The following is a 249,192-nucleotide window of genomic DNA, read 5'->3' as shown; positions in this document are numbered from 1 at the left end:
ACAGCACAATTGTATTCCATCACCATCAGACACCACAACTTGTTCAGTCATTCCCCAAAGGAGGGACAGCCCTTTAGGTTCAATTCTTTGCCACCACAAAGAGTAGCTATCAATATGTTTGTATAAGCAGGTCCTTTCCCATTAATGAGGCAGTTCTAAAAATGAGCCATGGTTGGGGATAGGAGACCGAGGAGCTGGAGAATGTGGACTCAGTTTACTAGGCAAGAGAAGGTTCAGAGTTGTTAAGAATCAGGGCCTTCAAATACAGGAAGGGAGAGAAGGGAGATGGAAGTCATGGTAGGTGGAAGAAAGGAAGAAAGGTCTCATTTCTCCAGAAAAACCTTCAGGCATTTGGATGGGGCAGGGCTTCGAGTTTGAGATGACCTCCTCCAACTTGGCAAAGTGTGTTGCCCTTGCTGACTTACCCACCCTTGACTGGCTTCAGAGCTGGAGCTTCCACTCAGCTGTCCAGTAGAAAAGATCTGATCAATCCACTCATTCTAAGGTGATGTGGATCCATAATGCCAACCGGGGCCACTTGTTTTGTTAGGGGCCAAAGGTGCTGATGGCAGGAAGTTGGGCAGATTGAGCCTGAGGAGGAGGGTTCTCCCAGGGCCTCTCCCACCCCTCCACATGGGCAGCCCTGATCTCTGTAACTGGGTTCCATGTATTTTTCAGTGATGTTTCCTGGTCCCTTATCTAATTTGCTAAAAGGCGGGCAGACTTCTGGGCCCAGAGGAAGCAGAGCTTGGCCTAGAAGATGATCAAGAGATGTGGCAGAGTAGAAATCGGGCTAGGATTCTTCTTTGGAGAGCTGGGAGGCTATGGGTGTGATGTTCACCCTCTCTGGGCCCCAGACCCCATCACCAGTAGTCTCTGACTCACCCTCCTTACTTTACTCAGGCCAGCCCAATTGCTGGAGTGGCTCCAGACCTTCCCCTTAGTACTTTTAAACAAGCAGGAAAGTCCTTCAGTGTGACTTAAAGGAGACAAAGAGACATGCTAAGAGAGAAGCAGAGAGGCAGCTGGGAGAGGCCAAAGCATGAGTGAAGATACTTGTAGGACAGCCTGGGAAGCTGTGTGTGGCAGGGGCAGAGAGAAGGGGAAGGGAAGAGTCAGAGTGGGTCTTGAGTTTGCAGGGACTTCTGAGTGTATGTCCAAGGCCCTGAAGGTCAAGGTAGAACCTGGAGCTTGGAGGAAGGCCAGGGCCAGGTGCTGACCTGTGAGAGGGAAATGGAGATGCCTCATGGGCGAATAAACAAGGATGACCAAGATTTGGAGAGGAGGCCAATCCAGACAGATGGCATGGATCTCAGAGGAGAAATCATTCAGTGATGGTGGCAATGAGGAGGAGGAAGAAGCATGCCTATTCCCCTCCTAGCCTGCTGTGTTGGGGCATGAGATGAGTTACATCCAGTGCTGGAGGAGGTGGCCAGGGAAGTAGCGTCTTCTAGAAGGTCCCAAGTTCTGCTGAGGGTCAGAAGATAAAAAGGATTTGAGACAAGAGGGCTGAGAACAGACTATTATTGATGCAAGGGCCCAATCAGAGGGCACACCAGGGCAGGGCAGGGCCCTAGGAGAGTAAGAGTGAGAGACCAGGTTGTGAGTGGTGGCAGGAGAAGAGGGTCTTTATAGATACTTCAAGTCACAGGGATCAGGAGAGGAGAAAGAGATTTCCATATTGGTCAGCTTTTCGATAGGCACCTGGTACCTGGCTCCCCAACGGTCTGGCTGAACTCACATTACCCTCAGTGCCTGGTCCTTTGTTTCATTCCAAGATGGCAGGAGAGAATGAACACTGAGAAGCCAGCTGGTTGAGAGTCTGAGCCCTCAGCCCTGGAAATGCCATTCTGGGAAGTTCCTGGTGCCCAACAGCCTGATTCTGGCCTAAAGGCCAATCGCCTGGCATTGTAGCTAAAGGTGTCAGAGAGCTGAGGCTTTGTTTTCTCCAGAAGTATGATAAGGGAATCATGGGCAAGTTCCCAAAACAGAGAAGCCCCTGACCCAGGCCCCCACCTCCCCATCCACCCATCTAAAGCCATTGTTCCTTATAGGATCCCAGATCTATACCTAGAGGAGATCTTAAGAGATTATCACGTCCAGCTTTCCCATTTTTCATATTAGGAAATTAAGGCAGAGAGGGATTGAGTAACTTGCCTAGGATCACCCGGCTTGTGTCTAAGTTAGGATTTGAATAGGAATCCTCTCATCTCCAAAGAGTACCCTGTCCATTCCAACACACCACTTCTCTGATCTGAGAGCATTCTTAGCTGGGCCCAAGAGGATGCTGAGTGGGAATGAGATGGGAGAAATCTTGACTTGACTCTCCTGGCCTCATCTCACCACCTGCTGGCCAGCATGGGAAATGCAGCCTGCTAGGGACCTGCCTTCTGGACTCTTTCCTGGGGCTTGTTCCCTAGGATGGCCCACTGGGGCTTTGCATGGGCAGAGGTAGGGGAGAAAGAGGCCCTCCTGGAGTGCCAGCTTCCACAGTCTTCTTGCCACTTCTGGGTCTTTGGCTGGGTCTTTCTGGGTGAAAGGTGAAAGTTCCCTAGGATGGCTCACTGGGTCTTTCCAGTGAACTGGAAACGGGAGATGGGGTGACCTGGAGTGGGGAGGGGCCTGAATCCTGTCTGCCTCCCGTGTTGGCTTTAGCAATTGCCTTTCTTGTGGCTCTCCCATTTGCAATGGGGAGAAAGGAGAAAAGCAAGAAGGATGCATCAGTACACAAATATTGCCAGCACTGGAGGGCAATTTGGAACTATGCCCAAAGGGCGATAAAAGACTGTCTGCCCTTTGACCCAGCCATAGCACTGCTGGGTTTGTACCCCAAAGAGATAAGGAAAAACACTTGTACAAGAATATTCATATCTGCGCTCTTTGTGGTGGCAAAAAATTGGAAAATGAGGAGCTGCCGTTCAATTGGGGAATGGCTGAGCAAATTGTGGTATATGTTGATTATGGCTAAAAGGAATGATGAACTGGAGGGATTCCACGTGAACTGGAAAAACCTCCAGTAACTGATGCAGAGTGAAAGGAGCAGAACCAGGAGAACATTGTACACAGAGACGGATACATTGTAGCATGATTGAATGTAATGGACTTCTCTACTGGCAGCAATGCAGTGTTCCAGGACAATTCTGAGGGACTTATGAGAAAGAACACTAACCACATCCAGAGGAAGAACTGTGGGAGCAGAAACACAGAAGAAAAATAATTGCTGAATCACATGGGTCAATGGGGATAAGATTGGGGATGTAGACTCTAAATGATCACCCTGGTGCAAATATTAATGATATGGAAATAGGTTTTGATCAATGACACATGTAAAACCCAGTGGAATTGCACGCCGGCTACGGGAGGGGGGTAGGAACATGAATCATGTAACCATGGAAAAATATTCTAAATTAATTAAATAAACATTTTCAATACAAATATTGCCAGCAGCTATTTTGGTTATAACAAAGAACTGGGAAAAACCCAAAGGGGAGCCTATCTGCCTGGAGTGGCTCAGCAAACTGTGGCAAATAAATGGGATGGAGTATTATTGTACCCTCAAGAAAGGATAAAACAGTCTTAGAGGAAATGAAGATTTCTACCAACTGATGCAGAGTGAGGGGAATAGAAACTCTTGTTACGACATGACAAGGGACAACATTGAAAAGCCCTAAAACTCTCATCAGTGCCACACACGATTCCAGAGGCCTGGAGACACACATTTCTGTACATGGCCTATATGGGAATTTGCATGTGGATACATATTTATGAGAGGTTTTCTCTTTAAAATTAATTAGGGGGGGTGGTAAAGCTAGGTGGCTCCATGGATGGAGAGCTGGGCCTAGAGATGGATTCAAAACTGGCCTGACACTTCTGGCTGGGTGACCCTGGGCAAGTCACTTCACCCCCACTGCCCAGCCCTTATTGCTCTTCTGCCTTGGAACCAAGTACTGATTCTAACATGGAAGATGAGGGTTTAAAAAATGAATTTGGGGGAAGGGAAAAAATGTCTGTGGGGAGGCAGCACATCCTGGGGGGCTTAATTCCTCCTGCTATCGTGGGGATCAGTGGAACACTTGGGCTAACGTCGGGGGTCCCTTGCTCCTAACACAAGACCGGCCCATCTCTTTCTGATTATTCAGTTCCCTGATGGCGTCCTTCTCTGATGTGCTACAATGTGTCACTCCATTGCCTTCCAAGTGATCCTCATTTTCACGTCTTCAGAGACACTGCTGCGTTCCATGACGTAGCAATCCAACGTCAGTTTTAAAAGTACAGGCCTTAGGGGCAGCTAATTAGCCTAGTGGGTAGAGCACCAGGCCTGGCGATGGGAGGTCGGCCGTGGAACCGATACGGAGTGTGGGTTCTAAGAACGAAGGTAAGGGTTTTGGGGAAACGGGCCTTTGTTGTCTCTGCGTGAGGTTTCTAGAAAGCAGTCCAGCTGACTTTTCCTCCAGTTTAATTCCGGGCCCAGTTCTTCATGGTGTAGCACACATAGGCAGGTGTGGCACCGATGGATGGCTCCACAGTCTGGCCATCCCAAGGGACGCCATCGTTTGGACAAGATCTTTTAGCCATTGCTTTTTCTGGTGACGGCGGCCAGGCCAAGGCCTTTTGAGTTGTCAGAGGTCTCTTCCGGGGGGCCTGCAGGTTCCGTGCTTTGTAGCCTCCACCAACAGACTCCCTCTTCAGGTTAGATTCTGCCTGGGGTACAGCCCCAGCGAAGGGCGACGGAGCTCAGGCAGCTGACCACGGACCCATAACTCAGGAAGTTAGAAACTTCTCGTTGCCATTTAAAGCCCTTCCCAGCCTGAGCCCTACTTACCCCTTCAGTTCCCCATTCTCTATTCTAGTACTTTCCCCATTTCCCCCGTACAAAGCTTGTCTGCCCACCCTCCGAGAGGGCACAATGCCTGGCACACAGAGGGCTTTTAACAAACATTTCTCCAAACTAAGCAGCAGCTACAGCAGCCTACTTGTTGTCCCACAAGCCTCCACCTCCTGCGTCCGCTGCTTCTCTCGCCTCTTGGGCTTCCCCACCTCTGCAGGAAGCCTTTCCCACGGGGCTCCCTTCCGTGAGGATGTTTCCGGTGTGCGTGGAGACAGACGTATAGAACGAACATGGACATCCCCCTCGAGGGCAGACCGTCTTCCTTAGTTGTCCATCCCCCTGGTACGTGGCACTTGGTAAATGCTTGAGGCTCAGGATGGGGAACACGACTGCCACCTCCAGGGATTACTAAACTGGCTCAGATGTATCCTGCAGAGGCGAAGAATCCGGGATTGTTCAAAAAGGAGCCAATGCCAAGCGATGGGCCGTGGCCAGAGGCAACGCTCCTGCTGCCCCCTTTGCTGGAGCCCTCCCAGGCCTTGAGGGGCTTCTCGTTCAGGCAGGGGCCAGACTAGAGACCTCTGAAGCAGCTCCTTCGGTGGGCCCAGGCACGGCCACCCTCTCCAAGACACATACCAGCTCATCAACATCTTTAGAATGTGGAACCCAGAACCTGACAGAGGGGACAAAGCTGGCTACTGCTTCCCAGAGCCTGGCACTGCACCCCATGGGGCACTGCTGCCCCCTATTGGACTTGCAGGTCACCAAACACCCTCCCCAACTCAATCTTTCTCCTAGGGCCAGCTGACCCCTTTCCCAACTTGGGCCTTCACATTTACCCATATTCTGTTTCATTCCCTGGGCGGCTCTGTGGTGCAGTGGATAGAGCGCTGGGCTGGAGTCAGGAAGACATCTTTCTCCCTTCAAATCTGGCCTCAGACCCTCGTTAGCCATGTGACCCTGGACAAGTCACTGAATCCCGTTTGCCTCCGTTTTCTATATCATGAGCCGGAGAAGGAAGTGGCAAGCCCTCGAGTATCTCTGCTGAGAATTGGGCACGACTGAAATGACTGACCCTTCCATCTCATTAAGTGGAGCCGGCCCAGGGCTCCTTGGACCTTTTCTCCTGATATTTCGGCACAGTTCCCCGGGTCTCTGACCCCCGCCTTGGGGCTCTTTGGGCCGATACAGAAGTGGAGCTAATTCCCCCAGCCTTTGCCCAAGTCCCACTGGCGACTGAAGTCACCGGGGCCTGATGCCAGGGGCTTGCCTGGCCCTTAGGAGGCAGGACATTCCCAGGAGACCAGGAGTGGAGGGGCCGGTGCATCCTCGTGACCTAGATGGGGAACTGAGAGCCCCCCCCCCCCCGGACTGACACGGAGACAAGAAGGTGGGGAGGGCGATGGTGGAACTCAGCCCAAAGTCTCATGTTTGCATGACCCCAAAGGGAAGGAGGAGCCCATTACCAGGTACTGCCTCGAGTGTGGAGCAGACTGCACAGACTGGGTGGGGTGGGAGGGGGGTCAGAAGTTGGCAAAGGAGGCTCTTACTTGGCTCAAACCCATCCCTCACTCACGGGAGCTCTTTGTTCTTTGTGCCAGGCCAATGCCTGCTCACTGACCGACTGAGGTTGATCCTGGGGCAGGGGGGCAGGTTAAACCTCTTCGAGATGTCTTGGCCAGGATGCTTTGCAGGGGAGCCATTAGCCAAATTCCCATGTTCCCAGGAGAAACGGACTAGAGGCAAATGAGCCCCACTCCCAGCCCCTCCTCAGGTCCACCCCCTGCTACTTCCAGACGCCTCTCCTCCTCCCTCCTCAGGCCCAGAGCCTGCTAAAACGCCATTTCTCTGGGCACTTTCCCCTTCCTTGGGCACGTAGCCTTCCAGGACAGAAGAGGTTTGGGGTGGGCTCAGTCAGGGCTCAGATCTTCAGGTTCCGCCCAGTCAGGTACGGGTCCCAATGAGGCCAAGCTGCCCCCGCAGCTGGCCAGCCAGACACGGCACAGTCCACAGTTTAAAACAATCTTCTTTACTATGAGACAGATTGATGGCTTCAGTATCAAGGCCCACAGGAAGACTCCAGGAGCCAGCTGGAGACACGGCCAGGGCCCTCAGGTGAGATGGACAAGCAGGGCCAGCTGCTGCCACCTTGCCCCTGCTGGGCCTGGCCCTTAACAAGAGGGGGAGGGTGGTAGGGCTGCAGGAGGGGCCTAGGAAGGACTGCCTGGTCCAAGGGGAAGGGGCAAAGGGGGTCACTTTGTGCTTGGTTGGAGCTCCCTGCTTTAAACTGTGAGAAGGAAAGCCAAGGGCCTGGCTGACCCCCGGCCCTTCACCTTGGCTCTAGCAGGGACCTTCTCCTGGGGAGGCTGTGAACTTGGAAGAGTCCTAGGCAGAGCCCCAGGGAAGGGGCCAGCTGTTCTGCCACCTCATTCTCCTGGCAATTGTCAGGGTTCAGGCTCTCTGGGACTGTGGTGCTTTAGAGGAGCGGCTGGCACAACCTGCTCTGACAGACTGGGGCCAGGGCTGCCTCTCCTAGAGGCCAAACCTCCCTGACTCCATGGGCCTTTCCCAGGGCCCAGGGGCCTGAGGCAGTTGTGATGAGGGAAAGGGAAAGAATGGGCTGGAGGCCCAGCCCCCAAGGGAGCAAGATGTGGCTGCAAGGAGAAGCCACAAGCACTACTACCCGTTTCCCTCTGCTCAGCCCAGCCTCCTGGGGCCCCCTCCCCGCCCTCCCAGCCCGGAGCTCAGAGGGGCCAAGGCCTTAATACTACTGACAGGGGCCAAGACCGCTTGGCAGGACCGGGCAACCTCTATTCCTCCTCCTTTTCCCAACCGGGGTCTCTGGAAGCCAGAGCAGCAGGGTGATGTCAGGGGTGCCGCAGGACAGCTTGCAGGTCATCAGGTAGGGAGCCAATGACAGTGTCAATATACAGGCCCACCCGCTGCAGCGTCTCCTCCTTCACTGGGAGCTGGTGGGCTTGAGCTTGGATCTGGAGAAAGCAAAGCAACTCTAGAATGTAAGTGAATCCAGCAACCTCTCCCCATTGAGGCCTCAGCAGGGGGCCACGGGGGAAGGCTTGCTCTGGTGTCCCCCCTCCCCTCCGGGGCTGTGGACCCAGAAGGAGGTCCCAGTGAAATGCTAGTGGGGAGGGAAGGAGGAGAGGAGCAAGAAAACAAGGGAAAGAGGAAGGAAGGGAAGCAGGAGGAGAGAGCAGAGGAGGGGGACACGGGGGAGGAGGGAGGGCGGGGAGCCAAGCTCACCAGCTTCTCGCGAAGCTTCAGGACAAGGTCAACAATTTCCACCTCAGACTTGTCTTTCATCCAGGTCAGGATGTTCTGCAGGGAGAAGGCAGAGGGGCAGCCCTTGGGGCCTCTTGGCTCCTCCAGGAGCCTGGGCCCAAGCAGTAGCCCCTGGGCCAGGGAGGAGCTGCTTCCGGCACTTCTCTGTGTAGCTCCACATTGGAGGCCATCTGTCTGTGCACCTTCCCCATTTATCCCCGGTTTTGCCTCCCAGAGTCAAAGGAAAACAAGGCGAATCCCTCGGAAGACAGTTTGGCTTCTCTAAGCCGAGCAGCCCGGCCCCCTCTGGCTGACCACCTCTTGTTTTCCCTTTCGGTTCCCTTCCCCCATCTCAGTCACCTTCCTCTTTCCCGATGGGGAGCCCAGGCTCTTCCTCCTTCCTGGATGCTCAGAGCAGGCCGAGAGAGTGGCTGCTTTGTAGGCCGAGTCAGCCAGGATGGCCCACCCTGAGTTCAGGTCCCCTAAAGCCCAAGGGCTTCCTGGACACACGCTGCTGTTCCCCCCGTCTTTGGGCAAGCCTTGTGCTTGCTCCTTGTAAGTGTGATTGGCCTCTGTCTGACCCAATCTTGCAGATCTCCGGGGCTGTGGTGCCCCTCTACTGTGGGCAAGTCTGGGAAGCCAGAGGCCCTCCCCCAGGCTAAGGGCCTCCTTTCTAAGCCCCCTCTTTAGATCTAGTCAGCCCGCTCTGTGAGCCTGACCTCTGTCCTGCCCACGTGACCGGAGGGACGATCAAGTGAATGTTCTTTTGTACTCTGACTCTGTCTCCATTCTGGCCTTTTCCGTCTCCCTCACGCCATGTTTCTCATTACCCCCCAAACTAAGCTTTTCTAGCTCCTTGGTATCTGTCATCTGCCCACTTGTCTCCACCCTGCTCCAGTCTGACCACCTTGGTTCAGCCCATAGCCACGCCCTCGGACTCCAGTCCACATTCCACACCAAGGGCCGATCTGACCAGGCCATGCTCCTATTCAAGAAGCTACAGTGGCTCTCCCTTGCCTCCGGCATCAAAGAGAAACTTTCCATGTGCTGGTCCCATCCTTCCCTTTCAGACCTTCATTTCTCCCCTCCTTATCCTCTCGGACTTGGCCATGTTGGCCAGCCTTGCCCCTCTCACACCTGAGCTGCTGCCCCGGGGGACTGGAAAGGCTCCCCTCCCTGCCAGAGCCCCTCTGCTTCTCAGAGAGAGCACATAAGCCTCACTTCTCCGCAGGCCTTTCCTGATCCTCCTCTCTGGGGGCTGAGCATGTCCCAGCCCAGCACCTGGCACCTAGTAGGTGTCTAATCAATGCTTGGCAAGTCACTGATACAGTATTTCCCTAATCAACCAGCCCAAGAACCCCATGCAAAACACTCGTCTTCGCCCAAGGCCAGCTTCAGTCCCCCAGCCCTGTACTGTCTCCACTCACCGCCTCACAGATCACCTCCAGGTGCAGGGCCTCCAGCTTCTGGGTCATCTCCTTGTGCCGCTGTCGGTACCAGCCATCAAAATTAGGAGACTTGAAAAAACGCCTGCCATGGGAAAGATGGTCACTACCCAGAAAGTTCTCTCCCTCTGCCAGGGATTAGGAGAAATCTGGCAGGAGGAAGCAGCCCAAGGCAATGTCAGGACTCCCAGAAAAAGGAGGGAGCAGCCCCACAGCTTATCTGGGAAAGCCTGAAGGTCCTGTGCTTGGCTGGGGGATATCCTAGCTCATGACAATGGCTTAGGCTAGGCCGCAGCCAGTCACAAAGTCAGAGCTAAGAAGGCTTGCAGATGCTGATGCAGGTCAGACTCTCCACCTCGTGAAGAGATCTCCGAGAGCAGATGGACGGCCTCGGCTCGGGCCTTCTGCCCGGGGCCAGGCCCTGCCATTGTCACTTACTAGCCAGGCAGGTCATGTGAACTTGTCCCATAGTGCCCACCATCTAGCAGGACTGCTGGGAGACCAGAAAGGATAAAGACTGGCATTGAATGTGTTTGTCCATCTTCGTTGGTCTTATTATTCCATGGCTGGAGAGGGTCCTCAAGGACCTGGAAACTCTCTTCCCTGCCCCCAGGCACCTTGCTGCTTCCCTACCTGTACAGGCCTAGCCAATCACCCTTGAGGATGCAGGTGAGCTGGGGTCCAGCATGCTCCAGGGTCTTCAGGAAGTCATCTTGGCGGAAAGGACGGATCTGGGGAGGAGTCTGTGACAGAGAACAGCCCTGAGTGCCAGGCTGAGTGGCCTCTTTCCAGGGAGGACCTCATCCTTGTTACACAACTTGCTGACCTCTCAGCCATAGTCCTGTGCCTGAGGAGACTACCCCGGGGCTGGGAGCTTCAGCCTGCAACAGGGCAAGGCTGGAGGGGACAAGGACCTGGACTCTGGCTCTGGGAGGTTGGGTCTGGCAGTGGGGGTAGCTGGGCCCAGACTCACTTTCCAGGGAGTGACTGCCCTCTGAAGGGGCATCAGGCTTGCCATGTAGTGTTCCTGAGGAGAAAGGAAATCTTGATCAAAAGTAGGCCAGGGATGGGGTAGCCGAGGCCTTTTCCAGTCTCCCCCCTCCCCCCAATTATTAGAGCCTTCCTCTTCCACATTTGGGCTATTTACATTGTTGGCTTTCCCAGTAGAGTAGAAGCTCCCCAAGGGCTGGGGCTGGTGTGGCCTTGCTTTGTCCCCCCAAGGTTTAGCCCAGTTCCTGGCTTATGATATGTGACTAATCCCAATGCTTGTGGAATGGACTCATCACTTAGCTTAGGTCCTGATGGGATCTCCAAGTCTCTCCCTTCTCAGCCCCTTCCTGAGCAGAATTCAGGGGGATGAGCAAAGCAGAGTCCAGGTACCCCAAGGTCCAGGGTAACAAGGGCATGTGCTGCTGAGGGGAGAGAAGAGCCTTCCCATCTCACCAGGGGGATGATGAAACTCTGGGTGAGCTCAAGGAGGTGCCGCCGAACCAGGGCACTCTGTGCCTCAGAAGGACGCTTCCTTTGGATGCCCTGGGTGGTGGGGAAAGAGGGAGAGAGCACCAACATCACCTTCTTCCTGCTACCTGGCCCTAGTCAAGGGTCAGGGAAAATCCTGGGCAGAAGGGGACACTCACCTTCAACAGCCTCTTAACGAGCGTTTTGTCCTTGTGCAGGTAGGTTTTATAGGCCGTGTAGAGCCCTGGGGAGAGTAAAAGCACTCAATGCTTCATTGCCCAGGCCATCCCCACCCCCTTATCGAGGCCAAGTCCAGAGATGAGGCTGCTGTCTCTCCAAACCAGGCAGGCCAATCGGCCCAGCCTGGCTGGTCCTGGTCCCCATCCCTGAGCTCATGCTATCCTATAATCCTCAATGCCTCTTCCTCCTCACCTGGCTTGGTGTCTAGGGTCTTCAGCTTGGTGAGCTTCTTCATCTTGATTTGTTTGGGGAGGTCCCCTGTAGAAACACGCACACTGCAACATGTCTGGCAGGGAGGGCCCAGCTTCCTTGGCCATCCCAAACCTCTGTTCTCACATCTGTGGAGCTCAGTGACCCAGCCTTGACACCCCACCCTCCCACCAGCCCAAGGACATGGAACAGATTGCCCTGGGGTGGCCAGGTCCCAGGGATTGTCCCAGGCTGGAGACGGGATGAAGCTGTTCTGTGTCTGAGAAAACTCAGGTTTGTTAGTCCTCTGGGACTCCTAGGAGTCTCCAGAACCATGGAGAGAAAGGCCAGGGAAGAAGCTTGGGAATCCCCTCTTTTCCCCCCACCCCCATTCCTCCCTCTTGCCCCAGGGCACACAGGTTCAGGGGAGTGAGATCAACCCTCACTTCCTTCTCGTTATTGAAGGAGACAATTCCTGGGCAAGGCCTGAGGCCCAGCTTGGCAGGCAGGCAAGGGCTGCAAACCACCCCCTGCTCTGAGCATTACCCGACATTTTGAGCTCTCCAATCCGGAGGATGTGAGGCCAGTGCTGAAGTGTTTTGATAAAGAAAGGATTTGTGACTCCTAGGACAACATTGGGTCTAGAGAAAGAGAGAAGAGATGGAGGGATAGTGAAAGGAGAGGAGGGAAGAGGCTGAAGAGAAAGGAGGGACTGTGTAAGTATCCGACCACCCAGTGCCATCCTGGGGGCCGAGCAAGTGAAGGGGGCCGAGTGGGGGCACTCACGGGGCCTGGGTCCGGGTGGTGTATTCCTTGAACTCGCTGTCATGGATGGTGAAGTAGGGCCGGTAGTCACCACAGAACTTGAGAGGGCTCAGACAGCTGCAGCAACAAAGCAGGCATGAAGAGGCCCAGAAGGCCCAGATCCCAGCACCTAGAGCTCTGGAACTTTGGGGAAGCCAGAGCCTGGACTCTGAACCTAACTTTGGTTGGCTCTTGTCCTATCACGACTTCTGTGGCTGGGCCAGGATGAGGTCTAGAGGGGCTTTTTCTGATGCTGACAGCCTCTATTGCACACAGTGGGCTGACAGGTAGAAGCCTGGCACTCAACTGGAAGCAGTTGAGTTGGGCCAGGCCAGGCTGGGCCATTTAGCAGTCTCAGGAAGAAATGAGCTAGGGAATTGTGCTCCAGAGTGGGGGCTTGGCCCAAAGCAGCCTCAGGATTCCCAGGGGAACGACCCCAGAGGAAATTGGGTTCAAACCCCTGAGTGCATCCTGTGCTTGACAATCTCCTGGGTGACAGCAAGAATTCCCAGGCTCAGAGAGCTGGAAGGTCACCCTTCCTTGGAGACCCTGTGAGGGTGAAGGAGCAGGCTTGGCTGAGGTCCAAGGCCTGCTCTCCCGGCTCTTCCTGGCCACCAGCATTTCTCTGTGCAGGTACCTCTGTAATAATGATGAGGACCCATGCTGCTTATGGGGCTAATGAGGAGCTCTAAGCTCTTACCCCCATGTCTCATTTGATCCTCATAATTGCCCTCTCCAGGATGTGGCAGAGGTGCTATCATTCACCCTGTTTTAGAGATGAGGACACTGAGCTCAGAGGGGGTGGAGGAAACTGGTCTCACAGGCTGCCCCTACGAACACCAGGCAAGCAAAGGAGGGGGATGGCTGGAGGGCAGTGCTGATGTCTGGATGATGGAGATGCTTTCCCTGGGGTGAGTGCTAGCAAGAGAGCAGAGCCTGTGAACCCAAATTCTCAGGTGTTACCTTGTCAGGGCCAAAACCAGTTCTGAAGAGACGGTTGGAGATGGTGCCATGACCACAAGGGGCTCCCCCAAGAGCATCAGCTCCCACAGCAACTGGATGTGAATCAGCACAGGCTGGAAACACCTGCCAGTGACAGAGGAGGGCAGAGTAGTCCCAAATAGAAGGGAAGGTGCTGACCACATGGGACTAAGGATGTGGCTCCTGGCTCCACTCCCGGCAAACTGGCCTTCCTCTAAAATGGGCTTTCTCTAAGTCAGTACAATGAGAATCAGAAATGCCATCACCATCCCTGTGGGAGCACCTCTGATGGGCACTTGGGGCCAGGGAGGACATGAGCGATGGGCACTGCTACTCACATAGAAAGTCAAACTGAAAGCACAAGTAGGATGGGATGTCGGTGCCTTGCTAGTCAATAGTAGGGCAGGCACTCCTTCCATCTCAATTAATGATTTAATGTATGTGGTTTCCATCATAATCCTGGGTTTTTTTATTTTTAGCTTTTACAAATATGCTTCTGCTCTGGAGTGGGAGGGTTTCTTCAGACTGACTGGTCGAAGGTTCCAGGACACCAAACATGAAGAAGCCTCAACTTCCCTCCATGGACCTCAGGCTTGAGCCTTGCCTCCTAGGGAGGCTGGCCATCCCAAGGCCTGAAGCTTTCGGCTGGCCTGGCTCCTTGGGGTGGGGATTATATTTGTGTCCTCACAGGCAGACAGGTCTGACTGAGTGCTACTTGGAGTTCCTGTAGACCCCCTAGGACCACTGCTGCTTCCAGTGTGGCCACGCTGAGGCTAGCTTGGCCTGGAGGATAAATCTGGGGCAGAAATGACCCGATTGGTCCTCGCCCACACCCCTTTGCCTACACCCCCAAGAAGCAAGAAGACAGCAGGACACAAATCTTCTTTCTTTCCTAAGAACTCAGATCTCCCTGGCCTCAAAGCTGGCAAAGGAAAGGCCACAACAAAATGGAACAGCAGCAATGGCCAAGCCTTCCTAATCCCTACTGCCTGCAGTAAGCCCTGGTGTGTGCAACTGGGAAAAAATGGAGAGGGCTGTCTGCCTCCTCTATGAGGAGGCCTAGAGGCTGTAGGCTTGGGTGAGAGGTCAGGCAGGAGACAGTTAATATCAGTGTCTGAACTGTCTGAGTTTGGTTCTTGTCCCAAGCTGCCATCTGCAAAGTCCCTAGGCCAGGATGGTCTGCTGACAGCCCCTTCACACACATAGAGCCCCCCTAGTCTTCCTCTCTCATATCAATACAGTTAGGCTTAAACTAGTGCCTAAGGCATGACACCCAGATTTGGGATTTCTCAGGAAATGTGTCCCTGCAAAAGGGAAAAGAAAGATAGCTAGGGAGAGGGGAAGGTGGTGGGCATGGCCAATAAGAAAACCCAGAAAGGTTGCTGATCCTTCAAACCTTATGCAATCTTGATGACCCAGGACAAGCCCTGCTGTCTCAGCCAAACTATTCCTGCCACTCCTGATCCTTCCTGGAACACTTCACCTGGACCATACAGCTCAGTGTACACATCCCTCCGAGGCCTTCTTGCTAGCTGACCTCTTTCCCACCAAGGTTACTAATGACCATCTCCTCTTTGCCAAATCCAAGAAAGGTCCCTCCATCTTCTGCCTTTGCTCCCTCTGCCATCTCAGATACCATACGCCAACTTCAGCTGCATGACTTCCCTTTCTTGGCTGCCAGACCTGTTCTCCTGCTCATCTAATAACTACAATTCTGTTTTTGTTTTATGGATGCTTTTGTTTTTAACAGCATATTTATTTTCAAATAAAAGCCCTTGCTGTAGTACACTCCTTCCTTTGAACTAAAGATTTTGTTAAAAAAAAAAGTTCAATGAAAGGTGGCTCAGGGGATTAAGAGAGAGGCCCAGAAATAGGATGTCCTAGGTTCAAATCTGGTTTCAGACATTTCCTAGCTCTATTAACCTGGGCAAGTCACTTAACCCCGATTGGCTAATTCTTACACTATTCTGTCTTGGAACCAATTCAGGGTATTGATTCTAAGCTGAAAGGAAAAGGTTTTTTTTTAAAAGCTCAAAAAAAGCAATTGACACTGAGGTTGCATTTGAAAGTCTATAGAACATCCTCTACCCATCAAGCTCCATCCCTTATTCCTCCATCCATGAAAGGAAGGAGGTGCACTTTCCTATCTCTTCTCCCCAAGTCCTCCCTCTGGTCTCTTCTTTCTTCCTCTGATCCCTAAATGAACACCTTCCCCAAGGACCGTGAGCACCTTAATTAGATCATCTCCTCCCATGGCTTTGGGGTTCTAGATGCCTTAATGATATGATCTCACTTGAGACTCACAACACTCTGGGGGTGGGGGATTTTCTTTTGATCCCAAGTGCCAAGCCTCCAATGCCTGGGACCTATGGGTGGAAGGGACCTCTCCGAGGTCTGACCAATATCTGACCAAGAATCTCTTCTATATCAAACACGACAAGTGGTCACCCCAACCCTGTGTGAAGAACACCCTGCAAACAGGAGAAGGAACTCATTCTTGGAGGCTGCTGTCCATGTTCTCATCCAGATGGTATCGACCCTGTTCCAGCTCTTCCCCTTGCTGCCAGTTGTGCCTCTGGTGAGTCCTTCTTCTCCAGGACCTGAAGCCAGACATCATATTCCCTGAATGCCCTCTCTTCTTGGCTCCACAACTGCAGAGAATCTAAGAAGTTAGACCTGAGGGGCCACCCAGTCCAATCCTACAAGGAGGAAACCTCTGATTAGAGCCCACTGGACTAGGGATCACTCAGCATCTGTATGAAGAACTCCAGAATGGCAAAGACCACAGAGAACAGAATGGAGGCAGTTCATTCCACTTCCAAATCACAAATTCTCAAGATGTTTCTCCTGATGTCCAGCTGCCATCAATCAGTCTCTTCACATTTCCTTTGTATAGAATCTCTTGAAAGTCTCTCCATCAGGTTAGCATTCTGATCAAGATGAATTCTCTGGCCCTTGGATACTCCTCTTTCCTCACCACCACAAAATGAGGGAAACAGATCCTCCTGGGCCATGCCCTTGGACATGGACCTGGAGGGACACAGAACAGAGAAACCTTCCTTCAAGAGGGAGCCTATCTGAAAAATCTTGTGGCCACCAGAAATGCCAAAGACCATGGTGGAGGGGCAAGGAAGACTCTGGATTGAGTAGTTGCTAAAGACAGTCATGATACACAGGAACCAGTGGAGTTTTTCCTTTTCTGGTGCTGTGGGTCTTGAAATCCTAAAGACTTCCCCTTATGTACATGTAGGTTATACCTACGGTAACCATCTAAGGACAGGACACAACAGGGTGGTCTCTGGTAGAAAGAGAAGCTGAGAAGGGGAGGAGGGGTGTCTGCTGTTCATGTGCCCAGGCCCAAATTAATGTGCTTTTGATCAGGTTAACTAAAGGCTGCTTCAATTTAGCAGACTGTGACTGAATGTGGATGGTGGGTGGGGAGGGTGGGCAGAGACACCTCTTCATTTTGTTTACCCACTCCTGGGGTTTAGCCCAAAAAAGATTTGGGAAGAATCTCCTTCCAATTCATCTTTGCCTCTGGAAACCTAGAGACACCCGGCTTCTGGTCTCTGGGACACCTGGCTTCTGGTCTCTGGGCTACCCTCAAAGGGTGTCCTCTTCTGGGCATCTTGTTCTCCTAGGTCTCTTCTCCTGGACACATCCCAATGTGTTTAACTCTTTCCTAAAACAGAGGGTGAGACCCTCTTACAGAGTTTTCCCTCCCTCCCTGTGAAGGTGACATCTCTAGGAGAATGTCATCTCAAGACCAGAGACTCAGGCCACTCTGAGCCCAAGCAGAGAGCTTGATAGTTCTTCCTACTGAATATCAACTTCCTGAATTTGGCCCATGTTGCTGGACTTCAGCTCTGCTCTCCATTGGGGCTTCTCCTGTCTGGGACTCTCTCTCTGCCTACACTCTGGAAAAAGTATGAATGATTCATGGCCAAGGACAGAGGTTCTGCCAGAAGACTTCGTCCTGGACGGCATGAACCTCTTTATCACTATTTTGTGAATCTGGTTATTTGACTAGTTCTGGAAACAATAATCGTCTTTTCGTTGAATTCCAGTCTCTCCATCTCAAGCGCAAAATAATCTATTTGGTGGCTGCAGCATCACTTTCATCTGATCTGTCCAGTCCAAGATCTCATCAAAGGAAGAATGGCCTGTTCTGTATAAAGCCTGGCTGGCTTACAGTGATCAGTCCCTGCCCCCCTTGCACAGGGCTCCCCAATAATCTCCTCAACAATCAAATACATTCTAGAATTTATCAGAAAGAGAAGTCAAAGCCATGAATCTAGAGAGTGTTTGCAGGTTTGTCTTTCACCAGTCCTGCCCAAATCTTTCAGAGATCACTGGTGGGACCTAGCAAGGATGCCTTCTGCCAGCTCTCCCAGTGCCTCATGGCATGTTTCACTTGGCTCTGTGGCCAAGTGAACTCAGTGGGCATAGGAGCCAGATGCTGCCTGATCATCTCTCATTCATGCTGGATATCTACTCCCTGCTAACAAACTTTGTTCCCTCTTCTCACTGCAGAGACCCTTCTTAGAAGAGAAGAAAGAGATTCAGCCTTCTCATCATTCCCGCCTGTGACCATCCATTCACCTGCTGGCTGGAAAGAGTGAGTGAGCGAGAGCTCTCAGGCTTGTCCGAAAACCCTAATGCACCTCCCTCCCCATACACATGTATACTTGTGACCTTTGCTCTAAAATCAGACCCCTCCTAAGTCATGTCCCAAGCATTGAGTCGGACACTTGAGTCATCTGGGATGTTCCCTCGCCCTCACACCAGTGCCCAGATTGACCAGTAAAACCCTTTTTCCACTCCATCACCCGTCATCTCACTTTAGCTCCTCCTAACTTCTTACCTGGTCAGTTGTAACAAGACCCCTGGCCAGCTCCCCTTCCTCAGCCCCCTCAATTCACCATTCTAAGACCGCTCTTCCTGGTGCCCAGCTCTCATCAGTGTCTCCTGTGCTGAGACACTGCCCATGGTGCCCTTCTATCTACGAATACAAACACACAGCTTAGCCCAGCCGTCCTGGCCCCTTGGAAAGAGCCCAGCCTTTCATCCCACTGCTCTGGTGATGAACCAGACAGCCTTGCCATGTGGCCCACCTTGGGGTTTTCCACTGCCATGCCTCTGCTCATGGCTTTTTCATCATTTGGAAAATGATCTCTTCACCTCCTGCCTACTAGGTTCACATCTTCCCTTTAGGCCCACACTCAACATTATCCTTTCCCTGAAATGGTCTGTGTTTCCCCAAATACTGAGCACTTCATGACACTCTGGGGGGGTGCTCTGTATCCCCATGTTAGGCGAGGAGCCCTGAGCCTAGCTCCCTCTGCCCCCACGGCCTCCTGTCCCAGTAGACCCCACACAAATGAACACTCCAGCAGTTGGCCCATTTTCCAAACTCTTACCTGAAAAGATCCAGCTCGTTAACACTGGAGAGAACCAACGGGGCAGGCAGCAGGTTCTGGATGGAAGAAGAAAACCAAAAGTCAATACTGACCCTGGGAGTGAGACCTGACAAGGCATGATCTGGGGGCAGAGCAGGACCAACAGCTCCAGGGCCACCCATGCTGGTTGTGCAGATGGGGCATGAAGGGCAATGGAGACTTAAATGGAGCCCCTGGAGACTTAAGGCCTGGGTACAATTGGGAAGGAGCTAATGGATGAGGGCACTCTGTGTGTTAGAGACAAGTGTATACAGTGCATATGTGTGATGTGTGCATGCATGTGCATGTGTTTATAACATGTATGCAGCTATAATGCATGTGTGTATGAGTGTAGCATACACGGCACCTGGGCATGTGGGTGTATGCATGATGCATGTGCACACCAGCACCTGAGAAATCAGTGGAGGGCAGGCTAAGGGCACCTGGGGTCTCTTACCTCCTGGTGAAACTGCTTTCCGGGACTTGCCTCTAACTTGTCCACACGGGATGGGATCCGTACCTGCAAGGGTTAGGCCAGGCTCAGCTCTCTGGGGCTCTCTCTGGGATGGGCCCTGCTCTGCTCAGCCCTGCTCCATGGAGGGATGGCTCCTGCTTTGCTATCCTGGGGCCTTCAGAGGTCCCCCAGTCCATTCCCCCCTGCCCCAGGGCATGAGCCTTTGCTTACCCCCTTTCCATGCTGCTCTATTTTTAGGTCTAACTACTGGCTAGTCTCCTCACAGGCTCTGCCTCAATGGGCCTTCCAGGAACTTTTCCTGGTTGCTGCTGACTGTGTCCTCAAGCCAGGCAGAACCACCTCTCATCTTCAGCTGGACTTGTGGGCCTCACCTTCCTCAGTCTGAACAGTGATTTTGGGAGCAGGACCTTGAATTGCATTGGCACAGGGGACTCCCAGTGAGGAAACTCCACCCACTAAGTCACCTGGCATTTGCTCGGCAGCATTTCTGGCAGGTCCTGCGCTGGTCACCGGGGAATTTGGAAAGCCTGAGCTTCCCGGGGCACCGAGACTCAAAGGCCCTTGTGTGGTCACAGACAAGGAACTTGGCCTCACGTCTTCTGAGCTTGAGGCTAGCCTTTTTGGCTACTGTTTTAACTCAAAACAAACTTGTATTCCTTAAACCTCCCAGAATTGTTCAAAGGAACTTGTATGGTCAAAGCTCCCCAGCCCTGAACTTGCAGATTCATTTTTTGGATCTAAATGTAAAAGCTGCTAGAGATCCCCATCAAATTTCCCATTTTTAGACTGGACCAACCATTCCTGACTGGTAAAATCTTTTTGGAATCTAATCTGCTGTGCCGAGTCTCTCAGATCACAACAACCCCCCCACCCCCAGCTCTGGACCAGCATTATGGACATTTCTCACCTTCTGCCTGCCTTGGTTTCCTCATCTGTAAAGTAGGGATTATAATAGGTCTAGCTATTATTATTAGTGAACTTGGAATGACAAGAAGGTTGGCTTTAGGTCTTGCTTCTGACACTTATTAGTTGTGTGACTGTGGGCGAGACCTAACCTCTCTGGGCCTCAATTTCCTAACTGGGGAAAGGGGCTACCACCTGGCAGGGTTGTAGGAAGAATCAGAAAATCTTAGCGTCTCATCTAAATATCACGTATTATTCATATATCCTTGGGGCACGCCACAAAGACCCCCTCACCGTACCAGAGATATCAAACATGCAGCTCATATCAAAGAAAGCGGACTCAAATCGCTAACAAAATCAGTAAGAGCACAGCGGAACACAGGTCAGGCTAACAGCTGGTTTTCAACTCAATTCTGGGCTTGCAGAGTCTGACAGCAGTGCTGGCTCATTGAGGGTCCCTCATTAACCAGTTTCTGATCACTTAACAGTCTCGTAACCCAGACCTGTGTGCCACAAGGGCAGTGCCATTGTGTCTTTCTCCTGTCCCCAGATCTAGCCATGCTACAGCCTCCTTCTCTTCCTGGTCACTCATGAATCCTGGCTCATGCCCGGACTCTCATTACCTGCATGACGACTCCCATCACAGGCAGATTCAGAGTCTGTCCTGGCACTGGGGGCGGCCACTGGTCAATCTCGTTGCACACTGCCAATAGGTCGAGAAGTTAGAAGAGGGCCCAAGCAAGCAGGCTGGTTCTCATTTGAGGCAGTCTCCCTCCACCTGAAGAAGAATCTACCAGACACAAGCAGCGCCCATGCCAAGGGGGGGCATTTGGAGAGCCTGTACTAAACTGTCTGGGACATAAGAGAAGAGGGAACAGAGGGAAGAGCTCCAATGGGTAATCTTAGCCATAGGTAATCAAGCCTGGCCAGAGCTCTGGGCATGGTGGCAAAGCTCAATAACTAAGAGGAAAACCACAGGACTGGTCTAATATTTATACTGTGCCAAGCAAGGCATAGGAGAAAAGACTTTTTTCAAGAATGTGAGCCCAAGGGGGGGCCTGTGGGTCTAGCTTGGAGACAAATTTCACCCTGTGACCGTACCTGCACGTGTCCCCTCTTGACCCCTTGCCTTCTGCTCAGGCCTGTCCTACCATCTATGGACTCACCTGCTTCCAAACATGGAACCAACTTCTCAAAGTACTCGGGTGCAATAAGGTTCAGCAGGGACTGGAACAAGTTCACATAGGGCAGGCGGGACACTAGCACCAATGACTGGAAGGGAGTCACAGTGTGGAGGGTTAGTAGGTAGGGGTAATTTTTCCTTGATGCCTTCTGTTTTTACATCACTGCCCTTCCTGCCCGGGCCCACATTCGAGAACAGACATGCTGTCCTGCTTTTTGACAGGCAGTTTGGAACAGTGGGCAGAATGCCAGACTTGAAGTCAAGAAGACCTAGCTGGGTTCAAGCCCTGCTTTAGTTGCCTAAAATCTGTGGGACTGTGGGCATCCTACCAGCTTCTGGGTCTCAGTTTCCCTGCTCTGTAATATGAAGGGCTAGCCAGGTCTAGATCTGGAATCCTGTGGTGTAGTGGCTGCAGGCCAACATTGTGGGCCGGGTCCCCTTGAAGGTCCATTGGGGTGGGGGTCATGTCTGAAATTGGAGATGCTGCTCTCTCTACGGCCCTCATGCAAAGAAAAGGGAGATAGGAATGACTGGAGAAAAAGGGACAGATGTGTATGTGGTCCAGGTCCTGGGCTGGCAGGATACTTGGCCCCTACTCCGGTACCCTAATTCTCCCTACCACAGCCAGCTACAGCCTGTCCCTCCACCTGTGAACAATAGGCTCAGGGAAGTGGTGCCAAGCCGGGGAAAGGCCACCTGCCCCCTCTCCTAGCATCACTTGGTGCAGCCCACTTCTCTCCTCTGCTGCCTACCCCTAAGCTCCAGGACCACCCAGGAGTAGACCTTACCTTCTGGAAGTAGCCTCTCTTCACAGCATTGTCCTTCACCTGTCTGAAGTACACGTAGCCAAAGAAGTGGGCAGCCTCTCTCTGGCAAAGACAGGAAGCATCCCAGGCCAGTATGGGGACTGCCAAGACTCAGGCTTGCCCACTGCCCTGTGTCTGCCAACCAAAGGGCCCCACTTGGGGAAAGGACCCAGAGATGAGGATTGGGGTTGCCTTCTCCTACACGACCAGACATGGTCTCACTGGTCCTACCACACATCAATGCTGGGCTCAGGCTTAGGGAGGAGGACCAAAGAAGGCTGAAGGAGAAACAGGTACAGAGGACCTTCCAAGAACACTAGCTTGTCAATGGCTCTGGCCAGGAGACTTCCAAGCACCAAGTAGGCTGGGCTTAGCAGGGATACCAAGCCATGGCTACTAAAACAGGAAGCGACAGGACAGCAGGGACCTCCTGCCTTCTTCACCACCTTTGCCTCCACCTTCCACAGGCCTTACACCTTGCAAAGACTCAAGCACTGCCTGAACAAATGGAACCAAGAGACCTCTGAATTTGCTCTCTTGTTAATAGTCAGACCAAGCCCGAGGGGACAGAGGAGGCAGGGAAGGAATGACTTCCCATCCCCTTAGCAGGGTCAAGGGAAACTCTCCTTCACATAAGGCTCCTGTCCCCAGAGTCCAGTGCCCAGAAGGGGTCAGGCCTGTAGCTCCTGTCTGTATGCCTGAGCCGAGCAAGCCTCTCAGCTGGAGGCAAGCAGGCCTGAAGAACCTCTGCCCTCAGCAGAATGGGGACAATGCCTAGACTGCTGAGGGGGCAGGCCAGAGTGCTAAAGCACCAACAAGTCCGACTCTAACTCCTCCTTCCTGCTCCCAAGCTTTGGCCTAGTGTGGACAAGGGGCTTTGAAGAACAGGCTAACATGAGGTCAGTCTGGACCACTTCTCCACACTGGAAAGGCTCTGGGACAGGCCAGCAATAAGTAGGCTTTTGTCTGTGGCTCATGGACCAGCCCCAGCTAATAAATGTCCTTGGACAGAGAAGCTCAGAAAGGACATTTGCCCCCTGGAGTCTGTGGGGTCAAGTGTGGGATCTGCAGCGGTGGCCAGGGCTCCCCTAGCAAGGAGACCTGGTGGTTCTGGGGACGTGCCATGTCCGTCAGAGACCTGCATGGTTCACCTCCCTGACACCCTCAGATCTCCTGGGACGGAGGGGGGCTGAGAATGAGCCTCCTGACCTACCTGTGATGTTGGCAGGATCCCAGGGAGAAACTACCACCACATTCTGTCTGTGGTCCAGACAGACCCCAGCCAGGCACTGTGACTCACTCACCTGCAGGGTCACAGGGGCCCCTTTGTTATAACCATCATCATCATCGATAGAGTGTGGGCTCCTCTGTCCCCCAGACTGACGAAAACGGAAGCTAAACTGGGTATCCCCAAGGCAGCCTGAAAGAAGCAAGGCCCGACCCAGTTACCCACACTATGGCTGGCACCCGTGTGCATGCCCTAGTGCTGAGCCTACCCCTCACTGAGTCTCCGGTGCCCAGTATCTGTGGACATCCCCAGAGGTGGCATAGCAATAATAACCATTGGTTCAAGGGTAGTGCCAGTCATCCCCAAACCCTAGAAGGTGGAAGCTCATTAACTGCTCTAAACTCCAGCTGCCCTGGGAGGGAAGAGTACAGTGGCCAGCTCCAGACCTTGACCAACTCCATGGTCTCAGCACCTCTTCTGTGCAAAAAACCTGGGACAAGTACAGGACACCCCCTCTGCACCCTTACAGAAGCCTTGTGTACTGAGAACCCCAACAGGGAATTCAAGAGGGGGGTCAAAGGAAGAGGGATGGGTTCACATGACTGTCAGCAATTCAAGCTGTTCTAGTACATTCACAAGGAGAAAGTTCCAAGTGTCCACCCTGTCTTTCAGCAAAGGAAACCTCAAAGGCAGGCCCCCAGCCTTCCTCTAGCTGCTCTTTTGGCCCCAACTGCCACAGGCCCTCCCTGATCCCTCTTCTCTGGAAACACTCTCAGCAAACAGAGAATGGACTTGGCCTTGGGCACTCTGAGAATGCTGTGTCAGGGCCCTTGACCACTGTCAAGGCTTGGCACAGGACACCAAATAGGCTGGTCAAGATGATAGACACTCAGGGATTTCTCTCCTGGGAAGTGACTGCTGAGGTGCTTGGGGCAAGGCAAGACTGGAAGCTTTCAAGACCGGGTTAAAGGTCAGGGCTGCTGGCATTGTCAGCAGAATAAAGAACCTTCCTGGAGCTGACTGAGGCCCGATGCCATCCAAGGGGTGGCTCACTGTCTTCCCACCAAGGGGAGGACAAGGACCTGCCCCTCAGATACCTGGCACAGCATCTGAGCATGAGTGTGGGAAAGGGCACAGGTCCCTGCCTTTCAAGTCAGAAGCCTCAAGTTCTGACCCTGTCACACATAGACTGAGGCGTGTAACCTGTTTCCTCATCTGTAAAATGGGGAGAACACAGGTACTATCTGGTCTACCTCACATTATTGTGGGGAAAGTACTTTGTAAAATACATTCTAGTAGACAAAAGTGAAATATTCCTATTCTCATCACAGAGATGAGAGGAGCCATTTACGCTGTGAAACTGTGGCTACTCCAGGCTCTTTAAGTCCTTGAAGCCCTTGAATCCATCCCCCAAAACTATTACCTTATAAAACAGACAGTGACTTCCCCCATTCCATGGACGGTAAAGCTGTGTACAGCAAAGAAGCTGGGCCCAGTCCCCTCTGTTCCTTATCTTGTCCTTCTATGCCCTGACCCCTCCTTCAAACGTGCTGGGGGATGGGAGGGGAGTCACCTACCTGAGTAGGAGTCAGGAAAAGACAAGTAGCAGATGCTGGTTTTCTGTAACAGACAGGAAAACACAATGAAACGTCAAGATGTAGCTGCCTGAAGGGGGTTCCCAAGAGGAAAGGAAACCTACCTCCTTCTCCGTCAGCCTCGAATCATAGGGGTACACCAGCTGTAGAAAAAACAAACAGAACCTGTTATAGTACCATCAGCCTTCCTCCAGGCTCTCCCAAGGCCCTGGGGAAGGAGAGAATGTGTTCCCTGTCCCCCCTTTGAGAGGGGGGGACATGGTCAGCTCCTTTCAAAAACCCCAATGAAGCCCAGCTTCTCTCATCCCTCCTTGTCCCATCAATGACAGCAGAATTAACCTGACACCAGAGTGGAAAACCAAGATGCCAAACCAACACAGATGTTTCCAGGGACAAAGAATTCACAGACTCTAAGGCAGTGCTCTCTCTAGGTTAGCATGTAAGGAAGGGGAATCATTCTCATATTCCAGAGTTGGAGCCTGAGGCACAGAGAGTGGGATTAAAGGGATAAAAAAGAATACTGAAGCCAGGCAGCCAGCATAGGATGAAGAAAAAAGCCTGGGATTCAGGATTCTGAAGACTTCAGGACTGCAGGAAGGCCTTCTTTTAGAGTTAGTTTTTACTGGAAGGAGCAAAGCAAAAAGATAAAAGTGGGGGGCAACTTGGCTCAGAGAGTTGGAAAATCATGGGTTAAAACCTGGCCTCAAACACTTCCTTGCTGTGTGACCCTGGGTAAGTCACTTAACCCCCATTGTCCACCCCTTACCACTCTTCTGCCTTGGAACTGATATATAATATTGAAGGTAAGCTGGAAGGTAAGAGTTCAAAAAAGGAAAGAAAAGATAAAAGGAACATTTCCCAGCAATGATTTGCTATGGTCTACATAGGTGCTTAAGGTGCACAGGGGATAATGAGGCCCTAGTTGGACAAATGAGGATATATTGACTTAAGCAAAGTAGCTTTCATTAAGCCACATGGGATTATTTTGAAAACTGTCACAAAATCAAAATAACAATGTTGCTAAGGTGGAAGTTTCTGGTTCACACTTCCCTCATGAAGCCCTAGAAACTGAGGGCAACAAGAAAAGCAAAGAGCCTCTGGGCTCTGAGGCCCATATCTCTGCACCATGACTTGGGGGCGGCTCCCCCACAGGTATATCACCCTTGGCTGCTGGGAAGGGCAATGGTTAGCAGACACTGTGATGTCTGCACAAGAACTGGGTAGGGAAATGAGAAGAGAAGGGGGAGTGGGTTGGGGCAAGGACAGAAGGAGCCTCCTAATGGGGATGAAAGAGTTGATCAGAAGAGAAAAGGAAGGCCTGGAATGGGATCAGGCCCATTTACCTTAACTCTGAAGGTTTGTTTGGTGAAGAGACTGGGTTCAAGAGACTGAGGTAAAAAATAAAGAGCATGAGGCATCACTTCCCCTTTTTTTGGCATAAAAACATTTTACTCTCAATTTTTTTGTGGTAAAATGGTGATCCATGCAAAGCATTTTTCAAAACTTAAGTTGTTCTACTATTATTATTCTAAATAGAAAAGGAGGACTCTTATAGTGATATTCAGAGAAACTGGCAGATAACATCAACCAGCTTCAAGCTTCCAATTTAGAACTATATCTCAATGTAATAGTTTAGACACACCTGTAAATATTTAGTATATTAAACATATAGATCAAAGAAGTATCAAATTAAGAGTCTTTTATCAAATGGTATCAAACTCAAAATAGAAATGGATTCCTTCATTGACTCAGAAAATGACACATGAAGTTATCTTCATTGCCTTCTATTTTTATTTATTTTGCTAAAAATTTCCCAGTCACATTTTAATCTGGTACCATGACATTGACAAGGTCTCCAATTTTGTTTTTATTTTTAAATAAAATGTTTTATGTCTTCTGTTTCTTACATAATTTATTATTCTTAGTATCATCATTTCCTTCTACCTCTTAAAAAGCCATCCTGGATAACAAACAGTACTTAAAAAAACAACAACAAAAAAACACCTCTTACTTTTTATCTTAGAATCAATACTGGGTATTGGTTCCAAGGCGGAAGAGTGGTAAAGGTTAGGCAATGAGAGTTAAGTGACTTGCCCAGAGACACACAGCTAGGAAGTATCTGAGACCATATTGGTACCCAAGATCTCCTGTGCCACCTTGCTGACCCCAATTATATGTTTTTCATTTATTTAGTCAATTTGGAACATTATTCCTTGGTTACAAGAATCATATTCTTTCCCTCCTTCCCCTCCCCCCATACCTTCCCATAGCTGACATGCAATTCCACTGGGTTTTACATGTGTCCTTGATCAGAACCTATTTCCATGTTGTTGATGTTCATTTAGAGTCTCCATCCCCAACCATATCCTCTCGACCCATGTGATCAAGCAGTTGTTTTTCTTCTGTTTCTACTCCCACAGTTTTTCTTCTGAAAGTGGAGAGTGTTCTTTCTCCTGTATCTCTCCGGGTTGTTCAGGATCACTGCATTGCCACTAATGGAGGAGTCCATTACATTCTATTATACCACAGTATATCAGTCTTTGTACAATGTTCTCCTGGTTCTGTTCCTTTCACTCTGCATCACTTCCTGGAGGTCGTTCCAGTCTCCATGGAATTCCTCCACTTTATTATTCCTTTGAGCACAATAGTATTCCATCACCAACATATACCACAGTGTGTTCAGCCATTCCCCAATGGAAGGTCATCCCTTCATTTTCCAATTTTTGGCCACCACAAAGAGCGCAGCTATGAATATTCTTGTACGTGTCTTTTTCCTTATTATCTCTTTGGGGTACAAGCCCAGCAGTGCTATGGCTGGATCAAAGGGCAGACAGTATTTTATCGCCCTTTGGGCATAGTTCCAAATTGCCCTCCAGAATGGTTGGATCAATTCACAACTCCACCAGCAATGCATTAATGTCCCAACTTTGCCACATCCCCTCCAGCACTCATTACTTTCCATTGCTGTCATGTTAGCCAGTCTGCTAGGCATGAGGTCCCAATTATATTTTAAAAAACACACACACAAAAAGAGAGGGAAAAAAGATCAGGACAACTGATGAATACATTGAAAAATTCCAAAAACATGTATGATGTGTGACTCTTGTGGGGTGGAGGTAACTTCTCATTTCTCTTCACTCTGGGTCCAGTCTTGCTGGATTGTAATAATTTTGTTATTTTTGCTTTTTTGGTGTCACTTCCGTCTACTTTCGTTGTCATAGTCTTTGAGGAGACTATTTCTTTGGTTCTGCTGACTTTCTTCTGCATTAGTTCATATAGACCTTTTCATGCTTCTTTGTATTCCTCATTCTTATCACTTCATATTCCATTACATCCAAGTACCACAATTTACTGAGTCATTCCCGAATCTATGGGCATCTTTTCTGTTTCTCATTTTTTGCTCTCACAAAAGGGGTTGCTACCATGTTTTGATGTACCTAGGGATCTTTTTCTGGTCAATAGCTTCCTTGAAGTTCATACCAAGTAATGGAGTCTCTGGTTCAAAGGGTATGTCACTTTATTTACATAATTCCAAACATAATTCCAAAAATGGTTGTGTCATGTCACAGCTTCACCAACAATGTCTATTAGTGTGCCTACCTTGCTACAAATCCCTCCCACATTGACTTGACATTTTCTGGGTACTTTTTTGCCAATCTGCAGGTTATGAGATGAAATCTTGGGATAGTTTTGATTTGCATTTCTTTTCATATTAGCGATTTGGCTTATTCTTTAATGTAGTTGTAGATACTTTGCAATTTTCCTTATGAGAACCATTAACTTCATACAATTTGACTGTTTATCTTTTGGGGAATGGCTATTGCTTATAAATCTTAGATTACAAGCTCTTATCAGAGAAGTGTGATATAAAAATCTTTTCCTATTTACCAGCTTCTATTATCCTAGATGCACTTATCTTGTCTGTGCAGATTTTCAGTTTCATGTACTCAAAGCTATCTATTTTTTTGCTTTTAGCTCTATCTTGTTTGCTTAGAAATGGATCTCATACTTGTATATGATTTGTTTCTCTCCTCATTTTTTCATCATATAATCTTTAATCTTAAGGATGTGTATCCATATAGAATGTACTGTAATGTCAGGTGTAAGGCATTGGTCTAAACCTAATTTTTGCCAGACTCCATTTTTCCCAGCAGTTTTTATTCTAGGTAATTTATGTTTTCAAGTTCTGAAAATATCCCTTGGCACTCCGAATAACATAGCATTGAAAGTATAAACTAACTTTGTTAGTATTGTCATATTTATTTCATTGGCATGGCCCCATCATGAGCACTGGATATTCCTCTAGTGCTTTAATTTAAAGAATCTTAACCTGTTTTTGTGCTTTGGTTGTGGTGCTCCTCTTAAAAGAAAACATATCCTGCCTCTCCATATTGGAGAAATAGAATCCAGAGGGCTGGATTCCAAATTAAGAATGGGGTTCAAATCCTGCCTCTGACATTTACTAGCTGTGTGACTCTGGGCAAGCCATTCAACTTCTGAACCTCAGTTTCTTTATCCATAAAATGGAGCCAATAAGAGTACCTACTTTGCAGGATTGTGGTGAGAACAAATGAAACGGAGAATGTAAATTTGCAGTCCTTATAGTGCTATGTGATTGTCAGGTTCTTGCAGTGACTATCATTATTATTGTTAGGACTTGGACAATAACACGGGCTGGAAGTGGAATAAAAACCCAGAAAGTAACACTCACTGACTACATATTTTGTTGTGGTAGCTGAAAATAAACCAGTTCAGTTCAGTTTCACACAACAAGCATTTATGTGCCTCCTGGCAGTGAGGGCCCAGGAGACAAGCCCTGATATCCATCTGCAGAGGACCCAAATCAGCTCTGTTTAATGATTTCCTCCAGTTCTGTTCAGCAGCACATGATAAGAAGAGGGTGAATGGTGTGAGGAATCCAGGAGGGGCCTTTGGTCAGGGTGTGACTGGGGACAGGACAAAGGGGCAAGGGCTAGCTCGGCAAGGAGCCCATAGTGTTGGGAGATGAGGGCAGTGGGAAGAGGAATGGAGAGGGCGGAGGCTGCACACGGTGAGGTCACAAGACTGAGGAAGCAGGAAGGAAGGGAATCAGAGGGAGTGCCAGTATCAATCAAGGATCAAGCATGCATGCATGGAGCACGGGGTCTATAGTCAGGAAGACCCCAGTTCCAATCTGGCCTCAGATTCTTCCCAGTGGTAGGACCTGGGGGGTAGGGAGGAGTCTTCCTGAGCCCAGGCCCAACACTCTATCCACTGCACTACCTTAGCAGAGGCATGCTTGGGAGGGATGGGTTTGGGGAAAGATGCTGAGTTTGGCCTTTGAATCATCTGACTAGAGATGAGGCAGAAGAAAGGAAGCCCCAGGACTGCAAGGAGAATTTAAGAAACCTCAATTCAAGCAACAAAGTAGCTATACCCTACAAAGTTGGGTAACAAGGAAACAATGCCAAAGGGATGGGGGGGGGGGTGTCTCATAGGAGTTCAAATCAGAGTTCACTTACTTGCTTGGTGTTCCTTAGCAAATCACTTAACCTGGCTGCCTCAGTTTCCTCCACTGGAAAATGGGGATAGTAACAGCACTTCCCTTGTAAGCTTTTGAGGATCAAAGTGTCGAGCACAGGGTCTGGCACATACTTGGCACCTAATAAATGCCTGTCCCCCCCCCCCAATCCCAGGCACTTATTGGTCAGTCTTGCTACAAGGGGAGTAGTGACCCCATCGATTCCCTTCTATTTATGCCAGAATAAGGAACTAGGGGAAGGGCAAAGTCTTGCTGCCCCCCCCCCCCCGAAATAATGAACATTGTCCTGATTCTGGATTACTGTGCCTGGCACAGGTTTGTTTGCCTTTTGCAATAGCCTGATTCTACACAGACTTGCTTCTTGAATGGATCTTGGTAAGTACAGCAGCCACTTTGCAAATGCTGCCCGCCTGCCCAGCCACCAGGTTGCTGGGCCTTTACTCATCTGCTGCTCACTCTTCAAGAGGCTCAGGAAGGTTCCTGAGCATGCAGGGAGGATGGTGCCAACATCCTCTGTGGCTCATCATGGAGAAAGCAGCACCAGCAGCACCAGTAGCCTTAATTCTGATCAGTGCAATGATTAACCATGATTCCAAAGGATCTGCTGACCACCTTTTGAGACAGCCAAATGGCCAAACTGCAGAATGGATCGACAATTTCAGCCATGTACAATTGTGACTGTCTTGTTTGACTGCACACATTTGTTATAAGGTCTGTTGTTAATGTTTTCAGTTGGGGAAAGCGGGAAAACAAACACTTGATTACTGAAAAAAAGTAGAAGTGGTATTAAAAAAGAAAGAAAATCAAGGAATGACTTTCTTCTAGGAGCAATCTAGGGATGGAAAAGTCCCTGCCGACCCACGTCACCTTGTCTATATCCGAGAAGCTCTGAACGTCCTCAGAAGCTAGCCTTTATGCCAGTCCACCCAGCCTATCCCTTGGAGAATATGCCAGTCCTTGACATACTCAAAAACAGAGCTTCGGTTCCATGGGAAACTCAATCCCATTTGGCCAGACACAAGAGAAAGGAACAGTGTGAGTCCTGGTCATTACCAAGTGCTCCAACACCAGCCCAAGAGGCCTCACAGGGGAGTCAGGAGCTTGGGGCTAGGGCCACTTTGATAATCGCTGTTAATATCACTGATTGAGAGCTGGAAAGGACTTCTTCATTTTACAAAAGCTCAGAGATATGGGCACATCTGCTAAAGGGCACACAGGTAGGAAGAAGCAGTCAGGATGTCCAGACTCCAAATTCTTCCCTTTCTCCCATTCTCATCTCCAAATGAGTAAAGCTTTTTATTAAATGTTTACAAATTAAGGCCTGGATATCCAAAGAGAAGAGCCAGGCAGTCCCTGCTCTCAAGGACCTCCCATTCTAATGGAGAAGAAAACACCCGAAGGAGGACATAGCTGCAGGACTGCTGAAAGGTCCCACAATCCTTAGGGTTTGGTGGCAAAAAACATACAAATACATTTTTTTTTCATGTACTTTCCCCTGGACCCAAGAGCCCCAGTGAAGTCTAGGGTCAGGCTGCTCTATTCTTGTTCTTTTCCCTGCTTTAGAAAGGTGGTTGTCTACTTCATTCCTCAATGTTTTCTGTTAACTTCTGGGTCAGACTCATACAGCAATCCCATAGTCTGTAAGGCCCAGGATACAGGTGGTCTCTGCAAATATCCTAGATCTTCTGTGGAGTAGCACCAAGAAACCCCTTACCCTCCAGGATGGGTGTGTGCGTTGCTGCTTGATCCCAGAGCCTTCTTCCTTTTCAGTCCAGGTTTGGCCCAGATAGGTCCCAGGTCTTTCTTCCCCTCCTTTCTGTTCTCTTCTGGCCCCCAATTCCTCAACTCTTCCCAGACAAAATTTTTAAAATCAGAAATATTCCTAATCAATACATGGAGAGTTGAAATGAATTTTGTTGTGTTGACTTTGGTAAGAGATCCCTTTGCTAGCCCAAATGGATGTGATTCTAAATAGGCTCTGGAGAAGGGAGCAGGAAGGACAGGTCAGAGTCAGAAAGAAGCTCATACCCTGGATGTCTTGGGGTTGGGGGAAAGAAACTAGGGTTAGACATTACAAGGGGGAGGAATTTGGATGGTTATAGGGTTTAATGAAATTACAGGAAGGCAACAAGAGTGCAGGGATCTCCATTCTCCAACTGATAAATGGGCAAGGGACATGAATAGGTTATTTGCAGTTAAAGAAATCAAAACTATTAATAAGCACATGAAAGAGTGCTCTATATCTATTATAATCAGAGAGATGCAAATCAAAACAACTCTGAGGTATCACCTCACGCCTAGCAGATTGGCTAACATGACAGCAAAGGAAAGTAATGAATGCTGGAGGGGATGCGGCAAAGTAGGGATATTAATGCATTGCTGGTGGAGTTGATCCAATCATTCTGGAGGGCAATTTGGAACTTTGCCTAAAGGGCTCTAAAAGACTTTCTGCCCTTTGACCCAGCCATAGCACTGTTGGGTTTGTACTCCAAAGAGATAATAAGAGAAAAGACCTGTACAAGAATATTCATAGTTACACTCTCTGGGGTGGCAAAAAATTGGAAAATGAGGGGATGCCCTTCAATTGGGGAATGGCTGAACAAACTGTGGTATATGTTGGTGATGGAATAATATTGTGCTAAAACGAATAATAAAACTGGAGGGATTCCATGTGAACTGGGACGACCTCCAGGAATTGATGGAGAGTAAAAGGAGCAGAACCAGAAGAATATTTTACACAGAGACTGAAACACTGTGGTATAATAGAATGTAATGGACTTCTCTTCACTAATTGCCATTAGTGGCAATGCAGTGATCCTGAACAACCCGGAGGGATCTATGAGAAAGAACATTATCCACATTCAGAGGAAACACTGTGGGAGTAGAAACACGGAAGAAAAACAACTGCTTGATTACATGGGTAGAGGGGATATGATTGGGAATATAGACTCTAAGTGAACATCCAAGTGCAAACATTAACAACATGGAAATAGGTTCTGATCAAGGACACATGTAAAACCCAGCGGAATTGTGTGTCAGCTTTGGGAAAGTATGGGGGGGAGGGGAAGGAGGGAAAGAATATGTTTCTTGTAACCAAGGAATAATGTTCTAAATTGACTAAATAAAATTTTCAAAAAAATAAATAAATAAATAAAATTTAATTAAAAAAAAAAGTGCAGGGATCCCAAGTGTTCATCAAGGAATGTCTATACCCTCCTGCCTAAGGTCTTTAGGGCACAGGAAGTCTAGGGCTGGTCCATCTGTCTACTCAGAGCATCAGCAGCACATCAAATCCACAAATAACAGTGTTGGAGGGAGGAAAGGTACAAAAGAAAAAAGAGGCATGTTTGTCCAAAACAAACTGAATTTAACAAATGGACAGATGTTGATTATTAAGTGCCTGGCTCTTACTAGGCTAAGTGCTGGTAACAAAAAGATGAAAAATGACCCCATATGCCCTCAAGGAACTTCAGTCCAATAGGGAAGGACAATATGTGTACACCAAGAGGTGGATGGGGATCTGGAGCTAATAGAGACAAATTCAAAGCGCTCTGGGCAGCTGTTTGTGGGGTATTTTTTTTTTTGTGGTTGTGAGGGTGATGGGCAGGGAGCTTCCCTTCACAGGAGAGAGGCTTCTTAGAAGTAACAGCAAAAGTAAATAAGAAAGATGGGTAAGTCTAGGACACTGAGAGCAGTCAGTTTAATTGGAACATAGAGGATATAAAAGAAAACCTTCAGAGTAATTAGGTTGACTTTCTATTTAGAGTAGAATTATCAACTGTACTTTTCAAGGAATCCTCGAATCCTCGAGTGGGGCCTATGAAATGCTAGCAATCAGCTCTCAAAATCTAGAACGAGTTGAATTTTTAAAATTTCAAGATTTCATGTTTTGAATAACATGTTCTCAGTAAATGATATAAAGTAGTAGAATTTACATGTAAACAGTCACACAGAGTTCCTGGGGACCAGAGAGGACTTCCAGAAGGAAGTGTTCCCTGAGGTAAATAATCCTTGAAGGAAGGCAAGGTTTCAGAGAGGTAGAGGAGGGAATACATTTTCTGCACAGGAGATAGCCGGTATAAATAACATTTGGGTCATACAAAACTACATTTTCGAGTTCGGATCGAGGACACATGTGATACCCAGAGGAATCATGCATCACCAATGGGAGGAGTGGGGGGGGGGGAGGAAAAGGAAATGATCTTTGTTTCTAATGAATGTTTGAAAATGACCAAATAAAATAATGTTTAAAAAGAAAAAAACCCTACACTTTTCATGTAAAGTCCTCAAAGCCCCTAGTTATTGGAACCCCATGACCATCCCACATGCTCTGTATCACTGATACAAGTTATCCCAGTGTGCCATCCTATACGTTCCTCAGGCCTACCCAGCTGCTTTCCTTTGACTCTGGGGCATCCTCAGCCCATCCCACTCTGTCTCTGTCTCTGTCTCACCCTATAACCCCATTGTGATAGCTCAGTCTTCCTCACCCTTCATATTTCCCATCAGACCATGTCAGTCCTCTCTGCTCCTGAATCTCCTCACCCTTAGAGATAATCAGTCTGAACTGCCTCGATTAGTGATAGGAAAAACCAGAGCTCAAGTCCTTCCCCACCCCATCTCTGTGAACCTCTACCCTGTACCCTTCTCTGATGATCGATGCCTCTAATGTTGAAAGGACGAGGGTCCAAGCTGAAATTGCTGGTTACCATGCTGATTCAGAAACTATTTTGGAGATGAAGGACTTTATAAATCATCCAACTCTATCCATGGTATATATCCATATACCTTCAAAAGAACTGTTCAAATCATCAATCTTCTGCTGAAATACCTCCAGAAAGGAAACTCACTACCTGGAAACTCAGTTTTTAATTGTTCTTTTTTTTTTAAATGGACTCTTTTTCTCCCTTAAAAGGTCTTACTGGGGGCAACTGGGTGGCTCAGTGGATTGAGAGTCAGGCCTAGAGACGGGAGGTCCTAGGTTTAAATCTGGCCTCAGACACTTCCCAGCTGTGTGACCCTGGGCAAGTCACTTGACCCCCATTGCCTAGCCCTTACCACTCTTCTGCCTTGGAGCCAATACACAGTATTGACTCCAAGATGGAAGGTAAGGGTTTAAAAAAAAAAAGGTCTTACTAATTTAAGTTTAAATATGTCTCTATGCAATCTCTACCCATTAGTAGATTCTGCCCTCCAGAGCTGTACAAGTTCCAGCACTTGGGACATATTAGGCACAAAAGAAATGCTTGATGAATGAAGTCCACTTGCAATCCCATGTTCTATTCTTTCTAATACAGAAACCATGTCCTCAAGACTTCTCTCTTCCAGGTTCAACACCTCGATCTCCAAAGACAGGATTTACAGACTCCTCATTATCTTCATGTACTCCCCAGTTTAAAAGAATTTATTTAAGTTTTGGTAAGGAGCGCTTTTCTACACACCTGAATTCTCAGGATCAATCAGAAAGCATTTTTGTCAAGCTTATCACTTGGGATACAAAGAGGAAAAACAGTTCTTGCCCTCAAACACACTTTCTGAAACATTATATAAGTAACTGGATATGTAAATAAAACACAAACACAGATGTATATATGCACATGTAGACACAGAGCACATGGGAGGGGAGAAGGCACATACTCTTTCCAAGACCAAAGAGTTCATTTAACAAGCATTTATCTGCAAGGTGCAATGTGGCTTGGTGGATAGAAGGATGGGTCTGAGATTAGGTAGACCTGAGTTCAAATCTAGACACACACTTCTTATGTGACCTTGGGCAAGTCACTACCTCCCAAGGTTGTGAGGATCAAGTAAAATAATATTTGTAAAAAGCACTTATTGTGACTGACCCAGCGTAGGTACTATATAAAACCCTTAACTCCCTTAACTGGAGCACTAGAAACACTGCCTCTACCCCTTAATTAAATTAAAGAGTTGAGCCTTTTCAAAGACATCAATTTCTCAGGGGTAAGAGGATAGCTCTGGAGAAGAGGCCGAAAGAAGACAGGGGCACCTGAGTGAATTCAGAAGATCTGTTAACTTCCCCTCCAGAATGATATGATCATCTCAGTTAACAGCAGAATCTCAGTGTTCCTTATTTGTTTGTTTTGTCTCAATTAGATTATACATTTTTCCAGAGCAGAAGCCATCTTTTCTATTTCCCACAATACCTCACTCTCTCCCTGGAGTTGGCAATCCTGTCTGACCACAGAAGGGTCACATCCGACTCTAGAGACTCCTCCTGGAATGCACTTGTAAGAAGGACCTAGGTCGGTCGGGATTGGTGACAAAAAGATGTCTTTCTGGGAAATGGGCAAGAGCCAAACTAGGCATCCGAGGAGCACTAAAACGAGTCATTCTTCGGGAATACTGTTACAAAGAGTGAGGGCTAAGACTTAAGAGACCCAGTTTGCGACAGTCACAATCCGAAGTTGTCATCCTTGACCCTGTAGCTACATCATTTTCTGACCTTGAGTAATGATCCAACCTGCCCTCGTTTTCTCATTCTGAACCCCACTCCCACCCCATTTCTAAAATAAAGTCGTATCTAATACATGCCTTTTGCTACATCTCTGTGCTACTGTGAGGACGGACACAAAGCAAGCCCAGGAAGCATATAAAGCCAGTTCTCAGGTTTATTTTTAACTGACCAGATGCCCGCCCCATCTATAAGTGTTCCACCCCCGGTGGTGGTGGTGCTGCATCCTAAGAGCAAAGACCCAATCCTTCAGACTAGTCTCAAGGAGGAGGCGGGTCCTACTGGTGTTGCTGGTCAAAAAAACCCTCAGACTCAAGCTGCTTTGGGGCTGCAAGAAGCTCCCAGGCAGCAGGCAGCAGGTCCGAGGGGCAAAGGCTTCCCTCTAGGGCAGTGGTTCTCAGCCTTTCTAATGCCGTGACTCCGCAATACAGTTCCTCATGTTGCGGTGACCCCAAACCAAAAAATTCTTTTGGTGGCTACTTCAAAACTGTAATTTTGCTACAGTTAGGATTTGGAATGTAAATACCTGATATACTTTGTGTATTCTCATTGTTACAAATTGAGAGGTTGAGAACGCTGCTCTAGGGGGAACCTAAGAGTATTCTCCCCTTCCAAGACTCACTCTTCTACAGTTTTTCCAGTCATGGCCCGAGCGCTTATTAAGCCCTTTAGGAGGCTCCAGGCGACAAGGTCGGGGTCCCAGTCCCAGCTCTAGAGCCAAGGCACTCCCCACCCCAGTATACCCTCCCCTCCCTTCCAGGGCCTAGCCCAGCTCCAGGTCCAAGGCCCCTCCACCCCAGTCGCCCCCCTTCCCTCCTTAGGCCTGCCCCTCCCCCCTCACCTCCAGGGCCTGGCCCAGCTCCAAGTCGAAGGCCACCACGCACACACACTCGAGCCAGGAGGAGAAGCGCGCCCAGGGCAGAGGTGGGCGGCTAGTTCGGCAGGTGTCAGTGGGGGTGGAGCCTGGGCTCTCTGAGGGGTCCAGGCCTGGTAGCGACGGGCGCGGGGCAGCGCCCCACAGTGCATCCATGCTGAGGCTGAGGCCGCCTCCGGCTCCTCCTTCAAGGCTCTCCGAGACCGCCTCAGGCGCCGCCGCGCGGCGTTGCCATGGAGACCGGGCCGCGCGCAAGGTCCAAGGGCTCACTGCGTCTGCGCCTCTCTGCCCCGCCCCCTCTGGCTCCGCCTCCTGCCTGCGCCAAGCATGCGTCAGGAAGCCATAGAGAGTAGCGTTCCCTCTCCTAGAGAGGCAATCTCCGTTTGCAGGTCTGGAGAAGCGGAAGCCCAGCACACTGCACTCTCGCCACCCCGCGGTCGGAGGGACGTCTCGCGCGCAAAGCTCTCCTCGGAGGGCCAGCGAGAGCAACCTTTTGCCAGCTAGAGCGTCCCTCGTCTCCGGATGAAGACACTTCCGGTAACGGCCTGACTTGAGAGCCCCGCCTGGGGTGGGGTCAGAGGCGTTTAGGAGCTGAATGGGGCGCAGGTGCTTAAGGGCAGGGGGGACATGTGGGGGCGACGCGGGGATGGTCAGTGAGGCACTAGGGTGAGGTCAGTGATGGAAAGGGAGGAATTGTGAAGGAAAGGGGAGGGGTCAGTGATGGGAGGGGCGGGGTGAGTAAGAGGAGCGGAAGAATCAGGGAGGGGGCGGGGCCCATGAGGGGAGGGAGAGGGGTCAGTGGAGGAAGAAGCGATGTCAGGAATGAGGCAGGGCCCATGAGGAGGTGGGGCCAGTGAAGGGGTGGGGTCAATGAGGGAAAAGGGAAAGGTTTAGGGAGGGGACGGAAGGTCTAGGGAGAAGATGGGTGGGGCCCTGGAGTTAAGGCCTTACCAGAGGAGGGAGGAGTGTTTGGGGCGGGGCATGGTGGGTAGCTAGCCCAGGAAGTGACACTGATACTGGGTTTTTCTAAAGTAGAAATGAAGTCTTATGTTCACGCAAACACCATTTTCCCCCATCCCCCAAATTATCTCCATGTCTCTGCCCTAGAGTGCCCCCAGATACCCTGAAGTCCACCACTCCCAGCCCCTTACCCACCGTGACCAATAACCGTGCCGTTTCTTTTTTTAAAACCCTTCCCTTCCATCTTAGAATCAATACTATGTATTGGTTCCAAGGCAGAAGAGCGGTAAGGGCTAGACAATGGAGGTGTAGTGACTCACCCAGGGTCACACGGCTAGTAAGTGTCTGAAGTCACATTTGATCCCTGGATTTCCCATCTCTAGGGCTGGCGCTCTATCCAGCTGAGGGGCTCCCCTCAGCTGTCCGCAACAGTGCCATTTCTTGATCCATGGAAGACAGGGTACGCTCTAGAACTGTCCAATAAGCACTGATGGAAACATTTACCAGAGTGCTGAAAAGGGGCAGAGCTCAGTAAATGACTAGGAGAGCACATGGCAACAAGCTGATCTTTGAAGGAAGTTAGGGGGGATTTGGGGGGGGGGGGGAAGAAGCCTGAGACAGATTGGCATCTATAGGAAAAGCAAATAGACCGATTGGATCGCAATGGACAGTGCATGAATGGGAATAATGTGTAGTGAATTAATCTAGAAAGGTAGGTGGGAGCCAGTTTGACAAGAACTTTAAATGCCAGGCTGAGGATTTTTTCCTAGAATCAGTTGAGAGCTATTGAAAATATTTGAGTAGGAAGTGATATGGTAAGGTCCTGTTTTTAGAATATCAATCAGGCAGCCACGTGGAGGATGAATTGGAGAGTGAGAGAGCCTGGAGGCACAGAAACTAACCAGGAGGTACTGCACTTGCAATGGCTATTTTAGGGTCGGGACCTCTGTGAGAGGAGAGCAGGGGAGACAACTATAACTCGATTTCCTTTAGACCCTTAGGGCTGGGAGACATAGACTAGATCCCAGCATTTGGAGAGGGTTCTGCTCACCATGGAAGTGTCCTTATTAGACATGGAGGGTACTAGATCTTCAAGTAGGAGCTAGGTAACCCAACTGACCAGAGAGCCCATAGAGGTGATGGATGTTTGGAGGAGGTTAGATTAGATGGACTAGGGGGGTACAAAGGCCAGAATTCTCTGTCAGCTTTCACTACCCTCCCCCCCACCCCCCAGGCATGGGGTAGACAATACCCTTTCCACTCCACTGCCCAGCAGGGGTAGACAGCAGGTTAGACATAGCACTCCTCTGGCCCTATTATTATTGAACCTGGAGAGCACAGTGCCTGGCACATAGAAAGTACTTGATAGATTCTTATGGACTGATTATGCTTTGAGTTCAATTTTTACTGGGCAGCAGTGAATCCAAAATGATCTTAATAGATTTGCACTAGGTAGCACAGGATATAAATAGAGTACTGGACCTGGAGTTAGGAAGACTTGGGTTCAAATCCAGCCTCTGTTTGATTTTGAAAATCAAATAAGATAATAGTTGTAAATCATTTAGCACAGTGGCTGGCACACTGTAAGTCCCTTCTTCCTTTAATCTGGGTCTGTTAGGAATTCCTAGTCCATCTGGACAAAAATAAATTTTATACAAAAGATGTTTAGTCCAAATACCAAAAAAGGAGAGATTTAGTGTAGAAAAGACATTGACAAAGTGAACAGTGATTAGATCAGGGTAATCAGGGTCATGTAGGGCTTAAAAATTAAGGTTGAACTAAACGTATAAAAATGTGGTCTCCAAAATTAAGACAGAATGGATTTTTATGGCAGTTTATTTACAAAAGGAGAAAGAGTGAAAGTAAGGGTAATGAGAAAGTGTAGAGTCATAATTACTCCAACCTCCTTCAAACCAGGCAGGGCTTCAGAGGCCCCAGCAATGGGGAGCCCAGAGGTAAACTAAGCAAGAGTTCCAGCCATGAGGCCTCTTCCAAAATGGAGGCCTCTCTGGAGACCAGTCCCTCCAGAAAGCCAGGAAAAAGAGTCAGGCTTTTCACTCACCCACATGGTAGTCCTAAAGGAAGGTCCAAGAGCTGCCTCACCATTCCCAGGTCTATGAAGCAGATCCTTCACCAGCCTTCAACTCGAACTCCAATTGTAACTGCAAGTCCAAACTCTGAAGAAGTCTCTCACAGGAAGTTGCATCTACCTTTAAAGACACTTCTTTGCATCACTTCCTATGCATTCCTTCCATTTTACATCGACCAGTTGTAGCTTTGGCTTTGCTTAGGACTGCCTAGGGGGCAGTCAGTCATTTCTGATTCATCACCCACTTTAGCACATGTGGGTCACAGACTTCCCCATTTAAGGATAAAATGGGATGTATATACTTCTGGTGAGTAAATCTAAAAATAGGCAGGGGAGGGTTAATCCCATCTTCATAAAACCCCTTTGATCCTTTGGGAGACTAGTCTCCCTAACAGATCATTTGATATAATCATCTTGTACCCTTAAAAAATCTTCTAACTACAGGTACCTTAGAAGGTACATTGTACCTTCTAAGAAGAAACTACAGTAGTTAGAGATAAGAGGGAAATAGAAGAGAGAGAGAGCAAAATGACCTTGAGTCCATGACATAGGAAGATTTAGTGAAGAAACTGAAGAGGTATAGAAACAAGATGGTGAAGAAGGTACACAGACCCATCTGATTTTTACTAATACCCTCCAAAAACACCCTATACTATAATGCCTCAAAATGGATTCTGGAGCAGCATAACCCAGAAAAAGATAGTGAATTAATTTTTCAGCCTAAAACAACTTAGAAGGATAGCACATGGGATATAGTGCACTTGGGAGTGTAGAGCTCCAGGGCAGGCCCCATGGTGGCACCAGGCCTTGGGTACAACTGGAGGAGAAGCAAGGACTTCCAGAGTGCTCAGCCACAGACAGTAAGAAGAGCCAAACAACTGCTCAGAAGAAGACTGCAGGGGTCCCTTTGCTGCAACTCTTGTCACATACACATAGGTCATGTGCTGAACCAGGTTGCAAGTGCATTCTCAGAGAAGTAGCACTGGGGGACACCAGTGCTTGAGCCACAGGGAGTCAGGGGACCCTAGTCACACTTCCAAGGGGGTAAAAAGCTTGGGGTTACCCACAGACCAGAGCATTAAAAATATTTCTCCTTGCATCATACTCCCTTGGAGGAACTGAAAGCAAATAGATTTGTCTAGAGCCAGTTCTGAAGGCAACTTTACAAAGAACCTGAAGCTTGGAACAGTGCTCCTTTCACTACAATTTCAGAACCCAACTTTAACAGTTTTTTAAATTAAAAGAAAAAAAAGTCAGGAAAATGAGTAAACAAAAAAAAGAAAGAAACAACATGGAAACTTATTTTGGTGACAGGGAAGCCAGAACACAAACTCAGAAGATGACAACAAGGTCAATATAAGAAAAATTGAGAAAAGACAACCAAGGAAAAGTCAATAGCTTGGTAAAGGAGGCACAAAAAAATGCTGAAAAAATCTCTTAAATAACAGTAAAAGCCAATTAGTAAAATAGGCATGAAAATGCAGTGAAGAGAATTCCTTAAAGAGCAGAATTGGCACTAAGGAAAAAGAGGTTCAAAAGTTCACTGAGGAAAAGGTACAAAAGATAAAAAGGAAGTACAAAAGCTCACTCAAGAAAATTATGCCTTAAAAACTAGAATTGGGCAAGTGGAAGCTAATGGCTCCATGAGACATCAAGAATCAATCAAAGTCAAAAGAATGAAAAAATAGAAAATGTGAAATACTTCATTGGAAACACCACTGACCTGGGAAATAAATCAAGGAGAGATAATCTAAGAAGAATTGGACTACCTGAAAGCTATGATAAAAAAAAAATAGCTTTGACATCTTTCAATGAACTATCAAGGAAAACTGCCCTGAACCAGAGGACAAAATAGAAATGGAAAGAATCTACTGATCAACTTCCAAAAGAGATTCCAAAGGACAACTTTCAGGAATATTACAGCCAAATTCCAGAACTCTCAAGGAAAAAATATTGCAAGCAGTTAAAAGGAAAAATTCAAACATCGTGGAGTTACAGTCAGGATAACAGAAGATTTAGCAGTTTGTACATTGAATGGTTGGAAAATTTGAAATATATTTCAAGGGCAATGGACCTAGGATTTCAACCAAGAATCACTTATCCAGCAAACAGCATAATCCCTCAGGAGGGAAAATGAGTATTCAGTGAAAAAAGGACTTTCAAACATTCTGATGAAAACACCAGAACTGAATGGAAAATCTGACAAATACAGACACAAGAGAATCATAAAAAGGTAAACAGGAAAGAGCAATCAAAAGTCATTCAATAAAAAAAAGGCATTTCAATAAAAAAAAACTGTATGCCTCCCTACATGAAGAGATGATTCTTATAATTCCAAAGAATTTTGCCATTATTAGGGCAGTTAGAAGGAGTATGTAGAGTCAGAGGGACAGGGTGCCAGTTGAATATGATGGAGAAAGAAAAATACATTGGAAGGACGGGGAAGGGGAAAATGGAATGAGGTAAATTGTCTCACATAAAAGAGACATGAAAGAGCTTTTATAGTGAAGGGGAAGATTGGGGAGGTGAGCACATGAATCTAACTCTCATTGGAATTGACTCAAAGAGGGAAAAACATACACAATCAACTGGGTATTATTTTGCCTTTCAAGAAAGTGGGTGGGTTTCCTATCAAGGAAAGAGGGCAAATCAGGGGCGGTGGAGATCAGAAACTAAATGGGTAAATAGGACTGATAGTAATATATAGTAATCATAATGGTGCAAGAAAATTTTGACAAGTTTCTAATAAAGGCCTCATTTCTCAAATGCATACAGAAATGAGTTCAGTATATAAGAATACAAGTCATTCCCTAATTGATAAATGGTCAAAGGATATGAACAGTAGTTGTTCTCAGAAAAGTAATTAAAATTCTCTATAGTCATGTAAAAAAATGCTCGAATTCACTATTATTTAGAGAAATGCACATTAAAAGAACTCTAAGGCACTATCCCACACCTATCAGATTGACTATTATAACAGAAAAGGAAAATGACAAAATTTGGAGGAGATATGGGCAAGCTGAGACATGCACTAATGGGGAGTTGTGAACTGATTCCATCAATCAGGAGAACAATTTGGACTTATTCCCAAATATATTATTTGACCCAGAAATACCATTACTAGTTTGCAAAAATATTTAAAGCAGCTCTTTTTGTGGGGACAAAGTTTTGGAAAGTGAGAGGATACCTATCCATTGGGGAATGGCTGAGAAAGTGCTGGCATATGAGTATAATGTAATACTGTGCTATAAGAAATGACAAGCAGGAGGAACTCAGAAAAACCTGGAAAGACTTGCATGAACTGAAGCAGGGTGAAATAAGCAGAACCAGGAGAATATTATACACAGTAATGGGAATACTATATAATGAACAATTATGAATAACAGCTATTGTTAGCAATATAATGATCCAAACCTATCCCAAAGGGCTCATGATAAAAAATGCTATCTGCTTCCAGAAAAAAAATGACGAATGAATCCAGACCAAAGCACAGTTTTTTCACTTAAATTTTTTTCTATTTGAGTTTCCTTCCACAAAAGGATGAATATGGAAAAATGTTTTACATGATTGCACATGTAAAATTTATATGAGATTGCTTACCCTCTCAATGGGGTTGGGAGGTTGATGAGGAGGGAGAGAATTCAAGACTCAATATTCTTTGAAAAATATTTGAAACTGTTTCTGTGTGTAATTGGGAGAAAATAAAATAAAATATAATAATTTAAATAATTAAAAAAAAAAGAAACCAAAGATGTTTGGCTTGAAGGTGAGAAGCCAAGTAGCCAGGGTCAGGAGAAGAATGGCACTATAGCTGTCTTCAAGTATTTGAAGAGATGAAAGGGCTTTGTTTTCTTTGACTAAGGAGGGTGATGCAACCAAGTTATTAGGCAAAATTCATGCTTGATGACAGGAAAAAATTCTGAATAATTTTGAATAATTTCCCTAAGTGGGCCCCTAAATGGACCACCTCAGCAGGACTTTGGACAGAGGCCAGGTGAGCATTTAGCCGGTGTGTTGAAGGGGGAATTCTTCCTTGGGCCTTTCTTGGCCCTCTATTTCCCTTTTAACTGTGAAATCCTGTGATTTAGGGCTATACATAAAGGTATTTTGCTGTTCAGATATTTTCCAATACTTAAAAAAAATTCCTTACCTTCTGTCTTAGAATCAATACTTGTTTTGGTTCCAAGACAGAAGAGTGGTAAGGACTAGGCAATGGGGGTAAAGTATCTTGCCCAGGGTCATTCAAGAAGTGTCTGAAGCTAGATTTGAACCCAGGATCTCCTGTTTCCAGTCTTGACTCTCTATCCAGTGAGCCACCTGTGTGCCCCCTCTAATAATATTCATAAGAAAAAAAGTAGATGTTAGCAATTAAAAATAAAACAAGTTATCTAAACTCAGAGTATGAGAAAAAGATGTTTGGGGGAAATGGAGTGGGGAGGAAGTCTGAGGCTAGGATGGGCAGTCACTCTGGTTTTTGAACATAAACTTCCCTTTTCTCAATTTCATTCCTTTTCTCGTGCCAATTCTGAGCTGTATTTGATGGGCAGCAGGTTAAAGGGATGTCAACCTCAAAAGAAAGCAAGAGCTCAACAGTAAGTAAATCAAGAGTATAAGTTGATGGAATTCTCTTATCAAGTGGTGAATTTTTCAAATGGTCTTTGTGAATAATGATTTCCTTTTTTTTCCCTTTAAAAACCTTTTCCTTCCATCTTAGAATTAATACTAAGTGCTGGTTCCAAGGCAGAGGAGTGGTAAGGATTAGGCAATGGGGCTTAAGTGACTTGCCCAGATTCACCCAGTTAGGCAGTGTCTGAGACCAGATGAGAATCCTGGTCCTCTTCTTTCCAGGTCTGGTGTTCTACTCACTAAGCTGCCCCATGATGGTGTCCTCTTCCTTCACATGTTGTGGCTAAACCTTGCAATGACTTGGTAGAAATTACATCAATCCCAAGATTTGCTAAGAGTGCCAGCCCCTCACAGGCTTAAAGAAAGGACTGGGGCCAACCGGGGGCCACTTTTGAGGATTCTGCCTAAAGCTGAAGCTGGGCCTGTGCCTAGTTTCTGCCAGACTACTTTCCAGTTTTCCTAACAGCTTGTCACTTAGTGAGTTCCTGCTCTAATAGCTGGGATCTTTGGGTTTATCAAATACTAGGTTAATGCCCTCATTTTCTTTTGCATGTGGTGTATCTAATCCATTCCACTGATCAACCTGTTTCTTACCCAGCATCCAACTGTTCTGATGATTAAAGCTTTGTAGTAGTCTAGTTGGAGATCTGATACTGCCAGGCCCTCTTCCTTCCCATTTTTTAAATGGTTTCCCCTTAGATTCTTGACTTTTTGTTCTTCCAGTTGAATTTTATTATGCTTTTTTCCTAGATCTATAAAGTAATCCTTTGGTCCTTTGATTGGTATGACACTGAATAAATAATTAATTTAGATAGTATGATTTATTAGTTCAGCTTACCTGTGAACAATGAGTATTTCTCCAGTTATTTGAGTCTGTTTCTCTCTTCCTGCTGAGTTTTATTGGTGATATTCAGGAGTGCTGATAACTTTGCTGAAGTTATTTTTCAATTAATTTTTAATTTGGCTCTCTAGGGTTCATTTTTCAAAGAGCCTAAACTTCCCTCAGTTTCTTTTTTCTTCTTATTTGTAGAGCTAGCATATCTAGGTAGCATTGTGTCAAACAGAAATGGCAATAATGGACTTCTCTGTTTTACCATTAATCTTATGGGAAAGACTATTGGTCTTAGATAGACATTTCTCATCCTAGTAAGAGTTTATTCCTGGGCTTTCTAGTGTTTTAAAAAGGAATAGATTTTGAATCATATCCAAAACGTGTTGTGTATATCTTGATATAATAAATGTAAAATCTAGAATTTTGCTTCTGGATCACAAACAACATCAAAGCCCCTCATAACCTAATATGCTTCCCAACCCCACCTCTCTAGTCTTCACCTCCCTTATTTCTCACAAGACAGAAGACTCTCTGCTCTGGGAATTTCCCCTGTGTGATCCCCATGCCTGGAGTTCTGTCCCTCTTCAGTTTCACCTACTGCTTCCCTGGCTTCCTCCAGTCCCAACTACAATCCCATCTTCTACAGGAAGCCTTCCCCCAACCTCTCTTAGTTGCCCAGCCCTTATCATAACACCTGGCACATTGTAGGTGCTTAATAAATAAACATTTATTATTAATGAACATTGATTAATCTTATTATTTTTATTGTTCTTGCTATTTATTTGCTTTATTATGTTTCTCTGATAGTTTCCCTAATATTAAACCAACTCTGCAGTTCTTATATAAATCTGACCTTGTCATAGTATATAATCTTTGTAATATATTGCTAAGTCTTTCCAATATTTTATTTAAAACTTTTGCACTGGGGCTAGCTAGGTAGCTCAGTAGAGAGCCAGGCCCAGATTTGGGAAGTCCATATGGGTTCAAATGTGACCTCAGACTCTTATAGCTCTGTGACCCCTATTGGCTCTCTTCTGCCTTAAAACAAAAACAAACAAATAAAAGAATAAACCTCTGCATCAATATTCATTAGGGATATTGTTCTATGCTGGTTTTCTATCTCTGTTTTGACTTTCCTGACTTAGGCATCATGCCATATTTATATCAGAGAAGGAATTTCATAAGATTCTTATTCCTATTTTTCAAATAACTTAGGTAATGATGCAATTAATTATTCTTTGACTATTTGATAGAATTACTTTGTAAATCCAGCTGGTCCTAGGTTTTTTTCCCTTTGGGAACACACTTATGGCTTATTCAGTTTCTTTTTTCTAAGATCACATTATTTTAGTCTTCTATTTCTCATGTTAATATGAATGTTTCATATTTTAAAAATATTCATCTATTTTATTTAGGTTGTCACTTTTATTGTCATATAATCGGGCAAATTAATTTCTAATAGTTTCCTTTATTCTTCATTTGTTGTGAAATTAGCTTTAAAATTTTTGATGCTGATACTTTAGTTTTCTTCTTTTTTCTTTTTAAATCATATTAGCTTTTGATTTATCTTGTATTTGTATTTATTTTTCAGAGCCAACTCATAGTTTGTTTTTTTGACACTTTTTGGAAGGACCCTTTCCTGATTGCCATCAGTGCTAGTGATTTTCTTCTGAGATTACTTCCAATTTACTCTGTGTGTGTGTGTGTGTGTGTGTGTGTGTGTGTGTGTGTGTGTGTGTGTAGCATGTTTTTCATTAGACTATAACCTCCTTGAAGTCTGGTAACTGTTTTGGCTTATCTTCCATTCCCAGTGCTTAGCCCAGTTACCTAGCACATAATAGGTGCTTACTAAGTGCTTGTTGACTTGCCTCAGTGGTTCTTAATTTTGTAAAACATTTCTTTGATTTTAGTTATTTTATTGATTTTTAAATGGAATTTTAAAATGTGTTAGTCTCTAGGTTTTTAGTTGTATATCCCATTTGTTAATCTCTTCTTTTTTCTCTTTTGTTGATGAAAGTATTTAAAGATGCTGATTTTTTTAATACTGCTTTGGTTTCTACCCTCAAATTGTTGGCTACTAAGAGACTACTTCTTGTCCCATCCAAGAGCTGAAAGGTTCTGTAGGGTCAGAGGTTGAGGAATGCAAGTCCTTTATTGGTCTGAGTTCTCTGCCCCTGCTGAGGTTTTCACACTGGGCTGGAAGCTGATATCTGAGATCATGCTCTGTGCCCAGGATCAGTGCCACACAGCTCACTTGGTCCTGGTACTTATAACTATTTCTTACCCTAGACTGCCATCCACAGAAACAAGTCATCTTCTCAGTCTATGACCTGGCTTTGGGGTGAGAGTGCCAGCTCCCTGGTAGTACTTGTTCCTCCTTCCTGACCAGTAGTAGGGCATTCCTTCCTGGTTCTGGAACTTCCTCTTGCTCAGTGCCAGGCCCCAGTTCAGCATACCAGCCTTAGAAGACTCTGTAATGCCCTTGGTCTGGTTCATTTTCCAGATCTTCCTCAGATAGTTGTGAAGGGAAGCTGGGATGGCTTGCTTTCTTGACTCTGCCAACTTGGCTGGTCCCCAGGAGAACTTGAAGAATTCTCTCTGATAAGCATTGATGTAGCTTGTATCCCTTCTTCCCTCTATCCCTGTTGTCCTGAATTTTATTGGGGAAAATCTGAATTTGGCTCATTTCTACCTGTTTTCTTGGTAGATACTTCAGAGTATTCAGTCTTCCTCTGCCACCCACACGACAGGCAAGGCATCTCAGCTGAGGCAGCAGGGCACCCTGCGGGACAGCAGGCCAAACCACCACTATCACCTTGACCACCATGTCCCTTTGGAACCTGATGGGAGACAACCCAAGACCATGAACCCAGGAGCCTTGGGAACAGTCATGCTACCAGCCCAGTGCCTGCCCCTGGGGAGAGGCAGCTCAGGACAGCTCCTTTCTACAGGGGCTTTGCCACACATAGTGAGGATCCGGCAGTTTTTGGCCCTGTCCAGTGGTACAGCATCAGAAACAGAGAGGATTTCATCAGTGAAAATGACATTAAAGACAAGGCCTGAGCACCTGCTTGGTGACACCCACTGAGGACCAGGGGACCCTTCCATCAGACTCACACTTAAAAGCTTCTCTGTAGGCTGTCTCCCCCATTAGAATGTGAGCTCCCAGGGAGCAAGGCTGTCTGACTTTCTTTTTTGATCCTCATCCCTTAGTACAATGCTTGGTAGTAGGTGCTTAATAAATGCTTTATTCTTTCCCCTTCAAGGAACAAGGTCCTAATTAGCACTTGAACATAAATCATATTTCTTATATAAAATGTAAAAAAAAACAACAACAGGAAAAAAAGAACCCACCTCCATGGGTATATAGGAAGAGCATAAGGCTGTTTTCCTACCCCCTTTATTGAGGGGTAGATACAGGCCTCAACAGACGAAGGCCTAGTAGCCCGAGAAGACTTAGGAGCAACTACTTCCCACCTTGGGGCCTGTTTCCCCTGGAGTCCTGGCCAGTTCTTCTGGGGCAGGTGTTTGTCCAAATGGACTGTATTTGTCTCAGATCACAATCTGGCAGCACCCATACTTTGCTTGGCACTACCAGGTTATCTCAGCTCCCAGGCTTTGCTGGGCTGGGCAATTTGCTTGCATTGCCCATCTGGTTCTGGGTTTAATACCTTATATCTGGAAGCTTCTGCCATCTTCTCATTTGGCTCTTCTTCTCCTTAATGTTCCCCTCCCTCCTCTAGTAAAGATAGGTCCTGGCCCTAAGGCATGGGAAAGCAAGTTCTTTACTTTCTGTTTATGAGATAGCTTGGTGTTGTGAAAAGGTCCCTGAGTACAGACAGAGATCCTCTGTGACTTGGGGCTCCCCCTCTGGGCCTGGGATCACTCTTCTGAAATGAAAGGGGCAGCTTTGGGGGTTACTGATTGCCTTTCCAACTTGGCTCACCCCAGGATGAGGCCCTTGTTCTTTTTGGTGATTTATGAATGCATTCTGCTTTGACATGACCTTTAAGGCTCAATACTCAAAGTACATCCTCCCCTCAAATCTGGGTCGTTGATTGCTAATAGAAGGGGGTAGGGTGTCCTTTACTTAGGCAGCTGACTATTGCATTGGACCTGAGGGTTGTTGCTTCTCCACAATGACTTTGTGGTGGTGGTCCTCACTAATTGTATTACTTCAGATAGATCTTCCCATGTTTCTTTAAATTCTTCAGATTCATTCTTCCATACAACACAGTAAGAGTTTAGAACATTCAGATGCTATCATTTATTTATCTGTACCTGTTGGGGATTTTTTTTAAACATGAATAATGCACCAGAAACATTCTCTACATCCATGATTCTTTTATTGCTGCCAGTAAATTTCTTGGGAGGTGGTGCAGTGGATAAAGTATCAGACCTCATCCTCATGAATTCAAATCTGGCCTCAGATATTTTCTGGATGAGTCACTTCACCCTTTTGGTCTCAGTTTCCTCATCTGTAAAATGAGCTGGAGAAGGAAATGGCAAATCACTTTACTATCTGCCAAGAATGGGCTCAATGGGGTCACAAAGAGTTAGACACGACTGAAACCACTGAAGAGCAGCAACAAACTTTCTTGTGGTATTTCCTGGCTCAGTAGTGGAATCTCTGGATTAAAGGGGAAGTTTAAAGTAATCTTTGTTTTATAGATGAAGAAACCAAAATCCCAAGTGGCCAAGTGACATACATAAGGTCTCTTGTACAGACTCAGATTGTTTTCTAAAATGGTTGGATCAATACCCAGCTCCACTAGCAGTGAGATAATTGTGCCAGCCATCCCATATCTCTTCCACAAATTGGTTTCTCTTTTATGTTAGCATCTTTGCTAACTTGTTTGTGGAGAGGTGATACCTCAGAGTGGTTTTAAATTTGCATTAGTCCGACTATTGGTGCTTTTGAACATTTTTGAAGATAGCTAGCTATAGTTTCTATAATTTTTCCCCCTTTCATCTCTTTTGACTATCTTTTAATGGGGAATGGCCCTTAATCTCATTAATTCATATTAATTTCTCAAATATTTGGGCCATCAAATTTTTATCAGAGATATTTAATTCAAATTTTCTCTAATACATTCTAATACTGGGATTCTAAATATATTGAGCTTATTAATGCGAAGGATTCTTGATTTTATACAGTTGAGACAATGTTTTATCTTTTTCTGACCTCATTTAATTTTTGGTTCCAGGTTTTTTAAACCTATTTACAGCTGCAAAAGATATGTTACATTCTCTTTTTAATTACATAATTAAATCCCTTCTCAAGTTGGTTGTGTTCTTGGTTTTATTGAACACAAGACTTCTGTGTGCATTTGTTTCTCTGCTTTGTGTCTATTCCTCTGTTTACTTTTCCATTTTCCCTCCAGTACCAGGTTGTTTTGATAATTACTGCTTTGTTGTAGAGTTGGCGATGTGGGTCTCTTATTTATTTTTTCCATTATATTCTTTGGTATTCTTGACCATTTTCCCCTTTGTATGGTGCTCTATCCACAAGTTAGTGTTTATTGAAATGCAATAGGATTGAATTATGTCTTCACAATAAATACAAATGAAATTTTTGTATCCTTCCTCACTCTTCCTAGAGTAAAGCTAGAATGTCAGCACATTTAAGTAGGGCAGAGAGAAGGGAAGTAGTGGGTCCCTTGGCGCCCCAAGGACTCTGCTTTTATGCTGATCTAGTCATTTCTGGCTTAAAGCTTCAATTCAGCCATCCAACTGAAGGCAAGCAGCTTTGGCTTTTAAAGGGAAGGGGTCAAGAATGCTTCAGCCCCATATTCCTTATAACCCTGGGGTGAATGGAAACCTCTGAAGGGAGGTTGAATGGTCTAATCGTTATCACTGACTTAATTTGATGTCTGATGTATTTATTCCAAATTGATTTAATTCATTCCTTCCACATGCAGTGAATATAAGTATAATAAATAATAACTTAGGATTCGTAGCCTCCAAAATGTGAAGAGTAAGAACGCAGGTGGCAGTGTACTCTGTGGCCATGTTCTCGCTCAGCTCCTAGGGATTCAATTATCATCTATATACTGATGATTCTCCAATCTGGGTGTTCGGCCCTAATGTCTCTCTTGACCTACCTCAGTCTTGCATTTCCAACTGCCCCATAGGACATTGGAACTGGGGTCTTGTGGACATTTTAAACTCAGGATGTTCAAAATTGAACTCCTAATCTTTCTCCCTTAGTATTTCTGTCTTCCAAACTTTCCTGTTACTCATGTGTATCACTATCTTCCTAGTCAAATAGTGAGTTATTGCCCCAGTAGCTGGGAATCTCTGAGTTTACCAAAACTAGGTTACTGGGGGTAGCTAGGTGGCTCAGTGGAGAGCCAGGCTCAGAGATGGAAGGTTCTGGGTTCAAATTTGCCCTTAGACACTTCCTAGCTGGGTGACCCTGGGCAAGACACTTAACCTCCATTGCCTAGCCCTTATTGCTCTTCTGTCTTGGAACCAATATATAGTATTGATTCCAAGACGAAATTAGGGGTTTAAAAAACAAAACAAAACTAGGTTACTCTCTTCATTTGCTTATGTATCTACCATGTTCCACTGATCAACTTCTCTGTTTCCTAACCAATATCAAATTGTTTCAATAATGATGACTTTGTAGTAAAGGGCCACTTCCTTCTCTCTTTTCATTAATTTCTCTGAGAGTCTTTTGTTTCTCCAGACAAATTTTGTTGTTATTTTTCTACCTCTATAAGGTAATGCTTTGGAGTTTGGCATAGCTTCAAATAAGTAAGAAAATTTATATCGCATTGCCTTTAAAAAAATATATATATATATATGTTAGCTTGGCCTACTCCTGAGCAATGAGTCTCCTTTCATTTATTTAGATCCATCTATTTTTGTGTAGAGAGTGTTTTATAATTGTGTTAATATACTTCCTGGTTAAAAAAAAATATATATATATATACATATATTTATATATATAGTTCCTGGGTATGACTTGGCAGATAGGCTCCCAAGTGTTTTTTAAAACCCTTATCTTCTGTCTTAGACTCAATACTAAATGTGAATTCCAAGGCAAGGCAGAAAAGCAGTAAGGATGAAATAATTGGAGTGACATGACACACAGCTAGGAGGTGAATTAGGTCATATATGAACTCAGGACCTTTGCCTTTAGGCCTGACTCTCTCTCCACTGAGCTATCTTAACTATCCCATCCCAAGTATTTTATGCTGTCTATAGATTTCTTTTAAACAGAATTTTTCTTTATGTCTTTTCTTACTACATTTTATTGGTAATAAACAGAAGTGCTTTGGTATATGTGGGTTTATTTTTATATCCTGAAATTTTGTTAAAGTTGTTAATTCATTTAATTTCTTAGTTGTCTTTCTGGGATTCTTTAAGTATTTTAGGTAAACTCTTATATCATCAGCAAAAAGCTATAATTCTGTTTTCCTTTTTACTTGTGCTTATTTCTCTTTTCTAATTTCTATAGCTAGCATTTCTAGTATAATATTGAAGAGTAATGGTCATAATGGATGACTTTGATTTATTCCTGATCATATTAGAAAGACCTCTAGCTAATCCTCCATTATATATAACATTGGTTTTTAGCTTTAAATAAATACTAGTTATCAGTTTAAGGAAAGTTCTTCTTATGCCTGTATTTGTGTTTTTTTCTTTTTTTTAAACAGGAACAAGTAGTATATTTTATCAAAGTTTTTTGCATATATTAATATTATCATAAGATTTTTGTTGTCTTTCTTATAAATATGGTCATTTTTGTTTAGTTTTTCTAACATTGAACTAGTCCTTTATTATAAAAGATTATTAAAGTATAAACCTAGCCTGGTCATAATGTATAATCTTTGTGGAATATTGCTATAGTCTTGTAAGGGGGAAAAAGGGGTTAATTTATATAAAGGTTGGACTAGATTATTTAAGAGTATGGTCGCCAGGAATCTATATTAATTCCAAAGAGATTTATGTACAATTTATTTACAAAATGTAGAAGGAGTGAAGTAAGGAAAATCAGAGAGAGGATAGGATAAGATATCTAGCCTAAGCACTAAGTAATTTACTTCTGGTCCCTAGCCCAACCTGGGCAGGGAGAGTTAGTTCTTAAATGGCCTTGGCAAAGCTGAGGACCTGGAGAAAAACTTTCTCAAGAGGTTAGTCTCTCTTGAGAAGAGTTTCTTCACAAAATATCCAGGAAAGGAGTCAGCTCTTTCATTCACCATGTGTGAATCCAACAATCTCATTAGGAACAGGGCCTCAGGTCCAGTCAGCAGATTTCTCCTTCAGTCTACACTCCAAAGAATGAAGAAGTCCCTCTCACAGGAAGAGACCGTTCCTTTTAAAGATGCTTCTTTTGCGTCACTTCCTGTGTCTTTCTCCACTTTTTACTTGGACAAATCATAGTCTAAAACCTTGCTTAGGACTGCCCAGTAGGCAGTCAGTTGATTCTGATTCATCACCCATTATCACTTAATGATTAAGTGGGATGCTTACACTTTTGGTGATTTGATCTAAAAAATGGGCAGATCTTCCCACTCAACTTTAAGTAGGGTGTTCTAAAAATAGGCAAGGGTTACAATTTTAATCTTCACAATCAGGGGAGAGTTAACTTTGATCTTCACAGTCTCCTTACTAATATTTCATTTAAAACTTAACAAAAATAATATTTATTAGGCATATTGGTCTATAGTTTTGTTTTTTTCATTTCGATTCTCCCATATTTATGTCAAATAAGATTTATCTGGATCCTAGAGGGGTATATTAAAAACTTCTCTCCTTTACCCCCAGGTATAGTTTTATTTTCTGTTTCCTCCTACATATAACTAATTTAACTTTTCCTTTTAAGTATCAAGTGCTATGTCATTTGGGGCATATATATTCAATATTGATATCCATTGTCTATCATATTTTTTGCAAAATATAATTTCCTTGTTTATTTCTTTTAATTAAGTCTACTTTTTCTGTTACATTGTCTGAAATCATAATTGTTACCCCTGCCCTTTTAACTTCAGCTGAAGGATTATAACTATTGTTCTATTCCCTTATTTTAACTCTCTATATCTTTATATTTCAAGTTTCTTGTAAATAATACATTATTGGATTCTTGTTTCTAATCCATTTGTTATCATCTTCTATTTTATGAGTGAGTTTATCCCATTTACCCTCACAATTATGATTGCTAATTGCGTATTTCCCTACATCCTATTCTCTTATACTTTTCCTTCTCTTTTCCTACTCAACTCTTTTTTAAGGTTTTTGTTTCTGATCCTTTCCCTTTTATTATCCTCTCCTCTCTTTCCTGTGCTCTGTCTCTGTAACAGTCCACACCTGTGTATGCACAAGGGAAATAATTTATCTGTAAGGATTGTCTTAGGAAAGCCCATGCTTAGTCCTGTGCATGGCAAGAAAGGCATTGACCTTTGATCCCAGCATTTCTAAGGTTTAGGCTGGAACTCAGGTTTCTTTGTGCTCACCTGGCTGAGATAAACTACACCTCTGCCTTGTCATAATTTGCAACTGAACCAATGGCAATCCACTGTGTATTCATTAATATGTATTACGTACATTTGCATCTCAATACCAATAAATATGAGCGGAGCAGAGCAAGTCAGCCCTTATCACCTTTCACCTGTCTCTGTCTTTCCTGGAGCTTGGCCTCTGGCCAAGAATCAGCTTCTCTCATGGAATTTCCTTTATTTCTGTGAATCACCTCTCTTTCTTAATCTCTTACCCTCTAGCTGGAATGATCCGTGATTAGTGTCCTCCACTCTAAGGGATCATCATCAGCTAATCTCTAAACTCATTGCTTACTTCCGTGTGTTGATTTAAAGTTACTTAACTGTTTCATGTCCTTGTGAAAGTTAAGTAGCTGGAACTTGATCTGTGTAGCTCAGTTATTATAAATATTGTGTGGGTGTCTGCCTTCTTATCCATCCCCTCGGCTCAGTCCTTTCCCCCAAGGTCAACCTTCTATCTTTCCTTTCTTGTGAGGGCTGTGGGACAGCCCCCCCCCCCCCACAGTCTTCCTAATTTCCCTATTGTGTAAGATGTATTTTTGTGCTCAAATTTGGGTTTACATATATTCTTCCCTCCAACAAGTCACTTGACCCCCATTGCCTAGCCCTTACCACTCTTCTGCCTTGGAGCCAATACACAGTATTGACTCCAAGACAGAAGGTAAGGGTTTAAAAAAAAAAAAGAATGAAGTACAGTTGTTATCTACTTACCCCCATACCCTCCCCTTTGTTGTATGAAATCACCTTGAACACATCACTTATGTGAGATAATTTTCTCTTTTCTCCCTTTTCCCTTCTCCCAGTTTATTCCTCTTACCCTCTTGTTCTGTTCTTCTAAAATCATCAAAACATAATAGAGTTACTCTCTGTGGCCCTGATAATAATAGAGTTCTAAGGGGCTACATGTATCATATCTCCAAATAAGCATATAAAAAGTTTAATTTAATTTAGTTCCTTATGATTGCTCAATCATGTTTACCTTTTTTTAATAAATTATTTCCCAATTACATGTAATAACACTTTTCAACATACATTTTCCAAAATCATGAGATTCAAATTGTCTCCCTTCTTCCCTTCCCTCTCCCCTCCTGGAGATGGCAAACAATTCTGGATTATACATCTATGATCATGCAAATATGTTTTATCTTTTTATGTTGCTTTTGATTACTTTGTTTTCACTTAAAATCTCTGTCTTTTCATTAGGAATGCTTGAAAACCCTCTATTTCATTAAAAATTTATTCCCACCCTGTAAAATTGTACTGTTTCTTGGGTAAGTTTTTCTTGATTGCAAGCCTACATCTTTTGTCTTCTGTATGTAAAAAGGAATTCTTTATTCTTTTTTAATTTAATGGGTGAGCTGAAGGTCCTCTTACCATAAACATGTGTAGGGATTAACCAGCCCACAGTAACAAGAAATAGAAACCATAGAGACAGGAAGTGAGGTAGAAAAAGGGTATAAAAGGTTGTGTGTCAGTTGCTGACAATTAGGGATGGCAGTTGGTCTGTCTGTTGCTGACAGTTGATCTTCTACACAGTGGCTTTATATAGCACTGTTCCTAGCCATACTTATAGTAATAGGAGGCTTGGCATTTTGCCTGATCCTCCTCAGGAAGAAACAGAATAAGTTTTGCTGGACTAAAAGCTCACCTTGAAGAAAAACTAGAAAATAAATTGAGTGACCTTGAAAAGAAGCTGGAGGAGAGCCTGGGAGATCTCAAGGAAACATAATTCAAGTGACCTTAAGAAGCTGGAGGAGAGTTTAGGGATCTCATGGCTTATATAGAAAGCATTGAGAATGGCTTAAAAATCCCCAGAGTAAGAAGAGAGATTTATTTTTCAACATTTCTTCATTATTAGAGCTGACTCAGTCTCTGTGCAGTCCTGCTTCATGCAATTCTGCCTATACTAAAACCATCTCAACTCCTCCTTGTCCTTTCCTAACTATCTCTAAATTTACCCCAACTATTCCTACTTAACCCAATTCCTCACCTATATCCATTACCCGTTCTATGGCAACTCAAATAAAAAAGAAGGCAGAAACCAAAAATAATTCAGTTACAAACTAATTCCCCTTAAAAGAAGTACCCATGTTTAATAAGAGTGGAGATATAATTTTGCTAAGGTGTCATGCACCATTCACCCCCCCCCCCAGATCTTGAGAGATTCAAGTAAAATATCTCTTCTTTTGAGGATGAGCCAATTGTGATTATTAATGTAGAAATCTGTCCTATAGCCACTACACAAAGGGAATATCTATAGGATTATAACTTAGAATGTAGCAGTCTGTCCTACAGCCACTACACAAAGAGAATATCTACAGGATTATAACTTTGAGGAGGAGAAAGAAGTTGGAGGGAGAGTTTAAGGAACAGAGATAGACACCAGATCATATCTTGTTATGGAAGGACACGATTTCCCTTTTATCTTCCTATGTTGGGCACACAATTAGGAAAGATAAATAATTAACCCAGAATGCATGGTTTAGGAATCAGGAGTGAGGCGAGAAAGAAGAAAGAGAATAAAGAAAGAAGATCTTTAGAGGCACACTGGATCTCCATCACAGGAGAGATCCATGTGGCCAGCAGGCAGATTAGAGTGAGAGAGAGAAAGAGGAAGAGAGGGAGGATCGCGCCCCCTCCTGTCTTTATTGATGTCATGATGTCAGAGGCAGGTAATACATATAGTGGGTTTACATTGGCTTGACAAGTCCGTGATGTACAAGCTAGAGGCATGGTAAGTTCAGCCCACCCTTTTCAAACTATCAGAACAAAGAACGCATGGTCTGCTTATAAATCATGCATTGGAATGCTGTCTGACTGGACCAGAGCTGAGCCTTTTGTGGCTCAGGTCAGAGATTGATCCTGGAATCCTACAATTAAAAAGCTAGAGAGCATTTTTTTTGCACATATGATCCCAAATGGATTGATACTGAAAATTTGCTTCACGCTTTTTTGACAGAGAAAAAAATTAAATCGTCTCTCTTATCAATCAGGCTCAGGGAAGGAGAATAGTTCATTGTACTCTGCAAGACCCAAAATGGAACCCCAACAATGAGCAATATTACACAAGACTATGCCAGGCTAGAGAGGCATTATTAATCACAATGAGACGAAATTAGACAATCTTAAACAAAACCCCAATGAAAATCTGTCTCAATTTATGGATAGATTTATTGATCTGGAAAGTAGATATATAGACCTGGATCTTGCCAGAGAAACGAATGTCATTAAAATAAGGAGACAGCTTAAAAAAAACTGTTGTAAAGTGGTCAGAGATAATCTAAGACCAATTATCTGAATTGGGCTAATAAAGACCTTGAAGAATTTAGGAGAGTATCAGTTTATGTATTTAACAGCCATAAAAAGAAAGATGAGGAGAATAGTGACTTAATAGTGACATTAAGGAGAGAAATTAAAAGTTTAAAGGAGGAAATTGAAAGAGAAAAAGCAAATCAAGCAGTGGCCATATTCACCTTGCAAGAATATACAAATCAAACACCAATGTGTTACTTCTGTGGAAAAAGGGGTCATGTAATGTTAAACTGTAGAAACTGGAGCCAGGTACTCAATAACATAAATTTTAGAAATAATGTGAACTCTAGGAATAACAACTTTAGAAATAATAACAATTATAGAAATAATAATAAAAACAATAGAAACACATTTAGAAATACTAATCCAAAGGAGGGAAATGATAATTTACATCAGTATATCTGAAATGGGACTCACCCACACAGTACTCAGGGTGGCAATCCCCCTTAATGAGAGGTACCTCAGAGAAATGGCCAGGGGCCTGGACTCTGGAATCAGAGAATGAAACCTTTGATTTTCCCAGACACTGATAACTTAACACCAGTTGTCCCAATCCATTCTCTCCCACATAATAATGAACCTCATATAACCTTAAAAATTGGGGATACTTATTATGAATGCCTCTTAGACAATGGAGCTTCCAGATCAGTGTTGATGAGTAAACCAGATTCCAAGTGCAGTTCTATTGACTCTTGAAATGTAGTAGGTGTATCCAGGGCACCTCTAAAGGTCCCAAAACTTTCCTCTCAAATGGTATCTGTGGAACCTCTATCAATAGAATATTCTTTCCTTCTAATGCCTAGCTCCCCTATAAATTTATTAAGGAGAGACCTTTCATGTAAACCTAGAGCCACAATAGCATGCTCCAAAGATGGTGCAATGACACTAGAATTGCCTGAGGAAAAAGTGCTTCCTGTACTTCTCTCAAACAGTCAGGATGTGGACAAACCTCCCACCTTTGAAATATCAGCTGATATACCTGAATCTCTCTGGGCCACATCTTCTTCCAAGGTAGGCCTACTCAAATCTGTTTCTGTGCAAATCAAAACAAAAGGTGACTCACCTCCTTCTATTCTTCAGTATCTCCTAACAAAAGAGGCAATTGAATAAATTACCCCAGTGATAATTTCTTTAATTGAACAAAAAATAATAATTCCATGTAAATCTGAGTAGAATACACCTAGCTTGCCTGTTAAAAATGCAAAATTAGATGTAAATCAAAGACCTTTTTACCAATTTGTACAAGAGTTAAGGGCTGTAAACAATTATGTCATCAAAAGACATCCTGTGGTTCCAAGCCCATCCACAATTATCTCCTTTATTCCTAACATGGCCTCATATTTTAAGGTAGTAGATTTGTGTTAAGTACTTTTCTCAATACCAATTCATGAAGATTCCAGAAATATTTTTGCCTTTACCTGGAAAGGTTCTCAATGGACGTGGTGTTGTTTGCCTCAAGGGTATGTGGAAAGTTCCACTTTGTTTTTGCAGATTTTAACACAAGATCTAGAAAATATTAAGTTGAAGGAGAGCTGTTTGATATACTTTTTAGATGATAGAAAAAGAGAAACTTGGCCTCACCAAATGCCACAACATGTCAAGAAGATAGCAAACATCTTCTTTTGGAACTATGTAAGAGAGGTCACAAGATCTCAAAAGCAAAAGTTCAGTAATGTCTCCCCAAAGTGGAGTAGTTAGGGTTTATTTTAACTGCTGGTGCCCACTTCATTTCCCCTAAGCACATTGAAGATATTCAAAATTTAAGCACTCCCTCCACTAAGAAACAATTGAGTGAAATTCTAGGAACAACAGGGTTTTGTAGACAATGGATTCCTTGCTATGGGGGAATCACTAAACCCCTTATAGCATTGACAAAATATTCAGTAATTGAACAACTTAGGTTAGAGGTGGAACACCTATAAGTTCTTTCTAAGTTAAAAGAGGTTGCTCTAGGCATCCCAGATTACAAAAAGCCATTTACTTTATATAAAGTACATGAATGGAGAGGGGTAGCTTCAGGTGTTTTAACTCAAGCATTAGGACCTGTTCAATGTCTAGTTGCTTATTACTTGGCCCAGCTGGACCCAGTAGCTTCAGAAGCACCATCATATCTTAGAGACATAGCTGCAACAGCTTTATTAGTAACTAAATCTGCTGATTTAGTATTGGAATGCCCACTAACAATAATGTGTCCACATGAAATTGAAGCATTGTTGCCAAGGCATAGAACATAGGCATTTTCTGACCAAAGACTCACAAGATACAAAGTAATCTTGTTAGGCAATGAAAATATCACCTTAAAACATTGCACAACACTTAACACTGCCACCTTGCTTTCAGATTTACCAGTTGCAAGAGAACCATTACACAATTGTGAATCTTTAGTGTCCATGGATGAAAAATTTCGAGATAATCTCCTGGACACTCCTTAAGACAACCCAGGTCTAGTTTTATTCACTGATGGTTCTTATTTCATGAGGGATGGCATATGCTACACTGAAGCTGCTGCAGTCACAGAAGTTGCAACTTTGTGGTCAGCTTCACTGCCCGCAAATATAATTGCTCAAGGTGCAGAACTCATAGCTTTAAAACATGCCTGTATAATTCCAAAAGATAAGAAAGCAAAAAGTTACATGGATTCCATACATTTGAAATATGTCATGTGGTGGGTATGCTTTGGCTTCAAAGGAGATTTTTAACTTCAGCTGGGAAAAGTATCACAAATGCAGAAATCATTAATGAAGTTTTTTTCTGCTCTCCAATTACCTGAAGCCCTGGCTCTTGTATATTGCTCTGTCCATACAGGTGGAATTGACCCTGTCACTAGAGAAAACCTGTAAAAATTAAAATTAATCTCAAATGATAAAAATATATTTTACAAGATTTATTAATGATCATTAGAAATAAAGGAATAAAAAGGTAACAAAATAAAAAACCACATGTTCATTGCTAATCTATCTGTTCAAAAAACCTGCTTACCACTACAGTCACAACCCAGGAAGCCAAGAGAGCTGAGACCAGCAACCCTATTGAATTTATCCCTCTGTCTACAGGAAGTACATAATGACAGGAAGTCAATGGGCTCCTGGGAAATGAGATTTTTAGGGTAACAGATTTCCAATTACACAACCACTAGGCAGATACTGCTGCAAAACTCACTGCCCTACAAGAGCCTGAACTAATTCTAACTTTGGCAACTATTAACAAATCATATTTATCACTTTCTTACAATAAAAAGTGAAAAAATGGAAACAAAAGTTCAAAGCAAAACTAATTAATGGAATATGAATGTCATCTGAAGGAAAACCCCTACTCCATAGAAGTTTTTATCACCAAATATGTCAATTAATTCATAAAAACAGTCCTTTTGGAAGCCAAGGCATTGTAGACTCTGGTAAAAGAGTATGGATAGCCCCTAGTATAACTATCATACCCTCTAAAGTGTGTGCAGCCTGCTCTATCTGTCCAGCATATAACCAATATGCCTTTTGTGGAAAAATTTTGGTGGATGTCCTCTGGCTTATACACCTTTTGAACATCTGCAAATCAATTTTATTACAATATCAAAGACTGGACATTATAAATTTTATCTAGTCATAATAGACCAGCTGACCAAATGGCCGGAAGCATTTCCTGCCACTTGAGCCACAGTGGCTTTTGTTGCCAAAGTGCTCTTAAAAGAAATTATACCTCATTTTGGCCTGCCAGCACATATTGATTCAGACAGGGGAACTCATTTTACTGATTTGGTTTTATCTCAAATTTATTCCTGTTTGGGGATCCTTTGTGCTGTTTCATCCCCAGTGCTCAGGCCAAGTTGAAAGAATGAATAGAGAACTTAAGACCATGACTGGAAAACTGTGCACTGAGGCTTATTTAAAATGGCCTGAGGTTCTTCCTCTAGCCTTATTTTTTATCTTCGAAGCAGGCCCAGGGGAGATCTACACATTTCACCATTTGAGATGCTTTTTGGACATTCGCCTATACAAGCATACCCCTGCATACACATCATTGTTAGGGGGAGATACTTCTATTGCTTCCTATATACAGGATTTACAAATAAAATTAAGAGAACTTCAAGAATCTGGAGCTGTTGTACAAGCAGGACCTATAGACTTTTCCCTTCATGATTGTAACCCAGGAGACAAAGTTTTGAGAGCTGTCCAACAGTCTGTGAACTCAGGTTCCCTTCTTGTTAGGTGGGATGGCAAAGGTGAATAAGGAGTGGGAGACAGCTTGGATGTTTCAGACATTTTGCCAGGTGTAGCAAGAAGCTGCTCCACCAGGCACAGGGTTCGTGTTACATGCTTTTCTGGCACACAGTCTCATTTTTCAACATAAATTATCTTTTACAGATAATTGGATATGTCACACATTAACTTTTAACAAATTGTTTAATTAATATTCTATGATCATCTTGCATTCCAAGTTGCTACAACAAAGCAAAGCTTGCTAGAGATAAATGACACAGGCAGGGTAACCAGGGGTCAGTTCCCACAGACCTGTGGGATGAGCAGCTAAGAGAATCATTGTTGCTTTTAATCAACTTTCATAATCAATCAGAATTACTTAGATTCCTAACAGAAACAGTGCTTTTAGGTGCAGGGTTAAAGGGTAAATTTAATACAGATCAGATTTAGGCATTTCCCAATTTTCTAACTTTCATTTCTCTATGTTTTATTAAAGCATCCTAGTGATGTTGCACACAGACATATCTGTGAAGTGTGTTGTAGCATCTTGTTCTTAGAGAAGTGATTGATGTACCTGTCATGCTTGGCTTGCAGTGGGTGTGGGGAATCTGAATGTGATTCTACTAGAGACTTAAACCTACTAAAGAGGAAGGGGTATTCCATTTAAGTGGGTACATAAAAATCTTTAGATTTAATTCTGTAATTATAATCTTTTGGAGATATTCTGGGAGAATTAAAGTGGGACATATACATTAATTCTGTAAGTAATTTGTTCTCATATTATTTTAGAAATTCCAATAGTTTGCAATGTTAGTGGGAAAAGTCACATAAGAGGGGGTTCAGTGAGTCTCATCTTTCCTGAGGATTGCCTTGCAGTCCTCAGTTTCCAAATGTGACCATGTCAGACAGCATGGGTTTGACAGCTCCCCACAACAAAGTATATATACTCCATTGCACAAGGGCAACTCAGCCGGCCTGGGAAGTTCTATTTTAAGTACTGCTAACCACTCCAACAGCTATCAAAATTAGAGAAAAGACTTTGTGGATACATTACTACCACTGTAAAAATTAAAATTACTCTCAATAATAAAATATTATACTTTAGGAGGTTTATTAATGATCATTAGAAATAAAGGAATAAAGCGGATACAAAATAAAGACTATATGCCCATGGCTGATTAGGCATTTCAAAAATCCCTGCACTTAGCTTACCATCACCACCATGCTGGTTGCAAGCCCAAGAAAGAGACCTAAGAGGACTGTCCACTCACTAATATCCTCTGTCTACAGGAAGTATGTAATGACAGGAAATCTATGGGCTCTCTGGAAATTTAGTTTTTTAGAGTAACAGATTTTCAATTATACTCCACATAAAACAAGTACCTTCCATAGAAACTGATTGACTGTTTCCTGTCACATGCATTGAAGATAAAACTAAAGAAGCAACTGGACACTATTTTCACTGATGTTGAACTCCAGAATTTTTATTTTAGGGATATTTGGTTTTTCCTTGTACTTAAAAGCACATGATACCAGTATTAATAATTTTTTTTTGATTTTGCAATAAAATGATTTTAGACATCCATTAGCCAATGGATATGGATATAATGATATATTATAGGATTTGTATTTTGTTTTAAATATGTGTACTAGCATGTATTCTGCAGTACAAAGTGCTATAAGTGTTGGTCAACACCTGCCTCATGGGGGATTGATTGTATAATTTTTTATGTATTATCTTTTAGATTATATATTTTTTATGTTGTATGTGTTAGATTTAAATTGATATCTCCAGGTTCTTATTTTCCATCGAGTATAATTTTCATAAATTCTAAAGATTTAGGATTGTGTTGTTTGTAATTGTACTTTGTAATTATTTGTAATTGGGAATTGTACTTTGTAAAATCCAAGATTTGAAATCTTTTGAGAGTAATTTTAGGATTTGTTAACTTCCTGAATCAAGAAAAGTGAACTGTTTTAAGAAGATATAATAAAGAAAAGTATACTGTACTGGAAGATCTAAAGTGAAATGTGGGAAGTATTGATTGAACTGAAAAGAGTTGAATGCATTTAATGAATTCAAATTTCTTATGCCAAAGAGGATTGCCCCCAATTGGCTTTTTGTCAATGTGCCTACCTACCACTGGTTTTGCTTTCTTTCTCTTTTATTTCCCTTTTCCTTATTATATTAGTTTTCTATTAGTTAGTGTAATAGCCTCCCAAAGGATCATAGGGGAAATTGTAAAAAGGAATTCTTTACTCTTTTTTTAAATATAATGGGTGACCTGGAGGTCCTTTTACCATAGAGGTGGGTAGGGATTAACCAGCCCACAATAACAGGAAGTAGAAACCATAGAGACAGGAAATGAGGTAGAAGAGGGTATAAAAGGTTATCATTTGCTGACAATTAGGCTATCTGTTGCTGACAGTTGGACTGGCAGTTGCTGGGAAGTTGGTTGATTTGAGTGTGTTGGGTTGGCAGTTGGCTTTCAGTTGATGAAATATAAAAGCCAGGCCTGAGCTTACTGAGAAGGCTTTTTGATTTTAGCTTTTAGTGGGCTTTTTGGCTTTAGCCTTTAGAAGGCTTTTTGGCTTTTGGGTTTTTGGCTTTTTGTTTGGGCTGTTGGGTTTTTTTCCTTCTTTTTGGAAGTCTTCTTTGACAGACCTAATTGGGGTTGGATTAAATACTCATTGGGTTGGTTTTGATTGGTCTGGATTGGGTTGGAATTTTGTGGGCTGGTTGTTAGTCATAGGTAGATATAGGCAGTTTTAGGTAGTAATTATAGGTAATTATAGGTAGTTATAGGATAGCTAGTATAGATATTAGGAAATTTTCTTTTTCTACCTCTTTCCTATATTTTTCTCCTTTACTATATTCATTTTACTTTATTCTTTTAAAATTTCTTTTAATTAATTTCTCCTTTGATTTTTAGGATCCCTAATTTAGTTTTCATCTGAAGATTTTTAATTTGTTCACTTTCAAGTTTTTAAATTTGCATGCCTGATTGTTAAATTATTAAAAGCTGCTCTCTTATTTTGTCAAAACTCCTAATTTATGTCTTATATGGAATATCATACTCCAAGTTGCAAAGGTTAAATTTAATGGTTGGGCGCAGTTTATTTACCAAAATAGAGGGGAAACAAAAAATTAGTAGTATTCTTTTGGTAACCGAGGATGACGATTGTCTTTGTGCGTTTTCATCTATGGTGTATAGATGAGTGTGCACAAAGACACTTGTGCATGAAGGAGATTTAAGTGGAAGAGTCGATGCACAGAGACAGTCCCACTCTCTCGGCATTGGAAGCCTGGGTCCAGTGGCACGAAAAATTGTTATACCTGGAGACTTCCTCAGCTGCATTGAATGGCCATGTTATCCTTTGTGCTCCAACACACCCTAAGCACTCCACAGTGCTTTGCTGCATCGCCATCTCAGCCGTTGAACCTTCTTATTGGTTTCTTCCATCTGTTCAGCCGAAGCAGTCTTCACATGCTGGGTGAGCAAAGCCTTGGTTCACCAGGGGTCTATGACCCGATGGCTACCCTCACAAGATTTAGCTGGCTTGTCGAAGCCATTGCCCGGGGTGTGGCTGCTGCCTCATGCTAGCAGCTACTAGGAGCCACAAGTGAGAGCTGGGTGTCAGGTGAGGATCAGAGGCTGGAGAGCTGCCCTAGGAGGGCACGACAAGCCCTCCATACCAGAGATACTACCCCTCCCTGAGCATCCCATACACCTCAAACAATAAAATAGAGAAATGTGAAATAGGTTAGAGAAAATACTTATACTAGTTCTCAGCCAAGAGGGCCGATAGTGAGTAATCATGTGGCCTCCTTCAAGGAAACTAGGAAGGAGTCAGTCTTTTCACTTACCCAAGTAGTACAGGAGTCAGAATATAAGTTGAAATCAGGATCCATGCTGCAATCTCCAATGAGGTTCCTTCAAGGACTATCTCCAGGAGACATTCTCCACAAGACCCAACTTCACCAGACTGTCAGTTGAAGGATTTTGTGGCCTTTATGGTGGTTTCCTATGCCTGCTCCTCTTCACAGGGGCCAATCACAATTTCCAAAATTGTCACAGCTCTCATCCTCCGAAGTTGGTAACTCTCCTAGGATTCACACCTTTGGATTCATATGTTTCTGAGTGTGTGAACTCTCAAAAGTTTCTGGCTGTTTGAGTTAGAAAAAAGGGTGGAGCTCTTGTAAAGATAATTTTAGTGTTTTGACTTAAATCTAAATTATTTGGTCACCAGGGAAAATTCCCAAATAATAAAATACCCAAGTCAGCTGGGAATTATGGTGATTTTTAATTAATATAAATGAAGGGATTAAGGAAAAGAGAGAGAGAGAGAGAGAGAGAGAGAGAGAGAGAGAGAGAGAGAGAGAGAGAGAGAGAGAGAGAGAGAATTAATTTAAACTGCTCTGGCTCAGGATGAGCCAGGCAGTAGTTAAAGGCCTTGGCCAAAGTGGCCTCCCTGAGCCTATGGGAAAGGGAGTCAGTCTTATCACTCAACATGAGACCATCTCCAAGCTGAGTTCTAGTCCTCCACTGAACTCAATCTCCTGAACTGAGTTCAGAATCTAATTCAACTCCAAACTGAATTCAATTGCCTTTTAAAGAAAATTTCTTCTTATGTCACCTCCCCTAAATTTTCACATTTACCAATGACAGGACTGCCTATTCTTTAGTTCTCACCTTCTCTGGTTAGATTATATGTTTTGAGGTACTTCACACTTCTTTGTTAAACTTGCCTTTTGTGAGTTAGTTGGCCTTTTTGTGATTAATTTAACCTTTATAGGTTCTTAACATCTTTTTATATTAGATCTAAAAATAGACTTAGCTTAACAGTTCTAGCTTTACTATAAGGTGAGAACTAAGTACCTTCATTGTTCAATTAGGAGATTACAACTTTATCTTCCCCTAAAGTAGGGTCTAAGTAGGGTGAAGTAATTTTAAAGTTCCCAAGATATTCCTGATTCTTGTTAGACCAAGTCTCTCCATTGTTACAATAAGGAAATAGCTAAATAAAATCTTCTAACGTACAGTCTGAGTAGTTTTTAAGATTCATCCCCCCCCCCCCCCGCCATATATCTGATTTAGGACAGAATCAGTAAAATGTCTTCCTCTATCTGAATCAATACATGCTTGCAGGCCAAAGTGAGGAATAATTTCTTTAAAAAGTACCTTAGCAACAAAAGCCTCTGTGGCTCGGGTCACAGGAAATGCTTCCGGCCATCTGGTCAGTTAATCTACTATGACTAGACAAAATTTATAATGTCTAGCCTTTGGCATTGTTTTGAAATCTATCTGTAGATGCTCAAAAGGTGTGTAAGCCAGAGGATGCCCACCAAAGGCTTTGCCAGGAAAGGCATATTTGTTATATGTTTGGCAGGTAGAGCAGGCTGAACACACTTAAGAGGCTTTAGTAGTTATACCAAGGGCTATCCATACTCTCTTAACAGAGTCCACAATGCCCTGGGTACCAAAGTGACCATTTTTTATGAATAGATTGGCAAATTTGGTGATAGAAACGTCTAGGGAGCAGGGGTTTTCCTTCAGATGACACCCATACTCCATTAATCTGTTTTGCTTTGAATTTTTGCTTCCATTTTCCACTTCCTTTTCATTATAGGAAAGTGATAAATTTAAGTCATCAGTGGATGTTAATGTTAAAATTAATTCAGGCCCTTCTATGGCTGCTAGCTGTGCAGCGGCATCTGCTTGATCATTTCCTTTAGAGACAGGGTCAGTGCCACCTGTATGGGCAGAGCAATGAACTACAGCTAGGGCTTCAGGCAGCTGGAGAACAGAAAGAACTTCATTAATAATTTCTGCATTAGCTATAGTTTTTCCAGCTGAGATAAAAAAAAATCCTCTCTGGAGCCATAGCATTCTGACTGAGTGACAAATGCCAAAAGCATATCTAGAATCCGTATAAATTGTTGCCTTTTTATCTGGGGCAATTATACCGGCATGCTTCAGAGCTATGAGTTCTGCTCCTTGAGTGCTAATATTAGAGGGTAGTGAAGCTGACCACTCAGTGGCAAATTCTGAGATTACAGCAGCTTCAGTGTAGCATATGCCATCTCTCATAAAAGAGGAACCATCAGTAAATAAGACCAGATCTGGATTGTCTAAGGTAGTGTCCAATAGATTATCTCGAGGCTTTTCTGCTATGGACAATACTATTTCACAACTGTGTAATGGTTCTCCTGAAGGTGGTAGGTGGCAGGGTTAAGGGTTGTACAGTGTTTCAAGGTAATGTCACCATTTAACAAGGTTATTTCATATCTTGTAATTCGCTGATCTGAGAATGCCTGTGTTCTATGCCTTAGCAAGAATTCTTCTACCTCATGTGGGAACATAATTGTTAATGGGCATCCCAATACTAGATCAACAGTTTTTGTCACTAGTAAGGCTGTAGCAGCTACTCCTCTAAGACATGGTGGTGCTCCCAGTTGGGCAGAATAATAAGCAATTGGGCACTGAGATGGTCCCAAAGTCTGAGTTAAAACATCTGAAGCTACTCCTCTTCACTCATGTACATACAAAGTAAATGGCTTGTTGTAATCTGGGATGCCTAAAGCAGGGGCAGACAAGATAGCCTCTTTTAGATATGATAGAGCTGACAAGTGTTCTGGCCCTAATTTGAGGGGTTCAGGGACTGAATCCCTTGTTAGTGCTATAAGGGGTTTAGTAATTTCCCCATAGCAAGGAATCTATTGTCTGCAAAACCCTGTTGCTCCTAAAATTGCTTTCAACTATTTCTAGTGGTAGGAGCACTTAAATTTTGTATATTTTCAATTTGTTTTGGAGAAATATAGTGAGACCCGCAGTCAGGATGAACCCTAAATATTCTACTTTAGGGAGACACCACTGAACTTTATCCTTCAAGATCTTATGTCCTCTTTTGTGCAATCCCAAAAGAAGGTGTTTACTATTTTCCTGACATGTTTCTGCATCTGTTGAAGCCAAGAGTAGATCATCTACATATTTGATTAATTTGCTATTTTTAACTGTTATATTATCTGTGTCTTTGCTCAAAAGTTGGGCAAATAAACTCGGGCTTTCCACGTAACCCTGGGGCAGACAACTCCATGTATATTGAGAGCCCTTCCAGATGAAAGCAAAAATATGCCTGGAGTTCTCATGTATGGGAATGGAAAAGAAAGCTGAGCACAAGTCTACTACTGTAAAATATGTACTTGTGCTAGGAATAGAAGAAATAATCGTATTTATGTTGGAAACTATGGTGTGTTTCTTTATAACATGGTTGTTCACAGCCCTCAGATCCTGTACAAATCTATAGAGGTGCTTGTCATCGGGCCCCCTTTTTGTTTTTTTAACGGGCAGGATGGGCATGTTGTATTCAGATTTACACGGGATTATTATTCCCTGATCAATTAATGAGTTTATTACTGGGGTAATTCCCTCAATTGCCTCTTTTGAGAGGGGATACTGAGGAATGGAAGGAGGTAGGTTAGATTTAGTTTTTATCTGCACAGGAACAGCCGACTTAAGTAAGCCTACATTGGAAGAAGATGTGACCCAAAGAGACTCCGGTATATCTGCAGGTATTACAAAAGTGGGAGGCTTTTTGCCTCCTGGTTCTCTGAGAGAAGTACAGGGAGTAAATTTAAGGATTCCTCCGGTACTTGCAATGATAAGGAACTATCTGGGGAGCAAGTTATTGTGGCTCTGAGTTTGCATAGAAGGTCCCTCCCCAGCAAATTTAAAGGGGAGTCAGGCATCAAAAGGAAGGAATGTTGTACCTCTAGGGGTCCTACAGACACCATTCTAGGGGAAAGTTTTTAACTCTTTGGGGTATTCCTGATACTCACACTACACTTTGTGAGCCAACGGAATAACAGTGTAAATCAGGTGTACTCTTTAATACAGACCTGGAAGCTCCAGTGTCTAAAAGACAATCATAATAGGTGTTACCCACTTTTAAGATAATGTGGGGTTTATTAGTATGCGGAGGGCAGTGGATAGGGACAATGGGTAGTAGGACATAAGGGTCCAGACTCTGATTCCTGTGCCCCAGCGCTCCCCCTCTGGATACCTTCATTGTATTTGGGATGTTCCTTGGGCACCCCCCTGAAGGGCAACCCCCTGAGGGGCATTAGTACCTCAAGTATTTTTTGGACGAGCACTATTTTTTATATATTGTTGTTGGGCATTGTGTTGGGTATTATCATTTTCCTCATTTGGAGCATTGTCATTATTTTCCCAATTTCTATTTCTATAATTTTGATTTCTAAAATTTTTATTTCTATAGTCATTATAGTTATTTCTATAATTATCACTTCTGTAGTTGTTATTAAACTACGTATTCCTTCCAATAATCTTGAGAAAAGTTCTACACTCTCATTTTGTGGCCCTTCTTCTCACAGAAGTGGCAAGTTACTGATTTATCTGTGGATTCCTGCAAAGGGGCTATGGTCTCTCCCTTATTTTTCAATTGTCCCTTTAACATTTCACTTTCTTTCTTTAAGTCTTCCACTAACATATTGTGTTCCTCAGGTCTTTTTACACGACCCTTATAAACATAGGTTGCTATTCTCCTCAATTCTCTTCATGTCTCTATCACAGAGATCTATAGAGTCCCAATTAGGACAGCTAGTTTTAAAGTAGTCTTTTACTACTGAACAACAATTCTCAATGAATGGCCTATGTATTTGCCTAATGTCCCTTTCTCTGGATAAATCAAGGTCCATATATGTATTTCCTACGTCACAATAAGTCTGTCCATAAACTGAGAGGGGGTCTCATCAATTTCTTGTCGGGTTCTTTCAAATTTTGTCCATTTTTCAGGTCTATCAGAGCATGCTCTCATGGATGTCAATAATACTTCTCTGGCCTGGCTTAGTTTTGTGTGATCTAGTTCAACATTGGGGTTCCAATGTGGATCTTCAGTTGGCCAATAATGTCCCCTCCTACCTCACTTTTAATTAGTCAGAGAGATGACATTATTTTTCTCTCTCTGTCAGAAATTTTTCTAATAAATTTTCAACATCCATCCAAGTGGGGTCAAAAGTTCTGAATATGTTCTCCAATCTTTTTATAATTAATATTTGTTCTTCCTCAAATGATGGAAGATCTTCCTTCTTCCTTAAACTTATTTAAATATTCAGAGTTGTTACAAGGGAATCACTTTAAAAGACTGATATATATTCGCCAAGGAATTCAGCTATGTAATTCCTAAATGAAAACTCAAGTTTGCAGTCAATCTTTTATGGAGTTTAATTACAATAGGAGGAAGAAAGGAATTAGAGATAGAGAGAGAGAAAAAGGGAGAGAAGGGAATAGGGCTTAAATATCCCTTCTGTTTAGGCTGGGTCAAAAGGCCCAAGCCCTTAGATAGCCGGGGCAAAGAAAAGAGATCAGTCCCTATCACTCACGTGACCAAAATGGAGAAACAGTCTCAGAGGCCCCCACCTTCAGCTTCCTTCAGAGCAAGCTTCTCAGAGCAGCCACTGCAACCACTCCGGCCAACTCCTCAACCACCTCCCTTTCGAGTCTTCAGACCCCCCTGATCTTTAAGGAAACCATCCAAGTTGCCTCCCCTCAGTTCTCACATCTACCAATCACTGTCCATCAATTTCCCTGTGCCAATGGAGGCTCTAGCTTAACCCAGGACCGCCCAGAGGCTTTGCACATGTCTGTTGAAGGTCATATTTTCAAATGATTAAATCTTTGCTCCTTTGCTACAGCCCTTTCTAAATCCTGTTAACCTGAATAGGGTAGAGATTGGAATAATTAAATTTTGATCTAGGCTGCAGCCCTTACTCAATCCTGTTAGGACTGAATAGGGTGGAGATTGATTCCAAGTATCTCCATTGTATCAATTCTAAAATCAATCATGACTCAAAGAATTCCTGTTCTATGCTTAAGCATAGGTCAAAGTCCTTTCCATTGTTCAGCAAAAGGTTTCTGTCCTAAAGTAATCTTAAGAAGGGAAGAGAAGGAACCTCCCATGCCAATGGGGTTCCCATTCCAATAGACTATCAGTAAGAAATTTTCCAAGTATGAAATATCCCAATGGTGAAATTTCCAACATTTATAAGTCTAAGGAATTTTGAGGTTTACAGAGTTAAAAGGTGTATGGTGTCTTACAGATATCAAGTTTCCATTTTTATTAAAAGTGGGTACTTCCCTTAAAGGAAATACATTATCTGAATTATTTGGTACTCCTGTTTCTATTTCTAGGCTTCTTAATCCATTCTCAATTGGGTAGGTATGAGAAGGGGAAGGGTTGGGCACACTGAGGGGGAGGGTTTGTTGTTGTTCCATGTGCCAGAAGGATCAGAGGTAGGAAGGGTATGGGAATTGAATTGGGCAGGGTAGGAAGGAGGGGCAAAGGAAGGAGCATCAATAGCTGGGGGAAAGGACACAGAAGAGGGGTTAGGGTTGGAGGCATGAGTAGGGTGTGAACTTAAGTGTGAACTTAAGGCTGACTTCCCTCTCCCTAGACCTTTCTGAAGGCACCAGCCTCCAAGGAGGCTCCTCATCTTGGAGGAGGCCTTGTGGCTGGAAGCTGAGCTAGATTTAATCTCCTGGGCCTCTGAACTCCCCCTGGCTCAGGCCAGGTCAGAGCAGAGATCTTCCCCTTTCTCTCTCTCCCTCATTCTTAATTTCTTCCTTCTATTGTAAGTAAACCACCATAAGATTCCATTCTGACTTGAGTATTTCATTGGGATTTAGAATTTAAATCCCTGGTGGCCACTAAATAATATATTCAGTCTCAACCCTAAAATTTACCCTTAACAGGGTGGTGGGAAGAGGGGAGGGAAACAACATGAATCATGTAACCATGGAAAGAGAAATAAATATTGGTTCTAAGGCAGAGGAGAGGTAAAGGCTAGGCAACTGGGGTGGAATGACTTGTCCACCCCAGAAAACAGAGCTAGGAAGTATCTGAGGCCACATATGAATCTAAGACCTCCCATCTTGAAGCCTGGCTCTCTTTGCCCTTAGCTGCCTCACTGCTTGTTATTTTTTTAAACTTTATTTTTTGTCTTAGAATCAATATGTGTATTTCTTCTAATGTAGAAGAGCAGTAAGGGCTAGGCATTGGGGGTCAAATGACTTGCCCAGGGTCACATGGCTAGGAAGTATCTGAGGCCAGATTTGAACCCAGGACTTCCTGCCTCCAGGCCTGGCTCTAAATCCACTGAGTCATCTAGCTGCCTCTCATCTGTTTTTTTTAAAATAATTTTTGTTGTTGTTGAGTCACTTCCAATTCTTTGTGGCCCTATTTAGGGTTTTCTTGGCAAATGTTGTTTGGCATTTCCTTCTTTAGTTTATTTTACTGATGAAAAACTGAGGTAAATAAGGAGACGTTACATAGCTAGTTACACAGTAAGTATCTGATGCTGGATTTGAACTCAGGTTTTCTTAATTCCAGGCTCAGCACTCTATTCACTTCACCACTTAGCTGCCCTAGAATAATTTTAAGCTTCTTCTTTCAAAAGAACAACAACAATAACAACAACAACAAAGAAAACCTCTTGCAGGAATTCTAGTTACACTTGTGTCTCAGCCCAATTTTTCTTTGAAGCTTTGCTTTTAAGATATTTCTGAGTTATTGTCTTCTTTCTGGGTTTGTGTCTTGAGCTTCCTTGTTGCTGTAACAATATGGTGGAATTCTTTTTTTGTTTGTCTGATCATTTTTCCAGCCTATTTATCACGTTTGAGCTTTATGTTAGTAATGGAGTCTGGGGAGGGAATGTCTAGCCTGATCTCTTCTGACACTTTTCTGGTATTTTCACAGCTCAGGCTGGGGGCTTGCAAGCTTTCTGTGTTTCCAAAGTAATTCGATTGGGGCCTGCTTATTGCCCTCCAGGTCTGAGGTTCTTGACTGAAGTTTGTGTCTCTTGGTTTCTCCCTGGCGTTAGGAGTTTCAGTATGTAAGAATTTAATTTAAGGGTTTGATTAAAATATGAGAATTCTAAAGTAATATTGTGGTTGCCAATTAAAAAATATTATAGCTCAAGTCAATATGACTTTTAATAGCTTTTATTTACAAAGAGATGGAAAGAGTGAAAGTAGAGAAAGGTAAGAAGAGAATAGAGAAAATGTTTAGCTTATTACGATAAATGTCTGGCTCAGCCCCCAGCAGGGCTTGTTAACCCTCAGTCAGAGGACCTGGTGGTGTCTTATGTAAAGGTTTCAGCAACACAGCCTCCTCCAGGAGAAGGAGCCCTCTCCAGAAGCCAGCTACTCACTCACCCAAAACGAAGTCCAAAGGAGAAAATCCAGGAGCAGTCTTTCAAGAAGCAGTCCAAGAGTCACGGTCCAAAGTTGAAGACAAAGCTGAGGTCCAAGTCCAAAGCCATCTCCAAGAGGCAAGTCACCAGCTAGAGCTCCAAGTCCAGATTCAAGCCAAAGTCTCTTTTGACAGGAAGTTCAGGACTTTTTTATGGTCCTGTTTCCACTTCCCTTCCTGGGAACCAATTGCAGTCTTTAAATTTGCCTAGAACTGCCCAGGGGCAGAACAGTCATCTCTGGGGTTGTCATCCACTTTAGTAAATGACTTGGGAACTCCCTTAGTGTTAAGTAGTGGTGTTAAATTTTTGGATTAATTTAAAAATTGCTGGTTGATAGACAAGAAAATTTGATTCACTCTTCACAAGTAGATAGCTATTTGTCCTAGCTACTAGTAGCATCCTGGGAGGCCCTGCAGGTAGGAATGACTGAACTTCAGGCTCTCCTTTGATCAGGGATTCTTGTTTTGGTTATTCTACTGCTTCCACTCTGGGCAGGAGGCTAGGATTGAAACCCCACTTTGCTATTGGGATTAGAGCCACACATCTACAGTTTGTTTCTGAACTTATTAATTGCCTAGTATACAGGGTTTGCTAGTGATTACTACTCTCTGTCACCCTTACTTGCAGATCCTTGCCATCTCAGTCTAATTAGAGAAGTGGGCAGTAGTTGCCCAAGCTGCTAGATGGCACCTCTTCCTGTACCCTGAGCTAGGTCAAGGGTCCCCTGGGATTTCTTCCTGATCACTACTTTTTGCCCTACTGACTAGTTGTGGCTCTTGGACCCTGGATGCTGGTGATACCCTCCTGACCAGACTGTCTCTGTAACCTGCCCTAGACTGGAAAAATAATGCATTCTGATTTTTTCTTGGCTTCTCCAATAAAAATTTGATCTGCTTATTTTCTATACCTTCTTGGTAACTGGGAGAGGTAGGTTGTACTTCCTATTACTCTACCATTTTGTAAAAATTAAAAATTTATGAGGCTGACTGTAGATTAATAATTTTATTAAATCTAAAGTAGTAGAAGGAAGAAAACAGAAAAATAGAAGAGGTACTTAGCTTCTAATCTATGGCCACCATTTTGGACCCCCTACCACACCAACACTGAGGAGAGCAGTCACCAGGAAACTCGGTAGTCCTGTGCCCCTCAGCTTCCCTCCTGTCTCAATTTAGCCAGCTTAATCTTCACCTATAAACACATGACATCCCAGGAACTAATCATGGTTTTCTAATTTGTCTGGGCCACCCATGGGAGCATTCCAGGGGGAAGTCTAGGGGGTGTTGCAGGGAAGATCATCCTGCCCTCTTCGTTTCAAGACATTCTTGACTTCATTGCTCCTATCCCCAGTGGTTGGTCTATATCTCAGTGGTCCCTGGCCTTCAGGTAAAGGGAGATGACATCTGGAGAGCGACACAGGAGAGAGAGAAATTTACTTCAGACAATTTTGAAGTCACCTCTGTTTTAAAATATATGAAAGGTCATTGTGTGAAGAAGGGATTGGATTTGTTCTGTTTGGAATAAACCAGTTGATAAATTGGTCAATGGGTATGAATAGGCAATTTTCAGAAGAGGAAGTCCAGGATATTAATTTCCATATGAAAAAATCACTAATAGAAAAATACAATTCAAAGCAATTCTGAATCACCATGCAAATCAGATAAACCAAGTTGACCAAAAAAAAAAAAAAAGGAAAGTGACAAATGCTGGCAAGGCTGTTGGAAAAAAGATACTTTTTTTTTTTTAATCCCTTACTTTCCATCTTAGAATCACCACTGTGTATTGGTTCTAAAGCAGAAGAGTGGTAAGAGCTAGGCAATTGGGGTTAAGTGACTTGCCCAGGGTCACACAGGTAGGAAGTGTCTAAGGTCAGATTTGAACCTAGGACCTCCCATCTCTAGGCCTGGCTCTCCATACACTGAGCTACCCAGCTGCCCCTGAAAACAGATACCTTATTAATACGTTGTTGGTGAAACTAAAAACTGATTCAACCATTCTGGAAAACAAATTGGAGACATCCCCTCAAAGTTACTGAACTACACATATCCTTTGACTTCTGTCTTAGAATCAGTACTAAGTATTACTTCCAAGGCAGAAAAGTGGTAAGGGCTGTGAACTTTAGATTACTGTACCCTACTTAGTCTAACAAAATCAGGAATGTCTACACCCATACTTAAGGATTAAGTATTAGGAGGATGGCCTATGACAGACATGTGCTAGCAAATGACAAATCAGAAAACAACTGACAGACCCCTGGGCTATCTTAAGTCAAGCTTAAGCTACCATTGGTACATGTGAGATGCAGGAAAGTGATGTAAAATCCTCTATATATTTTGCATCACTTCCTCTCTCAACTTTTTTTTTTTTGTGGTGGAGAGGTGGCTGGAGGCAGCTTTTTGAGCATCTTGGCATCTTGGCGTGGTGGCAGCTATTGTCTGGTTTAGTGGTGAGTTTCCCTTGAAACCATGCTGGAGGAAGCCTAGTAACCTACTTTAGGTGAGGCGTCTTCTTTGAGCTCTATCGGAGTTTAGGCTGATTCTTTCTCCTTTACCTTCCAAACACTACCTTCTTAGAAAGCCAGAGACCTCGTGGCAGAGGACTTTGAACTTCCCCTGGAACAGGCCAGGCAGGAGAAATCCTACACCCTTTCCCTCCCCCTTCTCCTTAATTCCTTTCTTCTATATTAATTAAAATCACCATAAATTTCCAGCTGACTTGGGTATTTTATTTGGTATATTCCCTGGTGACCAAAATTTAGATTACAACCCTAAAATTATCCTTATAGAGCTAGGCACATAACCCTAAAATTATCCTTATAGGGCTAGGCAATTGAGGTTAAGTGCCTTGCCAGGCTCATGCAGGTAGGAAGTGACTAAGGTCAAATTTGAATACAGAACCTTTCTCTAGGCCTAGCTCTTTATCCACTAAGCTATCAAGATACTCTAAGACATATTTTTCAGACATGGCCAAAGAGGGAGAGGGGGGATTTAGTCTTATATATATATTTGTGATAAGGTTTTGTTTTTTGTTTGTTTGTTTTCAATAGGTTAGGAAGCAGTCAAGATGTACTTTTGATTGAAAAAAAGTTTTTAAAAAATGGTTCTCTTTGGTCCCATAGCAATAGATGGAAATTTGGTCCCAAATGCAAAGAGGCAAATTTGGACTTGCTGCCAGGAAAAAACTTGCTAAGAATAAGAGCTGTCCCAGCATGCACTGGGTGGCTTCAAGGTCATAGTTCCTCTTTTCTGGGAGCTATTCAAGCAGTCAATTCATTTGCTATTTTGGGGGGTGATTCTTTTAATGAATGGTTATACAAGATGGCTACTATGCTTCCTTCCCACTCTCAGATTCTGTTATTTTCTTGCAGCAAAACCAACATGTTAACCATATTTGACATTATTTGTCATTTTTGCCATTCTTCTGGTTGTGAGGTAAAACATCAGCATTGTTGTGCTGTCTGTAACTCCTTTATTAGTGGTTTGACATGATGCTAATTTGAACTTTTTTGGAGACTGTTGTATTATGTGCTTTGTAGCTATTTAACCATACCAGTGGAATCTTGGTATTAAAAGGCAAAAACATTGTTTTTTTTTTTAAATAAAATTTTACATCATCATAGTATCCTTTCCCCTCTCAGAGAGCCACCCCATTGGACAAATAGTATTTTTAGGAGAGGGAAAAACGTAAGCCCAATTGAAAAAGTCCAAAAACCTGTATAGTGTGGTCCTTCCCCCTCCACCAAGGGCTTGATGGGTGCTGCCCTCTCATCTCTTCCCTCAAGTCCTGCTTGGTCTTTTTTATTTTTTTGATATATAGTTGTTCTTGTGCTGACATGGTTGTCATTCTTGTGGACAGTGCTTCCTTGATCCCATATCCCTTCGGATAGATCTGTCCATGCCTCTGTGGACCCTTCACATCTTTTCTTTACAGCATTGTAGTATTTTATTACATTCAAGACTATATTTTGTCAAGTCATTCCCCAGGCAATGAGCTTCTATTTGCTTCTATTTCTTAGCTATGGTTATGTACCACTATCAATATTTTGGAGTCCATGGGGACTTTTTTCTTCTTGATGACTTGCTTTGGAGTAGAAGTCCAGGAATAGTGTCTCTGGACCAAAGGGTGTGTGAAGTTGCAATTTCACAGTGGAGAACATAGGCTTTCAGGGCCAAACACAGGAGTCTGTATAATGCGGGCCTGCTGGAGAGCCCACTGGGGAGGCTGAGCTGTATGTGTGTGTGTGTGTACATTTTTAGACTCTGGGCCCTGTGGTGCCCTCTGGTAAGTGTGGCATTTCCTCAGTGACATCCATTTAAGTATGGCAGTGTGAATGAAGGTGTTCTGGGGGGGGGGAGGGAGAGGAGATTGCACCCGCTTCCACTCACCCACCCCACAGGTCTTTTTTCCCTTTGGATAACCCTTCACTAAGACCAGTAACCAGAAAGAGAGAGGCAGAGAGGGGAGAGTAGAGACTGAGATACAGAGGGAAGGGAGAAGAAATGGAGAAAAGGACAGAGAGGAGACAGAAGAGAGAAAGATGAGAGAGAGGACAGAGAGAGAAGAGACAAGAGGCAGAAGAGAAATGAGAGAGAAGAGAGATAGAGGGATGAGAGAAGAGACAGCGAGAGGCGACAGACACGAGATAGAGGAAAGAGAAAAGACAGAGACATTAGAGAGAGAAGAAACGAGAGGAGACAGTGAAGAGTCCGGAGGGAGGAAGACACAGATTCGGGCTGGTGGACTTAGCCTGGGAAAGGAGCCGTAGACATCCTTCATCTGGGCGATGTGACAGATGAGCAAACTGAAGTTTGAGTTCTCAGCTGGGGAAATCTTCTAGCCAGCTAGCCCCAGCACCACGTGGTCAGACACAGCGAGCGGGGCGGGGCCTGGGAGGGAGCGCAGGATAGTAGATGGAAAGGCGGCTCTCCTCGGACTTCAGGCCCCGCCCCACCCCCCGCGCGCGCGCGGTCACCCCGCCCCCCGCCGCGCTCCCGTCCCGCCCCCGCCGCCGCCGCGGGCGCGCGCGTGTCAGGCGCCTCTGCAGCCGCCATTTTGGAGTGAGTCGGCCTGAGCCCCGAGCCCGCGGGAGCCGGCGAGGCCTGCGGCGGCAGGGGCGGGGGCGGGGAGCCGCGGAGCGCCCAGAGCGCCCAGAGCCCGGCGCCGAGGCCGAGGCGCAGGTAAGAGAGGGCGGGGAGAAGACAGGGTCCCCTCACTCCCCCCCCAATCCCCGGCGGCCGCCCTGGCCGGGCCCGGGCTCCTGGCCCTCCCCCTGGCTCGGCCTGGCCCGGCTGCTGTCACTTCACCTGTTGCTGTCACTGCCCGTTCTTCGCGAGCACCCTCGGCCCGTCATTGCCTCTGCCCTTGGTTGATCCCGCCGCCCCTTCTCCTGCGCTGTCACTGCCCGCTGACCCCCGTGGGCCCGCTGTGACTCGCTGCTTTTCTAAAGGCCAGCGCTGCCCCTCCACTGCCTGTACCTATGCCTCTGCCCCAGGCCTGCTGTCCTCAGCTCTGCCTCTGCTCGTCCCTGTCATTTACCCTTGGTCTCCCCAGACCTGTCAGTGGCTGCTGTCACCTGCCTCCTGTCACTGCCCCCAGATCTTCCGCTCTTCCTCTCTGGGCCCTGTCATTACTTGCTCTTCCTTCTGGGGGATGGGTGGATGGGCTGTCACTGACTCAGGGGCTGGGACTTTGTACCTGACCCCTTCCTCCTCCCTGACAGACCTGTCATGCTGACCACTTCTCTAGGAAACCAGCCAAGAGTCCCTTCTTGTCCCAGGGTAGCCCATTTTTACCTTCTTTTTTGCTTACTTTCTGCCTTTGAGGGAACCCCCTCACAGCCCCTTTCCTTGAAGGACACTGTAGTCTCTGCTCCCTGGGGCTTCTTGCATTGCTGTTCCCAGAAGGCTCTCCCCCTTCTCCTGGGGTTCTTGTCTCTGTCCACCCATCCCAGCCCAGCTCTCATGTCCCCCTCTGGGATCTTCTCAGTTGTTTTCCTCTCCAGTCTTACTGTGCATTCCTGCCCCTTGGCTGTGTTTGGTTCTTTTGTTCAGAGCCCACCTTCCAGTTCTGTGCAGCAGGCCTTTGCTTCCCTGTGACCACTTCCTTCTTGTCCCCTGTCAGCCCTGGGCTGCTCTCTGTGTGTCCCCTTCAGTCAGTTCTGGCCCACCACTCAGGGGCTTCTTGTTTTCTGTGTCTCACACCACTGATTGTTCCTTTTTGGATCTTATGTTTCTTCCTCAAGACCCTGTGAGCCCTTGATTGCATGAATGATTCTTTGGTTCTCTCTTGGATCTTTTAAAAAACTTGAACCCTTCGCCTTGAGCTGGCCATTTCTTAGGGTGATATCTGCTGGTAATCCCTCTCTGAATTATTCCCTTCATATCTTCTTTGATCTCTCAGGATCCCTCTATTTTATTGCTCCCTTGCTTCAGAAGCTTGTCTGCCAAAGACCTTCTTCATTTTCTCATTGGTCTTGGCAATTCAGGCCTCCTTTGGTTTCATTGATATTCTCCCCCCCCCCTTTTTTTTTTGTCACTAATGCTTAGTATGAGTCACTGGTGGACTCTGGGGGGACAAGAAAGTCGATGTTGTCATCAGAGACTGTATTAGGGGAGGTGTAATGTCTGGGACTTTAGGGGAATGATAATGTTGAGGGCTTTTGCCCTGGTCAGCCCATATTTGGAGCAGCATGGTGTTCATTTCTGGGCGCTGCATCTTAGGACCCTGGTGGAGCTGGAGAGCCCTGCAGCCAGGCAGCCAAGCTGATAAGACTTCAGGTTCATGCTATCAGAAGAAGCAGCTATGGTGGAGAGTCAGGTTCAAGGCCTCTGCCTGTCACTTATTGGTCCTAAGACCCTGAGCAAGCAATGAGGCTTTTAGTACACCAGGCACCTGGAGGTTTCTAAGCTGTAGAATAGGGAATTCCTTCGGCAAGAGTTTCTTTTTCCGATGACATCACAGGTCTGGAAGGGGGAAAATGGAATCAATTGAAGGAACTAAGGATGTTTAGTCAAGAGAAGATTTGGGAGATGGTGGGAATCATGCTGGCTTTCTCCATGGACTGGAAGAACTATCACTCAGAAAAGGCCTCATTCTGCTTGCTTGGCTCCACTTGGTTGTTTTTTTTTTTTTCTGAGGGCCATTTCAACTTTTTGCATGTTCTCCTTTGCTGTTCCTTCCTATTCCTGGTTTACTTTTGTAAGCCTTTATCACCTCCTTCATTTTGTTTCTTACTAGTAGAAAACAGATTGCAGAATTTTAATTTCAGTTTTCAGTCTGCCGTTTACCATTTATAACTTTAAGCAGATGTCATTTGCGAAATTCATATTAAAAGTATTTGTTTGAGAGAATTCTTCCTTTAAGTAGGTGCTGGTTGGACTAGATGGCCTTAGAAGGCCCCTCTCTTAGGATTCTAGGATTCTAAGAGGCTCGGGGTTGGGGGTAAAGGTGTCTGGGGAAAAATATCCTGGTTTCAGGGCTTGTTTCCAACAGTGTGTCCAAAGGCAGACCAGCTTTTGGCTTGTCTATGCAGTGCTCCAAAAGTGGGAGGCATCCCAGATTTGAAGTTGTGGTAATTGAAATGCTGACCCTCCCCTAAGAAAGGGACCCTTTTTGTCAGTGGAGTCAGGATTGAGACAACCAGATGTCTAGAAAGATGTGGTTACCCTGCTTTCTTTGTACTGATTCTGAGCTGATTCCTCCTTCCAAATATAACCCAGTTTGGAAGTCCTGCAGAAGCGTATGGGTTTCTCACTTTGGGAAATATTTTGTCAGAGTTTGGTTCATCTTGGGCTAATAAGCTTCAGTTTCTTGGCTAATTTTCAAGAGTGGCATTCATTTTCATTGGGGCAGTTAGGTGGCCCAGTGGATAGAGCACTGGGCGTGTTCAAATCTGGCCTCCAATTCTCCTAGCTGTGTGACCCTGGACAAATCACTTAACCTTGTTTACCTCAGTTTCCTTATATGTAAAATGAGCTGGAGAAGAAAATGGCAAACCACTCCAGTATCTCTGCCAAGAAAATCCCAAATGGGGTCATAAAGACTTAGACAACTGAACAACTACAAGTTCATTTTCATTGAGACTCTTAGGCCAGAAATGACAAATTCATTACCCTTTTTCTTCTTTTCTTGGTTAGAAGTGATTTGGCAGAATAAGATGTAAGCAAGTTGTTAGAGAGCATAATTAGGAAATGTTAAAAGTGTTTTGAAAATAAATTTTATTTAAACTGTGTATTTACTATAGTTAATATTGTGGCCATTTTTCTTGTGATCCATTTCAGCAATCTAAGAACCAGTGGATTTGGCAGGGTGATCAACAGAACCAGGGGAATGTGGTGCCTTAGACTGGTTGGTTTAAGGTAATGAAAATTTTAAATTATGATTTTTTTTCCCCTCCAAAGTATTTATGAGATTCTTAATGTAGTATCAGAATAACTTTTGCTTAATTTTTAAAAAATCTGCTAAAATGTTTGTTGTTTCATATTCCTAGGCCCTTAGAGATGTAGCTTAGTAGAATTTTATTACTTTTATATTACAGGTGGAGAAATTGAAGCATAGAGTAGCTATTAAATTGCCCAAGGTCACACAGGCTATGAATGGTAGGACTACCTTTAATGGTAGGAGACCATCAACCCAGGTCCCCTGGCTCATCTCTTTTTCCTGTATGGATTTTGCCTTTCATTTGCAAATGTAAATTGTCTTCCTGAGAAGTTTTCTTCCTAGAGAGAAATGACTGGTCTGTTTGCCTGCAGGCTCCATTACAAGCTGAGGGTGAAATTATTTCCTCCATTCTGTCTCTAGCCATAGATTTCAATTTGAGGCAAAATCCAAATAGGATTAACTAGGAAAAGTTCTATTCCTCTAGGCCTGGCCAATTTAGTCCTCTGTTTTTTTACTTTATTCCATTGTCTGGAGTAGGATATACATTTACTCACCCAAAGAACAATATCAGTTGAATTGAATCAGTGCATGGAAATGAACACACTGAAGACTGAGGAAGCTTGGGCTGGCTTAAGGAAGCTTGGCCTAGTTGATCCCATTAGTTCTATTTTCTTGCTGAATAGAAACAGAGTAGAAATTGTGTTTTCTGAAGATAATCTTTACCCCAAGGCAGAGCAAGAGTTCATTTTCTAGGAGAGTCTCTGGTGTAAGGAGTATTTAACCCCCCTAAAATCCACAAAACAAGATCTAGTTCAGATTGACCTGAGGAATCCTGAGGGCATCTTAAATCTTGAAAGTTAAAGTTTGTGGTAACCCTGTTCCCAGCATTCACCTTCATGCCAGTTTACCTTGGAATGAAAATGGTTCCTCTCCACATTTCCTATAACCATCTGCAGAATGTGGCTGTCAGAGTTTGAGTGCCTATTAGCCCAAACAGGTCTGTGACCTCACTGATGAGGGAGTGCCCTGGAATGATCACGACCCATCCATGCCTGGCTATTCTGGGAGTGAGGTCCTTCTTTAGGAGGCTCCTAGGGGAGCCCAGGACTCTAGACTACATTAACATGAGCCTTCAGTAGGAAAGGATTTCCTGGGGAATATTTGGTGAGGTCCAATCTATAATTCTGCAGATCTCCCTATTGTAAAATAGTTGATAAGTGGTCCTCCAGTTGCTGCTCTTTCAGTGGTGGAGGACTTCCTACCTCCTGAGGTAGTCCATTTGACTTTTGGATATCTCTGATTCTTTGGAAGGGTTTCCTGACATTGAGCTAGATTTTCCTTTTGAAAGCTTCTCCACTTTGTACCTGATTCTGTCCTTCAGGGCCAATCAGAACAAGTCTAATTCCTATTTTTTTAAACCTTTATCTTTTTGTCTTAGAATTAATACTAAGTATCAGTTGCAAGGCAAAGAAGTAGTAAGTGCTAGACAACTGGAGTGAAGTGACTTGCTCAGAGTCACACAGCTAGGAGGTGTCTGAGGCCATATTTAAACTCAGGACTTCCCAACTCCAGGCCTTGTGCTCTGTCCTCTGGCCACCTAGCTACCCCTCTAATTTCTCTTTAGAGAGTTGAACACAATTCTTCTGCCCCTTCATTCCCTGCACTCCAGAGTCTTCTTATATCCAGGTTTAAACATCCCCATTTCCTTGAATCAGTTCTCATATGACATGGACTCAAAAGCCTTCACTGTCCTGGTCTTCCCTGGATACCTTCAAGCTTATCAGTGTTCTGCCTAATCTGTGATTGCCAGAGCTGAACACAAGACTCCGGAAGCAAAGCAGAGAGGACAGTAGGACTGTCATTTCTAAATATTCTAGCCTCTTTTCATGTAGCACAAGATCGCATTCTTTGCCATTTTGGCTCTTAACTCAGTCCATAGGCCCCTGAAATCCCAGGACTTTTTTCAGAGTAGCTACTGTTCACCTAGACCTCCTTCACCTCCATGTTTATTGGGGAAGCTGGGTTTTTTTGACCCCGGATATAAGATTCTATATTATCCTTATTGAATTTTACCTAATTCAATTTAGGCTTGAGATTTTGCCTTGCCAAGATTTTATTAATGATCTTTTCCAGCTTTGAGTAATTTCCAGATTTGATAAGTATGCCATCTACAGCTTTATCAAAGACAGAAATAAAAATGTGACCCACAAGATCCCTGAGATACTAGCCTTTAAGCTGACATTGAATTCTTTTTTATCAATTGAAATTCATTTTTTTCAAGAAGAAAATGAATGCTTCAGCATTTTAAAAAAATGGCTCCAAAGAAGAGATATGAGACTACATCTCCCTCTGATTCTTTTCAGAGATGGGGGAAGGGGGCAGGAGTGGTCGTTGATGGAACAACTACCTCCTCTCTGAATGTTGCCATCTAGCCAATTTGGAATTACTTTAATTGTGTTTTCATCCAGTCTGTACCTCTTCAGCTTGTCTAAGAGAATGGGAGGAGAAATGAGGCTTGTCTGGCATGACCTGTTCTTATTGAAGCTAGCCTGTCCCTTTGAGCTCACTGCTTCATTTTCTAAATGTTCACTGGTCATCTCTTGCTTCTTTTTTCAACCAGTCTTGGGATTGCTGTGTGTTGTTGTTGTTGTTGTTGTTTTTTAAGTATTGGTGAGTCCTTGGCCTCTCTCTATTGATGCCAATTGGCCATCTTTCCTGAAACTTAAAGTCTTTGAGATGCTTGGGGCCATCAAGAGGTTGAGTATATTGCTCAAAGACATAGCCCATGTACATCAGAGGTAGGATTTGAACCCACATCTTCCTGGCTTTCTCTCTGTTCATGGTGGCATGCCCCCTTTGCATATGTCTAATGATCCATTCTAACATTCTGCCAGGTGTCCCTGTCAAGCTCTCTGGCTTGTACTTTACTGATTGGAATCACTGCCTCCTGCACTGGGTCAAGTTTTGCCTTAGCTGCTCTTGAGTTAGTTCTTCAGTCTTTCAGATACCATCAGTAGTGATTCAGTGATCACACCCATCAGTTCTCTCAGTATTCTAGAAGAATGTGAGAAACTAGAAGCAAAATGAGTATCCCAGCCACCTCAAACAGTGGGCTTATCCTTTTCTGATACTTCTTTTTCACCTAACATAGCTTTCTAAGAAATCTTGTTCTGTTGTCCTTAGTCTTGCTTTCCATTCTGAGCTTTAGCACTCCTGACATGATTTTTACAGGATCATATTAAGTTCTCTCTCCTCCTTTGGTATCTGTCCTTGCTCCCATTGTCTATATGTAGTTTAAAACAAAACTAACTTGGTTGATGAGTTCCCTCAGACTTGCTTCACATTTGAATGTCTCCTTGTGATTTCAGTTTCATTCTTGAGAATATCCCCCTCTCCTGACTGACTTGTCTTGTGAAATTTTAGCTTGTGGCATCCTAGCTAGCCTTTCTCTAAACCCTTTAAAATTTTTCTTGTCCCAAACCGAGAATATGAGTTAGACTGTGCCCAACTTCTTGTCTATCTCAAAGTCTGAGTGGAAGTGGTACTTTTTCCATGCCCCTGTTTCCTATCCCAGTGAGCAGTTCTTTCTTGGTTAGTTTGCAGGTCTTTCTTGTTAGATGGAACCTAGTCTAGAACTTTTCCTTTGTTGGATCCTTCACCTTTGAAGGATGCAAATAGTATTAAGTTGCTCACTTCATCAGTAGGTATTTGTTAGGCATTGTGCCAGAAAGAAAAAAAAATTCTGCTCTCTAGAAGTTTATATATCAAGGGTGTCAACATGTACGCATATTAGGAAATTAAAAAAAAAAAGAAATACCCAGTAATTTCAAATGGGTGGTCCTGATGGCTGGGAATGAGAGACTCAGTGAAGTAGAGGAAAGGAAAGAGGACAGTGGGTACTGGAGTCATCCAGGGCCAAGGCATGGAGATAGCAGATGGTATGTCATTTAGGAGGGATGGCAGAGACCTTTGGGCCTAGAATGTGGAGGAAGTGACAGGGAGGTAGGTGGGAAGGGGGTTGGGAAAGGCTTTAAATGCCAAATAGAAGCATTTATATTTGAGCCTCATAGTCCTAGTTCCTGGAGCTAACAAAATTTTGTGAGGATAGCAAACAGTGTTGGATGATAGAATTCCTAATTAAGAAACAGAGCAGAGGTTTCCAGATAACTCTGGTGTCTCGTGTCCATATGCCACAAATGCTTTTCTTAGGAAGTAAGACATTAGACTTGGAAAATACCAGATGCCACCACAAATAGTTACATGATTGATCTGATGCTAATGCAGTGCGCATTATGGGCCACTCTGCTTTTTTTTTTTTTAACCCTTACCTTCCATCTTAGAATCAATACTGTGTATTGTGGACTAGGCAACTTAAGCAACTTGCCCAGGTTTACACAGCTAGGAAGTGTCTGAGGCCATATTTGAACCTATGACCTCCTGTTTCTAGGCCTGGTTCTCAATCCACTGAGCCACCCAGCTGCCCCCAGGGCTGATCTGCTTTTGACCTAGTCATCCCTTGATTGTCACTGCTAGGCCATGCATCTGGGCCAGACTTGTGACCTTTTTCTTCTTTCTGTCCAGATGTTCTCTGTGCTCATGCCAGTATGGCTTTGGAGAGAGAGGGTGTTCCACTTGGATTTTGGAAGGTCTGAGTTCTAACTTGTCTCAGACACTGTATGTCTATATATATAGCTATATGACCCTGGGAGTTTTGAGTTTGAGATGCTTACTAGTGCATCCATTTCAAGATGCTCAAGAGGCATTTTGTAGTGTGTGAGTGTTGTTTTGGAGATAGATATGGGATGGATTGCCCTCTCTCGGCCTCAGTTTCTTTCTCTGTAAAATGGAGATAATAGCACCTACCTCATAGGAATGACATTAGGATCAAACGTGATCACTTGTAAAGGGCTTCACAGATCTTAAAAGTGCCATGTAAATGTCAACTCTCACTGTTGTCCTTATTGCCTCTGTTTTTCCCTACTTTTATTTTCGTTCAAGCTTCCTTCAACTGACTTGCATTTTATCAAATATATACTATGTGTCAGGCTCTATGCTAGGTGTTGGGATTACAGAGAAAGACAAAAATGATCCCTGCCCTCAAGGAGCTCACACTAATGGCGGAGGCAGCATGTGAGTGACTAGGCATGTTGAAGAGAAGAAGGTAGTCTGAAGAGAGAAGGTGGCAGCGGCCAACTGGGGCAACCAGGAAAGGCCTCCTGCAGAAGCTTGGCTTTGACTTGAATCTTGAAGGAAGCCAGGAGAGCTCAGAGGTAGGGTTGGACACGAGAGGGAAAGAACATTTCAAGAATGGGGGATGACTATTGCAAATATGTGGAGGTAGGAGATAGAGCAGCAAGGAGGGCAGGAGAACAGAAGAAGACTTGGAAAGGGAGCAAGGGGCCTGGGTAGGAAAAACTTGAAATGTCAAACGAAAAACTTATAGATGTCCCTGGTGGAAATTGGGAATCACAGGAGCTCAGTGACAAAGTTGAGGGGAGGACTGCCATGGCCAGACCTGTACTTTAGGAAGAATCACTTTGGTACCTGACTAGAGGTTGGATTGGGGTGAGGAGAGACTGAAGGCAGCAGGGAAAATGATTGGGAGGTAGTGAGGTAAAATATGGCATTCTCTGTGTAGGGGAGGGGAGGGGAGGGGAGGGGATAGATTAGTAGAGATCTCAGGGAGGTAGAATCAACAAGCCTTGGCAACAGATTGGATGCCGATGAGGGATGAGTGAGTGAACAATTGAGAATGACCCCAAGGTTGCCAGCTTGGGCTGGGAAGATAGGAAGGTAGACAGAGGAGAGGGCTTAGGGATAGGGGCAGCGAAGAGATCGTAAATTCTGTTTTGGTCCTTGAGATGCTTACTAGTACTCCATTTTATGATGTTCAATATGCATTTCATGGTGTGTGGTTGTTGCTTAGGAGAGGGATTAGGGATATATTAGGGACATTTGGATATCATCTGCATAGAGGTAAGAATTGAGCTAATGGGAGCTGATGAGATCACCAACCAAGGTGGTCTAGAGTGAAAAGAAAGGGGTGTAGGACAGAGTTTTGGGGCCTTTGGGGGATGTTTATTGTTAGTGAGGGTGACCTAAATGAAGAACAAGCCATTAAGTCTAAGAAGGAACAGCCACATAGGAAAACCAGGATTGAGCAGGATCACAAAAACTAGAGGGGAGAAAGCACTCAGAAGAAGGTGGCAACAGCGTCCTTTGTTGCAGAGAGATCAAGAAGGGTCAGCATTGTGAACATGCCCTTGGACTTTACCATTAAGAGTTCACTGGAAACTTTGGAGGGAATAGTTTCTATTGGAAAGAAAGTGAGAGGAGAGAGGTACCAAGAGTAGATAGCTTTCTCAAAGAGTTTAGCCACAAAGAGGAAGAGAGCAAAATAAAGACTGATGGATGACCTAACTGTCTGCGCCAGTTTGTACTTAGGAAATTGATTTTCTGAGCTCAAGAGTAAGACTCTATATTTATTCCTATTAATCTTCATCTTTTTAGATTGTATTTAATGCTCTATCATTCTTGATCTTTTTTGATCCTGACTGTCCACAGACTGATACTCTCCCTCCCAGCTTTATGGCATCTGTTGATTTGAGGGGTATGACAGTCATGCCTTTATCTAAGGCATTCATAATGTGTTTCTCACCACTGGGCTAAGCCCAGATCCCTGGGAACTCTCCTGGAGGCCTTTTGCTGAATTACCTCTTCTGGTATATGAGTTGTACCTGTGTGAGTCACCAGAAGTGACTGATATACATCTATTTTGACATAACTGAGCAGACTCTTTATGGCATCTTGGATGCATCTCATTCCTTGCCATCCATTGGGAAACCCAGACCTCCAGAGACCAGGAGAGCTGTTTCACTTAGCTTTGGGATTCCATCCCAGGACTGAGCTGCCTAGATTTGGTGAGTGACTGAAAACTGATGTTCAAATAGCCTCAGACCATGCTTCATGCCTGATGGGCACCTTGTCATCTGCTGCTACCATTCCCCTCCCTGCATTTTCCATTTCTTCCTCTGAGAACTGCAGTTAAATGAGGAATATCACTATGGTAAATGATGGGACAGCTTCATATCTCTGTGGTGCTTCTTCTGACTAAAATTTCCCATTTTTGGTCATCGTTCTTCTATGTGTTATCTCCTTTTAGAGTATAAGCTCTCTGATGGTAGAGACAATTTCAGTTTTGTATCTCTATTCCCACTGTCTGAGACAAAGTAACTTCCATCCACCCATTCATTCCTACATACCATGGGAAGATATTAGATTTTCCTGTTGTCATCACTCAGTTCCACAAATAGCTGCCTCCTTACCCATTACTGCTCTTCAATCCTTCTTTTGACCCTTACTATTTCTCAGCCGACAGCTTTTATGGTGCCATTGCTTCATTCCTTGGATGGCGGCAGTTGCTTCCTCCTCAGAACATCCAAGGCCTTTTCAAGAAGGGCCTCAAATTTGTTCTTTGGCTCCATGCCATGTAGATCTGCCTTTTTGCTTCTCTTCCTTCTCTCTGCAACATTCTTCCACTTTGTAATTTCTTCACGAGGTTACCCACTTTAGATCCTTTTATTCTTCATTGAAGCCCCACTTGCATTTTTTTCTTAAAACAATAGCAATTACACTAATAAAAATGCTCATGTGCCAGCCCATTTGCTAAGTGTTTGACATAATAGGATCTCATTTGATCCTCACTACCTCCCTTTTTTACAGTGGAGGAAACTGAGGCAGACAGAAATAAAGTCACTATTGAAGGAATCCTTTACTGTCCCTGAAATACCTTAAGTGTGGAGAGTGTTCTTGTGTCCCTTCACCTTGTTTTTGGGGTCCTTGTGACCTAGGTGGCAGCCATTTGGCTGTGATGGAAATGTAGGAGAGCACTTAATGTAGGTCATCTCCAGATGGCCATGCTCTCCATACAGACTGAAGTTCTTAGACTCGTTTTTTGGACAGCTTCACTTAGGAGGATCTCGGGTGACCTTAGAAGCCTTTTCTTAAACCTTTCTGGATGGTTACACTCAGTTTCCTTTTCCTCTTCTCACTAAGCTTTTATTGGTGTCACAATTTCATTTTAATTACATTTTCCTAATTCAATGTGCTTTGCCAGCACATTTCTTCTTCCCACCCCCCACTCAAGTTTGTTTTTTCAGATTCTTCCTATTTCATCTTTTTTTTTTACCCTTTAGATTAAACTTGTGTTCCTTGGTGTACCAGTTTCCTGGAGCTTATTCTCAGTTTCTCCTGAATGTTTCCACCTCCCAAATTTACTCCCTGACTTTCTTCAGAAGTCTACACTTCTTAAGAGTCACATTCACAATTTGCTTCTTCTTTTGAAAAACCATATTTAAAAAAAACATTTTCTATTTCATGTGGCCAATTTCAAACATTATTCCTTAGTTATAAAAATCATATTCTATTCTTCCCTTCCCTCCTCTCACTCCTCCCATAGCCGACACGCAATTCTACTGGGTATTGCTTGTGTCCCTGATCAGAACCCATTTCCATGTTGTTGGTATTTGCATTAGGATGTTCATTTAGAGTCTACCTCCCCAACCATATCCCCTCGACCCATGTGATCAAGCAGTTGTTTTTCTTTTGTGTTTCTACTCCCATAGTTTTTCCTCTGGATTTGGTTAGTGTTCTTTCTCATAGATCTCTCCAAGTTGTTCAGGATCACTGCATGGCCACTAATGGAGAAGTTCATTACATTCAATTGTACCACAATGTCTCTGTGTAAAATATTCTCCTGGTTCTGCTCCTTTCATTCTGCATCACTTCCTGGAGGTTGTTCCAGTCTCCATGGAATTCCTCCAGTTCATTATTCCTTTTAGCACAATAGTATCCCATCACCAAAATATCCCACAATGTGTTCAGCCATTCTCCAATGGAAGGGCATCCCCTCATTTTCCAATTTTTTGCCACCACAAAGAGTGCAGCTATGAATATTCTTGTACATGTCCTTTTCCTTATCTCTTTGGGGTACAAACCCAACAGTGCTATGGCTGGATCAAAGGGCAGACAGTCTTTTAGTGCCCTTTGGGCATAGTTCCAAATTGCCCTCCAGAATGGTTGGATCCATTTACAACTCCACCAGCAATGAATTAATGTCCTGACTTTGCCACATCCCTTCCAGCATTCATTACTTTCCTCTGCTGTCATGTTAGCCAATCTGTTAGGTGTGAGGTGATACCTCAGAGTTGTTTTGATTTGCATCTCTCTGATTATAAGAGATTTAGAACACTTTCATGTGCTTATTAATAGTTTTTATTTCTTTGACTGAAAATTGTCTATTCATGTCCCTTGCCCATTTATCAATTGGAGAATGGCTTGTTGGTTTAGCTCCTTATAAATTTGAGTAATTAGACCTTTGTCAGAGGTTTTTGTTATGAAGATTGTTTCCCAATTTGTTGCTTCCCTTCTAATTTTGGTTGCATTGGTTTTGTTTGTACAAAACCTTTTTAATTTGATGTAATCAAGATTATTTATTTTATATTTTGTGACTCTAAGTCTTAGTTGGTTTTAAAATCTTTCCTTTCCCAAAGGTCTGACATGTAAACTATTCTGTGTTCACATAATTTACTTACAGTTTCATTCTTTATGTTCAAGTCATTCACCCATTCTGAGTTTATCTTGGTGTAGGGTTTGAGGTGTTGATCCAAACCTAATCTCTCCCATACTGTCTTCCAATTTTCCCAGCAGTTTTTATCAAATAGTGGATTTGGGCTTGTCATAGACTGTCTTGCTGAGGTCACTTACCCCAAGTCTATTCCACTGATCCTCCTTTCTGACTCTTAGCCAGTACTATATTGTTTTGATGACCACTGTATAGTTTGAGATCTGGTACTGCAAGGCCACTTTCCTTTGCATTTTTTTTCATTATTTCCCTGCATATCCTTGATCTTTTGTTCTTCCAAATGAACTTTGTTATGGTTTTTTTCTAATTCAGTAAAAAAGATTTTTGGTAGTTTAATGGATATGGCACTAACTAAGTAAATAAGTTTGGGTAGGATGGTTGGTCATTTTTATTATGTTAGCTCATCCTACTCATGAGCAGTTAATGTTTGAAAAACCCTATTTTTATTGATATCTTTTGTAGTCTATTATTACCTAACTTTCCCCCAGCATCTCTCTTCTTCCATTCTCAGAGAATTAATCCTTGTAGCAAAAGATTTTTTAAAAAGAAAAAAAAAATCAGCAAAAACAATCAATAGATATAAAAAAAACCTGACATTTTCAGTAATCTCCTGCATTCATGGACTCCCACCTCCAAATGAAAATAGGAAGAGATATTGTCTTTAGCTCCTTCTCTGTCATTTTGCAACATTCATTGCCTTTTCTTTCTTTTTTTATTTTTAAACTCTTACCTTCTGTCTTAGAGTTGTGTATTGATTCTGAGGCAGAAGAGCAGTAAGGACTAAGCAATGGGAATTAAATGACTTGCCTTGGGTCACACAGCTGGGAAGTGTCTGAGGGCAGATTTGAACCCAGAACCTTCTATCTCTAGCCCATCTCTCAATCCAATGAGCCATTTAGCTGCCCTGCGACATTCATTTTCTGGTGTTTTTTTGATGGTTCTTTCAGGTGTTGTAGCCACTGGGTGAATTGTCTTCTTGACTCTGCTGGCATTACTTTCTATCAGTTTATTTTAGTTTTTCCATGCTTTTCTGTATTTATAATATTCACAATTTTTTTCACACATTCACAGTACAGGTTACCATGATGTGTTTAGTCAGGAGGCGCCACAGTGCACAAAACACCAGATCTTGACTCAGGAAGACCTAGGTTCAGATCTGGCCTCAGACACTTAATAGTTGTATAAGTCTGTTCAAGTCACTTACCCCTCTCTACCTTAGTTTCCTCAACTGTAAATTGGGGATAATAATCATACCTACCTCCCCGGGCTGTTGTGAGGATAGAGTGAGATACTGGTAACAAGTTCTTAGCCCAGTGCCTGCCACATTGGAAGGTGCTTAATAGACACTTCTTAGGTGAACTGTTTCCTTTAAGTCCTTTCTCCTCTCCTTTGCCCTTTTCTCCCTGCAACTTTCCCTCAGAGTGACCAAAGGCAGAATCTGGATTTAGAGGTTATTTAATGTCTTTCAAATTTCTCTTCTTTCCTTCCTTTGAAAGTCTGAACATTGGGGTGCAATGGGAAGTGTCCCTCAGCTGGAAAATGAGGTTGATTAGGTGACTTTTGAGCTGCCTTCCAACTCTGCATCCTATCCTTTGACCTTCTGTCTTAGAATCAATACTAAGTATCACTTCTAAGGCTGAAGAGTGGTAAGGGCTAGGCAATGGGGGTTTAAGTGACTTAGCCAGGCTCACACAACTAGAAAGTGTCTGAATCTAGATTTGAACCCAGGATCTCCCTGTCTCAAGGTCTGCTGCCGTCTTCCCCCCCCCCCCCCATATTTTTAAAAAGTTTTTTGGTACTCTTATTTTGTGTTTTTTTTTCTTTTAATTTGTCTCTTTTGCTATCACCTCCCATCTTCTTTGATATCACCTTTCCTTCACCTACCAGTCAGCTTTAGTTCTCTGAAGCCGTGATTTGTAGAGAGATGGATGGACCTACTGGCAGAAGGAGCATGTAGTAAGTACTTCCCCTGTGCCAGGCATTGTGCTAGATGCTAGGGATACAAATACAAAATTCCTTCCCCTCAAGGAGGTTACATTCTAATGGAGGGGGGAATACAATGCCTAGAGGGCAGCTGAAAAGGGGGGAACCTGAACCTGGCCAGGAACAAGGGGTGTGGGGAGGAGCTAGAGAAAAAGTGTAGAGAGTGAGCTGGAAAGATCTTCTCCAAATAGCAGCCTGGGCAAGAGAGCCAGCAATCTGAAGAGGTGGATTCTGAGGGCCACTGGTCTGTTGTCTTTCCCATGTGTCTTTCTTGTGGTGGCAGAGGCCTTACATCAACTGCTCCCTTGGTCCTTTTCATTTCACATCATACAAGTCTTCTCCAATCTCCAAATCCATCCCTAAAATCAATCAGAAACACTTCTTGTTTTGTGAGGTTCTAAGATTCACAAGATGCTTTCCTTGTAGCACTGCTTCGAGGTCAGAGGTACAGGGATCAGTGAGGAAGCTGAGGTAACATTAATGGTTACTGGGTGAAAACTGGAGGGCAGGATTCCACCTTTGGCCTTTGTATTCCTCCTGGGCCCCACTACTTCCGATTCCCCTCTTTGCCACACCGAGTTATTACTGTCCTCTGCTTTTCTTGTTTGGGCATATCCCTGTGCACTTGAAAAATGTCTATGAGTGTGTTCAAGAAAGGTACTTGACACCTTCCCTAGAACCTCTTGAAAATACATGAGGTTTTCTAGACTCGTAGGTGTGGGGAATAGCTCCCATAAGTAAGGGAGCTTTTTGGAGGAGCAACATTCATGGTCAGATCGGTCCTTATGCTGCCAAAGGTCAGTGCTAACCTCTGCTCCAGTCTTCCTCTTCTGTAGCATGGCTTCAGTTCCTTGCAAAGGAGGGTGTTGTAGTGACGTTTCCTCACTCGTGTAAGTCCCAGCTAGTTTGTTTTGTGATCTCTTCAAATCTTGGTTTCCTCACCTGAAAAATGGGGCTTTGAGGCAATATACTTTTGGATTGAGGAAGACCTGTGCTTCAGTCTCCCCTCAGATTTGTCCATACTGGCTGAGTGACCCTGGGGAGACCAGTCAAATCCTCTGTAGCCCAGATCATTATTACTTTATTTGCCCAGGGAGAGGGAGTTTCTTCACTGGGAAATCACAAACCTTGGCCAAAAAAGATAGAAATGAGAAGGATCTTTAGGGTCTTTACTACTCAGACTAGTGTGAAACTTTGATGGGCTCACATTGGGCAAATGCTTTGTAACCCATAGAGCGCTATGTAAACGTGAGTGATGTCCTGGATAGTATTATCATTGCTGTATTAAATTCATTTCCCCTTTAAATGTTCCTCCCCGGATTCTCTGACCCCATTTCTTTCTTTCTTTTTTTTTTAGATTAAATTAAATTAAATTTTAAAAATTGAAACCCATACCTTCTGTCTTCGAATCAATACTGTATTGATTCAGGAAAGGGGCAGCTCAGTGATTCAGTGGATAGAGCACTAGGCTTGGAGTCAGCTGTGTATTGTTTCTAAGGCAGAAGAGTAGTAAGGGCTAGGCAATGGTGGTTAATGACTTGTCCAGGGTCACACAGCTGGGAAGTGTCTGAGGCTGGATTTGAACCTAGGACCTCCCATCTCTAGGCCTGGCTCTCAATCCAATGAGCTACCCAGCTGCCCCCTCTGACCCCATTTCTAAATGGCTGTGGTTGTTTTTGGAGAAGAAATGGGTCTGGGTTTCTTTGTACCTGTTTTGTGTTCCTCACTGGATTGTAACTTCCCTTCTAAATTCCTGTAGCACCTGTTCTCACTGTGTACCCCCATGAGGCCTCCCCAAGGGTTAGAGAGAGACTGATCAGGTGTCCAGCAAGTCTCAGGGACAGCCTTAAATGGCATGTGCACAGACTGTCCTGTTGTGTTATCTCATGGAAAAGATGAAAAATCCAGGCTGAGACTGTCCAGTACAAACCCTCCAGTCTTACCATGATTTAGTGCCCAGCATAAAAACTTGGAGAATTTCTAGGCAGAGTGCCAAGCTTCCTGCCTTATTTTCCTTCAAGTTTAGCCCCTTGAAGCTACCTCCTCTGTTAAGCCTTTGCTGACACACTCTCTCTCTCTCTCTCTCTCTCTCTCTCTCTCTCTCTCTCTCTCTCTCTCTCTCTCTCAACCCTTACTTTCTGCCTTAGTAACAACTCTAAGACAGCCGAGTAGTAAGGGATAAGTAACTTGCCCAGGGTCACACAGTGTCTGAGGCCAGATTTGAACCTAGATCCTCCTGACTCCAAGCCTAGTGCTCTATCCACTGAATCACCGAGCTGCCCCTTCCCTGAACCTCTTGGTTGCTTTTGCTGTTTAGAATGTATGCTTCTTGAATGCAGGGTCTGCTTTGTCTTTGTCTCCCTAAACTAGTCAATGCTTAATTAACATTTTTTAATTGAATTCAGTCCAGAGAATCCTCTGGCTGCCATCTAGTCCAACCTGATTCCAAATCTCCTTTTGTAATAGTCTCCAAGTGACCAGCCAACCTTGGCTTGCAGACCCCCATGGCACACGAACTTGTCCCCTCCTCCGGTAGCCTCATTTGCGATTGATTCGCTTGGGTTGTTTGAATGTTATACCTTTAACCAAGACTGAATCTGCTTATTTCTAGTTTCTGCCCATTAGTTCTATCTGTGGAAGCAGAACAATCTAAGCTCTCTTCTTTGTTGAATGCCCTTCAGATACCTGAAGTTACTTCTCTAGGCTTAGTATTCTCGTTTCCCCCAACCAGGCCTCGGGTTTAAGATACTTCATCTTTCTAAGCAGTGTCTAGCTTATTCTAAAATGTGGTATCTAAAGATGAGATCCCCATGTGGTCTGATTGTGCTCACTTCCTAGCCATGGCTGTGACACCCTTCTTTTACTCTTCAGTTTTTATGGTGATGCTCTGTTTTTAGGTTCCTCATATTTCTCAATGCATTCCTTCCCAGAACCTCCCATAACAAAGAATAAAAAAAGGAAAAACGATGCAGCAAAACCAGCCCACACATTGAACAAGTCTAGCAATCTGTGAGATGTCCCAGAGCTGTAGCCACCTCTATAGAGAAGTGGAAGAGGAGGGACCTTCCTGCAGAGCTTCTCTTTTCACCACATTCATGCTCAGCTTTTTGTCATTCTTTCCATTTCCATTTCTGTAGTCAGTTTGTGTTTTGTAGATTGTTATCACTTTGCATCCGTTCATGTATGTTTTTTCCATGCTTCTCTGTGTTAATCCTACTCATTGCTTCTTACAGAAGTGTTCTATGATTTCATAGTCTCCCATTTGATTCTCCTGTGTGTGGACACATGATGATTTTCTCAGTGCTGCTTGATATCATATTAGCTTTTGGGGACTGCAGATTACCCTGATGACTTTTGGTTCCAGGTCACTAAAAAGTCCCCAAGCTTCTTCAGATGAATTGCTGTATTCCAGCACACTCATATACCATCATTTGTTTAGCCAGCCCTCAGTAGAAAGGCACTCCCATCTATGTTAATTTCTTGATGTTATAAAAAAGAGCTGTTAGATTTTTTAATATATCCTTTCAAAATTTAACATGTATACTTTCCTCTTTTTGATGGTTGACAGCTCAAACTGACTCCATGTTGAGGAAACAAACTTTATTATAAGAGAATATAGTAACAGAGTAGCTGGTCTAGTGGGTAAGGTAGGTAAGGAAAGGTAGAGGTGGTAAGCAAAGTTAAAGGGTAAAAGTAAGAGTGTAATAGTGGGGAGGGGCTCTCAGGAACGTATCTTTTCTTGATTAGTCACTAAGGAAGGGGCCATTGGTTTGGGGACTTGTTGCTCTGCTGTTCCCAAGGAATTGATGTCACCTTACCCATGTTCCACTTTGGTCTGTACGGCTTTACCCATGATTCACACTGTTTGCTCACTGGGGGAGCAAACCCTAATGTAAATGGGATGCTGATAATGTTACTAAGTACCCCAGGGTAACTTTAAGTTACTTTTGCCTGATTCTGGGCAGAATCTAAGGAGGGCAGTAAATGTGGAAATTGAGCATTGTTTGAACCTAGTCCTGGATAACTGGGAAACTGAGACTCCCAACCAAAGATCTAGGTTATGTCTAAAGATTGATGTGATGAGTTTTCCCATCATTGTGAATCTAAGCAAATCATATGTCTTATCTGAAAGATGGTCCCATCCTAATCAACTAGTTATTGTTTTTATGTTTTTTTTAATTGTTTAGCTACTTGTCAAAGTTTGTGGGACCCTTCAGCCCACATCATACTTGGGGAGATGATTTTTTGAGTCATCTTACATTTATACCCATTAAATTTAATCTTACTCAATTTGGCCTGAAATTCTAGCCTGTTGAGATTCTCTTACCATCCTGCTTCTGTAATCCACTGAATAGCTAGTCCTCACAATTGTAGTTCATCCTAAAATTCAGAAAGTATGCACCCTCCCACCCACCCCCAAAGTGCTTTTATTTTAGTCACTGCTTAAAAAAATAAAGTAAACAGTACAATACATAGAGAGCTCTGGGGTGCATCCATAGATTCCGCCTTCCAAACTGAGTCAAATAAGCCATCGATGACTCCTTTTTGGATTCTAATATTCAGCCTGTTTCAGATCTACTTGTTTCATTATCTAGCTCATATTTCCATCACCAGTCAGTTCTGCATCCATTCCAGACTTGTGGCTTGTTTTCTTATTTTGACCAAATGATGTGTAGTATAAAGGACAATTGACAATTCCTTTGCTGATCTTCTCTGAAATTTCCTTGCATGTGGAACTGCTGCCCATTGTCTGAATTTAGTATGTAGTTGTGGTGATAGTACATGAAAATCAAACTAGGAAACTTTTTTCCTTCAGACATCCACTTTTAGAATCGATTAGGTTTTCTGGCATCATTGCATCTTTCATTTGGAATGAAAAAAATCATTGATTCTGCCATTTTCTTCCTTTCTAGCCATTCTCTTTTTTGTTCTCAAAATGTGCACATTTTAATGAATGAATCAATCAATGAGATATTTGTGGAATGTGTCTTATGTGTCAGGAACCATCAAAATATACGAGAAAGTAGAAAAATAGAGTCTGCACTCCAAGAATTTATAATCTCGGTAGGGAAACGGCCTGAAGGAGATCACAAGGCAGTCAGCACATAATGAATTACACAATGAATGGTGTCAAACAAAATGTTCTGTGGGGATAGAGGAGATCAGGAGGTTCTGAAAGGTGAAGGTCACATGAGTAGAAAATGTAAGAAGGACTTAAACTTCAATGATCTTGACTCCAAAGCCAGTCCTCTTTGTGCATAATGGCACTCTTCCTCTGTCTTCTTGGTCTGGATGGTTCTGGAAAGGCATCATGAGAGAGGCAGGATATCAATGAGGGATAGAATTTGGATGGGTGGTGAAGAGGCCTCAGGGAGGGAGATAAGGAGGGATGGTAGGAGCAAAAGTACATTTGGAATCTTTGGTCCACTCCATCTCATGAGGGTATCCAGCACTGGTTGTAGTAGTAGAACCCTTCTTAGCCTATGCAAGGTTTGTCCGTGGCTTTCAGGAAATCCTTTCTAGATGCTTTACTTCCCTCTAGAACTAGGGTTCTTAACCTGGGGTCCATGAACTTGGATGGGAAAAATGACACCTTTATTTTTGCAAACCTTAAACTGAAATTTAATATTTCCTTTAATTGTGAACTTTATAAAAATGATTCTGAGAAGGGTCCCATAGTTTCATCAGACTGCCAGAGGAGTCTGTGGCATAAACCATGTGCATAACCACTATTTGTGGGACTTTTCTCTCATGCTCTGACTATTTCTTCAATGCCTTAGGGTAGCATTCAGCCACCCCCCCACCAACTTCCCATCTTGATCCATGCCTGGCCTGCCGCTGCCCTCCCCCCCCCCCCCCCCCCTTGCATGACACCTTCTGGACCATTTCTCTGTTGCAAAATATCAGTCAATTCAGTTCAACCCAGGTTTATCCTGGTTTGTCCACTGGGCTCATGAGTCCACTGTGTGAGGAACAGGAGTTACGAAGATTAATGAAAATATCTCTGCTCTCAAGAAGCCAGTTTAATTTTGATGTGAAGAAAAACTTCTTCATGAAGCTTTGAAGAGGTAGCATGAGCTTCTGGAGAAAGTTGCCCAGGAGGTCTTTAAGAAAAGTTAAATGATCAGTTGTCAGGCTACCAGTAACAGAATTCTTTTTTAGTTAAGGATTGGATTGATGGTCCCCAGATTCCAAGGTATTCCCCATAAAACACCTTAGCATTAATCAGGTTCTCGTGCTTCCTAGTAGAAAAAAATGGTCTATGCATTGGCTACTGGAGGGGGGTGTAGGAAGGGAGAGAAAGAACATGTATCATGTAACCATGGGAAAATTTTCTTAATCAATTAAAAAGAAAAAGGTCTAGAAGATAAATTTTCATGAAGAAGAAGAAATCAGGAAAGTAGGTTGTGTTGGGTGGGTCTGTGTAAGGTGACAAGTTTAGGCTGCTCAAAGACACCAGGAAGTTGACCTAATTTTCTTTCAAACTTACTAACTGCCAAAAAAGAACTAATCGCATAAAGATACAAAATAAGGGGCAGAATATTACATGAACCCCCTTCCTTAATCTTTAATGAGGCAAAAGCTTAATAAAATAGCAGACAACAACTTTTGAGTACAATATCCCCATTCTAACCTTACCTGAAGGTTTACCACTTTGGCCCTATTTTCTAGAGTTTGTAAATGAAAAAAATTATAAACTGAATAGCCATCAGCAAAAAATAATATCATGAAATACACATGAAACCAAGGGGAGACTTTTCTTTAGATCTCACTTTAACATTCCATTCAGCAAGCATTTATGACACACTGACTACATACATCACAAGGGTAATAGTCAGTGCTAGGCAGGTCCTGGGGAACAAAGAACATGGAAACAGCTTTCTCTTTCTCCACCCACGGAACTAACAAAATCTCCTTTGGGGGAATAGAGCATTGAAAAGAGTGTAATTTAAGGAAAAGGAGAATATTAACTACCAGGAAAGGCTTTTCCTCATTCTATATTAGTAAATGAACTGAGGATTGAAGGAAGGGAAGGAGTCTAATAGGGAATGTGAGGGAGAGGATTCCAGCAACAGGGATGGTCTGTGCTGATACTCAGCGGCCAGAGAGAGAATGCTACGCTCAGGAAACTAGCAGGCCAGAAAGTGTTGGAGGAGAAGTCATGAAATGGAGTCTGGACAGCTTGGCTGGGACCAGATGCTCAAGGACTGACTTGGAATATGTCAAGTGGAGGAATTGATATGTTATTCCTTAGGGCAATGGAAGCCACCTAGGAAAATTGTTGGAACAATTGTATGGAGAATAGGTTGGAGAGGGGAAAGGCTGGAATGAAGGAGGCCAATTAGGAGGCTATCAAAAAAGTCTAGGTGAGAGATGATTTGGGCCTAAACTTGAGCATTGGCTGAAGGCTCCTAGACACTCAAGTCAGACTCAGTTTGGTTCAATAAATAATCAGCTGCCTAATGGGGGCTGTGCCAGGGGCTGGGAAAGAGAAAAACCTGAGGGACCTCGGGACAACCTTGGAGATATATATATTTAAATAGGAAAGTGGAGGTAGAATCAGGTAGGCTTAACTACTGATTGGCTAATGGGGGTGGGTGAGAGTTGCGTTTGTGTGTGTAAGTTTGTGAACCTGGTGCTGAATTTTGAAGAAGGGAGAAGCTGGAGCACTGGAATTTGGCAGGCCTAGCTAGTAGGATAATACGGCAGAATTCAAGGATGGACTACCTAGTCTGATACTTTTGACCTGGGTTCCCTTGCAGACCTGTCTGAGGTGTTTCTGTCCAGGTTCCTTATCAGACTTTTTAGTGAGGCACAGTATTGACTGAAGTCTGATGTCTGCATTTGCCTTAGAATCCGCTATCTGACAGAGCTATCATACCTACAACAGCAGAAGTGACAAAGAGTGAAATTGAGAGGCTTCTCTCTGGGACTTCTCATTCCCCATTGCCCTGTCCTCTTCTGACTGTTCCTAAGATCTGTTTAACTATTTGTTCATCTTGTTTCTAATTAATAGTCTTTCTAAACTGTTGTATTCCTGGAGCAATCTCTGGGTTCTGAGGTACCTTCCTAGTCTGAAGACTTGGGCTTGGGGACTGACTGGTACACCTTATTTATTTGATTAGGCAATTGGGATGAGGTGAAACTGAGGGAAGAAGACCTGGAGGCAGGGGAATCTGAATTCAGATTCAACCTCAGATGTTCACTAGCTGGTGACCCTGGGCAAGTCACCTCCATTTCCTCATCTGTGAAACAGGACCTGAGGACTAATGAGATGATGTTTGTGATGTGCTGACAAGTCTTAAAGTGCCATGGAAATCCTAGCTCTTACTCAGATTTATTTTATGGCTGTGCTCAAGTCAGATAGCCCCTCTGAACCTCAGCTTCTTCCTCAGTGAGGATGAGGATAGTTCTCTACCTCCCAGCTATGTTCTGAACCCCAAAACATTGTATAAAGGTGACTTCTTGTTGCTTTCATTCTTATTATCATTCCACCTTCTCAGTGATACAGGCATCAGCTAGAATGACCCTGTTACCCTAGGGCAGTGATGCCCAAACTTGCAATCCTCATATCCTATTTGCCCACCTTACCCCAGATGGGAGGGAGGAGATGCTCCCATTGGGGTGCTGGGCAGAGGAGTGGGTAATGAGAGAAATGTCCTCAGGCACATGTGAAGAGGGGGAGGGAAGCAGTCTCCTGGCAGGCATGCCATAGGTTCATCAACACAGCCTTAGGGCATCTTCCAAGATGAAAAATGGAATCTTCTCCTTGTCATTGGTTTTCTCTTGACTCAGTCATGACTGGGTTTTGGGTTCTTGCTGGAATTTGGTGTAATAGAGTGTACTATTAAGCCATTCTTTCTCTTGGACATTAAAAAGTATTTGAAATCCTATTTGAGAACTTGTCTATTATTGCTGACTGAAATCCTTTCTCTAAGATAAAAGTTTTTGCTCAATTCTTCCTGAACTATTTCTTTTTCTCAAAGTATTTAGAATTTTGTTTAAAGGGCTCTTTGATGCTAATTATGACCATTTCCCTTTCCCATTTTTCTGACTATGAGCAAAAATTGGTCTTCAAACAGAGGTAGGGAGCAAACATATTATTTCCCATGCTGGCCTTTTCGACATATGGGACCAGATCAAAGCAGCCTCTTTCTGGATGATCTTCCCATGGTGTACCAGCTGGTGGTCTTTGAGCCTTTGTGGGATGGTGTTGTCCTCTTGTTATAGGTCATTGGTTGTCTGGCTTAAATGGACTAGATTTGGGGAGAACATGACTTTATGACAGCAGAGGAAGGAAATCTGGATTTCCTTTCTTGATTCCCCTGTTGACCCAGTACACCAGGGACCAATGATCAATAATGTGCCTTTCCAGTTCTGTGATTCAATGAGCACTGGTGAAGACCAACTGTGAGGCTGACATTGGTTAGCACAGGGGATACAAAAACAAAACAGTTCTTGTCCACAAGGAGCTTGTGTGTGTGTGTGTGTGTATGTGTGTGTGTGTGTGTGTGTGTGTGTGTGTGTGTGTGTGTGTGTAGGGGGAGGGGGGGCTGAGACAGGGAACAGTTTGTGTAGGAAAATTAAGTACAACAAAAATCTACCAAGTGATGGCAGAGGAGATGGGCACCAGCACCAGGGACACTCTAGCTAGCCGTCCTTTGGAGTGGCCTTGAGCTGAACTTTGAAGGAAACTGAGGTTCTTGGAGGTCACCCTTGCAACCTGACAAATCAGAGATGGATTGGTGGTAGAGACAAACTCTTAGTAAGTGTCCTCACTTGTAAAGGGCTATAGAATGATGACAGCAAATAACTAGAAAGCAGGCCTGAGAGAGGCCTTGACTCATATGCCTGGCTTTCTGTTTTTTACCACATGCTTCTGGGCTTTGTGGTATAAGGGTTAAAAATTAAAGATTGGACTAAATGTATAAAAATGTGGTTGCAAAAAATATATTACTCAAGTTAGGATGACTTTTTATGGTAGTTTATTTATAAAAGGAGAAAGAGTGAAAGTAAGGAAATGAGAGAGAGTAGATAATTACTCCAGCCCAGTCTGAACCAGGAAGGGCTTCAGAGGCCCCAGCAAAGAGGAGTCTAGATGTAAATTAAACAAGGGTTCTAGGCACAAGGCCTCCTCCAAGATGAGGGGCCTCTATGTAGGCTAGTACCTCCAGAAAAGCCAGGAAAGGGAATCAGCCTTTTCACTTACCCATGTGGTAGTTCAAAAGGAGAGATCCAAGAACAGTCTAACCAAATTTTAGAGTCTCAGGTCCACGAAGCAGATCCTTCACCAGCTTCCAACTTGAATTCCAACTTCAACTCGAATTCCTAACTCCAAAGAACTGACTTCACAGGAAGTTGCCACTGCTTTTAAAGACACTTCTTTGTGTCACTTCCTGTGCATTCATTCCACTTTATGCGGACCAATTGTAGTTTTAGCCTTGCTTAGGATTGCCCAGGGGGCAGTCAGTTGTTTTTTATTCATCACCCACTAGAGTACACGTGGGTCACAGACCTCTCCATACTTAAAGATAAGTGGGATGCATATGTTTTGGTGATTAAATCTAAAAGTGGGTGAAGGGAGAGTTAATTCCAGCTTTATAATTCCCCCTGGGATCCTTGGGAAGACTAGTCTTCCAAAAGATCCCAGGGGGTTGTGTGATAGAATCTGTTACCCTAAAAACTATGATCCCCAGCACCCTACTCACTTCCTGTCATTATGTGCTGACATAGGCAGGATATAAATTGGGTGTAGTTTTGTCTTTTGCTCTCTTTCCTGCTTGTTGTGGTTTTGGTGGAGCAGGGATTTTTGAGCAGGTAGAAAAACTTAGTCATGTGGTTTTATTTTGTCAGATAATAAATTTTATAAAAATAATACTTGAAGTATCACAAATTAATTTAAAGCTTACAGTGGCCTCCTTCCTTGCCTGCCCAAGGCATTCATTCAGAATCTCAAGCATCCTGCCTATTGACCATTGGCCATGTTCTAGGAGTCCTCTGATACCTGATGCCATCTTGCTAGAAATTTAGTCTGCTTGCTTTCTGGATCTCAGTTTAAATTCATTTTGCACATAAAGTTTGATGAAATAAATAACATCATTTGTCAGGGACAATCACTTTCATAGCATCAGAAGAAAGCATTTGCCTCATTTTTCAGGCAGGGACATAGTTAATTCAAATAAATAGGTAACATTTCTCATTTTATACCCTAGAGAAGAAGGTTCTGCAACCATCCAGGGCTACTTGGAATTTTTGAAAGATTGCCTGAAGGGACAGTTAGTTGGCTCAGTGGATAGAGAATCAGGCCTAGAGACAGGAAGTCCTGTATTCAAATATGGCCCCAGAGACTTCCTAGCTGTATGATCCTGGGCAAGTCACTTAACCCCTGTTGCTTAGTCCTTACTGCTCTTCTACCTTGGAACCAATACACAGTATTGATTCTAAGAGGGAAGGGAAGGGTTTTAAAATAAAAAAGGTTGGCTAAGAGAAATCCTGAGTGGAATTGAAAAAAGCCAGAGGACCCAGGTATGATCTCAGTTCTAACCTTTGCTAACTGTGATATTGGGCAGATTCCTTAATAATCCCTGTGAACCTTAACTTTCTTAACTGTAAAATGGGCACAGTAGTACTTGCACAGACCAAAAAAAAAATACCTCCCAGGATTGTTTTGAGGAAAATATTTTGCAAACTTTAAATAATGCTATAAATGTAAACTCTTACCTTTATTACCGTTCCTAGTCATTTCCAAATATGCCATCCATTCAGAATGTTTGAATAATAAGCAAGTCAAGTCAAGCAGCACTTAATAAATATCTACTGTGTGCCAAGTGTTGGATCTGCTCCTTCCTTCCCAGGTGGGACAGCTTTAAGGCCTCTGTCTCTGGTGCTCCCCAAAGGTAGATATCTTGTCCCCTTCCCAACCAATGACAGAACAAACTGTTTGTTTGTGGTACATACCCATGGTGCTTTAATTCCTGGGACCTCTGAGGAATGTCCCTCCACAAGACTCCACCACCTCATTGGTGAGTTCCTTCTGGATCTTCCTTTTTGCAAAGGGACTCAGAGCAGCTTGCCTTTATTTCCCTCCTGGCCTTTGAAGCCATGTCTGCTTTCACCCCCCTTGTATGTTGTCTTTTTGCATTAGAACAAGAGCATTCCCTCCTTGATTGAACTGCCTTTTTTTGACTGGTATTTTATCCCTAGCACTTAGCATCGTGCATGGCACCTTAAAGGCTTACCAGCAAATGCATGTCTCTTTCATTTATTTAGAATAAGCATATATGATGCTACTAGAAATGTAAAATAACACTCAGAACACCAGGGTTTCGGGCTGTGTTCTGTACTGTTAGATAAGACATTACTGGCAAGCATAGGCTGTATTACCAATTGAGCCATTTGGGGGAGGTGATTATATTTTTAAAAGTTTATTTGCATGTGCTCACTTCATTTGCCACTTTGAATATTTTCTGTTGTAGTCTTACTGCACCACTACACCCCTTATAGGCTTGTCTTTATTAAGTCTCTCTTCAAGTTCAAAAAGAAAAGTTGAACATTACTGAAATTTCAGACCCTCTCTTTTGAATGGACTCTCTCTCCAAGGAAAAATCTCCTGGCATTTTTGGGACTAGCTACGCCCAAGAGAGGAAATTGTGGCTTTAATGGCAGCTTCAAGTCCAAACCCAGATGGACAGTAAATGGATAAGACTTCCAAATGCAATGGCTGCCTCTGTCTTTCTTCTTTCTACATCCTCCATTAGCCAGAGGTCAATTGAAGTGGGCAGACAGGAAATTTGGGAACTGTGATATTAGCATAATTCAGGGGAAAAAGGTAACAAAAGGCTTAGCTATGACTGGATTTACTCTCAGTATAAGGTCAGTTACAATATACCCTTAGGCTTCTAGGATACCTCCTGGGGAGCTGAGAGGCTTGCTGTAAGGGAGCACAAGCCCCCATTCCTGATAGTTCCTCTTCCCTCCTCTCTCTCTCTCTCTCTCTCTCTCTCTCTCTCTCTCTCTCTCTCACACACACACACACACACACATACAGCACTGGTCCAAATCTGGCCTCAGACATTTAGTAACTGGGTAACCCCTGGGCAAGTCACTTCACCTCCATTTACCTCAATTTCTTTATCTGTAAAATGGGGATTATAAAAACATCTATTTCCTAGGGTTGTGTGAGGATCCAGTGGTGGGTCTGCTTGCCTCATTTTTTCCTACTCCAACCCATCTTCCATTCAACCACTAAAGTGTTTTTCCTTAAGGGCAAGACCTGATCATGTCCCATACCTCCCCATCCCCATGTAGTAAACTCCTGGGGCTTCCTGTCACCTCTAGAATCAAATATAAAATGCTTTGTTTGGCATTCAAAGTCCTTGATGACCTCTTCTACTCCTGCCTTTCTAGTCGTCTTACACTTTGCTCCCTACCAGACATTGGTCTCTTGACTGGTCCACAAATAAGATATTCCAACTCCCTGCTCATTTAGTAGCCTCGTGGTTCTTTTGCAGCTTGGTGACTGTTGCATACCTGTGACTTGATGGGGCTCTTTACTCAGTTAATCAGGTCTGTGATTGTAAAGCACAGGTATGAGTCACATGAAGTGGAGTTTATTGCTAGGATATCCACCCATTTAGTAGACCAAAGACACTGCATTTATGGGCCCCTTTCATGTGGAACCCGGAAGGGATGAGAGTGCATGACCAGGAAGAGGGCAGCACTGTCCAGACTTGCCTTCTAGGCCTGTGCTGCCTGGAGAGGTTAGGGTCTGTTAGAAGGAGAGAGTGGTAGGTAGGAAAGTAGATTTCTTTGGGCTAAATGCTAGGGATGTAAATTTAAGCAAAGAGTGATGTCCCACACTCTGGGAGCTTATGTGCTAATGGAGAAGAAGGCAACCTTTTAAGAGGATTTATTGGAAAGAGTTGGAGGGACTGGAGAGTAAGAGGATGATGGTGATGACAAAGAAGTGCTGGGGAGACCTTTTCAGAAAAGGAAAGTAGGGGGCAATTGGGTAGCTCAGTGGATTGAGAGCCAGGCCTAGAGATGGGAGGTCCTAGGTTAAAATCTGGCCTCAGACACTTCCTTGCTGTGTGACCCTGGGCAAGTCACTTAACCCCCATTGCCAAGCCCTTATTGCTCTTCTGCCTTGGAACCAATATGCAGTATTGACTCCAAGATGGAAGGTAAGGGTTTTAAAAAAGAGAATCTATTTTGTTTTTAATGAAATCCACCTGTTATTGTGAACCTGAACCCATTTATACTACCGTCTTCCACATTCTCTATGTTGTTCTTAGTAACTTCTTGGTCCTTGTCCTTGTCCCTGGGCAAGTCACTTAACCCCCATTGCCTAGCCCTTCCCACAAGACAGAAGGTAAGGGTTTAAAAAAAAAAGAAAAGGGAAGTAAATGGGATAGGCCAATGAATGTGACTTCAATTCCTTGCAAGATTCTAGAATGTCTGTTAAAGGAATGACTAACCCCAAACCATAAAGTGTGCCTCTCAGCCTTTGTGGCTTCATCAGGATAGGACTGAAATGACAACTTGGAGCTGAGGCAGAACACTACTGAGCTGGCTGAAGTCTTCCCTTCTCTTCCCTCCTTTCCCCTCCCAATGAATTCTTGAAGCAAAATGTGGATGACCACTTGTTAGAAACATTGTCAGTTATTTTTAGGTACTAGTTGACCTGACTGGTCTCTGAGGTTCTATTTACCTTTGAAACCCTATGGTTTTATGAAGTTCCCTTGAAGACCTCCTCACCAGGGAGAACCTGTCACTTGTCCCAGTGTTCCTTAGAAGTGATCATGCATTGACACTTTTAGATATGGGGTATATTTCATTAGTTAAAAACTGCTTGTGCCAAATTAATTTTTCCCCCTTTTATTTTTCAGGCACAGAGGCTGGAGAGAAATCTTTCATTGAGTGCACACTCTCACAAAATCACTCAAATGTTTCTTTGCTTGAGAACAGGATTTCATCTTTGAAAGAAGAAGTTTCTCCGGAAGGTATGAGTATTTCCCTAAGCCTTCCATGCTTGGCTGTTTTACTATATGAAGTTCAGCATGGCAGCACCATGGCATGTTGGGCACACAACAATCTACTGCCTGGATTGGTGACATTTTGAAAAATTGAAGTTATTTTGGTATTTTTTTGGCCATATTTAATTCAGTGCTATGTGAGACCATCTTTGAGAGGCAGCAGAGTGTAGTGGACATGGAATTAGAAGACTTGTTTTCACTTCTGCTGGGCATTTCTGCTAGTCAGTTCACCATCTTGAGTCCTGGCCACTGGCCACTTCAGATTTGTTCTGCTGAGCTCAGGATACTGGTTGGAAGGCTTTGAAGTGCTTCGGAAAGATGAATTAGAGCTGTTTATCTCAATCATGTGGTTTTGTCATACCTGGTCAAGCAAAAAAAAGAATTCTTAATTGGCTATGTCCACAAAAAAATCCATCTCAGCTTGTGTACTCTTGGGTTCATTGCCACTCTATCAGCTAGCATGTTTCATCATGAGTCCTCTGAAATTGTGGTTTGTCATGGCATTGATCCTAATTGTTTCAGAGTTATTTGCCTTCACCATAATGCCATTTGTAAATTGTTCTTTCCTGATTTTACTAACTTCATTCTGCATCAATTCATAGTCTTGTTAGAATTCTCTGAGACCATCCCCTTCATCATTTTTTAGTACACAATAGTATTCCATCACATTGATATCCTATAACTTGTTTCACCACTCTTCAGTTTAATGGCATTCTTTCAGTTTCCAATTCTTTGCCACTGCAGAAAGAGCTATAAATATTTTTGTATATCCTCAGAATTTGTTTGCTTGGGACTAACCCTTCCCCTAATCTACCCTCCTTTTTATTCCACTCTTTCCCTTCTCTTTCCTGCCAGTTTCCCTCTTGAGTGAAATGTATTTCTGTAGCCAGCTGTTCCTGTGTCCCCTTCTTTGACCAGTTCAGATGAGAGTTTCAAAAGCTGCTTCTTCTCCCTACCATTTTCTCTTTGTTAATATATACATCTAGTTGTGGACCCTGCTTATGTGAGATAATTTCCCCTATTTTTTCTCTCCCTTCCCATCCCCCATTATATTCCTCTTCTTCTCCCTTTCTGTTCTTTTAAGATTATCAAAACATCAGGCCCTCTAACTGGGCTTTCTGTCTGTGATTCTTAATGATGGTAGGGTTACTAGGGACATAAATATCATTTTTTCATATTAGAATGTAAGCAGTTTATCTTTGTTTAATCCCATATTATTGTAACACTTTACCTTTTTATGTTTCTCTTCATTCCTATGTTTATATTTCAAAGTTTTTATATAATTCTGTGGTCGTTTCATTAGGAATGCTTGGAAGGTCCTCCATTTCTTTAAAGACCCATTTTTCTGTCTATTGGACTATACTCAGTCTTTCTGTGAAAGTTATTCTTGATTGTAAGCTATATCTTTTGCCTTTCTAGAACATTGTATTCTAATCTCTTCATTCTTTTATGGTGGCAGCTGAGAAATCCTTTGTGATCCTCTCTGTGGCTTCTTTGTACTTGAATTCTTTCTTTCTGAGTTTCCCTTTGATTTGGAAGCTCTGGATTTTGATTATGATGTTCCTGGGAGTTTTCATTTTGGGGATTCTTTACAGAGGAGACTGATTCTGTTTTTAGCTTTGTCCTCTGGTTCTAAGAGATCTGGGCAGTTTACATTTATAATTTCTTAAAATATGATGTTTTCTCTTCTCTTTGCTCTGTTCCAGTTACGGTACCCCAGTATACATCTGCCCTTCCTGCATAGTAGAATGCTCTTCTGCCAACTTTTTTGTGTGTCTTCCTATGCTAATCTGAGTTGATAAAATGACTTACTTTTTCTTGCATTTTCCCATCAAGATTTAGATCTGTTTGGAGGAATACTAGACAGGACGGTGGGGAGGGACTCTCTGCTTTCTATTATTTTGTTGTCTTCTAGGCAACTCCTTGGTCATTTGATGGATATGACACTGAATCTGTAAATTAATTTAGGTAATAGTACCATTTTTATTTATGTTATCATGAGTCAACCATAAAAATACTTCTAATTATTTGCCCTCTTTTTTCTGTAAAGAATGTTTTATAATTGTTTTCATAAAATTTCTGCATGCATCTTGGTAGGGAAGTTTCAGGGTTTGGGGGAGTTTTTTTTGCTCTTTAATAAATGTTTATTTTTAAATATCCATTAAAATTTTTTTTTTCTTTCTCACTCCCTTCAGCACATTGAGAAGGTAAGTAATATGGCAAATGAGAGGTCATGCAAAACATTTCTGTATTAATTATGTTGCAAAAAACTCCAAACAAATAATAAAAAAACAAGAAACACAAAGGAAGTGAAAAAATATGTTTTGCTTCAGTTTGCACCAGAGTTTATCAGTTCTCTCTTTAGAGATGGATAGCATTTCTCATCATGGTATTGCTGGTTCAAAGCTTATGCACAATTTTATAACCCTTTGGCCTACCTCTAACAGCCAAAAAGCTAAGGATGACACCATACTTTGTGAGCCTAGATGGTGGAGCCCTTGAAGAAATAGGAAAATGATGAAGAGAAATAGGTTTTTTGGGAAAAAGTAATGAATTCTTTTCTGGACATATCCATCTATATCAGCCTTCTGTCTTCCAGCTTCTATCTAATTTTTCAGTCCCATTCATTGTCTTCTATGGAATTCTGATTTTATTTAAACAAGCTACCCTTCTTAGCATACCTCTTTCTCTCTACTTTCATCTTCTTGCAGGTACAGAAACCTGGCTGTTCTCTGAAGATCTTTTCTAGTATAAGACAAACTTTCATCTATCTACCTATCTATCTATCTATCTATCTATCTATCTATCTATCTATCTAATTCCCAAGACCTTCCCTATGTCTTATCAGTTTCATTCAGCAGTCTCTTTTAATTTCTATACTGGCCCCTAGGTCATTCTCCCACTTTTCTTAAGGATTTTGGTTCACTTGATAATGTATTACCTCATATATCCTTGCTGGCCAGTTCATAAAACCTCCTCAGTTCATAAGATCTCCACCTTCCCTTCATCTCAACCACATATAGCAACAGTCTTTCGCTTCGTCTTCTCTTCACATGTTCAATATTCACAGCCTAGAATACCAAAATTCTTCTTTGATCACAATCTTCTTCCCTTCCAGTTCTCCCTTGGCCTTAACCTTCTTAGTCTAATCACTTTCTTCCAATCTCTGCTCTACCCCAAACCATTCAACTTTAGATTATCTTTGACCCTGGAATCTCTTGCTACATTTTTTTTTTAATCCTCATTCATGTCTCTGAGCCAAAGCATGATCTCTGCCACCATCCTCTTTCTTTGCTCTTGGATACTCCTGGAACAAGTCACTGCTGGGTTCACTTAAAGTTGTATTATTTCTGGCAAATATGGTGGAGAAAGAGAAGCATGGAAAGGCTCAGATGAACTGATACAAGGACAGACAGCAGAGTCAAGAAGACAAGAGTCACAATGATCACCACAATGGAAATGAAAAGAAAAATCTGCACTGAACAATCTCAAGTGAATTTGCAAAATGACAAAAAACAAGCAAGATTTGAGAAATGAGAAGATGCCTCTTTTCAGTCCTTTGCAGAGGTGGGGACAGGGAAGGTATAGGTGTGGAACACTGCATAGACTATCAAATTATTTTTCATGTTTTGATATGTTTTGTTGATTTTTTTTCTCTTCCTCTTTTTATGTTAAAAATTATATGTTATAATAGATGGCTCAAGGTGGGGGAGAGAGGAGGAAGAGAAATGCAGGGGAAAATTTAGTCAGGGTTAAAACAGATCAATAAAAATTTAAAACAGTTAAATTTTTTTTTTGTTTTATTAAATATTTCCCAATTACATGTAAAAAATATTTAAGGAAGCAGCTGGGTAGCTCAGTGGATTGAAAGCCAGGCCTAGAGACAGGAAGTCCTAGGTTCAAATCTGGCCACAGTATTGATTCCAAGATGACAGGTAAGGGTTAAAAAAAAAATTAACTATCATTTAAAAAATTTTTGAGTTACAAATTTCTCTCTCTTCCACCCCAAATCCCTCCTTGAGAAGGCAAGCAATTTGATATTGGTTGTAAAACATATTTCCATATTAGCCATGTGGCAAAAGAAAACTCAAGATAAAACTAAAACTAACATTTTAAATCTGCTTTAGTATACCCTCAGAGTACTTCAATTCTCTCTCTGGAGTCGGTTGGCATTTTTCATTATGGATCCTTTGAAATTGTCTTGGTTCGTTGTCTTGATTAGACGAGCCAAGTCTTTCACAGTTGATCATTATTACAACATTGCTTTTTACTTTGTTCTATGTTCCCCTGGGAGAGCTTATTTTACTTTGTATTAGTTCATATAAATCTTCCCGGGTCATTCTGAAACCATCCTGAAACCATTTCATTATAATCATATACCACAACTTGTTCAGCCATTCCACCATTGATGGACATCCCCCCTTTTTCTAGTTCTTTGCCACCATAAAAGATATCAATATTTTTATATTAGGGTTTTTTAATTGTGATATCTGGTCTTAATTGAGTCTTCAGTGCATGCACATCAATCTTTTTACTCTTCCTTTGTTACCTAGACTACTACTTTCTCTTTCCCTTTCAGCAGAGGACCTTGCTTCATACTTCCCTGACAATTGAGTTCTCTATTGTGAGTCTATTTTCCTCCCCAAATCCATATTTCATATTACTTTGTCATCCTCTCTTTTGCATTACTACTACCTCCCCCACTTTTTCTTTTTTAAAACCTTTTACCTTCTGTTTTAGAATCAATACCGTATATTGATTCCACGGCAGAAAATAAATTAGGGCAATGGAGGTTAAGTAGGGTCACGTAGCAAGGAAGTATCTGAGGCCAGATTTGAATCCAGGACCTCCCATCTCCCATTTGAGAGCCAGCTGGCTCTCAAAACTACTGAGCCACCTAGCAGCTCTTGGTTGTGATATTTTTTTACAGTTTTTTTCTCACTTGAAGCAAGTCCAAACCAAGGTATCTTGTTATCAGGAAGAAGAGACTGCTTTCTTTCAGAGAAAGGAACCCAGACCTGCCCAGGTAGAGGGATATGGAGCTCCAGATTCTGTGTGGTTTATAAACCCAAGTCATTGAAACACTTGACTCTGCCTACGCTTCTCTAGCTTGAGAGGTTGCTTCAGGCTTCAACAGCCTTTCACTGTCTCAGTAGTCTTTGGGGACTAGATTTTTTTTTTAAGGAGTTCCTAACTCCAACATAAATGATTAACTATTTAAGCTGACATTCCAATGGTTGACCTTCCTCTGGTTAGGTTGATAACTTTCCTTCCTTTTTGCCTTCTTTAGTGAGCATCAAGAATCCTTTATCCTTATTCTGAAAAGTAAATAGAGTTGGACTGTAACCAGTCCATTTCTAGGCCCCATTTAGAATTCTTATTCTCTCTTAGCAACAGTCTCCACCACCAGAATGTTCTTTTTGAAAAGACTCTTGCCTGGAATTACATGGCTCCATTGCCAACATTTCTCTATGAAAAACCCCTTCTTTGTGGTGCTTAACATAACCTTAAAACCCAGGTAATCAGAGCAGGACTTGGAGGCCTCCGTACTGCGCTGTTTGGTGAAAGACTAGGTGATGTTGATGACCCCTTGACTTTCCAGAAAAACTGCTCAGGGCGTTTGGAGAATGTGAGAAGAAAACCTTGGAGGTGTTGGGATCACTTCAGGTACATCTGCTCCATCTTCCCAGTCACTGGGCACAAGTTACCAAAAAGCCAGTCAATCTTACTTATTTAACACAGTTGCTTGACAGTGCTTCATTTTGTTGGTTGTGAGGAGATGCTCACTTTTCCTAGTGTAAGCATGCATGGGGAGTATAGCTTCTGGAATTTCTGACTAGAGTGGAATGAAGAATCTGCCATAATGAGTAGGCCTGGGCCTCCAAGGAATAGGGCAATAGGGAGAGATAAGCCTTAGGCCCGTCTTCTATATGAGTATTTAACATGGGCCAAAATACAAATGGCAGACTTAGGTCAGTAGGAATGTTGGACAGAGGGAGTTGGAAGGATAGTCATCATTTCTCCTCCAGAATATTCTGTAATCTAGCAGGATCTAGTCACATCTGTAGGTGAGGAAATAGGTCTTGAGCTGGATGCTGACCAGATTCTCTTGGTTGATTCTTGTATTGCTTAATGCTTAAAATAAGCAGACTCTTGTTTGGGACTTGGAAATCTTTTTGTTACAAAGATTACTATACAACAGAACTCGCCAATTTGTACTAATTGGGATAATGGTCAATACAAATTAGTGATACGTTTGAATCAGAATATGTACTTATTTTAAAAAATAAGCCTTTTCCTTCCATCTTAGACTATGTATTGGTTCCAGTGCAAATGAACAGTAAGGAAGGATTAGGCCACTAGGGTTAAGTGACTTGCTTAGGGTTAAAAAGTAAGTATCTGAGGCCAGATTTGAACCCAGGTCCTCTGACTCCAGGTCTAATGGGCTATCCCTTGACTTGGAATGTTTGAAAAGAATTGTAGTTTTATTTTAAGTAGAGATAGTAGTAGGGACTATAGTCGCAAAGGTTTATAGACAGAGGACTCATTCTGATGACTAGACACTATTTAAAACTAATATGTTAACTCTAAATCAGGGCTACAAATGAATTCTTCAAAAGCATTTGGAAACAATGTTTTATTTAAGTAGTTAAAATATTTCCTTTGTACTGAGAACCTCACACTTTTTTTTAAAGCTGTTGCAGAAGTCAGCATTAAACTAGCTCCTGTCCTAATTAGAACTTGACCTCGAGGGTCTGAGGTTTTGTTTTGTTTTTTAGCAAGTTTGAAAAATGATTTGAGCTGCATTTTTTTTTAAACCCTTACCTTCCATCTTGGAGTCAATACTGTGTATTGGCTCCAAGGCAGAAGAGTGGTAAGGGCTAGGCAATGGGGGTCAAGTGACTTGCCCAGGGTCACACAGCTGGGAAGTGTCTGAGGTCAGATTTGAACCTAGGACCTCCCATCTCTAGGCCTGGCTCTCAATCCACTGAGCTACCCAGCTGCCCCGTTGGACCTCATTCTTAAAGAATCCAGGAAATGTATTTTGTTTCATCTTTGTTCGGGAATGATAGGAAAAGGCAATGATTTTTTTTTCTTTTATAAATTTTGATGGAAAGTTATTAAATGGTCACTGTTATAATGGGACTGGGAGATGCATTAGAAATTTTCTATCCCTGCTTCTTTGGATTGGTTAGAAAGAAAAATCTGTTAAATTTTATCAATGAGAGCCAGCCCAACCATGGAATGGGCAGCCTGATGGGTCACTGAAGTTCTAGATGAGGTTGGAGATGGTATTTATTCTTCCACTAAGATAGTGCCTCTTATAATAGGATGAGAATATGGAATGATGTGGAAAAATTGGGGATTGGAAATACCTTTGTTAATTTTTTAAAAAAACTTGTGATTGCATGAGTGGAATCGTTTCTGCATGGTACAGATTGAAATTCCTCCATGCCTTCCCATTCTGGTAGCAAGGCTCTCCCAGGGAAGCTGCTCACTAGGATGGAGGCTTCCTTTTTATCCTTTAAAAATTTTATTTACTTTCTTTTCTTTTTTTTCAATTACATGTAAAAACGACTTTTTACAATTGTTTTTATTTATTTATTTATTTTTATTTTGTGACTCAGGTTCTCTCCCTCCCTTTCTGTCCTCCCTGATGTGGTAGTTGGTCTGTTAGAGGTTACATCAGTGCTTTCTTGTAATTTTTTTGTAAAAAATTTTCTTGTAATATTTTCATATTCCTCATGCTGACAGAAGATATATATCATACATATAGTAAAAAAAAAACACCTCATGAAATAAAGTGAAAGATGGCAGGCTTTGATCTGAATCAGATTCCAACAGTTCCTTCTTTGGCTTTGGATAGCATTTTTTAGCATGAGTCCCTTTGGGTTATTTTGGGACCTTGATAATAGTTTAGTCCTTCACTATTGATCATTGTATAATATTTTTATTACTGAATCCAGTGTTCTTCTGGTTCTTCTCACTTTACTTTGCATTGGTTCATATAAGTCTTTCCAGGTTTTTGAGAATACATCCTATTCATCCTTTCTCTCTTGACCTTAAAAAATATATATATCTTAGGGTCCCCACCAGGGTTTTCCATCTGCTGTCTGTATTTTATGTTGAGAATCAGGACAGTATTTATTTCACCCTGTTAAGTTAAAATTTTAGGGGTTGAGACTGAATATAATTATAGGTCACCGAGGATTTTACTTATAAAATCCTAAAATGAAACACTCAAGTCAGAATGGAGTTTTATGGTGATTTAATTACAACAGGAGGAAGAAATTAAAAGAGGGAGAGAGAGAGAGAGGGAGAGAAGGAAAGGGAGTTAGCTCAACTGCTCCAGCTCACACTGAGCCGAAGGCAGGAGCTCAAGGGTTTGGCCTGGGAGCCAAAGGGAAAAGGGGAGTCAGTCCTTATCACTCACCCACATGACTGATTGAAGGAAAGCTGTCTGAGGGGCTCCTACAAGCTTGAGTTCCAGGATCGAACTGGATCCTAGCCCTCTCCACAGGAAGCGATGAGAACTCCAGAGGCTGTTTTCTACCTCATTTCCTGCGTCTCACATGTGCCAATGGTGGCTCAAGCTTGGCTTAGGACAGCCCAGGGAGGGGCAGTTAGTTGTTTCTGATTTGTCATTAGCTAGTACATGCCTGTGTAATGTGGGTGTGCACATTCCTGGGTGCTAGACCAAGCAAGATGGAGAGAATTTAAAAAATCACAATCCCCCCCAATTGATCACTAAACATAAGCGTCCTGTACCCCCAAAATTTCTTTTTTTTAAATAATATTTTATTTGATCATTTCCAAGCATTATTCATTAAAGACAAAGATCATTTTCTTTTCCTCCCCCCCACCCCCCATAGCCGACGCATGATTCCACTGTACCCCAAAAATTTCTAACTGCAGGTGTTTACAAAATTATACCATCTAAGAGGAAAACTACAATAGTTAGAGATAAGGGGGAAATAGAGGAGAGAGACAGCAAAACCAATGTTTGAGACAGCAAAACCAATGTTTTGCTGGGTGCATTGACAAAAGCCAATTAGGGGGCAGTCCCCTTTGGCATAAGAGTGTACATTCAAAATAAATGTTCAATCAGCCTTCAGTTCAATCAGGTGCACCCCAAGGTTCATTCTGGATCTTCCTGTTGTGTAAGGGTTTAGGTATCTTTCTGCAAACAGTTCATTCTCTGGATTTAGGAGTTAGCAAGCTTCTTCTCTGAAGATCTTTCTCGAACAAAAATTTAAATCTTGGATTTTATGAAAATACAGCCCTCACAGACAATATATAACTGCTAAGAACTTTTGGGAGCCCATGAGCAAATCCAGAAATATCTTTAAAGTAAACAGCTAGTCCATTACCTCCCCCAGAAATTCAAAGACACCAAGAACTTCTTAGTCTCCATTCACCTCAGACTTACACCCCCTCAACAACTTAGACAATTGCAAAGAACTAGAAATTCAAGGGATGCCCATCAATTGAGGAATGGCTGAACAAGTTGAGGCATATGATTGTGGTCATGGAATATTGCTGCATCGTAAGAAAGCTAGTTAATTAAAAAAAAAACCCACAGACTTAACATGAAATTATGAAAAGTGAAATGAATAGAATCAAGAGAACATTATATACAGCTACAGAATTAATGTTTGAAGAGCATCTCATGAATGTCTACTTCCAGAGATAGAACTGGTAAATAGAAATACAAGACATAGTTTATATATGCATTTTTTTCTGTCAAATGATGTTTCTCTAGTGCAGGGTGAGAAAGGAGGGAGGGAGATATTTGGGAATTTTAATGTAACCAACAAACTAATAAATTAATAAAATTTTAAAAAATAAAAGGAAACATGGAACAGCAAAAACAAAACCAAACAACATACTTAGGCCAATTGCAGAGTTGGCAAAATCCAGCCATTGCAGCAAAATCTTGCTTTAAGCCCTAGTATCCTCTGATCTATCCTAGCTGTCTGACCATGTCTTAACCTCTCACTGAACTCCTCACTTTTCCCAGAGAACTCTAGGTTCAAAATGCAGAGGGAGTTCCCCATACTTGTAATGATATCACAGGTCTGGCCCAGAAAAGCTATTTTCAGTAATATCTTACATGATTCTTTTTGTTCACAAATTGCCATTGTTAAAAGGTGGCCACTTGTACACACAGTGCATCTTTCCTTCACCTTTTGAATTATTTACAATTTTGAGATTGTAGTATTCCATTACTAACACCAATAAGACTATCACCTAGCAAATACTAATTTGGGATTATTTAAAAGACTCAATTACTTAAATTCAGGATAGACTTGCATCTTCTTCTTTCTTAATTCTGGGTACTTTTTATCCATCTTTGGCACTTTTTAAAGATACACATAGTAATGGACTAATTCATCAGTTTCCTCTGGTGAGCCCACTTACCTGGGGAAATTTGCTTTTGTTCCACCTTGTTTTTCTAATGTAGATGATTAAGTCATTCCCTTTAACATTACTGTGGATTTTTCTGGGAGAGCCTGGAGAGTTCTTGGACTCTTTGCAATTCACATTGCACAGAATGCTTTCATAGGATGACTAAGTAGGGACTTGTATAATCAAGGCATAATGGAGAGAACAAAGTATAAAAACAACAGCAAATACAATGAATAGCTGAGTCTAAGTGTAGCAGGGAAAAAAAGATACAAAAGTTATATTGGACCCACTGAAAAGGAGTTAGCAGTGTGATATTTTCAGGTCTACAAGAGGAAGAGTACATTTGGGATCAATCTTCCCCCTCTTTTGTAGACCCAGCCTCGCCTCAACTCTCCTCAGAATTTTCATCTCCATTTAGCTTCCTTCGTCTTTCTTAGCCTTCTGGTTCTTGAGTCTATTCCTAACTCCAGAATGGATCTAAGCGGATCTTGATTTTCCCTGTTGACTCTGCTCCTCTCATCCAGTCTTGTCCCCTTGCTCAAATTAGTTGGGCTAAAATTAGTTCAGGTAGCTCTTGTTTCCTAGCTGGGAAAGGGCCAGTGCTATTTTGGCATCAGGAAGCTTAGAAACAGGTTTGGGCATAAGCTAGATGGAGGTGATCTAGCAAGCCAGATTGCTAGAGATCCCTGGAGCTCTGGAGTTTTAGTTTATGTGCTGAACACTATACAAGCAGGGCCATTCCAAAGAGTGAGTGAGAGTCAAAGATTCCATTAACTATGGGGATTAGTCACAAGTTCAGAAATAGTCTTTGGTTTCTTATTTATAATTAACTTGAAATACCCCAGCCCCTGTAGTGAAGGACAATCCCTTATAACTTAGACTGAGGGTGAAGTGTGATGATCAGATGATCTAAGGCAATTTCTGATCTTGAGAACATAAAATTCTGGAGAGGGAAAGGGGATAATACAAAAGAGCTGCAAGTAGTCAAGCCACCAAACATTTATTAAATGCCAGCTGTGTTCCAGGCACTAGGCTGAGTGCTAGGGATACCAGGAAAAGCAAAACACAGTCCTACCCTTAGGGACTTCAGTTTGAGAGAAGAGACAGCATGCAATGGCCTTGTATAAGCACTGTACAGAGAGGAGAAATAGAAGGTAATCTCAGAGGGAAGACACTAGCATTAAGGGGGAGGAGAAGGACTTTTTGGAGAAAGGGAGATTTTAGCCAAATCTTAGAAGGCCAGGGAAACCAGAGGGTATACATAAGAAGAGAGAAAATTCTAGCCTGGGAAATAACCATTGAAAATCCTTAAGAGTCAGAGATGGAGTGTTTTGTGGGAGGAATCCGAAGGTGGCCAGTGACATTGGATTATTAATAATGTGGAGGAGAGTGAGGTGTAAGAAGATTAGAAGAGAGAGGTCAGGTTGTGAAGGGCTTTACAAAGTCAAATAAAGGATTTTTAAATTTGATCCTGGATATAATAGGGAGCCAATGAAGTTTATTGAAGATGTGCTTATATATGTATGTTGTAGGGAAGAATGACTTGGGCAGACCTGTATATCATGAGAAGATCACTTTGATAGTCGAGTGGAAGTTGGATGGAGTGGGGAGAAGCAGGAAAAAATGACCTGAAGGCTCTCTCAGTAATCTAGGTGTGAGGTGATAAAGATCTACACTAGGGTGGTTATACCAGAGAAGAGATGGGGACCTGTGGGGGAGATATTGTAGAGAACCAGTAAGATTAGGCAATTGATTGGATACGAGGGATGCGAAAGAGTGAGGAATGAAGAATCACACTGAGGTTGTAAGGCTGGGTGACTGGTTCGATGGTGGTATCCTCCATAGTAATAGGGCTCTTAGGAAGCAGTGGGGGAGTTGGAGGAAAGATAACAAATTCTGTTTTGGACATGTCAAGTTTAACATATCTACAAGATGTCCTGTTCAAGACACCCATAAGGCAGCTAGATATGAGAGTCTGGGTGGTCAGAAGAGAGGTTTGGGTTGTGTATATATATAGATCATCTATGTAGATATGGTAGTTGAATCCATGAGAGTTGAAGGGCTCACCAAGTAAAGCTATTAAAAGGAATGAGAAAAAGAGAAGCCTGTAGGATACTTAAGATTCGGGGACATGATTTCAATGAAGGCCATTTTGTGGGAGAGATATCAAACCAAAAAAGTGAAATATAGTATGTTTTGGATGGCATTTGGATGGAGATGGGTGGCATTTTTCATCATGAGTCTCTGGGCTTGTATTTGCTGAGAATATCTAGGTCATTCACAGTTACTCATCAAAAAATATTGCTGTCACTGTGTACAATGTTCTTCTGGTTCTGCTTCCTTTACATCAGTTCATGTAAGTTCAGGTTTTTCCAAAATCATCCTGTTTGTCATTTCCTATAGTACAATAATATTCCATTTTAATTATATTACCACAACTTGTTCAGCCATTCCCCAATTGATGGATCTCCCCATAATTTCCAGTTCTTTGCTACCACAAAAAGAACCGCAATAAGTATTTTTGTACAAATAGGTCATTTGTCTTTTTTTTTTTTAATCTCTAGAATACAGACTTAGTAGTTAGTGGTTTGCTGGATTAAAGACACAGTTTGGGGCATAGTTCCAAATTGCTCTCCAAAATGGTTGGATCAGATCATAACTCCACTAACAGTTCATTAGTGTCCTAGTTTTCCTATATCTGCTTCAACATTTGTCATTTTCCTTTTCTGTACTATTGGCCAATCTGATAGGTGTGAGGTGATACCTCAGGCTTGGAGGAGGATGGACTTAGAGCAGCATTTTAGGAAGACTGCCTTGGCAGCTGAGGACAGGAGGGACTGGAGCAGGGAGCAACTAACTGAAGGAGGCCATAGCCCAGGTATGAAGTGATAGGAACTTGCGCCAGGCTGGTGGCTCTGTGTTGTAGAGACAAGGGTACTCAGATGAGAAATGCTACGCTTCTAGGCACTGTGCTAAGGATATGAACAGGCAGTTTTCAGATGAAGAAATCAAAGCCATTTATAGTCATTCTCCAACTCAAGAAATGCCACAGGCTTCCTATTACCAACAGGATTAAATGTGAAATCCTTGTTTTGGCTTTTTAAGCCCTTTATGACCAGAACGTTCTGTGTTGGTGAAAAAGTGGCCTGTGTGCCCCAGCATGTTGGAGGGGGCTGCTTTGTTCCCCCTCTCCGCTGTGCATGAGGACATTTTTGCATGCCTTGCCCCTCCATCCAGCAGCTGAATGTGAGCACTTCCTCCCTCCTCTGTCTGGGGTAATGTGGGGGCATACAGGCAGCTTGAAGGTGCAGTTTGGGCATGTGATCTCTAAAAGGTTTGCAAATGCTAACTTAGTCCCTTCCTATACTCTGAGGCAGCAATGTGGCACAGTTCTGGGCTTTAGACACTGGAACAATAATGGCACCTCATTCAGCACAGTTCCTGTCATGTAGAAGGCACCCAAGAAATGCTAACACTCTCAGCATTATTACTTTATTCCCCTCTTTGTGAATGTGATGAAGTAAATTATAGCTTTCTGCTTCCTGAAGTCTGGGAACTCATTAATTTCCATAGGAGGTGTGAAGGGCTAAGGTACTCTGGGCATGAAGCATCTATCTGTACTTTGATTTCTGTGGTGTTTCCTTCCCCAGAGATTTGAGCGTTTGAAATTGATTGAGAAGAGCTTGGATAGGGTAAGGATTGGCTGGAAAGGAGTCCCAGCAAATGACTGAAAATTCCTTGAGGGAAAAGGATTTAGAAATCTAGAATCAGCATTATTTATAGAAATGTACATTATTCTATTTTATATAATAAATATGGAAGTTATATATTATACATTTTATGTAATAGAATAATTTGTCACACAATATAAATAATTGATATTTATACAATATATTCAAATGTATAATTATTGAATATTAGAATTCATAACATATAAACATGTTCATACTTATATGATATACTATTATAATAATACATAAAATATAAAACCATGAATATAATTATATATGTATGTATGTATACATATACATGTGCACATATATATGTGTATATATATGTATATATATATATATTCTTTCAGTGTAGAGTAGAGAGTATCACAGATAACACAGCAACCTGACTTTTTTCACTATCTCCTTGTCTATTCCTCTTCAAGCTTTAGGTAATGAGACTTTAGGATAATGCAGATTTCTACAAAGTAAGTTTGTTATTCATAATAACAATGAAGATGAGAGAACAGCAGCCTCACCTTCTATTTCAGTTTTTCAAAGTGCTTTCACATCTATCATTAGCTATTTTTTTTAAATTTTATTTGGTCATTTTCAAACATTATTCATTAGAAACAAAGATCATTTTCTTTTCCTTCCTCCCCCTCCCCCCCCATAGCCAATGTGCACGATTCCACTGGGTATCACACGTGTTCTTGATTCAAACCCATTTCCATGTTGTTGGTATTTGCATTAGAGTGTTCATTTAGAGTCTCTCCTCAGTCATATCCCCTCCACCCCTGTAGTCAAGTAGTTGCTTTTCTTCAGTGTTTTTACTCCCGCAGTTTGTCCTCTGCTTGTGGAGAGTGTTTTTTAGATCCCTGCAGATTGGTCAGAGACATTGCATTGACACTAATAGAGAAGTCCATTACGTTCGATTGTACCACAGTGTATATTAGTTTCTGTGTACAATGTTCTCCTGGTTCTGCTCCTTTCGTTCTGCACATTAGCTATTATTTTATCCTCAGCCTAGTGACTTGGAGTTGGTAGCCTCAGTAGTTTTAAGTGATAGCAATTAATTCTTAGACATGTCTGCTTGTGGTAATAAAATATGAAAGAATTAGTAATTTTGCTTGAAACACATGTATATTGTGCTTATTGTCCAGTTTCAGTTGTGTCTAATTCTTTGTGACTAATTTGGGGTTTTCTTGATAGATGCTGTAGTGTTTTGCCATTTTGTTCTCCAGTTTATTTTAGAGATGAGGAAAACTGAGGCCAACAGAGTTAATGACTTGCGTCAGGGTCACACAGCTAGTAAGTGTCTGAAGCTAGATTTGAACTCAAATCTTCCTGACTCCAGGCTTGGCACTCTATTCACCGTACCACCTAGCTGCCCATATCATACTTATGGGCATGATTTTCTAACTTTTCCTAGGAGTTCTTTTTCTGTATTCCTCATTTTGTGTGTAAAAATTCATAGGAAGATTATGGGATTATAGATTTATAACTGGGAAGGAGTGTAGGAATTGTCTTGTCTAGCGCTCTCATTTTACAGATGAGGAAACAGAGCCTTCTTTGGCATCAACAACTCTTGCATTTCAAACAAAAAGCTACCTTTCTTCCCGTTTCCCTTCTCATAGTCTAGAAGAGATGGAAATTGGACCCTGACACTTTTATTACTCTTGGTATTGGAGTGGGGAGAGCTCTTTTCAGCCACTAATGCTAGTCATTTGTATGGGTCCCAAATCACTGGGAAATTGGGAGATATATTCAATTATCTTGACATATCTTTAGACACTGATTAGATCACAATATTTTAACCTGTTTTGGATTAGGATGGGCATGGCTGGGTTTCCATGATTCTGGAAATCCATTTGTCTAAGGTCTCTAGTTTTCTTTATCCTGTACATGGAAAGAAACACAGGCCAGTGGAACATAAGCTCTTTGAGCACAAGAATGGCTTAATTTTTGTCTTTGAATCCCTAGGGCTTAGTCTGGTGCTTTTGCACATGGGAGATACTTAATGTGTTAGGCAAGTTGAGGTTCCTTTTAACTCCTATCTTAATTCCTTGCCCAGCCCAAGTCTTAACTTTTTAGCAAAAGCATTATGACTGGAATTTACAGACAGAGAAAAGAAACACTTTGAATCCCCAGGAAATTGTAAATTATGTGTATGATCCCTTGTACCACTGGACACTCTACTCCAAAAACCTGGATCTGGCTGCTTTTGGCTTTTTTGAAAAGCAAGCTTCTTCTGGCTTCCCTTCTCTTTCTTTTCTTTTCTCTTTCCCTTACCCTAGAATTGGCAAAAGTTGCTCCTCTTTTGTTTCCCCAGTTTCCACTCAGAGAGGTCTCCCATATGCTGAGCAAGAGATCTTCAGATTGGGGGTGTCTAGATCCTTAGAATTTAAACCAAGGTCATCCCTAAAAATGATTTTCTTGGAGTAATTCAGTCCACTTTCTAAATGTGCATTTTTGTAGGCCATTCCATAACTCAAATAATACTCATTTCCCTAATAACCACAAAAGAGTTCTGAAGTTCAAGGTTCTCCCAGTTTTTACTTCTAAGTTTAAAGATACTTACCCATGTAAATAAGTGGACTGGGGAAATGGATAGTGACAGTCTCTTTGTAGGAAGCAAAGGCATTGTTGCTGCTAATTGCTAACCAAATTCTTGGCCTTTTCATATCAAAATAAGCCATTAAAAATCTGGAAAAACGCCAAGCCTCAAAGGGACTTTGTCTTTGTCTTACAGCCTCCCCTGAGTGAAAAATTAAGTCCCTGCAAATCACCTGACAGAGCAGGAAATCTGGGCGTTCAATACACAGTGATCACTGAAGTGTTCATTTCCCATAGATCACATAGTTAACATATTTAGGTTTAGGAACAGAGAGGTACCTATTACCTGAAATATGATCGAAATGCATGTGCATAGTCATAATTCATGCCATGCATGGTCCAAAGCATCACAGAGTTTAGAAATGGAGTGAAACAAGACTCTCTTGCTCTAGAGACATCTGCGCAGAGGTCCTTTTGAAGGAGCAAAACAGGAGAGACTTCTGCTGGCCTCTGGAAGGGCTTCTGCTTCAGAAATGAAGGAATGGAGGAATGATTAAGAGCCAACTAACAGAGCAGAACTATAGCCTGGCCAAGGATTTCAGAAGAGTAGGGTCCAGGAATGTCTGGCAGATCAGGGGTTCACTGTCACCTCTTTCACATATGCACTGGGCTTTTTCCATTTGGAGTGAACTGTTCATTTAGTATGGCAAATGATGGCACAACACTGAATATGAGTGCCCAAATGAATAAATGCTAGGGTGAGTTTCAGGGAGGTAAGATATGCAGCTATAAAAACAGGAAGACTGCTGCCAACAGCCATAATAGGGCATCCCTTTAGCTAGCTCAGTGCCACAAGAAATGTGGGGCCCCTGGGTTATCATATCCTACATTGGTTCTTGTACTCTGTACTGCTAATAGGAGGAGGAGCCAGAAAACCAAGAGAGGCCTTGGCGTAGCCCTGGGGAGTCTTGTTCCTTCCTTCTCCCTGAGGTTTTCATACCATTGCTCCCTTTTTGTGCTCCTCTTCCCCAGTCTGACCAAGACTTACTTCTCAGTCTACTTTGCTAAACCTTAATCCAAGTAACTCACACTAAGAGTGGGCTTCCCCCAAAACTCTGCCTCTTCTTTTTTCCTCCTCTACTCCCTCATGTAGCGATCTCATTTCTTCATTTCTCTGCAGAGGACTTCCCCATTGCTCTGTCCAAGCTCGCTTGGCCTTTCTCCTTAGCACCAAGTGGCATTTACTCTGCTTATTAGACATTTAGAACTATCTGTCTTCTAGGCATTTCACACTCAGTATGTTCAAAAGAGAACTTGTGACCTTGATTCTCCCTTTTCCCTCTTACTATTGAGGGTACCTACCTCCATCTTTCCATGACCCAGTGTCACCCTTGACTTCCCACTGTTATCTCTACATATTGCCACATCTCCAAATGTCTTCTTCTGCAGCATCTCCTAGCTATATTACCTTCTTTCTACTCACATGACCACCCCCATCTGAGTCTGAATTATTTAAATAACCTCAGATTGGTTTTTTTTCTGCCTTAAGTGGCTCCTTAATCCAATCTAGCCTTTGTACCTCTTGATTATGCCACCCTGTACTCAGCAATTCCAGTGGCTTTCTGCTATCTCTAAGACCAAGTATAAACTCTCCTGGCCTTTAAAGCTCCTTCCAACCTGGCCCTTTCCTGTCTTCTAGTCTCTGTACATCTCAGTCACCTCAAAGTACTCCCTGGCCTACTTGCCCTTCCTGACATATGATATTCCATCTCCTTCCTTTCCTATGCACAGGCCACCCCCTTGCCTGGAATGGTTTTCCCTCTCCACAACTTCAGGTCCCCTGGTTTCTTTCAAGACTCAACTTATACCTTGCTTCCTGGAGAAGGTCTTTATTGGTCTCAGCCTCCCACTCTCAGCTGCATGTGCCTTCCCCTCTAATCTATTCTGGATAGTCCTTCTATATACCTATATGCATATACATGTTGTCTCCTTCATTAGAATATAAGCTCCTTGAGGGCAGGGTTGATTTTTTTGCCTTTATTTTGTATTCCCAAACATAAAACCTAGTCATTTAGAAATGTTCTTTGGTTAAAAACTGACCTACTAGCTATTGCCCATACATGACAGTTCATTAACAGAAGTGGTCCCCTATGTCTGAAGTTCATTCCCTCCTGACATCACCTTTTAGGATCCCTAACTTCAAAATACAGTTCAGGGACTGGCCAAGATACCCCTAGTGATTGGCACTCTCTTCTTCTAGAAATCACCTTTGCCACATGCTTGAGTTGACCTCTTATGGCTTGGTTTAAAGCAAATACTTGACTTCAGGATTTCTAGAAAATGGGGACTTGAGGTTATGATGTCAGTCATGTCATGAGTTTTATTATTTAGACAGCATGGCGAGCAGGTGAATAAAGTTCTCGTATTCACATATGCACACACATACACACACACTCACACACACATTATGTAAACTTATAAGTAGATGGAGGTTTGTCCCCACACACAAGAAACTCATCTCAGCAGAGGAGAGTGAGGAACACGTTCAAAATTGGTTTTTGGCTGGTGAGATTATCCTAAAGATAAGAATGACCTTGGTGGAGAACAGGTACTAGATCCCAGGTGTAGATGGGGGGCATTCCTAACCAGACCTAGATGTGGTGGGAAAGTTCTTGATGTCCTTTACCATACCAGGTGTAGGCAAAGCTTTGGGTAGGGGAAGCTATTTTACTGGAGGAGGATCCAACGTTAACTAAGGCCCCAGAAAGAGAATGACTCAGGGCCCCTGCAACAAGTTAAGAGTTCATCCAGGAAAATAGCTGCAAAGCCTTCTCCACCTGAAATGGAAATGGAAAAATACAGCTGTCTACCTGGCTTCTGTGTTTCTTTGGCTAGTAGGACTACTTAGTCCCAGGACTCCCTTTGGAAGCTCTGTCATATAATGGCATGAAACTATAGCCAGATCCTGAATATATTGAACAATATGAAGTTTATAATTATCCTAATATGATTTCTATTTTTTCTTGTTGTGTTTCCCAAGCACAATGTAATCTCCTTGAGGCAGAGACAGTTTTGTTTTTGCTTTGTATATCAGCGCCTAGAAAAATGCCTTGAACCAAATAAATGTTAGTTGAATTAAACTGAATTAATTGACTTATCTAGTTTGTGGTTCCTGCATGTGTGTATTTGTGTTCCTCTGTGTTGTATGTTTTTGGAGAGTCTTAAATCTTGGTCTGCACAGTTAGCTGCTTCTAGTCTTAGGCACAGAGTACACCAAAGGTCTGGGGAGTGAAGACTGTTACAAGTTTAGCAATAGTTATGACCTTGACAATAAGATAGTGGGATAGTCTTTCCCTTCCAGGGATCTTGTGGGGCTCAAATGAAAACAATGAAAATACAGTGTTTTACAAACTTAAAGAGATACGAAATATGTTATTGTTATTATTGTTATTATTATTACTTGCTTTCCTTAATCTTTCAGGCATGCCTGTGTTCCAAGGTCATGACACTGTGACGAAGGGTTTGGAGAAATGGATGGCCTCTTATAGAGATAGAGCTGAACTGTGATTCATGATTCAGATAGACTTGGCCTAGAGGCTCTTCTCCCTATCAAATTCTGGAATTCTATGAAAGGTCAGAGAAGGGAATGAGTGAGTGATTGAATGAAAGAATGAAAAACATTAATCCCTTACTGTGTCATGCACTGGGTTAAGTTTTGAGGACACAAATACAAAAGCAAGATAGTCTCTGCTCTCAAGGAACATATATTCTAATGGGAAGACAACACATAGAGGAGAAGAGTGGCTGTGGGAGGGAATTTTTTTTGGGGGGGGGGCGGTTCTAAACCCTTACCTTCTGTCTTAGAATTAATATTGTATATTGGTTCAAAGGTAGAAGAGTTATAAGGGCTAGGCAATGGGGGTTAAGTGATGTGCCCAGAGCCATATAACTAGTAAGTATCTGAGGCCAGATCTGAACCTAGGACCTCCCCCTGGGAGGGAGTTTTGGTATGGGAAATCACAGAGATGGTGAGTCACCTAACCTTTCCATTCCAAAATAAATGGTAACATTGATGTGATTATGTTCCATTGACTTTCTACTATTTCTAGGACCAAGTATAAACTCTTATGGCATTTAAAGCACTCTACACCTGGCCCTCTCTTTCTAATCTTTTCACATATCAATCCCCTCCATGTGCGGCCTGTGTCATAGTGGTGAATTAGGAGACTGTGAGGGAACCCCACTAGTCTAGGGGGAAGGGAGTTTATTTGGGGAAGTTGAGGAGAATAACATGGAAGAGTTGAGTAAGTCAGGATTTTAAAGAGTCTTTTGAGGGAAAAAGGAGGCTATTACATTTCAGAAGGCTGAACTTCCAGCCTCCTAAAGTCTTCTTGCCTCTACTCTTCTTTCTTTCATCTGTTCTACACACATCTGCCAATATATCTTTATCAGTTCCACATTGCCTCTCAGTCTTGCTTTGTGTATCATAGGTAAACCTGTGGGCCCTGTCTCACATTTGGGTTTGAGAATCCATAAAATTAAATCCATAGGATTACAAAGAAAACAAGTTATATAGACGTACAATAATTGAAATATTAAAAACAAAGAACAAGGTCCTGGACTTCTTATGAATCTCCCCTTTAAGGTTAATTCTAAACTCTTCAGATTGGCCCTTATATTCCTGTCATGCTTTATTGTATTTTTATTTATTTTGTTAAATATTTCTCAATTACATTTTATTCAGGTTTGGGTCCCACTCAAGAGTGTTGTTTTTTCCCAGCCTATGAAAAGGCAAGCAATATAATATCAGTTACATATGTGAAAGTATGCAGAACATTTCTATATTGGCCATATTTAAGTGAGAAAATTATACTTCTGTTTGCACTCAGATTTCATTTTTCTCCCTGGGTCTTTTAGAATTGTCTTGGATCATTCTTTTGATCAGAGTGGCCAAGACTTTCACAACTGATCATTATACATATATATATTTGAAAATTTTATTTAGTCAATTTAGAACATTATTCCTTCGTTACAAGAATCATATTCTTTCTCACCCTCCCCTCCTCCCACCCCTTCCCATAGCCAACATGCAGTTCCCCTGGGTACATGTGTCCTTGATCAGAACCTATTTCCATGCTGTTGATGTTTGCACTAGGGTGATCATTTAGAGTCTACTTCTCCAATCCTATCCACATTGACCCATGTAATCACGCAGTTGTTTTTCTTTGGTGTTTCTACTCCCACAGTTTTTCCTCTGAATGTGGATTAGTGTTCTTGTAAATCCCTCCGAGTTGTTTAGGATCACTGCATTGCCACTAATAGAGAAGTCCATTACATTCGATTTTTACAAAAATATTGATAGCAACTTTTTTTTTGTGGTGGCAAAGAACTGAAAACTGAAGGGATGCACATCAGTTAAGAAATGGCTAAACAAGTTGTGGTAGGTATATATGCTTGTAACTGAATACTATTGTGCCATAAGAGGTGACAAGATGATCTTCCCCAAACTTGGAAAGACATATGAAGATGTATACAATAACAACAATAATGTATGATGGTCAACTGTGAATGACTTAATTATTATCAAGAAGGCAAGGATCTAGGACATTTCCAAGGGACTCATGATGAAAAAGGCTATCCACTACCATCGAAGGAACAGATGGAATCCAAATGCAGATTGAAACTTACTATTCTTCACTTTATTTTCTCCATTAATTTTTTTCTAGTGTTAAGCAATATATGTCTTGTTTCACAACATGACAAGCATGGGGATATGTATTGTACAATAATATATGTACAACCTATATCATATTACCTGCGGGGGGAAGGATGGGAGGGAGGGAGAAAACATGGATTGCAAAATATCAGAAAACAATTATTAAAAATTGTATTGACATATGATCTGAAAAAAATAAAAATAATAATTAAAAAAGGGTTGGGGACCCTGTGTTTGACACTTCTTTTTTTTTATTCATTTCTTTCAAACATTCTTTTCTTTTAAAAATTTTGAGTTCCAAATTCTCTCTCCCTCCTACCCCTTTCCCAGCCAATGAAAAGGCAAGCAATATAATATCTGTTACATATGTGAAATTATGCAGAACATTTCTATATTGGCCATATTTAAGTGAGAAAATTATACTTCTGTTTGTACTCAGAGTTCATTTTTCTCCCTGGGTCTTTTAGAATTGTCTTGGATCATTCTTTTGATCAGAGTGGCCAAGACTTTCACAACTGATCATTATACAATATTGATGTTACTAGGCACAATGATCTGGTTCTTCTCACTTCACTTTGCATCAGATCTTGATATTCCATGTTTTTCTGAAATCATCCTGCTTGTCATTTCTTATAGCACAATAGTTCTCCAATGTAATCACATGCCACAACTTATTCAGCCATTCCCCAATTGGTAAACATCCCCTTTGTTTTACCTTTTTTTTTTAAGCCTTTACCTTCCATTGTAAAATCAATACTGTGTATTTGTTTCAAGGCAGAAGAGTGGTAAGGGCTAGGCAATGTCAAATGACTTGCCCAGGGTCACACAGCAAGGAAGTGTCTGAGGCCAGATTTGACTCTCAATCCACTGAACCACTCAGATGCTCCCTCCCCTTTACTTTCAATTCTTTGCTACCACAAAAAGGGCTGCTATCGATATTTTTGTACCTAAAGATCTTTTTTCCTTTTTTCTTTGCTCTCTTTGAGATACAGACCTAGTAATGGTATTACTGGATCAAAGGGAATGCACAATTTTATATCCGTTTGGGCATAGTTACAAATTGTTCTTCTGGATGGTTGGATCAGTTCACAACTCCACTAATAGTTCATTTATTTTCCCCTCATTTCCTCCAGCATTTGGCATTTCTGATAGATGTGAAGTAGATGATACCCCAGAGTTGTTTTAATTTGCATTTCTCTAATTAATAATGATTTAGAGCATTTTTTCATATGATCGTCAATGGCTTTGACTTCTTCTGAAAACTGCCTGTTCATATCCTTTGACCGTTTATCAGTCATAGAATGACTCTTACAAATTTGACTGTTTTACTCAGTTTATCTTTTAAATGGAGGTCTTTATCAGAGAAATTTGTTGTAATTTTGGATATTCATTATGTATGGTACCTTTTAGCAAAACACATTTTTCTTGATTATATCTTTTAATTGAATCTTTTTGCTTTATCTGAAATCATGATTGCTACCTCTGCCTTTTTTTTTTACTTCAGCTGAAGCATTCTATTCTGCTCCAGCCTTTCATTTTAATTCTGTGTGTATCTTTCTGTTTCAAGTATATCTGTTGTATACAATATTTTGTTGGATTCTGGTTTCTAATCCATTTTGCTGTCTAATTCATTTTATGGGTAAACTCATCACATTCACATTTACAGTTATAATTACAAACTATTTATTTCCTTCCATCCCATTATCTTCTGTTTCTTTCTTTCTCTCTCTCTTCTCCTTCTTCAAAAGTTTATTTTAGGGGCAGCTGTGTGGCTTAGTGGATTGAGAGCCAGACCTAGAGACATAGGTTCAAATCTGGTCCCAGACACTTCCTTATTGTGTGACCCTGGGCAGGCCACTTGACCCCCATTGCCTACCCCTTATCACTCTTTTGCCTTAGAACCAATATACAGTATTGATTCTAAAATGGAAGGTAAGGGTTTTTAAAAAAAGTTTATTTTGCTTCTAATTACTGCTTCCTTTAATACACCCTCCCTCTTCCCCTTCTGTATCCCTATTTGGGGAAGTTACATTTCTATACACAACTGAGTGTGTGTGTGTGTGTGATTCCTTCTTTGAATCATTTCTAATGAAAGTAAAGTTCAAGCATTGCCTTGCCACCCTACCCCACATTTCCCGCTCCTTGTATACCTCTTTTATCCAAGAAAAATTCTATCTTTCTTGACTCTTTCTCACTTTTTCATTTTTTTTTCTAAGGATCATTCCAACATAATCTACTCACATTCATGCCTTCTGTCTTTGTAAAATCCTTTTAATTGCTCCAATAATAAAGTTCTTAGGAGTTACATGTGTCATTTTCTGATATAGAAATGTAAACAAGTTAACTTTTTTGAATCCCTTATGATTACTTTTTTATGTTTTATCTTTTTATGCTTCTCTTGTCTTTTCATTGTTAAATTTTCTATTTAGCTCTGACTTTTTCATCAGGAATATTTGAAAGTCCTCTGTTTCATTAAATATCTATTTCTTCTTTCTTCTGAGTTTTGCTGGGTAAGTAATTCTTGTTTGTAACCCTAGCTTCTTTGCTTTCCAGAATATCATATTCCAAACTCTTTGATCTTTTAATGTGGAAGCTATTAAATCTTGTGTGATCCTGGTTCCATGATACTTAACATTATTTATTTCTGGCTGCTTAAAGTATTTTCTTTTTGACCTAGGAGCTCTGGAACTTGTCTAATATTTTGGGGAGTTTTCCTTTTGGAATCTCTCCTCAACCTATTTTCCAAGTCAGTTTTTCCAATGAAATATTTCACAATTTATTCTATTTTTTTATGTCTAATAGTCATAGCTCCGTTGATTTTTTTTTTAGAAAGTTTTTTCTTTAGTGAATTTTTATGCCTCTTTTACCATTAGGCCAGTTCTGTTTTTTAAGTTATTTTCTTTACTTTTTTTTTTGTGTGTGCCTCTCTTGGCTTATTTTCCCAGACTTGACTTTGAACTTTCCATCTTTCTAATTTTTATTGCTGAAAATTTGCAAAAAATGCTAAAAGATTGGGATAGTCATTGTTTGAAGGATGGAGTAAGTCAGGCACATATACATACTTGTACATATACACTCTAAAGTGATTCAATTTTTCTGGATGTTAATTTGGAATTATGCAAGGAAAGTGACTGCTATGCCTGTGCCTTTTGGAATATCCAACTATTGGGAATATCCCAAAGATTGAAAAATCAGTGTTGACTTAAGAATTATGAGATATTATTATGCATTTGGAAATGATAACAATGAAGAATTCTGAGAAACATGGCAGGATTGGTAGATGATGCTGAGTGGAGAAAGCATAGCCAAGAGAATGATATATACAATGACAACAAGGTGCAAGGAGGGGAGGACAATCAGAGAGGGGAATGACAATCACAGAAGATTTGGCAACTGTGTCCCTGTATGAGCTTGTTTTTGTTGAACTGTTTTGCTTCAACACAAGAGAGAACTGGGTTGAAGTTGAAATGAATGTGCAGTTAAGATAAATAAAATATACTTTTTTTTTTAACCCTTACCTTCCATCTTGGAGTCAATACTGTGCATTGGCTCCAAGGCAGAAGAGTGGTAAGGGCTAGGCAATGGGGGTTAAGTGACTTGCCCAGCGTCACACACCTGGGAAGTGTCTGAGGCTAGATTTTAACCTAGGACCTCCCGTCTCTAGGCCTGGCTCTCAAGCCACTGAGACACCCAGCTGTCCCCTAAAATATACTTTTAAAGTAAAAAAAAATTAAACCCTTATTTTCTATTCTGGTAACAACTCTAAGGCAGAAGGACAAGAGTATGCCAGTGGGGTTAAGTGACTTACTCAGGGATACAAAGCTAGGAAGTATCTGAGGTCACATTTGAATCCATGTCCTCCTAACTCTAGATCTGGCACTATATCCACTAAGTCACCTAGCTGCCTCTAGTAAAGTATATTTTATTTTATTTTATTTTTGAAAGTCATCTTAGAATTAGTACTAAGTATTGGTCCCAAGACAGAAAAGCAGTAAGGGCTGAGCAATTAGGGTTAAGTGACTTGTCCAGGGTCTTACAGTTATGAATGTCAGAGTCCCTATTTGAACCCAGAACTTCCTATCTCTAGACCTGGCACTGCATCCACTGAGCCACCTAGCTATCCCTAATAAAATATATTTTAAAAAGTAATGACTACTACTAAGGGTAGCCCTGGAGTTTTTCTTGTTATCTTTCTTTGGCCTTGTTTTGGTGTAGCATTTACTGGCCTCTTGCATTCTCAGGAAGTGATGTTGTCCCAAGCCTAGAAAACTCTTCTGGGAAAGGATCCCAGGTTCTAGAATGACTTAGGTGACTCTGGAATCACAAGGTTTGAGCTCTCAGTCTCTGGTGATCGAAATGGAGGTGAACTTTCAGTCCTAGTGGGTCAAAGGAACTAGATTAGATCAGAGTTAGAAATTCTGTCACATAAGAAGTTTGAGGACTGTGAGATTCTTGGGCCAGGCATTGCACGCTGAAGAAAGAGCAGGGGTCATCAAGGAGGGGCCTTTGCTTGAAAGAGAACAAGCAGGTTTGGCAGAAAGGCCTAGAGGCAGACAACATTGTGCTTGAGGAGCCCCAATCAGATTGTGTTTCAGTGATTGAAGAACAGACCCACGTTTTGAAGTTCCCAGGGTGGTAAAGGTTGGGGGAGGGTAGGAAAAGAGGGGCTCCTGCAGACTTACCATCAGCAGAAAGAGCAGATTTGGGGATTTCTGAGACTTCTCAAGGATATCAGACTTTCATGACTCAGGAGACGCAGCTGGAACTTGCTTGTGTCTCAGAGGGAATTATAAAGAAATAGGTAAAAGAGAGAATGACATTTGATAATGAGTCTCATCAGGTAGAGGTATCTGGAGCCCTCTTTTTCCCCCTTTAGGTGGTCTCACTTGATTGCATTAGCTTCCATGAGTTTAGCCATGATTTCTCTAAAGGTGATTCCAAGATACCTTCTCTCATGCATTCTATTTCTCATCACCAACCAGCCACCTTATGGGATGTCCTACAGATATCCGAAACTCATCATGTCCAAGACTCGGGGTCATCATCTTTCCCTCTTAGCCCCTAGTCCCTTACTAATCTTCCTATTACTGCGAAGGGTACCACCAGCCTCCTTATCATCTAGGCACACACCTTGCTATCATCTCTCCCTCCTCTGTTGAATTATGTCCTTTCCTACCTTCACAGCATTTCTCATAGATGTCCCCAGAACTACTACTTTAATGCAGACTCTCAGCACCTCCTGCCTGGACCCCATTGCAAAGTCTTCTAGTGGGTCTCCTCCACTCAGCTGTCAGTGATCTTCCTGAAGCACAGGTTTACCCTTCAGTCAACTCCATTGGCTCCCAATAGGATCCCCAAATCTCCGTTTAGCATTCAAAGGCCTTCCTAATCTGGACCCTTCCCACATTACCTCCAGCACCTCTGAAAATCCAATGACTCTGGCTTTCCATGCCACTCCATGCCTTTTCACTGACTTTATCCCCTGGGACTGGAATGTCTTGTCCCCTTACCTGCATATCCCAGTTCCTCTGGCATTCTTTAAAAGGTCTTTCCTAGTTTCCCCCATATTCCCACTGTTAGCTCCTCCCCTGTGAGATGGCCTTGTACTTAGATCACATGTATATTATGCATATGTGTGTGTGTGTGAATGACTGTGAAGGCAAGAGGGGAAATACCAGGCTTTTCTCTCCCTTTGTATCCTTAGCATACTAGCTGGCCCAGAGAAAGGGAAAGAATGGAAGAATGGATGAAGCCTTTATTAAGTTATTAGTATGTGCAGGGCACTGTGCCAAGTGCTGGTGTATACGAATTGAAAAGTCAGAGAGACCCTGCCTTCCAGGAGCTCCCATTCTAACAGGGAGACTCAACTTGGGGAAAATTTTAGCTTCAAGTTAGGTACATATATGCTGTGGTTCTTAGGGGGCAGCAGCCAAATATATGGTTAAGCCTTTTCTTTTAGGTCCTGACCAGTAATAAAATCCTCAGCATTTCTGATGCTGAATCACTGGACAGGGCCAAGGACTATGGTAGCAGAACTTTGTTGTCTGGCTTCTCACTGCCTGGAACTGTAGCCCTAGAGGGCACTGGGCTCGTAGCATGACTTTTATCAAGGCTCTTGGGCTCATGGTCCTGGGCTGTCTCTATCAGGGTCTGTGGGGAGATGGATGGTCAAGGTGGTGGAGGTGGTGTTTGACTTGCCTGAGACATGCTACTCCTGACACTCCTCCAGGATACATTCTTTACTCTTGCCAAACTAGATGATCCCATGGTGTCCTTGAAACATTCCTTGTCTGTTCCTGCTTTTGCCCACCCCATTTCTGCTGCTGGAATGCCCTCACTTTCCTTCTTCATTTTAAAAATCTCTTCATCTCATTTTGTTCCCAGGCCTCATTCTCTGTGAGATCTTTCTCAATGAAGCCCCCCATAGACCTCAGCTGGTCCTTGTTTGTGCCCTTTGTGCTTTATTATAGCTATAACTATATGTTGTAGTTATTTGGGTAAGGATGGGCCTTGCCTGCTCTATTGGATTATAAAATGCCTGAGAGGAGAAATGCCTTTGGTCATAGTGAAAGGAGTTTGGCTGAGTAGGATTTCAGGACTAATTGGGTATAGGCACTTGGAGGCATTTTTTCCTAGAACCATCTAGGCCCCTACTTCTCTCTCTTCCTTCCTTCTGAGTCCCTGGGAAGTTCTAGTTTCCTAGGCTACAGAGTTGGGTAGGTCCAGAGCCATCATCCCTACCCATTATATCTTGAGGACAGCTCCATGAATACTTTCTCATATAGCAAAAAGAAATGAATCTTACAACCCTGAGTGCAACTTCAGACTTTCTCAGGTGTCCCTTGCCTCCTTCTAGTATGATACCCTCTGAAGTAAAGCTAAGTTCTGAACTCAGAAGGTGAGAGAATGTGAATTTGAATCTGTTAGACATGCTTTTCCACTTACTAATTAATTAGAAGATTTTGAACAAATCACCTCATCCCTGTTAACTTCAATCCTCATCTGTAAAAAAAGAGATGATGGTTCTTGACTGGTCAATATCATAACATTGTAGTAAGTCTGAAATGAGATAGAGATATCTTCTAGATTGTAAACCTTTATGTGATATGTTGAGGTAAGCCACTGTTATCACTTATGTATCATGTATCAGCTGTAGACAGTGAGTGCAGTGGAAAAAATCCTGGACTTGGAGTTTTGGGGATTGATAGCCTAGCTGTGGGCCTTGGAGCCAGTGGCTTTACCTCACTTTCTTAAGCCTCATCTGTAAAATGAGCTAACAATCCTTAGACTACCTACCTCACAGGGTTGTTGTGAGGAAAATTATTTGTACACTTCCAAGTACTTAAGAATTGTAAAGCAATTATTTTTCTTATGAGCTTTTGCTAATCATAGAATTATGGAATTGCAAAGGGAAAAGAAACATGTCAACCCAGTTATAACCCACTATAAAAAGGTAGTTAGGGGTACAATTCCCTTAACAGGCTTTGGTGGCAAAATTGTCTGACTCCCAAAGTGTACGGTATGTTTCATAGGGGTGAGGTGCCAGCCATGGGCATCAGCACCAAGCAGGGCATTTGCATGAGCTGGCACCTCTGCTTAGGTTGACAAGAACAGTTCTTATGGCTAGCCCTCCTGGCTTTGGGGGACACGTGATGGAAACATGTTTTCATAGAGGAAATGGAGATGTTCTTCTTGGGCTCCAGAAGGATGGAGTAGGTGAGGGCTGGACTGGTTTTGGAGGTGATGAGAAGTGACACCTCTTCTCTTGCCTTGCAGCTTGGTGAGGCCTATCACCATGTTCTGGAAGTTTGATTTGAACACAACATCCCATGTTGATAAACTGCTGGAAAAAGAGGATGTGACTCTGCATGAGTTGATGGATGAAGATGACATCCTCCAGGAATGTAAGGCGCAGAACCGCAAGCTTCTGGACTTCCTCTGCAAACAGCAGTGTATGGAGGAGCTGGTGAGCCTCATCACTCATGACCCGCCCCTGGACATGGAAGAGAAGGTCCGCTTCAAGTATGTACCCCGCTGCTGGGCAGCGCCTCAGGAAGGCGATCTTTCTGTAGCTGAGGGCAGCTGGGACCTTGAGAGCTCTCTGTCACTGATGACACTGTTTTCCTACAGCTTCACAGCAAGCCAGCGGAACTGTTTCATAGGGTTTCTGTCTTAGAATGCTAAAAAAATCTCCAAATGCCATGTGTGTGCTTTTCAACTCATGCTTCTAGGAAGCTCTCTATTTGGTGTTACCCAAGAAGTCATATTTTCTTTATGGACGAGCAGCCAAAAATATTGATTTCATGGCCAAGGGTGGCCATTCTGAGCCACTGAATTTCCCCAGAGCTAGACGTGCTAAGGCCCTGGGAATGAGGCTGTTGAAACAGAGGTGGAGCTTTCTAGAAGAGAAAGCCATCACAGTTGTAATCAGGAGCTGCTCCCTTTAGAAACAGGGCACTTGAAGAAAATGTGAAAGTTTGCAGTCACCTTTAATGCTTGTCTCTATAGATGTGTGACCAAGTTCATGCTCATGTTTCTATATAAATGACAATAATGACATTTTTCTTTTGTGAAGATGATGAGATAAGGGAAAATGGAGAGATTTTAACACAGTTGTCGTTTTCATAGAAAATGAACCAACTACGTATGACCTGCCTTCCTGGAAGGCTTCCCTGCACTGAACTGAGTGTTCATGTGAAGATAAGCCCTAGGAGAGAAGGTCTGAGGGCACACAATTTGGGGAAAGGAGGGCAAAGCTAAGAAGCTTTTAGACTGCTAATAAGCTTTGTAGACTTTGAATGAATAGCTCCCAGGTAGAATATTCAAGCAAAAAGAAATGTTGAATCTGCAGTGTGATATCCCAGCTGAGAGATGGTTATTGAAGCTGTGAGACTGGGTGATCTCCTCTAGGGAGAGAGTGGAGAGAGAAGAGCAGGTGGTCAGGGCCAGGCCTTGGGATATAGGAATAAGGCATGAATTTAGGGTTAGGGTTAGCAGGTGGAAAAGAACCCTTTCACTCTTTGACTTCATCTTCCCTTTGGAGTTCTAGTGATCTGTACAGTCTGTACTCACTGCTCCTCATCCAAGACATGGACACAGTCTTCCATTTTCTACCTCCAGGCCTTTATCCCAAGTTGTCCCTGCTATACTGGAATGCATTCCCTTCTTCTGCCTGCCATGTAGAATTAAGTTTCATTCACGGCCCAGCTAATGGGCCATCTTCTACATGGAACTTTCCAGATCCTCCTGATGGTTAGGACTTCCATTCTTCTCCTGTTTGTGACACATATACTTCTCTGTTTAGATGTTGGATTCCCCTGGAAGGCTGTAAGCTCCTTGAAAGCAGGGATTCCTCTCCTCCCCCCCCCCTTTTTGTTCTATTATCTCCAGGGATTGGAAGCATCCCTGGCACAGAAGGTGCTTAATAAATATGTGTAGGTCATTGTCATGGAAGCCAAGATATGGATGGAAGAAGCATTTATTAAGTGCCTTTTATGTGCCAGGCATTGTATTAAGCCCTTTACAGATATTTTTTCACTTGATCTTCACAACCCTAGGAGGTAAATGATGATCTTATCCCCATTTTGCAGTTAAGGAACTGAGGCAAACAGAGGACTGACTTGCCCAGGGCCAAACAGCTAGTAAGAGGCTGAGGCCATATTTGAACTCTAGTTATCCATTGTGCCACCTAGTTATGTCTAAAGGGAATTTTGAGAAAGGAGCAGTGATCCACCATGTTTAAAATTACACTGAGGTCAAGAAGATTGAGGACATAGAAAAGACAATCAGGAGCTCCTGGGTGCTGAGTCGAGAGAAGTCAGGTCTTGACAGAACAAGCAGAAAACTCCAATCATTCTTATTATTTGTGCAGGCCATTAAAAGGCAGCAGCCATTCTCATTTCAAGATGCAGTGGGACCATTTAATGAGCAAACCCTTTATGTTCTTCATCAAATTGAATGTTGTATCCTTCTGGAATGTAGGTCATTAGATCTTTTTACATAAGAAAATCAAATTTTCCTTTCAGGAAACATTCAGAGTCCCTTTGTGTACCAGATCCCGAACCAGGCATTAGTTATATATTTGCCATACATATCTTTCCTGAGGCTCATCAGATTGTTGAAAATGCAGGGTTTTGTTTAGGGTAGGGAGGAAATAAAGAATAAGATTAGGGAGATAGAAATGGTAACTCAAGGAGCCACCTGGGAATTTACTGGGATGAAAATGAAACAGTTAGTCATTTTTGTGTCAAGCACTGTGCTTGTAGCTGAAGATAGACAAAAACAAAACAATCTCTGCTCTCCAGGAGTTTCTGTTCTACTTGAGGTAGTCAGTTGGAACAGACAGTTGGCCACTACAGAGCTTCAGTATAATTTCTTGTAGGGGGGGTGCTCAGGCTAGCCTTCCTTCAGGAGGTGGCACCTGAGCTCAGCTCTGAAGGACACTAAAAGGGGTCTGAAAGGGTTTTTCAAGGCAATAATGAGTCAGGAATACATATCCCAAGGGGACGGACAGGGAAAGAATGAGTTTTGGTTTGGACTTTGTGAATTTGAGATGCCCATGGGACATACAATTGGAAATGCCCATTTGACAGATGCAGAACAGGCTTGAGAGTGACTAACACCAGAGTCCAAGCTCCTGGAGTCCCTTCCTTAGAGCTGACTATTGAGTCTGTGGAGTGGGTGAGGTCCTAGAGAAAAGAAGGGGCTCCCTTAGCAGTCCCCATTGCTGCGATCTGCTAGCCTCGTATGTGCACAGAACAGACCTCTACATCCAAGCCTGACCACTTGAGCCTGCTCTGGCATGACAGAAAAAAGCACCTATCAATTTTGGGTCAGTATATATTCATGGGGTAAAAAAAAAGGGAGATCTTGTTATCAAAAATTAAGCTTGAAAATTGTTTGGAATAAGAGTGTTTAGAAGCATTTTGAAGCTCAGTTGCCCAAATTACCAGAATTTAAAAGGACAGTGGAAGCAATTTTCCTCTGCCCAAAATAAGTGACGGAGTTTTAGGCAATGTGGTCAAGATAGACCCTTTTGTGGGATTTTTAAAGATATTTTTGCGTCTATACAATGGGAAAAATTACTTTCCAGTATGTTTCTGGGCTCCTAGCAGTACTGCTGCTTTGCTGTTAAGGGAAGATCTTCCAGAAACAGTTTTTCAAATCTCCATCATGTGAATCTGCATGTAGGGAAAGCTTCTCTTGAGATCAATGCACTATCATATACAGGAAAAATGACTTCTGTGGACCTACAGTGAGATGGCCCAGAGTCAAGAAGGCCTGAATTCAAATTTGACCTCAGATACTTACTAGCTGTGTGATCCTGGGCAAGTCACTTAACCCTGTTTGCCTCTGATTCCTCATCTGTCAAATAAACTGTTGTAGAATGAAATGGCAAACTGCTTCAGGATCTTTGCCAAGACAACCCCAAATGAGATCAAAATGAGTCAGACACCACTGAAAAGCCTGGATAACAACACATCCTCTGTGGAGGTCTTAAGGGGAAACAATAGATAAGAATCCCAGGTGATAAGAAGTCCCAGAGAAATTGCTCTCTCTATTAATATGGGAGCAGTGAACCATGGAAGGATGTGTACACACACACACACACACCCCTTTCCTCTGGGGCTTTCATATAGGTATAGAGGGAAGAACAAGTAGAAGATGAATGTGTTTTTATTTGCTTAGCCCTTAATTGCCAAGGCTTATTATTTTACTAAAGACTTCTAAGATATTAGCTAATGAAAATGTTTTTGCTAAGACTACTTTCTTAATGTAAATTTTAACTCAGTGGTGAAACAATATTTGCTTATATTTAAGACAAGTCTTTACTAAAGATTGGCATTGATTTGGATGATTTATAGGAGCAGGAGAGAGATTGATTCTGACTGCTGTTTGCTCTTAGGGAGGAAGAAGAAGAAAGATAATTCTTATTGTGGAGTGCCTAGAAGCTTTTCTGGATTAGAACAGTATTTCTCAAACTAGCCATTCTCATTTGATTAAACTTTTACTTAGGCCTGTGTGCTTTACCTGATGCCTCAGCCTGCCCAGGAGCCTCTGCCAGGAATTGAAGAAGAGGCTCCTAGCGGCTGCCTGAGCAGCACAGTGGGCAGCCTGAAGTCACTCTGGGGCAAGCCATAGGGAACAGCAGGGAGAGAAAGATGGACAAGAGGGGATGAGAAATAAGGGATATTTAAGGCTTTTGGAAAGCTATCATGTGTGTCCTCCTACATGTCCTCCAGGAACTGGATCCCCAAAAGGGCAGAGACAGTCTTTCATGCCACTTCTTTCAACCTAGTACTTTCAACAAGCACTGAGTGAGGTAGTCTCTGTCCTTGAGAGGTTTAGGCTCCGCTGGAGAAGACAAGAATGTAAATACCAGGAAGGTGAGTGAGAAAGGGAGGGCACCCTCAGATGAAGAGACCAGGAAAAGCTTCATGGAGAAGAAGGTAGATTTTCAGTAATGATCACTATTCTAGTTAAAGTAATGCCTCCACTGTCAACTATCAGCTAAGAGATAGATTTATGTTTTCAAACCTAAAAAGAGGTGGTGGCCTTATCAGTTTGGAGATTGTACAGGAACCTGCTGAGAGTGTCTGGTGTTGTCTGAGGACCTCACTGTCAGAGTGGCCACAGAAGGTGGCATTTAGGGGACACAGCAGCTCTCCAGAATCATCTTGTAAGTCAAATCAGGAGTGTGAGCTATGGCAAGAAGAATACCAGCTGCACAAAGGGAGAGGCCTTGAGGCAGTTTTAGCTGCTCTGCTGGGGAATAAGTAACAGGTATAGGCAACACTTGGGCCCATAGGTATATAGCTAGGACTTAGGGCATTCAGCAGATGCTCTCAGTTCCATCATCTCATTTGGTCCTGCCAGCAACCTCCTGTTCCACACAGAGGCCATCATCTCATTGTCCTCATTTTACCCATCTACTGATGGATAAAGGTCAGGGTCCGAGACACGAGCTATGCTCATGGTTAGCTAATTTTAAGCGAAAGGTTAGTATTTGGACCGTTTGAAGCTCTTATTCTATTCCGTGCTTCCTTCTGACCTTCCTAGGTTTATGAGCCTGATTTGTTCTTTGCGTTCATGGATTTCCTATTCTTTTTATTCCATTTCTCCAATTCTCGTTATTTGTCCCCTTTCTTCTGTCATTCTCTTTTGGTGCCAGGCCTAGCATTCACTTTATTCTCTCTCTTCTACCTACATCTCCATGTACTATAGTCTGCCAGTGTCCCTTTGCTTAGATTTTTAATTTTTTAACAATTATATAGCATATTAAGATTTACAAAGTATTTTTACATGCATGGCCTGATTTATTTACAGGGAAAAGCAAAGCTACAAGGAAATACCATCCCAGAGTAATTAGAAATAACTAGTAAATATATTTACCTAGTTCTAGATTAGTCCTCCCTACCTAAACTGTTCTAGCTTTCTACAGTTTTCTAGGCCATGCTTAGCCCATCATGAAAGGGTGTTACAAACTATAATATGCTGTCCAAATGTGACCTTCTGTTTTTTAGGTCAGGCCCCTCCAGCTACATTATGAGCCAATTGGGGATTTGCCTGCCTGGGTTTACTTGATTATTGAGCTTATTGATTCCTCATCCCTGAGGATGTCTTTACTTCATTCTCAGAAAGCAGAAAGCCTCCTAGTGCATGATTGGCTTCTGATTGCCTGTGTGTCACTGGGGGCTGAGGGAATGTGTGGGCAAGATTTCTGGGCTGCTGTCAATGATTTCTGAAAAATGACAGCAGATGATAAAAGAGCTGCCGAATGGGCTGGGTGGACATTGGGTTGATTTGAAAGGATTAGGGATGGAGAGGGCTGAGGAGGCTTTCAACAAGAGGCCACAGAACTGAATTTTCATTTCTGCCAGTTTTCTAGAATACATTATTAAAAAGGATGATACTTATTTTGACTTTTTTTAAATTTAAAATTTGATTAAAAAAATTTTCCCCATGGGTACATGATTCATGTTGTCTCCCTCCTCTCTTCCCTTCCCACTCCTGGAGCTGACAAGCAATTCCACTGGGTTATACATATATGATCACTCAAAACCGGTTTCCTTATTATTTTTATAATAGAGTAATCTTTCCAAAGCCTCAAATCATATATCCATATAAACAAGTGATAAATCATATGTTTTCTTCAGGATTTCTATTCCCACAGTTTTTTCTCTAGATGTGGATAGCTTTCTCATAATTCCCTCAGGATTGTCCTGGATCATCGCATTACTATTAGTAGCAAAGTCAGTTATATTTGATAGTCCCACAGTGTTTCAGTTACTGTGTACAATGTTCTCCTGGTTCGGCTTATTTTATTCCACTTCAGTTCATGGAGGTCTTCCTAGTGCTTACAGAAATCCATTGATTCATCATTCAAAAGGGTGATACTTAGAAAGGAAAGCAGTGGTTATTAAGAATCAGTATGGATTAATCAAGAACAAATTATGGAGAGTAAAGTCAAATCCAAATTGCTTGTTTGATACTTATGTAGTAGATTTGGTTAATGTTATATGTTGGCCTACTTGGATTTTAATCAGGCCTTTTTAGTGGAGACTTGTGGACTTTCCTGTGGTCTATTGGAAGTAAGAGGTTCTTACTTTTTTTGTGTGTGCCATGGATTCTTTTGGCATTCAGGGGAAACCTAGAGAGCTCTTTTCAGAATAATATTTTTAAAAGCATAAAATAAAATAAAGTATTGGATCATAAAGCCAAAATTGAAATTAAAAAAATTTTCCCTATCCAAATTCATGGACTCCTTAAATCTAAAATGTGGATACAGAATCCGTGGGGAGGTAGGACTTGTGAACCCCATCTCAAGAGCTCTTGAGTGAAGTGAATTGAGAGCTAGCTGAAGACAAGTCTGAAAGAGTGATAATTAAATGGGCTAGATGTCAGCCTGGAGGAAGGCCATCAGTAGAGTACAGGATACGGATCTTGGGATTTGTGCCCATGGTTTGAGGTGACCTACCTAGTTGCAAATGCATGAATGGCAGATGGCTGGGAGGGAGAACTAAACATTTGTGCCCTGATTTTGTCATCTATTAGCAATAACATTCTATTTGGATGGTGCTAAATCAAATCAAAACAGGGCAACAGTCTTCTGTCTGGGTTAACAGGAATAAAGCAAAGTTAACAGGAATAAAGCATCGGATAAGGGAGGTGTACATAGCCAGGCATGATCCCTTAACAGGCCTGGCTTTTGGCAGGCCACAAACGTTAGATGAGTCAGCACTGTGCCATGGAAGCCCAAATGAGATGTGAAAAGCATGGTGTTCAGATGAGGGATGTGATATGCCTGCTTGGCTTGGCTCTGGCCAAGCTACATCAGAAGCATGGAGTTCAGTGCTGGGTGTTACATTTGACTAAACATTCTGAGGGTTGGAGCCCATCTAGAGGAGAGCACCTCGGCCTAGGAGGAGGCTCACAAGGGTTCTTCATGCCTACTCTTGAAAGAAGGGTGGGTGGTGGGGCATGTGTACATAAATAGATTCGAAAGGGAAAATGAGAGCCATCTTTTCATAAGCCTGAAAGACAGCCATGTGGAAGAGGGAGAAGTAGAACTATGGGATGGAGATTGCCAAGAGGAGGATTTAAGGGAGATCTGAGGACAAACCTCCTAACTAAGCCACCTCCAAGGGTGCCCGAGAGAACTGCCTCAGAGGCATGGAGCTTCTTTGAGTATTCTTCTGAAGGTCCTTTACAGTGCTGAGATTCTTTGATCTAGTCAGAGCTTTAAAAACAAAACAACAATACTTACACCAAAGAAATAGGGCCGAACAAACTGAAATTTACCCAGAAAAGAACAAAGAGGGTGTAAGAAATTTAGCCTTCCTCCTCAGCAGCACACACCTGGGATTCCTGTGAATCCAGATTGTATCAGGTTCCTGTCCCTGAATGTACACTATCCCCACCCATTAGCATTAGTCATTCACAAGTAGGGTACTTTACTTCAGGCCTTTTGAGTCAGCTGAGGCAGAACCTTAGCTTTGGAGCTCCCTGTATGCTTTGGGAGAAAGGATGTAGGCACAGAAATGTACCAGACCACAGGACCAGGCTTGTTTGGGCTGTTATTGCCCGGAGGCTAACAGGCTAGAACCTTGGAATGAGTGCTTTAAGGAGGTTATGGAAATCACCAACACAGTTGTCCAAATCAGACCCACAGCTGAAACATTTATAGTCCTAAAGACAGGAGACAACCTGCTATACCTACTGGCTCTGTGATAGTATTTTTTTGAGTAAATAAAATTAAGTTTGAACACATTAAGTGCCTGCTATGTGTGGAAAAGGTATTAGATGGTGGGGATGCTAAAAAGAAAAAGAAGCCCCCCCCTTCCCTTAAAGAGTTTACATTCTCCTGGGAGATGGGGCAGGGACCCAGATAAATATATGCAGAGTAATTGTAAGAGAGACAGATACTGAGAAATAGCCAAAGACAGAGATGATAAAGAAAGCTACAAAAACTGGGAGGGGGACAGGGGTGTGAGATTAGAAAGACCTCATGTAGATGGAGTTCTGCTTTGAATGGAGCTAGGGATTCTACCCAGCAAAGGTGCAGAGGGGGAATGTTTCAGACATAGAAGAAGATCACTTGGGCAAAGGTGGGGAAGTGGGAGATTGAATATTGTGTACATGGAACAGTTCTCAGTCCAGTCTCAATGTAAAATAAATAAGACTGTGAAGGTAGGTGGGTGCTGTATTGGTGAAGAACTTAAATACTCAGCTAGGGAGTCTACATTTTATCCTTTAAGTAAAAGGCAGCTAGTGAATAATTTCTGGGCAGGGAGGGCAACATGGTCAGATCTGCATTTTAGTAATATCCACTTGGAACTGAATGAAGTCTGGATTGGAGAGAGGAGAATGCAGAACTAGAAAGGCTAATTAGGAGATTATTTCAATAATCCAGATGTGGAGATCAGGCTAAATCGAGGGGAGAGTCTGGATGAGGAGAGAGAAAGGGGCAGATCCCAGAGGTATGATGGAGGATACATTGGAAATATTTGGAGACTTATAGTATGTATGGAGTAAGGGGAAAGGAGAAGACCTAGATCACATTTAAGATAGAAAATAAATAGAATATGTGGCACAGTGAGTGGATAAACAAAATAAACCACCTTGGAACAGTGAATGGAGAGAGAGCATGAAAAAAATGGTGAGAGGTAAGACCAGAGGCCAAGAAAAAGAGAAGAGGGGAAGGATAACACTGAATGAAAGAGGAAACATAGATGCTGATGGAGGCTTATTGTCAGGGAAGGAAGACTCTGAAGAGAAAGAACAGCGAGCCCCCAGGAAGTGAGGCCATCCATGGCTAGAGAAGAATAGCACCTACATTTCCTTAATATATTGTTCTATTATGGATTGATTGGCTTCTAAAGGAGCAACTTATTTTAAATAGCTCTCTGAATTAAGGGTGGGAAATGTAATTTTACCTTCCATTCCTATGCTTTCAGATACCCCAACACAGCCTGTGAACTCCTGACCTCTGATGTGCCACAGATCAATGATAAACTGGGAGGAGATGAAACTTTGCTGAACATCCTTTATGACTTCTTGGACCATGAGCCGCCTCTCAACCCTTTACTGGCCAGCTTTTTCAGCAAGACTATTGGCAATCTCATTGCAAGGAAAACCGAACAGGTAAATCAGTACTCTTGGGGTCAAGCTGCCTGCTTCTCGCTGGTGTGAATGTTTATTGTTCATTAACAAAGTGTAGCCACTGCCTAGAAATCAAGCAGGGGCAGCTCAAGCCTGCTTCTTAATTCATGGTAGCAGTACACAGTTGTCCTCACTTTCCCTGAGGCACTGCAGACTGGACTGAAGTGCTTTATGCTCTTTTGAACCCCAGGATGGGCCCTGTTCTGCGGTTTTGACTGAGCGCGCCAGGCCTGAGAGTTAGGAGCTCTCTCCAGTGAGGGGAGGGCTCTGGAAAACTAGCAACAAAAGGGTCTTCTTTGCAATGTTGCAGTAGCTCATCAGTACTTTGGGGTCCTCCCTTGACCACCCTTAAAGTGGTCATCAAACCCAATCAGGAACAGGGACCAGTAAGCCATACATAAGGATCCTTCAGGCCTCATGCTATCTTAGAAAACCACATGTCTATGTATTTCCTTTTTTATTAATTTTGTTGATCAGCCATTTTTCAGTCTGACTCTTTATAGCCCCATTTGGGGTTTTCTTGGCAGAGATATTGGAGGGGCATGCCATTTCCTTCTCTAGCTTATTTTACAGATGAGGAAACTGAGGCAAACAGAGTTAAGTGACTTTTCCAGCATCCCCCAGCTACTGTCTGAAGCCAGATTTAAACTCGAGAAGAGGAATCTTTTTGATTCCAGGCCTGGCACTACAACTGCACCACCTAGCAGTTGCTTTTATTAATATACTAACTCATTAAAATCAAATAGGAATGACATTTTTATCTGGCTCTAGCTGTCCTTCAATATTGTGGGTTACATGTTGTTTCCACTGTCTGGATTCTTCTTTTCCAAGATGTCAGCCCTGCTTCTCATTCTCTTTCTTGCTGTTTGTTTGTAGCTCTGCTCTCCCTTTTTCAGAATCTCTTTTCACCCATTATTGACAATCCACTTCTCCACTCTCTCCCTGCTGACACTTTTTTCTAAATTCACTGGGTATCTCCCCAGGAGGCCTTCAGGCCCTGCCCAGAACGCAGCTGGGTAGCTCAGTGGATTGAGAGCCAGGCCTAGAGACAGCAGGTCCTAGTTTCAAATTTGGCCTCAGACACTTCCCAGCTGTGTGACCCTGGGCAAGTCACTTGACCCCCATTTCCTAGCCCTTACCACTCTTCTGCCTTGGAACCAATGCATAGTATTGATTCCAAGACAGAAGGTGAGGGTTTAAAAAACAGGAAAAACAACAACAAAAAATAAAACAAACCACTTCATTCCTTACAAAGAACTGTAGTTTTCTTGGTAAGAGTATTTTATTCCCACCATTGATTTATCCCCTCTTTGCCTTTGGTCAAAAGGTGACTATCCTCATGGTGCTAAGCTGTACCATGCCCTGTAGTACCAATGAGGGGTTGCTCTTCATTGGACCACAGAACACAGCTGAGCCTTTGGACTAGTTCAGGTTAGCTCTGGGTTGGCCTGAATTTCCATTCTGGCCATTGGCCACGATGCTAGGATAATACCTCTGGGGACAGTGCGTATGTCCAAAGTATGTAAGATTTAGAGTTAGGGTCAGAATGACTTCCTGCAGCTCTGTTCACTCACATGGGGGTGGAGGAGTCTTTTTTCCCTTGCCCTCTTCTATCTTTTGGTGTAAATTTCAGTCCATGTCAGCTCACTTGCACATCAGATATTCTCTATCCCACTGCCCTCATATAGCCCAGGCTTTTTTGAAGGTCTTTGCCCAAGATTTTAGGGAGATTTCCTGTGGCACACCATGCTATTATTTTTCATGAGATATTACTTTGTGTTTTAGGTGATCACGTTTCTGAAAAAGAAAGACCAGTTCATTAGCCTGGTACTGAAGCACATAGACACATCCGCCATGATGGATCTGCTGCTTCGCTTGATCAGCTGTGTGGAGCCTGCAGCTCTTCGGCAGGAAGTCTTAAATGTAAGTGGAAGCATTCCATCCTTCCTCCTGGGAGAAGCAGGGAAGTGAACTAGCCCATCCAGAGGAGATGGGGGTGCTAGAATTAGTCACTAATCAACTCCCCAATCTTCTGGGTCACCAGGATGTACAGGCTGCACTTCCTTTGTAGTTGCATTGGAAACTGCCATCATCCTGAGTGTCCCCAGGCTCTATCACAGTGGCCCAGAGTAGCAGAGGGAAGGAGCAGTGCTGCCACCCATCCATTCAGCAATAGAGAATCATTGTATCCCTCCCCTAGCTGTCAAAGCCCCTGTCCCCGTCATTGTGATTGATGAGAGTCCATGACCCTGTCAGGTTACTGCTGATGGGGAAGAGATCTCTGTACCTTTTGAAGGGTTGTGGAGACTATGCTGAGAAAGAACCAAATTTTGGGAAATTATTCTGTGAAAGAAAAGAATGAGACTTTGTGTCTTTTGTTTTTAGAATGGTGCATTGGTCTTTTCCTGGGCACAGTTCTTCCACAATCTAGTCTCACCTGTCTTTCTTGTTCTATTTCTTATTATTCCCCTTCATGTTACTTCCTTCTCTTCCTTTAACTTTAAAATTTCCATTCTCTCTTGCATACTCTTGTGATAACTCTTATCAGTAGTCCTACTTAATTTCTTCCAGTGTGTTATTTACCAATTTAAGTATGTCAGCATATTTCACATTTTTTCTTATCGATGCATTGAATCTGGTATATAAATTTTTCCACTTGCAGTATAGATTTTTTTCTATCAGCATTATATCCTTTCTTTTAAAAAAAATTCTGGGATCTCAGTGATACTGAGATGGTAGTGCCTTGAACTACCTTCCTGCCTGGTTTCTGAGCTAGAATTACTGTAGGCAGATTGCACTGTGCAAATAGGACCTGTAGTACTCTGACATGGAAGAACTAAAGATGGAATTCTCTAAAATATTTTATAAATTCCAACATTACAAGGTATAAGACTGATTTTATTTTTATAGAAAACCTTGCCTTTTTTCTTAGAATCAATAGGTATCAGTTCTAAGGCAGAACAGAACAGGCTAGGCAATTGGTGTTAAGTGATTTGCCCAGGGTCACAAAGCTAGGAAGAACCTGAAATTAAATTTGAACCTAGGATCTCCTGTCTCCAGACCTGGCTCTTTATCCAGTGAGTCATCTAGCTGCTCCAGTAATACTCTCTAATCACTAATATAGTTTTGAATTTTGAGAAAACAAATTTTAAGCACTAGAAACTAATTAAAGGAGCTCATAAAATGGGCAAAAGAAATCTACAAAGTTGTCAGAGAGAACTACACATAATTCCATGTTAATTAATTTTGTGAATTTAAACTGATAATTGCAAAACTATGAAATGACAACATTAACAAAACAAGTTATGTCAAATATTTGAAGAAATTAGATAGACCAGTAATAAGCTCCCTAGAAAATAGCACCAGAAAGTGATTGCTTTTTGTAAAAAAAATTTGCTAATTTTATAAAAGTAGTTGCTCAAATATCAATATTTATTTCTAAATATTGAGAGATTAGTCAATAGTCAAGGGACAACATTTATTTAACACTGTGTCAAGTAATGGAGATAGAAAGACAGGCAAAAAAAGGTTCTGGGGGGGCAGCTGGGTGGCTCAGTGGATTGTGAGCCAGACCTAGAGATGGGAGGTCCTAGGTTCAAATCTGGCCTCAGACACTTTCAAGCTGTGTGACCTAAGCAAGTCACTTAACCCCCATTGCCTAGGAGCCCATGAAATGAAATGAAAGTCCAGGGCCTCAGGAGGCAGAGTATTCCAGACACGTGGGGTAGGCAGTCTACCTACCAGTGCCATGGCCCCAAACAAATGACATAGAATGATGTTCAAATTCCTCACTACTCAGAAGAGCAGATCAGGACAGTCTCATGATATCAGCTTCTACCCATTAAATTGGCACAAAATCACAAGAATTTAAAACTGTTGCTTTTGTTAGCTTTGGGGAAAGAGGTTTAATATTCTGGCATTTGTAGGACCATAACTGATCTAAAGTTCCTGAAAAGCAAGCAGTCTCACAAGATTCAATTAGATTTGAAAAACTGGTGATACTTTGCAACTCAATGATTATATTACTGGGCCATATCCTACTGACATACTTAAGAGTCGCTTTCTTTGAAATATCAAAACAAAATAAAACATACTGTAAAACTCACTGGGAATCATGTGTATATTTGGAAAATATGCTATTGTTCTAGATTTCCTTCTCTTTCACAACCACATTCCTAGAAAAAGCGGTCTGCATTTGCTGCTCTACTCAATCTTTTGTATTCTGGCTTCTGATTTCATCACTCTGCTGAAGCCAATCTCTTCAGAATTACCAATGAGCCATATGACCAGTTTTCCATTGATTCTAGCTGCTTCCTGGCTTATCCTTCTTAATCTGTCTTGGCCACTCATATTCATGCCAAATACATGTCAAATGGGGGGCAGCATTCTTTTAAAAAAAAGATGATTTTTGGCTTTTCCTTTGTAAGCTGTCAAATGTTTTCACTCCTCTTCTGCATTTACTACTATCTTGGCTATTCTCTCTTCTTTGGGTTTTTATAATCCCCTTCTTCCTGGAATTCCTCACTGTCTTGACTGCTCCTTCTCAGACTTATTTCCCAGTTCATCATCCATATCAAGCCTTTCTACTGCAGGCATTCCTGAAGGCTCCATCCTGGTCCCCCTTCTCTTGGGGACCTTATCAGTTTCTATGAGTATAATTATAACCTCTATTCAGAGGCATCTCAGTTCTATATATTCAGCCCCAAACTGTCCCCTGAACATCAATCTTTTTTTTTTTTTTTTTAAACCCTTACCTTCCGTCTTGGAGTCAATACTGTGTATTGGCTCCAAGGCAGAAGAGTGGTAAGGGCTAGGCAATGGGGGTCAAGTGACTTGCCCAGGGTCACACAGCTAGGAAGTGGCTGAGGCCGGATTTGAACCTAGGACCTCCCGTCTCTAGGCCTGGTTCTCAATCCACTGAGCTACCCAGCTGCCCCCTGAACATCAATCTTATATCATCACCAACTGGTGACATTTCACTGGATAGACATATCACTGGATAGTCCAGTGATATCTCAAGCTCAGTATTAGCCAAAACAGAAATGATTCTCATTCCTGCCTGACCTAGTCCCTATCTAAACTTCCCTGTCTCTGTTTAGGGTACTACCATTTGTCCAATCTCCCAGATTCATAGCCTTGGCATGATCTTCCATTCTTCCCTCTGCATCACCTCATTTATCTAGAAAGTTTGCCATTTATCCCACTATAGTAATACTCCAATCTGACTCTAGCCCACATCACCCCACCCCTCCGTGAGGAACATCTCTTGAGGTCTGGAGTTTCTACCAAAAGAATTCTATTGGTTTGACCATTTGTTTATTATATATCATATTATATAAATATTGCATGTACCAAATATCTAGGGCTCAAGATTTAAAAGCTGCCAGAAGCTTAGAGTTTCCTCTGAAGCCTGTCTGTTACAAATGCTTTCTGCAAGAAGAGAATTCAGAGGCGTTGAATGTAATGAGCACAAAGGATGTCACTTTTTTTAGAAAATGACATTAATCCTATTTTACCATACAGGAAATGACTGGTTTGTAGTCAGCTGTCCATGTATAGTGAGATTAGCCACTGGTTAGGGCAGTGGTCAAAGATAATACTTGAACAGTAGGAAGACTAGAAAAGAGAAGATAACACAGAAGATAGCTCCCACGTAACCTGCTTCAATTAGCCATTGAATCTAAGACATGAGCAGTGGACATAAGTAAAAATGATGATTCTATCACAGTTGCTTAGAGAGTTTTACAAAAGGCAAAATAGTCACCAAAACAAGGAGACCAAGAAAATTCTTCAGCCAGGAAATATTTAATCTCCTTGTTAAATAGAAAGAGCTGATTTACAATATATGCTTATTGCCTTCCTTTTAATTTCCCCTATTTGTTTCTTCCAGTTAAAAAATAAAAGCAAACCACCGGTGGTATTGTAAACATTTTTCTGCTGGGGACCACTTTCCTGTGTTTTCAATTATCAGGCAGTTGATCCCTAATAATAATGGGAAAGGACTTTCATTTCTTTTATGGCCCAACTTATTCTCATTAATGGATTCTTTGAGAAAGAGATCTTTCTGAGCATTGGCCGCATAGGGGTCACTAAATTAGGGCCATAGGGAGAGCGTGGTACCCCATTACCAAGCTAACTCATGGGAGGAAATCCATAAGGGATAGGGGAAGGGAGAAAGGATACAGCAGAAACCATTTGGGTGAAGTTCAGCAAGGTCAAAGGAGAGGCATTGTAAGTGGGATGTGCTCCAGAGAGCCCAGAGAAAAAGAGGAGATAGATGAAGAAGCTCAGTGAATTGGCAGGCATTCCTTAAGCTTTCTTTATGCCCCAGGCACTGAACTAAGTGCTAAGGATACAGGGAAAGATAAAGATAGGCCTTGTCCTTAAGGAGTTTAAAGTCTTAAGTGAGAGACATATGGAGTTGAGTGAACAAATAATGAAGTATCAAAAAAGTAATATAGTGGAGTGGATAAGTTGGAGAGAAGCATCTAGTGAAGGTACCAGCATTGAGGGGACCTGGGAAAAGCTTCTGGCTGAAGGGGAGATTTGACCTGGAACTAGAAGGAAATAAAGGAAGCCAGGAGAAAGAGATGAGGAAGGGGCACAGCTTGGAAGAGTGCCCAGTCAGGAAATGGACTATTTCCTATCCTGTGTGCAAGGGAAAGCAAAGATGCTCATGCTACTACAGCAAGGGGAGTAAAGGTGAAAGAAGACAAGAAAAGGGAGGTGGAACCAGGTTTCAAAGGCCTTTGAATGCCAAACAGAGCTTCATATTTAAGTCTAGAGGCAATAGAGAACTCCTGGAGCTTACAGAATAGGGGGTGACATGGTCAGATCTTGGCTTTAGAGAGATCACTTTGATAGCTGAGTGGAAGGTGGCCTGGAGACAGGCAGACCAACCAACAAGCTTTAAAATTGGTCCAGGTCTGAGATGATGAGAACCTGTTTGTCAGGGTGAGGACAGTGTCAGAGAAGAAGGGATTGGGGTCGGGGGGGTGTCTGCAAAACGTACTCTGAAAGCAGAATAGATTGATTTGGCAACTGATTGGAAAAAGATCACAACCATTAATACTACTATCCACCTAGTAACCTCAAAGATTGCTAAACCATAAACCTTTGTCTCATTGTCCTCTAGGGAGAGGGGAAAAGGCCATGAAGGAGAGCTCTCTAGTCCCTGTCCCTTGGATCTATTTTAATCTTGTTCTTCTTGAGTGACTAGAGAAATTGCTTCCAGGGATTGTGCTGTGTAGAGCAACTGTGTTAGAGGACAGATAGATGGCATCACTGACAGGCAGGGGTAAACCAATGGGAGAGGGACACCTTTCATACAAGGGAAGAAGTGATCCTTGGAGTATAAGTAGTCAAATGTGTACATTGTTTAGTATTAATAAAACAGATACTTGTATTTTAGCCATCCTAAAGCATTTCAAGTGAGATTTCAATGCCCAGCTCTTACGCGACATTCAGGTGATTTACAATTTCAGACTTGGGAGGGACTTTAGTGGCTATATAATTCTACCCCAAATATGGAACAAAATTCTTTCTGTAACCCACTTGATGAGTGGTCATCCAGCCAGCCTTGCCTACAGACCTCCAGTGAGAGAGGGACCCAGGACTCCTCTGGTTTCTATTCCCCTTCAGGATGGTTCAGACAGTTAGAAATATTTTCCTGACCATTGACACTTCCATTTGTCTCTTTGCCACTTCCTGTAACTGCTTGTGGTTCTGCCTTCTGAGGCCAGACAGAATGAGGCTCATCATCTTCCTCCGTGACAGCCCCTCAGACACTCAGATGACTAGTATGTGGTCATCCCAAGCCCCCAGCTTCCAGTTCTCCAGGCCAAACTTCCTAGTTCCATAACATGAACTCAAAACCTTATCAGACTGACTGCTCTCACCTGGATATGTTGGAGCTAATCAGTGGCTTTCCAGGATGGCCATGGCCATGACTGGACCCAGTGTGGTGTGGCTCAAGGAAAAGGACAACCCAGTAGTGGTATTGCTGTATCAAAGGACATGCATTCTTTTAAAGCCCTTTGAGCATAATTATGAGTTAATTTTTGAACTGCAATGGAAGACTTTACATCTATCCCTCTTCACTTTTGTCTCAAGGCAGCACAGCACAGGGAGAACTGGATTCAAGTCTTACCTCTGGGTGACCCTAGGTAGGTCACTACACCTCTGAACTGCAAGAAATTTGCAGAAAAGGTGTGACTTAGTTAGCATTGTTGATGTTATTTGGTAAGCTGGAACTCACTACACAGATTAACAACAACAGGTCTGGTCAAAAACAAACTAGCAAACAGGTATCATTGGGTCAGTGTTCTAGATAGTAAAGACTTTTTTGGATCCTGACTCATTTATTCAGTAAGCTCCTGTTAATGCTCGACTTTGTGTTAGACACTGGGGGATATAGAGCCCAAACAAAGCCAACCACCCTCAAGGGACTTGCTTCTGATTTTGGGGGAAACAGCATAAACTCAGAAGAGTAAACACAAAATGTATATAGAGTAGAAACAAAAGGCCTGGGAGTGGTGTGAGTTCTAGCAAAAGGAGAGATAGGAGGGTGCATCTGAGCTAAGGAATATTGGTGGGCTGAGGAGGGCAGGCCAGAAAGTATGGGAGAGGGAGTGATATTGTCAGATAGTTGAGAAGGGAGCCTGGTGCCAGATTCTAAAGAGCTTTAAAAACCATGCAGAAGCATTCATAATTGGAAAGAGGGACCGTCCACTGGAGTTTCCGGAACAGGGGAGGAGCATGATAATACCTTTATGCTCGTGACTTAGTGGATTGAGAGCCAGGCTTAGAGAAGGGATATCCTGGGTTTAAACCTGGCCTTAGACACTGCCTAGCTGTGTGATGCTGAGCAAGTTACTTACCCCACCCTCCATTGCCTAGCTCTTACTGCTCTTTTGACTTGGAATGAATACACAGTATTGATTCTAAGATGGAAGGTAAGAATTAAAATATAAATATAAATATATATATATGTGTGTATGTGTGTGTATATATATATATATAATATGAGCCCAACCGAGGGTAGTGACCATGTGAGAAAAGAAGAAGATGTGGATAGCAACAATTGGCAGCTGATTAGATAACAAAAAAAAGAGGAAGGTGCTGTCAGGAATGATTCTGAGGTTGTGAACCTGGTTGATTAGAAGGATGGTTGGGCCTCCTTGACAGGACTATGGGGGTTTAGAGGAAGAGAGGGGGAAAATAATGGATTCTGATTGGGATGTGTTGAGTTTGAGATGCCAGATGCTTAGGAAACATGAGTTAGAGATATAGAACAGGCAAGTTGGCAACATGACCCTGGAGTTTGGGAAATAGACTAAGTTTGGACAGCCAGAGTTGGAAGTCATTTGCAGCAAAATCCTGAAAGCCAATCCATGTGGAAGCTGATGAGATTGTTAGGAAAGATTAAAGAGAGAAGAGTAGGCTCAGAACAAAGGCAACAACATCTGCATATAATGATGAGACATGAATGACAATTCTGTTGTGGAGCCTGATCTTCTAGAGGGGAGAATGAAAACCAGAGAGTAGAGAATATTTTAGAGAGTGCTGGTGAAGTGTGTGCCCTGCACCTGGGCATGTGTGCCCAGCTGGCACCAGGGAGCTGCTCCCTTCCCCCTCTTCCCAGTGCCCAAGGACATTTTTTGCATGCTCCACCCCTCTGTATAGCCCCCCAAAGCAAGCACTTCCTCCCTCCACTCTTGGGTAATGGAGGGGAGGCTCACAGACAGCTTGAATTTTCCCTCTGGGCACTTGAACTAAAAAACCTTCACCAATGCTGCTCTAGGAAGATCACCAGTGTCAAAGGCTGCAGAGAGGCCAAGAAAGATGATTGGGAAAAGGCCATCAGATATGGCAGTTGAGACTTTGAAGACTTATTTATTGATGAGATTAGAAACTAAATTGCAAGAGGTTAAGTAGTTAGAGAAAAGAAAGAAGAGACAGTAAGTGTGCACACCTTTTTATTTCTTTTTTCTTTTTCATTTTTTTAATTTGGTCAATTTCAAACATTCCTTGGTTACAAAAATAATTTTCTATTCCTCCCTCCCCTCCCCCCACCCTTTCATAGCCAACACACAATTCCACTGGGTATTGCATGTGTCCTTGATCAGAACCCATTTCCATGTTGTTGGTATTTGCATTAGGATGTTCATTTAGAGTCTACCTCCCCAACCATATCCCCTTGACCCATGTCATTGAGCGGTTGTTTTTCTTTGCTGTTTTCACTCCCACAATTTTTCCTCTGAATGTGTATAGTGTTTTTTCTCCTGTATCTCTCCGGGTTGTTCAGGATCACTGCATTGCCACTAATGGAGGAGTCCATTACATTCAATTGTACCACAGTGTATCCATCTCTGTGTACAATGATCTCCTGGTTCTGCTCCTCTCACTCTGCATCACTTCCTGGAGGTTGTTCCAGTCCCCATGGAATTCCTCCACTTTATTATTCCTTTGAGCATAATAGTATTCCATCACCAATATATACCACAATTTGTTCAGCCATTCCCCAATTGAAGGGCATCCCCTCATTTTCCAATTTTTTGCCACCACAAAGAACGCGGCTATGAATGTTATTGTATACGTCTTTTTCCTCATCATCTCTTTGGGGTACAAACCCAGCAGTGCTATGGCTGGATCAAAGGGCAGATAGTCTTTTGGGCATAGTTCCAGATTGCCCTCCAGAATGGTTGGATCAATTTACAACTCCACCAGCAATGCATTAATGTCCCAATTTTACCACAGCCCCTCAAGCATTCATTACTTTCCTTTGCTGTCATGTTAGCCTATCTGTTAGGTGTGAGGTGATACCTCAGATTTGTTTTGATTTGCATTTCTCTCATTATAAGAGATTTAGAACACCTTTTCACGTGCTTATTAATGGTTTTGATTTCTTTGACTGAGAATTGCCTGTTCATGTACCTTGCCCATTTATCAATTGGAGAATGGTTTGATTTTTTGTACAATTGATTTAGTTCTTTGTAAATTTGAGTAATTAGACCTTTGTCAGAGGTTTTTGTTATGAAGATTGTTTTCCAGTTTGTTATTTCCCTTCTGATTTTGGTTACATTGGTTTTTGTTTGTACAAAAACTTTTTAAATTTGATGTAGTTGAAATTATTGATTTTACATTTTGTGGCTCCTTCTAAGTCTTGCTTGGTTGTGAAATCTTTCCCTTCCCAAAGGTCTGACATGTATACTATTCTGTGTTCACCTAATTTACTTATAGTTTCCTTCTTTATGTTCAAGTCACTCACCCATTCTGAGTTTATCTTGGTGTATGTCTGAGGTGTTGATCCAAAACCTAATCTCTCCCTCACTGTCTTCCAATTTTCCCAGCAGTTTTTGTCGAATAGTGGATTTTTGTCCCAAAAGCTGGGATCTTTGGGTTTGTCATAGACTGTTTTGCTGAGGTCCCTTACCCCAAGTCTATTCCATTGATTCTCCTTTCTGTCTCTTAGCCAGTACCAAATTGTTTTGATGACCACTGCTTTATAATATAGTTTGAAATCTGGGACTGCAAGGCCACCTTCCTTTGTATTTTTTTTTTCATTATTTCCCTGGGTATCCTTGATCTTTTATTCTTCCAAATGAACTTTGTTATGGTTTTTTCTAATTCAGTAAAGAAATTTTTTGGAAGTTTGATGGGTATGGCACTAAATAAATAGATACGTTTGGGTAGGATGGTCGTTTTTATTATGTTAGCTCATCCTACCCTTGAGCAGTTAATGTTTTTCCAATTGCTCAGATCTGGTTTTAATTGTGTGGAAAGTGTTTTGTTCATATAGTTCCTGTGTTTGTCTCGGGAGATAGATTCCTAAGTATTTTATATTGTCTAGGGTGATTTTGAATGGAATTTCTATTTCTAATTCCTGTTGCTGTGATGTGTTGGATATATATAGAAATACTGATGACTTATGTGAGTTTATTTTGTATCCTGCAACTTTGCTAACATTGTTGATCATTTAAACTAGCTTTTTAGTTGAATCTCTAGGACTCTTTAAGTAGACCATCATATCTGCAAAGAGTGATAGCTTGGTCTCCTCATTGCCAATTTTAATACCATCAATTTCTTTTTCTTCTCTAATTGCTACTGTTAGTGTTTTTAGTACAATGCTAAATAATAGAGGTGATAATGGGCATTCTTGTTTCACTCCTGATCTTATTGGGAATGCATCTAATTTATCCCCATTGCAGATGATGTTGGCTGATGGTTTTATTTTTTTATTATTATTATTTTTAAGCCCTTACCTTCTGTCTTGGAGTCATTACTGTGTATTGGCTCCAAGGCAGAAGAGGGGTAAGGGCTAGGCAATAGGGGTTAAGTGACTTGCCCAGGGTCACACAGCTGGGAAGTGTCTGAGGCCAGATTTTAACCTAGGACCTCCTGTCTCTAGACCTGACTCTCAATCCACTGAGCCACCCAGATGCCCCCTGGCTGATGGTTTTAAATAGATACTGTTTATTGTTTTTAGGAAAGGCCCTTCTATTCCTATACTTTCTAGTGTTTTCAATAGGAATGGGTGTTGTATTTTGTCAAAGGCTTTTTCTGCGTCTGTTGAGATAATCATGTGGTTTTTGTTGGTTTGCTTGTTGATATGGTCAATTATGTGGATGGTTTTCCTAATATTGAACCATCCTTGCATTCCTGGTATAAATCCTACCTGATCATAGTGAATAACCCTCCTGATCATTTGCTGGTGTCTTTTTGCTAGTATCGTATTTAAGATTTTTGCATCTATGTTCATTAAGGAGATTGGTCTGTAATTTTCTTTCTCCGTTTTTGACCTGCCTGGCTTTGGATCATATTTGTGTCTTAAAGGAATTTGGTAGAACTCCCTCTTTGCTTATTATGTCGAATAGTTTGTATAGTATTGGAATTAGCTGTTCTTTGAATGTTTGATAGAATTCACTTGTGAATCCATCAGGCCCTGGGGATTTTCTCTTAGGGAGTTCTTTGATGGCCTGTTCAATTTCTTTTTCCAATATGGGATTATTTAAAAATTCTATTTCTTCTTCTGTTAATCTAGGCAATTTATATTTTTGTAAATATTAATCCATATCACCTAGATTGGCATAATTATTGCCATTTAGTTGGGCAAAATAGTTTTTAATGATTGCCTTAATTTCCTCTTCATTGGAGGTGAGGTTCCCCGTTTTGTCTATGATACTGTTAATTTGGTTTTCTTCTTTCCTTTTTGTAATTAGATTGACCAGTACTTTGTCTATTTTGTTTGTTTTTTCAAAATACCAGCTTCTAATCTTATTTATTAGTTCAATGGTCTGTCACTTTCGATTTTTGCACAACTTTTTAGAAGAGTGATTGTGAAGAGAAAAATAGGATGATAGCTTAAGGGAATGGTACGGTCAAATAAAAAATTTTTAGGGATAGAGAAACTTGGGTGTATTTGTAGGCAGTAGGAAAGGAGCTAATGGGTAAAGACAGGTTGAAATAGAATGAATTTTCAAATGAACAAGTGTTCATAGAAAGGGATTGGGCTTGGCAAGCAGAAGGATTGCTACTTTTTCTTCAGAGACTGGGGCAAAGGAAGAGAAAGTGAGAGGTGATGTCGAGGTAATAAAAAATATAGAATTAGAGATGAGGTAATTCTAAATGGGTGGCCTCAGGTTCTTCCCCTCCCCCCCAACAAAAGCATGAGAATAATTCCTCTGCAGAAATGACTCTTAAAAGACTTGTGAGAGAAGAAAAAGTTTGGAGTGATGTTGTGTAGGGGACCAGTCAGTCAGCTAGCTTTAATAAGCACTCACTATGTAGGATACAAAAAAAAAAAAAGATAAACAGCCCCTGATTTCAAGAAGTTTCCAGTTTATGGGGGAGACAGTAAGTCTGTACAAAAGATACAGTTAGAATAAATTGAGAGTGATCTCAGAGGAAAGATACTAAGATTAAGCCTGGCAGAAAGTTTTTGTAGAAGGTGAGAAAGAAATTAGGAAAACTTTGAGGGGAAGATAAGGAGGAAGAGCATTCCAGCCATGGGGGGACAGCTAGTGAAAATGCCCCATCAGGAGACGGAGTAGAATGTATAAGAAGACCAATGTTACTAGATCATAGAGTCCATGGAGGAGAATAGTTCTCAGAGGACTAGAAAAGAGCCAGGTTATCATGAAGAGGTCCTTGAAATAATAGTCTCTGGAGTTTTATTGAGTGGCGGGCAGGGGGGGTGGTGTTCAGTGTGACACAGATCTACATTTTAGGACAATCATTTTGACATCTGAGTGGAGGATGAATTAGAAAGGGAAATCTTGATGCATAGAAACCAGTTGAAGCCTATTAAAATAGTCCAGTTGGGAGGTGATGAAGGATGCTAGGGTGCTTTGTTGCAGTGTTGGAGGAGAGAAAGGGGTATATAGAAGAGATGCCATGAAATCAGAAAGGATAGAATTCAACCACTGATTGGTTATAGGGAAGAGAGAATGAGCCTCCAAGGAAGAATAGTTTATGAGCCTGGGAGACTGAGAAAAAATGAAAATTTGAAAGTAAAGATGAAGTCAGTTATGAACATGTGTATAAGATGTCTGCAAGTTGTCTAACTTGACATTTCTAAAAGGCAGTTGGAGATGCTGGACTAACAGTTGGGAGAGAGACTAGGTCTAGACAAATAGACTTGAGAGCTGAGATGATCATTTAAAGCCTGGGAGTTGATGAGATCACCAAGTGAAATGCTAGGGAGAAGAAAAGAAGGGTCCAGGACAGAGCCTTAGAATAGGAGAGTCAATAGTAAAATAAAATAGAAAAGTAAATAAATTGATTTGCATCACTGACAGTCCATTTGAGATTTATGTAGCATAAGTTTGTGGTGACCCAAGTTAGCACAATTTAATGAGATTTCCTCCATCAGCATTCAGCAGCACGTAAGTAAAAATGGAGAAGGCAGATGGTAAGACTGGGCCATTGTTAGTTTTGTAAAGAATGAACAAGGGAAAAAAGGACTCAAGGGTAGAAGTCAGTGTAAAATTGACCTGGTTAACTAAAAGGTGACGATGTTGAAGTGAGGAAAATAAAACCAGAACAGGGGCAATAGTCTGGAAAAGCAGAAAGGTATCATGATTGGAAGCATAAGGGATAGTGAGAGAAGGAAAGATAGATGTTATGGAAAGATAATGGTATTTCAGAGTAAAGGAAGTGGAACATTTGTATGGGAAGATATCAAGAATATGGCTATCCCTGTGTAGTAGTGGTGGGATGGTGGACCAAGGTTATTATTTTTCCACCCTTATTCACTGCCTGCCCTACTACTGACTCATTCTCTAGATGCTCTGCCGTATATAAACAGTCTCTTTTTCTTGGAAAGTTGTAACTAAAGAATATATTTTTAGCTCTGAGCCCCCAGCCAGAGATAGCTCTGGCAAAACACTTCATTGTTAAATTTCTGTTTTCTCAGGGTTGTTCCCCTTTCACAATTGTTTCCTCCAAACCATATTTCCAGTAAATACTCTCAGACTAGCAAACGTCTATGTTTAACACAGTTTATAAGGATAAAGTAAATGTTTGAAACAAGAAAGGTAAATAGATTTTCCCTATGCCAAAAGGAAAAAGACTTCAGACTTCCATGCTAGAGTCCAACAGGAGAAAGGGAACACAAAATTATTGCCTTGGTATCTCTAATCCTGTGGATTGTCAGGGACACAGTATTTTTCCCCAATACATTTTATGCCCAGTCAGCCCTTACAGCACTATTTTCTTAGGATGATGGCCTCTGCTTAGTTTGTCTTTTCTCAAGGCCTTCTCTCCTCTGCCTTCTGGAAACTTCATTTTCCCTTGATGCTTCTTGTGTCTGAACCAACTTGAACTGTTTAGCCAGGCCACATGAGGCTCCCACACAAGGTGGGATAGGAAATCTGTCTGGATGGGCCAAGGAAATTAGGGAGAAAGCTATTGACTAGGAGACATGGGAAACTCTGGCATAGGACCAGAAAGGCACTGTGCCCTTTGAGCATAGCAGAATTAGTCAGTAGATGAATTCCCCCACCTGCTATGAGATCCATATATTTGGAGACATCATCTCCATCCCCAGTGTTCATGTGAGTTATTTGTACCCAATCTATGGTAGAGTATTAGAGTTTCATAATGATCTGACCAGCTACAGTCAGACAGTGTACACTGACCCCAACATTGCAGTAGTGAAGGCTCAGTTGAGATTATGGAACATTATATAACCTAAATTTGAGGTGGACCAAGTCAGCATCACTTCATGGTTTTTTCTTTTGCCAGTGTATCCAGTTCCGTCTTCTTCATTGAGCTTCATATTTGTTTTAACTTCAAGTGCTCACTTATTAAACCCTTCCTCCCTCCCTCCCTCCCCCTCTCTCTTCATTCCTTTTTGTAGCATTTTTCCACTCTCCAGGCATAGGAGATGACTTACATTAAGGCAGAATAAAGTTGGGGAAGTGGAATCAGAATGAATTTTTTCCCTGGCATATATGGTGTATAAAGAGGGAGTAACATGAAATAATGCCCCCCCTCCCCCCAGGTTGAAGCCAAGGACTAGGAGAAGAAAAGATTATGGAGAAATTTCAGGATGAAAGGGAAGATTCGGAATAGAGCAAGGTTTGCAGAAGAGTTGAGAACAGGAAGATCCTAGAGGACCTCAGGGATGGGTGCAGGTGGGCTTTATAAGTCGCAAGGCAAGGAATGGGAATATTGGTTCAAACTTATAATTAGAAAGCCATAGAGGCATGAACCATGGAGATTAGAATTGGACAGGGTTTAGCACAGGGCCTGGTATTAGTGGGTGCCATATAGATGTTTAGGATTGCCACTGTTATTGTTGTTCCTACTGTTGCTGTTATTTCTAGGACATCTACTTGCTCCCTAAACTATGCCCAGCCAAATCCAATGTCTTTGGAACATAAGACATGGCTCTGACCCCAGTCAGGTGACCAACACCTCCACCCCCACTTCTGCCTGAATTCATACCCTTCTCTGGTTACATAGAACCTGTGATCAATAGAGTCTAAAAAGGCTCAATCCATCCTCTCAGGGAGGCATTAGTACACATCTGAGCTTGTCTCCTGGCCTTTCAACATTATCCTCTAAATTAATAAATTCCTCTTATTTTTAAGCCATGTTTTGGAGTCTTGCATTCTTGCAAAAAGTTCCCATCCCAAACCCCAAGGGCTCACCTCAAGCCCCCCACAACACTTAGAAACCCATCCTGACTCAAAGTTTAAAAAAAATGTTAAAAATACATCATTATTAAAAAAGAAACCTACCCTGACATGACTCTACCCACATTGTTCTCTCTTCATTCTTTCTCCTCTCCTCTCTTCTGTCCCTGTCTCTCTCTCTCTCTCCCTCCCCCTCCCCTTTACCTCCATTAACCTTATAGTTATTTGTCTATATACAGGAACTGTAGTATTATCAAACCACAGCTGTAGAGCTAAGAGGGGAAGGGAAGAGCAAATCTAGAACCTTATTTTCCATGTGAGGAAGCCGAGTCCCAGAGAGTATGTTACTGACCCTGGTCACCCAAATTATATGTGACAGAGACAGGCCTGTGTTCTAATACTTCTAATAATTCTAATACTAATGCTCTTTCCACTTTACCACTTCTCTCCTGAGGGCTCCTTGTGTCCAGGGGCTCTTTTCCTTGTCTTTATGTCTACATTGACTAGTCTAGGGCCTGGCACACATTTCTCATTTTTTTATCATTGCTGGTTGTTGACAGAAATGCTTGACCCAAGGCCTTTTTCTCTTTTTAGTGGCTGAATGAAGAGAACGTCATCGAGAGGCTTGTGCAGCTGATCCACTCAAGCCAGGATGAAGATGTGAGTAGAAAGTGTGAGCAGTGTGACACTCCTCAGAAAGAGCTGGGAAGGCCATGGGCTCCCCACAGTCATGCATAACCATTGAGAGGCCAGCGTTTTTTGGTTACATTGTATGGCAAGATGACAGAAGGTTTAGAAGTGGATATTCCTACTCAGGTGGTCTGTTTGTAAGCACACTGCTCCTTGAGTGACCTGGCTGTACTACTATGAATGAAGGAGGGTCTGTTTTCCTATGTGGGGGAGAACAGAAGGAATAGGACAAGACACTGTATATATGTGGGGTTGGGAAGTAGGGAGGATAGCTATGTGATACTACACAAAGCCTGTGGGAAAGAGCCCAGGTCTGCCCCCAGAAGTCTCTAGGGACAGAAACACAAGCTGGTAAACCATGAATCTGCCATTGTGGGAGGAAACCAAGGTTTGAGATACAACCTCTAGGGAAACCACTATCAGAGGGGAAGGAGTTAGAAGATGAATAATAAGGGAAAATAAGGGAAAAAAGGGCAGACATGACCCAGGCTCTTAGGGAAAATAAGGAAAAAGGACAGATGTGACCCAGGATCTCAGGAAGAAAAAAACTCAGAGACCCTAAACATAAGCAGATAAGATCAACTCGGACAACTTTACTAGCAGAAGGAAATATGGCTTCCAGATCCTGTTAATGAGTTTTAGCATCTATGCATAAATACTGCAAAACAAAGGAAAATGACCAAGCACTTGATGAGAGGACTTTGCCAAATTTGAGAACATGGAACCCCAATACTTGCTTCCTAAGTGGATTTGAAATAAAAGGAGAATGTATATCCTACCCAGAAAAAATAATTGTCAGAATAGAAAAAAAGGTGAATTTGAGAGAGGGAATCTCAGCAAAGAAGCAAGTGAAAACTGTTGATGGGAATGCAAACTCACAGAAGTGGAGGACAGTGTAGCTCCTGTCTATGCAAATGAAACCTAATGATCTTAAGGACAGGATGCCTGGAAAGAATCTAAGGATCATAGACCTCCCAGAACAGGAGAAGTAAGAAACCCAACAGCATTAATGCAAGAAATATTACAAGAAAACTCCCATAGAACTTTTGAATATGGAAAATGAAGTACCAGTGGAAAGAGATTCAGTGATCACTTGGAGGTGGGGGAAGATTGCAAATTCTAGTAAACATATTGGTTAATTTTAACAATTTAATTAGGAAACAATAGGTCCTTTAAGTAGCCTGAAGAAAGACCTTCAAATACAAAGGGAAGGAAATCCAACTAATGCAAGACTGATTTGCATCAGAAAATGAAGGAGAGTGGACTAAGGTGTTCAGCCTAGAAACCTGGACATTCAATAAAAAAGCATTTGAACATTCTTAGAAAGAAAACCTGCACCTGAAGATTTTATTTGCTTCTCCAATACCCCAAACAACAGAAATGCAAGAAGGAAAAATTAATGCATAAGCTATAAACAATAGCAGACTAGAGATAGTAGATTAGCAAGAGACTTCTTCCTAAAAGTATACAAGGATGTGGGGTGAAGGGAGAAGTCAGGTGGAGGTCAGGATGGAGAAGCAGGACAGACCCAGGTGAATCAGTGCGGGAAGTGGAGGGTGGGGGACACATTACAAAAGAGGAGTGAGACAGGGAAGAGGAACCCTTAAAGCCATAAAGGGGGACTTCTACTGATGAATGCCCCATGAGTAAAAGGAGGTGAGCATTGTCCATGGAGGACTGGTCCTACCTTTACTCTGGGTGTAATTGGTACCCATGGAAAACAGAAGGAAAGGATTTTAGGGGGAGGTTTCTAGACCAGAAAGAAAGTGATAGGGGAAAGGCCTTAGTGGTGGGCTTCATTATCAACTATGGAGTGGGGGGGGGGGATTTTCCATCAGGCTGTGTCATCTCTGTCACCCATAAGAATTGGCTTTGTTCTGGGAATGAGGTATAATGGAAAATTGGAATCTACAAAGCAAGTTCCACCAGACTGTGGAAGAAACTGCCCAGAGGGAAGAGCCCAGAATAGATACAAAGTCCATGAGGACTATTTTCTTCCAGAGAAGAGACTAGATAATTATAGGAGCCTGAACCAGAGGTTGAGGGTCTAGAATAGACAGTGGAAAGTGAAGAGATCAAGAGAAATCTTCTCTGGAAAGGAGCACATCAAATGAAATTTTAAAAAAAACTAACAAACAGTATTAGTTTAAGGCTAAGAGAAGTTGGGGAAGGTACTTAATGAGAGGAAAAAAAGGAAGAACCAAATAACTAGATAAAAGCAGGAAAGAAAGTGGAATTAATCATCAAAATTCCAAAGGGAGGGGGCAGCTGGGTAGCACAGTGGATTGAGAACCAGTCCTAGAGACGGGAGGTCCTAGGTTCAAATCTAGCTTCAGCCACTTCCCAGCTGTGTGACCCTGGGCAAGTCACTTGAACCCCATTGCCTAGCCCTTACCACTCTTCTGCCTTGGAGCCAATACACAGTATTGACTCCAAGACGGAAGGTAAGGGTTTAAAAAAAAAATTCCAAAGGGAAAGGGAGAACTAACAAAACCTGGGAATCAGGGGTGAGGGGAAGAGAGCCAATGGGAATAATGAAGCCTTAAAAAAGGCTCAGCTACAAGCCTAGAGAAGGTTCAAATCTGACCTCAGACACTTCCCAGCTGTGTGACCCTGGGCAAATCACTTGACCCCCATTGCCTAGCCATTACCACTCTTCTGTCTTGGAGCCAATATACAGTATTGACTCCAAGACGAAAGGTAAAGGTTTAAAAAAAGGCTCAGCTAAAACTGAAGAGTACTATTTACAGTATAACTTGGAGAAAAAAGCAGCATAAGAGACAAATGGAGGAAATATAAACCTCATGCTTATAACTTTAAATGTGATAAGATTAGACAGTCTATTATAATGAATCCATGACAGATTGGAGAAGAAAGCCAACCCCTCTCTAATCTTTCACTTCCAAGGAATATATTTAAATAACAAAGAAACAAATTAAAACCTAGAAGATATGGAAGAAGCTTATTACATATCAGATGAATCCTAAAAAGCAGGAGCTGCAATCATTCTATCTGATGAAGCAAAAGCAAACATTCAAAAAATAAAAAGGAATATACAAAGAAATGACTTTCTGCTGGATACAGGGTAAACAATCACAATCAGCAGTAAACATATATGTTCCAGATTCCCAAAGGAAGCATTAACTGAGCTACAACAAGACATGATAACATAAAAGGTACAGAAGAATTTGATGTCCTTATCTCTGTTTGGATAATTTTAACAGAAAGGTGGAAAAACATGGAGCTCAACAAAAACTTATGACAGCTTGTTAAATGGAACTGCAAATGAGAATGCATATTTCTCAGCACCACATAGAGCCTTGAACAAAAGTTGACCATGCACAGATATTGCAAGCAAATGTAAAAAAGTAGAACTAATAAATATATCCTTTATAAACCATAAGCAATAAAAAATATTCCTTAGTTCAGGGACCATAAACAAAAGACAGAGATGCAAATGAATATTTAACAATGAAATCCCAAAAAATGAGTGACTCAAAAACTGAATTGTCAGACCTGGCCGACAGGGAGTCTGACCTGAGGCTAATGAGACAGAGTTGAGTAATGCTATAAGGCTTTATTGTGGAAAAGGGAGGAGGGCAGCCCCAAAAGTGTAGATGGCTAGGGGTCTCCACTTGGGTGGAGAAAGGGCAATCTTTTATAAAGTCTGGGATTAGGTAATCTGGGACTTGTCTCATTGGCTGTTTTGGGATGGGAAGTAGCTAGTTCCTGTGATTGTATAGTTCCTAACATGGTACAGACAGTATACATCCAGAACATTAATCTATCATGGACCTGTCAGTCCACAGCATGGTGTCAACATGGAATCTAGAAACCCCAGGCTAGTAGCCTAGTAAGATCTGATCAACCCCAAGTGTTAGGACTAGCTTGTAAGTGGAGACCCCAAAGCTTGTCCTTGTTCCCTGTTCCTGTGAGAATCCACCTTGAAGGGAATCTCAGGCTAGCAGTTTCAGACTGAATAATGGACCCTAAGATAGAGGTAGAGGCTAAGCCCAAACCCAGTGAATCTTGTGCAGTAGGCTGCCTGTCAGTCTCGAAAGCTGAAGGTCTCCAGTTCAATCCTTGGAAGGAGAGTGTGATATACTGGGAGAGGCTTCTGGAGACAGTCTTCTAATCTTCTCTTTCAATTTCTCAGACCTTACCTAATCCCCTTAATCTATCTATAATATAGAATATCTAATTAACTCAGCTAATCTACTTAAAATCTACTTAGATTTCTTATATCTTCAAATAATCAATTCAGCTTCTCTGTCTTTCTCCAGTCTCCAAGTTCCAGTTTTTCACAGACACTGCAGATTCCACAGAAATGATGTTGTCTTCTGCCCCTCTAGTAGAGAAGGGAACAGAGTCACACTCACTCTGTCTTTGAATCCTTCTTCAGTCTTTCTCAGACACAAGATATCATTCCCAACCAGTTATCTCCCCAAATCCTCAAGGAATATCAGAGGAAAACTGCCAACCGTCCACCCTCTTAGCCTCAAACTCAAAGAGTGTGACCAGTAATCCTAACTGCCCTTCCAAAGAGAACCTGAGAATTCCTTCCCAATGATCTCATTAGGATTCCACTGTCTGAATTAAAGGAGTCTAGCTCATCCAACCCTATTACTTATTCCTAGATATCAAAAATATCTATTTAGTTAATTAAGAATTTACTCACTGTACTTTAGGCCTGACTTTCAATCCACTGAGCCACCTAGCTTCTCCCCTTTGTTTTATCTTTATAGATGTAAACAGTAAAGGAGGAGTGTGATGAATATGGGGTTTCATCTATCCTATTACACAAGCATCTTTATTCTGAGTAGGAATCCTCTTTGAGTCTAATGGGATGATTTTTGTCGTTTGTGATTATTCTCAGAGACAATCAAATGCTTCTCAGACTCTATGTGATATTATCCGACTCAGCAGAGACCAGGGCAGTCAGACGCAAGAGATCTCTGAGCCTGATCCTCTCCTCACAGCCTTGGAGTCGTGAGTACCCATTAACACCATGGCTTACAATACCAGGTCAGCTGGGTCCTGCCAGATTTAGAGAACATTGGAATGTGGGCTTTGGTTTCAGTTCATTTTTGTCTTCAGGCTGTCAGTCAGGGCAGTTTTCAGAATGGACTGATAACTACCTTCATGCCTGACATTCTGCTAAAGTAAATGCAGCAGGATGTCCTCCAGGGTTTCCTGCTATTTTTGTTGTACATTTGACATAACTTAGCATCACCAGTTCCCTTTCATTCTGACTTTAGTGGGAATTTCAATTATGTTTTCTCTAGGGAGTGGGGAAACACCTTTTCTCCCCGCCCCCCGCCCCCCCCCCCCGCCTCCCCTTAGAATGCCCAAGATGAATTTCATGCATTTTCATTTCCCTTGACAGTAACTCAGGTGTCTATTTAACAGACAGGAATGTGTGGAGCAGCTTCTAAAGAACATGTTTGATGGGGATGTGACTGAAAACTGTTTAGTCAATGGCACTCAGATTTTACTGACATTGTTGGAAACAAGGAGATCTGGGTAAGTCATTTCCTTAAAAGAAATGCCTTTGTATAACATCTGACTGTAGCACTTATCTAGGATCTGAGAAGTTTGGATTCATTTTGCTTATTATACTACCAACATTCAATCAGTAAGTTAAGAAGCATTTATGTATTTATGCTCTACTATGTGCCCGGCACTGTCTTTGAGGAGTTTACATTTACAAATAAGAGTATATGTAAAGTATATGTAAAATACACACAAGGGTAACCTAGGATGAGAGGCCCTAGCAGCCAGGAGACTGGAATGAGGTTGATGATCAGTCTAAGAGTGTGGTACAGCCAATGCAAAGGCATGGAGAAGAGAGAAGGAGTGTGAGTTCAAGGATCAGCTATAAAGTCAGGGGCAGGGAGAGCAGCTAGGTAGGTGGCTCAGTGGATTGAGATCCAGTCCCAGAGGCAGGATGGCTTGGGTTCAAATGTGGCCTCAGACACTTCCTAGCTTTGTGACCCTGAGCAAGACACTTAACCACCATTGCCCAGTCCTTACTGTTCCTCTCTTGAACTACTATACTACACAGTTTTGATTCTAGGATGGAAGATTTAAGGGGGAAAAAAAGAGAGGGAGAGCAAGAGCCTAGGACCCCATTGCAAAGTGATGGCAAGAATGGGAATGGAAAGAACAAAACACCCAAAAGGGAACGGTACAGAACAAGCTCTCTTTCAAAGAAGAAATAGGAGAAGGCACTTGCTTCTCATCAGAGTGTGGGGCTCCATGGAAGCCCAGTATTACAGACTGTCAGACTTTTTCAGTGGACTGTCTGGTTTTGCTGATTTTCCCCACTTTGTTATACAGGATGACTCTCTGGAAAGGGAGAATGCCAAGCTAAAGAAAAAGATCAATAAAATCTATTTTTTAAGAAGAAATAATTCTAATAATTCAGATCATCCGAACATGGAGGGTACTGTTCCTGTCAGGAGCTCAAACAGAGGCAAAATGACTACTTGTTAGGAATGCTATCGAGGACAGTCATGAACTGGCTAGGGACTGGATGAAACTGAATCCCAGGACCTCAAAGTGCCTTCTAAATCCTAGATTCTGTAAATTCTGGGGAGCATAAAGACCAATTTTGTTAGGGTTCTACTGATTGAATGCTTGTACAAGCTCCTCCCTTGTCCTCTCCCTCTGCAGCCCCCATTTTACTTTCCAATAGAATTTTACCTTCTTCCATATATTTCAGCTTACCTCTTATTGCCGATATGCACTCATCTTAAAATTATGTCTCATTTGGTTCAGCAGACATTTAAGTGCCACTGTGGGCAAGGTACTATGGGTGCTTGACATCCAAAAAGAAGACAGCCTTCTACCAGGATGATAACAACATGTACATAGATTAGCAAATCTAGGGTAATTTAGAAGAAACAACACTACCTTTGGTGTGGTTAGAGAGTCTAGGAAGGCTTCATGGAAGGAATGGCACCCGAGACCAGTCTTAAAGAAGGGTAAAGATTCTGAGACCATCCATTGAAAAGATTTATCTGCTTCCTAGCTGTGTGATGACTCTGGGCAAGGCACTTAACCCTAGTTGCCTAGCTCTTACTGCTCTTCTGCCTTGGAACCGATACTTAATATCAATTCTAAGAGAGTTTAATTTTTAATTTTTTTTAATAAATGCTTACTTTTTGTCTTAGAATCAATACTGTGTATTGGTTCCAAAGCAGAAGAGTGGTAAAGGATAGGCAATGGGGGTTAATAAATTTGCCCAGGGTCACACAACTAGAAAGTGTCCTAGGTCAGCTTTGAACCCAGGACCTCCCTTCTCTAGGCCTGGCTTTTTATCCACTGAACCACCCAGCTTACCCCAGGATATTTTTGAAAAAAAGAAAAGAAAAGATTTGCAGTAGGCAACTTTATTGTATTTGGGTGGCCAAAGTCTTCCAGGATTTCATGGGTTTCCCCTCCAGAGAGACAGTCTCTATTAATTATTATTATATTTTAGTTTTTTAATCATATGTAAAAGCAATTCTTAACATTAACTAAAAAAACTTCCACATTCTCTCCTACCTTCCTTCCCTTTTCCCCTACCGTATGGCAAGCAATCTGATACAGTTTATACCTGTGAAGTAATTTAAAACATATTTCTCTATTAGTCATGTTGTAAAAGGAAACCCAGAAGGTCTCTGCCTAAATGGACAAAGTTATCAGTGACTGCCTTTCTTTTATGCCATGGATGGTTAAGGAGTTAGCACACTGATGCCCTTCCAAAGGCCTGTACCAAGTTGTTTTTGTCAGGAGCCTTCATGGGGAACATGGTCAAGGCCAACCCTGAAGCTTTGGGAGGGAATGGGGTGGGCACAGACTTTACTGTATAGACAGTGTTTCTGCTCTAGAGCCTCCTAGGAAGGATTAGGGGAAGTACTTCTTCACACAGAAGGCTATAGAGTAGTGGTGTCAGTATTCCCTCGGACTCTCACAGTGCTTCTCCCAGGCAGGAAAACTGACAGAAGGAGCAGAGGCTGAGGTGTTGAAAAGTGCCTCTAGGGGCTGATCATGGAAGTCTAGCTTCCTCCTTCCCCAGAAGAGATTGGGAAATTTCTAGAGTGACAGTTCTTTTGAGAAGTGGAAATCTTTGAGATTGAGCAAAGGAAGACGTGTGAACGTTGAGTAGCATGGTCTGCTTCTTTCCTTTCTGAAATCTGCAGGGTGGAGGGCCTGGTGGACTCCTTCTCTCAGGGATTTGAAAGGTCTTACACTGTCAATAGCAGCATATTACATGGTATTGAGCCATGGCTGAAAGACTTTCACCAGCTTCTTCTCACCCCTCCAAAGGTAAGTGCCTTTGAGCAGCTGGCTGATGGTTACCATCCCCCTAAATCATGGGCATAACACTGTTCCAGGAATTGTGGGGAAGACAAAATACAGGAGCGAGACCAACAGCCATGAGATTGCCATGGGTGATTGGACACACTGGGTGAAGGACCTCCCCCGGATTCTTTTCAACTGTCCCTTCAGTAACTGTAGGAATTCAGGAGAGACAGGGGGAACTGGGCTTCATAGTTTCCAGAGTGAGAGTCTGGAAAGCTACCTGTTGAGAAGATGACTGCTGAATGTCATCCCAGTTACTAAAAGGAAGGAATCCTATTTAAGAGGCTCAGCTGCCCTAAGGGCTGTGCATGGGCCACATGGGACTGAAATGGAGAGACTGATGTTTTAATTAAAGAAGAGAGAATCAGAAATCCTGTCCAAGTCCAGTTTAAGTAAATGGCAGTCTTCATTCATTTAGTGTGGCATGGTTTTCAGTCATCTCGCCTACACTAATAGTGTAGAGTTTGGGTCCCGAGAAACAACCATCTCTTCTGAATAGGACCTAGCCTTTACAACCCACTGATTGCTCTCCTTTTCCCTTTGGTCTGGAATCTGATCCTGGCTACAGCTAAGGGAAAGGCAGCTAGGCAGTAGAGTGGAGAAAGTGCTTGGGTCAGGAAGACTCGAGTTCAAATGTGGCCAGAAGTATGAGCACTTAACTTCCCCTGCCTTGTTTTCCTCAACTGTAAAATGGGTATAATAAAAGCTCCTGCATCCCAGGGTTGTTTTGAGGCCCAAATGAGAATCTTTGTAAAGCATATTGCCTGGAACATAATAGGTGCTTAGTAAATCGTCATTCCCCTCCCTATCCTGGCAGCTCAGAGCTATGAGCTCCAGATGCTGGTTTGAGCACTACCTGTCTGGCCTGGCCTCCATTTCTTACTTGGTAGGTGGGTACTGATCAGGAGACAGAAATGAAGATGGTATCCCTGCTCAGGAAGTAACAGCCTAGCTTGTGGGCCTTCGCTAAAGAGAGGCATACACATACCAAGTTGTATTTCCTATTTTTCAGAAAATGTCCATCCTGACTACCATTGGCATCCTGGAGGAACCTCTGGGAAATGCTCGACTTCATGGGGCCCGTCTGATTGCTGCCTTGCTGCATACCAACACACCCAGTATTAACCAAGAGTTGTGTCGGCTCAACACAATGGACTTGCTACTTGTAAGTAGAATCCTAGTGCCTTAAAGCCCTGGAGCAGAAATCCCCTCAGCTCCATTCCTTCTCTGTAGACATTTACCCCAGAGATCCAGAAAACACTATTTGCAAAGGCAGCCTAATCCATTTGGCTATACTTATTTTTTTTTTAATTTTTTAATTTTTATCCAATTATATGTAATATTGAATTTCCACACAAGTTTTCTTAAGTTATATGATTGAATTTATCTCCTCCTTCCTGATTTGATCTGGATTTTACATGTATTATCATGCAAAACACAATTTCCATATTGTTCATTTTTGTAAGTGAATAATTTTATAAAACCAAAACCCCAAATCATATACCCAAATAAACAAGTGAACAATCAAATGCTTTCATCTGCATTCTGACTCCAACAGTTCTTTCTCTGGAGGTGGATAGCATTCTCTGTCCTAAGTCCCTCAGAACTGTCCTGGATCATTGTATTGCTGACAGTAGTTAAATCTATCATAGTTGATTTTCCACAGTATTGCTGTTATTATGTACAATGTTTTCCTGGTTCTGCTTATTTCATTCTGCATCAGTCCATGAAGGTCTTTCCAGCTCTTTCCGAAATCATCTTATTCATCATTCCTTATAGCACTATAGTATTCCATCACCAACAGATACCATAATTTGTTCAGCCATTCCCCAATTGATGGACATCCCTTCAATTTCCAATTCTTTGCCATCACAAAAAGAGTACCTATAAATATTTCTGTAAAAGTACGTTCTCCCCCCCCCCCCTTTTTTTTAATCTTTCTGGGATATAGAGCTAATAGTAGTATTTTTGGATCAAAGAGTTTTATAGCCTTTGGGGCACAATTCTAAATTCCCCTCTGGAATAGTTAGATCAGTTCACAACTCCACCAACCATGTGTTAGTATCCCAATTTTGCCACATCACATTGCCCGTTCTGATAGGGATGAGGTGGTACCTCAGAGTGGTTTTAATTTGCATTTCTCTAGTCAAGAGGGATTTAAAAGATTTTTATATGATTATTGGTGTCTTTGAAAACTGCTTATTCATATCCTTTGACCATTTGTCAATTGAAGAATGACTTGTAGTCTTATCAATCTGACTTAGTTCTTTATACATTTGAGAAATGAGACCTTGATCAGAGAAATTCATTATAAAAATTTTTCCCCCAGTTTATTGCTTCCCTTCTAATCTTGGTCACATTGGTTTTTGTTTGTTTTTTGTTTTGCATCTTAAGTTTTTATTACTTAAAAAAAAATTTCTTCATGTTTACATGATTCATTTTCTTTCCATCCCTTTTCCCAGAGCCAACAATTCCATTGGGTTATACAAATGTTATTCATTTTTGTAACAGAGTCATCTTTTAAAACCAAAACCCCAACTCATATACCCATATAAACAAGTGATAAGTGATGTCGTATGTTTTTCTTCTGGGTTTCTACTCCCACAGTTCTTTCCCTCAATGTGGATAGCATTCTTTCTCATAAGTCCCTCAGGAATGTCTTGGATCATTGTATTGCTACTAGTAATAAAGTTCATTACATTGGATAGTTCCATAATGTTTCACTTTCTGTGTACAGTGTTCTCTGGGTTCTTCTCATTTTACTCTGCATCACTTCATTGATGTTCTTGTATTCTATCACCATCATATACCACAACTTGTTCAGCCATTCCCCAAATAAGGAACACCCCTTCAGTTTCTAATTTTTTGCCACCACAAAGAGTGAGGCCATAAATATTTTTGTACAAACATTTTTCATTACTATCTCTTTGGGATACAAACCCAGTAGTAGTATTGCTGGATCAAAGGGCATGCAATCTTTTTTTTTAATTATTTTTTTATTTCTTTAATTTACTTAGTCAATTTAGAACATTATTCCTTGGTTACAAGAATCATATTCTTTCCCTTCTTTTCCTCCCCCCACCCTTCCTGTAGCTGACACGCAATTCCACTGGGTATTACATGTGTCCTTTGTAGAGATAATTTTAGGGTTGTGACTTAAAATCTAAATTAATTGGTCGCCAGGGAAAAAATCCCGAATAAAATACCCAAGTCAGTCTGGAAATTTATGGTAATTTTAATTAATATAGAGGGAAGGATTTAAGGAGAAAGAGGGAAGAATGTATAGGATTTCTCCTGCCTGGCCTGTGCCAGGGGAGTTCAAGATCTCTCCCACTAGGTCTCTGAAGAAGATTAGAGACTTCTAAGTTGGAAAGTAAAGGAGAAAAACTCAGCCAGAAATTCATCACCGAACCGGACAATAGCTATAGCCATGCCAAAATGCTGAAAGGCCCAGCACGCTGCCAACAGCCACCTCTCCGCCGCCTAAGGTCCCGGAGAGAGGAGGTGACATGAAATATATAGATCTTTTACTCTTGTGTCCCCTCCTCCAAATTTTTACATCTACCAGTCACATCAGAGGCTTTTCTCCAGGACTGCCCATTCTTTAGTTCTCATCTTCTTTGATTAGATTATATCTTTTGACTTACTTAACACTTCTTTGTTAAGTTCACCTTTTGTTAATTACTTAACCGTTTTCTGATTAATTTACCCTTTATAGTTACTTAACACTTTGTATTAAGATCCTAAAATAGACTTAGCTTAAAGTTCTAGCTTCACTATAAAGTAAGAACTAAGTACCTTCATTGTTCAGTCAGGAGATTACAATTTCATCTTCTCCATAAAGTAAGATCTAAGTAGGGTGGAGTAATTTAAAGTTCACACCTTGGTCAAAACCCATTTCCATGTTGTTGATATTTGCACTAGGATCATCATTTAGAGTCTTTATCCCCAATCATATCCCCCTTGACCCATGTGATCAAGCAGTTGTGTTTCTTCTGGGTTTCTACTCCCATAGTTTTTCCTCTGAATGTGGATAGTGTTCTTTCTCATAGATCCCTCCAAGTTGTTCAGGATCACTGCATGGCATGCAATCTTTTAAAGCCCTTTGGGCATAATCCCAAATTGCCTTCAGCAATGCATTAGTATCCCTATTTTGCCACAACTCCTCCAGCATTTATTATTTTCCTTTACTGTCATATTGGCCAAACTGCTAGGTGTGAGGTGGTACCTCAGAGTTGTTTTGATTTTCATTTCTCGAATTAGGAACAATTTAGAACACTTTTTCATGTGCTTATTGATAGTTTTGATTTCTTAGTCTGAAAACTAACTATTCATGTCCCTTGACCATTTCTCAATTGGGGAATAGCTTGGTTTCTTGTACAATTGACTTAGTTCCTCATAAATTTGAGAAATTAGACCTTTGTCAGAAGTTTTTGTTATAAACATTTTTTCTAATTTTTTGCTTTCCTTCTAATCTTGGTTGCATTGGTTTTGTTTGTACAAACCCTTTTTAATTTAATATAATCAAAATTATTTATTTTACAGCTTATTATATTCTCTGTAATAACTAAAATGGGTTTGACTAATATAAGAATTTTTAAAATTGTCACTCTTTATAAGAATTAAAGTTAAACTATGAGTCAGTAGGCTGTTTAATAGCTTTATTTACAGCAAGAGAGAGATATTAAAGTGAGAAATATAGAAAGGAGGTAGAAAATATTGCTTAGCTAAAAATACCCTAAGTCCTAGTGCCTCTAGACCATAAATCTGAATCTGAATCTCACCAGTCCACAAGAGTGTCTCCAGTCAGGCTTTACAACAACCAAAAAACAACACCAAAGAGGCTGAGCTCTAAAGGGCAGTCTCTCATTCCAAGGAGGCAAGAGTCTCACCAGAGTAAGCATCCCTCTTCAGGCCAAGTCTACAATGCTGGAAGCTGAAATCCGAAGAGCCAAAAGATGCTGAAAACTGTTGAGAACCTTCAGCGCACACAAGGCCAAGACTTCCAAGAATCCCACCAGAACTCCTGCTTCTGAGGCTAAGAGCTGCCAAGAATGAAGAACCAAATCTCTCTCAGGCTCCCACTTACATACAATTTTCTCTGCCCATCAGCTCTCCTTGTCACATCTCAGGAATCACAGTATTTCAATTTGCCTAGCACTGCCCAGGTGGGGTGGGGGTAGGGGGCAGTGCTTGTGGCCTTTTAGGGGGTAAACTTTCTTTGTTAGTGACTTACTAAGTGTTTAGTAGGGATACTTTAAGTTCCTGATTGATTAATTAAAATAGACAAAGGGAATAAAAATCCCCTTTCATCTCTATTTCTTGTTCGATTATAAATTCTTCTCTTCTCCATAGATCTGACATGTAAACTATTCTATGTTCCCCTAATTTACTTATAATATTACCTTTATGTCTAAATCATATACACATTGTGGCCTTATCTTGGTGAGAGATAATGATCTATACCTATTTTTTGCCATAAAACCCAACCCATTTGGGGGATTAGAATGGCATTAGAATGGCTTCTACAACTTGCACCCATTAATATTCTTTCTTCTGGGATTGAGGAAAGCTATCCTGATCTCTTATCCAAATGATACTCTTTGTGATATACAAGAACAGTTTCCAGGAAAATTTTCCAGCCTAAACACTGACAAATCCCTTTGAGCATTTCTCTTTTGACTTGGTTTCTAGTCTCCTCACCATCCTGGTCCCCCTTCTCTGGGCATGCTTCCATTTCTTATTGTTTTTCCTCAGATCTGGCCCTGATACTTGCTAGGGACTGACTAGGGTGAAAATGGTAGAATTATTGTTTCTTTCAAGTCAAGTCAACATTTATTAAATACTTACGGTATGCAAAACACTATGTAAGTATTTTTTGAAGGTTATAAAGAAATAGCCTTTGTCCTCAAGGAGCTTTCCCCTTCTCCCTCATTGTCCATAGTGCTTCTGAGAATACAACTGAAGAGAAAACTGGCTTTCTTTTCCTCCATGTCATGTTAAGCTTGTAGTCCATCAAAACATCTGAGTCTTTTTCCCTTTTTAATTATCAAGCTTTTGGTTTTTTAATCCCTCTCCATCACCTCCTCCACCTCCCCTCCCCCCCCAAAAAGGAAAACAAAATCCTTATAACAATTATGCACAAGGCAGCTAGGTGGCACAGTGGATAGAGTCCCACCCTGGAGCCAGGAGGACCTGGCTTTAGATCTGACCTCAGACCCTTACTTATTTAACTCCATTTGCCTGGCCCTTGCTTGCCCTTCTGTCTTAGAGTTGTTACTAAAATAGAAAAGTAAACCTTTAAAAAAAAAGAGTATTTGCTAAGGGGCAACTAGATGGCACAGTGGAGAGAGCACCAGACCTAGTATAGGGAGTATTTGCATTCAAATCTGACTTCAGATATTTCCTAACTATGTGAACCTGAGAAAGTCACTTGACTCTTTCTGCTCTTCTTTCTTACCCTTGCTACTAAGACAGAAGATAAAGGTTTGAGAGGGAAAAAAATGAGCATATGCCAAGAGGAAACAGTTTAATAGACCACGGTGGAGCCCCTCGCGAATAAAGGGGCCTGATTTCATGGCTTACTTTTGGCTGCTTACATGTCTTTCTCTCTTCCAAGCTCTCAGTCATGTTCTGGTTAGCATTGTTACTGTCTTAGCATGCTTGCTGTCTAGTTGGGAAGACAGGACAAAGGAACTAATTAGGGAATAAAATGAGACTATAGTTAAGTGCCAGGATATGTGGTAAAAAAGAATGATACATTTTCTATGAGGACTGGTGGGTTGAGGTCATCTAACAGGGATTAGAAAGGGCCTGGCTTAAATAAAGCCAGAGTCCCCTTGTATGACCTGCTTTGTACTATCTGTCCCTGAGGCATGAGCTCACCTTAGGGATCCAAAGACATTTCAAGGGATTGGTCCTGTAGCATCAGATTCACTGTAGCAAGGAAAAATGTGATTATCTAGCCAAGAGCAGAATTCTCTCTTCCCTGCCAAGTTAAGGCAATAAGCCTTTATTAAGTGCCTTCTATGTGCCAGGTATTGTGCTAAGCTCAATACACAAAAAGGGGAAGAGACATTCCCTGCCCTCCAGGAGCTCCTAGTCTGATGGGGGAGAAAGCATGTGCAAACACGATTTGGACAGTTTCAACTGGAGATGATCTCAGAGGGAAGGTGCTAAGGTTAAGGAGAACTGGGAAAAGCTTCTTGGTGAAAGTGGTTGGAAGGAAGTTAACATAGAGAAAGAGACTTTCAAGCATGAAGAACAGCCAGCAAAAAATCCTAGTCAGAGATGGGGGAACAGCCAGGAGGCCAGTGTCACTGAATTGTAGAATAAGTGGGGATTGGAATATGAAGCATAAGAAGCCTGGAAAAGGGAGCAGGGCTTTAAAAAACAAGCCAAGAACTTTAGATCTTGATCTTGAAGAAAATAAGGGGTCAAAATAACTTATCAACTAGGGAAGGTGGTATGGTGAGATCTGAGCTTGGGGAACATAGCTGAGTGGAAGATGGCCTGGAGGGGAGAGATTTGGAACAGGGAGACCAGCCCAGACCTACTGAATAGTTTGGAGGGGAAGAGGGTCTTCACCAAAGTGAAGACATGGTCAGAATTGAGGAGGGGGAAGTACACAAGGAATGCTATGAAGGCAGAAGTAACAGAGCTTGGCCCTGATGGATGTGTGGAGTGAGACAGAGGGAGCATTTGAGGCTAACAGCTAGATTTCTAACTCTGGTGGCTGGGAGGAAGGATTGAGGACTTTACTTCTGGTCATGGTTGAGTTTCAGATATATTTGGGACAGTCAGTCTAAGGCAAGCAGCTGGATTGAGGTTGGGCTGGACAGCCCCATCTGAGAATCATCTGCATAAGAGATGGTTATAGCCTCTGTAGAAGCTGATGAAATACCAAGTGAAATAGAATAGAGGGTGAAGAGAAGGGGACTCAGGGCAGAACCTTGGGGTACACTTACAGTTAGCAGAAAAGACTTGAGTGAAAATCTAGACAAGGACCTAGAGAAGAAGGAGGGGAACCAGGACTGAGTAATATCTGGAAAAACATCTACCAGAAGAGGGTGGCCAACAGAGGTTGGAGTACTGTGAGGTCCAGGAGAAAGAGTACTGAGAAAAGGCCTTTGGATTTGGCCATTCTCCACCCTGGGGGGTTGGTAGTCAGAAAGTTGCCCTCTTCCATCTAAGGGATGGCAGGGTTTGAGAGCAACCTTGGCCAAGGTTGACCATGTACCCTTATGTGTTGAGTGCATGTCAGGCTCCTGCAAGGGTGCCCAGGGACTGCCCTGGAGATGTCTAAGTGACTATTCCATGTCTCTTTTTGCTTTAGGACTTGTTTTTTAAGTTCACCTGGAATAACTTTCTGCATTTCCAAGTGGAGCTGTGCGTCGCAGCTATTCTGTCTCACTCTGCCCGGGAAGGAGGAATGTTAACTAAGGAAGCTGATTCCCGAGAGGATCTGCCTAACGGAAACGGAAGCTTGGAAAAAACTGAGTGTGCAGAGGTGACCTCTGAAAATGTTATGGTGACACATGTAAGTCCAGATGCCACTGCATGGCTTCTTTCAGCCTCTGGGGAGGCCTTTATTGCCTTGAGTAAAGGCCACATCAGAGGTGAGGGCATCGATGTAGCTTGTCGTCTCCTGCAGCAAGTGGAGACCCTTCTGAGCTCCCACAGATTCTCTAGGAAAGGCACTCTGGAGACTGGGCACATTGCTTTATCCTATGTACATTGAACAGTGCCTCTGCCCCCATGAGAGTGGCACAGAGGGGGGGATAGGTCCAGACATGACCTAGTGACCTGTCTGTCAAAGAGCTAGGCAGGACATTGGGCTCTGGCCTTTGCATCAGACTGGAAAGTCTGGAGATGGGAGTTCGCCAGATGACTCACTGTCCTGAGGGATTATGGGCCTAAGCTACAGGAAGAGGCAGGAAACATTTGTCAAGAAGCCTTCCCCAAGGTCCTAGCCACACTTCTCATTCCTGGAGCCAATATAATGAGATAGTAAGTGCCCTTCACAGAGAAAGAACCAGAACCAGGAAGGCCTCAAACACTCAGAGGGGTTAAAAGCCAGGCAAAGACAAGCAGCCATTTGAAACTACCTTGGTCAAAATCTAAAGTAGCTTTCTTCTCTCTCTCCCTCTAGCTGTTTCAGAAGTGCTGCTTGGTACAAAGGATCTTGGATGCCTGGGAAGCCAATGACAGAATCCAGTAAGGGCCTGCTGGGCCACATGGGGGCACGTATTTAGAGCCTTATTATCATGCTCACCTTGTCCTCAGAGGGACTGTGCTGGGGAGGAAGTGGGAAAGCTTAGCTCTGTGATGACAAACCTTTGGCACATTTGCCAAAGACAGCATGCAGAGACCTCTCAGTGGGCATACATGCCATGCCCTCCCCACCCCTCTGCACTTACTTCCTCCCCCGAGTGGAGGGCTCAGGCTACTTCCCCTCCCTTTCTCTCTCCCCTGTCTGGGACTAGGGGTCACAAGTGGGCAGGAGTGGGTCTCCTCTCCCTCTACTGGGCCTGGCCCCACCCCCTAAAAGATCTCTACTTTCTTCCTTTCTTCCCTCCCCACCAGCTGCCCCCCCCCCCCAAAGCTAACTGCACTCCCTTTGTCACCTGCTCCCATCCCTAATCGCAGCCCAGTAGGCAGGCTGGGCTGAATTCAGGAGCAGGTTCAATATGGCTTCCCTCCAGGCTGCCCTCAAATGCAGGAGTGGGACTTGGTCTCTGAGCCACCTCCCCTCCAGCCTTCTTCCACCTTCCCAGCTGAGCAAAGCCTGACAGCAGCTCCCTCAGTGTGGCTAGATGCAGGGGCGGGTCCCTGTGACAACTAGAGGCGACTTCCCTTGGGCACAAGCCGGCTAGGAGCCAGGTTCCCAATCCCTTAAAGAGAGAGGGGGGATACTGCACACAGGGGGGGCATGGAATGGGGTCACCATCACTGGTTTAGCTTGTTCCCTTGTGTCAATGAAACCGAAGCATCCTGGCCCTTATTGGCAAACAGCTCTTGAGGGTGTACTGAGGCCGGGGAAACTTGGGCCTTGTGCTCCAGCTTGGGAAACAAGACATAGAGTGCGATTCATTCTTTTTTTAATGAGGTGGCAGACAAGTGTTGAAGTTGAGGTACATGTACAGCAGTAAATGTTAGAGAGGAGCAGTCACAAAAGGCTGAGATGGGGATGATGGGGAAAGGTTTGAGGAGAAGGTGGGATTTGAACCAGACAGAAAAAGGGACCGGAACAGAGAGACTCATCACATGCAGAGGTTTGGGGGCAGTGTGCCCAGGCATTGGGATGGGCCAGTGAATCAACTTGTTTGACCAGCATGGAGGGCAGAAGGAGGAGGCGATGTGGTTGGAGATGGATCCCAGTTAGGGTATGTCAGGAGGGTGCTGTGTACAAGAATTATCTGCCTATTAATGAAATGTAGGACAGATTGAAGGAGGAGACCCTGGCACCAGAGAGAGCATGAGGCCCTTTGACAGTCTGGACTTAGTGCCAGGAGAATGCTAGAGATGGGGAAAGGGACAAACTGAAAGGACTTAGACAAATGGGTGTGGGAAAGGAAAGAGAGAAGTCCAAGGGGGCCTTCCAGGTGGCTCAGTAGATAGAGCCAGGCAGGCCTAGAGACAGGGTGTTCTGGGTTCAATTGTGATCTCAGACACTTCCTAGCTGTGTGATTCTGGGCAAGTTACTTACCTTCCACTGCTTAGCACTTAACCTATCTTCTGCCTTGGAACCAATATAGAGTATTGACTCTAAAATGGAAGGGAAAAGTTTAAGAAAAAAAAAGGTATCAATTTCAAGGTTTTAGCCTTGAGTAGTCAGGGGAATAACAGAAATGGGGAAGCTGGGGATAAGAGGAATTGGACTTTGAGATGCCATTGAATCTGAGGACTCTGCAGCCACATACTGAAGTTTTTCCTAGAAGGAGTAGTCCTGCCTAGATTGCTCTTGGCTTTAGAGGAAAAGCAATAATCAAGGGCATTCTGAAAGGGTCTTAGATTTTCCTGATGAATGCATCTAGGTTTCCCTAAAGCTGTCAGGAATCTCCTTTCCTTTGTCCCAGTGCTAGCAAATGCTGGAAAGAATTGGGGGCAGAGTGGTCTTTGGTGGTGTCACCAACTCACTGGCAAGAAGCAGTCGAGGACCCTGCCAACGTGTTCCAGCAGCAGCCATTGTCCCCAGTCTGTCTTCAGGGAGCCCCATTGTCTTTCAGAGAAGTTCCTTGGGTTCCACAGGCTTAGGCCTGAGAAGAGATGAGCCCCATCTCTCCTTCTCCTAGATGTGGTCATTGGAGTATAAAGGAAACAGGAGGAAGCTGAGCCATCCCCTTGGCCCAGCAGAGTATTTTCTCCCTCACTCATGGTGGAGTCAGGCCTTTCTTATGCTTGCTTCATTCACCGCAGTTTCTTCCCCAGTGCCCAGGCCCAGAGGTGTGCAGCAGTTGCTGCTTTTATTCTCTTCCTCTGCCTTTGCTTTGAGGCTTGACTTTCAGCATCATTCCTTTTCTGAGCCAAAGAGATTACTATGGAGAAGTGTAAAGGTTAAAATTATGGTTGAGACTGAATGTAATAATTATATTTGGTCACCAAGGATTTTATTTATAAAATCCTAATGAAACACCCAAACTCAGTTGGAAATTTTATGGTGATTTAATTGATATAGTAGAGGAGATTAAGAAGAAGGAAGAAGGAAGGGGCTAGTACTGGGTGGGAAGATTAGAGATCTAGAAAGTAAGGTTTGAGTGTGAAGGAGGAAAGAATCAGCCTGACCTCCAAAGGGGCTCAGCCAAGATGCCCAAACCTGAATCAGCTCAAGGGAAAAATCCACCACCAACCCCCAGACAAATAACTGCCACCATTCCAAGATGTCAGAACACCTAACCTACTGCCAGCCAGAGTCGCCTCTCCAGGGAAAGAGGAAGAGAGAGGAAGTGGCGTGTCTTCTATGGATGGTTTTACGTCGCTTTCCTGCATCTCATCCGTACCAATGATCGCTTAGCTTTACTTAGGACAGCCAATGGGTCTGTCCGTTTTTCTGCATGTCTATTAAAGGCCATTTCCTCAGATAATTAAATCTTGAATTTGATGCAGACCTTCCTAATCTTGTTAAACTAAGAAGGGTGGAGAAATGTAGAGTTTCCAAGACCTGATTTGGTTATTCCAAATATCTCCATTGTTACTGATCAGGAAATAGCTAAATCAGATCTTCTAAAGTACAGTGTGATTAGGGTGGAATAGTTTTAAAATTCACAGGAGGAGACCACTAGGAAAACAAGGGTGGGAACACGTGAGCATTCCTCCCCAGGAGGGACAAGGCTTGTCTGCCTTGGTCACTTGGAACATGGCAAAGGCCTTGCCAAATGGCCTGTTCCTGCATGGGGCAGTCATCCCCATGGGCCGTCTGCCTCTGGATGGCAGTATTCCATTGTGGCTATTTGGTATGACTCCACTCAATTCAACTAGTCTTGGGCACCAGACCAGGCAAAAACACACCTCCCTGCCCTGATCCCCCAAGAACCAGATCTTTCCTTGTGGGATCCACTACACTGACAGGTAATGGACACCCATTTGAAGAGGCAGGCTTTACTGAAGATTGGTCCTTAGCTTGAGTCAAAGGAAGAGGGGTGTTCTGTGGGGCAGATCTTGGGCCAGAGTCTGTTATGTTATAGGAAGAGGGTGCATGGGGCCCTGTGGGCATGGCAATGAAGATTCCCCTGAAGGGGAAGGGGAAGTGTCTCCATTTTATTCAGGAGGGGAATTTCTGGCTTATTGTTGGGAAACCCTGATGGCCTTCGACTAGTGAGAAACACTATTGGGGCAGTTGTCTAGGAAGATGACTCCAGCCTTGTCTGCAGGTTGGAGAAGGGTGGAAGAGACTGAAGGCAGGGAGACTGTTGACAAGATGATTCCACTGAGAGAGGGCATTACAACCCCAGGGGGTTGGATAGGAAATGGAAGGGAAAGAGAGGAGACTGCTTGGGAGTGAGCTTGCTGAGGAGAGGGAGACCAGCCGTGATACTAACCCTCACATGGGAGCTGTTTGCCATTTTCAGTTGGGTTGGAGGCCTCTGCTCTCAGACACAGGGGTCCAGCCAGGAGCCCTGAAGCTATGGGGGAGGAGCAGGCCAACAAAAGCTTTGCCTCTTAAGGTTTGCTACAAATAACAGCTTTCATTTATGTTACTTTGTCAGAGGTGGGCATGCTGACCCCTGGCTCTGTTGATGACTTTGTAGGGCAGAAGGCGGGATGAGGAGGGGAAACATGGGCCACCTCACCCGAATAGCCAATGCTGTTGTCCAGAACATGGAGAAGGGCCCCATTCAGACTCAGATCAGCTCATTCATCAAAGGTATGGGCCTCCTGTTTCTACTGTCCTGAAGCTTTCACTCCCAGTGGCTAATTCTAGGTTTCACTACAATAAAGTCCCACTTAGATCTCAGGCCCCATCAGCATATTACAAAGACATCCATATCAGCTGCTTCCTTCCTCTCCTGACCAGCTTTGCTCTTCTCAAAGACAGTCCCTGAAGTTTGAAATATGTCCCAGAGTCCTAGGCTTTCAGAACTGGAAGGGACATCCCTTCCGGAGTCATCCAGTCAGATGGCTCCTGAACAGGATTCTTTCTCACGGCTTCCCCGTTCAGCCAACAGACCTCCAGAGCAGGGCAGCCCCAGACCAACACATGAGCCAGAGGTCCCCATGCCATCAGTCTAGGTCATCATGAAGGAGAGCAAGAGACTGATGTCCAGTCAGTCAGCAAGCGTTTCTGAAGCTCCTGCCATGTGCCAGACACTGGGGCTAGGAGCTGGGGAGTCGGAAACAAAAAGGGACCTTCCATTTTGTGGGGGAGCCAGCATGGGCATAGCTAGGTAGATACAGTATCATGTCAGGGGAATTGTTTGATGCTAGAGAAAATGAGGAGGAGAAGGAGGAAGGAAGGGAGAGGAATGGCTACTCCAACATCTCTAGACTGGTCCTTGGGAGATGGGCACCCAGTCTGCTGGGATGAAAATGAAAGGAAGATGTAGTAAAGAATAACTCACCCTAGAAAGAAGCCAAGTTTTTAAGCAAGTCTGGATGTTGACCAATGGGAAAGCTCAGAGGAGGTCCAAGAAGTTCTTGTTTGAAGATCTGGGCCCAGGAATGCAAAGCAGCAGCATCCTGCCAGCAAGGTCCCCTGAGGCGGAGGGGGTTGGGTCCAGTTGTGCTCTAACAAAACTGAGAAGGAAAGTTTGGAACGTCTAAGCTATGTTTACTCGTTTCTGCTTGAGGCCCGGAAAGGCATCTAAACAGGGCCTTTTGGGGTCCTTTGCTCCTCCTGGGATCAGCCATAGGAGCTCCTTCAACAAAAGACCAAGCCAAGTGCTTCAGATGGATCTGTTGGATTTTGCTTGTGTGGTTATTCCTTTCCCCATGCACAATGCAGCCCCTCCAGGCCTGAGCAGATGGTCCCTATGTTTCTGAAGCCATAGTCCTCTTCAAATGTCTTGTCCTTGGGGGCAGCTGGGTAGCTCCGTGGATTGAGAGCCAGGCCTAGAGATGGGAGGTCCCGGGTTCAAATCTGGCCTCAGACACTTCCCAGTGGTGTGACCCTGGGCAAGTCACTTGACCCCCATTGCCTAGCCCTTACCACTCTTCTGCCTTGGAGCCAATACACAGTATTGACTCCAAGACGGAAGGTAAGGGTTTAAAAAACAATGTCTTGTCCTTGAATGACATCTATGTCTGCCTTCCCCTCGGTACCTGCTCTAACTGAGCAGGACTCTGCCAAAGGGCAGGCCTTGGGATTCTGAGATCATTTGAGGGTCCAAGGGGGCATGGCTTTGGCTACAACAGAGCTTTAGTAGGGGATGCTCCTGGCAAGTCCTGTAGCCATCCTGAGTCTGACCTGTTTGCAAACAGCTATGGAAAATGGAGAAGGAAGGAAATGAGTTAGTTATTCTTTCCCAGGAAACCCGGAGTTCCCACCCCACCCTGTGTTTTAACCAGGTAGACTAATGAGGGTGTAAGGTGATTTATCCTGCAGACCACATAATTTAGGGGGGGGGTTAGGGGAGTCATTTTATTGGGGGGGGGAATGCCCTGTCTGTGGGTGGAGCCAGCCAGAAAAGCCGGGCTGCCTTGGGAAGCAGGGACATCCTCTTGCCAGAGTCTTAGTGTCTGAGGCTCTTTGTGGGGAGGGTTTGGCCCCAGTGACTGATGACCCGTTCCAGATCAGAACTGTGGCTGTCACAGAGTCAGAGTTGTGGGGGGCCAGGTTGGCTTTGCCAGCTTACCCCCTTAAAATGAGGGGGTTGGCCACCTTGCTCTGGATCTTGCCTTGGAGCTATTTTGACGGGGGGAGCTGTTCTCCCTCCAGAGCTTCCCGAGGACTGCCGAGGGCGATGGGAGAGTTTTGTGGAAGAGACGCTGCCAGAGACCAACCGGAGAAACACCGTTGACCTGGTAAGAACCCAGGTGCCTTGGTGGGCTTCTTTTTGTGTTCCATCTCAAGTCTCAGGGTGCTGAAGGGAGCAAAGATGTGTATGGACAGATGTCTGGGCAGGGGAGGTGAAAGGGTTAGCATGTCATTTTTTCCACGTCATCAATGGTCACCAGTTTGGCCCCTTAGTTTATTTCCTTGGGTTGTTCCAGTTCACCTCAGGACAGGGCCAGCTTATGTGCTGCAGGTGAGGCTGGGATCAGGAATGCAACTCCAGGAGGCTTAACAGGACCAGTCCACCATTAGGGCCTGGCTACCAGCTGCCAGCTACCTGAGCTCTTTAAGGATGCAAAGTCACTCTCCTGTGAGCTCAGGGTCTGTCCCAGGGACCATTCTCATGCCTGTCTTGGGCCAGGCCTCAGTTGTGTGTGACCACCTCTCTGTGGCAGACGGTGGCAATGGGGCTTTTTTGTCTCAAGGCCCTAGCACCACTGAGGAGCTCCCCCTGGCCACAGGCCCTGGCCTTGGCCATCCTGGGCCTACTTCTAGAGGTGCAGCTCCACTGGCTTTGAGGCAGGGTGGGGGTGGGAAAGCTGACCGCTGGGGCTCCCACGCTCACTGCGCCCCTGCCCTGCTCTGGGGCTGGCTGTGTTCCAGGTGAGCACCCACCACCTTCACTCTTCCAGTGAAGATGAAGACATGGAAAGTGCTTTTCCCAATGAGCTGTCCCTGCAGCAGGTTAGTGCCGTGCCTGGGCCTTCTTCCTCTGGCCCCAGCTCCCCTAGAGAAGCATGGGGAGCTTTTGGGCCCCAGAAGGGTTATGATGCCAGGAGACTCATGGTGTTCCTGAGCACAGGGAGAGTTTGCAGCTGATGACAATTCAAGGGAGGGTTCGAGAACAAGCCAGAAACGGCTGTTCTCATAGCTGAATGGTCAAGGGCCTTGGGGAAAGACTTGTTCTCCAAATGTAGCTTCTTGGGAGTGGCTGGGTAGTACAGTGAAGAACCCTGACTCTGGCGCCAAGGGGCCTGGGTTCAAATCCCACCTCGGATGGGGATTAGCTGAGTGATCTTGGGGAAGTTACATAGCTTTTCTGTGTCTGTTTACTCAGCTCCAAACTGCAGGGCTTAAGAGTGATTGAATACACTTGAGGAAGGAAGGGTGGTCTGGTTCAGGCTGAGCTGGGCAAGGGACACAAGCTGATGAAGAAAACAGAGTGATGAGAACTCGGAGGGTGGTTCAAGGATACCCACTTTGGCTGATGGCCTGGGAGCCTAGGCAAACTCTTGTCTGTTGGAGTACGAGCTTGCCCAGCTGCTTTAACTAAAGGCAGAAGTTTGCTCACTATTGTAAAGAAGGCCCAGAGACAGGCTGCCGTTCTGATGGCGCCACGGGGTCTCCGCAGGCTTTCTCCGAGTACCAGATCCAGCAGATGACGGCCAACTTCGTGGACCAGTTTGGCTTCAACGATGAAGAATTTGCAGACCAGGATGATAATATCAAGTGAGTTCACCTGCCTAGATGGTGAGGGACAACCTGACTGGCTCCCGGTCAGCGCTGGGGCTTGGCCAGCCTCTCCCCATACCCACCCATCTCTGCCGCTTCCTGCAGCGTGCGTGGCCCAGGCTCCTTTGCTTCATCTGAAGTTCAGGTTTTTTTCCGCCCCATTTTCTCTCCCTCTCCCACCTCTCCCACCTCTCCCACCTCCCACCGAGAAAGCAAGAAAAACAAGCCTTGTTACAAACACATGCAGTCCAGCAAAGCAAATCCCTCCATTGGCCACATCCTAAAACCTCGGCTTGCACTGAGCCATCAGCCTTGTGTGGAGGGGCAGCTTCCTCCCGAGTCCTCTGGAATCGAGCTTGGGCACTGTGCCCACCGGCGTGCCGGAGCCTTTCCATCGTGCTCTGTGGTTGTTCAGTCGTGTCCAGCTTCTCATGACCCTTCGGTGGGCTTTCTTGGCAAGGAAACTGGAGTTGGGAGGGCTGAGTTCAGATTTGGCCTCGGATGTTTCCTCGCAGTATGGCCTTAGGCAAGTCATTAACCCTACCTGCCAGCTCTTGAGCTTCTGCCTAAAAAGGTGTTACTGGGACAGAAAGGGTGGAAAAAAGACAAAACAGCTAGTAAGTGTCTGAGGCCAGATTCAGACTCAGTAAGCTGAGGCTTCCTGACTCCAAGTCTGGCGCTCTGTCCGCTGGGAAGTCCATCATTTACATTGTGATCTTTGTAGCCGTGTTCTCCCGGTTCTACCCACTTCCGCGGGCGCCCATTCATATGTCTGCCCTCCTTTCTCTGAAACCAGCCTCTTCCTCATTTCCACCCAACGGCACTCACTTGTTCAGCCATCCCCCACCCATGGGCCCCCACCTTGGTGACCTTCAGTTCTCAGCTCGTGCTGTGCAAATGTTAACTCTGAGTAGTCCGTATTTCCCCCAAACCCTCACCTGCCTTCTTAGAATCAGTGCTGTGGATTGGCTCCAAGGCAGAAGAGCCATAAGGGCTAGGCAATAGGGTGAAGTGACTTGACCAGGATCACCCAGCTAGGAAGGGTCTGAGGCCAGATTTGAACCCAGGACCCCCATTCTCCAGGCCTGGCTCCATCATCCAGCTGCCCTGAATAGTTCAGATTTTTAGATCACATGATCAAGCGCACGTGGATGTTGGCAGCCTCTGCCTTCAGTGTCCAGCTGCCAGAAGCTATTAGACGAACGGTCCTCGGGGTATGGGGGTCAGGGAGGAACGAGGGGCAGGGCAGGATGCAGGGTTTGCCAGTTTTGCCTCCTCGCCACCACCATGGCAGAGAATAGGTCAGAACTTGGATTCTGGGCCTAACCGGGCTACATTATTGTTGCCTGCTGGGTTTGAGTCACCCCACCTGAACTCCCTTCTGCTGGGAGGCTACGGGCTACGGCATGGAGTTTCCTGAGGGCGGCCGTGAGCTCAGAGCCGGATACAGGCTGCTCACAGCAGCGTCTGGCCGTGGCCGGTCGGAGAGGGAGCTGCCACTTGGGCTTTCAGTTTCTTTCAAGTGAATTACCTGTGAGAAGGTGGAGGCCCAGCAGCCTGGCGTTGTCCTGTCCTAGGAGAGGCCCCCGAGGCCCCTTCTCCAGTCCCCCCCCCAGGCCTTGGCTGGACAGGGGTGCCAGTGTGCTGGCGCCCAGACTCCACGAGTCACGGCCGGCCGGTGGGCAGGCGGGCCTGCAGCTTCGCGGTCTGAGCGCTCGCCTCTGTTTGTTGCAGCGCACCTTTTGACAGGATTGCCGAAATCAACTTCACCATCGACGCCGATGACGACAGTGTAAGTGGGCCTGGCGGTCCTCGCCGCGGCTCGGGGCGGCCGGGGCGGGCATGACTTGGGAACAGGCTGTTAGTCTCCACTCTGAGTCCAACACGGGGCCGAGCCTGGGCCCGCGCGGAGAGCCCCTCCCGGGCCGGGGAGGCCCAGGGCTTCCCTGTAGAAGGGGGCTGGGCTCTGGGCCCCCGGGCCCCCAGAGAGCTCTGGGAGCTCATCTCATTGCCCCTTTGTTTCAGCCCAATGCATCTCTGTTTGAAGCATGCTGCAGTGACCGCATCCAGCCCTTCGATGACAATGAGGAGGAGGAGGACATCTGGGAGGACAAGGAGGTCAACTATGCGACCCAGGCGAAGTCCCGGACCAGGTGCAGTGAGATCCCTCGGAAAGGCCTTCAGCTGCTGGCCAGCCGGCCCGGGGCCCTCTTATTCCTATCACTGCGATTCCAGAACCATTTCTGAAGCCCCCGTGCTGCCAGACCAAGCAGCCTGTGCTGATGGTACCTGGTTAGGAAGCTCCCCGTCTAGGGAGGCATTTCACCAGGGAAGAGCTGCCCTGGCAGAGGGGGGTATCTGGCTCATGACACGCACTGGGGAGGGGGTCGTGCTGGGCCAGCAGTAAAGCAGCACTGCTGTGAGGGTCTAGCGGGCATCCCCTTGGTCCCCCCCAGCCCTGGGGCTAAGCTCTTCAGCACCCCCCACCGACCGGGGAGCATCCCTCTGCAGATCCACCCCGGCCATGGCCATGGAGTCCATGGAACCGAGCACAGATGGAAGTTTGAGGTCTGAGCTGGATTTGAACTCGGGGCTCCCTGACTCCAGACCTAGCACTCTGGCTGCCTCCTCGAATGTGTTGTATGTGAAGGCTCAGGATGGGCTGATTAGGGCATGTTCTAGGGGCCTGGGCCCATGGCCTGACAAGTGGGACTCTCGGGTGCTTGGCTTGTTGTCACCCCCAGGTGTGGGTGCCTTACCTGCACACCTGGCTGACACCGCTTCTTCCTGCATTTCCTCAAACACAAGAAGATCCTCTAAGTGCCCAGAGCACAGCTTGGAGCCAGGGAGACCAGAGTTCCAATCCACACTCAGAACCTAACCAGCTGGGTGACCTCTGCCTGCCTCCATTTCCTCAGCAGTAAAATGGGATCATAACTGTACCTCCCTCCCAGAGTTCTTGAGGGGATCCAGTGAAATCTTTCCAAAGACAGAGCACTTATCACAGGGCCTGGCTCGTTTGGTCAGCTCCATCATGTCTCACCCTTTGTGACCCATTTTCTTGGCAGAGATACTGAAGGGGTTTGCCATGTCCTTCTTCACCTCCTTTTACAGATGAGGCCAAAACAGTGACTTTCCCAGGGTGATACAGCTAGGAAGTGTGTGAGGCCAGATTTGAACGAAGGCCTCCCGTCTCCAGACCTGGGCTAAAACAGGCCTCACTGGGTTTCAAGAGGGTTATTCTGCCCAGGAAGAGAAGGGCTGCAGAGAAGGCCCAGAGGTGACCACGGTCAGCCCGAAAGCTGGTTCTGCTTCCTGGCCTCTGGGTCATTTCCTCACTTCCTACAGGAGGCCTTACCCTACCCTTAGAGGGAAACCGATAATGTGCCTGGAGTGGAGGGAGGAGGCCTCCGTTGCGGGGCTTGCTTTGGGGCCGGATTTCTCCCAACAGGTCTTCTGTCACTGGGTGTCTGGCCGCCCTCCCCCTTTGGGTGACCCTGGGCCATCAGGAGAGCCGAATGTCCAGGCAAGCAGAGCCAGCCCCCCGGCACCTGCCTGGTCATTTCGCTTTTGCCCTTTTAGGTTTGGTGCTTCACATACCTCAGAGTATTCCCCCCAAAGTAATCTGGAGAACGGGGATCAGGATGGCAGCGAGGACTCCGAGGAGGAGGATGGGGGGGACGATGGCCCTCGGCTCCCAGAGCGCACCAGCTCCTCCAATATCAGTCTGCAGGGTGACTTGGACTCCTCCGAAGGTAAAGGGCCTCCTGGGGAAGCAGGGCGGGCGCGGGGGAGCCTCAGGACTCTGCTCTTGCCAAGCCTGGGCCTGAAGGTGAGAAAGCAGGGAAACAAAGGCTCCGAATGCCTCGTGAGCTTGGCCGCCCCGGGCCCCCATGGCACAGCCGTGGCCAGGGGTCAGGGACAGGCTGCAGGAGCCTCGCACCGCCCCGACAGTCCTCCCATCTGGCAGAGAGCCGGGCTTCTCTGGTGGGCCGCCGGACCGCCTCCCTCCTTCAGGGACCCTGCCCCCTCCCCACAATAATCACTGTTCTCTCCTCCTTCCCCCTCCTCCGGCCCCCCTCCCTACCCCTCCCCTCCCCCAGGCTCTGGGTGGACAGCTGTATTTGATGAGCCTGTAAATTCCAAGCCCCCTCCCTCAGGTGTGGCCATGGACATCGGCTCCCGTGTTTGGGATGCGGCCGCCGCCGCCGACACCTGCACTTCCGAGGAAAAAGGCTGGGCCAAATTCACCGACTTTCAGTCCTTTTGCTGGTAAGAGAAGCCTGGCAGGGAGGCCGGCCAGCCCCCGGGGCGGGAGGGAGGGTGGATGCCGCGGCCTCGGGCCGTGGGCTCCTGGGTGGAGCCTGGTGATCCTGGGCGGCCCAGGGACTTTCTGGGTCCCCCACTGATTCCAATGGGCCGACCTCAAGGGTGATCAGATGGGCACCTGCCGATTCTTAGCGAGTGGCTGCAGCCCGCGGCCAGGCTGTGGCCAGGCTCATCCCAGGCTTTTTTCCAGCTCAGAATCAGGCCCTCGATGCAGCTCTCCTGTGGACACGGGAAGCAGCACTTCGGAAGGAAAGTCTAAGCAGGGCCAGGACAAGACCTGTGAGTGGGTGCAGAGCTGCCAGGGGTGGGCGGAGGGCACGGGGCGTTTGCAGACACGGGCCGCGCCAGCCTATAAAAGCCCCCCCACCTCTGTCCCTGCACAGAGAGGGAGGCTGCCCACTGCCACGGAGCTGTAGGAGAATGACCCTGGGGTCACAGCTCTCCCGAATTGGGCCTTGGGGCCCCACTTCTCAACGAGCTCCTCCAATAAAATTCACATAAAGTGATGCTTATGTCTCTGTGGCCGAGCAGGTATCAAGGAAGAGATGCTGGGGTTCAGGAGGACTATGCCCCAGGCCACAGCTTGACTTCTTTCCAAATACTCTGAAAATAAGGGTTCTTTTCTTTAACATTTGGACCTTTTCCTTTGGGTGTTTGGTTCCCTTGGCCCAAAAAAGGCAAGAACAAAACTGGGAAAAGGCCATGGCTCAGCATGGGCAACCCAAGCCTGCCCACGTCCAAAAGGGTCTCAGTGGTCACAGTCCAGGGCCTGGCTTTGGGAGCAGGGAATAGACGGAAGAGGCCTCGGCTCCTTTGACCCCCCAGTTGTCCTGCAGACAGAAAGCCTCGGGGGCCCCTGCCCAGCCTGGCTCTCTCTCCAAGGGTCCACGGGATGCAAGGCACAAGCCTGTGGTCTTTAAGCCGGCTTCAGAGAACCGAAGCGAAGGGGCCCTCGGGGGCCCATGAAGCATTGTGCAACTGCAGAGCAGGCCACTGAGAGTCTGCATCTGCTGAGCAGTGGGCAGCAGGGCCGAGGAGGAGGGGCACGGAGTGGGCAGCCGTAAAAGAATGACGGATGTGGGCTGGCCGGCCTGGACCTCGATGCCTCTGGTGCCTGTAGGGGGAAGGGTTGGGGCAGGCGGCATGAGTCTGCTGCTGTGCCTAGAGATGATCCTCGCACGTTTGGGGGGATGAGCACAGAGCCAGGCGCTCGGGCTGAGTGACTGCTGTTCTTCTCCCTTGTAGTCAGCCCAGCTGCCCCTTGTGTCTGGAATGTGTGTGTGGCAAGGAAGGCCCCTCTGGTGGCCTCCGACAGCAGCTCTTCTGGGGGCTCAGACAGTGAGGACGAGGAAGAGGAGGAGGAGAAGAAAGCGGGTGTCGTCACAGAAACTGTCGGCCCAGGACCCGGACAAGAAGGCCTCAAGCCAACCACGGAAGCCAAGGCAGAGATATCTGTCATTACCAGGTGTGAGACGAGGATCCAGGGCTAGGAGTGGGCTCAGAGTGGATGCCCACTGGGGCTGCGCGGCTGGGCTCCCCCTGCTCCCCCAGCCCTGGCAGGCACTGCCACCCCGGTGTCACGCCCAGGGTGTTCTGCTCGTGGGTAGATTGTTGAATACTTAACCAGAGAAATTCTGTGCCAAGGGCCAGTTCCAAGGTCCATATCCATGATTATTCTGAAGGCAAGCCGGCCAGAAGTGTTCGCGCCCCACGCCTCAGATGTTCTAGAAGGAGGCGTACGAGCCCTTCCGCCCTGGGGGCTGCCCCAGAAGATGGGCCGTGCCCCGCTGTCGGACAGGGCCCGAAGGCTTTGAGAAGCAGGGCTAGCTAGCGTGCCCCATCTGGCCGAGCGCCGAGGGCCCCGGGCATCCTCCCGGCTCGTCTTGGGCCAGGCGGGCTCCTTTCAGTGTCCCAGCGTCCGGCTCGCTTCTGGCCTTTCTCTCTGCGTGACTGCTGGGCGCCAGCTCTCCAGGCCTTTGCTCAAGGAGCTGGACGGCACTTGCTTGAGCGGCTTGACATGAAAGGCAGCGAGGAGACAAGAGTCACTGCCGAGCTGGGACTGTCCTCCTGCCTCCCTCCCCGCCTTTCCTTATCTTCATCTCGCTGTTGACTGTTTCCTCAGGAAGTTCAATCTACTTCCCTCCGAGCTGTCAAAAGTCTCCCCTAGAAAACTCCCTTGTTCGTCTCTGGGCCTTTGAGAGGCAGCCGTCTGGGCGCACGCGTGTGTCCATGCCTCTCCCCAGCCCTTGGGGACCTCCCCAGGCCCAGGGAGCCTGCAGCCTTGGGCCCCTCGGGCCAGCAGATTCAGCCCGATCCCCGCTGAGCTTGGGCCAGCCCTTGATGCCTTCTCGCGGAGGGCTCCGTCATCAGCGCCTCCTCTGGGGCGGCAGTAAGGTCTGGCCCCGCTGGCGTCCCGGGAGCTCCGCGCCTTTTCTCTCCCCCGGCTCGAGCTGAGCGTGGGCAGCAGGGATGCGTCTGGGGGTCCAGGCTGCTGTGGGGCCCCCTCTGCAGTTGCAGGGAGAGGAGAGGAGGAGGCACAGCTTGGGGCAGCGTCGTTCGATGTGGGCTGAGCCTGGACCCCTCCACGGCTGCGGCCGAGAGGCTCCGTTTGTGGCCTGCCAGGCCCGAGGAGCAGAGGGAACGGAGGCCAGAGCGGCCATGCCATAGCCCGGGGGGAGGGGTAGAGAGATGGCCCGGCGTAAAACGCCACCCCAAACGGACTGGCTGACACGCCGGAATGTGCTGGGAGAGGTCTGGGCGGTGCTCTGAGAAGCTCCAGAAAGCAAAGAGCCTTCCGGGGGAGCCGATTCCCCAGCAGCCCCTGAGAGCCCAAGCAGCTCACGACCCACAGGGTGCCTCGGCCACCAGGGGGTGCTGCGGCCAGGAAATGCAGGCCATGGCGGACGCCCATCTAGTGGTAGAGATACAGCCCTTTCAGGACGGTTCTAGGCCCCTGCAGAACCAGGGTGGGCCTCCTGGAGGAGGTGGCAGGGGATCTGAGCTATGAAGAGACTTCAGGTTTCTAAGAAGAGAAGGAGCCTGCCAGGCTGGGGCTGGGGGGAGGTCTGGGGTGTCCCTGGGCTGGGGAGGGGGCTCCATCCTTCATCCCAGACCCTCCAGGCTCCACCGCCCTATAGCAAATCCAGAGCCAGATGTTCTGGGGAAAGGCTCTCCCCGGCTTGGAGACAGACCCAGAGAGGTCATCCCGAGGGGGAGGCAGGGCCAGGGTCAGCTGAGAGCCCCTGCGTGGAGCCGTGGGGCCAGGGAGATGGAGGCAGGCCCCGAGATCCAGGTTCGAGCCCTGGGGCAGAGCGTGCCAAGGGCTGAAGGCAGCGAGAGGAAAGAAGGCCGAAGAGCCCCTGAGGGCACCGTGGGCAGAGGGGCGGGCAGAAGCCCAGGGAGGCTGAGGAGGCCCGAGACTTAGCGATGGGCGTGCGGGCCACGGGCGGCTGGAAACGGCTGCGGCGACGTGGGGGCTTGCAAGGCAGGGAGCAGGGACGAGCCGGCCGGGGCTGCGGCCCGCCCAGGCTGGGCCTCCCCGAGGGACGGCTACTGAGAGAGTGAAGGGCAGGGAGACGGACAGACGGACAGATGCGGAGGGGGAGAGACGGAGGAGAGGTGCGGGGGACGCGGAGGGGGAGGCTCTGTGTGGCTTTTCGTGGACGGTGCCAATATGGCGCTCTGCCTTCTCTGCCACAGCACCGAAGAGTCTCCAGGGACCCCCAAAGCAACCGTGTCAGAGAGGGGAGTGACGGGCGCCCCGCAGCAGCCCTCCCTGCAGCCCCTGAGCCCTGCCACCGTCATCTCGGCCGCCGCTGCCACAGCAGCCGTGCCCACGGCCGCCACCACCGCCGTCCTCTCGGCAGCCACCACCGCCGTCCTCACGGCCGTCCCCGCAGCAGCGACGACGGTGGCCGCCACGACGGTGGCCGCCACGACGGTGGCCGCCACGGCTGCCCTGGAAACGGTGATGAGAGACAGGTGAGCTGGGAGAGCCGCACAGGAGGAATGCTGGGGGGCCCCCCAAGATGGAGCGGGACGGGGCGGGGGATGCCGATCCCTGCCCTCCAAGGGGCCCGGGCTCCCCTGTTCCTCGGCTCTTTTTCCATCCGGACCCCTCTCGCTGCTGGGACCGGCGCTCCTCTCCAAAGCTGGGCCATGGGGAGGTGGATGGAGAAATTGAGGGGGTCCCTAGACCCTAGGAGTTCCCCCGTCTAGAACGTCCCCCCCTTCTCTCTGTAGGAAAGAGGAGGCGCCACCATCCCCAGAAGCCACGTTAAATGGCCCTGCTTGATGCTGCTGCTCCCTCGAGCCGCCATGTCTCCCTGGGGCTGGGCTGCTTCCACTTAGGCAAGAAAACTACCTGGTGATGCAAATGGTCTGTTTTTTTATTTTAATTTTATTTTTTAATAAATGCTGCATTGGTAAAGCTGGTGGTTAGGACCGGTCACACGACGGCCACAACCAAAACCTTCCTTAGCAAACGGTGGCGACATTTGCATTGTCTCATGTAGCCCCGGAGGCGCCTTGACCAAGCCAGTCTCCGCCTGCTCTCTCCCTGCCGCCCACCAACCTCCTGCCCTTTCACCCGCCCCCAGCGTTGAGCTGTTCCTGCATCTCCTCTCCAATGGGGGCCGTGGGCAGAAGCGGAGGGACCGGGGTCGCCGGCCTGCGCGCTGCCCCTGTATAGCAATAAAGCCTTATGGGGCGGAGGGAAGGAGCCGGTGGGGGGAGAAAAGGGGACACACTGGCCCGAGGCCCTCCCCAGATGCCCCCGATGTCCCCTGCCCGCTCCTCAGCAGTCAGAGAGGACTAACAAGCCTGTCGAGAAGGGACTGCCTGCCTCAGGAAGAGCTGGACGCAGCCCTCCGGGGCCGGCCCTGGACCCCGTGGACTTTCCCACGAGCCCATGGGGAAGCCGGGAGCTGTTTCCGGCCTCCTCTCATTTCGAGTGGCTTTTTTCTCATGGATGCAGGAAAGGCCACATTTTTGCACTTTGGAACCCAAGATCCAGACTTCCCATGTCCCATCCTTCATCCCCTCCTCCCCCAACTCCCTCCTGTGCCCAAGCGAGGCGAGCACCAGCTTGGCAGCCCCGCAGGCCAGGGTGGGCCAAAAGATATCCCCAGAGGGTCCAGGCTGAAACAAAGGATGAAATCTCAATGGATAGTCTGGCACCGAACCAGGCGGCCACAGGAGTGTGGCACAGGCACGGCCATCGTGTCCACCGAGTGGACGTTGGCAAGTCTGGGGCTCTCCGTGTCGCCAGTGTGAGCCAGCAGCCAAGCCGCCAACCCCATCCCAGGATGCACTGAGAGAGGGAGCGTCCAGCTGTCCTCTGACCCGCTCAGATCCCATCTGGACCTTGGCCTGCAGTTCTGACCACCCAGTTTGGAGAGAGACCAGAGCTAGGAAGCTGTGGTTGGGCCCAAAGGCAGGCCCGAGGATGGGGTGACAGAACTGGGAAGGCTCGGGGGGACCAGCTATCTGCTCTCTGCTTTGGAGGAGGAATCCGACTTGTTCTGTTTGGACTGAGAACTGGGAGCAACGGGAAGAAGGGTTGAGGCAGACTGGCTTCATTAGACAAGAGGGGGCCTCGGGAGCTACTGAGCCCCCCGTCATTGGCAGGGTTCCCATCGGAACTAGACAAGCCAGCCGTCAGGAAGGATGCTGGACGCGATCGGCCGCAGCAGACAGGGCGGTGTGTGCACATGGTTGGCACCTGGGACTTCCTGGAGCCCAGAGCCTGCTGGCCCACCCCCCTCGGAAGACCCCTGCCTCCCCCACAAATGCAAACCAACCAGACCTGGTTGTCCCTGGACTGGCAGGGGGTGGGAGCCTGGGGAGGCGGCGCCCCCAGGACGAAGGTGACTGAGCTTTCTGGAGTGGATTCCTGGCGCTGCTCTGGTTCTCAGGGACCCAGAGGCCTCCCCAAGCTAGCTGGCACAGGGAAGGTAATGGCGGTGGGGTCCCTTCTCACCCGTATGCCGGGGTTACCCGAGGGAGGCCAGGCCAGCAGGCACACACCAGCCTGGCTCTTGGCAGCTTCCTTCTGACTTGTGAACTAACTGCCTGCTCTGAGCAGCTCTCTCCAGTCCCCCCTCCGTCCTCCCGAGGGCCTGGCAACAGCCGGCCAGCTAGAAGTGGGGCGGCGGGAGCTGGGAGCCACCCTCCCGCCCGTCCGTCCAGGATGTCTGCCTGTCTGTCTGTCCTCTCCTTGGTCTTTGATTTGCTGACTTTAGGTGATACCTTGAAAATCGTGGTAAACAAACGTATCAAATGTACACTGGATTGTGTGTGCTTCCTCAGTGGGGGGAGGGGTGCCAGCCTTTCCTGCATTTTGGTGTAGGGGTACCCCAGGGACACGGGCTCGGGCTGGGCCTAGGGAGAGCTTCCTGGGCCTTCCTGGCCCAACATCCTTTGAGCTCCCTAACATCCTGGTATTCCTGGGCTTGTCCTCCTATTCCTTCTGGGATATCCCCCCCCCCCCAGCAGTGCCTCCGATCCTCCTGGTGTCCATCCAGGGTGCTGGGGTGCCGCCTTCTCTTTCTCCCAGGCCACCCCCACACTTGGTCTGCTGTCAGCCTTTCCTTCTCTGCAGAATCCTTGTTCTGAGTACGTGTCACGCCCCCCCCCCCCGCCAAGATTTGGGGTTCCCAGCTGGGTGGCACACTGCTCCCCCATTTCAGGTCTCCCAGGCGTGGGGGAGCCCCTCCCTCTAGGGGGACAAATGGCTTTCCTCTTCCCTGGGAGTGAATTCTGGCCACTGCCGGATGCCCTGGCGGGCGGCGGGCAGGAAGGGCTCGGTTGGCACTCAGTTCCATCAGGTCTCTTTATATAATCCTTTGCTCTAGACACAATACATGAGGGGGCCCCGGGCGGACACATTTACAGAGACTGGGGTGAACAGAACCTCCCCGAGTGACAGCGGGGCGGCGGGCTATTGACAGAGCCCACTGGAGGCTGCCCCGGGCAGTGTGGGCACGCTGGCTCCTCCTCGGTCCGACGCCCTCAATAAATTAGTCAGGGGGAGGCGGGCCTGCCCGGGGAGGGGGTGGAGAGAGGCCAAGGCCCATCCCTGGACCTTCCTGCGAGAGGGCAGAGACAGACTTGGGAGCCCCCCTTCCCCCCCCCCCCGCCCCCAGCTCTGGGTCTTTGGGGTGGGGGCGGGCGGGGGGAACTCGCTGAGTGGGCCCTACCCCCGGCCGAGGGGTCAGGACGTGACGGGGCCCGGGTCCCCGAGTTTATGTACAAAGTCAAGTGCTGCGGCTGGGGAGTTCGGGGCGCCCCCCCCCGCCCCCCCACCGGATCCCAATACTGTCTGTTGGATGCCAGGAGGGCGGGGCCTGTAAACAAGGGCAGACCGGGTGGCCCCGCCTCCTGGGCCCCCATAGTGGTTTGTAACGACTGGAAGCTCAAGTCCGACCCGGGAGGCCCCGCGGGCCGGGCCGGGGCTCAGGCGTCCGACAGGCAGCTCTGGAGCCGATCCACCCACTGCTGGGCCAAGTGGACATCCTGGGCGCAGAAGTTGTAGACCCGCCTTGTCGTCTTCACCTGAGGGTCAGGAGTCCCCCGTCAGACCGCCGGAACCCCAAGTCCGGGGCCCGCCCCCCCCCCCTCGCTCCCCCCCCGGGCTCGGGCCACGAGCCGGCCATACGTCGAAGAAGGCCTTCTCGTCCACCGTCTTGGGGGCCCCCATGGTCGGGGTTCCGGCCGTCACGGATTCCACCTCTGCCAAGTCGATGATCCCTTTGCACTCGGTGTCCACCCGGTGATCGTAATAGCGCAGCTGGGGAGGGGCAGGCCCAGAGACCCGTGACCGGCTGGCTCTCGGGGAGGGGAGCCCCCCGCCAGGGCTGCCCCCCACCAGCCGCCCCGCCTTGCCTGGTGCTTGGTCTTGTCCAGCACGAACCACCGGGCCTTCCAGGGCTTCATGAAGGCGCCCTTCTTGTAGAGGGTGCCCTCGTAGGACCTGCGCCGACAGAGGGAGGAGCCCGTCGCCCAGGGCCGCCCCCCCCCGCCCCCCCGCCCCCCCCCCCCGGGCCTCCCGCACCCACCTGTTCTCACTCTCGGCGGTTTGGAACTGGCTGTAGAGCGTGCTGGTGCTGCGGCGGGCCGCCTGCCGGCCGCTCGAGGGCGTCGAGCTGCTGCTCTGGTCGCTGTCCAGGCTGAGGCTGAGCGTGGAGCCCACCGGCCCCTCCTGCAGGTAGACCCCGAGCGAGCGCCGGTGGTGCGACACGCTGGACATGAGCAGGGAGCTGGGGGTGCTCTGCGGGCAGGAGAGAGGCCGGCCTCAGGCGGGCTGTGGCCCCCTCCCCGCCCCCCGGCCCTCCCCTCCCCCTTACCCGCCCGTCCTGTCGGGCCTCGCTGCGCTGGGCCGCCTTCACCCGCTCCCACGTTTCCTTCCATCGCTCCGAGGGCCGGCCCAGCTCCGTCTCCAGCCGCTGCAGCTCCTGGGAACAGAGGGCTGGTTGGGGGGCAGCTCCCCCCTCCCCCGCCTGGCTGACCCCGAGAGGCAGAAGGACGCCTCGACCCCAACGGGGAGAGGCCGGGCGCCAGGCGGAGCGCCAGGCGGCGGTACGGGCCGCTCCTGCCCACGTCCAGATGGGGCTGTCGGGCAAGCTAACGTGTTCTCCCAACTCACAGGCCGGGTCCAGACCTGCTCCAGCCTTTCCAGAGCCGGAAGGCAGGAGCCCCCGGAGGGGAAGCTGGGAGAGGCGCTGGCTGGGGCGGCCAAGAAAGGCTGGGGGTGGGGGGGGGGCGGCCCCGAGTCCCCTCCCCTGGGCAGCCGGCGGCGAGGGCGTGTGTCCGGCTTCTCTGGCCAAACCTCGAGCCTTGTCCCGACAGTCTCGGTCACAATCTCCGTGTCTGGGGGGCCGGAGGAGCTGCCCGCATGGCGGTCCTCACCTGAAGATGGAAGCCTGGCCCGGCCGCGGGAGGGGGCCTGCGTGACCCTCCCAGTGCCCTCGGCGCCCAGCGGCAGGACAAAGCGACTCCCTGCCCACGCTGGCAGACGACGCTGTGCCCAGGCCTCCTCTGGCTCTTCCAATCTACTGGGCTGCCCGGCACTGGGGCAACTAAGCGGCCCCATGGTTAGAGCGCTGGAGTCAGGGAGACTCATCAGGCGCTTTGTAGTTGTGTGACCCTGGACAAGTCACCTCACCCTGTGAGGGAATGGGGAACCCTCCGGGGTCTGGGGTCACCAAGAGTCAGACCGGACGGAACCCAACGGCCCAGGGAGGCTCCCGGCAGCCGGCCATTTCCAGGCTACCTTCGCCCCATGAAACACTCCCAAGTTTCCTGCCCACCACCAGGTCTCTGTGTGCCCTCGGGGCCTTCCTGCCAGTCACTGGCTGGGCATCTGTCCCAGACACCCCTGGAGCCACCACAGTCTGGCCTGGCTTGAGGCAGATGAGCCGCTCCCTCTGCAGCCCCAGGGACCCCTCGGTCGCCCCCTCCCCCAATCCGAGTGGTGAGCTCAGTCTGATGCCAAGGGAGATGTGCCCTAGCGGCAAGCGCCGGGTCTGGATGTGGGCGAGTCACCCCAGCTCCCAGGGCTCCTCGAGGGAAGCCACTTGGGGCCGTCGCTGCTCTTCCTGCAGCTCCCCTGGGCCTGGCGATGCCCCCTCCTCCGGGGGACAGCCTCTCCACGAGCTTGAGACCATGGTGGGCACTTCTCCCTCTGCCACCCTCTCCATGCCCAATCCCCTGGGCCTGGGGCGGCTCCTTCACCAGGGCCCCCCATCTCTCCCTCTGCAGCCCCTCCAAATCCCTCCTCGTCTCCTCTCTCTCGTGACCCTGCCGGTTCTCTGCCTCTAATGAGTGCATCCTCGGGGGCTTTTTCCTGGAAAGTGGGCTCCCTGGTGCTGGCTCTCCTGGGCCTCCCCCCCCCCCAGGCCAGATGCACCCCCATTGCCAGGGCCTCTGCCCAGGGAACACTGCCCGCGGGAGACACGGCTGGGAGGAGGGCCGGCACGAACCTCCAGCAGGCGGGAGATGGCGTCGGGCTGGGCCCGCAGACGGCTGTCGTAGCACGGCCAGATGACGCGGCGCCTGCTCTGGGGGGCCCCGCCGTCGGGCCGCTCCTCCTCCAGGGGCTCGGGGGGGCCCTGCGCCAGCTCCCAGTCGTAGGGGGGGCCCTCGGCCAGAGTCTCGCGGGTGTAGAAGTCCCACACCTTCAGGTTGGACACGTTGCTGTAGGGACGCAGCACCTGGGCGGGCGAGGAGGCGGGCGGGCGGCTGAGCGGGCCTGCGGGCCCCGGGCCTGGGCTCCCCAGCGGCGCCCGGCGGCCCCTCACCTCGGAGTCCTCGGGGGCGTACATGTAGTTGTAGAACACGGGCGTCTTCTTGCTCAGCCTGTCCACGTACTCCCACACGGACTTGCACGCCTGCTGGCTCTTCCTCTCGCCCTTCTCCTCGTACAGCAGGCCTGGGGAGGGCCGCAGCTCAGACCCCGCGGCCGGCCCCCCGCGGCGCCCCCTCCCGCGGCCCGGGTCCTCCCCATCCGCACCCAGCTCGATGCGCTCGTAGTCGGAGTCCAGCAGGAAGGTGCGGAAGCGGTGCGACACGTGGTGGTAGCTGAGGAACTTGAGGTAGAACTGGCTGAACTCAAACTCCATGGGGAACTGGGAGTGCACCTGGGGGGGGGACAGGGCGGGTCACCGGTGGTGGCCCCCCGCCCCCCCGGCGTGCCCCCGCCCCCCCGCAGCCTCCTACCTGGTGCACGCAGTCCAGGAACTGCAGGAAGATGGGGGCGAAGCCGCTGCTCTGGCCGGCCAGCGTGTGGGCGCCGCGGTGCGTGAAGCGGTGCCCGAAGGACAGCCACTCCTTCTCCACGAGGAGCCGGAAGCCCTCCAGGGTGCGGTAGTACGGGTCCGAGAGCAGCTGCACCAGGGACACCACCTGCCCCCCCCCCCCGCCAGGGCGTCAGACGTCACACACGTGTGCATGCACACGCACACGCAGTGCTCACGGGCCCCCCATTACCTGCGTGGTGATGTCCCAGCCGTCTTCCAGGCTCACGAGGACGGAGGAGCCCGAGTCCAGCAGCTCCACCACCAGCACGGACACCTGCAGCAGCTTGTGAATCTGGGGAGGGCGGGCAGAGGTGTCGGGTCTGGGTGGGGCCCGGGGGGGGGCACTTCTCTCGGCCCCCCCTTTCACCCGAGCCCTGGTCAGGCAGAGAGAAGCCCCCATGGAGCCCTGGGCTGGTCGCTGCTGCCACCCACACGGCTGTTTCTCCTTTGGCGTCCCAGATGGGAAGCTTGGGGTCCTCCTGGCTCTTCCCTTCACCCCGGGGGAGGCCACATCAGGGGCCTCTCCTCAGGGGCTGAGGCCCAGCCACGAGTTCTCCAGGCAGTAAACGGGTACAATTGGCACCCCAACCCGCAAAGGCAAACCTTTCCTGCTGGGCCGCCTCCTCTCCCCTCCCCAGGCTGCCGGGTGCCTGCCATCTGGACAATGAGGGCCCGAGGGCGGTCATACCCATTTCTTTGGGTTCCTCCCACCTCCCCAAAGCCTCCCGCCCCCGCGCTCCTCTGGCCCACTCGTCCTGCCTTCTGTCCCCCCAGAGCTCAGTCCAGGTGCAAGCGGGCGCGTCTTCAGAGTGGGGGGGGGTGGGGGAGAGGCCCCTCCTGCCCGTCCGCCCTCCCTGGCCAACCTGGCTCAGCCACTCGGACTCCTCCAGCAGGCGCAGGTAGGAGGTCGGGCTCTGCTCTCCCGCCGGGCAGCCGGGGACGCACGCCTTCAGGAGCTTCTTGAAGCTGGCCTTGACCTGCCTCACCTCGAACACCTCGATGGGCACCAGCTCCCACTGCTGGAGGGGGTCCGGCCTCACGCCCTGTGATGGCGGGAGGGGACGTGAGGGGCCAGACGGGCACGGACGAGGGCCGGCTGGCCCCCCCGCCGCCCCGCCGCCCCGGTCACCTTGAGCTGGGCCTTGTCGCCGATGATGTAGAGGGCCGCCCGCTGGGGCCGCAGGAAGCCCGGCTCGGAGGGGGCCCCGTTGGGCTGGGGGGGCCCCAGCAGATCCTTGCCCGCTAACCTGGAGCCCACATCCACGCCCAGGTTGGAGGCGCCGCTGCGCCCACCTGCCCGAATGCTGCCCCACTTTCCTGCGGGGAGAGAGCGGGGGTGAGTGGGCGGCCGGGGCCGGGGCAGGCCGCTACTTACCTCGGAGACGGGGTGGGGCGCCCGAGAGCCGCCCGGAGAGACCCCGTCTCCCTTTGGGGGCGGGTCCAGCTACGACCCCAGTGAAGGCTGGGGCTAGTGCTGGGGCCGGAGGGGAGGAGGCGCCTCCGAACGAGGGCCAGAAGCAAGTGTCCTCTGGCAGGCAGCCGGGCAGCAGGTGAGAGGCGGGCCCCGGGCGGTCAGTGCTGCGGGTCGGGCTCAGAGAGGGTCCGAGAGGGAGTGAGTTAATGGCCCGGGGCAGTGAGGGGACGCAGGCAGAGTTAGTGCCCGGGGCTTACGGTACCTCGGGGAGCGGTCCGTCGGGTGACTGATGCTGTCGTGGGGTTGGATAGAGTAGTGACCCTGGCCCTGGGACTGGGTGCTGAGGGGGGCACAGCACAAAGAGAAGACTCAGGCCCCACCCCGGCCGCAGCGAAAGCCTGGCCAGGAAGGGAGGCCGGGGAAGGAGAGCTGCCCTGCCATCGCCCCCCCAGACCGTGCGGGGCAGCCTCGGGGAAGGCCACCTTTGGGAACCTGCCTCAACCCCTCGCCCGGACTGCAAACTGCTGGGGCGGGCAGGGTGGCTTCCCGCCTGGCTCTCCGACGGAGGCCTCGGCCCGCCTTGGCCGAAGTGGGCAGACGACCCTGAGGTCAGAGCCTCTGGCCTCTGCTTGCGGGAATGGGCAGCCGGCTGGGGGAGGGAAAGGCGGTGAAGCCTCTGCGGAGGCCCCCGGGGGTGCTATCTTCACTCCCAACTCCACTGGCTGGACAAGGAGGCCCCGGGGGGTTTCAGGAGACACTGGGCTGAGCAGAGACGCGGGGGCCGGGCCGGGGCTTCGAAGGCATCAACCAGAACCAGCCACAGGGCTCGTGGAGCTGGCCAGCAGCCGAGCACCCCAAATGTGTCCACCGAGGTCTGCACAACTGCTCACCACCTTTCTCTCGCCCCCTTCGGAGTGGTCTCCACTGCAGACACCCTGGAGCCAGCCGTGCTTGGCCCCCTCCCCCCTCCTCTAGGGACCCATCCCACAGTGCCCCCTGACCTCGCGCCATGGGGCTAACCACTGGGCGAAATTCAGAAAGGGCTCGTGTCCTCCGACTGCGCACACTCGGGGCCAGGCCCGGCCTCAGAACCAGCGGCTGCTTCTCCTCCGCACTAGCGCACGGCCAGACGGCCCGCGTGGTCACCCAGACCTCCCTGACCTCTGCCTCACCCCGTCCTGGCACACGTCCCAAACTACCTCACGGGGCCCACCGACAAGCACCTGCGCTGTGCTGGGGGCCAGAGATGCGGCCCGGGCCAGGACCCCAAGGCAAGATGGCCCCAGGGCCCCCGGGCACTCACCGTGACTGGCCATGTGCACAGACGAGAAGCCGCTGAGTGTGTTGCGCCCGGAAGCGGCGTCGGCATGGCGGGGCATGGCGCTCACCACTGCCTGGAGGTACTTTTCCTGTTCCAGGCTGCTGGAGTCGGCCTGCGACTGACCTGGGTGGGGGAGAGCCTGGGTGTGCCCTGGCAGCCTCTGGCCCTGGGTCCCGGACAGGTGGGACCCCCCCCCCCCCCGGAGTCCTCCAGTCCTCCCACGGGACAGGGGCTGCGCGGGTCACCCCTTGCTACACATGAGGAAGGCCCTGTGGGCTCACAGCCCCAGGGGTGGGAGGTGACTGAGCCCAGGCAAGGGAATGAGAGGGGAAGAGGAGGCTGAGAAGAGCCAGTCACCTGGGGACGGGGCGTTCTGAGCCTTGAAGAGGCCCACCACGCCTTTGCCGTGCAGGCCCCCCGAGCGCAGCAGCACCGCCTTGGACCGGCCGCTCCGCCAGCACACGACGGGGAAGCGATTCTGCCGATAGCAGCGCGAGATACGCTGCAGGGTGTTGTCCTGGATGCTCTGGGGGACGATCAGCAGCCCCGGGTAGCTGAAACCAAGAAGAGGGGGGGCCTTGGGGCTGGCCTGGCCGGGATGCCCGTCCTCCTGGGCCACCTCTACCCTCTGGGCTTCCCAGGCGGGACTGTGCGCTGAGGAAGGGGAGGAGGGTGCAGTAGGAGTCACTTGTGTCCTCAAGGAGTCCTGGAACTTGGGAGCACAACCAGCAACAGGGAGCCCAGCATCTCCCAGGCCACCCGCCCCTCCTAGGCACGGCCCTTATACCGGGCCAAAGTCGGGCCCTGGAATGTCTGGCCGATGACCTTTGTCTTCCCGTGTCGCCCCAGTCCTAGAGAATAGTCATTTCTCTCAGAAATCCTCATATCTCAAGGCTAAGTGCAGAGCTTTCCACCTTTAAGAAGCCAAGGCTCAGAGGGACTTCGGTCCAAAGAAGCCCTGCCCGACTCCCCTCTCTAAGATTTCCAAGGTTCCTTAGCCAGCACCACTGCCCATCCTGATTCCAAAGTGTTGGACGTCCAGTTCGGCCTCCTAATCCTCCCCCAAAGTGGACCTCTGGTCCCTGAAGCCCTGCTTATCCTTCCCTGCCACTCAGATGGAGATGCCCAAGGGGCCTCAGGGAAGGGGAGCCTGAGGCACAGGTAGTCACTTTGGGACAGTTCTCATACTTAGCAAGTTTTCCTTTTCACCATGGAAAGTCTGCATTGCTTTACATCGCCCCAGTTCTCCTAGTTCTTCCCCCTGGGGCCAACTCCTCTTACACCCCCTCTACCTGTCCCCTCTTCCCCGGTCTTTTCTTGTCCAGATCATCTGAAGTCTCCAGGTCCCTCAACATGCTTTCACCACACAGTATCCAGGTCTCCTGAGCATCCTGGTCCCCCTTTTCTGGCATACTCCAGTTTCTCCATGGCCTTGCCTAAAAGGTGGCCCCTAGGCCCAGACTCAGTCACTGCAACCAGTTGTGGGGGGAAAGGACGGACACAAGGCAGCCAAAAGCACTTTGGCTTCTGTGGTTTCCCAGAGGCAACTAAAATCCCACGAACAGTGATGGTGAACCTTTTAGAGACCGCATGACCAAACTTCAACCTGCATGTAGCAGGTGAGCCCCACACCTTACCCCAGATAGGGGAAAGAGGAAGCATTGGGGCTGTTGGATAGAGGGATGGGTGATGGGAGAAACATCCTCAGGCACACATGGAGAGGGTGAGGGGAGCAGCCCCCTCTGGCATGCCAAAATAGCCCTAGACCTTTCTCATGTGAAAAGCTGCCACAGCATTCAGGTCCCAAACTTGCCACATAATCTTACTGGGTTGGCCAGGGTCCTAGGCCCACCTTGTTTGCTGACGCTGTTAGCCCTCCCTTCTCTTCCTAGACCTGCTGATGACCAAACAGGCCAAACACCATAATGGTGCCCTGTGCCCTGGCCCCCTGATCTGGTTTTGCTGATTCACTGTGATGCCTGCCTGTGGCTGAGAAAGTCCCTAAGTCATACTGATGAGGTCCATTAGGATTTCAGGAAAGAAGGAAGGGAGAGGAGGGAAGAAGGGGAGAGAAGGGAAGAAGGAAGGAAAGAGGGAGGGAAGGAGGGAGAGAAGGGGGAGGAGGGAAGAAGGGAGAGAGAGAGAGGAAGGAAGAAAGGAAGGAAGGCTTTATTAAGAACTTTGGTGTCACGTACTATGCTAATTGCTTTACTAGTCTTCTCTCTGGAACCTCACAACCTAGGAAGAAGATGGGAACTCTGACCCCCATTTTAGTTGAAGCAACGGGCAGAGAGTAAGCAAGTGTCTGAGGCCACATTTGAATTCCCGTGGCCACATGACACTATCCACTGTGGTCCCACAGGCCTCCCAAGTGGTGGTGGCCATCAAGGGACAGGATATGGGGCTCCAGGCTTTCCCAAGGCAGAGATCCGTTGGGTAGAGGCTAAGGCACTCTACCACTGCCCTACATTTGTGTCACTGGCAGGGGATGCATCAACCTCCAGCACCATGATTCCTGTCAGCCCATGGACTGTGGCCCCTTTCTGCCAAGGCCTCTTAGGTGTCTCTGCCCAGCCCTGAGCTTCAGGCACCCTGGGCTGGTCCCTTCTACCTTTCTCATCTCCCTGATGGACATCTTCCCAGTCCTCCCCCCTCCACCATGGCCTGTTAATGGCCAAATTCTGCCCACTATGCCTTTGCAGGCTCTCTTAAACCTGCCTCATGATCCCAGCCCTGTCTCATTCCTTGCCCCAGGACTACAGGAATCCCTCCTCTAGAGGGATTTTACTGGCTACTGGGAGAGAGAATGGACTCAGGGGAGCTGGTTCTGGGGCGTCCTCCATGTATGTCCTGGGCACTAGGCCTTGGTTTCTTCGTGCATGGCTTCTGGTCCCAACCATCTAGCTGGTACAGAAGCCCCTGGTTTCCTGTCTCAGACCCATCACCTTTCATGCCACTGAGGCTGACCCAAGGGCTTGGCGGCTCGCTCACCTGCGGCAGATGGCATACATTCGGTTGACAGGCGTGACCCTGAAGGGCTCAGACTTGGCACGGCTCAGGCTGCTGCTCAGGGTACCCAGGCCCAGGCGCTGGTAGTCTCGGCAACATGCCCGCTCCACGAGGCTGTTCATAGTCAGCCTATCGGAGGGCTTCAGCGCCAAGGCGGGCGTCAGCGTGCTGGGCTCCAGCTCCTCGGACACTGGGGGCAGAGAGCGGGGTCACGGCCACACGGAGGGAAAGGCCCCCGGAGGTCATTTTACCGAGAAGAGACAGAACGAGGGGACCCGCAGGAGCCACAGACTCCGTCTCCACTGCCTGGACAAGAGAACCTAGAGGAGATGAGCTCCTCCAAAGCGCCACAGCAGGGCCCTGCCCACAACACTAGCCCAGGGACGTGAGCATCGGCTCCCCTCCCCACAGACCTGAGATCTCATCCTCCTGGTCCTCGGGGGGCACAGGCTGGCCCCGCTGCTCCCAGCTTGGGGGATTGTACTTTTTCCGTGTAACATATTGGCGGCCGATAGTCTTCTTGGCGTTTTTCACAAGGTTCCGTGACAGGGTCCTGGGAGTGAGAAGGTGCAGTCAGGAGGCATGAGGGGTTGGGGACACCCCCCCCCCAGGGTGCTGTGAGCCAAAGGTGGGCATGTCTCTATGGAGGGGGCTCGGAGGCCAGACCTAAGGACAAGCCTCTTCTGGAGGGCGGGCAAGGGACCAGGGTGGTACCTCAGGGAGGGGCTCTTCTCCTTGGCTGTCCGCGGCTGCCGGCCAGCTGTGTGGATGGAGCCGGCAGTGAAGGCGAATGTCCCTTTGACATCAGGTGGGTAGCGGAGCTTGTGCAAGTGTTTTCGGAAGACCTCGGCACTCTCTGAGCCCACCTCCTCGTCAAATGCCATCTTCAACAGCTGTGGCGGGAGGCTACTTTTAGAGGAGTCAGAGGGCAGGGGCAGGGCCTGGGCTCAGACTCTGGGCACAAGCGGAACGCCTGGCACAGCCAGGGTAAACCCCAGCCACTCTGGGCACCCAGGGTCCTCCTCAAAATCCCTTCCAAGAATGTCTTCCTGCGGCTAGACAGTGACCTGGGGGAAGGTTCTGCACGATTGCCTTTGCTGCGGCAATGAAAGAAAAACAAAAGAAACCATGAAGAACCAAGAAACCCCGATTCAAGAGGGCGAACCCGGGTGAAGCCGTGGCGGCCGACAGAGGCCCCGAGGAGATGAGGAAGCACCCTCTTTGCCCAAGGTGGGCTGGCACAGGGGTGGAACCCCTCAGGGCAACTGCTTCTCTTTGGAATCCAGACAGCGCCAGAGCCCAAAGGCAGCAACAAAACACTAAACCGACAGAGAAGACGGACTGTTCCTCACACACCCTCGTCCCCATCCGGCATCTGCTAGATGCCAACACTCTCTGCCTCCTCCTCTTCCCCTCCCTTCATTCCTCAACTGTCATCTGGTGTCCCACCTCCTCCCTCAACGGGTGCTGCTTCTTCAGGCAGCAGATCTCGAGGTCTCTTCTGGGCCCCCCTTCCTGGCCCTCCAGAGACCACCCTGCTCTCTCCGAGGTCTGGTGACGCTGCTCTGGCCATTCTCATCCTTGCTGCCTCCACCTCTCTTTGGGCAGTGGGCCAGGTCCCTGGAAGCTCCGACTGTGGCCGGGGACCTCCGTCTCGCCTCTGCTGGGCCTAACTATCATCTGATGGGGCTGACCCGCCACTTTACAAATGCAGGCCCCGTTTCCCATCACTCACGCTCCCGTGACCGTTCAGACACGTCTCCCTAGATATGGCCCAGACATCTCAAACTCAATGAGTTCTGCCCCCAGAGCTCCGCCCCTTGTTCAGAGGGCCGCAGCTTTGCTACCTCCCACATTTGGGCTCTCCTCCTCCTCCTTCTCCCTGTTCTCCCCATCGTTTCCCATCTGTTGCCAATTCTGTTTCTGCCTCCACCGCCTCTCCCACATCCATCCCCTTCTCTCCACAGCTGCCATGGCCATGGCAGCCCCCTCTCAGCTCAGTGCCCACCTATTCTCGCCTGGACTGACTCCCACAATGACCTGGATGCTTCGAGACTCCCCACACCGGTCTATCCTACACTAACCTGCCCGGGTAATTTTCCTTAAACAAACGCTGGTTCACATCACTCCACAACTCAAGAAACTCCCCCGGCTCCTGACTGCTACAGAATCAAATCGGTTTGTGTTGAAAGCCCCAACCAATGTCTGATGAGGCCCGATTCAGCCCGGCTCCCCTCCTCATCCCCTCCAGCCCGTGGCGACCCACAACCCCCTCCTCACCTGCTTCTGGCGGCCCTCACGTTAGCAAACCTTTCCTGAGCCCCCCAAACCCCTCTGCCTACTTCACAGTTACTCCCTGTATGGGGTGCCTCTCCCAACACATTCTGGACTGTTTTGCTTTGATCTTTGTGTCACCAGCACACCGACACTGCATCGGTGCATGACGACCCAGGAGGTGGCGAGAGGGTGACGAGTGAGCCCTAACGAGAGCGGGGAGTCCCAGAGGGCTCGACAGGCTGGGCCAGGCCAAAACAAAGAAAGTGGAATGCAGTGGGATCTATGGGCACTTGGCCTTCACCAAGGGCTGGGAGGCATTTCATGCCCAACAGAAACACCAAACCTAGGTGGGACCAAGGCCCCCCTCTGCCCATGCACTCCTGAGCCCCAGTCACGCCACGGCTGGGATCCTGCCCTCCTCGGGGCCTCACCCTTTGCCAATGGGGCGTGTGGAGACGTCTCCACAGAAGAATGGCCCAAGGATGACTGAGGGGTCTTTTGTAAGAAATCACCTTCCAGAAGCACAATGTCTGTCTGGTCTGGAGGAAGAAGGCCCCAAGGCCCCCTGGGGAAGCGCACTCTGGAAGGGCCGCCCCCAAGCCCTCGGCTGCCCCGTGCGCATGAATTTCTCTTCATGGCATGTCCCAGGCAGCTGCTGCTCAGGGACGTTTATGGGGGGCTCCTACAATGGGGCAGGTGAGGGGAGAGACTCGGCAGCCTCTGAGTAAGGGAAAGAAAGCTTTCAACAGACCATGAAGAGGAGAGTAAGGGAAGGAGACCGGGCAGGTGCCCATTGTCTTGTGGCTGGGGTTTGGGTCAGATGCCTCTGGGTGGAGCCCTGGGTCCGATGTGCCCTGCCTGTGGCCTTGGGCAAATCACCTTCCCTTGGGGTCCGGTTCCTCATCTATGAAAGGGGACACCTGGGCCAGGGAGGGGACAGGGAGAGGAAAGGGTTCAACAGCCGAACTGTGGCCTATGGTGTGAGTGGGGGGCAAAGAAAGAAGCCCAGTCCAACAGAACAGCAGCAGCCCTCAGATGGAGAGAAAGTAGGGGAGGGGGAGGTCAATGCCATTCCCTGTTGCCACCCCCGCTCTTCCTTTCTGGGGAGGAGAATTTCTGGCCTCCTTCAGACCTTCCCTCCTCCCAAGGATTCATGACTTGCTTTTAAAACACCAGTGGCCTCTCCAGGGGCAGGTCCCCCCCCAGATGCCCTCTCTGCACCCCCAAGGGATAGGCATTTACAAGGTAGCCTCTCAGCGGCCCTGCTACATGGAACTAAGGGGGCCAGCCTGGGGAGCAAGATTCGAACCTGGAATGTACAAGAGCGGAGCTGCAGCCCATCCTGCAGGAACTGGTCCATGTGAGCCTGGACACTGATTCGCTTCTCCTTGGTAAGCGAAGCCACTGGGAAGGACCGGACGACAACCTGTTCCCCCACTGGGGGCGGGGGGGGGGGGCACAGAGAAGGATCAGGGAGGGAGAGGAGCAGGAAGGTTTCCCTGGCAGAGGGAGCGGGCTGCATGCATACGAGAGGAAGGGCCCCAGGGTGGGCACAGGAGCATGGGACAGGGCGAGAGGGCACGTGGGGGGGGGGGGACTCCCAGCAGTCTCTGGCATGCAGGTCCTCACCCAGGGGATCTGTGGGCATCCCAGTGAAGATGACCCGGTAGGTGGTAAGGAAGACAGCCCCCTCTGCGGGCAAGAGGGCTGGCCCCCCAACACTGCCCCCAGAGCCTTCCTCCCGTCCGTCAGGTAGAAGGTAAACCCGAAGGCCGTCCAGCACACACTCCTCTCCTGGAAGCAGGCTGGGCCGAAGCAGCTTGGGCTGGGGAGAGAGAGGAGGATGGGCTCCGAGGAAGGCCTGGGCCTGCCCGCTGCCCACCTTTCCTCCCCCTCAGGGCCCCGCGGCCCACGCTCGGGGCGCACCTTCTGGATGGGAGGCAGCCTCTTACTCTCACGGTGTACGGCTTCCAGGGTCTCGATGTGCATCTGGACGATGTCTGGAGGATGGAGGGGCCGCCTTAGTCCTGGTGGCCTCGGGCCACTTCTTGCCTGCCCACCCACTCGTGCCAGCTGGGCCCTACCTGGCACCATGACATGCAGCCCCTTGAGGTGCTCGCTGGTTACGCCACTCTCGGTGCAGACTTTGTCCACGAAGCGGTTGATAAAGCGCACCACAGCCCCGGCCACGTCCGACGTCTCGGCGTCCTCAAAGCCACTCTCCGTGTCATAGCTCTCGGCCACGCTGCCCGCCATGCTGTGCCGAGAGGACGAGGGCTCGGTGAGCTCCTTCCCCGCGCCAGGCCCACGTGCCCCCCAGCCCGTCCCGCGGCCACGCCTGTGCCCGCACCTGTTGGTGACCGCGCTGTTGCTCATGCTCTCCAGGTCCCCCAGGCCGGCCCGCTCCCGCAGCAGGCGGCTCTTGCTGCTGTCCAGGGGCAGCAGGAGGTAGCTCATGCGGTTGGCGTAGTGGATGGCCTGGCTGAACACTGTGCTCTCCTCCTTCTGCACCAGCTCCTGCTGTGTGTCCCTGCCCAGCGTGGGCCACAGGCGCCGCTGCTCCGAGGCCACGTCCAGAGCCGACCTCTCCTCCTCCTCCTCCTCCGCCTCCTCCCCTGGGGTGCCGCCCTCTGCGGGGCCCACCTCCCCCTGCCACGGGAACCGCGACCCCTCAGACGGGTGCTCCCGGGAGGGTGGGCCTGGGGCGCTCGGGCGCGCACACACGCGCACGCACGCACGCACACACACGCACACGCACACGCACGCACCTCCGCCCACTCCTCTAGCCCCCCATCCCCACCTTAGCTGTAGGGCCATCCTCCTCGCTGGCTGGCTCCAGGTACAGGGCCCGGATGTGAGTCTGCACATCCCCGTAGAACATGGCCTCCCAGAACTGGGGGGTGCTCCAGACCACGTGCTCCTGAACGCAGCTGTACGCAAACTGCGTCACCCCAGGACTCAGTTTCTGGAGAGAGCAGGCCCGGCCCAGAGTCACCTCTGAAGAAGAGGCCTTGAGACTCATTCCCGGCCCCCAAGTTAGAAGAAAACTCAGAGGCTTCTAGTCCAAGCCTGACCTGAACAACCCCCTCCCTTCATGACACCTGATGACGGGAGACTCACTACTTCCTGATGGAAGCCACGCCACCTGGGGGCAGGGGAGCACTTACTGGTCCCCAAATCCCAAATCTGCCTGCCTTGCTCTCCTAGCTCGGTGTGCCCATGGAGGGCGTAATAGGGGCGTTTGGGAGGGGGTCCTGGGGAGGGAAGGGCGGGTTTCACAGGGTCTGGCACACAGAGCCAATCAGTCACATGGCTTCCTGAGGCACCCAGAGGTGAGGAGGAGACACCTCAAGGACTCACCCGACAGAAGGCGGTGACCAGGGGCAGCAAGGCCGCAGCGATGCCATGCTCATCCATCGCAGTGCAGTCCTGGGGAGCACAGGGGTGGACATCAGGCCTGGCACGGGGCACGAGTGCCCACTGTCCCCCCCAGCCTTGCCCTTACCTGCAGGCAGCAGTTCATCATGCGCACCACAAAGTCGAACTGCTGGTGGTCCAGGACGGCTCGGTTCTGCTGGACGTGCAGGTGGAGCTCACGCGTGAGGCAGCGGCGGGCGGCTCGGCCCTTCAGAGCCCGAAGCACGGCGGGCAGCAACTAGAGGCACGAGGCCATGAGGCCTGGCCCCAGAGCCCCGGCCTTCGTCCCGGTCCCCACCTCTGACGCCTGCCCCCTACCCCCGGCCCAGCCCCTCTCACCTTCTTGGCCTCCAACATTTTCCCCTCGAAGACGTAAGAGATGCAATTTCGGACAACTTCGAGCCGCCGGGCACTGTTGGCGTGAACCACGCCGTTACGCTCCACGATGGCCGCTGGGGAGGCGAGTGGCATCAGCGTCACCTGTCCACCTGCCCATCCGACCTTCCGGCCTCCCCCACCCCAGCCTCCGGCTCCGGGGCTCACCCATGGGGGGTCCGGAGGGCACCGTGGCCTTCTTCTCCACCCGCACGGCGGGGGGGGCACCCTGCAGCTTGGCCGTGGCCTGGTCGATGATCCACTGCACGGTGCTCTCGTCCAGACGCGGGAAGGGGCGCGGGGCCCGCCGCAGGTGGCTGCCCTCTCCCGGCCTCTGGACCTTGTGCATCGCCACGGCGGGGTACGGGTTCTCCTGGGGGGTACGGGGTGAAGGTCAGCATGCTGGGCGGGCGCCCAAGACCAGGCTGCCTGCCCACCCCTCTCTGGGCCCTACATTCTTATACAGTTGCTCCGCGAGCTCCCGCACGTGGCGTAGGACGCGGTGCGGCTGGTTCTCGTCGGCCCGCATCCTCTTCACCTCGTTGGCCACCAGCTGCAGAGAGGGAGGGGAGCAGGGAAGAGGAGGGCCCGGCCCCAGGGACGATCCCTCGCCCCCTGGCCCGGGCACAGCCCTGGCCCCTACCTCATCGAACAGGTCCGTGGGCCGGTAGGGGACGCCGCGCTCGGACACGAAGCCAGCGAAGGCCATGCCCTCCAGCACCTTCAGCAGGAAGTCATCCTCTACCAGGCCCCTCTGGCCCAGGAAGGCGGCCTGAGGGAGGACGATGGGTCAGTCGGGGGTCTGGCCTCTACCCCGGGTTGGAGGGACAGACGGATGGAGGCTGGCCACAGAGCTCACCTTGTGGAAGCGGATCACGGGCTCCGGATGGATGCGTACAATGTGCAGGCACCAGCGATAGCCCTGGAAGAGCTGAGCAAAGAGACGCAGGAACACGGCCCGGAGCTCCTTGTCCTAAGGGAAGCAGGGCCTGAGGGTGTGGGGGCCTGTGGCCTCCCTTCTCTCCGTCCCCACAGAGGGGTGGTATGGGGGGGAGCAGATGGCCAGGGGGCACCCACTCGACCCCAGCACCCAGTCCCCCCTGCTCCCCCACCCCCAGTACCTGCATTTTTAAGGAAGAGGAAGAGGTGGTGGGTGGAGGGAAGGCCAGGTCTGCGAGCTCTAGCTCAGGGTCGAGGACCTGCAGAGACAAGGGACGACGTCCCTGGACGGGCCAACCAGAGGCCTCTCCCAGATCCCCTCCCTTGAAGGAACTGCCCTAGGTGGTGGGGCCGGGGGGGGGAAACCGTGCCTCTCTGGGATGCCACGTGGCTACCCGCTGAGGAGCGACGCCCTTCCCGAATGCCCTCAGCCCACTGGGCAGAACCCACGAGGGCACAAGGATGCTCCCCCACCCTTGGGAAGTCCTGTCTGTCACTCACCATGCAGAGGGCACTGTGAGTCTGGCTGTGCAGGGGTTCGGGGAGGGGGGGGATGTGCACACACTCGGGGACAGTGACTGTCCCCCCATCCAGGTCGGCAATGATCACGTCCAGCTGTGAGCAGGAAGGAGCAGTGGCAGGCCTCAGGAGCCGGCTCTGCTCCACAGCCCCCGACAAAGGGAGCCCCCTTGGGGCAAAAGGTGAGGGGAGAGGAGGCTGGGTGCCAAGAACAGCTAACATCCGGGAGACACGATGCTGGGCTAAGCGCCTTGTCAGTATGACCTCGTGAGCACGGGGTGAGGAAACTGAGGCAGCAGGCACGCAGCCACTAGGCGTCTGAGGCCAGATTTGGCCTGGGTCTCCCCGACTCTGGAATGGGCACCCTAACCACTGGGCAAGCCAGCTGGCAGCTCAGCAGGAGGATGAGAGCCCGAGCTCTGAGAAGGCCAGGGAGGGGGCAGCAGGCAGGGCAGGGCTCAGAATCTCCTACCAGCTCCTGGGTCTCTGCTTGGAACAGGGAGTTGACGCCAATGATGAAAGGGGTCGGGGTACTCAGAACCTCCAGGAGTTGCGCGGGCAGGATGGGCACGTAGGTAAAGCTGTAACAGTGGAGGGGCGTCAGAGGAACTCCTGGAGCCGGGGGCATGCCCCCTGGCCAGAAGATGGCGGAGCAGAGCCTGGTACCTGTATCTGAGGGGGAAGAGGAGGGCGAGCAGGCCCCGGCAAGCATCGGTGAGCCGCTGGTAGCTCCGAGACAGGAAGAGGATCTTGTGCTCTGTGAGAGCAGCACAAAACAAGGCCAGCACGTTGGTGATACCTGCGGGCACAGGACAGGCTCAGGCGGGGGAGAAGGAGCCTTTCCAGCGGCTGCCCGGCCCCTCCCGCTTCAGAAAGCTCTCACCGGGGGCCATTCCTCCCCGCCTGGTTCTGGCCCCGAGGCCCAGCAGAACCAGGCTCGGCCACCTGCGGGGACCACAGCCGCCCCGGCACCTTCGCCTGGGCCTCACCCAGCTGTCGGAAGAGCAGGGCCACGCTACAGCAGCTGACGGGCAGCGAGTCCGTGAGGGGCGTCTGGATCACCTGCCGGTCACCGGCCCCCAAGGAAATGGTCCTCTGGAGAGAGGGACAGCTTGGGCTTAGCTCCCAGGGCCCCCGGAGCCAGGCACTGCTCTGACCCTTCTCCCCCCAGGCGCTGCCTGTCCGGATGGGTCCCCTGACCACCACAGGGCCAAGCCTGGCTGGCATCTCTTTCTTGGCTGAGCCCAAGACAGGAGTGGCCCAGCCTGGAACCCCGCCCAGGCGGCCCAGGGGGACACGGACTGTACCGGGGCCCTCGGGAGTGGGTGGGGGGAGGAGTAGTCCGTACCGCTCCTTCCTCCACAGAGTCCGGCTGCGCAGGACAGACAGAGAGACACAGTTAGAGACACACGACCAATCAGATAAGGGGCAGGGAGAGAGACACCCCAAACTGATGGGCAGACAGAGGTGCCCAGGAACTGAGAGGACAGACAGACAGGTGCCCAGAGAATAAGAGAACAGAGAGGCCTGGAAGCAAAAGGGACAGACAGACCCAGGGAGTCAGAGGCAGACAGGACCCTCGGACAGCGAGGGGGAACACCGGCGGGGACGCTGCAGCTCAGGGGCCTCTCCCCCACCCCTCCCCAAGCCTGGGCCCACCTGGGAGCCCCCCGCGATGGGAATGGTGCAAGTGAGCAGGTTGCCAATGACATTCTCCAGGGCCACGCTCAGCCCCTCCACATGGATGGTATAGATGAGACCGAGGCTGTTCTGCAGAAAACGAGGGGCCGGGCCGGGGTCAGGCAAGACGGCTGGGCCGCGTGGAGCCCCGGCCCGGCCCACAGAGCCCCCGCCTCACCCGGAACACTTCGGCGTGGTCCAGCCGGGATACCAGCACCAGGGTCTTTGGGGCAAACAGCTGGCTGGGGGGGACCAGGGCCGACGGGGAAGGCCTCTCTCCTGCCTCCTCTTCTTCCTCTCCAGTGCACGCCGGCGCCTGCGGGCAGGGAGCGAGTGCAGCCTCCAGGGTCGCCCCCTCTCTGCCCGCCCACTCTTCCGGAAGCCCAGGTGCGTGCCCGCCCAGCCCCCCACTGACCTGAGAGGGCTCCACCGGCTCCCAGAAGGTCAGGCAGGCACAGTAATGCCGCTCAGAATTGATGTCAGTGAGAACAGCGATGAAGAAGGTGGGTGGGTTCCGCTCAGGGCACAGCTGCCACCCACTCGGCTGGCAGAACTGGAAAGGAGGGAGGAATTGGAGGGCCGCCGGGCCGTCACCGGGCAGCCGCAGATGCAGGGGCCTGGCTGACGCAGAGCCTGTTGGCTCATCTCTAAAATGGGGGCAGCAGCAGCGGCGGCAGCGGCACTCTCACCCCTCGGGGGACTCGGGGCTGGGCAAAGAGGACAGTCTCCAGAGGGGCCCAAAGGCAAGGCCTCGTGCTGGCAAGGACGTCAGGAAAGGCGACGGGGCAAGACTAGGGCCCGCCAGGCTGCCCAGACCCTCGCCCTGGCCCCGGCTGAGACGGTGGGCAGGGAAGGGGGAGGTTGGGGCCTCCCAGCCCCCAGGGCGGTGCAAGGACACCGGGGACATGAGCCCCAGAACCTCACGGCTCTGACTGGGCAGTTCCCCTCTGCCCTACCCCCAACTCACCAGCTCAATTCCTTGAGGAAACGGGTTATCCTCCCAGTCTTTCTCCGGGAAACGCTGCAGGATCTGCCCATGGCCTTCCCCACTCCCTGTGGGCACAAGAGGCCAGCGGTCAGAGGGGGGCTAGCAGTCAGTAAGTACTTCTGGGTCCCCTGCTGCACCCCATGGGCTGAGTCCGGAGGGGAGCTCCCAGGCTAACGCAAACAACTGGACGAACAAGTTAGAGACGATGGAACTAGGAGCTTTAGACAGCGCCTGCTAGGTGCCGGGCACTGCACTAAGCACTACGATTTTATCTTCATTTGAGCCTCACCACAACCCTGTGAGGGAGGCTGAGGGTGGCAGTTATTATTCCCATTTTACAGATGAGCAAACTGAGGTGAAGAATCTGAAAAGGGTGGGGATAGGGCAAGGCTTCTGGGACAGGTAGGATTTTAGCTGGGATCTGAAGGAAGCCAGGAAGCAGCAATGAGGAGGGAGCGAATTTCAGGGATGAAAAAAGAGCCAAGAGACAGACAGCCAGTGCCAGTGGGCTGAGGGGTACGTGCGTCCATGGTGGGGGCGGGGATGTCAGAAGTCTGGAAAAGGAGGAGGGGCCCAGGGTCCAAAGGGCCCTGAAGGAAGCCCAAGCACAGGACTTGCACCACTGGGGATTACTGTGGGAGGGCGGAGGGTGGGGCATGGGCAGTGGTCCTGGACTCCAGGAAAACCACTAACTGGGGGCTGAATGGAGGATGGCTCAGAGGAGGAGAGGAGGCCCTGCGCCAGCATGACTCCACAGAATTAAGAATGTGAGGAAGAAGGGAAGGCTGGAGGGAAAAGTAACGAATTCTGTTCTGGACACACTGTGTTATCACATGGCACCAGTTCAGATTGCCCAAAAGGCAGCTGGGCATCTGGGGTGGGAAACAGCTGGACTCCCCAAAGGAGCCTCTCTTCAGGCCTCACTCCTGCCACACCTTAGCCCTAGCGGGGCTTCCAGAGCTCAGCTGAGATGCCCGTCTCAGCCCTGGGCACCGTGCCCAGTCTTCCCACCCCAGAGTGCAGGAGGCAAGCAGCCCCACCTCTCCTGGGCCCTGTCGGCTCCAAAACCCACAATTTCACCCAAAATAGCCCTGTGTGGAGAGAGGAGGGCAAAGGCACCCAAGGGCATTACGAGAAAGAGGTGAGGAAACCCCTGATTCCTGTTCCATTTCTATTCCAGGCAAGCATTGCCTGCCATCCGCCGATCCTCAGGGGCTGCCTTCTCGGGCCCTCGCTTGGCCTCTCCCTGCCTCAGCCACAGACGGGCCCAAGGGAACAGACACCCTCCGCCCAAGAACCCTCCTTCTTCAACCTTCGAGTGGCTACAGTGCAGCAGGCACAGAGGCTGGGGAAGCGCTGCCATCTCCAGCCGTCCAAATCCATGGGCCCCTCCGTCCCTCCTGCTCTCTGGCCAGAGGGACCTGGAATGGGGCTGCCCCACAGCCACCAAGGAGGCAGGTGTCTAACTCAGGCCCACACTGGAGGCCAAAGACTCACTGCTCTCTTGGTAGGGAGAGGGAAGCCCGGCAAGTGCCCCCCTCGGGCCGCCTGAACCCAAGCTCAGGCGCTTGCCATCCCCAGTCTCCTTTCTGGAGAGCCCCGGCACCTCCGATGACGTGCAGGCGGGAGCTATCTGCAGCTGGACGGGCCCTTGGAGCTCAGCGCCCCCCCTGCTCTCTTCTCTCCCTTCCCAGCTGTCCAGCAGGGGTGGGGGAGGCTCTCTGCTCTCCGGTACCACTCTCCTCCACTCCCACCACGGGCCTGGACAGCCCTGAAACACAGGCCCATTCACTGCTGCCCCAGCAAAGCTGGAAAGAGGCCCAAAGGGGGGGTTTCTACCTGAAGATGCCCCTCAAGTACAGGTGGGTCCCAGAAGCCAGGGTCAGGCTCACTTACTCTCTGGTCCCCAGGCTAGTGATCCCCCTGCCCTAAGAAGGCGCCCAGACACCAGCACATGCCCCAGGTCACAAAGAGGAAGCGGGCACCCACCACCATGCCCCTCACCCCCCAAGCCCACTCCAGGGGCCTCCAGACTCCCCCAGTGCAAGAAAGCCAAAAGGATGGGTGGCCAAGAGGCTGAGGGGGCCGAGAGCCTGGGCGCAGCCAGGAAGCCAGCAGAGAACAGACAAGGCTCCCCCCAAGAAGAGAGCAGAGAAACAAGAGATGCCACTTCTGGGAAATGTGGCCGAGCAAGCAGAAATCCCCTCCTGGGCCCCGCCTAAAGGATGGGGGAGGAGTCCGGGCCCCCACTTTGATGGGCCAGGCCCAGGCTGACCCTGTCGTCCAAGAAAGCCCCAGCACACGGTCTCAGCAGGGAAGACACCCCTGCTCTTGGCAAAAGGGAACAAGCCACTTTGGCCCAACGTTCTCCCATCCTCCCAAAGAGCCCCGGGAGGCTGGGAGACTAGAAACAAGGCCAAAAAGCCCACCACGAGAAAGGGGCAACAGACTCCAGAAAGCTCATCTGCCCTCCGACATTTACTAGCTGGGTGAGCCCAGGCAAGTCACTTAACTTCCATCTGTAAAATGGGGACGGCTTGTGGAAGGGCTCAAAGGCGAGAATGCACGTATGTAAAGCATTCCAGGCGTGCCTCGGACATGCTGGCCGTCCACAGACCACAAACGAGGGGCTGCCGCTGGGCAACTCCTCAGGGCGGCTGCCCCCCCCCCCCCGGCCCTCCAGGTGCCCAGGCTGCTCCTGTTGCCCGGCTAGGGGAGAGGGCCCAGAGCCACAGTGCCAAGGCCTGTGACTATATAAGGGCTGTGAGGGCTTTGGGAGGCTGCTCACCAAACCTCAGCTTCCTGCTCCCCCCTTCCTCCTCCGTCTCACCACGAGCGGCCCCAGAGGGGGCAGGGGACGACAGTCCTTGACTCCCACACTAGGGCCCCTGGCCGTGCTGCTGCTGCTCAGTTGTGGCCCTGTGGATCCTCACATACCATGGCAGTCCACAGAGTTTTCTTGGTAGACATTGCAGGGGCTTGCCATTTTTTCTCCTGCTTATTTTACAGGGTAAAGTGACTTGCCCAGGGCCACAAAGCTAGTGTGGATTTGAACTCAGATCTTCCTGACTTCAGGCCTTATCCACTGTATCCCCAAGCAGCTTCTATCCTTGATGGGGTAGCGTGCAATGACTAACTAAAGTACCTTTCCCAAAGGCACTCACGAACAGGGGAGCCAGGGTGGAGGGGAGTCCCCAGGGTGGCCCTCCCAGGACAGATCCCCAGGGCCTCTGCAGCTCTCTGACCACAGACTAGATTCCTCATCCCATCCCACACCATGACCCCAGAGAAGGAAGGAGGCCCGAGAGCCCAGGCAGAAGGTGTCGCCATTGCTCAGGCAATTGCCCAGGGTCACTCAGCCACCCTGGAACTCAGGATTTTCTGACTGGGACCACGCTGTCTGGGGAAGCAGGTTTCCCCTCCCCCGGGGAAAGTCTACTCAGGAAGGAGCTGGGCTCGATCCTGGGGTTCTGTAATTTGTCCTTCAGGCCTCTGAGTGCAAAGCTTCATCCCACCCTGGCCCACAAATCCAGTGAGCCCTCTGTCCTCTCCTGGGGTTTCCCTTGCACACCCTTGTGCCAGGGGATCCCAAGGAATGTCCCAGGCACTCCTCTCTTACCCTTCAGGGAGCCCCCATGGGCATCTTTAAGCCCTGCCCTTCCATCCTATGTCACAACGCGTCCTCATGGGTCTGGACTCCAATGCTCTCCCCAAAGGCCCCAGCATCCCCCCAGCATCCCAGCCTGCAGCCTTGGTGGCATCTTGACTGGGCTGGTTAGAAAGTGAGCATTTGTCAAGCACCTACTATACGCCAGCCGCTGGGCTAAGGACTGGAGGATGCGAGGAAAGGCTGCAAGCCAGAGTCTGCCTTTGAGGGTGAAGCTTCTTGATTCAGCGAGAAGCCTCGAGGTAGGAAGATAGAGGAAGGATAGAAGTTCTGGATGCCGCGAGGGGGATGGCGGAGCTAACTTAGAGATATGAGGTGGCAGGAATGAGTCAGAAATCCAGGCCTTATTGATTACAAAGGAGCCACAGCAAAAACTCCGATCAGTGGACTACTCGGAAGGCTTATACCCGTCCAAAGATCCAAATTTAATACCACACAGGTCGGAGACATGATAGAGAGAAGAAAGTGCCCGGCTGAAGGCCAGGTCCCAGGTGGGAGAGGTAGATCAGGAAAGGAATCAAAGATGGAGCTTGGCCAGAGGCCAAGCTCGAGCAAGGACAGGCATCCGTGAGAGCTGAGATACGAGCGAGGAAGAGAGGGGCGGAGCTTGCTGCGGCCCTGTATTTAATCTCTTTGATATGCAAATATACACAATACATAGGGATGATTATCATTGGTTAACGACAAGGTATAGGTGTGGTTTCTCTTAGCCAGGTGAACACAAAGAAATCTGTTTTCCCGCCAAACCTGGGGGAAGCTGGGGTCAAGGGTCAGAGGCTTTCCCAGCCATGTGCAAGACTGAGCATGCTCTCTTCTAAGCCACTCTGTACACACTAACTGTTTCCCTTGCCCATAGCTAGGGGTGGACTGCTACAGAGGGCCTTCCAGTCTCACTGGAGAGCTGATGTGCACCCACTCTGCCCAAAGGAGTGCCGGACTGGACAGGATGGCAGGAGGTAATGGCCAGAGGGGAGGCCCCGGCATCAGGGACCCTCCTGTATGCAAACCTCTAATGGTCAGCCACTTCTGCCTTTGCAGCTCTCCACTCATGGGTGCCTCCACCTCGGGAGAAGGCCAAGGGCCATCCTGTCTTGTTGGGTCCCTGTGACAGCCTCCTCCACACAAAGCCTCTTCTCACTCTGCACCAGAACGACTTCCCCAAAGCACAGATCTAACCATCTAACTCTCCAGCCTCAACTTCAGTGCCCTCTATGGCCTCCTGGGCAAAATGGAAACTTGTCTGTTTGGCTGGGGAGACCCTCACAGTCCGGCCTAGCCCCCTGCAACTGTTCCAGCCTTCCTGAGCTTCTGCCCTTCCACATTCTGCCATCTGGCCTCATTGGCACTTCTGCTCCTCACAGCCCTCCTGTCACCATGCCAGGTGAGCTTGCCCGCTGCTCCCCCTTCAAGACATAGGTCAGTCATCTCTTTTAGGAGAATCCCTTCTCAACCCTCCCCCTCAGACTATGTGTCCCCAAAGCCTGGTTTTGACTGACATTCAGGACCCAGGAGCCCCTGTCACCCCCACTCTGGTCCTGCTTTCAGCCCAGTCCTCACCGTCAGCATGAGGCCAGCCTCATGGAAGGGATCCCAAGGAAAGATGGGAGGCACCACAGCCACCCTGACCACCAGACCCCAAACCCTAGAGCCTTGGGAAGAGTCACACTACCAGGTGACAGCTTCTTCCTGCAGAGGCTGCACCCCCCCCCCCAGTGACGACCCAGACAAGACAGTTCTGCCAGTGCAGCCTCAGCCCTGCCCAGAGGTTCAGCATCATAAGCAGCCAGATGGCACCAGATTAGTGCTGGCCCCGGAGGACCGGGGGACCTTTCCATTGGACTTGTGGCTGAAGTCTTCCCCATGGGCCGTCTCGCTGTCTATGGGTGTCCTCAGCCCTTAGCACAGTGCTTGGCACAGAGTATGTGCCCACTAGGTGCTTCCTTCTTGTCGTCTATATGTGCTTGTATATGGCCATCAGAATATAAACTCCTTGTGAGGGGCATGCTTCATTCTTTCTGCTTGGACCCCAGCACGGTGCCTGACATGCACTGGGTGCTACTTAATGCTCCCCACTCTCCAGTATGGAAGCCTCCCTGCATAGGGGGTCATGGGCAGTGGGCACCCACTGGACTCTCTGGGGAACAGACATTGAAATGGAGATGGCCCAGGCCAGAGAACCTTCATGGCTCTAGAACAGGAGAGGACTGTGCATGGAACTCCAACCCGGAGACCCAGAGTAGTCCAGTGGTTTGCTTGGGGTTCCCCAGAGAAGTTGGAGGTGGCAGAGCTGCTCAGGCTGGAAGCGCCAAATAGCCCCTGGATCGGGCAGCAGGACTTGCTTGGGGACAGGGGAATGGGGCACCAGGCCCCAAGCTTCCCCCCAGCCCTCCCTGCCAAGCTGCAGGTATGGCCCCATGATGAAGGCTCTGGGGACAAGGGACAGCAGAGGTCAGGGGAGGCGGTAGCCACCTGCTTCCTGACTTCCCACACCTTGTCCGGGCCCAGAGTGGCTTCTGAGACAAGCAAGGGAAGGCTCAGGCAGAGCAGGGCCCAAGCGGGGAGGGGAGGGAGTTAGATACGTCATGAAGAGGGTCAGAGAAGGCCCCAGAAAGGGAACATCTCTGGAAGGAGGGAGCAGGGTGGGGAAAAGGGAGGCCAGCTTCCAACAGCTCCTGACTTCCAGGGCAGCCCTAGGGGAGGAAAGAGAATGGGAATGGGCCAAAAGCCAAATCCCACACAAGGGCTGGCCAGCTCCGGCCCTGCCTGCCCTCCCTCCCCAGCTGGACGCTCAGAGCAGAGCCCCATCTCCTATGAACGCAGCTGAAGCCTGCAAAAGGTCCAGTTGTGCCAATGCCCGACACCTGAGGGCTCAAAAAGGAAACCCCGGGGACTCCTGCTTCCAGCCTGGTCCTCACCATCAGCACGAGGCCAGCCTCATGGAAGGGATCCCAAGGAGAGATGGGAGGCACCACGGCCACCCTGACCACCACAGACCCCAAACCCTAGAGCCTTGGGAAGAGTCACACTACCTGCAGAATGACAGAATCTCAGCATTCAGCAGGGTCGCATAGGCCACTCAGAACTACCCAGCCCTGAACAAGACCCCTTCTTCCAAGTCTCCCACCAAGTGGCCAACAGACCTCCGCTGAGAGACCTTTTTCTTCCCTCTGGAGGAAGTCCTTAATTATGGACTTTGGGGGCCTCCTCCCCTTCGCTAAGGAGCCAGATCTCCCCATGCCCATCTCCAGGCCTCTCTTCTCCCAGCCCGAAACATAAAATGGCACAATCTCAAAGGTCGCTCTCATTGCAGATGCCCTCCTCCAGACCCTTCTGGTACCAGGGCCCAATCACTGTCCTTCAGAGGTGGGATGTCCAGGGGAGAGGACAACAGGATTAGGCCTTGAGCTCCAGCCCTAACCCCTCTCTCCATAGTCTGAGAGGGAGCTGGTGGTTCCAAGGTGGCCATGCCATAGCGAGGTCCCATGATGACAGTGCCTGTGGGCTCACCATTACACAGGCATCCCTCTGGTGCTGTGCTTGCAGAGATTTTGGGGAACCCAAGAGCGGGGCTATTTACATGTCACAGTACCCAATTCTGCTCATGTGCAAGCCAGAGGACTGCCTGACCTGGGCTCTTGGGGCCCCTGACAAGCAGGTGGTCACTCCTTTCCTCTGGGGCTCTGATAAAACCTTGGAAACAACCCAGAGCCCGAGGCTAGATCCCGGGATTCTCCTTCCAAGCTGCCCCATCACTGAGGACAATGCTGGGAGTTTCGGTTGTTCAGCCACCCGTTGTGAACCCTCCAAACTGCCCTGCTGGCCTGCACACACGGCCAGGCCAAAAATGTAGGCAGTTGACCCCACCGCCAGTCCCTGATCTCCAGGCTTCGGCCACTTCCTGCCCCGACTCTGCAGCCCCAGCTGTCTTTGGCAGTCAAAAATGTGAGCGCTGAGCTTCCCAAGTAGCCCAAGCCCCACTGCCAGTAGGAGATCAGAATCTGTTTCCCTGCAGCTTGCGCTCACTGCTCCGCTCTGCCCATTAATTGCTCATCCTCCTTTCAAGTCCTGGGCAGACGCCATGGAGCACCGGAAGCTTTCCTGCCCCATGCCCAGGGGAGGGCTCCCCCACCCCTGCTCATCCTCACATGCCTTGCTCTGAAGCAGTTAGGAGGCCTGGCCTCTACGAGTTTTCCAGGATCAGGAACAGTGTCCAGTGCACACAACAGGTGGTGACTAAATGGTGAAGTAAGTGTCCTTGGACTCCCTCCCTGGTGGGGTGTCTCCACCCTCTTCTCTTCAGACTGTATGGAGCTTGTCAGTCAGTGATGATGTGGCCTGACCTGGCCTCTGTCACCTCCCTCCCTGGGCTAGTCACCTGCAAAGAACTGCAGCCCGGGCCGCCAGGAGCCCGAGGGCAGGGGCCCTCTCCCCATCCCACCTCCTAGGCACACCCAGGAAGGAGGGGACCCCAGGGCTCCAGCTCCACCGGAAAGACACAGCCTGGCTTCCTGCCTGTCTCTGACTTTCACTTCTGCCCGGGCCTCCCGCACACATTCTAAGAGTCTGGCTCAGGCTTCTCCGCCTCCCCCCACACAGCGGGTCTCCATCCCAAACCATTCCCCTCTGGGGCTCCGCCTCTACTCCTCCCCCTCTTTCTGGGCCACATTAAGCTTCTCCTAATGAGAAGAGGGAAGGGGGAGAGGCGGTCTCCAGTCATTCTCACTGCCCGCCCCCACTCTCTCCCCAGGGTGCAGCAGGATCTGCCCTCCCCCTCCAGGCCCAGGGAGTGTGCACGGTGGCCTGGCTGGTGACTCTGGGTCCCTCCCCATGGCTTCAAGCTGGTGTGGACAGTAGGTGGGTGGGGCAGCTCCGGCCCACCCTGACAGAGGACCGCTCCAACCAGTACTGCCATGAGTCACTGGGGTGGCGTCCTGCCGGGACCCAGGAGAACCAACGGGCCCGGGCCCTCTGACACACACAGGTGGGGAAGCCACCCTTCCCTGCCCATCACCCAGCACGTGGATCCGGATGTGAGGAGGCCACGTCACAGGCACACACAGGCAGCCTCAGAAACACATACAGTCGAAGAGGCACCCACACAGGCTCTCTCGCTCTCCTTCTCCCTCTCCCTCCCTCCCTCCCCCTCCTCACACACACACACACACACACACACACACACACACACAGATGCAGTCACATATAGACTGTCACCCACATAGTCACCCACAGACACAGACACAGACACAGACACACACACACAGAGATGCAGTCACATATAGACTGTCACACACAGACATAGTCACCCACAGACACAGTCACACACCCAGACACAGTCATACACTCAGAGATACACAGACAGACAGACAGACACACACACACAGTCACACCCACCCACACCCAGATACAGTCACATATAGACTGTCACCCACAGACATAGACACAGACACAGACACAGACACAGACACACACACACACACACACACACACACACACACACACACACACACACACACACACTCCAGCCTCTTTAGCTCCTAACAGGGCCAGGCCTCCTTCAGGAAAGTGGCAGACCCTTCTAGGCTCCAGAAGCTTCTAGGCTTCTCCCCTCTGGTCACCATGCCTGAGCACTAGGACAAGGAAGGCGCAAACAACTACATCATGATGCTGGCAAGCCCCCAGAGGCAGTGCCAGGCTCTGCTGCCCCTGCAGGCTGGCTGGGGGGCCCAGGCAGAAGAGATCACCCAGCCTGGTGGCCTCTCTCTCCAGCTGCTCCATCCCGCCCCAGAGTCCAGGGACCCACCAAAGCCTGGCCACATTGTCCATAGCAGACCTGATGGGGGTGGGGGAGGGCAGGGAGCTGCTGCCCCAACCTGCTCCTGAGAAAGGGCGGAAGCCTGGGTGGGGACAACAGATGTGGCCGAGGAATGTGGTCCAGCTCATCCCTGGGCAGGGTTGAAACCAAGGCCAAGGCATGGGCAGCCAGGACCGCCTTGGCCTGGGGGGGGGGGGGGGTGATAGGGGGCTGGGGGGGAGTGGGGAGGGCTTAGGAGGTGTGGAAAGCTTTCTTTGCAGCTGGGGAGGTGGAGGCCAGCCCAAAGCAGGAGGGAGTTCCCAGTGGAAGATACCATTCCTTAGAAAGACTTGCTCCCACTGGGAGGCAAGTGTGCTCCCAGTTCCTTTAGGCCAGAGCAGGATGCGAAACCAACTCCCTGCTCCCCAACCCCATCCCTCCCAAACACAGAAAGCCCAGCCCTCCTCCCCAGGCTCGGCCTCCTTGGCCTAACAGCACCAGCTGTCCGTCCATCCAGGAAAAACCCAAGTCCAGGTTCTATCTCTGCCCCTGGCCCCACCCACAGCAGCACAGGGGAGAGAGCCTCGTGGATCTGCCCCTCCAGAGCCACAAGTAGAGCCCAGGCTTCCAGGGACAGGCACGACATCTCCCCAGCAGGTGTCTGGAGCTCAGTCCCGGCGCCCCTGCTGCTTCTGCCTAGTCAGAGTTGGCCAAGCCTCTGCTCCCGCTGAGCCTTGGAGACCATGAAGAGGCTTGGCCTCTGCCCTCCAGCAGCTTAAGGCCCGGTGGCAGGGGAGACACGAACGGGTCCCACACATACACGCGAGGCAAAGGCAGAAAGGCCTGAGGAGGGGGCGCAGGGACAAGACCCTCATGCCCCAAGTCCCTGGAGTCGCACCCTTTCCAAACAATGTTAGGCCCCGAGTCCCTTTCCTTTTCTACCAATGCCGATGGCTGGACAGCTCAGGGGTTAGCCCAGACTCTAGACAAGGCTACAGTCTTGTGTGGGCACAGACTAGCCTAAGAGAGTGAGGATGGTTCTGTGCTCTTCTTCCCCCCCAAGCCCACATCTGTCTGAGGGCAGTAAGTGGCGGCAGGTCCGAGGCAAAGGTCCGGCTCCTTATCAGTGATCCGTCCCTCCAAGCTGGCCACTCTGCCATCAGTATTCAGTGCCACGGCAAGTTCCCCGGGAAGGAGGGAGAAGGTGAGGAGCAAGGCGTTCACAGCAGGTTTCAGAAGCTCGAGGAGGAAGGACAGCCAACGACCACCCCCCAACCTAACGGCGTGCCGCCCTTCCTTTGCACTCCTGGGCCAGGGGTACAGCATCCCAGCCGTGACCAGCTTCTGGCCCAAAGGGTCTCCTCCCTTCTACACACCTCATGGCTCCATGGATCCTGCTGCCCCTCTGCCTCCTCCCTCCCCACATTCCCGGCTCCTGGAGGTTCCACCTGCCCAGGGCCTGAGGGCTTGCTAAGTTCAGCCCCATCCAGATTGCATCCAGCCAACACCAGCTTTCCTCGGATCCTCCCCCCACCCCTTTCTTTGCCCTCTGCCTAGGCTAGCCTTCTTTCAAGGCTGAAGCCAATTCCCACTTTCTCTGGGGAAACTTCCCAGGATGCTCCAACTTGCACACTTGTCTCGGCCCTCCTCTGGCCCTTTCGGTCAGTGCCAAATGAAGGCCGAGGCCCACCTCGTCCTCCTGGGATCTTCCTGGCCTCCAGGAGCCCAACCGTCATTCACAGGTGAGGGAGGGCAGCAAAGGGGCAAAGCATTCACCCAAGGTCACACAACGAGAAGGGGGAACACCACTTTTGAAACCCAACCCTCCGACTCTGGGTCCATCACCTTGGGCAGTCCGAGCTCCTTGTGGGCAAGCGTCCCCTTGCCTCATCTTCCCCCAAGTGCCATTTTGAGCCCCTCATCCAGGCTAACTGAATGCCCCTTTCCTTCCCCAAATCCCATCTGGGAAGCCACTCCAGACAGATGGCCTGCCGGATGCCACCACGCCTGGGAATCTTTAGTGGCTACCTCCCCCATCCTACCCCAAGAATGACCTTGTATATACTTTTTATATAGCTTGTATTCATTTATGTGGGGGCACGCTGCCCCCCACCCCTTGCCCCAGCTTCCTTTCTGACAAAAGCTGCTGCTTTTCTCCCTTTGCCACCCATTACCAGCATGGTGGAACGGAGTTCAAGTACTGCCCCTGCCACCTTGGCGGTTCCCCTTCCCAAGGGAGTTCCCCAAACCAAAGGGAAAAAAAAAGGCTCTGGTCCCTGTCCCTCTGCCCAGCACCTGGCACCTACTATGCCCTCAGAAAGGCTTCCTGGGTGACAAGGGCTGGGTGCTGACTGACCACCTGCCCAGAGAAGTTTCGCCACCCCTGGGGACATCACTGGCCACTGGTTTGGGGTGCAGGGAGCCCTGGAGCTGAGGGGGTATATGGTTTAGGGGAACATGGTGATATCTGCAGCTGAGGGAGGCAGAGAAGCTAATTCAGGGGTTCAGGATGACATCTGCAGCTGAAAAAAAGGGTAAAGTATTTGACTTTGGGGCACGGGTGACATCTGCAGCTGAGGGAGCTGGGCAGCTGGTTTGGGGTACAAAGATGACACCTGCAGCTGAAGGGTACAGAGGAGCTGGCTTGGGGCTGCGGGGTGACATCTGTAACTAAGGTGGTCAGGAAAGTTGGTTTGGGGGCAGTGCACATGACCTGATCAGCAGTGTCTGGGGGTACAGAGTGCCCTGATCAGCAGGTCTGGGAGTGTAGGATGCCCTGACCAGAAGGTTTGGAGGTGCCAGGTACCCTGGACAGCAGGTGTGAGAGTGCAGGGTGCTCTGCTCAGTAGGTATAGGGGTGCAGGGTGCCAAAGGCAGCAGGTTTAGGGGAACAGAGTGCCCTGGTCAGCAGGTTTGGAGATGCAGGATACCCAGATCAGCTGGTTTGGGGTGCAGAGTTCTATAGATAGCAGTTTTGGAAGTGCTGGGTACCCTAGGTAGCATGTTTGGGGGGTGCAGGGTGCCCTGAGCAGCAGGTCTAGGGGCACAAGGTACCCCAAGCAGCAGTGTTTGGGGGAGCAGGGTGCACTAGGCATCAGGTTTGGGGCACAGAGTGCCCTGATCAGCAGGTTTTGGGGTGCAGAGTGCCCTAGGCAGCCAGTCTGGCAGTGCAGGGTGCCCTGGTCTGCTGCTCAGGGTGACACCTCCATTGGGGCGCCGGATGGGAGACGAGAGGGCCCTGAACGCCGAGCTCTGTTGTCCCTTCCTCCCGACCCTCCCCAACCCCACCCCCCACCCCTTACCTCTCCCCGCCCGGGTCCCCACTCACTCACCGGCGCGCGGCCCGGGCCCGAAGGCCACCAGCACGAAGTAGTCGGCGAGCCGGGCCATGGCGGCCGGCGAGCGGGTGGGAGAGGAGGCTGCGCGCTCACGGCCCGGGCCCGGCCCCTCGGCCCCGGCCCCGGCCCCGGCCCCAGCCCCGGTCCCGGCCGCACTCTCCCCCGGCGGAGGATGAGGCTCCAGCGGCTGTCGCCGCCATCTTCCCCCGGTCCCTCCCTCCCGGTGTGCGCGCGCGCGCCCGCGTCGGCGTGGATCACCGGGGACGCGCCCGCAACCCGCCCCCTCGCCTCCGTCGCCTGCCGGCCCCGGGAGCTATTGGAGCTGCCGCAACCTGGAGGCAGGGCCCAGTGCGCTGAAGTCCCGCCTTCAACACGCCCTCGAGCCCCCGGGGCAGCCTGAACCTGAGGAGGCGTGAACTGGAAAGCGAGAGCGGTGGACCTTGGGGGCGTGGTCAAGCGGAGAAGGCCCTGCCCGGCCCCCCGCCCCGCCCCGCTCCCCTTCCCCGCCCACGCCTTCCTCTGCCGCACCTCCCACTGGGGCAAGTACTGGGTTCCCAACCTCTGTCTCTGGGCGTCCCGACTTCCTCCTAACCCTAGCAGGGATCGTAGGCCCTCTGGACTGCCCTTCTTAGCTCTCATAACCTGTCCCTCCTTGCACCATCCCCCTTCCTGGGTTTGGACCTCCCCCCGCCACGGGGCTTAGGATCCTCCCGCCTCAGACCCCCTCCCCTCCTAGCTTTGGCCCCACTTCCCTTCCTGGGCTTGGATTTAGACCCCCTCCCCCACACACCAAAGCTCAGGTCTTGGGCTGGAGGTGGGCTCACTTGATTACCCCAGGAACCCAAACAAGGGGGAGCAAGCTTATTCAAAGGCCCAAAGGGCCAGTGATGAGAACCTAGAAATCGCCCTCAGGAGCCTCGTGTGAAGGGAGCTTGGATCTTCTTCCTGCCCTGGGCTGCTGGGTCCCCTCTCACCTCTTCTCCTTCTGTCCCTTGCAACTAATTCAGCAATTCAATAAGCTTTCCTGGGATGACTGACATTGATTTCATGGAGCCCCCAAACGCTGCAGTCTCCTCAGTGAGAGCCAGGGCCTCTCAGAAGAGACTTACCAATGCAGACAGGAAAAACCAAGTAGATGAGGGCCTCCAGCCCCGATTCTGTCAGGGAGGGGGACCGAGAGCCCGTTGAATTGGTGCACCTCCCATAGTTTGAGAAAACAGGAAGACCTGAGTTCCAATCTGAACTCAGACACTAACTATCTACTGTGACCCTAGATAAGTTATTTAACCTACTTGCCTTGGTTTTCTCTTCTGTAAAATGGGAATGTTGTATGGATCAAATGAGATAGTAACTGTAAAGTGCTTAGCATAGTGCTTGGCATGTAGTAAATGCTATATAAATGTTAACTATTATTGTTATTATTATATCTATGCAGATGATTCTCAGATCTGTTTACCTTATGGCCATCTTAAACCGGATGTCCCCTAGTCATCTCATACTCAATATGTCCACGACAGACTGCATCTGTTTTTTCCAGAATACTCCCCTTTTCTGAACATCTGTATTATTGTTGAGGGCCCCACCATCCCCCCCATCCCCTCGAAGCCATTCTCAACCTGTCACTCACATTCACCCCCAATATTCAATTGGGCTGTTTCTACCTTCAGACCATCTCTTGAGGCCAACCCTTGTCAATTCTACCTTCGTATAAAGTTCATCTCTTGAAAACGTGAAAACACACCCTTTCTCTCCTCTCACCCTGCCCTGCCCTGGGACAGGCCCTGCTCAGGCATCCTTTCCTGGTCTACTGCAATAGCTGCTGCCAGGTCTTCCGGCTTTGAGTCTGTCCCCACTCCAGTCCATCCCCCACTCAGCCTTCCTCACATCCTGAGATGAAGAGGGCCCTGGGAGATCAAATGTCCTGCTGTGTCTCTGAAAAGGGCTTTGCAGACCCTAAAGCATCTTAGGAACGCTGGCTCTCCAGGTCATTTGTGCTAATACCGCATGTGATCCTTACCACGTGACCAGCGTGTCTCCTTCAAGCCTACATTTACTCTGGTACTTCTCCGGAGTGCCTTATTTCTTTAGCGTCTGGGCATGCCTCAGTTGGATACCCCAAAGGCATCTCAAATTCAACAGGTTCAAAATAGATTTCATTGACTTCCCTCGCAAACCATCTCCTCTTCCTGATTTCCCTATGACCACGGAGGGCAACCCCCCCCCCCCCCCCCCCCCCCCGTCCTCCCAGTCCCCCAGGGCTGTTGAGTCTAGAGACAGCCTCAACTTCTTGTGTCATTAGAATCTCGAACCCCTGGACTACATTTCCCACAATGCCCTCGTCCATTTCCTGTACTTGCGTCCTTACGTTGTTGGTTTTTTATTTCCATTGGCGCTCCGCCTCTCTCTTTTTCCACGTGGAAGGCGGCCTTCGCTTCTGACCATCCTGGCTTGGCTTCTGCCCTTTCTATGGATCCTGCTCCTCTGCCTCACTGCCTCACTGTTTCCTGGTAAGCTTAAAAGAGAGGGAGGGCCCTCTCTCCCAACCGGAGGGGGAGTCCCTTTCCCTACCGGGCAGCTGGCTCCGTCCTAACCTCTGCCAGGCCCTTTGCCTTGGGGGGTGGGGGGGTGTCGGGTCCTGGCCCTTTTTCACCCATCCCAGCCTAACTCCTAGCTCCCTCCCTTGCTTTACACCAAACTGCCTTACACCCATCTCTCCAGAGCCAATTTGCTTTTGAGACAAAGGCAAACCCAAAGCCCGCCCTGGTTTGTAGTCATATCCTCCATTTTGGTGTCTGACAGATCGTAACCACGCCTCTAACCCCATCTCTGTTGTAGTGCTGCCTCCTGGCCAATAGAGGTCAGTATTGGGAAAGCAAATAGCCCCTTTTCCTGCAAACTGGAGTGGCTGTTTTCTGCCACCAGAGGGCAGTAACCACAAATAAATAAATGTTGCAAAAAATAGTTTTTTACAAATAAAAATCCAACGAAATCATAAAAACATAAATTAAGATAAATACCCCTCCCCTTACCCCATCCCCACTCCTAATTATAATAATTAAAATAATAATAATTTTTAAAATATATTTTTAAAAGACATAAAAAATTATCTCCTTTTCCCCTTTCCTTTCATCTACACTTTTGATTACAATGCTAACCAGCTCGAATGTTCCTCTGCATGAAAGCCTTCTGTGTTTTGCCCAATTTAAATTTCCAAATTACCACCTTCTCCTTATGATCCTAGGAAATTTTATTTTCCTGATCCTCAATGTTAAGAAAACAAATGCTTCCATAAAAAAAAAATTAAAGCTGAAATACAGGCCAACAGACAAATTAAAATGGACAATTCCAAATACTTATTACATGGTCTCATGACAAATGCTAAGCCCATCCGAAACATGTCTGAATTTTGCAAGCCTGTTCCTGAACCACTATGTGAGGAAAATCCCATTTCTCCTGAAATAGAGATGGAACACCCCTCTCATATATCTCAGGTACAGAACCTTCTCTCTTGTGCTCTGCAACACCTCTCTAATGCTCTGCAACTCCTGGCTAACCTTACCTCCCCTGTTCCTTCCAATGCCCCATCCTCTCTGTCTCTTCTCCCACCCCACAACCAATCCCCACCCCAAGGAAATCTCGTCATCATACCATACTTGTTCCTACCCATACTGCCTCAGTATCCCCACAGTCAACTTCTACAAAACCACAACCATTGAATGATTCCTATGAAGGCCTTTTCCCCAAAATAGGATGCAGGATGTCCAAAGACTTCTGGGTAAGCATGGTGCCAGCACCCACTGATATAGACTACCTCAAAAGACCAAAAAAATCATTCTCATAAGAACGGAGGGACTCTACAGTAGGGCGCAGCATTGAAGGTACGTGGGATTTGGGCATTTCCACACTATAAGGGTAAAGCTGTCACCCAAACGTGAGCTGATCTACCCTCCCCCACCCCACCTACAGAACCAGAGTCAGAATCAGCGAGTGAGTGAGGGCTACCTCTAGAGTGAACAAGGGGCACCTCTAGGTCCTTGGGAGCTAACTAAGACCACCAAAGACCTAACCCTGAGAGCAGCTACACCTGAAACGCCAGCAGGCGGGGGAGCGCAGCCCATGGGCGCTCCCGTGCAGAGAAGAACTGCGAACATTGGCGGCTGTGGAGATTCAAGAGCTTGCCTCAGGCAAAGTCCTTGCTCCTTAACTCCATACACAGAGAACCTGCCCAGCTCACTCAGATTTCTGACTAAAAAGGGTAGGTAATGGCAAATTGTGCCCAGGGGCAAACATCCTCCAAGAAAAACAAACAAAAAAAAGGCAGTGACCCTCGAAAATTTTTACAGAGGAAAAACCCAGGCTACAGAGGAAATACAGGAGGAAATTAAAATAAACCCCAAACCTTCCCCCCAAAATGGAAATTGTCCACAAGCTCTGGAAGAATTTAAATTGGAGTTTATCAAAAAGATGGAAGCCTTCTGGCAAGAGAAGTGGGAAATGGTTCAAAGAGAAAATAAAAAAAATTATAGCAGATAATTAAAAAATTAAAGCAGAAAACCAAAAGATTATTAACCAGACCTTAAGGACCAGAATTGAGCAGCTGGAAACCAATGATTTTTCAAAACAGCAAGAATTAGTTAAACCAAAATAGGACGCAATGGGGATGTGGTAGCCCTAAGACACCATATACCTTTCACTCCTCTAGATATAAATGAATTGACTTGCAATGTTCCTAGTTTTTTCAGAAAAACCTATTTTGGTAACAAAAAAGATGGTTGACATATTTTTTCAATATTATCCATCTTATAAAGATGTTGAAAATTTGCTCAAGGCTTTTCTAACAGAACGTGAGAAAAATAAGATTACCTCTCATATTAACAAAGCCTGAGGGCACAATGCAACACACTGGCCATCTCAGGATCCTGAATGGGATTATAACAACCCCAAGGACCATTTGCAGTTATATTGTATATACGGAAGCATGGACTGAATTTGAAAGCCTTAAACAATCCGATGATGAGACACCCTCACAATTCATGGATAGGCTCATTGAGCTTGGGGGTTGGTACCTAGACCTTGATCTTTCTAAAAAAAAAAAAAGACATTAGGCAAATAAGAGGACACTTTGTCAACAACTCTTGCAGAGAGGTCCAGGATTACTTTAAAATGTATTGCCCATGGTGACCTCAGATGGATCTTGATGAATTGAGGAGAACTGATGTTTATGTCTTTAAAGGCCAAAAAGAAAACCAGGAAGAGACTAATAATCTCATAGAAACCTTACAAAAAGAAATAAAATATTTGAAGGATAGATTTGATAAACAAGACAAAGGGCATGATGCTCAACCAATGGCACTAGCCCCTCTCCAAGAATCTTAACTATCAGTCCCTTACCTGCCATTTCTGTCAGAATAAGGGCCGCATAATGATGAACTGTAGGAATTTGTTCTAAGCAGTGAGAAACTATCCCCTGGAAAAATTATTGTTGGAACAATTATGGAAATAATAATTGCAATAATGATTTCAGGAATCACAACTTTAGGATTGATAACAATTCTAGGAATATAAATCAGGCACCTGATAACTCATACTAAATGACCCCACAACAGTATATCTTGAGTGAAGCTTGTCCCCAAACCACCCAGGGAGCTACTGCCCCTCAGGGGGGAGCCCAAGGAACTACCCAAAGATTATGAAGGTGTATGGGATGGATTGGGGCACAGGAATTGGAGGATACAACCTTTGATTTTCCAGACCCTGACATGTTACTGCCCCCTCCATACTGATGAGCCCCATGTAACATTAAAAGTTGGTAGCACCTACTATGATTGTCTTTTGATCACTGGAGCTTCCAGGTCTGTATTGAAGAGCACACCTGATTTAGATTGCAGTTCCATTGGATCAGTAAATGTAGTGGGGTGTACACAGAGACTGATACACTGTGGTATAATCGAAGGACTTCTCCATTAGTGGCAATGCAATGTCCCTGAACAATCTGTAGGGATCTAAAAAACACTATCCACAAGCAGAAGATAAACTGTGGGAGTAAAATCACCAATGAAAAGCAACTGCTTGACTACAGGGGTTGAGGGGATATGACTGAGGAGAGACGCTGAATGAACACTCTAATGCAAATACCAACAACATGGAAATGGATTTGAATCAAGAACACATGTGATACCCAGTGGAATTGCGCATGGGCTATGGGAGAGGTGGTGGGAGGGTGGGGAGGGAAGAAAAGAAAATTATCTTTGTTTCTAATGAATATTGTTTGGAAATGACCAAATAAAAATTAAAAATAAAATAATAAAAATAATAAAAATTAAAAAAATAAATGTAGTGGGGGTATCAGGGACACCCCCAAAGGTTTCCAAAGCTTTCCCCTAGAATAGTGTCCATAGGACCCCTTAGTGTGGGACACTTTCCTTTTAATGCCTAGCTCCCCTATAAATTTGCTGGAGAGAGATCTTTTATGCAAGCTTAGAGCCACAATAACTTGTTCTCCAGATGGCTCTATGTCACTGGAATTGCCAGAGGAATCCTTGACTTTGCTCCCTGTATTTCTTTCAGATACTCATAAAATGAAGGAGACTCCTACTTTTGAGATCCCAACTGATATTCCTGAGTCTTTCTGGGCCACATCATCTTCTGATGTTGGCCTACTTAAATTGACTGTCCCTGTCCAAATTAAAACAAAATCTAGCCCACCTCCTTCCATTCCTCAGTACTCCCTCTTGAAGGAGGCAATTGATGGCATTAGTCCTGTAATAAATTCACTAATTGATCAAGGCATCATAATTTCCTTGTAAATCTGAATACAACACACCCATCCTGCCTGTTAAAAAAGTCAAAATTAGGGCCCAATGGCAAAGATCTCTATTGATTTGTCTAGGATTTGAGGGCTATGAATAATCATGTTATAAAGAGACACCTTGTAGTTTCCAACATAAATACTATTATTTCTTCTATTCCTAGCACAGCTACATACTTTACAGTAGTAGACATGTGCTCAGCTTTCTTTTCTATACCTACACATGACAAAGCATATCTTTGCTTTCACCTGGAAGGGTTCTCAGTTAGACCTAGGCTTGTTTGCCTCAAGCATTCGTGGACAGCCTGACTTTGTTTACACAATTATTAACTGCTGATACAGATGCCGTGAAGTTTAAATACAGCTGTTTAATTCAGTATATGAATGATTTGCTCTTGGCTTCACCAAATGCTAAAGCATGCCAAGAGAATAGCCAGTAACTCTTTTTAGAGTTACATAAGAGAGATCACAAGGTCTCCAAAGACAAAGTTCAATGATGTCTCCTCAAAGTACAATATTTAGGTTTCATTTTCACTCCTGGCTCCTGTTTAGTTTCTCCTAAGCATATTGAAAGTATCCAAAAATTAAATGATCCTACCACTAAAAAGCAATTAAGGTTGATTCTTGGAGCAACAGGATTTTGTCGGCAGTGAATCCCTTGCTATAGGGAAATCACTAAGCCCCTTGTATCACACAAAAAACTCAGTCCCTGAAACACTTAAATTGGAAACTGAACACCTAATATTTCTTTCAAATTTAAAACAGGCTATCCCGTCTGCCCCTACTCTAGGCATCTCAAATTTTGATAAACTATTTACATTATATATCCATGAACAGAAAGGGGTAGCTTCAAATGTTCTAACTCAACTTTTGGGACCTGCTCAATACCCTGTAGCCCATTATTTGACCCAGTAGCTTCAGGAACACCACCATGCCTTAGAGGAGTAGCTGCCACAGCTTTATTAGTCACCAAATCTTCTGGTCTAGTATTGGGATGCCCTCTGACCATAATGTGCCCACGCAAGGTCGAGACATTGTTTTTAAGACACAGGAGACAGGACACAGGCATTTACTGACCAAAGGATTACAAGGTATGATATAATCTTATTGAATAATGAACACATCACATTGAAACACTGTGGAGTTCTTAATCCTGCAGCCTTGCGCCCCAATTTGTGAACTTCTGGGGAACCTTTACAAGATTGTACATCTTTAGTGTCCATTGCTGATAAACCTCACAATGATTTACTGGACACCCCTTTAGATAATTCAGACTTAATATTGTTTACAGATGGTTTTTCATTTATGAGGGATGGTGTGTGCTATACAGGAACTGTGGTAGTTACTGAATTTGATACTCTGTGGTCAGCTTCCTTACCCTCAAAAGTAAGCTCACAGGGTGCACAGCTTTGAAGCATGCCTATATCATTGCAAAGGATAAAAAAGTCACAATTTACACAGACTCCCACTTTGGCATGTGTTACACCATTGGCATGCTATGACTTCAGAGGGAATTCTTAACACCACCTGGAAAATGTATTGCCAATGCATACTTTATTACTGAACTTCTTTCTGCCATCCAGCTCCCTGAAGCCATTGCTGTCATTCACTGCTCTGCACACACAAGTGGCACTGAACCCTGTCTCCAGGCAGATATCACAGCCAAACTAGCAGCCTTAGAAGGACCTGAATTAATTTTGCCACTAACCATTACTGTTGATTTAGATCTAACCCTTTCCTATAATGACAAGGAAGTGGGAAAATGGAAGCAAAATTTTGAAACAAAGCAGATTAATAGAGTATGGGTATCATCAGATGGCAAATCCCTGCTCCCTCAAGGTTTCTCTAGCCAAATTTGTCACTCCATCCATAAACATGGTCATTTTGGCACCCAAGGCATTGTGGACTCTATTAAAAGAGTATGGATAGCATCTGGAATACACTACAATTGCCTCCCAAGTATGTACAGGTTGTCCTACCTGCCAGGCTTTTAATCAACACATGTTTTGTGGCAAAGCCTTTGGTGGACATCCTCTTGCTTACACACCATTTGAGCATTTTCAAATTGATTTTATCTTTATGACAAAAGCTGGACAGTATAAATTTTGTTTGGTCATAGTTGATTGACCAGGTGTCCTGAAGCATTTCCTACTGCTCATGCCACAGTGGCTTTTGTTGCCAAAGTCCTTTTGAAAGAAATTATTCCTCATTTTGGCCTGCCAGCATGTATTTATTTGGATAAAGGAACTCATTTTACTGATTTGGTCTTACCTCAAATTTATTTGTTTGGGGATTACTCCTAAATTTCACACACCATATTAACCCCAGAGCTTTGGCCAAGTTGAAAGAATGAATAAAGAACTTAAAACTATGATTGGCAAATTGTGCACGGAGACTCATTTAAAATGGCCTGAAATTCTACCTCTGGCTCTATTTTATCTCAGAAGCAGACCCAGAGGTGATTTATACATCTCACCGTTTGAGATGCTATTTGGATATCCATCTATTCAAGCACAACCTTTTACCCCTCCTATACCTCTTTGTTAGGAAGGGATACAGCCATTGCCAAAATTGCAAAAACTCCATGACTCTGGAGCTGCTGTTCAGTCAGACCCCATAGACTTCTCGCTTCATGATTTAAACCCTGTTGATAGCATGTACATAAAGAGTTTCAAGTGTACTGGGTTGACTGAACCTGCTTATGATGGACCATTCCAAGTTCTACTAACTACTCCAAGAGCCATAAAAATTGGAGAGAGGGACTCATGGATTCATTGTAGCCATGTAAAATGAATACCTTCTGTTGATAATGAATAATTGCTTTTTGTCTTTTGACTGTTGATTGTGATAAGACTTCTTTATTGCTGGATTTGTACTATTTTGTTGTACTTTATTTATGGTTGAACCTTGTACTTGAACAAATTGCCTTTGTAGGGCAACACATATAGTACCTGAAAAATGAAAATCTGTATTAGTGACCTATATTGCCCTTATGTGCCTTCTGTAATATTTTGTGCCTTTTGCATTTTCTTGAATGTATTATTGCTTTATCTACCTCATTTGCACTCACATTGCGGATCATGGTAAGTCAAAGAGGAAATGAATCTTATTTTTTGGAAACTAGCCTCTATACTTCTGTAATATACACATTTTTAATATTTTTATTTTCTTTCTACGTGTGCCATACAAAATTTTATTTTTTCTCTCATTTTTTTTTTGTATTTGAAGCACACACCAGTATTAAAAAAGAATTTTTAAAACTATTTTTACCTTTCACAATAGAATAAGCCAAGATGTCCATTTACCTAGCATATAAAAGCATACCCAAAAAAGTTTGGACTATGACAACCTGCCACTAGTTATTTAAATATTATGAGACTTTTGCTTGATGAATATGTTGACTGCAAGGAAAAACGGACCACAAAGGAGCACAGAAGTTGACCTGCAAAATGCCAAACAAACACAGAAGATAAAGCCAATCCTACAGAAATTGATGACATTCTGCGCACCCCCCCCCCCAAAAAAAAAGCACAATGACTTGATCACTTGTGAGATTTGAGGTTGCGGCTGTTTAATGTGTTAAATGCAGGACTTCCTTGCACCACACTTTATATAAAGTATATAACACCAATTGCTCTGGTTCCATTATCCCAGGAAGCAAAGAAAAGGGTTGAACTGGGGAATGCTAGTTCCCATTTGTTTTGAGATCTAGTCTCTTTTTTCATTTTTTTTTCATGATGTGACAACTTACTGTAGTCCAGGCTGCTAAATTGGGCTAAGTGATTGTCATCGCATGCTTATGGGACATGGATCACTACAAGAACCTGTTGTGGTTTGTAAATTTTTTCTTTTTTTCCCTTCCCAGAATTTTTCAAGGTTTTTTTTTTTTATATTCTATATTTCACTCAAAGTTTATTTTTTAATTTCCTTGGCTTCTTTGATGTTATTGATAATTTATTCACTTGCCTTATGACTTGACCATGTATCCCTGTGTGATTCCTATGTATTCCTGTAAACCTCCTCAGAGGGGAATGTATTATTATTCACCTCAGGGGGTGAATTTATATTATAATATGTTATTGTTGTGAACTTTTATTTGAATTTGAGCAATTTTAGGATAAGAAACTTGCTACCTTCCAGAATCCAGAAGGCACCATGAAGATGCCTGCAGAGACTACACACTGCACCAGAAGATCCAGAGTGAACTTTGAGATATGGTGAATTTGAACTGGGGGGGGGGGGAGTTCAATGTGTTTGTTTTGAATGTATGTTGTTATGCCAAAGGGGACTTCCCCCAATTGGCTTTATGTCAATGTACCTAATATTGGTTTTGTTTTTTTCCTCTTTTATTTTCCTTTTATCCCCAAATTATTGTAATTTCCTTTTAAAAACTATATTTGTATATGCCTCTAGTTAAAGTTATGAGTTCGTTATGTTTTCATGATCCATTGAGAAGACTGGCCTCCCAAAGAATCACAGGGGGAAGAGAGAGAGAGAGAGAAAATGGGTAATTAGGATCTTGAACCCTTAGACTACATTTCCTACAATTCCTTCCCCTTTTGTGTACATGCTTCCTTATGTGGTTGGTATTTTAGTTTTGGTTCTGGCTGCCCCTGTCTCTCTTGTCCAAGCAGAAGGTTAGTGAGCTTTCTCAGTTTCTCTAGCCTTTTACTTTCCCCTTGCTTTATGTTAAATATTAATAAATTTTATTAAGTATAATACTTGGAGTATTGAATATTAATTTTTAAAATTTACATTCTCTTTATTCTTTCCCACTTACATTATGCAATCTGTGGCCAAGTCT

The 249,192-nt window shown here is 46.3% G+C and overlaps 3 protein-coding genes and 1 long non-coding RNA gene across 19 annotated transcripts; 1 reads left to right on the top strand and 3 right to left on the bottom strand.

The window, feature by feature from the left end:
- Window positions 1-6,841: 6,841 nt before the first annotated feature.
- DENND6B (DENN domain containing 6B) lies at window positions 6,842-38,064 on the bottom strand. Its single transcript, XM_007502756.3, has 20 exons — window positions 37,690-38,064; window positions 24,957-24,995; window positions 24,835-24,877; window positions 23,334-23,449; window positions 22,012-22,092; window positions 21,207-21,312; window positions 20,664-20,743; window positions 19,120-19,182; window positions 18,645-18,700; window positions 13,207-13,329; window positions 12,226-12,321; window positions 11,986-12,080; window positions 11,443-11,508; window positions 11,190-11,254; window positions 10,996-11,085; window positions 10,526-10,579; window positions 10,186-10,295; window positions 9,535-9,637; window positions 8,090-8,164; window positions 6,842-7,818 (listed from the first exon to the last, which is right to left on the bottom strand). The coding sequence occupies exons 1-20, from the start codon at window positions 37,876-37,878 to the stop codon at window positions 7,696-7,698; spliced, it is 1,773 nt and encodes a 590-aa protein (XP_007502818.3). The 5' UTR covers window positions 37,879-38,064; the 3' UTR covers window positions 6,842-7,695.
- Window positions 38,065-38,120: 56 nt separating this feature from the next.
- On the top strand, window positions 38,121-204,333 carry PPP6R2 (protein phosphatase 6 regulatory subunit 2). 13 transcript variants are annotated; one of them, XM_056797531.1, is made up of 27 exons: window positions 38,147-38,259; window positions 45,322-45,363; window positions 83,785-83,862; window positions 110,399-110,512; window positions 130,703-130,854; window positions 140,714-140,959; window positions 150,394-150,580; window positions 152,384-152,521; window positions 168,334-168,399; window positions 173,306-173,418; window positions 173,839-173,952; window positions 176,616-176,742; window positions 177,791-177,943; window positions 185,114-185,317; window positions 185,930-185,994; window positions 190,026-190,141; window positions 192,152-192,237; window positions 192,872-192,952; window positions 193,620-193,717; window positions 195,455-195,512; window positions 195,746-195,873; window positions 197,303-197,475; window positions 197,824-197,992; window positions 198,240-198,328; window positions 199,295-199,514; window positions 201,749-202,030; window positions 202,292-204,333. In XM_056797531.1, exons 6-27 carry the CDS (start codon window positions 140,733-140,735, stop codon window positions 202,341-202,343), a joined length of 2,946 nt encoding a protein of 981 aa, XP_056653509.1. In that variant the 5' UTR covers window positions 38,147-38,259; window positions 45,322-45,363; window positions 83,785-83,862; window positions 110,399-110,512; window positions 130,703-130,854; window positions 140,714-140,732; the 3' UTR covers window positions 202,344-204,333. The 13 variants fall into 13 exon arrangements, with proteins under 13 accessions (XP_056653517.1, XP_056653509.1, XP_056653512.1 ...); XM_056797538.1 differs by lacking the exons at window positions 38,147-38,259; window positions 45,322-45,363 and adding an exon at window positions 80,525-80,682 and having other exon boundaries at window positions 197,881-197,992; XM_056797539.1 differs by lacking the exons at window positions 45,322-45,363; window positions 130,703-130,854 and having other exon boundaries at window positions 38,121-38,259; window positions 197,881-197,992.
- On the bottom strand, window positions 100,545-102,264 carry LOC130454294 (uncharacterized). Its single transcript, XR_008911954.1, has 2 exons — window positions 102,150-102,264; window positions 100,545-100,808 (listed from the first exon to the last, which is right to left on the bottom strand). It is a non-coding gene; the product is annotated as an uncharacterized LOC130454294 (long non-coding RNA).
- A 534-nt stretch (window positions 204,334-204,867) lies between the features above and the next one.
- SBF1 (SET binding factor 1) lies at window positions 204,868-237,846 on the bottom strand. Of its 4 annotated transcripts, XM_056797527.1 has the most exons (42): window positions 237,575-237,846; window positions 224,764-224,849; window positions 224,212-224,349; window positions 223,975-224,112; window positions 223,776-223,886; window positions 223,465-223,488; window positions 223,106-223,211; window positions 222,783-222,915; window positions 222,589-222,697; window positions 222,099-222,212; window positions 221,780-221,857; window positions 221,518-221,631; window positions 221,302-221,430; window positions 221,113-221,211; window positions 220,827-221,031; window positions 220,623-220,735; window positions 220,372-220,521; window positions 220,227-220,295; window positions 219,667-219,831; window positions 219,217-219,515; window positions 218,951-219,123; window positions 218,793-218,866; window positions 218,496-218,691; window positions 218,176-218,303; window positions 215,304-215,482; window positions 215,003-215,142; window positions 214,572-214,779; window positions 211,938-212,134; window positions 211,563-211,703; window positions 210,522-210,599; window positions 209,975-210,162; window positions 209,709-209,888; window positions 209,036-209,137; window positions 208,766-208,951; window positions 208,560-208,686; window positions 208,348-208,478; window positions 208,030-208,260; window positions 206,395-206,502; window positions 206,107-206,318; window positions 205,934-206,021; window positions 205,707-205,838; window positions 204,868-205,603 (listed from the first exon to the last, which is right to left on the bottom strand). In XM_056797527.1, the coding sequence occupies exons 1-42, from the start codon at window positions 237,630-237,632 to the stop codon at window positions 205,505-205,507; spliced, it is 5,736 nt and encodes a 1,911-aa protein (XP_056653505.1). In that variant the 5' UTR covers window positions 237,633-237,846; the 3' UTR covers window positions 204,868-205,504. The 4 variants fall into 4 exon arrangements, with proteins under 4 accessions (XP_056653505.1, XP_056653507.1, XP_056653506.1 ...); XM_056797529.1 differs by lacking the exon at window positions 210,522-210,599; XM_056797528.1 differs by lacking the exon at window positions 223,465-223,488.
- Between the last annotated feature and the right edge of the window lie 11,346 nt (window positions 237,847-249,192).

Source organism: Monodelphis domestica, chromosome 5 (assembly GCF_027887165.1).
Source record: "Monodelphis domestica isolate mMonDom1 chromosome 5, mMonDom1.pri, whole genome shotgun sequence".
Lineage (NCBI taxonomy): Eukaryota > Metazoa > Chordata > Mammalia > Didelphimorphia > Didelphidae > Monodelphis > Monodelphis domestica.
This window is presented reverse-complemented; position numbering and strand designations above follow the sequence as displayed.

Bases quoted from the DNA above. Each gene is read 5' to 3' on its own strand.
- DENND6B (XM_007502756.3), bottom strand. From the start codon at position 37,878: ATGGATGCACTGTGGGGCGCTGCCCCGCGCCCGTCGCTACCAGGCCTG. The intron at 24,996-37,689 runs GTGAGGGGGGAG...TTTTTTCTACAG, and splicing joins AGCTGGGCCAGGCCCTGGAG to CTGGTGTACCCCTATGATTC. The intron at 11,255-11,442 runs GTGAGGAGGAAG...TACTCTCCCCAG, and splicing joins GACCCTAGACACCAAGCCAG to GGCTCTACACGGCCTATAAA.
- PPP6R2 (XM_056797531.1), top strand. From the start codon at position 140,733: ATGTTCTGGAAGTTTGATTTGAACACAACATCCCATGTTGATAAACTG. The intron at 197,476-197,823 runs GTAAAGGGCCTC...CCCCTCCCCCAG, and splicing joins TGACTTGGACTCCTCCGAAG to GCTCTGGGTGGACAGCTGTA. The intron at 198,329-199,294 runs GTGAGTGGGTGC...TCTCCCTTGTAG, and splicing joins GCAGGGCCAGGACAAGACCT to TCAGCCCAGCTGCCCCTTGT.
- SBF1 (XM_056797527.1), bottom strand. From the start codon at position 237,632: ATGGCCCGGCTCGCCGACTACTTCGTGCTGGTGGCCTTCGGGCCCGGG. The intron at 214,780-215,002 runs GTCTGTGGGGAG...CTCTGCCCCCAG, and splicing joins CCAGGAGGATGAGATCTCAG to TGTCCGAGGAGCTGGAGCCC. The intron at 208,952-209,035 runs GTAATGGGGGGC...GGGGGGGGGCAG, and splicing joins GCTGGGACATCACCACGCAG to GTGGTGTCCCTGGTGCAGCT.